This window comes from Rhinichthys klamathensis, unplaced genomic scaffold (assembly GCF_029890125.1).
Source record: "Rhinichthys klamathensis goyatoka isolate OS25496 unplaced genomic scaffold, OSU_Roscu_1.1 h1tg000221l_1, whole genome shotgun sequence".
Lineage (NCBI taxonomy): Eukaryota > Metazoa > Chordata > Actinopteri > Cypriniformes > Leuciscidae > Rhinichthys > Rhinichthys klamathensis.
Window position 1 is genome coordinate 990,120 of NW_026606745.1, and position 249,328 is coordinate 1,239,447.

Below are 249,328 nucleotides of genomic sequence, written 5' to 3' on the forward strand. Positions count from 1 at the left end.
GTGGGCTTTAACTGTGTTTGACACTCTACGCTTAAAAACTCAAGATGTTCCTGCTGGTTTTCATTGACCTCAAAATGAGTCTTTGCCGCAGTCAGTGCACTGGAACCATAGTGTTTCTGAATTATGTACTGTACTGTAATAGAACTGTCAGTTTACCAGATATCACTTGGATCAGAAAAGCCTTTGGTATTCAATAAAAATCCAATTAGGTTTGTTCTTGTACAGCCAAATTGAAGGTCAGTCTTGCTTAGCAAAATGACCACTATTCTCCGGGTCATCCAGAGATGTATTTGGTAAAGGAGTGTCCGCCTATTATTGAAGATTAATATCTCTTCTCAGAGATTGCGATTCTGGCTCCATCCAAAGTAGTTAGTCTGGGAAGGACTTTCTGACAATCCTTTCATACACCATTTTACCACAATCAATAGACAATCTGTCAGGCCTTGTATTTTAAACACACAAGGAAGCTGTTTGAATGATTTATAAAAGATGATGTCTGGAGATTAATTTGTAGAGTATGTCACAGCATCCATTATGGATAGGAGCTAAACTTACATTACTCCCTCGTTCAATCGTTCAACATTCAATACTTTATTACCATATCAACAATTGCAGACATCTCACTGCTGTGACCCGGAAAATGTGAAGTATTTCCATATAAAAGGTGACCTTAATGCTTGTCTCTTGCCATATTAATTGCATATCTAGTGTACAGTAAACTAAAACTAATTAGAATGTCAACAGCATGTTCAATATTGGTCCTGGTGATTAACCTTCTGGTAACCTCTATGAGCGGAGCCGGGCTGGCTGATGTTTGTGAACATGGAGGGGACTGCAGTTTTCTCGCGTTTGCTGAGGTGGGCGAATGGTGACAGCTCTGACAAATGGGGCAATGTGGCAAGACCCACTGAGACTAGTGTACAATACTGCAAACACCAAATAGGTTAGCCACAAACACAACAACGCCTAAGTTTCCAACAACTGCAAACTTAGGACAAGCACATAATGTCAGGTAAGCACAAACCATAACAACAATTGGAGAGTTGTACGTAGATCTGAAATAATTTACTCTCAAGTGCAGTGTCCTGCTGTGACAAACTCATAACAATTAGTACAAGTTAACCTAGAGTACTTTTATGTTTTTTGTCCTTTTTGCTGCATGACAACCTCAGTTGCTATTCGTTTTGTTCTATGGAAAAGGATCTGCGATTAAAAGACACAAATGTCGTTTTGCGAACTAACCTAACAGAACATTTTGTTCCTGCTGCTGTTTGAATGCTGTGCCGTACATTTCAGATATATGAGCTTGTTTATATTTTAATAATCTGTTGTCTCTTCCCAGAATGAATTTAGGATCTTGACAGATCCAAATTAAAATCATGTGGTTAGGTTTAGAGTTATGAAAAAAGCACTTCTGAAAGAGGTGCCAATTGTCATTGGTTTGAAATTGTTCTGTTCTATTTATTTAGTCCCAATTAGAACGTGTGTCATGTTTCCCATATGTTCACTTATCGGATTTGCCAGCTTGAGATACAGAAGCCCTCTGAAAGTTGTTCAATTCTGTCATCATTTACTCACCAAACCTGTATGACTTTCTTTTTCCTGCCGAGCTCAAAAGAAGATCTTATGAGGAATGTTGGGAACCAAACAACATTGGAGCATGTTTGAATTCGATTGTATGGACAAAAAAAAGTATGAAGACATTTCTCAAAATATCCTATTTCATGTTCTTTTATGAGAAAGAAAGAAAAAAGGTTTGGAACAACGTGATGGTCAATAAATGACAGAACGTTCATGTTTGGGTGAACTATCCCTGTAACATCAGTTTGGCCAAGCTGGGGGAATAGTTAGACCATTAGATCAGGTTGGTCCACCTGGTTTCAACAGGTCTTTTCAGCAGAGTAGTACTGGCAGCAACTTTTCATGCCCTTCCGAGGTCCTTCTCTTGAATATTTTAACAGACTGTGTCACCAAAGAGTCAACGAATCAATCATTAGATGACAAAGGAAACCGAATATGTCTTCAGTAGCCTTCATCATTTTGAAATAATTCACCAATCCATAGACTCCCTCCTTTTCGCCCATCTGCAGGTGTTCTCATACTGCTGCTCACAGCTGTCAGCTCTCATGGCCGAAGATGAATGAGGTTTTCACCCGTCCCGCTCTCTCTCTCTATCTAAGTCTCATTCCCTCTCCCTTACGAACACTCAGAGAGAGAGTATGCATGTGGGTGACTAGCATTGTGCTGCGGTGGGTATGATTCACAGAGCTCTCCCACGTCTCCTGATGTGGTAAAATGATCATAAAAGAGATTTAAAGAAGAGGCCAAAAGACAAACAGCTGCTCTGCTGAGGCACAACTCTATGTCTAAGAGAGGATACACAGCCTTTTGGGACATGGTTTATGTCATATATGATTTTGTTTGTTCCTAATGGTGATGTAACTGCCATATTTCAGCCTAACAGTCATATCCTCTGATCTACATCTTGAGGTCTCTGCATGTCACAACATTTACTGTGATGTTTTAACCACTTCCAAGGAAGCAGACACATACAGTTAAATAGTCAAATAGTTCAGGACATGTTCCGCTCTGAATTTAGCGTTAAATCTGCAGAACTGATTTAAACATGGTACAAAATGTGTTAAATGAAGCTGAAAGTACACACTTACTAGCAGCTGAAAGCATAAGCAAATAGGCCAAAAATATTAAATACATTTTAAAGAAGTCCAGCATGCCAGCTCATGATCTTCTTCTTTCCTCTTCTCACCATTGTCTACTATCTATTCCTATCCATAAAAATGGCAAAAACTTTGGCATGTCCTGCGATTTGCTATAATCTAAAACGTTTTTGAAGGAATAGTTCACTATTCTAACTATTCACTAATGCAATTCTTTCATTATTTACTCACCATCATGTTGATCCAAATCCTTCTATATGAAAAAAAAAAAAAGATATTTTGAGAAATGTCTCAGTGTTTTTTTGTCCATTTCAGTGAAAGTCAATGGTCACCAATGTTGTTTGTTTCCTAACGTTCCATAAAAATATCTTTTTTGTTCCACAGAAGAAAGAAATACAGGGTTGGAACGACATGGAAATGGACCCTTTTCACATTTCCGGGTTTCTCAGAAGTGGAAGTCGTCATAGTTGGGTAAACTTCTATAGTGGTGAATGAGAGACTACATTAAATATATATTTTTGTGTTCCCATTTGCTCAAATAGCAAAAGACAAACTGAAAGTGTTATCACAACTTTCAAAAAGAGTTAAAAAAAGAGAGGATTGATAATGGCAGTCAGAAGAGAGAAAGGTGCCAATTTGTCACTCCCATCCGCCGTATTAGAAACACCCTCAGTGTTAGCGTTAGCAACTTTATGCCAGTATTTCACTGGGAATCGCTTAGCGTGAAACTTTGCGCGTTACGTTCATATTCTGAGTCCACTTGCCTGTTCCTATATCTAGTATAGCCTACATCCCCAATAAGGTGCGAGTTTGGTCTTTTATATCACTGTTTTAGTCCATTAAGCGTTAACTGTCCTGACCGCAAGGGAATCCTGGAGAATGACATATTGAGGGAATCCCCAGTTGGGATTCCCCAGTTTTGCAGCACAGAGCCACCAAGATATAAAGTAAAGAAAACTAAACAACTGAGAGAAATATGTGTCTACTACCTAAGATTTAACGTTTTATCTGTACATCTGCATCGGGGAATAACTAAAGATGCTTACATGTGCAAAACTAACTGTGAAGACTTAAATGTAAACACAGCTTTTGTGTCTATCAGCTTTTCCATATATAAACTGGTCCTGATAATCATCACAAATAATTACCACTTGCTCCATTTCTGTAAACCCGTTTTTATGAAAGAATGACTCTCTCACCCGTTGCTCTAGTCTTCGTCAACAGCCGCTTGCACCCCCTGCTGGTGAGGTCGACTAAAAGCTATGGAGATTATCAATCGGTAATCTACTGATATCTCTGCCGTTCCCGGATGTCAAATGTTGAATTTTCTGTTGAATTTGAACCACTGAATTTGTGGAAGCGAATTTGTAAAGCGAGATAAAATGGACCGAAAATTGCCTGTCGAATGTTATAGGTTGTATTTTTAATCAGAATGAATTTTTTGGAAGTGAAATCTGAAAGGTGAATATGTGTGAAATGTTTGGAATTGAAATATTCACAGCTTAAATATACAACCATGTTGAATTTCAGCCCACAAAAATGCAAGCCCTAAAAATACATTGCATTAAAATGCAAGCAGGGTCAATGCAATGCATATTTTTTCAAGTAGTGCAATTCAACAAGCTTTTTTGTTTCAAAAACATATGTCATTATTTTACTTCCATAGTAAAATAAGTCTCTTGTGTCCACCAAGGCTGCATTTACTTGATCAAAAATACAGTAACATTGTGAAATATTGAGAAATTGTGAAAAATTGAAAAAGGTTTTCTAGTTTATATTTCATAATGTAATTTATTCCTGTGATGCATAAGTCTTCAGTGTCACATGATCCTTCAGAAATCATTCTAATATGTTGATTTGGTCCTCAATTATTGCAGCTAAATTATTAATAATGGTTCTTATTATTATGTTGATGCTTCTTATTTTTGTGGAAACCGTTATACATTGTTTTCCAGGATTCTTTGAAATAAAATAAAAAACTTTTGTAACATTATAAATGACACTGAAGACTGGAGTAATGATGCTGAAAATTCAGTTATTCTAAATTGTAATATTTCCCAATTGTACTGTTTTTATTGCACTTTTGTTCAAATAAATGCAGACTTGGTGAGCAGCATAAGAGACTTCTTTCAACAACATTCAAAATCTTACCTTCCCCAAACTTGAGAACGGTAGAGGATGGTGGCTCTCAACTCTGCTCTGAACATTTGGTGTCTTCTTTAACACACCTGATTCAGATCTTCAGCTTGCTAAGAAAGAGCTCCATGAACTCTGTGCCAGACAAGGAAAACATACAAAATGTGCACAGCAGTGGTTCCCCAGGATCGGATTTAAGAACCACTGCAATAGAGGGCTGGTACATATACACAAACACATTCACAAACACAAACATCATGAATAGGGACTATTTATAACATACGGATGGGCCGTAAGCAGTTTATCAGTGACAGAGCCCATCACTCCCATTCATCTCCCAAACAGAATGCAGCCGACATGACAGCCAGCAGAGGCTCCATTTGCTGACAGCTCTGACCTTCTTCGATTAGACATTTCTATTTTCCTCCCATCTCTCTCTCTCTTTTTCTCTGGGGGGAGGGGTGGTCCCTGGGTATAATACACAGTGTTGACAGTGAAGTATGACAGTTAAGAGTTCGACCTTGGGCTGCCGTTTGCAGCCGGAGTCACACAAACACACACTCAAAGTGGGCGATGTACTGATGACCTTGCTATCATATTTCAAAACTCCAGCGCTCTGCAGATGAGCATGTGAGAAGATTTCATTTCCACAAGGCAGACTCTATTTTTTAGTGTCAGTGGACACGCATCCCATATGACATGGCGTTAACGTGAGGGAACATTTACCGGAACAGACAGTGTGTGGAACTTCTGGAACCTTTTATCCAACATCAGAACTGTCACAACACGCCTAATGATTTGGGATTTCTTTAAGGCTACAGATACTTGAGCTTTGGTCCATGTGTGTGCTATCTATATCTCCACTGAGAGAACATGTACAAGCATACATAAGGGAAAATATAAAGCATTTTATGTTTTAGAATACTTTGCTAAAAAAAAACAAGTCCATTACTACAACATAGAAAACAATCGTCAAAACAAGACAAACACTGCAACAATATTACAATATTGATTTTTATAATATTCATCCGAAATCCAAGCAATTATTTTCAATGGAGTACTTAGTTAGCTAGCATCTTTAGCTACAATGTAACATGTCTTCCTCTATTTAAAAATTTCCTTGAACTTTAAAATATAATTAAACTGGAAAAATTAAAATTAAATAAAAATAAATTATATATTATATATATTTATAGTATTTAAAGTTATTAAAAATAAGTTTAAACATATAGGGAGCAAAACAATGTGCTGGATTTATAACTCTAGACAAGGTGGAAGCAATATTGTCATTGTTATAATAATTTAATCTTGATTAAAATCATTGGAAGCTAAAATTTTAATTGAAAGTCAAATTTGATTAATTGTCCAACCATAATGATGGCCAATAAACTGATGAATGACTAATATTAAAATACTATACTATTAAGTCTCTGCAAATGTGATCTAAATAAGCATGGACAATAAAATATACATATAGACTGATACTGAAAAAAAAAAAAAAAATTCTAATCAAGGGCTTTATTAGTTGCAGCAGGTGTGCTTGAGCTAGAACACATGCAATATCTGAACTGGCTAGGTTTGTTGAGAGTCACTTTTGACTGCATGTTAGAAATATGACTAAGTCAATAGAATGGTCCAAAAAGTTTAGTCAGTTCCAATTTGATCAAAATCATATAAATAAGCCACAGAGGTTTTGGGATTCTGTTCTGTAGAGCGATGAAACAAAACTGAAACTTTTGGGCCTAAAAGACTATACATCTCATTTGCAGCAGGTCATAATAGCAAAAGGGTGTTCTACGAAGTACTAAAGATGCTTGCCATTGAATAATTGAAGTGGTTGAATCATTTTGAGACGGTAAAAGTCATCAAAAGTTGCATGAATTTGGGGAAACTTCTTGAAAATGTTTTTGTGTTAAGGTATTTCAATTACTTTTGTCTGCAATTTGTTCATTGCAAACAGCTAGTCTGTAAATGTTGCCAATAAACCTGATTCCAATGGGGATTTAATAATTTCGATTACAACTGTATATATTTTGCATCTTCAGAATTAAGTACTCCAGAGAGCAGAATAAAAAATAAAAAAATCAGCAGGAGGTCAAACTCAATCTGTGAAAGTTATTTTTCGTTTTTCATATGTATGTTTTTTTGCTTTCACAGCTTATTTCTTTCCCAGAGAGGTGATTGCAGTGAAGGAGAGACGGCCTATAATTAGACAGTCTGCTCAGTCTTCGCTTGAACTGTGAGCGGCCTTCCCATCGGGGGCCATCAGCGCAAAAAGAGCGGAGGGGCCGCAGGAAGACCTTCTGAGTGACAGGCAGGTCAGCCAACCCCCGAAACACATTCTTCTTACAGACCTATTAATGAGGCTTTTCGATTCATCACGAGGAAGACAGATGCCTCTCCAGGGGCTGAGGAGGGATGAGACCCTTTATTCATGAGGCCAAGAGAACAGTATTGATTAAATGAAGCAACAGAGCTGCTCACATAATGGTGGAAGAACTATTAGATCATCCAGGGGTTACATAGGTCAGTCAGAGTATTTATATAGTCACAGGGAGAGTTATTCTAGTAAATCAAAACACAAATCATCTTAATGCAGCTTGGCCAAATATCAGCTCAATATTTCCAAGAAACCTTCTATTTTTTTTTTTTTTTACTTGAAATGTACACAAAGTAGTTCAAATGACCACAGAAGTCAGGGATACAGCTCAAATAGGTAGACGTCCCGCTGTGAGAAAGCATCACCACACATAATCAATTCCCGCATCCCTCCCTGCCTCTTTCCCCCTATCTCAGTCTCTCAGAGGCTGACTCACATACTCAATTAAGAAGATTAACATCAAGCAAGAGGGGAAGTGTGTGTTGAGTCTCTCTGACTGGCTGAGAAAAAACGGGAGGAAGGAGCCAAGCCAAGCACTCCAGAGGAAATCAATGCAGCAACACACCCCGAGCCACAGACAGTGCAGGGCGATACCTATCAGCCGATGTGACGGCCACACATTACAAGAACAATAACACTAATCTTTCCCAGCAAACTGTTGCAAGTGCAGGCTTTTTGTGAAAAAGACACCAACAACTGGAAAGGAAATAAGCGTGTTTTCCAGAACATTCGGATAAAATAAAATAAAGATGTCATCTAAGATGCATGGCCTTTCCCAGTGCATTTCCAGGAGGAATTCTCTGGTATCTTTAGAGCGTTGAGCTGCAAAGCTGCTTTTCTGTGACAGACGAATACTGCCTGGTAAATTTCAGTCAAGCATATGACACTCCCAATATATTTCAAATATTTTTGCCAAGATCACACTCTACAACAGTATTCTACTGTATAGTTAATGTTGACTTGGAAAAGACCACTTCCTTTGACAAACAAATAGTCCTGTCCCAAACTCTCACCATTGGGACAAAATACTAAAAAGAGAAGGGATGCTCCAATAGTAAATCTCTGGTCAGCACAGTAAGCCAATCATCATTTTCATGTTATGGCTGTTAACTGCTAAATGGCTGATATTAAAATTCTTTACTATTTTGTCTAAATAAAATAAAATAAAATAAATGTTTTTGGAATTTAGGCATCACAACATTATAATGAACAATATAAAAATGTCTTATTTTTTTGAATTGTTAATGTTTAAAGATTAAAGATCAACTTTAAGTGTTAGATGACATAGGTCATTTAAATTGAGGAAATTAACATGCACAAATTAAATTGGAAATTTAATTATTCATGCTCATTTCCATTATTTGTACATTTAGGTTACATTTGCCAACATCTAACGCTCACTTAAAGTTAATCTTTAAAACCCCTAATAATTTAATAACATGTTTAAATGTATCTTTGCAAAGCTCAATATGAACCATACTCTGCATTATAATTTTGTGATGCCTAAATTTCACTTAAAATTTAAAACGTTATTTTCTGTTATTAACGTTATTTGTTGTGTCTTTTATTTTATAGTTTTAGTTTATAGTTATTTTTTTATTTATTTAAGCAAAGTAATATAAAAAGTATACATTTTAAAACTGGCCATAGTGAGAAAATAATTTTCAGTATCGGCCAATGTTAACAAGTGCATTCCTACAAAATACCATAAAATCAACCTCTTGTACAAATGTGGTCCTCCATGGTGTAACTGCGTCTGTTTACACAACAACTGAAGAGATTACCGCTCCTGTCCACTCTGTCCTGTAAAAAAAACTGTAATTAAGAGTAAATGGATTGGTTCTGAGGCAGTGACCGACAGAGAAGCCTTTCAGGAAGGCGGAACAACAGTCAAGTAAACTGTGACTTGTTCTTTGCTCTTATAGAGAATATAGAGCGTACATCTCTTATCTCTTATGTTACTGTCAATTTAATAAAGCATCCATAAACAACACGGAGAAGAAGACATCTACACGTCCATGTCCTCCGTTTAACATGAGATCCGTTGTGGAGGGTGCTAGATCTTCATGCAGCAGAAATGGAAACTGACAGATTTTCTGTGATAAATGCCCATTTTAACATATTCTCAGCACATATTGTGTATAGAAAGAGGGAAATCATGTGGTGTGATGGATTGTGGGTTGCAACACTCTTCATTTCCCAATCATCCCTTTAGCTATCCATTAGTATCACATCTTATGTTTTCCATTTAAATGTATAAGTGTTACTGAGAGTCTATAGAAGAGTGTATGTGCGTGTGTGGCTGCCGTGGCCTCATGGCCCAGTCTGTCTTTGGGTGAAAAGAATCGCTCCATGATCCAAAGCTTAATTGCTCATGACGAGCAAGGGTGGAGATGATTATGGCTCTTTCACATGCCAGCTGCCACGTGGTGAGGCCGCAAAGCTTGTTTTTTCACTCTCTAATCGTAGGAAACAACTGCAGCCTATTGATTTGCAATTAGCCTCTGCTCTCAGCTCACACACGCTTCTCTGATACTCAAGGATGAGAGGGGCGAAGAGCACAGATGAAATCAAAACAACTTTATTTAGCATGTTCACTCCTGCTGTTAGGATTAGCCACTGTTTGCTGGATGCATTGTGACTGATTACAGCCCATACTCCACATAGACAGTGTCTATCTACCAATTTTTTACTCAGATATAGGCCAACGTCACAATAGGGAAGAAAATACTTCAATTTCATTCCACCTTTAAGAATTGGCCATTGAAAATGTGTTAAATGCTAATCAGATGGTTCATGATAATCAAATGGTAAATGTTGGGTACATCAGACATCCATCCTCCTTAGTGCAGCTGCATCTCTAATCACAGTAAGCTGACATCAGACACAATGAAATATCAGCATTGACACAATGACACACCATCTCAGGCATTTTACATATTTTATAACTGGCCGGTCCCTACTCGGCCTCCTTTTCAAAGATTCATCGCATGCTACACAATGAAAAGCTCATAAGTATTTGTATTTTGTATGCAATTTAAATGAAATTAAATAGTAAAACATCCCATTAATTTTGCCTGTGTGAGCTTACTGTGCTATAAAAACCAAATTAAATATTACATAAAAATGTTTATTTAGCTTTAACAGATTGCGCAGTTTGAATCCATTCTAAATTATAGCTTTTCTCTGGGAAAACGACTACCTTCCTCTGCAGAATCTATTTAATTATGAAAGTGAACCAGTACGTTACCAAGGGAATATAGTTACAGGCCAAACAATCAAATAAAGCAATAACATCAGCAAAGCCCTGCCAATGGGCTTTCAGCATGTCAGATATCTCATAATCTGATTGCTGTGGGAGCAATCTAAGATATTTGATGCTGCTGCAAGATCTGACTAGATTCACAACACTGGCACATCTCATGTTGTCGTGTGGATTGTGGGGTATATTGAAAAGCAATTATTTCAGCACAGCACTTTAATGTAAACTAAGCAGTAATTTGTTACACATATAGATTTACAGCTAAAGAGACAACAGCGAAGGTTGCAGGATGCATTTCACGTACTTTGAGAGGGGTCGTGCATCAGCAGTTGGTGATTAACAGCTTTATCTGAACGTTATACACCTCCTTGGGAAACAAACAAAAAACACTTACACCTTTAAAAAAATCTGTGTATGAACCAGTTATTTTAGTATTTATATGCTAGTATAGTATTTATTAATTTTGAAGTAGATTTTATTTTTTAAATAAGCTTATTTTGAGTATTCATTTTAATTTTAGTAATTTTCTTATCTGCTTTTGTAATTTTTATTAGTTTTTAAAAGTTCTATATAGATTTGATTTCTTTTTATTTAAGTATCTAATGTATTTAGATCTAATATATTTTATTTTATTTAAATTTCCAAAAATTAAATTTTTTTTTAACAATAACAACACTGTTATGAATCTTGTAAGATGTGAGAGCACTACGTACTAGTCTGTCAGAAAAGAGCACTTGACTTTTTGTTGTTGTGTTTATCTTCTTCTGTGAAAGAGAGATGTGTTTCCTGCCTGATTGCTTTGTCACAAACAGGCCATCTCCGCCTCACATCCTCGTGATCAATCAATGAATATTTCATATGCCATGTGAAGTAACACATTAATTATTGACAGGGTCTCTTGCATAATGTCTAACCCAAAATGCAGCATTTTTCACCCACTTCTTATGCTGAAAATTGTTCTTTTAACACCAGCATAGAGTCAGTGTCAACATGAAAGAATCCTATAATTTACAGCAGGCTGCACTGTTCTATACTATACTACTGTAGTGATTTCATATTATTGCATTTATATCAAATTGGCCTACTAATTTAACCTTACTTTTTGATACAGGCTGTGCACAAATGTGTTTTTGATGGACAATAAGATTCATTTTTCATTGCTAGTGCATCACACAAGTTTATCTTAGTGAGAGACTAGTTCATGGGTTTAATAATAGACTGAGTGTTCTCATTATAAGTATGTGTTAGACGTAAAATGGCACATGCTGATCCTCTGATACAGTCAGACCAGCCCCAGGGCCGTGTGATTTTTCAGCTCTGGTGCACTTGCGCCCCCAATGCCCATCCTGCCCCTGGGTATTTTGCTCCTCTATTACTGCAGCCATCAGTCAACCTATTCTGAACCATCTGAACTCACTTCTTCAACCAGCACCACTGACACATATAGTCAAAAAGATGCACACATAAACTTCCAAACATATGTGTGCTGAAGAACAAAATGTCAGGTTAGTATTATATAGTCTCACTGAAAACAAAAGTGCCCCTAGGTTCAAAGGTTCCTAACTTTGTTTCGGAGGTCTCATACAACAGGTTTACATGCATCAAAGGTCAAAACACCCTTTCATTTTCTCATAATATACATTGCACATCACCACATTTCTCAAAGACTCGAAAACGACTCATCCGAAGATTCAATCAAGCTACACCCCTCCTTTCCGTGAGTCTGCTCTCCTCTGATTGGTCAGATGACCCATTCTGTTGTGATTGGTCTACTGCTTACAGAGTGTGTCGGAAACAAAACGTCCATTACCATAACTGAATTTCAGCTCCGGGGACTTCCTAAATCCTCAGCGATTGTACACACTGTACGGAAAGACAGTACCAACGATACACATCAATATTTAATCATACTTGCAGGTTGTGATTGTGAAGCATTTTGCAAATCCTCCATTGACCTCGCTAAGATATGAGAGGCAGTCATAAGTAAAATGACGGGTACACAACAAAAGGTTATACTGCTGTTGTATCGCTGTGTTCATTTTAACCACTGACTTCACATCCTCATCCTTCGGAAGTGTTTACAAAGAGAATTTGCTTTTGCAAAACAGAAAACAGCGTCTTCTCGGCATGTACAGTACATAACACGAATCAGCTACAGTGTCTGAGGGCGGGTCAAAGTAGACGTTGTTCGCATGCAGCCAATGAAGACCATAGGCTGGCATTATGCAAATTCGTTACATTGTTACGCATGTAAGTTACGGAAGTAAGAGTGGAATTACTGACGACTTGTTTAGGCGGTTCAGAATCGATTCTTTCTTTTAGGAGACATTTATTTATTTAACTTCATTTCCCACATAGCAAATGTTTTCTGGCCCAGCTCCGGGCCACACAATCACTTTTCCCTCGGCCCAAGTACCGCAAAGAATGACGGTACTGAAGTGGCCCAGAACTGGATTAAAGACAAGGGTCACACATGGGCCATAACCGGCCCGAATCTCAGCCAGTTAATCACCCTTAACTGGCCCTGAAGTGGCCCAGAACTGGATTAAAGACATGGGTCACACATGGGCCATAACCGGCCCGAATCTCAGCCAGTTAATCACCCTTAACTGGCCCTGAAGTGGCCCAGAACTGGATTAAAGACAAGGGTCACACATGGGCCATAACTGGCCCGAATCTCAGCCAGTTAACCCTTAACTGGCCCCGAACTGGATTAAGGACAAGAGTCACACATGGGCCATAACTGGCCCTGGATAGGACCAAAACAGGTTTTATTATTGGTACCAAGTCTCAGCCATAAGTTAACCTTATCAACACCAGAAACCCCAAAACTGAGCCATAACCCAGCCTAATCTTACCAAACCATATGAACAAATAAGTCACAGGAAAATTCAATTCTGAAAATTGCTTTATTTAACAATAATGTACACGCCAAAAATACATTTTTAAATTACATCTAGAATTGTGTAACTGTGTGAAGGCTATTTTAGTACATTCAAAGCATAACATCTTATTAGCACCTCAAAAAAGTGCATTTAATTTCAAAATGTTCTTGTCTGTCTTTAACCGTTACTTATTGTAGTAATGCACAAGCCAAAACATTTAATAATAATGAAAATTCAAATCTAGAATTGTGTAACTGTGTGAAGGCTATTTTTTTTTTTTGTACATTCAAAGCGCAACATCCTATTACCTCAAAGTGCATTTAATTTCAAAATGTTCTGGTCTGTCTTAAAGGAACACTCCACCGTTTTTTCATATTAAACTATGTTATTCCCTTAACTAAGACGAGTTGATACCTCTCTCGTCTCAGTGCGTGCACTATATCGCTCTGGCGCGCGGCAACACTTTGATAGCACTTAGCTTAGCCCAGTTCATTCATTAGGATCCAAACAGAGATGAAGTTAGAAGCGACCAAACACCTCCACGTTTTCCCTATTTAAATACAGTTACACGACCAAGTATGGTGAAACAAAATAAAACATGGCACTTTTCTAAGCGGGTAAAATGGATAATAATGTATGGCGGAATAGCACTTGAACTCGGCGCAGTAATATAACTATATCATCGGGAGAGGATTATGAGTGATGATATTACTGCACCGAGTTGAAGTGCTATCAAGTGCTATTCTGCCATACATTATAGTTATCCATTATATGTTATAAGGCAATAACATAGTTTAATGGTCTGTTTAATAAAAAATAAAAAAAAGTTTAATATGAAAAAAACGGTGGAGTGTTCCTTTAAACAGTAGCTTACTTATTGTAGTAATATTGTAGTAATACAGCTAGAGTTGTGTGAACACTATTTTAGTTGCCTGAACAGCCAAGTATACAACATTTTCCAATTCTAACTAAATTAATCTATGAATGAATCTAGCACTGAAATGTAACCATATTATAATGTAATTTTACTCTCAACAAACATAGAGCAAATTAAAACAATTACTTAAAACAAATTTACACATCAGAATTTTTGTATGTGTGAGGGAGAAAAAAAATAGTTCTCAGGAAGTGAAGTACATCTCTGCAGCCCCTCTTTTCTCCTCAAGCGCTCTCTCCTTCCTCCATCTCTATCAGGAGCAAGCTGAAGCCATCTTGTATAGTTGCTTCTATCTCCTGATCGGGAGCATGTTGTGTCAGACGATTTTTTTCTCACAGCAGCTAAAAGACAAAATATTAAATTAATACAAAATTAATAAATACATATACAAACATTAATCCACCTGTAGGTAACAAAATAAAATAAGGTTGCTTTGGTTACATTTTATACAGGAAATGGTTGCTTATAATGTGGCACTATTGAATGACTGTCAAAATACTGTTGTCAAACTCACAACAGTATGACAACAGTATTTTGACAAACAAAACCTTTTTAGCAAACAAAAACCTTAAAAATGTTTAGATATGAAAACTGTGGTGTAAACACATGCTTATCTGTGAATTAACTTTTAATTTATTAACTGTTAAAATAAAACGGCAATTATCCACTAAAGGAATAGTTCAACCAAAAATTTTTATTCTGTCAACATTTCCTCACCTCCACTTGTACGATGCCTGTATGAGTTTCTTCCTTCTGTTGAACACAGCAGAAAAAAAATAAAAAAATGTTTAATCAGTAGAGAACCACTTTCCAATTTAATGTTACATTCCAGTTACCTGTCTGGTCACCAACATTCCTCAAAATGTGTTCTTTGTGTTCATCAAAAGAAACCATAAGAGAAAATGATGAGTAAATTTTCAGTTTTGTTTGAACTTCCTTTAAAAAACAAGAACAGACATAACGTTACACACACACACATAAAATAGCAGACATATCCTGATTATCAAAGTCACAGATTAGATTTAGAAATAATTAAATCTGATTATACAGCCATTGAATCACTTTGAGCTTTAAAAGTCAATTACTGTTGTTTGTTGCTGATTTCGCTGTGATTTTTCCTATCATTTTAACAGCATTAACTTACATTACATCCCGCAGGCCGGTCTATCGCACCGGTCGCGTCAGTCTGTACTCGCATTCTCAAGGGGCAGTGGATCCGCTACCATATAAGCAAAAGTTCACTTCAATAAAGAACAAAGTGACATCCGAGTTTGAATTCTGGTATTTAAAAAAAAGCACAAAGAAAGAGAGCGACGAACTTCACTTACCTGAACAGCAGTTGTCTGACAGTGACAGACTTCTTCTGTTCTTCACCCTTCAGCGGGAGAAATTTCAAACGACGCATACATCACGTGAACCTCATTAACCAACCAGAAAAGCTGCTGTTACCGTGGAGATCGCGCCAAAATAAGCATTTTTTAAATGATATTTTTTTTCAAACGTTTTTTAATAAACTGATATATATATATATATATATATATATATATATATATATATATATATATATATATATATATATATATATATATATATATATATATATATATATAGTACGTTTTTAACATGATTTTGTGGTGCTTAAACTAAAAAGTATGGAAAATGTTGACTATTTTGTATGTGAATTATTTTTTCTTTAAACTATAATTTATTTATTTTTAAAAAAAAAAATCAATTATCATGTTAGGAAAATGTATATTTTGTTCAGCTCAAATGGATTTGGGAATTGTTTAATGATTATTGAATTTTGTGAACATTGCTGAAAACTAATAGGCCTAGCAGCCCTAAATACTTATAACTGTCCAGTACACAAAGGCCCATAATCGCTACACTGATCTGGGCCATAATCGCTAAACTGATCTGGGCCACACACCTCCCATCCACAATCGGCCCAAATGTTGTCTGCCGTCATGCATGCAGTGCCATCATTGCCACGCATGGCCCAGAGTTGGCTGACATGATCTGGGCCACACACCTCCCATCCACAATCGGCCCAAATGTTGTTTGCCGTCATGCATGCAGTGCCATCATTGCCACGCATGGCCCAGAGTTGGCTGACATGATCTGGGCCACACACCTCCCATCCACAATCGGCCCAAATGTTGTTTGCCGTCATGCATGCAGTGCCATCATTGCCACGCATGGCCCAGAGTTGGCTGATATGATGCATGCCAGTGCCGGCAACACGCCAGCAGTGCCATTTTGAGGCCACATTTGGGCCAAGTCTGTTTGCTATGTGGGTTATTGTGCACTTTGATCTTTATAACTTTGCAGACATTTTACATAAACAGACAGCTATATTACACACAGCATGAGAGTTAATATCTGTAAAAGCGTAATAGGGGCACTTTAATACATGTTGTAGCGACATTCCTTTCAATGGAGAGCTGGCAGTTCCCCTTCGTCAGATCACTACAACGTGAGTCAGAAGTGATTCTGACGAATGGGATATATGAACTTACAGACAATACAATTTTTCTTAATTCGATCTTGTTTATGGATGTTTAGATGGTTTTTACTGGAAAACATCAAAAATATTAAGAAAGTGAATTCTGCAGTGCAGGCGGAGGCAAATCTGTAAAACAAAACATTTCTGAGAACTGCAGCGCAAAAATTCACAGGCTTTATATCAAGATCAAAATTTCCATTTAGTCCACTTGGAATTAGATTTTTTATTTGACTTTATTTATTAACTTGGCTTCACATCTTGTGAAATGAGACGCCACTTTTCATACCATCTACACACTGTCTGTCTCGCAGTGAAGATCCGTCTCACACTCTGTCATCTGTCCTATGCGGTATCCTGGCATACTCTTCTCACTTCATCCTCAGAGCCGGAGGGGGGAACAGCGGACATCTCAGCTCAGGCGTATCATGGTTAATGCCACATGTGGTGCTGCAGCAGCCCTTGCAGATTTTGACAAAGAAGAGGGAGAGAGAGAAAGAGACCAAGAGAGGATGAGTGCAGGTTTAGCGGAGTCTGGAGAGCTCTGGCAACCCCAGCATGGGCAAGTCTCCCTGTACTTGACAGCTTGCCCGCACCGCTTCAACATAACCTTAGCAGCTTTACTGAGATTTGCTCTCCACGGGTTTCAGTTCATTCGTACGCTCAAGAATCCAACACACCTCTTATTCTGCTGCGATGTCAAGGGGTTAGGACAGAGAATAGTCTCTTGTTGAGAGACTCAGACTTGTAATGGGGTTTCCCAACACATTTTTGTATTTTTTCTGTTCCGAGATTCCTCCACCATACAGACTTCAGAGTATTCCTTATCCAGTCTGCAAGTGCAACCCAGGCTCAATTGTGTGGACTTTCTAGATCATCAAGAAAGACTGACGGATGAAAAGATGACTGATAATCCCTTCTGACTGGTCAATCTTCTTTTAGTCTTACTAATCAGTTTATTTTATTCAGGCTTTTGGTAAGCTACAAACACTGTAGATAAACATGACTTTGATATATTGGCAAAGCAACAGCAGCCTAATGGTTACATTGTGTATGATGCGACATTTAAAAAACACAGCAAGTTAAAAGAATAACTTGCTAACTTAAAAAGACGGGTCTCGTGACCATGCGATTTTTCCCATTCCACTGCCCTGCATCTCACTATTTTTTGCATTTTTTGCTGTGTGAATGGCAGCACAGAGCACGTTATTGCATTCAATTGCGCTGCATTTCCATTGTTTTTCTATGTAAACAATAAACATGAGCTAATATGTTTTGACCGCTGCACTTGTTCATCATTTGAAGCATTTATGCATGACACAAAGTTTTAATATCGTGGCACTCAACTAAAAAAATATAAATTAAAATAAACTTTTAAAGCCCATGCCTCTAAACCTTGCATTCGTTTTACATTCCAGTGCCCTACGTCTTGAATTTTTAAATGAAAAAAAGTGTTCTTTGTGAATGGCCCACTATACTTTGCAGGACCCATGGCGATCAGTAAATACTCATTTTAAATTATTTGTAGGGGTTCTATATTTTTTCTGCCCAATTGTGTCTGATGGCAGACGAAGCTGTAAATTGTGATCGCAGTTTTGTCCATAGGAAGTTAAACGAGACAGATTTCCTTTCTCTAAACCCATGCACTTCATCTAAATCCCACGTCTGAAGGAAACAAACAAACGGCGCAAGCTGAATAAACAATGCGCTGCCACAAGTGAGGAAAGCTGCTGTTTAACACCACTAATGGAGAGTTAGCATGAAGTGAAGTGGTGATCTTGCCCACTCAGGAGGTTCACCTTTCCTGCAGGCTGAGCACAAGGAGGAAGCCAGGAGCCCGTGTGAGGAGGAGGCACTGGAGGGCACTGCTGGCATTAGAGAGGCGGGAGGATTCAAGTCTTCAGGGCTCAGTGCCCAAATGCTGCCCCATATTGCTGCCTGGCAGTGGAACAGCAGCAGAAGGCGGCATGTGAAACGTGAGCGTGTTTGTCGCCACTCTGCTCCACACAAAGCAGACAGATGTCTTCATTATTGTAAGGAATAATGATGAAGGATCTGGATTATGATCTGGCAAATAAATAGGAAAATACAGATGGATATACGAGCAGGAAACTGAAACACACATGCTCTCACACACTTATATTCAATAATGCCATGCTGTTATACCATTGTCCATCTGAAGGATCTTCACAATTTTGCACGTCCATGCCTCGCTGCCTGCAACGGTAATCAAACTAAAATGACACCCTTGAACAACAACAGAGTAAAAATAGAGCTTTCGCTGTTTGCTGTATCTGCAGCACTTAGGCAGTGAAACAGGAAAGCAGAGAATATTTGATATTCAACAGGTTCTCAACTTTGTTTAGGCCTACATGATGTCCCAACACTATCTCACGACCAATTCGTACGAATTCGTACGAGTGATTAAAAGGTGGCTAAATCGTACTAATTCATACGACCTCACTCGTACGAATTCGTACGATTTGTCTAAACCCACGTGATGGGTAGGTTTAGGGGCGGGGTCAGGGGTAGGTCATTCGTACGAATTCATACGAATTTGGTAACTTGTAAAATATGTACGAATTAGCAAAAATCTTACGAATTTGTAAGAGTGAGGTCGTATGAATTAGTACGAATTAGCCACCTCGTAAAATTCGTACGAATTGCCTTGAGATCGGGCTGGATGTCCATATAACCTAGCCTTGGGAGTAAGCAACAGACAGCACACAAACCAGAAAGAGAGAATCGGCAAGTACAGACTATGCTGATTCATCAAAACATTCAAAATCATTTTTTGTTTACTTCAGCCTCAACGCAGAAAAAAATCATCTGAAAGACTGCCTAGTTCCAGACTAAAATGCATGTTTGAGCTGTTTTACCTCGAAGCAACTTGCACATCTTAAAATATGTTATTTTTGAAAATTATACCAAAAAAATGTCATTTTAGGTGCCATTGTTTCGTCTCAAAGATGCACACAAGTAATGTTTTTTTTTCTAAGGCACTTTATTAAAACTACTTAAATGTCCTAATTGAACAAAGGCTCATGGCTTAATCTAAGGCCTGTCTGTGAAACCAGGCCATACTGCAAAAGCCTCAAACAGCAGAATGAGGACCACTTCCTGTGCCAGTAAACTGATGGTCTCCTTCTTTTTTTTTGTATTTTTGTAGGCCAACCCAGCAGTTACTTCACCCTGAACTAACTGAACTATCACCTTGGTTGCCTTGACAAAAACCTAATAGGGTTTTGGCTTCTTGCTGAAAATAAGCTCTGTGACCAACAAAAGTTCATGATTCTTACACACAATCTTCAAAACTGAACAACACCTATTATGAATTCTGAGGCCTAAATACAATCACCAGAAAACGTAAATCTTCCAAATGTAGGCTATAAATGAACTACACCAGTCACATGACCAAACAAATCATTCTACCGACAAATCATTCAGTCTTTATTTAAAAACATTTTCCCTGAAAATTTGAGTCAGAAGTTTGCAAGAGTGAGATTATAAACAGTGTGGCTGTAAAGGCGAACTAGGTGAGTTTTCTTTTTCAGCGTGATGACGTTTAATATCCCTGAAACCTTTCTAGTCCCATTTAGCTACTTATTAGCAACCGACATTTTCAAGACAAGTAAATAGCCTTAAAAATCACAAGGGGGTATTATTGTTACTGATGTATTTTATATTGTAGAATAAAGGGTGAAAATCTATTGAGCTTGTGTTCACCACAGAACCTTATTTCAGGTATTTAACCGAAAAGCCATTCGAACAATCCATTGATTTCGGGACAATGGAACCGCCAGTGGTAAAATCCTAACTCGCTTCCGGGTTTTGGCCTACAAAAATATGTCATCCCTGCTGCACTCTATCCTGAGTATGACAAATTCTCCTTTCCTTTTGCTTCTCCTGAGCAAAAACAAATTTGTTTTTCAATGAGTGGACCGTCTTCTCCCACCATTATTCTAACTGTAGAGAGCAGGGCTGCGTCCAAAATTGCATAGCCTACTCTCTTGAGTAGGTACTTATTTTGAATAAGTAATTACTTCATGACCGCTAAAAAGTATGTTCTATATGCTATGAATGTAATCTAGACGCACTACATTCACCATTTTGTCATTATCATGTGACCTACCAGTGTCAGTTGTGTCGCTTCACCATCATTCACAAATTAGTATGGGATAGTAAAGTGTTCATCAGATGCACACTTCAGAATCTCGCCGGAAGTAGGTCATCCGGGTACTTTTTGTCTATTATGAGTACCGTACCGGTACTGTGAATTTGGATATACTTCTTGTCACATGCTGTTTTTCACCTATTATAGTAGGGAAGTATGCGATTTTGGATGGAGCCGGATGCATCCCATGAATTTCCACAGTGTAATGTGGAAGTGTGTCAAGAGACCTACAGTCTGCAGTATGGAGAGAGGCCATCTGCACTGCTCTGCACCTATGCTCTGCACCCTGTCTCTATCCTCAGTTAAAGGGGTCATATGACGCCCGGTTCAAAAAAGAACATTATTTTGTGTATTTGGTTTAAAGCAATGTGTTTACGCGGTTTTAGGTTTTAAAAAAAGTCATTACTTTACATACTGTACAATTTTGTTGCTCCTATATGCCCCGCCTTTCTGAAACGCGACGATTTTTACAAAGCTCATATTTCTGAAAAGCTCATATTTCTGAAAAGACTTTGTGGTCGTTTCATCTGACCTGCGGCCGTATGTCTTGGACACTCGGGTGAAGAGAGGGGCGGAGCTGTCAACTGATCACCACCTGGTGGTGAGTTGGATCCGATGGCGGGGGAGGAAGCTGGACAGACACGGCAGACCCAAGCGTACTGTAAGGGTTTGCTGGGAACGTTTGGCCGAATCTCTTGTCAGAGAGATCTTCAACTCCCACCTCCGGCAGAGCCACGACCGGATCCCGAGGGAGGCAGGAGATATTGAGTCTGAGTGGACCATGTTCTCCACCTCCATTGTCGAAGCGGCTGCTCGGAGCTGTGGCCGTAAGGTCTCCGGTGCCTGTCGAGGCGGCAATCCCCGAACCTGGTGGTGGACACTGGAAGTAAAGGATGCCGTCAAGCTGAAGAAGGAGTCCTATCGGGCCTGGTTGGCTTGTGGGACTCCTACGGCAGCTGACAGGTACCGGCAGGCCAAGCGGACTGCAGCCCGGGTGGTTGTGGAGGCAAAAACTCGGCCCTGGGAGGAGTTCGGTGAGGCCAAGGAGAAAGACTATCGGCTGGCCTCGAAGAGATTCTGGCAAACTGTCCGGCGCCTCAGGAGAGGGAAACAGTGCCCTACCAACGCTGTTTACAGTAGAGGTGGGCGGCTGTTGACCTCAACTGGGGATGTCGTCGGACGGTGGAAGGAATACTTCGAGGATCTCCTCAATCCAGCCGTCACGTCTTCTATTGAGGAAGCAGAGGCTGAGGGCTCAGAGGTGGACTCGTCCATCACCCTAGCTGAGGTCACCGAGGTAGTCAAGAAACTCCTCTGTGGCAAGGCACCGGGGGTGGATGAGATCCGCCCTGAGTACCTCAAGTCTCTGGATGTTGTGGGGCTGTCTTGGCTGACACGCCTCTGCAGCATCGCGTGGCGGTCGGGGACAGTGCCTCTGGGATGGCAGACCGGGGTGGTGGTCCCTCTTTTTAAGAATGGGGACCCGAGGGTGTGTTCCAACTACAGGGGATCACACTTCTCAGCCTCCCTGGGAAAGTCCATGCCAGGGTACTGGAGAGGAGAATACGGCCGATAGTGGAACCTCGGATTCAGGAGGAACTGTGCGGTTTTCGTCCAGGCCGTGGAACACTGGACCTGCTTTATACCCTCTACAGGGTGCTGGAGGGTTCATGGGAGTTTGCCCAACAAGTCCACATGTGCTTTGTGGATTTGGAGAAGGCATTCAACTGTGGCGGCCTGTGGAGGGTGCTCCGGGAGTATGGGGTCCCGGTCCCCCAAGAAGGGGGACCGGAGGGTGTGTTCCAACTACATGGGGATCACTTCTCAGCCTCCCCGGGAAAGCCTATACCAGGATACTGGAGAAGAGAATTCGGCCGATAGTAGAACCTCGGATTCAGGAGGAACAGTGCGGTTTTTCGTCCCGGCTCTATACCCTCTCCAGGGTGCTTGGGAGTTTGCCCAACCAATCCACATGTGCTTTGTGGATTTGGAGAAGACATTCGACTGTGTCCCTTGCAGCATCCTGTAGAGGGTGCTCTGGGAGTATGGGGTCCGGGGCCATTTGCTAAGGGCTGTCCGGTCCCTGCAGGAGCTTGGTTCGCATTGCCGGTAGTAAGTCAGACTTCTTCCCGGTGCATGTTGGACTCCGGCAGGGCTGCCCTTTGTCGCCGGTTCTGTTCATAATTTTTATGGACAGATTTTCTAGGCCGGAGGGTGTCAGGTTTGGGGACCACGCGATTTCGTCTCTGCTTTTTGCGGATGATGTTGTCATGTTGGCCCCTTCACAACAGGACCTTCAGCATGCACTGGGACGGTTTGCAGCCGAGTGTGAAGCAGCTGGGATGAGAATCAGCACCTCCAAATCTGAGGCCATGGTCCTCAGTCGGAAAAGGGCGGTTTGCTCACTTCAGGTTGGTGGAGAGATCCTTCCTCAAGTGGAGGAGTTTAAGTATCTTGGGGTTTTGTTCACGAGTGAGGGAAGGATGGAACGGGAGATTGACAGACGGATCGGTGAAGCTTCTGCAGTAATGCGGTCGATGTACCGGTCTCTTGTGGTGAAGAAAGAGCTGAGCCGTAAGGCAAAGCTCTCGATTTACCGGTCAATCTACGTTCCTACTCTCACCTATGGTCATGAGCTTTGGGTCATGACCGAAAGGACAAGATCCCGGATACAGGCGGCCGAAATTAGCTTTCTCCGCAGGGTGGCTGGGCGATCCCTTAGAGATAGGGTGAGAAGCTTGGTCACTCGAGAGGAGCTCAGAGTAGAGCCGCTGCTCCTCCACATCGAGAGGGGTCAGCTGAGGTGGCTCGGGCATCTGTTTCGGATGCCTCCTGGACGCCTTCCCGGGGAGGTGTTCCGGGCACATCCCACTGGCCGGAAGACCTAGGACACGCTGGAGAGACTATGTCTCCCGGCTGGCCTGGGAACGCCTCGGTGTCCCCCCGGAAGAGCTGGAGGAAGTGTCTAGGGAGAGGGAAGTCTGGGCATCTCTGCTTAGACTGCTGCCCCCGCGACCCGGCCCCGGATAAGCGGAAGACGATGGATGGATGGATGGACTTACAGGCTGTGAGTCAGAAGTACGGTGGCCCAGTAGTGCACAACACAACGAAATTAATCAACAACACAACGGAAAATGTACTACACAACGTAAATGAGCCACAACACAACGGAAAATGTACAACACAACGGAAATAAGCCACAACATAACGAAATAAAGCCGTAACACAACGGAAATGCTCCCGACCACTAGAGGGCTCCCGTAGCGCGATACATTTAGTTTTCCTTGCCATTGTTCTATAGAGTCGGCAGTCTTAATAAATCAATACCACGATTAGTTGTAACAGTATGTAACCATTGTATATCGACAAAAAAGTCACCTACATGAATTATAGCTGCGTATACTCGAGAATGGTTTGACGCGCTACTACAGCGCATGATCCCAAAGGGAACGTCTCCACCAAGTGGTTAAAACGTATAATTTATTATAATATAATTTGATAAATAAAAATAAAAATGATTTGGTGAATTGCAGAATTACAGGAAGGTATTGGCACAATTTCACCTGTAATAAGTCAGTCTGGTCACTAGGAACCCACTAGGATGAAAAAAAAAAACTTTAGGTGAATTACAGTAACATTAGGCCTAATTTTTTTATAAAAAAACTAATTGTGTAGGCCTACTGTGCATACAGGGAGCTGGTACAATTTCACCTGTTGTAAGTCAGTCTGGTTTGAAATGTTAAAAGTCATTTTAATTAATACAAATTATACATTTAACAACTTGGAGGAATTGGCAGACGTTCCATATGCAGCTATAATGCACGTAGGTGATTTTGAATTAATAAATGTCGATGTACAATGGTTAGCTACATGCTGTTAAAACTAATCGTGGTGTTGATATATTTTTTAGACTGCCGACTCTATAGAACAATGGCATGGAAAACTAAATTTATTTCTTTATTTCTGTTGTGTTGCGGCTTTATTTCGTTGTGTTGTGGCTTTTTCTGTTGTGTTGTACATTTTCCGTTGTGTTGTGGCTCATTTCCGTTGTGTTGTACATTTTCCGTTGTGCTGTGGCTCATTTCCGTTGTGTTGTGGATTCATTTCGTTGTGTTGTGAACTTATGTTTGTTTTTTTTAAATTTCGTTGTGTTGCGCACTACTGGGCCACCGTACAGAAGAGCCAGAATGTACTTGCAAAGAAGGAATTGCCCTACTTTTCTCACAGGTTCAGGAAACAGTCCTCCGAAAAATGCTTAACACGCAGTCGAATATTTTAGTTGTACTTCTGGAACAGTGTTGTAAATAAAGCTTAATAAAATAAAGCTTTTCTAATTGTGTCCTCTTTTGGAAGGCCAAACAAACGAAAAACCATAGACAGTAAAAAAAATGTACACAGCGACCCCATAGACTTCAACGGAGAAAAGTGAAGCCCATTAGAAGCACTCACTTCCTGATGGCTGAGCGCACTGCGCAGGCACAAACTGAGCTTGACGACGTAGATGTGATATGAGCAACCTGTCTCACAGTTGTAAGTCTTCTAGTAGCGGTGCCAAGAAGAATCTGAATCATTCCCTTTTGAATCTTGCAGAGACGGAGAGCGTGAGTAGGAGCTGTCCATGAGCTAGCAGCAGGAGCAACTTTATGATTCTCTATGGGCTTCTCCCTTGACGTTATGCCTCCACGTCCCCCCGATTGCCCGCGAGCTTCTCCTCCTGTTTATATGGTAACTTCTCTACTGTGCGACAGAGAGTCCCGTGGTTATGACGCAATCATTAGCCTATTTTTACAAAAACGGCTTCTACGGGACCATAATGTAAGGTACAAAGTAATGGAGTCTTTTATACATTGTCGTGTTTCTTTAGAAATAAATAATGGACAAATGGAGTCTTTGGATGCCTCAGATGTAAAGTTATTCGCTGTCAAAGTGACGCCAAAATGAATGGGAGTCAATGGAATGCTAACAGCAGGTGATGGTCTGCAACAATGGCGGCCCCCAGAGGAAGCTTCAGCTTCCGGCTGATGGATTACCCCCTTGCGGAAAACAGCGTCTCCACGACATGGCACCGGCGGCAACAATAACCAATAACACAGCGAGAATAAAAGTTACGCCTTCTTTCTTTGCATATACATTTAGGCGGTGTTATGAAACTCTGCCCCCACACACTGACGTAGATTTGTGCGTGTTTGAATGAAGCGGTTTAGGAAGGCGTGGCTGAGCCTTAACTTTTACAAAGAATATCTCTTCGAGAAGATTTTGAGCTTTGTAACTCTGCAGATCTTAAATGGCGCTTTTCCACTGCTGGTACGGCTCGGTACGGCTCAGTACGGTTCGGCTCGGTGCGGCACGGTTCGGCTCGCTTCGCTTTTCCACTGCTGGTACGACTCGGCTCGGCACGGCACGGCGCGGCTCGCTTTAGCTCGCTTCGCTTTTCCACTGCTGGTACGACTCGGCTCGGCACGGCTCGGCTCGCTTTAGCTCGGTTTGCTTTTCCACTGCAGTTAGTACCGCTTCAAAGTGGGTGGGATTATAGTCGGACCGTTATAGTTTATCCGCTCCTCGGCAACCAACGAGATGAACGTCTGCACTTCGTCCACTGACCACGATTCAGCCATTTCTTTTTTATGGAAGTTTTCTTTCTTTCTTTTTTCTTCAAGCAAGTCAAGCAAGTAGTTTTAAAACAGGTGCTACAGCGGTGGCTGTTGTCTACTGGCTATTTAAATCTAGTGGGTTTAGTGTCTCGTGTCTCAAATACAATGACGCTGATAGTGACGATTCTGTCTGTCTGACCAATCAGTGATCTGTAGTGTTTTCACGCCACATTTTAGTGTCGGTACGGTACGCTTGGAACCTCAACAGACCAGGTACCATTTAAAGCGAGCCGAAGCGAGCCGTACCGTTCCATGCAGTGGAAAAGCGTCAATACATGCACAAACAGCATAACACACTAAAGAAAAAGTAAAACAAAGAAATCGCATCATATGACCCCTTTAAACTCTCCCTAATACAGGCACATTTACAGATAGCCAGTGAAATCTGAAATAACCCTGATCTTGCACTCATTGATTAACATGCACGCCGAAAAAAATACACGCTACTCACGCATCTCTCACGCGGTGTGAAACGGCTGTTAGTCGGGATGCCATTCAGCGCAATTAGCAATGTCAATTAGTCCGATTCCATGTGTTCCCCATGAGTCAACTCAGCTAATAATGAGCCATATCATTTGGCAGGAAAGTGACTGCTGAATACAAAAAAGACCTTTGTGACCCCGGATATTCATATTCAACACTAATTATGCATAATAATACAAGCTAAAGTGTACTGGAGCACCCGTGCCTCTCACAGACTTAAAGGGATAGATCAACCAAATATTTAATTTAATTTCCATAATTTATTCACTGTCATGTTGTTCCAAACCCGTATCTTTTTTTCTGCTTCTGGGGAACACAAAAGATTATATTTTTTACAATTCTTTAGTCCATACCATGAAAGTCAGTGGAGTCCAGAGTGTTTTTGGACCCCATTGACATTCATTGTAAAAACAAAAACAGTTGAAACATTATTATAAGCATCTTCTTTTGTGTTATCCAGAAGATAAAAAGTCACACAGGTTTGGAAACAACATGAGGGGGATGACTGATTTTTATTTTTTGGTTAACTATCCATTAAAGCGGTGTTTACACATAAAGTGATGTGCAGTATCCACAAAGCATTAACTTTCAGTGAGAATTGGTGACATTTTTTTAAAGTTATACATACCACATGTAATATTATATTAGCAAAGCTAGAACTAAGTAAAAAATCAACATTTCCTTTTCTTTATGTTTTTAGTTAGCCTTCAGCAGCATAGCCTGCTAGCTTAGCATAGCTAAGTGGTTAAAAAAGCCCTTTCAATTAGCTACAACAAGACATCCTGATCATGCACCACATTTCTGATTAGGCAATAGCCGCTTTCCGACCGGAGGGACTTTTGCAGTTCCTAGAACCTAACGTTCCTATAACCCTTTTTTTCGCGTGTTCCGACCGGACTAAGTTGGGGATTTTTTAGTTCCTCAGACCGTAGTTCCTATAACTCTTTCAGTACCTAGTCTAGAGCGAGGACTTTTTTAGTTCCCTTTCCCTAGGTCTACGTTGATTGGTTCAACTTATAAGTCACACCCACTGTCAACACATTTTCTTCACTGTCTGTTGCAATTCGCCTATGTAGGCTATGCTAACTCATAACTTAAGACAAACATAACGCATTCAACCAGCTAATTGCTAATGCTTGCTAAACTTACCCGTCGTTTTGTTTGCCTCCTGCGCTCTGCTCTTCTATCTTCTTCCATCATATTATTTAAGATCATATTACGCTGGAGCCTTCGTCTTCTGTGTTTCTCTGTACAGAACTCAAGATCTTTAAACGCCGCCGTTCGTACTCGTTATTAAGGTCCCGGCAAGGCAGAACAGGAACATTCCGATAGCCTCCTCCACGCTGGTTTGTTGTTGTTGTATGTGGCGCCGCCGCCGCCGTGCTTGCGTCACTCCCTTACCCGTGCTTGCGTCACTCCCTTACCCCTCCTACCAGTTCCTATGGCCACTTGGCCAGTGCGAACGCTAACAGCAAAACCGAGTTTGGGGGAGAGTAGTTCTTAGAACTGTTTAGAAGTGGACAGTTCCTATAACTAAGTTCCTGTAACTACTTGGTCGGAAAGCGGCTATTGAGTAAGGGGAGATATTATTTGCCATCTAGCGACAAACAGCACAGCGATCTGACCACCTCCATCAATAAAATCACTGTCAGTGTGAACAAGGCGTTAAGTGAGTGAGCTCTTCACTCCCAAAATTTCAATCCTTCTTTATCTGCATATGTTGTAAACTAAGATCACAGCAGATGGTGGCAGAGAACAAGGCTGACAGCTGGTACATCGCATCATACTCTTAAATAACAAAATATAATAATGTCTGTAGTGAGGAAAATAGAAACCTGAATAAAGAAAAGAAAACCCTCATCCATGAGTGAAAAATGCTTAACACTAATGCAAAGAATTTATGCACCCTGGAGAACAACACAACATGTCATTTCTGTCAGTGCTTTAACTTGAAATTGTCATTAAACCTGCAATCTTAATTTCCTAAACAACAGGTTTTGTGGTCCTTAATTACCCTGAGACTGGGGGATATGACTGGGGATCAAAATTCAAGCAGCCACATGCCAGGTGGAAAACACAAAAGGACCCTTCACATAATGAGCTGCCGTATATAAGGGACATAATCAGGGGTCAATTTGGGATTTGGGATGTTGGGAGATCTGGAGGATATCACATGAACTGGCAAGATTGGACATCACCCCTCCCCCACCATCAAAAAAGCAAACCCTTTTGTGATAATTCTATATACAATACATATACTTGTTAGGAAAAATAAAATGAATGGTCAGTCAAAAAATAAATGCACACATGGTTCTTGCTTTGGCAGTACTGGGTTTAAAACCCCTTTAAAAGTAATAAACAAGCAAAATTGCTACAACACATCATTAGATAGAAACGGGGTGCATTTAAACTTGAAAGGTTGTTTTGAGTGAAAATACTCACTGAACAAAGACATAATGTGTACATACATATGGTAAATATAAATAGAATATACATATTCATATTTATTATATAAAACAATGATAAAAAATAATTAACAATGATATTAATTGGCACACAAAGCTTTGTACAAATGCTTTGGGCATACTTTGTAACAGCTGTTCGCTCATTGTAAATGAAAGTTCTCAAAGGTGATCCTTGCATTTTACATTTTCAAGATAATTGGTTGGTGTCTCAATAATTAAAGAGCCATTAGGGGTGCAAGTAACCTCGCTCTCCTCACTAAATGACACCGTGAAGTGAGGATGTAGGTTTTGAAAACAAATCTGTATATGGTGCCTTGTGTGTCAAGAACTGTATACGTACTATTAGTTACATTTTGGCAACACTGAAACGTCTCCTATCATTTCTGAATTAGAATGTCAACCACTGAGGCACTTTTTCTGCTTCACTGCATGTATATTCATATTGTGTGATACATGCATTTATTCCTAAAAGGAACTGCTGTGTGCTGAATGATATGGTTAATAATAGCACATATGCATGAGTCAGATGGTTGTGTAAAAATGTTAATGTTACATGTAGGGTGGAAATTGTGGTGAGGATTGCACATGAACAGCCTGTCAACTAACATACAGAATGAGCACCGGATTATATGGCCTAGTTATGACTATCATAAACTGTCACTGTAATTATGTGTGACGTGCTTGGATAAGTAGGCCTGCCACCAGCACCAGCAACATGGCCATGTTTTCTTTTTTTCTCGGCCTAAATTAAAAAGACATTACTGTTTTTGTATGGGCAATTTGCTAATTTGGGGTAGCCTAATGATTATACAGTATATGCATAATATATAAAAAAATATTTTTAATGCATTGATTAACTGTAAAAAAAATATATACTTTTCGCAATTGCAAATAAAACAGATTTGGAGTACATTTTACAAGAAAATACTATTTCAATGTTTACTACACCAAATGTTTTTTTGTGCAATAATGAGTGAACTGTTATAAGCCTTTCACATGACTTAATACCATTGTCCATTGAATTTAGCTTGTTAGCATAGCAAATTTAGACCCTGCTAGTACTGAAAATGTTGTAACTATATTATGCGGAAAAAAAACCTCCATCTCCACTAAAGGCCATGTATTCTGACTGTATACATTGTTTGTAAGCATCAAATCATTCGAGTATATTTCATTATAGAGGATGTTTTGGAGGGCAGCTGAGCAACTGCCACTGAGATAATGGAAATGCTAAAGAATAGCCTTTTCATACAGACATCCTTATGCGCCTGGCGTTGCTCAAGCGTTGTAACGCGACACTCGAAGTTCAAACAATTTCAACTTTGACCCCATTTGCCACTGACCTTTCAAAGCGCCAATAATTACTAGACATTACACATGACGTATGAGACATCCTTGCAATGACTGCTCCCACTTTACCTCATGTATTTAAGAACATAAACCATCAAACTTCATGAAGAAATTTCTTAAGAAGATTCAACTTATTTTTTCTTTGTACATTTCTCAGTTCATTAACTCATTTAAATTCAAGAGAATCCTGCAGTAGTTTCATGAACACACGTTCACCGGATCCCTTTCTTCTTTCTACAATGTATCAAAAGCCATCAGTAGGACTTTTTCTGTTTCTGTTTTAAGCTCAAATTTTCACTGCTTACTGTGTAGCTACACTTTCTGCTTTCTTGCTATAATAACAAGCTGTCTGCTGTGTTTTCACGCGGAAGCCAATGAAATTAGCCTTGAAGCCCTGATGCAAGTCATGTAAAAGAACCTTAAAAGTGCACAAATGTAGTGTATGCTGAAAATAAACGTACACCGTAACACTTTGAGAAACCTCAGTGTTTAGGGCATTTTAATTTTCCCTCACTCAGTCAGAGCTGCCCTCTGTGACTCTGAAAGCAAATGGATTTGAAAAGTCATATTAGTTTTTCTTTTCTTTTCTTTTTTCTCATATTAGATCAATATGTGCAGTAGCTAATGTGTCCAAGGCAACATCAGAGAGCATTTATGTACACAGTCCACAGAATTTTCCTGTGGACTATCGTTTCCATCGTTAATTAGGGATAACGATGTACAAACATTTTATATATATATATATATATATATATATACACACACATAACTATATACACGCACAACCATACAAACGTTACTAACGTCATTTACGTCAACTAATGGGGCCATATTTTTCCTGCTGACCAAAGCTGCATTTATTTGATCAAAAATACAGTAACAACAATAATAATGTGAAACGTTATTACAATTTACAAAGCTGTTTTCTATTTTAATATATTTTAAAATGTAATTAATTCCTGTGATGGCAAAGCTGAATTTTCAGCATCATTCCTCTAGTCTTCAGTGTCACATGATCCTTCAAAAAATAAAAAAATCATTCTATGCATATTTGCCTTATCAAGAAACATATCCTATTATTATCAATGTGGCGTTCAAAAGAACAGCATTTATGTGAAACAGAACTCTTTTGTAACAATGTTAAAGTCTTTACTGTCACTTTTGATAAATGTAATAAATCCTTGCTAATATTAATTTATTAAGAATTAATTAAAAAAGAAGAACAAAATGTACTGACTCCAAACTTTTGAACTATAGTGCATAGTTTCTGTATTCTATATATTTTCATCATATATAATTATCAAATTATATATTGAAATAATGAAATATATTTATGAAATATATAAAAAATAACTAAATGAAAATGGAAAAATAAATTATATAGAAAAACCTGTTTCTTTGAGGAGTAATCAGGCCGCAGAACCCCGTATCTGTTGTCCAGCAAAACCCCTGTGGTGTGTGTCCATCTGTTGCATCCCACCCTCTCTGGCCTCTCTGGTCCATGCAATGCTTGCCTCTCCACCTGCACTTCATAAAAACACTCAATATGACCTCTATTGTTAAATGCATGTCAACACAGGGCTGAAGGTCAAAGTTCACCCGAGGTCAGTAACCCCTCGTCTCAGGAGACATCTGAGAGGCCCCATATGGAGTTGCCATGGAGCCAGACTGATCAGAAGTGATCAAAACAGACAGGGTGTGTTTATGAGGGTGTATGATTAGAGTTTGGGGTCTGGATCTGAGGGTTTACACCGACCAGGATTTGGTGTCCAAAAGGGGCACCGTTAAGTCAATCGCCTCAGGGGGCGTGTCTGCCCCAGGCCTCTTAATCTATTAATGAATTCAATTACAACAGCCACAGCGTGTGGCACAAGGGGGCTGAGGGGTGTCAAACTGGCCCAGAAGTTCACCAGAGAGACTGAAGCATAATCAGGATTCTCTTTCCCTAACAACCAGAGAATCACAGTGTTATTGATAACTAAAACTATTAAAAATTGATATTGGTCATTGAAATAAAACAAAACAAAATATTAATATTAGATGAAAATTTGAAATACGTTTTTATAATTTTTATCTTCACTTGAAAAATATCTGCCACCATGATCAATAGAAACTGTACAAGCATTCAATGTAACTTTAATCACCAAATAAACAAACAACAAAACGTTTGGCATGAATTCATTTAACTTTTGTTGTGAAAGGGCCTTTACATTTGCCAAAAACTTCTTTTTTGGTTGTTATTAAAAAACAAACAAGCAAACCCAACCCATCATCATCAAGGCCTTTTACAGCGCAAGCGCCGATCTGAACGGTATCTAGCATGCCGTCTTTCTGTGCAAAAGCTGGTGTAAGCATGACAGGACAAAGTTGTGCCTTCTGTCAGTGCAGACCGCCAAGCTGCCCGGTCTTCCGCAAGGTGATGCCATTGGTGAGGGTTGATGTTAAAGACATTCATGTCCCGCTTGACGACATCCTTAAAGCGGAGCTTGGGTCGTCCACGAGGGCGGTGTCCCACAGCTAACTCCCCATGGAAGATGGATTTTGGGAGACGTTCATCTGGCATACGACGTACATGGCCGATCCATCTGAGTCGCCTCCTCCGGAACATGGTATACATTTTTTTACATTTTTTTACATTTTTATTCATTTAGCTGACGCTTTTATCCAAAGCGACTTACAATTGCTATATATGTCAGAGGTCGCACGCCTCTGGAGCAACTAGGGGTTAAGTGTCTTGCTCAGGGACACATTGGTGTCTCACAGTGGATTCGAACCCAGGTCTCTCACACCAAAGGCATGTGTCTTATCCACTGCGCCATCACCACCCCTAGTATACCACTGCATCACCAACAGCAGTGGTATACATGTCACTGCTGTTAGTGAGCTTCAGCACGGTGGTGTTTGGGACCCGATCCTGCCATGACAGGCCAAGGATCTGTCGTTGGCAACGGAAGTGAAAAGCATTAAGCTTGTGCTTCTGCCGCTGGTATGTAGGCCACGTTTCGCTTCCATATGGCAGAACGGAGAGCACACAGGACTCATATACGCGCACCTTTGTTTTGAGAGAAAGGTGGCTGTTGTTCCAGACGCGAGACTGAAGCCGCCCAAAGGTTGTTGAGGCACGACCGATCCTGGTATTCAGTTCAGCATCAAGGGTGTTGTTTGCTGTCAAGGTTGAGCCGAGGTAGGTGAATTTCTCGACAGCCGACAGCACTGTGCCATTGATGGTGACGTGAGGGGAAGCAGGAACGTTCTGAGCCATCACCACTGTCTTCTTGAGGCTTATGGTAAGGCCGAACTCTGTGCAGGCAGCAGCAAAAGAATTGCACATCTCCTGAATTTCTTGTTCAGTGTGAGCCACGAATGCAGCGTCATCTGCGTAAAGCAACTCGCGCACAAGCACGCATTTCACCCTGGTTCTGGCCCTCAGACGAGCCAAGCTGAAGAAGTTGCCATCATACCTAGTGTGCAGCAGAACCCCAACCGGATCAGGAAACGCCCTTCGCAGCACAGCCGAGAAATAGATGCCAAACAAGGTGGGAGCGAGGACACACTCCTGCTTTACTCCACAGCAGACATCAAACTCATTTGAGCGGGCACCGTTGAACTGTACGGCTGCCCACATCCCATCATGGAAGCCTTGGAGTATTGCCAAAAGAGTTGCCGGGCAACCGAGTCGCTGCAGAACATGGTAGAGACCAGAGCGACTCACATAATCGAAAGCCTTAGTCAGATCGACAAACACCATGTACAATGGACGTTGCTGTTCCGCACACTTTTCCTGAAGCTGGCGTACCGAGAAAATCATGTCCAAGGTCGAGCGACCAGCACGGAAGCCGCACTGACTCTCCAGCAGCACCTGGTCAGCAATGCGCTGCAGCCTTGGAAGGATTACGCGGGCAAAGCATTTTCCCGGAAGGCTAAGGAGCGAAATGCCTCGGTAGTTGTTGCAGTCCTGCCTGTCGCCCTTATTTTTATAAAGAGTGACGATGTTGGCATTCTTGAGTTCACTAGGGATGCATTTGTTCTGCCAACAGCATCGAAACAGGCAGTGAAGCCGCCTGACCAGCACTGCCCCACCACACTTCAGCAGCTCCGCTGGAATTCCATCGCTGCCCCGGTGACTTGTTGTTCTTCAGAGCTGCAATCCCATGCTCTATTTCCATTGCTGAGATCTCCGTATCCAGCTCGTTGAGGACAGGTAGTTGTGGTACAGCAGCAGAAACAGCGTTCAAGTCTGCGTCCACAGGAGTGCCATACAGCAAGCTGTAATGCTCGACCCATCTACCAAGCTGCCCTGGGAGGTCGTTGACAACGGAGCCATCAGTGGCTCGCAAAGATGCTGTTTTTTTCGCTCTAGGACCCAGAGCCTCATTGATACCGCTGTACATGCCGCATATGTCCCCAGTACTTGCACACCGTTCTACCTACGCAAAAGTAATGTAACAGATTACTTTCCATAAAAAGTAAAGCAATTAGTTACTTTTTTAGGGAGTAACACAATATTGTAATGCATTACTTTTAAAAGTAACTTTCCCACTGGTAGTGACCACTTTACATATAAAGGGGATGATTGCACTGAAAACAATGATAAATCAAATAAAATGTGAAAAAAAAAATTTAAACCTAAACTTATTTTATTTTTCAGCTGGTTGCCAAGAAACATTTCTCATCTTCATTTAGTTTTACTTGATGTAATACAAATGAATGAAAACTATAGGGCATATGTGTCACTGGCCCACCGGTGGGCCCAAATCCATTAAATTTTTAAAACAGTAATATCCTATACTAAACCTAAACTAATCTTGACGAACTATATACTATCATTTGAAAGCTTACAATCTAGTTTCCATATTTGGTGATTGGTTTTCAAAATAAATTACAGAGGAGCCGTAATTTATCAATTTGCAACAAGAATATTTTCATACTCCTAAGGTGTGTTTAGACCTTTATTTTGAAATAGTGATGAGCATGAAAAATCATGAAAGAAGGGTAGAAACCTCAGTTTGTTTGTTTGCCAAGAGTTCAAAAGATAGCATCCATTCAATTATTTTAGAAAAAAAGGTCTGACATTTTTTTTAAATATATATATATTTTTTATAGATTCACCATTTGTGATGTGGCAGCGAGCTATAACGCACATACTTGTTTTTTTTATGTGTTTCTTTGAGGTTGAATTCATATCAAAATCTGCCAAACTTCTCATATTACTTCTGAATAGGATGTCTACTTCATAAATTGTATGAAAATTGTGGAAATAATGGTCCATATCACTCAAAACACATATGGAAATGGAGGCGCCCTTATATGGGCAGTAATGGAGTCTGGTTGTGACCTAGTGAAAAAGTTTGGTACTGCGCCCAAACACGCTCTCACTGAAAGCTCATTTTTTGAGATATCAACCTAAAATTTGAGGGGGATGACTATGATGATGCAAGTTTTTGCAAATAAAGTCACAATACTCCACAATAACTAGCGCAACTGTTAATGAATTATCACCTGAATAGTAACAAGCAAAGATCACCCATTTCATCCTTTTTTTAGCTTTAGAGAACATCTTGTTATCTTAAAAAACAGCTGACAGAAAACACATGAACCCCACAGGAAGGGCAATTTTTGCACAAAATCTGCCAACACAGACTTCATTCTCTTGGAAATTATCCTCAGACCTTAGGGTGGCGTTGAGAGAAAGGGTAATTTAAAGAGTGACAGTGCAAATGGATGAGAGCTGATCCAGGCAAAGATGGAGGCGCCCAGGAGAGGCGCTGATTTATGAGACCTGAGGGGGAAAACAATGCTAACCTCAGCCAAAACTCCCTACTGACACCACAACCACAGCCTTCTTGAGCCCTTACCCTGAGGCCGAAAAGTGAAAAGTGAAAAACGTCAACCCTGAGGGTTGGAGGAGCCAGCGCCGATACGGGAGAGATGTCTCTCTCACCTGGTTCTCCTCCCACATTATTCCATCTCTGTTTCCAAACACCCACACACACACGCTAGAAAGCAGTTCCAATATGCACATGTGCTATTACAAACATGCTTAATATGCAGTGAATATGAAACACAGTCTGATTAGGGTCTCCTTTGCACTATAGCATTAGTCCTCTAAGGAAAGACATATGAATCCTGGTTGTTGTTTCATTGGTCCTGCGTAGGATGGAAAACAGCAAATTCATTTTTGAAATGCACAACAACATTGCTATTTTCTCCCCGTTAATTGAGAGGTGGTGAGAAAGTGCATGTTTTTGAATATATTTTTGTGTTATGTGATCTTAAGTGCATCAATACATGACTAAAATCCAACATTCAATCCACATTTACCACAATTCAATTCTATCATACTGGCAACAAGAATATGTTGCAACAAAAAGCACTTGAATTGTACATAAGTCAATACATTTCTCAGCAAAATCTAGTGTTCTTGTTATTTAGTGGCATGATTAATGCAGGCAGCCTGTTAAGTTTTAACTGTGTCCTATTGTTATTCATTCATTTTATTAACACAAGTCGTGCGATATCACTAACTGCTTTGATATAAAACTAATTTCCGTGGAATAAGGGGAGGCTTTTATTCACACTCAATGATGCAGACTAATTTGGACAAGAACAACCCAAAAACAGCTATTTCATACCTCCGGCACGCATGTCCATTATTTGCACATATCTTCAACAAACTGTGAAAAAGGCTCCAGCAATTTCCTGGGAAGGAATGAACCATAACAAGCAGGTTATTTGTGATCATCATTTAGGAACAACGAAACAGAAAGCAAAGTTGTAAAAATGAAGCACTTTTACTGAACGTTAGAGATGACCCTGTAAACACGCTAAATGAAAAGACCATGGGTGATTGATTTGTTCCTGATTAGACTCTTTGGGGACAGAGGAGAGGGTAATAAATAACTATGAAAAATAGCATGTTCAACTTGCCTGGTTAAAACCAGACCATTCTCAGTTGTAACTGAGTTATGGTCTGGCAAAGCGTCATAGACAAATCATTTCCAGAGGGGCGTCACCAACGGACGTCGCGGATAGACCTAAACCCAATCAGAGCGATGAAGGAGATGACGTATGCAGAGCGGCGGAGACACATCTCCGAGTGTTGTTCTTTGCTCGGTTTTTAACTAAAAGGAAACGTTCAAATCGCTTAAAACAGACGCGATAGCTGATTCGAACGAGTGATGTTCGACGGCGGCATCCATCTTTGTAATGTAGGCTACAAAATCTGCTTCAAAATCCCAGCGCTGTCATCATCGTGTAAAGCCCGCCCCAACGTTTCTGATTGGTGCCGCGATTTCGACGGATTGGAAATGGGCTTGAATGAGCTCTTTGCCAGACTAACTTTCAGAGCAAATCTAAATTTGCCGGAAGTTGTCTGGGTTTTCCCAGGCTAATATTTAACCACATCTGCATACTAATAGTAATTTAAAGATGTAGTAGCATTGGATCTGCACGGCAAGGATAACTCTGGGAGTTGGAAGGGGTGTCGCGATTCTGCCTTTTCACACCGCGACATAGGTTCGTGGATCTGAGTATCGCGACTTCGGTTTAATATCGCGTATCGTTACAGCCCTATTAAAATAGCTTTTAAAATACGCAAACTGGCAATATTAAAGCGGCTTAAAACATCTCCACTTAAAACGCTATTGGTCTCGACTATTTAAATAAAATTAAAGGAAAATGACTTGGCCTGAAAAAATTTTTCAGTCAGAAGAATCTTTTTCACTTTAATCCCTGTAATTTGTTTCATACTAAAAAAATATTTTTCATCCATGTTGTTCGGTTAGCTCTGGTTGTACAAAAAAATGTTGTGACGGTTGGTCGGTGTGGTATTATCCGGTTGCTCTTCTCGTCGGCGATTGATGGAACGGGGGCCAATCAGGGGCCAATCAGATTTCAGCAGGGGCCACTAGAACCGCCCCTGTCTACAGATGAAAGGTGCACACTTATGGCTATCATTCACATTCATTTATCAGCACTTGAGCATTTTTTGCTAGTGTGTGGCAGTGTGGGAGTGTTTAATTGAGCATACTACTAGTTTGACTGCTTTTATGTGTAGGCCTACATGGACACAGCAAGTCTAATTACATTATACCATTAAAATGGGCATGGGTGTAATGTTAGTGTGCATTCACATATAGTCTACTCTCATAAAGTTTTGGTTTTCAAATCTTCTGTTTAAGACTGTCTGCACTGTCATTAAGTAATATAATTTGATCAGTTTGTTCAGACAGTGTAGTCAATATCCAGTGTACAGTAATGATGTAAACATCAACACAATTTCAGCAGACTTTCTCAGATATAACAAGCTGTCAGCAAGGACAAAATGTGTGTATATTATTTCGGCACACCTATAGACAACTTTGTATAACGTTACAAATACATTGTATCTCGAATGAAAATTTAAAACTGAGAATTTTATTTTATTTTAATTGAATTTCAAGATTTCAATCAAATAAATCAAATCAGATGTGGTTTGGATCAGGGTTTATAATGTTGAGATAGGCCAGCATCAGATTCCTGCAAGCCAGTAAACTGTGTGTATGTGTGTTTGCACCTTTATGACTGAATGGTGATGATGTGTCATAACACATCACACAGTGAAGTGACAAATCGCTCTGAAATCGAACTTGTTTCTGATTATCACACAGAGCCTTGTGCAGCTGAGCTCTTATTAATTATATTATTCTCTACAAAGCTGTCTAATTCTAAATGGAGTGGGTTCACCACACTTGGGCTGTATGACATGAGATCACATGACCAGGTGTGTCATGAAATTGGCCAATTCAGTACTAATAACAACAATAATATGTATGATATAGCACTTTGCAAAGCATGAACATCTAAATAGAACAAGCAAACTAAACAATATAACAATCCACAATAACTTTACGCCACTGTAAAAAGTGATCAGTTGACTTAACTTAAAAAAGTGAGGAAATCTGTTGCCTTAAAATTAAGTAAATAAACTTCATGCATAATTGAAAAAATAAGTTATGTGGAATTGTCAAGTTCACATAACACATTTTTTCTTCAATTGCGCATGAAGTGTATTTACTGAGTAATTTTAAGGCAATGGGTTTCCTCACTTCTTTTTTTTAAAGTTAAGTCAACTGATCACTTTTTACAGAGATTGATAATAAATGGTGGGACATGAAGTGGTAAGTATGAACACACTAATTAATGCATGTCTAATTCATGGATGTGTGTCATAAAACAATAGATCAACAAACAGGTACGGCATCCTATCCCTTCTTCATATCAAATAGTTTTACCGTTTACTACACTTTGTTTTTCTACTAGTTATTTACCTAGAGTGGCTAATGAATCTGGTAATGGTTCAGGTCATACTTATCTGACCACTACCATTTCGTCTACATAAATGGAGAAAAATCGATCAAACTATGGAGTGCCGCAGGGATCTGTGTTAGGCCCTTTATTATTCTCAATATATATGCTGCCACTTGGTAATATTCTAAGGAAACATGGAATTAGTTTCCATTGTTATGCCGATGACACTCAAATATATATTTCATCACGGCCAGATGAATACGCTGAATTATCCAAATTGACAGATTGTGTTAAAGATATAAAAGATTGGATGACGCGTAATTTTCTTTTATTAAATCCAGACAAGACAGAGGTAATACTTATCGGTTCTAAAAACCATCCACAAAACCTTTCACAGCACGACTTTAACATATTAGGATGCCCTGTTACTTTATCCACTACAGTAAAAGACCTGGGTGTTATTAGACTGCAACCTGTCTTTTGAAAAGCATATTTCATATGTTACAAAAACAGCCTTTTTCCACCTTAGAAACATTGCTAAGCTACGTAATATGCTATCAGTCCCTGATGCAGAAAAGTTAGTTCATGCATTCATGACCTCGAGACCAGAGCCATAGAGAGAAAGAGTTGCGACACGCTTTGATGTCGCCGCGCCGGCTGTCACGTGGTTCATGTAAGCCCCATTAGTTCCAAAACACACGCGGGCTGTCATGTTCTTCTATGGACAGACAGCAGCGATTGGATTATTAAACGGTAAATATAAAATAAAACACACACCCAAGTACTTTTTAAGCTGTTATTGCATTTTGTTAATGTCAGTTTTGCATTTGGAGAGGCAGGGTGACAACTTAGATAAGTTTTAGGCTATTTTTTTGGAGGGAAAAGCTTAGTGTTCATGTTCGCATGGGTAGTACGTTAGCACTGGCTTTAGCGGCTCTAACTTAACTTTTCCATGTCATTCATCTGATGATGGACGTCTCATGATATTTATTTTAGCACAACTGGGCTGTATTAGGCTATTGATTCCCGTGATCTTATAAATTCCGATTCAGCCATTAGCCTTCGTGATCACGCAAAGAGGTCTGCAGTCCGTTCAGAACTCCAACCAACACAAAATATAAATAATTACGCTGTGCATGTACAAATGAATGATTTAGGAGGGAAATAGACTGCTCCCATAACGTAGAAAGCAATGACTATATAGAGCAATGTTCGGTAAATATTCAACCGAAAAATATTCTTCATAAAATTAAACCGGAGAGATAGTTAATGAGTGAATTAACTATGTTCCTAAATACATATAAGCACATGCATAACCCTCCCTAACCCATTTAAATAAATGAATTGTGTGTGTGTGTGTGTGTGTGTGTGTGTGTGTGTATAATATTATATATAGGTTATATATATATATATATACTGTATATATACATTTAAAATATTATTAAAAATATTATATTATATACATCAGGTTACCAGTTAGCTAACGTTAATGAAGTGTTGGTCACGGAAGCTATCGCTGCAATTAACCTATTATCTTCCAATAAACATTTACTAAAACTGGCTACATTAAATATAACTACAGACTAGATTCACGAGAGGTCGGCTAATGTGTGTAAAAGTAAAAAAAAATACAGTAATTTCATTAATTTACCAGCGAACGTACTTCTGAAGCACTGAAAATGAATGGGGTTCAATGGAGAAACTATCAGTGTTTGGAACTATTGGCCGCTCCACGACACGCGTTACTTCCGCATTCCAAAGTTCTTATGGCGGTCTATGGGAGTGTCGCAACTCTTTCTCTCTATGGCTCTGCTCGAGACTAGATTACTGTAATGCTTTATTAGCTGGTTGTCCTGCATCTTCAATAAACAAGCTACAGTTAGTCCAAAATGCAGCCGCTAGAGTTCTTACTAAATCAAGAAAATATGATCATATAACACCGATTCTATCATCACTTCATTGGTTACCTATAAAGTTCCGTATTAATTACAAGGTCTTGCTTTTGACTTATAAAGCTCTGAATGGTTTAGCTCCAGTCTATTTAACGGATCTTCTATCGCCCTATAATCCATCGCGCTCTTTAAGATCCCTAAATTCAAGGCTTCTGGTCATTCCTAGGATATCCAGATCCACCAAAGGAGGGAGAGAATTTTTTCACATTTAGCTCCAAAACTCTGGAATAGCCTTCCTGATATTGTTCGTTGCTCAGACTCGTTCTCCCAGTTTAAAACTAGACTAAAGACGCATCTATTTAGCCAGGCATTCATATAAATGTTTTATCTTACAGTTGCTGTAAATTCGGCCTCTACTTCATAAATGCCAGAGGAGAACTGGCCCCGACTGAGCCTGGGTTCTCCCAAGGTTTTTTTTTTCTCCATTGGGTCATCTGATGGAGTTTTAGGACACCATCGGGTCACTTGATGGAGTTTTTCGGTTCCTTGCCACTGTTGCCTTTGGCTTGCTCAGTTGGGGATATTCAAATTAAATGACCCATCATACCACTGATCAGCTCTACCAAACTTGGATGTCTTTTCCAGTAATAAACAAACACTGTTAAGTTGTTTTGATTGATACTGTGAAGCAGCTTTGATACAATCTGTATTGTGAAAAGCGCTATGTAAATATATATTGACTTGACTTGACTTGAATCTGAGGTATCGCACATTTACAGAAAATATCTTACTTCAATGTTGAAAAATATTGAGTGTCTCTCATTTAACAGAGGAATACGCTTCACTGCTGTTCGTCTCGCAGAGGATAAGCACCAGTCTGTTAATATAGCATGTCTGTTGTCAGATGTATTTACTTTCATGTTCATTTATTTGAATGTAATGTTGTGAGTCAACAATGCACTTGAGTATCTCACTGAGCACCAAGCGTGACTGCATGCGAGTGGGTGAGACAATTAAGTCTGATTGGAAGTTCGTTGAGCATCTATGCCGTTTCAAAAGTAAGGTTAAATGAAGTGTGCAACAACTCTATAGATTGAAACGCATGACTTCCTACGCACTCTGAGCTAGAGAAATGTGTCTGGAACTGAGCAGTGCTGGCTGTGTAAGTTTACTTTGGGTATCAGACAATTCATTTTGTCTGACTACTCTGTGGTCCAAGACTAGTATGGTTAGGACACTCAAGCTCTCTGGTTGAAATCCAGTCGTTTCAAAAGGATTCCATGTGATAAGGTTTTTTTCCCCACGCAGATTTAGCAACGGTTTCAAATTGTTCACGTGAATTTACTAGGCTGACCAACAAAAAAAAAAAATGCTTGGTTTGAAATTTATGGTTTGGTTTGTTATAAAGCACTGCTCACACATAAGTCACTTTCAAATCAAACAGCTTTCTGTTGGTCAGCGCTGAATTCAAGTGACCAACTTGAAAATTAGCAAAATCTACATTGGGAAGTTTTTCGTCGTAACGCGCACCTCCCGATCGCACTGATTTCTATTGGAATTGATACATTTTGGCAGCAAAATTTCGCAGAGTATAGCGCTATAGGCTTTCTTTTATAAAAACAAATAACTTGATGCTTGTAAAACGTGTTCTCAGTGTAGCGTGTACTGTCTTGTCTCTTCATGGTTACCTTGTCTCGTTTATTACGTTCGAGGTTGTGATGAATACACCACTGTATCATTTACAGACAACAAGTGAAGTGTCTGATGGTGAAGAGATTGCTGTAGGCTTTCATGATCAAAAGCAAAATTATGTCATGATATAATAACAGAGGAATGGGACTTTCCGAAAATGTTTCGCACACAGATGGTGCTGCTAGACACACGACAAGGCAGGGCACTGAGAGGAAGCCGTAGCCAAACTGCATTGTTTTCATTATAACAAATATAACTATAACAAAAGGTTCATTCTGTGTGGGGTGTCAGGGACTCCAAGGTCATTTCGCTAGATCTAAAAATATACTTAAATTGTGAGGTAGTTCATGTAGTTGAAGAGTTACTTATAGTCAGCAGAATATCTCTTGGGGAGCATCTACCTAAAGGGTAACACTTTACTTGAAGGTGTGTGCATAAGACTGACATGATACCTTCATAATCATGACATGACACATGTCATGAATATGAAGGAGGTTTTATGCATGTTTATGACAACTGTCATTAAGTGTCATTCGCTCAATTATGACTTTTTTAATGCAAATATGACATTGTTTGAGATGTCTTTGTTATGACAACTTGACATAAACCAATACATCATAACCTGTCAGTGTCTTTGTCATGACAACTTGACATTACTAAGACAACACAACCTGTCATAAATATGGCATAAACATGGTATAGCAGATTAATTATCAAATTTAATAAACCACTTTGCTTTATGGGTGCTTCTCAATCCTGGTCCTGGGGACCCACAGCTCTGCACACTTTATATGTCTCCTTTATCTGACACACCCAGTTCAGTTCACAGAGTTCTTTCCTAACGAGCTGATGATCTGAATCAGGTGTGTTAAATGAGGGAGAGTACAAACTGTGCCGAGCTGTGGGTCCCCAGGACCAGGATTGAGAAGCACTGCGATTAAACTGTCAGTTGGTTTTGACATTGGCTGTCGTTAGGCCATTATAACATTTTAATGACAAATTTAATTTGTACCACTGTAGTTGAGGTCAAGAAAAATATTCATGACACAGTTATAATGGCCTTGTGACAGCCAATGTTAAAACAACCACATGACAGTTTAATGTAATGTTAACCCATAAAGTGGTTTCTTAAAGCTGCAGTGCGGCGTTTTTCCTCTTTGTCGCCATCTCTGTTCGAAATCTGCAATAGGGCTTGGGCGTCGTGACGTCATTACTTGGCGTGGCCGCCATGTTGACAGCTTCGCGAATGTAAACATACAGCAAGTCGAACTAGGAGAAGCAGCAGAGTTGGGAGAAAGAAAAGAAAAAAAGATGTTAAAATCCCTAAAAGGATGTGGAATTTACCGGGATACGTTAAATAGGGAAACCAGGGACCGGTATGTGGACAAAATCGGCACTTTTAACGGTTTGGATCCATATGAAATTTCCAACAAAGAGTCGGCAAACAGTGGGAACACAGTAATCCGGACAAAGGTAACTTTAAGATGCGCTCCACCTAGCTGCTAGTTTAGTAACAGTTAGTGCTAACAAACATTCACACATGTACTTTTAACTATGTGTTTCAAAACTGTAGTTAGTAACATTAGCTCTCAACACTCCCGTTTTTTACGGGTTAACGTTAGCCCTTCCATCGGACCTGTCAGTCTCTGTACTGTTGTCCTGTTGCTACCCCCTTGCCCTAAGCATCGTTTTGCTTACTAACTTAAGTTTAGCTTAAAACAGCTACTAACTACACTTTTGAAACACATAGTTAAAAGTACGTTACATGTGTGAATGTTTGTTAGCACTAACTGTTACTAAACTAGCAGCTAGGTGGAGCGCAATTTACCTTTGTCCGGATTAAGTTACCGTTACTGTGCTCCCACTGTTTGTTGGAAATTTCACATGGATCCAAACCGTTAAAAGTGCCGATTTTGTCCACATACCGGTCAGTCCCTGGTTTCCCTATTTAACGTATCCCGGTAAATTCCACATCCTTTTAGGGATTTTAACATCTTTTTTCTTTTCTTTCTCCCAACTCTGCTGCTTCTCCTCGTTCGACTTGCTGTATGTTTACATTCGCGAAGCTGTCAACATGGCCGCCACGTCCCAGAATGCAACGCGGCGCCCAAGCCCTATTGCAGTTATTCGCTGAATTATCAACTTTACGTGAGTAGTAATTCAACACCCTCGACACGGCACAGCGCGGATGAACACAGTGTTTGAGGAGACTGTGAGGCTGTCAGTCACCGCGCCGATGTGGATACTGGCATTCTGAATCACAGATTTATTCTTTTTGGAAGTATGACCAACATAAGAATTTTCACTGGAAAATGTCATCTGAACTAGTAAGAAACACCCACTTTTGTTCTGGTTCTGACATTGCAGTAAATCGCGCTGATTAAATCTAACAATCGCTTTTAAGTTATCATATCACGCAAAACCGTGCAAATTATACTTTGTTCTCAAAATGTTAATGTTAACAACGTCAGCAAGCATTGCGTGACTACATGTAATGTCCTTCCGATATTATCCTTGTTTTCGCATGGGCCGGTTGCAGTCTCTTTTTTTCTGTAGCCACTCCGAAGTCCGAACGAAGTCTTTTGTATTTTACAGCGGGTGAATCTGTTGTCACTGGTGATTGTCGTTTGAAGCTTTCTGTATCCGCCATCAAATTGATAAGTTTAATTATATCAAGTGCTGTGAGAAAAGGCTATAAATCTCCACCTCCAGCATCCTCACACGCAATATAGCTTATACTAGCCGAGACTCTTCTTTATGTGTACAGATGTGACGTAATGACGCAAAGACATGCTCGAATCTCCCGCGGTAATCCACCAGTACCACTGGAATTAAAAACATTATTACAAGCTTACCGCTTTGAATCGAGCTAAGGCAAGCAGATAGTTTTGAACAGCTGGCTGGTTATGTATTTTCTCAAATATGTATTTTGGATAATTTTTTAACCCCAAAAAAGCTACGGACTGCAGCTTTAAGTTTGATAATTCATGTTTATGACATATTTATGACAATTTATGTTGTCTTGGTAATGTCAAATTGTCATTACCAAGACACTGACAGGTTATGATGTATTGGTTTATGTCAAGTTGTCATAACAAACATCTCAAACAATGTCATATTTGCATTGAAAATGTCATAATTGAGCGAATGACACTTAATGACAGTTGTCATAAACATGCATAAACCCTCCTTCATATGTCATGATTATGAAAGTGTCATGTCAGTCTTATGCACACCCCTTCAAGTAAAGCGTTACCAGAATGTCTCAAAATAAATTGTTACCCATAATTCTAATTCCAATATTATCATTTGCATTTTATATATATTTGTGGAATGTCAATGAATGAAATGGACACCAACTGCAATTTAGAAAAAGTGTACATCATGTCTACATTGTGGTAAACCAAAATATAAATAGTAAAATATTGCAATATACAAATATTGCAAAGGCCTATTAATAATTATTTTAAATAAAATATTAATATTTTAATAACAAATAAAAGCAGTTGAAGACAAAATGTTGTTAATTTCAAAATTACTATTATTATTTAATATGTACATATTTGGGCCCTGTAGGACACCAAACATAAAAAGAGTCAATTCATTCTGAACAGAACATGAAGTTTAACCATCATTCGATAAAAGACAAGTCAACAATGCACATTATGAGAGAAACCAACCAAGATATAATTCAATAGGTGCAAAAATAAGCTTCGCTGACAAGTCTAGACAGTCAGCAGTAGCAATTATTTGCAGATTTTCACATTTTGCAGTCATTTTTTCTAATAAATACCTTTACAATGATGCAACCATGTATCACTGTGCAATGACATTGCAGCTATTGTCACGTGTTGTCCTCTGTCAGTAAACATTTGCTTAAAAATGAGAAAGTAATTAGGCACTCTGGTTAAATAAAGGTTATATTAAAAACAACTAGAAGAGAATAAATGTCTGGGCTTAAGAAGTGAGCCAGAAGAATGCACAAGTGGCGGAGCAGCAGATGGCTCAGATCGGGCTGGGCTCGGGCTCGTTGTGTTTAAATAGATCATTGAATGGGGCCCTGGCGAGTTTGTCTCTTCATGGCTACGGTGTGTTATACCTCTTAATGTGCATGTTATATTCTATTGTTCGCACCGTTGGGTTTTTGTGCATAATTAAGAGGCATGTGGGACATAGGGCTTTGAGTTTGAAGGAACAGAGGATGGGGGTCTTCTTCAGCTAAACTGTCTCCCAGAACAGCTGAGCAGTGAGGGGACTCACTTCAGTAGATATGGCGAGCTGCCCCATCACGGCAAGCACGGTAAATTTAGCAGGCAACAGCACTAGACAACTCTGCAGGGAATGAAAGTGCAGAGGATGTTCTCTACATAGTGTACTGTTACTAGCAGTGATCATTTGGAGACGTGACAGCATCTCTGAGAGCCTGCGTGGGACAACCTCTGAACGGTTACATAATTGGTGCACTGCAGGAAAAGATAGAGATAGGTCGCATATATCTGTGCTTCAGTCTGCAATAACTCAGAGAGATGCAGAGAGACATGAAGAGTAGGACAGAGGACAAATGGACAACAAATACTAGGAGGATATAATATCTTGCACAGTTTTGCTATTATAAATGGAAAAATTCACACAGAATGTGTTCTTGCATTTGAAAATGCAAGATACAGTGAAAACAGTAAAAAAAATTGAATAAAATGGAAACAGCAGCTACTATTTACACGTGCTTGTAAAAGTTGCCCCACCCCTTCTTCTGATTGGTCCACTGTTTTGAAACTGCCATGGATTAGAAAGTTGAACATTTGACTTTAAATGACAATATCAAACAAATTCAAGTTATATAAACAATAACTTACTGATCTAAAAAAAACATTTTCCCAGAAAGTTTGAGTTATAACGTGATTATAATAAATGATGATGAGCCAAATTATTTAAAAATAATGCTCAGACTCTTATTTTCCAATAATTCAACAGCCTGTAATCAATGATTCCTTAAATATTGTAATACCTATTGCAAGTTTAGAAGTTTTGACATTTATATAAAATGCTGCAATATTTACGCATATATAAAGGCATTTATAAAGTGAAAAAAAATGTTACGACCATTTTAATTTATGTGGAATTTACTATCAATAACTGTGTAAGATATATTTTTTTCCCTTTTCCTATCCCATGATCATGGCAACATTTCAATATATCGATTCCTTTCATCTATACAAAATTCATCTTCCTCTTAAAATAAAAGTGTAAAATAAACATTGGCACATATAGCATTCTTAAAAACAGCGCAAGATGCACAATGGTCAACAGCACGTTTAGTGCGCGTTTACATATAACAATTTAAAGGGGTCATGAACTGGCTTTTTACATTTTTTTATATTGTTGTCTGAGGTCAACTTATGACGTTCGCTTGGTTTTTACATTCAGAAACATCAAAATGAATAAGAAATAGGCTATTTTCTACCCTAGTTTTGAGCCTAGCTCAAATACGCTCGGTTTTTATGGGCGTCTCGCATTGAAGACTTGGAAGTAAACGCCCACTGCTGTGAGTGGATAACAGTTTTGCATATTATAATGAGTTTCGTATATTATAATGAGTTTCGTGTTATGCGCGAATCGGTGGGCGGGGCTAAACCGGCCGTGTTGAAGTAGGCGTTGATCTTCTTCTGCGGGGGTGGTGTTTTATCCTCTTTGTCGTCATAGTTCCCCACTTTGAAAAACGAGTCGTTTGCTGAGCCTGGTGTCAATAAAAGCTTTTATTGGACTAACAAGGACGTTTTCAGTTCTGAAACTTACAGGATATTCTTATAATATGATGACCTCTTAGATGTCAAAAGCTCAAGGAAAATTTGATTTCTCAGTTCATCACCCCTTTAAAAGCAGCGCGTTGTTGTTTTTTGTCCCCTTCTGAGGTGTATATGCTTGGTTCGGCCTGGTGAACAAGGTCATGTTTGCTCTCACCTGAGTCCAGTGAAGTGACCACAGTCAGAAGAGACAGATGAGCTATCTGCCAGCACACAGCATACAGGAGAACAGTCACATTGTATAAATCACACAGCCATCTACCCTGAACCTCCAGGACACAGCTGGCCTGTGGTACACAAGAAAATGATTATGCACAATCCACAGGCTTTGCCATAGCCCAAGGCCAAGAGCAACTCAAAACAGCCTGAGACTAGGAAGGGTGCAAACAGCATGCATTGTTGCATTTGCTCTGAAACCTAAAGGGACCGTATTAATCACTTATTCATCACAACCATCATTGTATCTTAATGAGTGTCATAAGACATTATCATCCATTATTTTCCACTTAATGTCTACGAACAGCATCTGTGGCATGACGTTGAGTCACTTCAATTCATCCCTTAACAAAGCACATATTTTTGTTAAAACATGTATATTAAAGAAAGTCAAATTTTTTAATTCTATCATATTTACTCACCCCATGCTATTCCAAACATGCACAACTCTTTTTCTTCTGTGAAAAAGATGATATTTTGAAGATGTTGGTAACCAAACCGTTTTGGTTCCCAATGATCTCAAAAATTACATTACGTCAAAATATCTTTTTTTCACAGAAGTAGTCATATTTTGGGTGGACTGTCCATTTAAAGTGGCATTCAGTAATTCATTCCTTATTAAAAAGTTTGAATAGTACTTTTTAAAAATTACACTCAAGTGAGATGAAGACGCCTAATAAAATCTGTTTTATTTTGCTCTATGGTAGTCAATGGAGCCCGAGATCTGTTTGGTTACCAACATTCTTCAAAATATCTTCCTGTGTGTTCAGCAGAACAAAGGTGTGTATACAGGTTTGTAACAACTAAAGAGTAAATGATGACAGAATTTTCACTTTTGAGGTAGGACTATATTTTTAGGCAGAGGAACTTAATTTTTATGAACTGAGAGACAAATCAAACTTAAGAAATGTAACCATGTAGTTAAATTAAACAAGAAATGTAACCTTTAGTAGTAGTTTTAGTCGCTTGACATGAAAAATAAACAACATAAATGAGTAAAATTCTGTCATCATTTACTCACCCTCATTTCGTTCCAATCCCGTATGACTTTCCTTCTTTCTTCAGTGGAACACAAAAGAAGCGGTGGACGTTCTTTTTCAGTCAATTACAATGAATGAGGACGGTTTATGTTGATTTTTACGAACTGAGAGACAAATCAAACTTGCATGTAATTTAACCATATTAGAGTGATTGCAAGGGTGGTTGTTTGCAGCTCAAGTTCCTCCTTTAATGCAAAAATATGGGATTTTTTTCGTTGCTTTATCATCCATCAAGCACACGTTGTCTAGAAAAGTAAGCAAAAAAAGGTGATGAGCATAACTCTCTTTAATAAGCTGCATGGTAACATAACTAACTTCAATTTGGGCTGGTAATCATGAAATCCAGTCCAGCGGTTGCTTGCGGTTATCTATAGGATGTTAAAATCACAGTGTTGACCTTGCTCTGAGAAGACTGTGTGATTAATATACCAGATCAACTGAAACCAGAGTAGGTCTACAGCCAGACAGAGTGGGAAGCAATTTGAACACAATGCTTTGAAAGAACTGAACCTGATACAGTTGAAGTCCATGGGCACCATGAGCCTGCATCTGTGGACAAATCAAATCAGATGTGAGTGACAGGCAGCAGTACTGCAGAAGCAGACTATTATAGTGTCTTGTTACCCTTCAGTCTGACCACCAGAGCGGGTTAAATGGGCTGCAGTTTCTTCATACTCTCAAAAGCGCACACATAATGTAGACTATGCTGGAATCTTAAACCTCCAGGTAGCCACATATACTGCTCTGCCGTGTATGAATTCGGCCATTCACGCAGACAGGCTCAGGTTATTTAGGGGTAAATGGTTCTCTTTGGAGGCTTTCGTTCTAATGAGCTATCTGTTGATGAGCTCTGTCAGGGTATATGAGCCACAGGCAAAGCCCAACGCATTCGTCTGACCTCAAGACTCGTAAAATCTATATCATTAGCCATTACAGTGCTCGCTCGCAAATGAAAATGGGATTTGTATGTTCCAGCTTTTCTTGTGGTTCTTGAATGCTCAGATCATAGTCGCACAAAGACTGCTCTATTCTTATAATGAAACTCAGGAAACACTGATGAATCGCAGTTCTAAACTTCCTTGACCATGACTCCTGAACAAATCTGATTTGAGACATTTGTGATTGTATCACAGACGTGTAGCTTTTGGGAAGGAGAGTTTAGGCTGTTATTCTGTGAGATTGGTTTGGTTGCCCAAACTAGAGTGTGTGTGTGTGTGTGTGTGTGTGTGTGTGTGTGTGTGTGTGTGTTGATAAAAAGCTAATAATCAATCATCAATAAAAAAAATATCTAAATAAAACACTTAATAAAAGAGATTCATTAATTTGTTTACCTGCATGTCATGTGACCAATAACCCACATTAGAGAACTGTAAACATGCAAATATGTCAATTATTGAAATATTAACTTAAACTCTTTAGGGGGGGTACTTCAAGTAAATATTTTATGTCAAAGGGGTTTGGCTGAGAAAAGCGCTTGGGAATCTCTGCTGTAAGAGGCTGTACAGTAGTTGCTTGACATGAAAAATAAACAAGAAATTAACCCTGAATTCACAATTTAAAGCATTAGTTTACACACAAGTCATCATTTACTCACCCACATGTTGTTCCAATCCCGTATGACTTTCCTTCTTTCTTCAATGGAACACAAAAGGAGCATTTTTGAGGAATGCGGTGGTCGTTCTTTTTCAGTCAATTACAATGAACGAGGACGAGGGCTTTAAAATCTTCAAAAATAATGCAAAAAGCATCATAAAACATCCTGAATAAACGTGAATTTATTCAAATACATTATATTGTTCAAGTCACTAGTTTCCAATCACAGATCTGTACTCTGAAATCTACATCTTACAATAGTATTCAATGAAAACAGATAAAAACAAGGGTCATAACCTTTCTGTACAATACACTGCAGTATATTACACATTCATATTTATCATAACCCAACACAGAAGAACATTTACTTTTCATGGAATTAGGAAATATAATGACAAAATACTATCACATATACATGATATATACAGACATATGTAGCATTAAATAGCTTAAAAATAAAAAGTTAAACACAGTGCCATATATTTACAGCTTCTTACTATATATGTAAAACAAATCGCTAGTACATTGTCCCACAATGCATCCAACATTATTAGCAAGCTGAGCAGACTTCAGTATCTTCACATGTTCAAATCCTACTGCACCTGTGAAACATCTTCTCTGAGATCCTCAGCAAACTACTTCAGTGCTTCCTGTTTCTTAGTGAAACATTGGCTAAAATGGTGCTAAATAAGTGCTAAAATGATTTTATGCACTGATTGTTCTTCAGTCTAAAGCTGCCAGCCACCTTCTTCCGTAGTAGCTCACTCATCACACAGATGCTGCAGTTTAACCAGTCATATGTACTGCACTGAGGGAGAGTGACCTTTCGTAAATGCGCAGCATATTATAGGCGTCTCAAATGTGCTTTAAATGCTCTTCTCTTCACTGTACAGGGTAATGGAAGGACAAGTTTGGTGGGCAGACAAGTTCAGTCTAAAAAACCTCCTCTTCTTCAGCTTCACATCCGTAATCTGTAAAGACAAAGGTTTGAATGAATTCTGTGGTTTCGGGATAAATGGTGAAAAAGTCAGAACGGTAAAGATTAGATTAGATGGTAGACTGCTACCAGGACACTTCTGTGATAAGCAAGTATTTGTAGATGTATGACTTGCAGAGGAGACGGGATCGGAGTAGTTTATCAAGATGATAAACACTTCAAATGCAGTCTGCCACGAATGCTAGAGAGTTACAGCCCACTTAGCATTACACAATTTGTCAAGATGAAGAGCCAGACCTTGGAACTAATCTGGGAAACCCTTGATCACTGAACCCTCGAGCCGTGACTTCATTATCCTTGTCAGTGACAAGGCTACAATCCGCTGTGACATACCAACACATTCTCATCCTTTGGCGTCATATAGGTGACGCCATATGACATTTCGTTGAAATACTACGCACATGGCACCCTTTAGCGTGAATATAACACGCACTGTTATGGGTAGGTTTAGGTCTGTGGTAGGGTCTGCGTCTCATATTGACGCTAAAGGATGCCAGTAACGTGTATGACGCCTTGGGTTCTGCGTGTTATATTCACGCTAAAGGGTGCCATGTGCGTAGTATTTCAACGAAATGTCATATGGCGTCACCTATATGACGCCAAAGGATGAGAACGGGCTCGACATACTGACCATTTCCACCTATCAGCTCCATGGCGCTAACGCAAGACTCTTCCGCCTCTTCCTCATTTTCCTCTTCTTCCTCTGCGGGTTCCTCATATGCTACAGGCCCAATTTCCAGCATGGGGGGAGGGGTGGGGGCCGGAGGGGGCTCTGGGGCTGCAGGAGGCAACATCGTGGTGATGTTGGCAGTGACCTGAAATAAACAAGCAGTGTTTTAGAACAACAAACATCAATTGCCAGATTCGCTATATTTGTTTATAAATTCACAATGCTCCCCAAACTCTGAAAATCTGAATTCTACTGCCAGATTGAAATCATAATATCAATACTTTTTGGTTAGTACCCCATGGTACAGTGGCTACTAAATATGCATCTAAAACGTTAAAATGTGGTGCTTATGTGGGTAATGCCAGTTTGAATTTGATCTGCAAAATTTCCTGATCCCATTCCTTCTCTCTTTTCTAATAATCTCCATTTTTTTTCAGTTCTGAAGTGCAGTGACATAATATCACATCTAACATACTAAATCGTGGTGCTAAATACATGCATCTGATATGTTCAATCTTGGTGCTCATGTAGGAAATGCAGGTTTAATTCTGGCCTGCAACAGGTCCTGATCCCAGTTCGCCTCTTTCTCATGAATAATTTCCATAAGAATATTTAATACTGATTCTAAGTCAGCACCATAGTGTGGTGGCTAGCATATTTGCATGTGACATTTTCAATCATGAAGGAAATACAGATTTCAATCTGGCCTGCAATGTTTGCTGATTCCATTCTCCCTTCTCTCCCCATAATCATTTACTATCATTCTCCACTATCTTTCCAATGAAGTAAAAAAAAAAAAAAAAAAAAAACTAAAAATAGTGATTCTTCACATCCCAGTTGAGGCAAAAACAGAGATTAAATCCCTCCCCCCCAAAAAAGATTCAGGGCTACATCTCCCAGCAGGCATATGTATAAGGAAGTACAGCTCAGGGGAAGCAGAGGCCTAAATCAATTATCATGTTGTGAAAAACGGAGGAAGAGCATGAAAGTCTCAGTGGTAATTATAGCACAGACTTGCCGCTGTACCGTGAGGCCGCTCTTCAGGCGGTGCCAGTAAAGGGGAAACGGCAGCAGCGGGGATCTTGTAATAGGGACTGCCAAGCTTGGCAAACGCCTAAAAGACGCCCCGCAGCTCACCTGTGGGTTACACCCTGAGTGAGTAACCAAGGCTGGGATCACAGAGACATGCAGAGGCCTGATGGCTGGAGAATCTGGGCTGGGGCATTAACGATCTCATTAGGAACAAGACAATTTAGAAAACTTGAGATAATATTCCAGTACTTTTCTGTGTAGTACTTCTATTTCCTTCTACGGTTCCTTGCCACATCTGAACTAAAACCCCTTGTGTATGAAACAGTGCTCTGCTTGTTCTTGTTTTGTGGGGGAAAGGGAAGAACAGCTAATGTTTCTGAATAATGTTCCATAATTCTGAATCTCACAGAGAAAGACACAATACATTATATAACACTGATCTTTTTTCAGAAGATCTCTGTAACAACCTGGATGGGACCTCGGAAAGCTTCAGTGCGTGAGCAAAGTTGACCCCTGCAGTCATTTTGTACTTGATTTTTTTGCCACAGCAAATTTGTCTATTTGTGCATGCACTTTCGTATGGTTGACTTCAGACCACATTGCTGCTTATTATTCAAGCTTGACCATTTTGAAGAGAGACAATAAGACCTAGAAAAGCCAAACCATCAAATTTTGTGACTTGAACATTACCACAGATATTGACTTTCAATTAAATGTATATGCCATATTTACCCCATATTGTGAAATATGCTGGTTCGCTATTTACTGCAGTGACATTTAGCTATGATGGATTTGATTATCGTGATGGATTTACCACTGAAGTCAAGTAGGGTTAGTCAAGCAAATTTGATTTGACCTCTATAAAGCTGGAAGCTGAAATATTGCTCATTGGGTCAACAAGAAAACAGACCGCAAACAGTTCTGCACTGAGATGCCATTCAGTAATCACATTAAAGCCTTGGGTTAGAAATGAGGCGCATGGTTCAAAAGGAGAAGAGAAATTTCTTGCCATATTTAGTTTTAATGTCCAATCAAATGGGTTGCAAAATAATAACTATGGTTTGTGCTGACATGTGTTTCATGTTAAAGGTGCTCTAAGCGATGTCACGCGTTTTTTAGGCCAAAACATTTTTTGTCACATACAGCAAACATCTCCTCACTATCCGCTGGCTGCCTGTCCCCTGAACACACTGTAAAGAAACGCGATCTCTGTAGACAGCCCTGGCTCCACACACAGCAACAAAAACAAACTGCAGCGACCCGCTCCCCAAAACATAACAAACTGTTCTAGCCAATCACCGACAAGAAGGGTTTGGGGGTGTGGTTTGGGGGGTTAGTGTGCGGATGAGGAGGAGGGAGGGTCTAGCTAGCCTCCGTTTTGTTTGACAATAGTTCGAACGTCAACAAGAAGTGACGTCACCCAGGATCGCTTAGAGAACCTTTAAAACTATACTAACACTTACATTTACTAAATGTAGTTTTGCATATTGCTAGGTCTATGAATATTTTTTTTACCATAATGCAGGACTACTACACTGTAAACAATTATTTCCATGAATTTCTTTTTCTTTTGTCAAAACAACTTAGATAATTAATGTGGTTCAGATAACATATTTTGAGTTTCTATTTATTAAACCATTCTCCTTGATTGTATTAATATATACATTTTTCATTTCAATGAACTCAAAATTTTAAGGCAATCAGGTAACTTACTTTTTTTAAGTTAAACCACCAATAATTTTTTACAGTGTACTCTGTCTAATGGAAAATAATCTTTGAATGGAAAATCAAACATATTATTAACATTAACAGTAAGCACCCTCATTTGACCTACCGGTGTGGCTGCTGTCCTCTTCTTCTTGGGAGCGGATGATATTAAAGGGCGGAGCCTAAAGAAACAAGATAGAAAGGTCAAATAATTATTTAATGATTTTTCGGTGGCCTCACCCTTCTTCACAGCAGAAGAGCTCAAGAGCCCGTAACAAGCCTAATTTTCCTTCTAAAAATATGAAAATATGAAGCATACTTCCTGCCCCCTCCTTCACTCCCATCCCACAGCAGATTACAGAGGCATATCTAAAGCAATAGATTCACACTGAGACCTGCACTACTGGGGCCAAAGAAGCCCTGTGGCGCTGATGAAATGCTCAGCTTACACTTCCTGGCGACTGGATTTAAACATCAAACACCATCACTATTTAGGGCTAATATTAAAGAGACCAGTATAAAACATTCATTAGTTTGATGGGGGAAGGGAGAGAGGAAGAGGGAACGTTCTGAAATGAGAATGACCTTGATCTGGCTTCATGTTAGTCCAGTGTGCACCGTGAAGACAGACTGCTATTTATGTCATAATTATGATAAGCTGGTTCAGAGCTAAAGTGGTACAACGGCAGTTACATGTTTTGCCTGTGCATTTCTATATACAAGACAGAAGAAGAATATATAGGCAAGCTATTTATGTACAAAATAAATAGGAGTACTGTATATGCTATACTCAAAAACTTGAAGACATGTCTTCACCTGCTTTTTTTAAAATGTGAATGCTTGGAGCTTGTCTCATTTTAAAGCTCCATCTGATCTCATAAGGTTTACGTTAAGAGTATGTAAAAAAAAAAGGTGTGTAAGGTGTCTTTGAATGCCCAAAGACTCCCCTGAATGTGTTAGAATGACTGAGCATAAAAACAGCATTATAAGTAGGCAAGAATTTGCACAATACTATTTAAAACAGCACTGATTGTGAATAGAAAGTTGCCTTCAAATGCAAGCCAAATAATCCCAACATTTTGGAAAGCTTTACCAAAACAGACATGAAGGGTGTACATTGTTCACTCTGTTACACTGATGTATTAATTCATAATATACTTGCAATAGTACTGAAAGTACTGCTTATGCAAATGCAGCTTCACGTAGAGTCTCAATATTGTCTAAATATACAGAACGACCCACACAAATACACTCACACAGGCATATAAACACACAGTGAAGTGCAGAAAAGCTGGGCAGCGACTGTGCCTCCCTGGTGAGATCTCCCCGAGGACTTTGTGAGAGCACTTTCTTGGCCGATAAGGGAAAGTGCTGCTAATTAATCTGCTTAAGGAAGAGAGGAGGAGGAGAAAAAGAGCGAGCGAGAGAGAAAGTACACGCTGAGAACGGGGCTTCCTTTGTCGTAACTCATTAGGAGTGGCGGCCTACATCAGCCATCTGCAGCATGCTGGCCGAGTCGAGTCTGTTCTGGACAGATCTGCTCTATGCACCAGTGTCCTGGCCCTGGCACACATCCTCAACATAACTCCAGTATTAGGATTATCCGACACATTACTGGAAAACACAATCACCCCCGAGCGGCCTCGCAGAGTGAATAGTCTTGGGAAGAGGCGCAGATCTACAACCCAAGTGTGACTAATACACTTACAAATCTTCAGCCATGGATTGAAATGGCCTCCGGCTGAATCTAGAGCACATATTGTGTATCAGATGCCTCTGCTTGCGGGGACTGGGAAACGTAGATAATCTTACAATACCGAATGCACGAGCTCGACTGAAGGGAGTGAGGATGAAAATGAACCAGAAAGAAGATCTTTCAAAAAGTTCAAGCGATTGTTTTGCCCCTCAAAGGGCACGTCAAGGGGGAACAAATGGCAGACCTTTTTAAAACAAGAAAGATTTATTTGAGAACCAAATTATGTAAAACACCCCAGAAAAATAGTCTTTTTTCCCATTTTTTTTAAACAAAAACTTTATAAAACTGTGTTAAATTTAAGCTCAAAACAGGAAAAAACTCAATTCAAATAAATTGGAAAATAAATTCAATTCAAAATATATTCATTTCTTATATATTTGCTGCAAGGAGACGACTGAGCTGCAACTGGGTCTTTGAAACACTACAGTAAAAAGCAACTGCTATAAAGTAAACCAATTACTGTTATTTGTCTTGTTTTAAAGGTGCTAAAAGGACATGTTAGTCGCTTCACTAACTTCCGTCCGACACTGAATTCTACAAAATCCCGTCCTCGAAATCGAATGTCAGCTAACCTGGCTGCTCAAAACGACTGACAGGTATATGCCTCAAAGTGCTCAGACAAAAATAGTGGTCAGAGTCATTTTTGAATTCAGTTTACAGTGTTTTTTCATAGAGACTGTTGCGAGTCCTCAGGACTCATATTTAAGTAATATCCGTCTGGTAGTTCCATGAATTTATGTTCCAAGTTACTCTATAAAGCAGATTACAGCAAGATTCACTTTTCTAAATGTATCCTACACTGTTACAATATACATAACCCAGTACACTGTAAAAAATGATTGTGATTTTAACGGTAAAAAATGCTACAGTGAAAAACTGTTAATTGGTTAACAGAAAGTTTCCTTACTATATACGGTAAATAACTGTGATATATGTAATGGTACATTTAATGTAATTTTACTGTAAAATACCGTTAAATTTACAGTTTTTGGAAGTGAAAAAGAACAAGTCATTGTATAATTTACAGTGAAAAAATGTAAATTGACATTCCCACAATTCCCTGCGTGACACTTCACATTTGATGTATTTTGTTTTTAAATAACTGTTTCTTCATAATTTTCTTAGTTTTTTTCTAATCAGTTATGTACATTAGGGTTTTATGTTACATTTAATGTTGTTAAATTAATGCTTATTGCATTTTTTAAATTTCAACATGTTACCATGATGGTGTTTAATGTTTGTGTGAATGACACTGTGCAGCTTCTGTACATTAGTACTAACTTTCTTGTGGAAGAGCTGCTTATGATGAGCTTTGGTTGACCATTTGACTCTCATCACTGCTGTGATTGTTGGCTGTCAGTGTATTACAATGGGAAAAAACAGATATTAATACTCCAAAATGTCAGTAAATTAACATTCAGATAATGAAATACGGTTTATTGCTGTAAAATTATATACGGTTAAAAGTCTAAAACGTTGCTAAAACCTAAAACGTTGCTACCGTATTTTTAACAGGAAAACTCTGGTAACCACAGCTGCCAGGGTTTTCCTGTAAATTTATCGTATTTTTTTTTACAGTGTACAATAAGGTTGTTCTAAACAGTAGGCACCAATATTTATTCTATTTCAGTGGTTTTCAACCCTTTTGACTAAAAATGTCCCGTTGGCCAACACAATAATCGAGAGTCATCCTGAGTGACACTCTTGGAAGTTTGTTGAGGCCCCTGGTTGAGACCTACTGCTCAACTTCCATAAGTTTCATCCTAAATTGAAGACAGCACTACAAATGTATTATTCCATACTGACAAAAAATAGAAGACTATTTCTTTAAATATTTGTGTATACTATGCATTTTGGGGTTTGGTGTTAGTATTGCATTTGTTTTTTTTAGCAACTCTGAGCGTCATAAAAAAAGGATGCCACCAAACATCATGTCCTAAATAGACATAATATGACAAACTTCCAGTGATAAACAAATTATCTTTCCACACAGTCAATTGAACAATATTTGTAATGTACAGTTATGTGACTAATGAGATTTCACAGTGGGAGGGGATACTTTATTACAATATTGTAAAAAAAAAAAAAAAATCATCAGGCTATGACCATTTAGAACAAAAATGTGTGTATCACATTTACCATTGTACGCGGAATTCTGTGAGCAAAACGCAGTCATCTCAATAGAAAGCTGTAGTTTTCAACAGTAACTTTTTAAAATTTTGGCAAATTGGTGGCTAATTCACATGAATTTAAACAATGTCATTTGCATGTTTTCGTACAATCTGCTTATGCCCAGTGACTGGTATGTTGAGGGGGGGGGATCTTCATGCTTACTTTTTTCTGATAATCATATGTTTTTGTATAATTCACCTTGTACGAATTCATACGCCATTATGTTTTCCTGTGAGATCAGGTTGATAATTTTGCATGAGGGACATGGGGAAAAAGTTCCACCCCGTGGACTTGGCATTGGATTCAATTTTGTTGAACTGAACCAATATAAAGCTGCTTGGTTTGAAAGCTGCTTGGTTTAGAAGCGGTACTTCCTGCAACTACAACCCCGTCTGCGAAATTTCACAGAAGTTTAGCTAATGTCACGCTAAATAGATTAGAACAGAGCGTTTGAGGGTAGCAGCCTATGAAGACAGCAGACAGCAAGGCAGCTCATCAGGGTTTGGATCAGAGCCATCAGCTCACAATCTGATGCACATGTCAGAGGTTTCTGCTCTAACACAGACGCACTTACACCGGCTCCTGAGTACAGTGAATACTGACCCTCCCACGGCCTTCTCTATAAATCACTGATGCAATTTATGGCAGACTGTCTGCTCATCTCTAAACACATTACGATCAGATGACTCGACACACGGGCGGCACTAAGGCCCTTTAACCAGGCAGAATTAACCACCCAAAACTCCAGTGTCAGATTGACAAAACCCTGTAAACACATCCAATTATACTTCAAGAGCTCTTTTATGCATTTAATAGCGGACATCTGCTGCCCAGAGATGTCAGATCAGTGAGCGTCCGAGAGAGAGATGGAGAGAAAAAAAGAGAGGTATAGAACAGGATTATTCAGATATGTGTATCTCGAGGACAATCTCTAAATGTGACCGTTGAACCCTGATCTTCTCCATCTCTGTTTCCACAGCACTGCTCCTTCATGCCCGGCAGGGGCTGACCACATCACAACACAATCCTCCACAACCCCCCCGGGGTAGCACATTCACATATTACACACACCACTGCGAGTGACACTGAGCTGAACGGCCCCTGGCATGTGACCTGGACCACTGGGAACCGTGAGGGTCCTGTATGTGTTTGGAGGTTAGATGTCAAGATGAGTCCTGTATAAACACACATTCAGTATTGTGTGTGCATGCTCTGAAATGTGAAGGGTAAGTGAACGATGATGTCAGTAGGTGTGTGTTTGGTCTGTGAGGTAAGTGTGAATTTCAGTGGAGTGTTACGCACTGGAGTGGGGTCACATTAAGGCCACAAATCAAACATGTATGATGTGAGAATATGAACAAGGTTGTTTAAATTTACACAAGTCTTCGTTTGCCCTAAATTCCTGTTTTTGTATGCTGTGCCTCACTAGTTCCCTATGAGTTAGTATACCATGCATTCAAATTTGGGTACAGGCAAGGGACTTGATTCTCTGAACATTGAGACACTAAAACATCACTGGTACCGCGGCATCACTGTACAAACGTTCAAAAGTTCGAGATGCATCTGGGATCATTTGTTATGTTTATCATGCAGCTTCACTCTCCATTTCTATTGGGTTGAGACTGGAGAAAACACGATGACAGTTTCAGCAAGTGAACATATGCATTTTAAGAATTTTTAATGAGCGAACATACCGACTGCTCTACATCAACTGTCTTTTGTGTCAGACTGTGAGATACTGTATACATCTTAGCTAAGACTTTGGTCACAAATGACACCACTGACTGGCATTTTAAGTCCCCAGAGTCTGTGTTCATTTTGACATCCTCATTTACATACAAAATGTGAAATACTGCAATGCTGTTAGAACTTCATCTGAGATTAAGATATTGTAAAGGCAACTGATCCAAAGACCAGTGACCGGGAACTTTGCCCTCCGACCATTTTCTTCCTTTTTTTTATGATCCTTGAAATGTCTCTTAGTTTAACACAATCTCACTGATCTTTCAGTGAAACCTAAAGGGTTGAATCAGAGTTAAATATGACCGAATACAAGGTTCGATTTAATATATTGAGTAATGAACTTCATTCAATTGAAAATAGTCTGTCAGCCTAGCAAAGCCATAGAGGCAAAACACAGTATCTTCTCATATCCTGTATACAGGAGGTCCGAGGCACATTCACACACTGCAACATCAGGGAGCATCTGTGCATTGCTTCCCCCTCACAGGATTTTCACAGGTGCCTGGTACCAGGTGAAAGTGTGAAGTCAAAATGGGTACATCTGCAGAACAGAACTGTGACATCTTTACTGAGAATAAATCACCAGAACCAGATGGCTGACCTGCATTATTGAACAGAGTGCTACATTTTGGGTGTCCCTCTTGTGAGCTCTCAGGAGGAGGTAAAAACGGGCCAATCCACAGGTCAGATGGGGTGCCCTCAAGGCTGAGTGGGTGAAGCTGGTGAGGACACCCAGCCCTTATGCCAGGCTTCACACACCCCCGGCAGTCTGCACCCGCCCTGGGCCAGATGGTGAATGAGCTGGCTAATGGAGCGAATTCATGCAAGACAAATTTGCCCACTTAACAATCAATCCCAACACTGCTCTGTCATCAATAATTTCCTAGGATCTCCCAGGACTCTTTCAAAGGCAGACTGAATCACTGCTGTAAACACCATCAGGTCTATGAGAGAGATAAAGCTTTGAATAAACTGCCAATCAAACAAAGGCAAATACAATCGCTCGATATGCAGTCTAAAGCATGTTTTTAGAAATACATAACATAACTAAACCAGGTTGGGTTTATTAGATTTATTTATTAGATTATTCCTGAAACATTATTTTTATTATATTATAATTATATAAAATGAATACATGTAATAATCTACAGTATAAACAGTTTATATTATAACTTACTAATTATTATTATCATAAATATACAATATACAAATGATAATCAATACAAATTCATATCAATACATGAATCGCTACAATCCATAATAAAACAGAATCTAAATTGTGATTGGGTTAGACATTTTAAAGTTAATATGCTTATTGGAAACCATAAATAAATAGCCTACAGTAACTATTTTATTCAATCAATATGATTATTATTAATAAAACAAATTGAACTATTTATTGAACATGTGTCTATAATCATGCCACAGAACATGCCTTACTGCAATGCACAGTATCTCATGGCTTATTTGATAAAAGCTTTGTTACTAAATTTAAACGGTCGTTTCCTCATCCTGCAGCTGCAGATTAAACATGCATGGAATTCTAGAAACAAAGTATGCATGAGTATTTGAGTACCAAAGATAACAATCTATTCACATTTGGGTTACATATAGCTAACACGTTGAAGGCTGTAGGGTGGAAATCAAACACTTCCACTATTACTGATGTGTTCTTATGGGCTTTGTAGCTAGGCAACACATTTAAACGGCTCTTAGTGTGATCTCATTTAACAAAAAAAAACTAAAAAAAAAAAAAAAAACTGGCCCAGCCATTTCAGAGGGAGCACTTTTGCTCCACTGGGCCCATATGCCAGTCTGTCAATAATGCATGTCGATGAAATCTGACAGGGGAGGGAAGTAATATTTCTGTTGAGCCAATATCATACAGCAGCTGGCTTTGTGTAAATAAATCTAAGGGGGGAGAGGGGTGTAATGGGTGGAGGCTCTCCACCAGCTTTGGGTGCCACTATGCAGCTGTAATCCCCACTCTCCAGCTGGGGGTATCAGCGGTTAAGTTGTAAGGGTAGTCGGAGAGCAGATTTTTGGGGCAGGTCTAAAAACACAAAATGCTATTCATAAATAATTCAAAATTAATTAGCTATTTATTAATGCTCCTGAAAATGGAATGGGACTAAAATACAAATGCAGCAACAAATAAAATATTCTGATTCACAAAAAAGGCTATAATGAACCAATTCTTTTAATGAGTTGATCTAAAGCTGCAGTCACATTAGCGAAATTTCAGAGTGATTAAAAGGTCCATTGTCTGTTGTCAATAGGACAGTGTATGAAGCACAGCTCACACAAAAGTCACTTTCAAACCAAGCAGCTTTCTGTTGGTCAGTGCGACAAATTTACATAACCAACTTAAAAAAAATGTTATCTGCATGGGGAACTTGTTCGCCCCTCACGCAAAACTCCCAAATCTGTGGTGAATGTGACAGGCTCAGGCCTGAATCAGACTCACTCAGGTAGAATGAAAGAAGCAAATCTCTATAAGGTGATTCTGTACTTTGTCAACTAACAGTCAGGATCTGGCTCCTAAATGTTTCATGAGAGCCAATTACCCCCTCGTCATTAAACAAAACACCACATTATGCATTATTCAAAACGAAATCTTAAGCTTAAAAAAAAGCTCCTAGCTGAAACACAAGAAACAAAACAAAAATAAAACATCAGGCAATGGTTTCAAACCAGTGCCTAAACTACTGTACAGCTCCAATGATCTATACTAGTCAAACCCACTATTACTTCAGTGACCCTCATTCATCATCAAAGTGGTTGCACAGCTAGAAAAATATTCAATAATAACCATCAAATATCACTGGACTCATAAAACAGTGGGGAGCTCACGCAGAGTCTGAGGGATGAACCGAGAAAAGGGGTTAAAAGCAGCAACACGTTCCAAAAAAGCTTCCCTAACAAATACTCACAGAGCATCCTTTTCCTGAAGGACAAAGCTATTACACATTCAGCTCCTTCTTTCAGATCTAGCATGATGGAGGAGATATAGAGGGAAGACATGCAATCTGACCCTGGAGGAGGCAACAATTAGGGCCCAGTGGTTTCCACACCTCGTGGTGACAAGGCATCTTATCACACTTCCTGCAGGCCACCGAGGAAGGCCCCCAGCCGTCCGACCCGGGGAAAAGGCTTCGAGAGAAAGAGAGATCCATAGAGGAGAAGAAAGGTGTGATTATCCTCTTTGTATCTCACCCTCCAGCGGTCCAGTACAACAGAGGGAAGGTGGGATTTGTCCCTGATTTCACTATTGTGACTTTGATCAGTATTATGTATGATTTCACCAATACAGCCACGCCATTATTTAATAATATTACAAATGTTATTGTATTTTTTCAATCAAATAAAAGTAGTCTTTGCGAGCATTTCCTATAAAACCTTTTGAATGGAAGTGTGTGCATACATATACGTGTGCTATATATATATTAGTGCTGTCAATTGATTAAAAAATTAGCTAATTGTATATTTTTCTGTAATTAATCGGGATTAATTTCACCTAACAAATAAAGTTTTTAATATATTTTTATATTGTAATACTTTCACATTGAATCTCCAAAATAATGTAAAACAACATAAAGACAGTATATTTTAACAATTTGTAATGGCATCTTTCTACGAAGCACTATGAATGACTGATACCAGTACCAGTACAAGGATTTTTTTAAAATCAATTTTACCCATTAATTATGGCCATTCAACATTATAGTATAACTGAAAGCTACCATTTTTAACATTTAATAGGCTAAAAAAATTGAACAACTTTTCATTTAAGTGAATTTAAAACAATTTTCACAGAAACCCATTGTAATAAATGTCACATTTAGAAGTGCCTGTCATGTTTTGAGTTTGTAACCGTTTTGTTTACATACTGTATGTATTAAAGCCTTCTGAGTCTGTTCCTTGTCTTGCGTTATTCTCCTGGTTATTATTTTGATTCTTGGATTAGAGATTTATCTCCTTTGTAGAACGCTTCATTACAGCCACCGACCGTAACATTGCCTTTAATATCAGGGCTCAACGATAAGGCTTTTTTCCATTTGCCCAGTCAGACTGTTTGATTTCTACCCACCTTGCTAAAATGCACAAAGTGAGTGATTTTCTCTCTTTTGTTCTTTGATTAACATTAATGACACAGACAGCAGCAGGTTTATTAGGGCGCTGTCACTTCAAGACCTGACGCACACGACGGTGGATCTGACACGCATCCTATTTTCTTACAACTCTTTACATTTATTTAACGCTTTTTAATTAATTTGAGACTCTGCTTACGAGGATACTCACCAATAACAGGCATTTTGGCATAATCTTGTGTGTCTTTGTCCGTTCAAGCGTGAAAGAGTACTCAATGCGGCGCTGGCTTGTCTGAAGCGGCATTCTGTGCGTGTGTTTTTTCACAAAGAGCTGCTTCAGAGACAGTGCGCCAGTACAGATTTTAGTTCTTTTTTGCATCTTATCACGCTTGAATGGTTTAATAGCACTTGAATGAATGGTAGATGCTGCGTTGATTGCATTAAATATTTTTAACCCGTTAAACTGAAAAAATGTATTGCATGCGTTAACACGTTAATTTTCGACAGTCCTAATATATACATCATACATACATGCACATATATATATATATATATATATATATATATATATTGAACATACACTCCAAAATGATACTATACAATACACTAAAGCTATCCTCTTTACTGTCTCAAACACTTATTCACAGTCACCAACCATGGCGTTCTTGATCATTCCCTACCACCAAACAAAACAGTGTGTGGGAGTGAGAACGCCTTGAACTGATCACACATGAAGAATTTGACATGCCGCAAAGCCTCCATGAGGCAAGTAGCAATTTTCTTTCATCATAGGGACTGCTGCTTAGGAACAGCTTTCGTCCAAAACCTGTAGCGCTTTGTGTACAACAAAGCGATCAAAACCTTGCAGTGGCAAAGAAAGTGCACAGGTGGATCTATCACCTGCAATCATAATAACATCTGTACATGCAAACCTGCTCCATGCCACCAGAAGAGAGAAAAAGTTTCCATTAACGGCTTAAAGTCAGTCAGGGAAGATGAGTGGGAGAAGACTCCTGCTGATACAGCTTGAGAAGTGTGCAGTGACTGAGTCAACCTCCCTCTGTGACTCTAGTGCAGATGGAAAAGAAGGGTAAGAGAGCACGCAAAGCTTTCAAGATGGCCTCTCAGCATCACCAACAGAACCCTGGCCTTGTAACATCTGCTGAGGTGAGACTCGGTGGGGAGGCCTATAGAGCACAACAGCCAAGTTTTGGAAGTAAAAATCTCATTAATTTTCTCCATATTTTAACAGTAACCCTTCGAAACATGAGATCCGAGATTGGTAAGTGATGATACGCTATCATTCAACAGTTTGGGGCAAGTACGAAGTAAGTAAGAAATTAATACTTTTATTTAACAAGGATGAATTAAACTGATCAAAAGTGACAGTAAAGATCGACATTTAGAATGTTACAAAACATTTTAATTTCAAAATAAATGGTGTTCGGTGTAACTTTCTATTCATCAAAGAATCCTGAAAAAAATGTCTCCACAACTGTTTTCAACTGTTTCTTGAACACGAAATCTGCATATTAGAATGATTTCAGAAGGATCATGTGACACTGAAGACTGGAGTAATGATGCTGAAAATTCAGCTTTGCCATCACAGGAATAAATTACATTTTTAAAATATATTATTTTTGTAATAATTGTAACATTTCACAATACTGTTTTAACTGTATTTTGATCAAATAAATGCAGCTTTTGGTGAGTCAAAAAATCAAAATTAAAAAAATCTTATCAACCCCAAACGTTTAAACAGTAGTGTACTCCTGTAGACGTCAAGAGTCTGTGAGAAATCAAAATATATATTTTAAATACTTTGAATAATATTTTAAATTCTCTGTGAAGAAATACACTATCCACAATCCTGAAATGGCAGCGCCTTGAATCCACCAATCAGAGAAGTCGGTGTTGTCAAAGAAATGAGAGCCACACCCATAGTTGCAAATGACAGCCAAATCAGTCCAACAAACAAAAATTAAATATTTATATATACCTGACTATTTATACTATTTATTTCTACTTCAAATATATTTAATTGTATATGTTTTATAAAAAATACCAAATCAATAGTATTGCATCATTCACAATGCTTCATGGGCGGTAGTTCTTTGACACATGAAAGATATTAATTAAACAGTCTTGTGCATTTAAGCTTTCTCTGATTTTCAAATATTTTTTGCTTCAGGGCTGGGCAGTTTTGTTGATAGCTTTTTTTGGTTGAAATCCCTATAAAGACAATGAATGTGAAAATACTTATAGACCCAAGAATGCTAAAAAAACGTGTGGTGTCATTGGTGTCTGTGGATTTCGTTCCATCATTATTGTGATTTCATTATAGCCACTCTAAAATCCAGAGTTATTTCTAATGACCTCACAAGATTAAATGAAACAATCCAGCTGCTTTGTCTCGACCAAACCTGATTCCCATCAGCAGGATGTGGCTCCCTTACTCCCACCACCAGACATCCTCTGGACTAACAGATCTCAATCCTAGAACCCATCATGCTGAGAGACCCAGCCTAAAACCTTTTCACTGAGCTTAGAGGTCGAGAACCAGGCACAAGATGATCCTAAGAGGTCCTTCCTACCGTCATATCTCACTTAGGCCTAAAGTACAACCACAAGAGATTTTCTGTGACAAAAGTCTTCCGAGAACTTTGCTATACCGCTAGACGGTTCCATGCTGTCCTGGGTCAACGTGACCACGCTAGAAACACACAAAATGACTCATTCTGCTGATCTAGTTGCTAGGAGGTTGTGAAAGGTTTTTGGCGACAAGGAGCTCCATTGAGACGGACCGAACGACACACTCCACAGTCGGTTGCCTTGGTTTCCTGCCCTGAAGAATGCAAAATGACGGGTTCAAACAATATGGACATTGAGAGCCCACTGTAATAATGAGCGAAAAGCCATACTGCTGGAAGTGGACTAATGTTAGGGTGGAAACAATGACATTTTAGTGTGGGAAACTGAGCCGGGTCAAACAGAAAGGGAGGATCTGCGAAACACATCAGGGCACACAGGCTCACTGGCTATTTCCGGATGCGCCAGGCAAAATAAATGAGAGGTGCTGTGAGCTTTACTCAGTGTAGGCCTGGTAGAAAGCATATCTCAGGAACAACTCTAACTCATTCCATCTGACCTTAACCTAACATTTACAAATCAATCTCCACTCACATTGTCATGGAGCTAAAAAACCAGACTGGATCTGGTACAGAGCAGAAATACATATACTTCTTCACCGCCAAGTCCCCAGGGTCGATGCTGCTCCTCAAATCTTCAGTCTGATTTGAAAGCGGTAGCTGTTACTGTAAAACGAGGATCAGAAACAGGATCAGGCAGCACGCTGGAGCTGGGAGGTGAAGCGTTCTGTCGTGCTGTCACTTTTTCTGAGGTACGCCGAGAAAGGAGGCATAGACAGGTCATCCCTGTGCATCGAGATCAGATTTACACTTCAAAAAGCAAATCCCGGCAGTTTTAAGAACGATAATCCTTTACTAAAAGACAAGGGTAGAAAAGGAAGGGGGTTTGAAGAGGTCAAAAAACGAGGAAAGACATTAAAGAAAAGGAACTGGATGCCAATTATCTTCTTATCTTTCAGGAGGAGAGCTTCTCCGTTGCTGTTAGTTTGGAGGTCGTGGGGAGGTTCAATCTGGCAGCTGGTGTTTGAGGCTGGAAAAGGGGGATGGAAGTCTGATTCTACCTGGTTAGCGGAGCGTCTAGAAGGAGTCTGGGAGCTGCTAAAGGCAGTGAAAAAGAGTAACAGCAGCATCTTTATGCAGGCAAATAGAACTGTGTCAGTCTATTCAGGCCCCAAAAATAACTTGTATACCAGTTCATATACCAAAATATATTTGAAGAAATGTGCTTTGATCAGCTGGAGTGAGAGTTCCTTGGCAGAGAGTAATGCATGCATTGTGAATGCTGAGCAATTTTAGACATTTATTTCTGCATACTTCAGTCAATCCAGAAAAGAAAAGGGGCTACTCGCTCTTTTGAACCATTTGTTTCTAAAAGTACTGCGTGAAATATCTTAGACAGTTGCTACTTGCAAGTTGTGGCAACAGAACTAAAAAAGTCTTTGTCCTCACAGAGCAGCTCATTACAAATGTTCCCATGATTCAACAAGAGTGGGAAAAAGCTTTCTCAACTGGAGCTGGAACTAAATTCAAGTTTATCATCCAATTTGTTCCACAGTGTCATCAGACTATGATGATTTAATATTTTTACACTAGCCTCTGCTGGTTCGTCCAGCTGATGGGGTGAACAAGACTTCAAGCAAGGTAAGTTAACTTACATTATGCCTTGCAACAATTGGGGGTTTTCATGAATAAATCTTTGTATTAAATTAACAAATAAAGCAAATAAAAAAAGCTTTATATGGCTTACAAATGTAAGTACCCTATGGTCTTAAACACAGAATTCCTTAATATTAAAAAAGGAAAAATTTTACTCAATAAAAAGTGATAAAAATAGAAAAGTACATTATTAAAAAAAATTGAGTTTAAAAAAATGCTGTTCTGTTGAACGTTCTAATCATCAAAGAATCCTGAAAAACCATCAACAGTTATTTAAAAAATATTAAGCACAACTGTTTTCAACATTACTAATAATAAGAAATGTTTCATGAGCACCAACTCAACATATTGGACATGTGACACTGAAGACTGGAGTAATGATGCTGAAAAATCAGCTTTGTCATCACAGGAATAAATTAATATAGAATAAAATTCTATTAAAATAGAAAAGTTTTTTTTTTATTGTAATAATATTTAACAATATTGTTGTTTTTACAGTATTCATCATCAAATAAATGTGGCCTTGGTAAGCATAAGAGACCGAACCTTTTAAAGGTAGTTTAACAAAAATAATAATAATGTTTAAAAATATACTACATTCCCACCATACAAAGCAAATGATAACACTAGCACTCTAGCCTGCTATGTTTTTATATCTTCAGGATATCCATTATATTTATATTTTAAAAATATCAACTGTAATAAAACTAATGTGAGAGTTGCATAGTTTGTTTCAAACACATTCATGAATATAAGATTCAAAAGAAAGGGGACAGTAAATTGCCTTTTCGAAGCTTCAGAATATGAGGTCTCCGACAGTGTTCGTATGTCTGATTCATCATCATCTCACCATTCAGTATGAAATTAGTAATTATCATTAACGAAATGGACTGGAGGAAAGGCATCACACAATGAGAAATTATCTTTCAATGCCAAAGTGTAGAAGTCATGATCTTGCGCTCCGTCTGTCGTATATTCATTACTTCTCTCACAGGGACGTTTGGAGCCCTGGAGGACTATTAATTGGAGAAGGGGCAGGCTCCCAGCATGCACTACAGGGTGCCAGGTGATGGCAGACAGACAGTCCTGGCACTAAATTGATGACAAGCTTTCTCCTGGTGGAAATGACTGTGAAGGTCAGCCAAAGGAGCAAAGCAAAGACAAAATGTTGGAGGCCGACAAGAAGAAAAATGTAGTCCTCCAAGGGCAAGGGAACTGCCTTTTTTATCATGTCCTTTGTCTGAGGAACAAAAGAGGCTCTTTACCACTTGGAGTGGGTCCCTGTTACTACATAAAGACAGACTTAGTGGTTTCTGGGAATGAAAAAGTAGAAAAGGTTGCAAAGCACAGTGTGAGCCAACAGTAACCAAGTTAAAAACAACAACAACAACAACAACAGATTCCCTATTCATTAAATTCTCACCTCTTGCCCATGAGGCTTGCGGGTTTAGCGAGCCCGAGATTGCTCTTGTTTGGCTGCTTCTTGCGGCGGGTCAACTTCTTGCGTCCAGAGCCACCGGCGGGCACGTCCTCGACTTGCTGGGTGGTGTTGCTCCCACTGCCCTTGCTGTTGAGGTCCCACAAAACATCATAATTGATCTTACTGGAGATCTTTTTCTGCTCCAGCATCTTCTCTATGGCCTCTCCCGCAGTGCTGGCCAGGATCGGTTCTCGCTTCTTGGACGGCTTCTTTGGCTACACAAATTGAGATAAAAGTTGTTTACAGTGAAAAACAAACATTGGGGTCAGTGCTTAGATGGCTCTGCTTCATAGCGAAGAGTCCTTTGACTCGCTAAAACAGTTTCTGAAGGCTAAAGCATGCTGTTAATTTATTAAGTGAGGATTTTTATTTGGAGGGGGGGGGGGGGCATCTGGGTATCATTTAAACAGTGCATTTTCTCTATTGGGGCTTGATATAATGATGTCAGACTAACAGCTGTCAACAAGAAGGTGACAGAACCCCATTAGTAGCCTGGAAAAGCAATCAAGCTCATCTGATCTGGTCACCGCTGACCATGTTCCTCGTCTACCAAAGTATAACAAGTCTCTTCACACTCAGCAAGTGGACGACTGTATCTGAAATTGCTATCAGGCTCAAGGCACCTCATTAGAGGTGCAGAGCAGGGCTGACTAATCCAAGCTCAACTGGGAGTCACAGTGCAGATGTCAGAGCAGACAGGTTAAGGAGAGGCGGCACTGAAAGCCTGGGGTGAAACCAGAGGAGCAATCGAAGTTCAAATGGAAAGTATGCGGTCTCCTAGGATCCCTAGCAGCTGAGTGTATAAAGACCTCGGAATGGGAGAGAAGCCCATGTCGACATAAGTAAGAGCCAGACACACACACACACACACTCATGACTTACTCACCTTCTCCTTATAGGTCCCTTGTTCCTTCTCTTTAGCTATTCTTTCTTCTTTTTCTGAAAAAATAAAACCAAATGTGAGCACAATGGCTTTATCAAATGGAGCGTTTTAGAGTAGACACAAAAAGCAATACAAAATAAAGGGCTTTAAAAACTCAACAATCTTTTGAGCAGATTAACTTCAGAAGGTCAATCTTTTAGTTATCACAGGTGTTTTTCATTGACGTATTTTTTTAATATCGAGCCATATCTCACAAGGTTCAGTCGTGGGATGAAATTGAAGTAGTTCACTGTGCCAATTGAGTATTTAAAAAACAAAATCCTTCCTTTCACAGATTATTTTTTTTTTATCTCTGTGGCTGAGCAGTTCCCTAGTTAGACACATGCCTCTGACGTCAAATCGGGTTGTGTTAATAAATGCACAGGCACTAAGCTCTTCTTCTCCTTTTTGCTTACCTTTCTGTTCCCTCAAATACTCCTCATTTTGCTTCATCCACAGCTCTGTCTTTGCCTCCACCTCTATCTCGTTCAGAATGTACTGGAGAAGAGATAACAGAAGTAACGTTAGGAGGTGATAATTTGTGAATCTGGGATGCAAGACATCAGACATTTTTGAACTTCTTCTGAAATTTAGCAGGGTCATGTGAAGTTTAAAGCTCCATCCTCAGAGAACAACACAGTAATGTATTATACTGGAAATACTTTTTTCTCTTAATTAGTATTTTTGTCTTGTTTTTCAGTAAGAAAATGATATATATATATATACACAATTATTTTATTGATTTTTGACATAAATCTAACAAAATTTAGTGAGATTATTATCGTACAGTTTTGCTTCCCAGGTAAATTTATCTTCTTGTAAAGAGGTTTTTAATGTTTTTTACCAGAAAACAAGACAAAAATACTGATTAGGAACTTGATTTTTGCAAGATAAAGCGAATACACAAGTTAAATCCATAAACCCATTAATAACATACCTTTTCAATTTCATCTTCATCAATCCCATCTAGATTAAGTTCCCCATTGCCTGATTTATCTTCCACTATAGAAATACAAAGATACATGCATTAATAAAATGAGAAAAACATGATGAAAAGGAGTCTGATGCACATGACAGTGTTTACCACCAGACAGCATGCACGATATTCAGGTGAGTTTCTATTTCAAAATAAAACTGAAGAAAATCATCCAGCTTGACTGCAGTCCACAGCTGTCAGAGATGGTATGCTATACAGGAAGTACTTTGGTGGTATCCACTGAATAATGCACGCACTGCCAGCTCTTTGTTGTGTAATTGCCATTAATAGGCTTAGCAGTGGATTTTGTATGTTCCTTAAATACTTTCCAAATTGTCTTGAAATCCACAGTGTCAAATTTATTAATCCCTAAATTGAAATCTCATACTGAGGCAAATATGAACAGAAATGTTACTGTATGCTAAAACAATGCCCTCACGTACACATAAATGTGTGTTATAAAACACCACCTGAATACAACTAGCATGTGTCAGTAGGAAAAAATAAATATGAATGAGATCAGGGGAAGAAGAGTGAGCCGTAAATATACATGATGAAAGAAAACAATCACAATATAAAGCAACATCTTTGCCTGTAAATGGGAATCAAATGGGTAGTAAAAACACGTTAACTTTGGGAATGCAATAATCAATAGCGTTTACTCATGATGAATCAAGTATTAACTATCTAAATAACACAAAAGAAGCACTCTGATTCTGATAACTAAAATGTGTCACAATCAAAGGAGTCTGTCTTGATTGTAAAATTAAAACTTCAAAGTCCATTTATGTGTTTAAGAAGTATGTTAAATTATCAATGTTGTAGAAATGTAATACTGCGGAGTAGCAGATCAACTTTATTGATGTAATTTTGTGTTTTGATGTCTTAGGAAAAGAGACGGTTGCATGAGACAGCTCAAATGAACTGGAACTGTAAATGATTTTGTGTTGATAGGGGGCAGACATTATAAGTTTTTACTTCTTTCTGCTCCTTTTCATTCATGTTAAATGCTGTCGTTGTATTTGTTTTAAATGAAAAAATAAATAAATTACCATTTGTATTCAGTTTTGTGTGATCTATCCATGTTAACCTTTACTTAGATTTAAACACCTAAGCAAGGATTAAACTAAAGCAAAGAGTGAAACATGCTAAACTTTCTCTGTGACTTATTTTTACATAACAAAAATGCATTTTCCAAGTGTGAAGAGCTGCAAAGGCCTGGGAAAAGTGTGATTGGATTGGTGGAGCCTCAGTGGATCAGGACCAGATGTTCATTAATTGAACATAGAGAGATCTGAACGCCGTCTTTACTGTGGCCATCCAACTCACATTCACACGCTCTGACGTTCTCACAGCAAGACTGGCCAGGGAGAACAGATTTAAATATCTGAACAGAGACAAACGAAAATGGGTCACAATCTGCCCTCATCTCAGATTCGTACACTTGCATGTGTGAGGTTTAAGATCACACATCACACAACTTCAAAGGCTGTAGTCTCCAGTATTGGAGATACAAAAAAAGCGATTCCAACTCCATTTTGACTCAAACACTAATATATAAAAAATATTTTTTATTCAATACATTATTATACATTTAACATTACTTTAACAGTAAAATGTTACTAAAATAAAATATTATTATAAAACGAAAACAAATACTAAATGTACATAGAATAAATATATTAAAATATACCAAATTTTCCAGATAATTTAAAAAAATATTCTTTAGTATAATGACATAAATGCATGTTGTCTTTATAATATTTATAATTATATTCTCAAATTGGTCTTTATACATAACAAATATGCAGCTGCCTTTATGTTTTAATTTAAAGACCCCAGGTTTAATTTAGTTAAATGGTTGACATGCTTCATGAATAACAAGACATCCAGTTTAATAGCACATTTGAGGGTAAATCCATCCTCCCCTTGAACATTGACGTTTGTTACCAACCGTAATGCAAAGATGCATGTCAAAGTATGTGCTTCAAATGTGTTGATCAAGAAAATGTGTGTGTATATAGTTGCGTGAGGTATGATTTTTTCCTAACTCACAATGCATGTCACATGGTGTCAGTCAAAAGCCGGTCTCTCATTTGGATTGTTTGTAGTTGTTCTTACTGCCTTCTCCACACCATCTATTACATCTTCTAACTATCTCCTACTGCCTGCTCCTCTAACACCTGCTTTTCAAGGGGGAGGTGAATTTTAAATCTTTAGCAGGACTGTAATTGAATCCAGGTACCTCGTCCATAAGACGGAGATAGGATACTTGCTCAGGCATGGGCCAACATGGGCACACTGGTCTATGAGGGAATTGAGCTTGTTTGCAGGCAGCTTGCTAGGGCTGTCACATATCAAACCCAGTGGAGCAAATCACAGCGTTTCACCAGAGCGATTGCACAGCCGGCTTGGATAGAAGGGAGAAAGAAAAACAACATGGCACGATCAGGTTTCTGCTCTTTAGAAGGTTGGCGTGTGGCTGATTGGGGTTGGTTAGATGATGGTAGCCTCTCACAAGGTGCTCTGGTTTCGTAAGGGGTTGAAAAACGTGAAAGAAGTCACCCAAAGGTCACATAGGCTAAGCTATGCAACCAGCAGGAAACGGTTTACAACCAAGTACTAACTTCTCTAGGCTTAAAGTGTGGCCAGTCGGCCACATTAGCGAAATTTCAGTAAAAAAAGGTCCATTGTCAATAGCGTAGAGATGTATGAAGTACTGTTCAGCGAATTCACATAACCATTTTGAACATGAATAAAACTAGGAAAATAGGAAAAATAGGAACTTTTTTGCTTGAAACTAGAAAGAAAAGCTGAAAACCGAAGCTGAAGAGTGTTAAAAGAATAGATCAAAACAGCAAAAACAAAATCTGTTATTATTTACTCACCCTTATGTCTATCCAAATTAGTTTTATTTTTTCTAATTAATTCAAAATGAGAAAATTGTAATAATTTAAACTCCCTGTTTTCTATTAAATAGATATGAACTGGCACAACACTGTGACTTGTGGATTAAAAAAAACGTTATTCACTCACTCTCAAAACAAATACCGGTATTACACGATGGTGTTTGTTCATAAGACACATGAGATACAATGATTTGAAATTATTGACATCCAACCTGTGGCACCATATTTGATTTGAAAGCTTCAGAAGACTTGGAACTTCTCGATTTTTGAGATTTGTCATTTTTTGAGCACACAAAAAAGATCTGTGAAGATTCTTTAAAATTCTCCCCTGATTTCCACAGGGAAAATAACTGGGTTAGCAACAACATGAAGGTAAGAAAATAATTGCCGACTATTATTTTTTGTGCGCAAATGCTTCTAGGTTGTACGTCACACGCATCACACACATGACCAGCGTCGGCCAATAGTGAGTCTACGTGTGACATACAACACAGAAGCGCTGCGCTGTTCCACTACGTGAAATCTCGAGGCCCACAGAGAAGGAAATGAATAGTTGATAAAAGTTGTTATTTTTGTTTGTTTTTTGCGCACAAAAAGTATTCTCGTCGCTTGATAAACTTAAAGGATTAGTTCACTTTTAAAAAAACTTTTGCTGATAATTTACTCACCCCCATGTCATCCAAGATGTCCATGTCTTTCTTTCTTCAGTCGAAAAGAAATTAAGGTTTTTGATGAAAACATTCCAGGATTTTTCTCCATATAATGCACTTTGGTGGGGCACCAAACTGTCCAAGGTCCAAAAGACAGTTTCAGTGCAACCTGCAAACTGTTCAAATGGCTTTAAACGACACCAGACGATGAATAAGGGTCTTATCAAGCGAAACGATCGCTCATTTAAAAAAGAAATGACAAAGTTTAAGTTTTATAAGCTCAAATGCTCGCCTTGCTTTGTTCTGTGTGACTCTCCTGTTCGAACTCGTTCATCAAAATGAACGAATCTTTTTTCGAGTCAATTTGTTCATTTCGTTCGTTAAATGAACCAAATGACTCGAAAAAAGATTTGTTCATTTTGATGAACGAGTTCGAACAGGAGAGTCACGAACGTGCATCACAGAACAGAGCAAGGCGAGCATTTGACATTATTAAACTTAAACTTTGTTATTTATTTTTTAAATGAGCGATCGTTTCGCTTGATAAGACCCTTATTCATCGTCTGGAATCGTTTAAAGCCCTTTGAACAGTTTACAGTTTGCACTGAAACTGTCTTTTGGACCTTGAACCGTTTGGTGCCCAGCAAAGTGCATTATATGGAGAAAAATCCTGGAATGTTTTCATCAAAAACCTTAATTTCTTTTCGACTGAAGAAAGAAAGACATGGACATCTTGGATGACATGGGGGTGAGTAAATTATCAGCAAAAGTTTTTTTTAAAGTGAACTAATCCTTTAAGATTGAGCCACTGTAGTCACTCGGACTATTTTAAAGATGTCTTTAACTTTTCTGGGCCGGCAAGTTTCGATCCCTTAAGAAGCCTATGGAGGAGTGAGCCAGCTCTCAGATTTAATCAAAAATATCTTAATTTGTGTTCCGAAGATGAACGAAAGTCTTACGGGGTTGGAACAACATGAGGGACAGTAATTACTGACAGAATTGTCATTTTTGGGTGAACTAACCCTTTAACTATTGGCTTCTTCAAAAACAAATGAAGAATTCAAAACAAGATGAAATGGACATAATACAATATGCTCCAACATATTTCAATGAGAAATTAGCCTCTAATCCGAACATGCACTTGACTTGACTGAACCTAATCCAGATTACATAATGAATCATTATGCAAATAAACAGATCTGCTTGATGCTCTGCTTTGAAATGCCACAGAGAAAAGCCCATTTTGAGCCTGAAAAAATGAATGTTTGTAGATATTTATTTCACAAGCCATTATATTTTAAACTACAACTTCATTTAATCAAATCAATTTCTCCATCAACTGGTGTTATACTTTGAAAATGATTTATTAGATTTCTCATAATGTCAACAAGAGAAGTCCCTGTTCTGAGGATCCACTGAGATTTACTCTAGCTTCTTTTGCTGAATGCTTGAAAGAGAATCGAAAGAGCTTGCAGTTTGAGAGTGTTTCACGCTCATACAAACAAAAAGGAGGACAAGGTAGAAAAAAAAAAACCTCTTGCAATATGGCACGATAACCTCTAAGGGCCTTTTCCAACCTCACCACCTGCTCCCACTGTCTGTGCTGTGGGCAAACAGGCCAAGGAGTGAAGAATTTATATGTGTGTGTGTATTCTTGTCTTCGGGTCAGCTACAGTAGGCAGCTACGCTATCTTTCAGATCAGACTAGCTCTCTGCCTTAACACATTGACATTCGGCACATGCAGTTAACTATAAATGTGGATAGACTACAAAAGAGCCTTTTGCTCTCCGCTATCCCTCAACATGTTTTGATCACGTCAAACACATCCGCTTGAAAGGTTAAACGCTGTATTTGCCTGCAGAAGCTGTGCTTTCCCATGCGTCATTCAGTGAACGTCCTCCTAGACACAGAGTCTCCCGTTTCTCTCTCGTTCCCCGAGCCACTGGCCAATCACTCTGAATCAAGCACAGCTGTCTGACTGCACGCAGGCCATTAGATCGATACTTTACACATGCGAGCAGCAACGGCATTAACAGCAGAGAGAGGGAGGGACAGCGCTCAGAGCGCACTGGACCAGGAGGCAGCATCACCATAGCCGAAGCTCAGTGCATAACAGTAAATGCAATGCAGCAATGCAGTATGGGAGGAGTTGCAAGCAGGTGTAATCAATCAGTGTCCCTGCTGCAGGAAACTCATGACATGCCCCCCTCAATACATACAGGAGGAAAATTTCACTTTTTTATCCCTGGAATAGGAGCTTAAACCTGAAAGATTTAGGGTCCGTTCACACAGGATGTGTTCTTGCATCCGTCTGTGGCGTTTTTAATTGTTTTTCAATGTAACGTACACTATATGGACATTTTTTAAATGTATTTTAGATTTTAGGATGCATGTCAGTTTTTTCAGCGACTCAGCATGAGTGCTGCATTTTTAAGATGCTGTGTTGAGTTAAATGAAGATCAAATTCATCACAACATTAAAGTATAATGCACAGTATGAAAAAAGTATATTCATTTTGAGATTTGTTAAATATTACATATAACAGTTATTCAATTATTAGGGCCCTATTTTAACGATCTAAATGCATGGTCTAAAGTGCACTTAGGAGTGTCCGAATCCACTTTTGCTAGTTTAACGATGGGAAAAATGGCTGGTGTGCCCAGCGCATGGTCTAAAAGGGTATTCCCTATTCTCTTAATGAGTAATGGGTGTGTTTTGGGCGTAACATGCAAAAAAACAATCAGAGTCTCATCTCTCATTCCCTTTAAAAGCCAGTTGCGCTCGCGCCATGGCGGATTGCTATTCACATGATGGAATTTGCAAGCGGAAAGACTGAACGCTTCTCCAGAGAGGAAACGGATCTGCTCGTGCGCGAGGTTAAAGCGCGCAAACAGACCATCGACCGGGACAAGCCGGATTCCACTATATCTTTATGTACACAATATTAACCTTTTATTTTTAATATTTGGCATGTTTGCGTGCTGCTGTGTGTCCCTGTGTGTGTAATAAGCAGAGTGTACGCACGTTGTGGACCCGCCTATAGGCACACATAACTAACGCGCTAAATAACTAAATAAATACTGCGCCTTTGTCTTTAGACCAGGTTTCAGTTGGTCAATGGAGCAGTCTATTTCAGTTGCCTCAAAATAGCAACGCGTCAACAATGCGCCTGAACACACCTCGTTTTCAGACCATGGACACACTCCAAATGGGCGCAAATGCATTTGCTATTTAAACAACGTGGTGCCGGACGTGAAAATGATAACTGCATTGGGCTGAAACTAGCAAAACACACTTGCGTCGCGCAGCGCTTGGTGCTGCATTGTGCCGGGTGTATGATAGGGCCCTAAGTGTTTCTAAAGATTAACTTTTGGAAAGTGTTAGATGGCAAAGCAGTGTTACTTCAGTATTATTTATATTAATATTTTGAATTAGCTGGTAATCAGGTTGTGTTTTAATTTTACTATTTTTTAGTAATTTTGTTATGCTTGGGTGATTTAAAAAAAAAAATTATTTAGCTTTAATCTATTTTTAATCGGTTATATAGTCATTTTAGCACTTCAACTTAAAATTATTTCAGTTAGTTGTCAAGGCAACATTTCCATTTTTTCTCATTTTCTACATTTTTCTACATTCTTTTCATCTGATATTTATATATGATCTAAGCTGTATTTAAAAATTTTTTTTTTTATAGATGTAGTTAACAATTACAACACCGTGACAAAGGTAAACTAAATGTTAAATAGTGGAAATGTGCATGAAAAAATAAACCAATATCGACAGGACGAAAAAAGAAAATACTGGCTGATAACCGCTACGGTACCGATATATTGTGCATCCAAGCAAATCCTGTGTGAACGGACCATTATAAGTCCACAAGGGGCTGAGTTTTTTTTTACTTACATAGAGAAGAAAAGAAATGGGGGATGGGATTAGAAAATGTCAAAAACTGGATACAAACTGTTTCACCCACATGCGAAACACAGGTCAATATGAGAGCATGTGTGCTACTGTAACTGCTCGGCTCCACGGCTCCAAAATAATAACAGTACTCACAGATGATTCAGAGTCATTTAGAAAAATGTATAAAAAACACATGCTGTCTATGCAGAGGAAATTGAGATTCTTTTGAAGCCTGAGCGTCCAACTTTCTCAGTAAAGCTGTGACTCTGGTACTGAGATTCTCAATGCTGTAAGCTGCTCATCACACTAGAGCAAAAAAAATATATATATATATATATATCTTGGTTTCAAAGAGATCCAAGAAAGGGAGCGTCCCAGGAAGCTTTGTAAGAACAGGCTGGTCTCTTTTTTGAGGAAAGTTCCTCTCTCCTCTCAGTTGTGGACATGTTGGCTAACACATGGCATTTAAAATGGCAAAGTTCAAACAAGGTTCATAAAAACCACAGCAAGCCCAAGGGAAAAACCTTCCCATATTTTCATCTTTTCATTCTCTCTCTCTCTCTCTCTCTCTCTCTCTCTCTCTCTCTCTCACTAACTCACTCACTCTCACACACACACACACACTCAATCTGAAATGCATTACCCAAGATCTGTATGGAGTTGGAATATATTGAATAGGGAAAAACAAAAATTGATAATGGACTCCCAAACCCCTTTATCATCATCAGATAAAATTCATATTTCACTGCACTATTTCACTTTCTACTCTGGAAAATATATATTGATTAAATAAGCAGGACTCCGGATGCTTTTTGAGGGAGATTTCTGGGCTAAAACTGGTGAGCCGGTGGGAAGTGAACCTGCGTGAAACAGATGCTATTGATGAAAAGAAGGCTGTGGAATTGGCCAATCACTTTCTTCACTGCAGTGAAAATGAGATAGTGAAAGAGAGAGAGAGAGAGAGAGAGAGAGAGAGAGAGAGAGAGAGAGAGAGAGAGAGAGAGAGAGAGAGAGAGAGAGAGAGAGAGAGAGAGAGAGAGAGAGAGAGAGAGAGAGAGAGAGAGAGAGAGAGAGAGAATCTCATGTGTCCCTAGAGAACTGAAGAGACAGTCAGTCTGAAAGAGTGAGACACTCCAGTACCGACAGCCTGTCAGAGTGAGAGAGGCATCTGCCAGACCTCACACATTCACAGACACACACACACACACACACACACACACACACACATTCTTGGTCACTCGCTTTCTACCTCTCTCTGTCTGCCTCATGCATTCCCTATTTAAAGAACAGAATTTATGTAGACCTGCACACTGCAGCAGTTTAAAAAAATGCAGCTTTTTGCACTTTTTTTGCCTGAATTTTGGTCCCTGCTACACTGGAATATGAAATAAAATATAAGAATAAAATAAAAATAATTTTAAGGACCAATTCTAATGTACATACAGTAGCTGTGTAAAATATACACTTTTATATGCATATTTTATTGTATGTTTCTGTTCTGATGAAGCCTAAATTCTGTAGTCATTTATTTATTGTGCTTTGTTAAGGGTCAGTTTTAGTTCAACATTCTGGTTTTTCATTGTAATGGAAAAACCCAAATAAATGCAATGCTTTAAAAAAAGCTCTCTCAATTTCTTGCTCATTGTACCCTTTTCTTTATCTTTCACCACAAACACACAAACAAATATACACAAGCCAACACTCAGAGTGACCAACAGTGCATCTTTGGCCTTCATAGTCTGCTGTGTGTATGGTTGTGAGCAGTGATTCCCCATAAAGCCGTCTTTATAAGCGACTCTAAGAGGCTTTCACTCTTGCAGCATCATCACCTTCTCCTGCAAAAGGACAATGATGACGAGGGAAATGTATCAGCAAGCGGCCATAGCAGAAATAGTCCACGGAAAGCTGCCCAGACAGCAGATCACAGTCTGGACTGCTTTAAAATAAAGCGACTCTGCTCCGATCTCCAACACTGGCCTGAGGAGACATATGCTGTGTTCAGATAAACCACTGCTGCTAGTCACTTAGACAGGCTACAGGGAACACCTAGGTCGAGGAGTCGGCAGGGGTCAGGGTCAAAGGTTAAAAGGGAATGGCCCGAGTTCAGCAAGCGAGCAGGTGCTGAGGTCAGAGATGTGTTGCTGGGACAGACTTGTGATATTCTGTTGAATCCTGTGACACTTTATTTTCAGTTCGCCTTTCAGTAATCTAAAGCTCTTGGTACATAATCTGTTGCAGACATACACATCAATCAATGAGTCCTGACTGACCAGATGATTTCACAATGGGTCTAACTCAATGTTATCAAATGGATCAATACTGCTTAACCGCATATGTGCTGGTTATTAGTAATATGATAATTATAACTACAAAGTTAAAGGGTTAGTTCACCCAAAAATGAAAATTCTGTCGGTAATGACTCACCCTCATGTTGTTCCAACCCCGTAAGACTTTCGTTCATCTTCGGAACACAAATTAAGATATTTTTTAATAAAATCTGAGAGCTGGATCTCTCCTCCATCTTAAGGGATCTAAACTGGCCGGCCCAAAAGTTATAAAAGACATCGTTAAAATAGTAATAATAGAGTGACTACAGTGGCTCAACCTTAAGTTTATCAAGCGACGAGAATACTTTTTGTGCGCAAAAAAACAAACAAAAATAACGACTTTATTCAACTAATCATTTCCTTCTCTGTACGGCCGTGATATTTCACGTAGTGATATTGCGCAAAGCTTCTAGGTTGCACGTCACACGTAGGCTCACTATTGGCCGACGCTGGTCATGTGTGTGATGCGTGACGTACAACCTAGAAGTTTTGCGTAGTTTCACTACGTGACATATCACGGCCCACAGAGAAGGAAATGATTAGTTGAATAAAGTCGTTATTTTTGTTTGTTTTTTGTGCACAATAAGTATTCTCGTCACTTGATAAACTTAAGATTGAGCCACTGTAGTCACTCGGACTATTTCAACGATGTCTTTCATAACGTTTGGGCTGGCCAGTTTCGATCCCTTAAGAAGCCTATGGAGATAGCTCTCAGATTTAATCAAAAATATCTTAATTTGTGTTCCGAAGATGAACGAAAGTCTTACGGGGTTGGAACAACATGAGGGTGAGTAATTACTGACAGAATTTTCATTTTTGGGTGAACTATCCCTTTAAGCATGAATACTTTTATTCAGCAAGGACACATTAAACTGAAGTGACAGTAAAGACTTTTAAAATGTTACAAAGATTTCTAGTTCAAATAAATGCTGTTCTTTTCTACTCATCAAAGAATCCTGAAAAAATGTATCAGGGTTTCAAAAATATTAAGCAGCAAAACTGTTTTAAGATTAATAATAAGAAATGTTTCTTGAGCACCAAATCAGCATATTAAAATGATCTCTGAAGGATCGAAGTGACACTGAAGACTGGAGTAATGACTGCTGAATATTTGCCAGCACAGGAATACATTTAATTAAAAAAAGTATTAAAATAGAAAACTATATATAATAATAATAATATTTCACAAAATTATGCCTTGATGAGCATGAGAGACTTACCGACCCCAAACTTTTAAACAGTAGTGTTTGTATAGTTTATGTTTAACTGTATCCACTCATTTTTATACTGCTGATCGACATTCGAACAACAAATACAGTTATCTGTGTAAACAAAACAAGACAGCATCTAATAACCTCGGAGTAAAGCCCCATACGTTTCCCATCTCTGAAATCATATGCTTTCAATAAACTGAAATAAGATCAGCATAAAAACACTATAATGAGAAAGTACATCTGTGGCTTTTCCTCTGCTGTACAGCATGACGCAGACAGATTGGAGCAGCTCTTATTAAATGTCTTAAAAGGATTTCAAAAAGCTCAAAGTGATTATGTCTGGCAGACCCTCCATCGGAGAGCTGACTTTCACAATAGCAAAGGGTTAAAGCTTTCCTAAAGATTAAACATTCACCACACTTCCTACGGGCATCCATCATTTAACAAAGAAAACCAGTGGCTTTGAAGAACAAAATTCTGCTTGATATACTCAGAAAAATATTTAGTTTTAATAAATAAATAAATGGACCATGAGAGTTTGGGCCCATATAAAAATGCGACAAAATATTGTTAATAATATAATATAATATTACTATATAATTGTATCTCAAACAATTCAATTCTTGCTTTTTTGTGACAATTTTTCTTCTTCCCTTTTGTGACATATACACTGTAAAAAATTGCATTTTTGCATTTTTCCATCTTAAAAATATATCTAAATTACGTCATATGCTCTCAATGACAAATGCGGAACAGTTAGTTCATGCGTTCATGACATCAAGGCTAGATTTATGTAATGCTCTACTGGGTGGTTGCCCTGCATGCTTAATAAACAAACTACAGCTGGTCTAAAACGCAGCAGCTCGAGTTCTTACTACAACCAGAAAGAATGACCATATTAGCTTGGTTCAATTTCAACAATTTCTGTTACTTTAATTTCCTATTATCACTGTAAAGCCGCTTTGAACAATCTACATTGTTAAAAGCGCTATATAAATGAAGATGACTTGACTTGACTATTATTAGCATTATTTCAGCATAAAGATTTACCAATATCTTATTTCTAACTAATAATTGTTTGTAGATGGATATCAGCAGCTGCTGAAATTTAACTTTAAAAGATGTGACATCATCTTGCAACACTATATTTTTTTCTTCCATCACCAAATGATGCACAGACATCAATACTCGACATACAAAACACAACAATGGTGACACTCAACAAATAATATTAATAAAAAAGATACAGAACATTACAAAATAAACAAAAAAACACAAACCGCTAAAAGTGAACCAAAAATAAGTTCAGCAGCACAGATAAAACCAACAAGAATCAAGAAACTCCACAGCATAATCTACAGTATTCATGCCACACTGCATGTTGGGTAGCTTCATAGTACATATGCACTGTAGAAATACAGTATGATATTGTATATTTCACAAGAAATTTCCAAGAGTGCAGTTAGACACAAGAGAAGTCCTACTGTGGAATTACTGTGAAAGAAATGCAATTATTAACCTAAAAGTTTTAACAGTGTACGAGTGATACAGCTTCTCAAATGAGACAAAAAAAAGTAACAAAAAACTAAATAAAATTCCATTGGGTATTAACTGGATCATAGATGGAATCTATGCAATCGTTTCATGTGAGTGATAGGTTGCTGGAAGGGAGCGACTGAATCTTGTCTGGCTATTGGACTACCTTATTGCCCAGTTTAATTTTCCAGTTGTTTGTGACAGGTATTCATTTGGACTATTTCCCAGATTTTTTCATTACCTTTTAAGATTTTAATAATTTCATAATTTTAAAAACTTTTCCAGGGCCTAGACATAAGTTTTATAGTACCTTAGGATTCCTTGTAGTACTTATACTGTATAAAAAGTACTACAAGGCTTCAACTGTTACTTTTATCTGCACATTGAACACACTCTATCACAAATAAAGGCAATATCTCCAGAAAAGCAGGAACTTTCTGCAGTACAAGGCCACATTTTATCATATAAAACACCAAGGACAAACACAGTATGCTGCAATGAGCACCCTGTTTGGCCAAATAACTTGTGCTGAGAAAGTGGGACACTCACTGTTTCTAGTCTCCTCTGCGATGCATTCCCGAATGGAGTCTGTTAGACCAAGGCTGGCTGCACTGGGCAAAGGGCCGAAGAGGGCTGTCAGGGGCATACGTGTGGACTGACTAGAGATCGGTACCGTATCCTTACTCGCCTCCTGATCCTCCATCCCTTCCTGGTCCCCCCGCTCTAGCACCTGACTGATGAAATCCTGGTTGAGATGTTGGGCTGCTGCCTCCATTTCCTCATCCTCTGGATCTTCGTCCCCAGTCACCCCAGAGGCCAAAGACACACAGTCATCATCTGAAAGGGTGTTAGAGAATAATATAAAATGAAAACTGGTGTATCTGCACGTGCATCAGCATAACACCACACAATAATCTCTATTAAGAACAAATCATCAGCAAATTGTACTCAGATGAGCCTAGGTGTACTAAATAAACATGCACAGCAGTTGATTTCATCTACCTTCTCTTGAGTAGGAGGCATAAATCCCTCTCAATTTGGTTCTGCTGCTCCCTGCCAGCTGTGTCTCAATCTCATCGCGGTATGAGTTGATCTCACCTGCAGACAACGTACACACATGTACACATGAGCCTGACGTCTCTGATTGACAGTTACATTTTTCTGTCTCACAGATATTAAGTATGCAACATAGATTCCTTGGTAGAGTGTATTCAATGTTCAGAATACATATGCTAATGCCACGTATTACACATAGTCCAAACATATTTAGACAGTTCATTAAAACAGCTGCTGTCGGTAAGGTGGGCGCTCCAAACCACAGGGGCATTTTCTATTCATAATCATAGAAAAAATCTTGAAATGCTTAGTGTAGCCGAGATAACCCACCACAGATAGCATTCAGATGCCTTGCTGAGTCAATAGAGAGAATCAATATCTTATTTCAGGAGGACAGACTAACCTTGATATTCCTCAAGTTTCTTGGACAACTCGTGCTCCAGCTGAAACAATGAGATTTCAATTAAGAGAACCATTTATCCAGAGTCTCATGGCTGAATATTATATTCATAGCTTCATATCAGGTCACAAACACACACACACACACATACATAGACTATTATTTAAAAGTTTGAGGTCAGTAAGATTTTTGTTTATATATATTTTTTAAAGATTTATAAAAGTTCTTTAAATTATGCTCACCAAGGCTGCATTTACTTTGTCAAAAATACAGTAAAATAGTAATATTATTAAACATTATTATGAATTAAAATAGCTGTTTTCGATTTAAATAAATGTAATTTATTTTTGTGATGGCAAAGTCAAATTTTCAGCACCATTGCTCCAGTCCCATGGTCACATGATCCTTTGGAATCATTCTAATAGGCTGATTTGGTGCTCAAGAAACATTTCTTCTTATTATCAATGTTGAAAACAGTTGTGCTGATTAATATTTGTAAGGAATTTTGTTTTTCTTTTAGGATTATATTAGAAAGTGCAAAAGAAGAGCATTTATTTGAAATAGAAATCTTTGTAACATTATAAAAGTCTTTACTGTCATTTCAATTTAACGTGTCTTTGATGAATAAAACTATACGTTTTTATAAAAATTCTAACTTAACCCAAACTTTTGAATGTTAGTGCAACTTTGTAGTTATCATATTATTGATCATTGATCAACTTAATGCATTTTTTTTCTAAATAAAAGTATTCATTTACTTTTCAACCTTTCAACAGTAGTGTATGTCCCATATGAGTACCTGCTGCATCTTGAGTTTTTTCTTTCCAGCAACAAAAGATGGAGGATCACATTCTTGTTCAAGGTCCACTCGCATGAACTCATCAATGGTCAGGGCACTGGTGGGGGTCTCCTCAAACTCTGTAAGCCTGGGCATCAGTGCAGAAGAAACGTTTGTGGAAATGTTACAGTACAGGCATCAGGGGTACACAACCTATCAAATGAGTTTTAACTTGGGATGCACCGGTATTAAAATTCTAGGCGATACCAATAAGTCGTTAACTACTGTATATTATATTATACCACAGGGCTGCTATCTGCTTGTGTTCTGATTGATTTTTCTGATTACTTTTCTTGTGACAAAGAATATGTGGGGTATTAAAATTAGATTATGTATCGAACAGTCGGGTTACTACTAGTTTTGTGTGACAACAACATACCATTTCCCTAAGAATCTGCTCAGATCAGCCATGACATTCACCTTTTTCTCAGCGTGGCCTCGCACACCTTGACGACAGATATCACCTCCTTCACTGTCCGACGGAATTCATGCATACGAGCTGCCACGAGCAGAGCTGGGGGAACAAGGGAGAGAAAATGAGAATAAATGTTTTGTCCCCCAAACAGTATTGTTCCCAATTTGTATGTCATTTCACCACCATGCAAATATACAATGTATGTGCCATACAAAAGTGTTGAGAGTGCATTTTCTCTAGTAATGGAGCATATGTAAAAAGAATCTCTGCAGATGCTGAGGTGTGCTGTGCGATACAGTGACCCGTTTAGTAGACATTATGTAAATAGAGCTGGGGAGAAGTGTTTAAGAGAACAACAATAAAACAAGCCTCTTCAATCCCTCTTCCATCCACTGTCAACATAAAAGCTTACTTCTCAAAGATGCATGCAATTTATAGAGACAATATTTCTATGATTGTACAATATGTTTATTTACTAACACTTGTGTATGAATTTATGTTGTTCTAAAAAGCACAAAAAAGTATTAATATTAAATTAAATATTACTAAAATATTATAATTATTTTTTAATACAATATTATATTCTATATATTTATATGTAATATTTTTCTTTATTGTTCTGGCATACCTTTATTGTAGAATCAGTTATTCAGTTTGTAATATTGTGAAATAGTATAACAATTTAAAATATTATTAAAATGTAATTTATTCCTGTGATGGCAAAGCTGAATTTTCAGCATCATTTCTCCAGTCGTCAGTGTCACATGATCCTTCAGAAATCATTCTAATATGCTGATTTAGTGCTCAAGAAACATTTCTTATTACTATCAGTGTTGAAAAAATGTGTAGTTTTGTGGAAACCACGATACTTTTTTTCATAGATGGATAGAAAGTTCAAAATAACAGCATTTTTTTTATTTTAAATAGATTTTTTTGTTGAAAGGAAAATTTATTTACTGTCAATTTATCAATGAACTGCATTGTTAAACTTTTTTAACGTGTCTTTGATGAATAAAACTATACATTTTAATAAAAATTCTAACTTAACCCAAACTTTTGAATGTTAGTGCAACTTTGTAGTTATCATATTATTGATCATTAATCAACTTAATGCATTTTCTAAATAAAAGTATAATTAAAAAAAATTAAATATGTCAACTCTAAATATATCCTAAATACTGCAAACTTATTGATGAATTATTATTTCTGTGTGAAAACGTTCACACAAACACACGCACATGCATAGTAGGTGACACCCATTATTTATCTTTTTTGATTTTCTCTTGATCCTTTTTTTTGCAGTGTTCACACTCTGAGCCAGAAGGTGAAGTGTAGTTGTGTGTTTACTCCCCTCGCTCTAAAACAATCAACCTCAATACAGAAAACTGACATTTACACTTACCATATTCCCCTGAACACTGTGAATGATTAATGATGAATTATTAATTATTCAGATATTGCAGCAGCGGATGTTAGATGGGTAAAGTGAGACAGTGAGAGAGGGCTAAACTAGAGATACAGGCAGGAAGTCTGCCTTCTATTCCTGTGCAGTCAGGGCAACTAGCTGACGATAAGGTACAGGGACCAACAGTTCTGCTTCAGATCGAGGGCACCAAGATCTGTGCGGTGGTAAAGCACTTGCTGATCTTGTTTTTATCCTTGTTATGAAACTCGCTGCTCCAGTTCCCATATCAAACTTTTAGCACATTAAGGGATTTGCTTTATGATCTGACAAATGAGCAGAAATGAAGATGGAAAAAACAAGTTTTAAGCTGACAAAGGAGGCATCTAGTGAATCTTTCAACAACTCGGAAGTTAATCCAAAACAAACAAAGGACTGAGGTTTAAAGGGATAGTTTGTAGATAAAAAAATTTTTTTTTTAATTCTGTCATCATTTACTCACTCATATTGTTCAAAACTTATACGATTTAGAAGAAAGAAGATATTTTGAAGAATGCTTCAGCTTTTTTGTCTATTCAATAATAACCAAAGGGATTCAAAGGTTTCACACTCCAAAATAGACATAAAGGAAGCATAAAAGTAATTCACTTAATAACTTTAAACTTGGTTTAAAGGGCCTTTCACACTGCACTTAACCCCGGGTTATCGTCGTTCTAAACACTGCTTTTAACCCCGGGTAACGGAGCGTTTCACACTTATAATTTAGATGCGGGATTAGCACCGGGGTCCACCAGTTATTACCCGGGGACGGGGTTATTAAACCCTGCTTTGGAGCAGGTTAGCAACGCTTTTGCCAAACTTGTACAGTGTGAAACGATGCGTTATTAGAATGTTGCAACTAGATGCTTAGCAACTGACAACCAATCGCGTGCCTTATATTCACACGCTATTGGAGCAAAGAAGAGACAGTCTCATTCTTACCTTTATAGTTCGAAAAGAAAAATATTACAATGATATTATAGTCTGCAGTGTGAAACATGAATGAAGATAACCCAGAATTCCGTTTACCCGGGAATTATAATGACCCAGGGTTAACTATCTCAAGTGTGAAAAGCCTGTTTAAGTGTTCTCAATTTGATTTGGACTACCGTAGTTTGAATACATGAGTTGAACAATGATTTTATTTGGACCTTATTGACTTTTATTCTATGGACAAAAACAGTTCATTAAATATCTTCTTTTGAGTTCCACAGACAAAAAAGAAAATCATACAGGTTTGCAACACGAGTGAGTAAATGATGACAGATTTCTCATTTTTGGGTTGACTATCCCTTTAAGAGACCTCCAAATACAACAAAGGATTTATCATTTGGACATTAGACAATCTACCTGCGCCACACAAGCCTGATGGTCGCCGCCCAGTGTGCATCCAGTCTCTTTTCATCCTCTGCAACAGTCTCAGAGCAGTCATCGAAACCTCATGAGTCTTTTCACCGAACTCCAACATGTGGGCGAATCGTGGAATGTACAGACACGGATCTATAGATAGAAATCAACAGATCTGTAATCAGCGTCTGCTGGACACAAACCTGAGAATATAACCTACATTTACGTTTATTGCAAATCAAGGCTCCACATCTCTGTGAACCTCATTTAGCTGATGCCTTTTCAAAGGATAAAAAAAAATCATAATTTTTGGTGGTGGTTCTCCTTGTTGAATCTAGAACACAGTCCCCCTATGGGAACCTTTAAAAGTGGTTTGGCTAAGAGTCACTCTGTTGGAGCAAATATCCCTCACTTCCACCTACTTCTAAGTCCTTGGGTAAACTCATTTTGCTGGCCCAATAAAGCCCAAACATCACTGCTGCTGTCCTATTAAGAAGGAAATGAGCTCAGCTAAGAAAGGCGGCCATCTACAATCCTATCTAAGGCTACACTATAGGGACTGCACCTGCACTTACGAAACATAGTATGTTCATTGAAATCTCCCTAGACTATGTCTGTCACTGGCCTTTTTATACATCTAGGTAATTTTATATTAAATTATCATATTAATGCAGTAGAGCAGAGCAGTTGACATAGCAAATATTCAGTGCCATTTGTGAAACAGGAAATAGTATAAGTCATTTAAGAAAAATGTTATTTTCTCATGTAACATTCTTTGGAATGATCCATACCGCACTGAAAATAAATTGATTTTCAGACTTCTATTTCAGTCATGGCTGTAAAATTATCTGATTTGTGAGACTGTGGCTGTCAGAGTTTGATTAAGGGAAAAATGATAAATGAAAAGAGAGAAATAATCAAATAGATCTGTAAGAATTGTTGGAGGGGATGTGAAACTTGGCATTGCCTTTGAAATAATTATTGGTGAGGGTTGTGGACAGCAGTACAGGATAGGATTTGAAACGTCCTTTATAATAAAATCAGATGCTGCATTTCCTATAAGACCCCCCTGGCCCTATAGAAGCAAAATTATGGATGATGCTCTTCATTTTGGTGCTAAAATGTATTCTTATCTTGGCTGAATAAAGACATCCCATAGAAGATGCACCCAGGGACCATCAGACATCTCAAAGTCAGTGTCTGGCCTTGTCTGATGTGTCTGTAATTGTTAAAATCATCATTTGCTTAGGGGAAAGCTTGATTTTGATGCAGTGAGAGCGCTAAATTAAAAAGTGCTAATCAAGGCCTTTGGCAATTACAGTAGTACATGGCAAAACTGTATTTTCAATATACAGTTCATTCTGCAACCTGACAAAGTGGCAATGTGGACTATGCATCCTGATAAAGTTCCCTTGGCCTTTGGAATTAAAATAGCCCCACATCATCACATACCCTTCACCATACCTAGAGATTGGCATGGTTTTATTTCAGTTAGCCTAATAGCTGGTTTGATTTGCATTGAGAGATGATCTTATGGAAAGTACCCCATGCCAATCTCTAGGTATGGTGAAGGGTATGTGATGATGTGGGGCTATTTTAATTCCAAAGGCCAAGGGAACTTTATCAGGATGCATAGTATCCTGGATCCATGAAATAACTGGCCTTTAAAAATAAAAATCTGCCTGCCTCTATGGGAATTTAACATGGGGGTGTCCTGACTTATGCCCCCTGTATTTTAAGGAAGAACATTTATTTATTTATGAAACATTATTCATTCACAAAGAAAATTGGTGTCCTTAAAGGTTGGATTTTTCCTTAATTTTTTAATTAAGGCATTAAGATCAATTTCCAAAAGATGATTTTTTATTCCTTTTTTTAGTCAACTTTAGCATGGGTGTGTTCACTCATGCTAAGCACTGTATGTCATTGCTAACATTGCATGAGTTCCCACAACTAGTTGAAGTAATGAGTTTAAATGGAACTGTGTTGCATTGTGGTATACGAAGCTGCCTGACGTGTACATACTGTATGAGTAGAGTCACTCCCTCAGTCAAATTGAGGGGTCAAGGGTCTGTTTATATAAACTTCCCTCGTCCACTTGACGAAGTGGAACGTACTTCAAAATGGCGGTAAAGATAGCCTGAAGAGAAGTTGTAAGGAAAGTTGGCAAGTGTTGGTCTGAAAGCAAAGTAGAATTGTATGTTTTTGTGTTAGCATTTAGTTGTTTTTATTCATTCCAATATTAGCAGTGCTTTTGAACTTCATACTGACCCCTATTGGTCGGGATGCACGGATTTTGTTTACTAACTGCTGCCATATCACACCAAAGCTGTTTGTTTGCATTGTGATGTAAGGAAACAGTTTCCGGGTTCAAACCTCTAATGTTTCAATCAACAGTATGCTTTTGGCATTGGAAAGAGCGTTTGGACCCGGAAATAGTGACGCGTTATATTGTGAAAGCACCTTGAACACTTAAAAGCACTATATAAAGTATTAGTAGTAGCAGTTGTCAGAACTGAACTGCATTATTGGCTGGTCATAAAATACCAGCATGGCACCATCTATGAGTGGGCGACTGCTTCATGTAAAATAAACAGCTTTGTCTAAAAGCCTGATGTGACTGGAGTCTGCATCTCATGCGTTTACATCATTTGAATTTCTCAAAAGGTGTTACTAAATTCATGTAGCTATAAAACTTTTTAATTAACAAAACACCAGTGCACCTTTAAGAAGTTAACCAGATTCTCTCACCCAAAGTGACTCACTATAAGTGCTTTACATTCAGAACATTTCACTCACTGTGTGCATGTTTCACAGACTCTGACTGGCAAAAAAACATCATTGTCTAAATTGTGTGAGATAGATAAGCCGCTTATCGTAGGCGAAGGATCCAGTTTCCAGCGCCGGAGCCCTCTGTTGGAGATCCGGGAAAGCTGTGCAAGCCCAACCCCCTCTCTCTCATTGCACACTGTAGATTTAACATGGCTCCTGTCTGCCAGCGAGCCTTCAAACATCAAACCTGAATGTATTTTCCTGGCAGCTATGCTTCGGTCGGAACAATAAGGTAAATAAAGACTAATGATCTACTGTTTTTAAGTTCCTCTGCGGTTATTGCTTTATTGAATCGCGAATACTGATTCATATTACTTCGACTACAGAGTCCGTTTTGGTGGACAAGTCTATGCGGACGGCTCTGTTCTCCTGCTACTTGATCTCTTTAAACCCGGTTCGTAAAGAACGCTCGCATCATTGATCGTGCATGTTAATGGTGAGCACGAGCGATATTTCTACCGAAGACATCAAAGATTTTCTTAGTAGGTTGAGCGCTTCGTTGCAGATGTGTATCCCCTTATGAGACATTTACGGCTGCATCAGCAAATTGTACGGATCCTATGAAGTTGAAACACCGCAACTGAAGCTCGGTGATGATTGTGGGAAAGCGTTGCAATGTCGAGTTCTGTTTTGCGTGTGGAAAAAGTTACTTGATGAAATAAAAAATGCCTTCAAAGATTTCATATATCGCAGATTAAATCTGTTTGGCCCCTGGTAATGATGACATGGATCAAACTAGTGTAAGATATGATACATCTTGAATTTGGTATGCCTGTGTTGGTGGAAGTGGTGACGTGAACATATTGTCAACAGTAGAGATGGGAACCGCGAATTAAACGATTCCCGTTAACGATTCGGGTTGAGGCCCGTATTCAGCATCCTACTTTTAATGAATCAATTGCATTTATTGTTATATGACATTATCCGTCAGATTCAACAGAACATATATAAATGCAATGCATTTATTCCAAAAGGTGTGCATGCACAGACATTTTAGTGATTTTTCAAAGGCTTTTTAGATGCAGCACAAATTAAATCCGACATAAATGCATTTCGAATAATAAAATAAAATGTTGTCACATATTTAGTTCAGAATGTGTCCAGCGTATTTTGTCCCAACTACAAGTTGTCATGCAACTAGTCAGTGCATACAAGTCTCACATGCACATTATCAGTTCGTGCTCATTACATGAAAGTAACTTAATAACTTGCGAGTCAAGCTAATTCAGCAATTCTACGACTGATTCATAAATGTTTTTGATGCACTAGAGGCTAGAGCCGACTCACAAGAATCATTCTTTGGTCACGTTGTATGTTTTTGATTAACTAGAAATAGGCAATTCATGTGAATCGTTCGTTCGGGAAACGACATAAAACTGTTCGCTGTTCCGCTTAACAGTAGTGCAGGACTAGGAAACACTGTCCGAGTGTTTGAGTAATGTGTTCCACGAAATATGTCGGTTCGTTTATTTTTTTTAACGGAACGGTTCTCGGTTCCCAACCGTAGTAAACAATGCGCAAGGGGTTAATTCGTGCTAAGGGGAGGCGCCTCTGGGATACTGACGTCCGATTCACTCGTAGTTTGATTTGTCAACAGAAAGCTGGGCGTCCTCTCCCGCTACACAAAACGGGCTTCAATACAGAGCAGAGACGCTGAGAGAAGGGATACACACACAGATATGTAGGCAGACAAGGATCTCGTTGCACTTTCAGTGGTCGACTCAGACCTCTGACTTATTTAACCGAACGACTTTGATTTACTTGCAACGTATTGCTTTCACTGTATTGGCGCGAGATCAAGAAATCGTGAGGATGCGATGAGAAAGAGGAAAAAGTCTTCGAGCTGGAATATTTCGGCTGGGCGGGCTTGTAAATGTGCCAGAGAGGGAAATATGTTATGGAAGCGTGTGAATTGAGTGACCGAGGCTTTTAGTTTCTAATTAAATCAAAGGGAACTGTTCCCCCCGATACACCTGTCTTATAGATACTCTGCAGACTGGTGGATAGACTTGCTGATGCCAACAACGCCAGATTGCCTATATGGCAGGATCATGAAGTTTTTGACGTTTTTTCTTTTGCTTCCAGAAACCTTAAAAAGGACAAGAAAGAGTGGGAAACAGCTCAGCAAGCTGCCAGTATGCTATGAAATCGTGACTTTGTCCTTGAGGAAGAAGATGGCTGCAGAACTCTATCCTGCCAGCATAAACACCAACCTTCCCAACAGTAACAGCACAGCAGTAACAGCTGCCGGCAAAAAGACCATCGTCCAAGTCACTCAAACGGTGACCACGCCGACTACAACTGCCACTCAGCAGAACATCAACAATAATAACGTCGAGACTGCCAGCTGGCAGTCCACCCATCCGACATTGCGAGAGAGGTAAGGGCTGTTCAGCTTGCTTTTCAAATAATTTAGGCTGTTATCGGTCTATCCAACTATTGTAACCAAAAATGATATTCTATTGCATTTTGTTCCCTTTAGGAATGCTTTGATGTTCAATAACGAACTCATGGCAGATGTTCATTTTGTTGTTGGTCCTCCTGGCGCATCCCAAAAAGTTCCAGCACACAAGGTGAGCGCATCCTCCCGTGTCAAAATGCATCTCCAGTGGCTCTTTCATCAACCGTATGCTTAACCGCTTCTGTGTGGCATTTGTTTTTTCAGTATGTGCTGGCAGTGGGGAGTTCTGTTTTTGGTGCCATGTTTTACGGAGATCTAGCGGAAGGAGAATCTGAGATTCATATTCCTGACGTGGAGCCTGCTGCTTTTTTAATCCTTTTGAAGTATGTCTTGCACTTAATTCTAATGCATATGGGTGAATGATGTGAAGCTTCTTTTCTTTTTCTTGATCTATTCATTTATTCATATATACAATGACTTAACACCCTTTTTTTCTGAATTCTGGAGAGAGAAAAAATCGTAGAAAAAAATCTTTACACAATTGGTTCACTCTTTAGTAATATTTGAAAACCTTTTTTTTCCCCCCAAAGTAATTTGGTGCAACCAACATGGAGAAGAAAATCATAAAATAGCCCCTCATGACCGTGTCGATGTCAATAATCTCTTAAATTTTCAGACAATTTGACTTTTTCTGAAAAAGTTAGTTCAGGATATGAAATGTCATTTGGTGCAACTCATACCCAAATGTCATATTTATGAATACATGATGTTTTTATGTACATTGAAAAATATATTTAAAAACATTTTGACAATAACAACAAATATATGTGTTGAAGGTAAATGTTATTACTTTTTACTTGGTTACTTTGAGTCATCACATTGGGAATTATCTAAAATGTGTTTCAAAACAATATGAATCCAACATGAATACAAAGAGTACACTTTCAAGATGCATTGTAACCTAGATTTTTACTTCTTTTTTTTTCTAAATCATCTATTATTTGTCATTGACCCATGCATATAACTCTAAACTCAATCACTGGTACAAAGCCTAATGCTTGCAAAGCTATTGGAAAGATATGATTTCTTAGCCCTTTTTTTTGTTCACTTTCAGGTACATGTACAGCGATGAGATTGAACTTGAAGCGGACACAGTGCTGGCCACTCTGTACGCTGCCAAAAAGTATATAGTGCCTGCACTGGCTAAAGCCTGTGTCACCTTTCTGGAGACGAGCCTAGAGGCCAAAAATGCCTGTGTGTTGTTGTCCCAGAGTCGACTGTTTGAGGAGCCTGAGCTGACCCAGCGGTGTTGGGAGGTCATTGATGCTCAGGCTGAGCTGGCGCTTCGCTCTGAGGGTTTCTGTGAGATTGATCTTCAAACGCTGGAGATCATACTAAAGCGAGAGACCCTCAACACCCGGGAGGCGGTGGTCTTCCAGGCGGCTCTTGAATGGTCTGTGGCTGAATGCAAAAGGCAGGGCCTGGGACCGACCGCTCGTAATAAAAGGGCAGTGCTGGGCAAGGCTCTCTACTTGGTTCGCATCCCAACCATGACCCTGGAGGAGTTTGCCAACGGAGCTGCGCAGTCAGACATTTTAACGCTGGAAGAGACTCATGATGTCTTTCTGTGGTACACAGCAGCTAATCAGCCCAAGTTGGAATTCCCACTGCAAAAAAGAAAGGGTCTGACACCACAGCGCTGCCATCGTTTCCAGTCCTCTGCCTACCGTAGTAACCAGTGGCGCTACCGCGGACGCTGCGATAGCATCCAGTTCGCGGTGGACAAGAGGATCTTCATCGCAGGTCTTGGCTTGTATGGTTCCAGTGGTGGAAAGGCAGAGTACAGCGTCAAGATCGAACTCAAGCGCCAAGGAGTGACCCTGGCCCAGAACCTAACGAAATTTGTTTCAGACGGGTCCAGCGGCACCTTCTCTGTATGGTTTGAACACCCGGTCCAAGTGGAGCAGGACACCTTCTACACAGTCAGTGCCGTATTAGATGGGAATGAACTTAGCTACTTTGGACAGGAGGGTATGACGGAAGTGCAATTTGGAAAGGTGACCTTCCAGTTCCAGTGTTCCTCAGACAGTACCAACGGAACTGGCGTGCAGGGGGGTCAGATCCCAGAACTGGTTTTCTATGCCTGAAATGTTGTCAGGACGTCCCATTGCAGTGCATTCCGCTCACTGGAATTAGGATGGATTGAATACAGGGTCTTGTGAGGCTCTTGCCTTCATTATGTAGCAGTGGTGAACTCAATGGTAATGACTCTTCAGTACCACAACGGGCTCAGATGAAAGGAATGTTCTTCAGCTTTATTTATTGCAAAAATATATATATTTGATTTAATTATTGAAGCTGCAGCAAGCAGATCTCTCTCTCTCTCTCTCTCTCTATATATATATATATATATATAGTTGTACTGCTCTGATAGTGGACAGAAGCCACTAGTGTGTCATGTTTTGTACATAACTTATTTGTTTTCAGCTTGATGCTGATTGACAAATAAAATGTCTTGTATTAGTGATCAGCTTCCTGAACTGCAGATTATAAATGTTTTTGTGACTCAAGTTCAAAGTTGTTTTGACTTCTTATACATGCACTCATGAAATGCATCAATGAATGATCTAATGATTCTATTCTGCACAGTCCTAGCTTCAGAAGCGAGGGAGGTTGAACTCAATCTATATTTTAACTGCCCTAAAAGTGTAAGTATATACACTTTAAAATAAAAAGTATTTTCTATCTAATGGTGTGCATTATATAATAACTGAAATCTGAAAAATGAAGCCACACTCCACAAATGCATTGGGCTTGTGTTAATGAGACAGTGATTAAGTGTGGATGAAATATTAATCTTGAAAGACCACATAAAGAACCTATTATCCCCAGCAGGCTGCACGAGGAACTGAATAGGAGTCTGTTTGAATTGAGCCCATAGAATCTGCTGCTACACCGTTTGCATTCTAATTAAGGCTTTAGTAAATATGGAGCAGATGCAGCTTGGTAAAACAGCAGATTTTTGACCAAAAAAAAAAAAACCTTACAAAAACAGATGAATATGGAATTATGACACATGGATAGCTGTTAATCAGACTGCATTCTGGGATTATGCCCAGTACTTTAACATTGGGATGTTCTCTGGTGTATACTTGAATCATTTTGTCTCTGCTTCCTATAATCTGAAGAGTCCGTTTTAAAAACTGCAGACATGTTCTGTTCTCATAGTGTGCACAGAAGGTGGAAAAAGGTTTGCAATGAATATGATACCATAATGGATTTTTTGATGACGCAGTGCCCCCTAGTTACATCTGGTTGGACTGCAACTCACTATGAATATAATTTCCAGACAGGTAAAACATTTTCAACCTGGGTCTGAATTACAGAATATTGCAGAAAATGTAGCTCAACATGTCGACTCTGGATGAAAGTACAACAACAGCAAATCTTCTCCCTTTTGATGCAACTGAATCCATAGGCCAGATAAGATGAACAGATTGAGAGTACTTGTATTTATTGATCCAGCCATGGTGTATTATTGAGAACCAATTTAGCAAATGAATTGTTTTGAGAGATGCTGCCTGCTTTATTAATGAGGTTCATTCAAAAGCACTGTTCCGGTCAGCTGAATTACATTAGATCACATAGAGGTCATTAAAGGGACACTTACCGACGGCTGGAGCGTTGATACAGAGTTCTCTAGCCAACAGGAGGAAGGTCTTTCCCAGAATGTAAACATTAACCTACAACAATAAGAAATATAACTGAAAACTGGGAAGTATTCAATGAGTTCAACTTTACATGTTACCAACCACTGATTCTTGACACATGAGGGAATTAAATATGTTACATAATTACTTCTCATTAGTCTTTATAAATAGCAACATTTCCACTTTAAAATTTATCAGAGAAGAACATTCTTTATTCTTTCAAATCCATTATATGACCACCATAAAACCAGATTGCAACCCAGCACTTTGTAGATATTTTAGTGGAAATGATGAAAACGAATTTTCAGGATTCTTCGATGAATAGAAAGTTCGAAAGAACAGCATTTATTTGAAATAGGAATCATTAGTAATATAAAAATCGATGTACTTTAGATCAATTTCAGCATCCTTGCTGAATAAAAGTATTTCTTTTAAAAAAAAATCTTACTGAGCTCAAACTTTTGATCGGTAGAGCAGAGGTCTTCAACCTTGCCCCTGGGGAACCACTGTCCTGCAAAGTTTATCCCAACCTGCTTCAGCACAACTGAATTTCACACCAATACGATTTTCAAGCAAAGCCATGTGAAGACAAGCCTGCAACCTTAGCCAAAAAAAGCGCGTAATGCCTGCTTACGCTGCAGTATACAGAGAAGGAGGCAAGACCTTTTTTTGAATGGATGTCAATGGAGAGGCTTCACTACGCTGAATAAACCACTTTTGTGAGGAAATAGCTTATCTTTAAATGAATCGACAGCCCATTGGCTAACCTTCAACATGTTTGCTCATTTTGGATTGAATTGTGCGACAGGTATGCTTTAGTTTACGGCACTTCTATGGAGTTAATATTGTGCCATAATTAAACAAACAAATCCATTTTTTTTTAAACAAACTTTATCTGCTTTGCAAAGGAAAACTCGACTCACAAACAAACAGAAAGCAATGTGCAATGTGCAAGTACAAAGGTCAATTTGAGCGGAAATGCAGTGGAGTAACGGATATGCATTGTGTTTTGCAAATATAAATAAATGAGCCTAGATAATATTTCACAAATAAATACAAAACATTCTACAAATTTCATGTAACCTTTGAACAAATACCAAATCTAGTGCATACAAATGCATATCTGTCTGTTATGATTGTGAGACATTTGGCTTTTTATGAGATCTCTCGGATCGATTTTCTCACAAATGTGTCCAGGCAGATTTTCTCACAAATGCAGTTGAGCAACTTCCTCTTCTAAAACAGTAGATGGTGCTAAGATAGGGGATTAATTTAGTGCTAGTCTCCCGGGAGAAGCACTGATTTGAAACGTGATTGCCTTTGCCTACAGCTGTGGAAAATGACCGGTGAACAGGTGTGTTTCTGTCTTACTTTATTTATAATTAACCTTTTTGAGGTTTTCTTTTGCAAAATGTTTATTACATATCTAGACAGAAATCTACATTAGCACTTCACTCTCTCTAGGATAGGGGAATCTATAAGCTGAAAGCTCTGCCATCATAAATTGCTTTTTTAATTTTTTTTTTTTTTTTTTTACATAGAAGAGGAAGTTGCTCAACTGCATTTGTGAGAAAATCTGCTTGGACACATTTGTGAGAAAATCGATCCGAGAGATCTCATAAAAAGCCAAGTGTCACACAATCATAACAGACAGATATGCATTTGTATGCACTAGATTTGATATTTGTTTAAAGGGGTCATATAATGCCATTTTTGTACAAGCTAATATGATTCTTTAGAGTCTAAATTAAAACTTTGTAATATACTTTAATTAAAAATTCTCATTAGTATTGTAAGAAAACACTTATTTTACTTGGTCAAAAACAGCTCTGTTTTCAGCACGCCGTTTCAGTGCATATGACTTTAAATGATAATGAGCTTTGCTCACCCCGCCCCTCTGTTCTGTGTACACCGTTTGTAACACAATAACACAATAACCATAACGCATTGTTCAGTATAAACGTGGGATTATGAATTATATTGAGAACATCATACATAGAAAACATGCCGTAATGTACCCTAAGTGTAAACCTTAGATGCATTCATTGTGAAGCGTGCAGCTAGCGATTTACAAAGATTAATATAAATATTAATATAAAGTTTAATAAAACGTTACACTCACTTCAGTTGTTCTAGAGGTTCAGCAGGAACACGAATAGCTGGTACTGATCCTTTTTTCATGAGCAGCTTCTTAGCAAAACCAGCTTTATACTGACCCTCGTTTATAAAGCAGTCTGGTGAGAAATGATTCGCGCAAACATGAGAGCATTGACGTTGCTCGTGGGGAATATTCCCTTCGAAAACAAACTCAGCCACTGCGTCTTCAGCGGTTCGGATTTAGGAACATTAAAATGACTGCTGTGTTCGTTATTACACCCAAGAACAGAACACCACAATCGCTTAGACGCCATTCTGCTCATAGACAGTGCTCCAGCATATCAACAATGACCGCGCCGGTCCGCGCAGACTATGATTGACAGGACGAGCGAGGGCGGGTCTGTGTTGAAACCCGGCTGTCAATCAACAATCGTGGGAGGGGCGTGCGACCTTGTGACGTCACACACTCGAACGGCTCGATTTGAGACAGGGGAAAACATATAAGGAGATTAAAACAAAAACACTGGATGGATTTTTATCATTATATGATGGTTGTTTACAGGCACTGCCAACACACATTTAAAAGTGCATGTACCATTATATGACCCCTTTAAAGGTTACATGCAATTTGTAGGTTGGTTTGTATTTATTTGTGAAATATTATCTAGGCTCATTTATTTATATTTGCAAAACACAATGCATATGTGTTACTCCACTGCATTTTCACTCAAATTGACCTTTGTACTTGCAGATTGCTTTCTGTTTGTTTGCGAGTCGAGTTGTCCTTTGCAAAGCAGATCGAGTTTGTTTGCAAAATGCTGGATTTGTTTGTTTAATTATGGCACAATATTAACTCCATAGACTTCTCGTTCATTTCTATGGTATCCGCAAACAGTGATTGACTGTCGCACAACTATGAACAAAATGAAATGAAGTCAATAATTCAGTAACCTTTAAATGCATCATTATGCAAACACATGAGGAGAGTCTCCGCATGAAAGACCCATGACCTGCAGTGCAGATCAACATGCTGCTACATTTCTCTCCGAAGCGGTAGGAAATTAAATTAAATTGAATGTGGAGGATATAAACTGTGACAAGATGATTGGCAGGGCAGTTTACACAGTGATGCACGCAACTAAGCGACATAGCGGTCCGTTAAAGACGCAATTATGACGAAGTAGTATGTCCCAAAGCTGTATAGTCAAAAGTATGTACTTTTTCTTCACAAAAACTGAACATGGCATAGTATAAGTAGGCGATTTGGGACGCAGCACATCTGTTTCAAGTGATCCTTGAGAGCTTGATTAGCTGGTTCAGGTGTGTTTGATTAGGGTTGGAGCTAAACTCTCCAGGACAGGAGCAGGGTTGAAGACCTCTATGGTAGAGTATATTGTAACATGTTTATATGTGCACTTTTAACAGCACTTCAGAGACCCCACTGTAATGATGAGGGGGTTATGACCCCAGCACCAGGTCCCTAGTTTGCCTGGCATCCAGGCAGGATATATTGGGGGTCTTGTTAGATTTGGGCGTGGCTGCACTTGCTAAAGATTCATGACATATTTGAGCCTCCGCCCCAACCATCTAGTGTCTGTTCAATAGCAGATACAGTTCAGTGGACAGCTGAAGGTGTAAAAATAACATCACACCAGTGCTTAAGCACCAAAATGTCTGACCCTAAAATAACTGCTAATGAAACCTAAACGGTATATATTGTCATAAAGACAGTACTGTCTATGATGTTGTTTAATAAAGCAACAAGGCACTTAAAAAAGCAGTATTATGCTATTGTTGTAAAATCACTGGACCATGGCCTTGATTGTCTTTATCAATAAGATCAAAGATGCAATTCTTGTGCCAAGTAATAGTTGGGTATGTGGGTACCAAAAACAATAATATAGAATTCTTCTTATGTGCAGTCACAGGTGTGAGTATAACAGCTTCTTTCCTGAAATATCCAATCAGATTTCAGAAATACAACATTTTGGCATCTGCATTTATATCTATTGAAATGTCAAACTTGTTGAAAAAGTGGGGGGGAAACCTGGCCTTTCAAATGAACAGAAACTTTGCAAGTATATGAGGTGGATGGAAGCTGGATATCATCATTTCTGACATGGTGTCTGCTTGCCATATGCAAGATAACATACAGCATTTCTTTCATATGTATATGGAGGGTATACAATTTTATTTAATGGTTGAACATCATGCAACTTAGCAAAGCTGCTTATATTGCATTGTTATTCAGAGTATTGTGGAACATATATGAAAGAAATTTAAATGAAAGGGAGCAAACCTGTAAAAGATCACTCAGGTCCAGGAGCATGTCTGCACATCAGTTAAGGAAGGAAGGGAAGGATAATACAAAACAAATGGATTATATCATAAAAATGTTTAAAAGGTGTGATTAAGATCTAAACATCTTTGTCCAACTACATAGCTAAAAATAAGAAGTAAATTATGCTCCTAAATTAATCCTGGTCACAGTGATTAATTAGGCATCGGACGGCTCTGTAATTGTCACTGGAGGAGTTTCGACTTTCACTGATCACCTCTTTACATCAATGGGCTTCAGACAGGATCTCCTTATCTCTGCAAGAGATTCACCCTGACCATCTGTTACTGCTCACCTGATTGGCACACACACCTGAGGCACGTGTCTCCATGGTGACTAATGCCCCCTTTAGCACAGAGATTAGCATCACTACAAGACAAGCTAATCCCACTTTATCAGGAGTCTGACGGCCTTGATCAAGAGAGTATTTATACAATTATGACTGAAATCAGTGATATTGATAACTGTCTTTATCTCTTGAATACTACAAGACTCATGTCTCTATATGGTTTTTAAATCAAAATGTAATGCTTATGTCTAGGACAGTGGTTTCTTAATCTCTTTCTTAGTTTCATAATCATATTTACACAGTCTGAATCATTCCCTATCCCCTGTATAGTGCACGACGTGTCATTCACCATATAGAAAATAGTAAATGTGTGAACAAGTGACCAATTTCAGCCACAGCTTCATCGTCTATTTATAGGGCGGGACGCTTTGGATTCAAGAGAGCATTTGATTGGACAGAAAATCTGATGAGAAGCTGAAGTGCAGAGTAATGTCCTCAAAATCATTGATCCGTATTAGTGGAAGTGAGAGACTGTGAGTTTTGAATGCTTATATCTTTTGTCATTGTTTTGGAGCACACTAGCTTATAGATAACAGTAAAGCTAACATATTCATACTAGTAAAAGATCACACTATTTCATGTGATTTCTGATTTCAGATACTGATCTGATACTATTTGATTGTGATTTGACTCCATTGTTCTTGTTTAATGCTGTGACTCCTCCCAGAATTATCAAAAACTATTAATCATTTTTTAGAGAAATATGATGCATTTATTGAAATAAAGTTAAGACTTTACCATATACTACAAGACTTGTAGTGTCCACTATATTTGTAAGATGCATGCATTTGAAGGGCTCCTTGTCTTTAGAACTGGCACTTATGTATAAAATGTACCAGTAAGCAACAAACCAAGAATCTCAGCATGATATGCCTCTGAAATCATGACCTGTCAGCCCAACAATCGACAGATCAGGTCAGTGAAGCTCATTGAATCAATGTTTCCAGAACAAAAGTCAATCTTCACCTTAGAGAACCTGGTCTAAAAAGATGTACTGTTCCTAAAATGCACTCCAAAAATGTTAAATCACTGCAAATTGGCTAAAATGAACAAGGAAATGCTGAGATATTTGAAAGAAGCTGAAGTTTAATAATCTCACACTTAAAAGTGAAAGTCAAGATAATTCTCACATAAAGTAATTAGTATACACTTGTCCAAAATAATTATGTGTATCATATCACAAAGATGCATGAGATAATTGTAAGGATGTTTGATGAGGCAAAGCAGAACACATTTAAAGGAATGGGTTTGGCGGTCTGTAAAGAAGTGAACGACTTCTTTGTGTTTCTGCTGTTTAGCGTGAAGTACCGAATCTTTGCATGCAACTGAAAGAGCCCCACCCAGGGACAGGTAACAATTCTCCTTTGGCAACTCTAAACGGTACACCAGGTACCCAGACAGGCCTGACGCTACACAAAAGCAGAGCGGAAAACTGGGTGTGACCCAAGGAGACAGATAGGAGGGTGCTTGTAAGTCTGTCTGCTTGTGAGACAGAGAGAGAAAGCAGTGGTGTAACACTATCCAGGCATGCTGCGTTGTAACACAGGTGTGGCGAGTCTCAAACCCACATCATTTTGCACAATTATTTTGACAGGTTGGGGAAAAACAACCTTAAAATTTGTAACAGGGAAATTATATTTTCCTTAAAAACCACTAGCTCCATATTTTCACTACAGTAAAGGGGACATGAATTTTTAGGTTAAAAGAGTGTCACTTCAATAGCTTTTGTACAGAACCAGGACGGAAACTGAAAATCTTCTTCTTCTTTTTTTTTTAAATGAGGGAGTAGTGGCTCAAAGAGCGACTTGCAGGGCTTCTTTTCATGATTTACTCCAGGGAACATCCTCTGAGATTCCAGAAGGTGCAGTAAACTCTCTTCCTCTTCCTCTCTTTTGCCTCTGACAGTATATTTTAGCACTATTGTTTTCACATCCTGACACATCCCTTCAGACCCTGAACAGGGTTTTCCCTAGGGAAAGCATGGACTGGTAAAAGAGACTATTTTAGACCAGAATGAATTTCTACGCTGGTCCAGGTTGGTTTATGCTGGTTTGGTTCTGTTCCAACTTCTGATGAAGCATAGAAAGGAAACACTTTATTTTGATTGTCCACTTTAGACATTCTAAGTAACTTTGCAACTACATGTCATCTAACTCTCATTAAAGTATTAGTAGACTGTCTGCTTAAAATCTCCTAACTCTTTATTTTGATGCGCCCCAACAGACATTCTGCTGACTATAAGTAACTTTGCAACTACATCAACTTATTCTACTTACCAGAATCCTAAAACCTAAGCCCAACCTAACAGTCTAGTACTAATATTCTAATGAGAGTTAAATTAGTTAAAACACAGAGAATAGACTGGTCACGTGACTGTGACCTGCTTGATGTTCAAAAGAGTAAAGCGCAATAAGCTGCGGAAAACAACTCTTTGTCTGACACACACACACACACACATGTAAACACAGTCAGTTGTTGTCTTAAGTGAACTTAAACAGTTGGGTAAGAAATCGGATGTGAGTCAATAGGATCCGTGACAGCAGCCTAATACAGTACACCTGCTGCTGTCGGTCAAACAACAAAAGAGAAAGAGAAAATCACTTACTGCTCTTGACTGAATAACTTTTGTAGCTTTAATATGAATCAATGTATATTTGATTCATGTGAAGACTGCAGTTTTTAATTTTTTATATTTGATTATCAAGTTTCTGTATTGTTTTTTACTTGATTGCTACTGTTAAATAGACCTAATGTAGGCCTACCTGAAAAACTTAAAGCACTGTTTATTTAATTTGTTTCGTTGTTTTATTGTATTTGTCCTATTGTTTGGATTGATTTGTGACATTACTTTTTATGTAATGCGAAAAACACTGCTCTTCACTTTCTGAAGTTGTAGTGATGCTTTCTTTTCCCAGAAAGAATGTAAAACATTTTATATACAGTATATATACATATACACTCACCGGCCACTTTATTAGGTACCCCATGCTAGTAACGGGTTGGACCCCCTTTTGCCTTCAGAACTGCCTCAATTCTTCGTGGCATAGATTCAACAAGGTGCTGGAAGCATTCCTCAGGGAGTTTGGTCCATATTGACATGATGGCATCACACAGTTGCCGCAGATTTGTCGGCTGCACATCCATGATGCGAATCTCCCGTTCCACCACATCCCAAAGATGCTCTATTGGGTTGAGATCTGGTGACTGTGGAGGCCATTTTAGTACAGTGAACTCATTGTCATGTTCAAGAAACCAATTTGAAATGATTAGAGCTTTGTGACATGGTGGAAGTAGCCATCAGAGGATGGGTACATGGTGGCCATAAAGGGATGGACATGGTCAGAAACAATGCTCAGGTAGGCCGTGGCATTTAAACGATGCCCAATTGGCACTAAGGGGCCTAAAGTGTGCCAGGAAAACATCCCCCACACCATTACACCACCACCACCAGCCTGCACAGTGGTAACAAGGCATGATGGTTCCATGTTCTCATTCTGTTTACGCCAAATTCTGACTCTAACATCTGAATGTCTCAACAGAAATCGAGACTCATCAGACCAGGCAACATTTTTCCAGTCTTCAACTGTTCAATTTTGGTGAGCTCTTGCAAATTGTAGCCTCTTTTTCCTATTTGTAGTGGAGATGAGTGGTACCCGGTGGAGTCTTCTGCTGTTGTAGCCCATCCGCCTCAAGGTTGTGCGTGTTGTGGCTTCACAAATGCTTTGCTGCATACCTCGGTTGTAACGAGTGGTTATTTCAGTCACTGTTGCCCTTCTATCAGCTCGAACCAGTCTGGCCATTCTCCTCTGACCTCTGGCATCAACAAGGCATTTCCGCCCACAGAACTGCCGCTCACTGGATGTTTTTTCTTTTTCGGACCATTCTCTGTAAACCCTAGAGATGGTTGTGCGTGAAAATCCCAGTAGATTAGCAGTTTCTGAAATACTCAGACCAGCCCTTCTGGCACCAACAATCATGCCACGTTCAAAGTCACTCAAATCCCCTTTCTTCCCCATACTGATGCTCGGTTTGAACTGCAGGAGATTGTCTTGACCATGTCTACATGCCTAAATGCACTGAGTTGCCGCCATGTGATTGGCTGCTTAGAAATTAAGTGTTAACGAGCAGTTGGACAGGTGTACCTAATAAAGTGGCCGGTGAGTGTATATTGGTTATATAATTTTCAGTTTTTAAATATATTTAAATATAATTTACATTTATTTCACACACTTCAAGCATTATCGTATTGCGTATTGAATTTTTTAACAAGTTATCACACATTGCATTTTTCTTCAATATTGTTGATCCCTAGTTTGAGCTACAGGAATATTGCCTATTAAAGACCTAAAAGGTCAAAACATTTACTCTTTCTTTCTAAGTTGGCTAAATCCTACCTAATTTGGATTGAATGTGCACACTTTTCTCGATGGATTACTATTCACAAAGAGTTTCACTTGGGTTTTACACCCTAGGGATCATTGTGGGAAGGATACGTGGCGTTCCCTCTGTCCTGCAGACCAGGTAGAGGCAGGCGGCTATGACGTGTGTCATCTTTCGCCCTCGTGTCAAGTGCTTGCTCACAACCATCTTGAAGAAATTAAAGGCCGTATCCAGGCAGTGCTGGTTCAGCTGCAGCTGGCTGCCGAGGTTGTGTATCTGCCGTTTCCCTAGAGACAGGACACACATATGCATCAGATTGAGCAAACATACACACATGCATACGCACACGCTTGCACACCGAGGCATGACTTCACACGCAGGTGTTTGGTTTTCCAGTAGCACTGATGTCATGAGAACGGTGCACAGCCAGACAGGCTTTTAGTGGAGCCTGGAAGTGAAAACGGGCAGAAAGACAGCTGTTTTACGTCCTGTGTGAGGCTTCGTCCCTCTTCCCCCTTCTTTCACAGTCGTACATTTACTCCTTCACAGATGATCTCAAAACAGGCCATGTTGTAATTCATTGGACACATAAATCAGTCTGCCCTGAAATCCCATGGCGGCCCTCGATGTGTTTAGCATATTAAAATCCACATTAAAAAAACACAGTCCAATAGTCTATCTGGCAGAGTTCTGTTTACTTAATACATCATTTAGCAAAAGACCTTGTTCACCCAGACAGTGAAAGTCTCCTACATTGTAAACAATGAGAAAGATTTAGGTTGCTTCAGATGGAGTTGATGAGTTTCACAAGTCCAGGTTATTAATTATGCTTGAAATTGCACACATAGACATGTTTATAAGAAACAAATGCTTTCATCGATCTGTCCTCTAAATGTACAAAATGTGTTAATGAATTCAGCAGATGCTTAGAGTAGACGCATCAACCTTTTCTTTGGCCTAGGGATTCACAAACCGGAGTCTATGGACCCCTAGGGGGCTGCAAGTGGGTCCAAGGAAATTTTCAGGGAAAACTTAAAAAAATATATATATTTCTGCCTTATTCTATTTTATAAATACTGGTTGTAAATAATGTTTAATCATGATTACTGTATTCTATTGACAGTTTGTCCAATGTGCATATAGTTTTATATACGTAGTTTACCTTTTAACTGTACTTTTCTATTGGATTTTGTAATCCCACTATATCTATCTATCTATCTATCTATCTATCTATCTATCTATCTATCTATCTATCTATCTATCTATCTATCTATCTATCTATCTATCTATCTATCTATCTATCTATCTATCTATCTATCTATCTACTGTATCTATCTATCTATCTATCTATCTATCTCTCTATATATATATATATATAGCTGTCTTTATACTTCAGGGAGGCGGTCCTTCCCATCATATTTGGGGGTCCTTGGTATCAAAAAGTATGAAAACCCTTGTTTTAGCCTACGGTATAATTAACATAATCACTGAGCCACAGATGTTAAAGTCGATGTTGGACTTTTTGTGTGGATCCCAAAAGCTGCAGTGTCAAGTGTCGTGTTGGCATGCCAAGGGCAAATATAACTCTGAAAGCTTTTAAGAGCGTAATCCCTCTATTCTGGAACCACTGTGTGCCAACCCTTCGTTACACACTCCCGACCTGTCTAATCCCAGAGTATTTTTCACGCTGCACATGCCATTGGATTAGCAGCCAGGTCTGCAGTGACCTCCCTAAATGACAGCAGAATTGCATAACTGCTGCAACACTGCAGGGGCATGAGACACCTTTATATTTAATGAATGAGATCTTGTGTTTGTGACCACAGGGACACTTTTGCCAGTCGGAAATGAGTTTACCAGAATCTTTTATATTAACTACAACTAGCAGCCAGACATATTCATATCCACTTTTATGTCAATCATTTAAAAAAGTCTTTAAAATATGAGCAGATGTTTCTGTGATTAATAGTTGAAGAGTCATGAAGAATCATGAGTTTATACAGTTGGTGACCTTGATTCTCAAAGTATTTTGAGACTGTGTTATCGCTTCCAGCTCTGAAAACGCACCAGTACAGCCAGCTGTAATGGAACAATATGTGAATTTAATGCCACAAAACACATCGTTCTCACAGTTCCTCTGATTAACACACAAGTACATATTTACACAATGCCGTGCCTTATATTTGTTCAATCAACACACACCTGGAATCCAAAGACATTCATCGGGGAGCTCTATGAAATGGATCAACAGTAATTATGTCTTGTGTGATTTTAAGCGCAGATGCAAATGATGTCAATTTATTTAGCGTTCGGGATGTAACTGGGTTAGAAATTAATGTAAATGAGATAAGTAAGGGATAATGTACATCCAGCTAGCCTGACAAGCCAGACCCACATCAATATGTTGGGTCTGGGAACACACCATTGGCAGGGCTCAATCCGAGGGGCGGGATAAACGGTTGTCTTTCAAATTCCCTCTGCACGCAATAGGTTTTCACGTTTGTTTTCAAGTAGCAGGGAATTCACGCGGAACCGTCGCAACTGCTGTCATTATGTTAAGCCCACCCACCGACTCTATACATGATGTGATTGGCCTGACTAGAGTTTGGTTTTTCCAGCTCGCAAGCCAACGGAGAGTTGCTAGACGACCCTGGTTGCAAATGGGCTCTATGCACGCATAGCTTCCGCGTTTGATGCAAGGATGCTCTTGCGTTTCCGGTTGGGGAGATTTAAAGCGGAGGAAAACCGAGGAAAACGGGATTATGGCAGAGTCTTCAAAATTTACTGTCCTCTTGTCTTTGAAACGAAACTTTAATACGTTTAGATGTAATTTTATATATAGTTATGTTTATTTAATCTAATAAACAAAGAAGCATAAACAAAACGAGGGGTGTCTGTTTTGTCTGTTTTTGTGACTAACGTTTCTTTAGTATAGCAATAGAGTATAAAAACCAATATAAATCCTCGGTATAGCATTGGACTCTACGATCGGCGGAAGTAATCCAGCATCCTTAGACCTTCACCGGCAATACCGCCGTGCATAGAGCCCATTACGTCTAGATTTCTAGGCTAACATCCAGCCGGTGGTTCTCTCAAAATAACCCCCGACAGGATGATGAGGACCCCGACGCGAAGTGGATGTTCATTATCCCGCTTATTACATGGCTACTTGCCACATAAGTAAATAATTAGACACAAAATACCATTCATTTCAATGGTGAGCGGGCGACTTCCGGCGGCACGCGCGACAGCGACCATTGGCGACTAGATGGGGCGTGTCTGGCGACGCGACAAAGTTGAGAAATTTTTTAACTTTATGCAAATGAAGAGCAATTTTCGCGAGCGACAACCAATAGGAGTGGAGCGCACGTGATCCTTCTCCTCAGCCCCTGAAGTACTGCTGGAACCGGACTTCATCCAGCCGCAGTTGCTGCACCAGCCGGTGGTACTCGCCGTGCTGTCTCCGAGCCCGAATGGTCTCGTGAACCCAGATAGACCGGCGTTTGCGCTTATGCCGTAGATAAATGGCCGCAACGAGAAAAATCGACTTCTGTGTCTCGTTCATCTTCATGCTTCACTACAGACGTTTTTATGTACGGAGTATATTTATATTTAGTATTTTCCCTCCAGAAATTGTGTTTTTTAGCGGCAAGAAAGCTGATTCGCTGTCTTTTGGATGTCATACTAGTCAACCAGTAGTGGGAACGCCCACTAGCGACCTCATCGCCAGCGACTGGCGACTTGCAGCGACAAAGTCGCGTGTAGTGTGAACGGGGCTTAAACGGACATTTAAGAGTACGGTATACGGTACGGTATACAGTCATTCATACCACTTATTACACAGCATTTCGCCACATAAATAATTATGGGGATAAGATATATTGATTTCAGATTAAACTGTTTTAAAATCGTACCTGTTTGTATATCATAATCCAACAGTGTACAAAACAATAGTCACAAAATGGCAGCAGCTGCGTTTGTATGAAACAAGAGAGAGCGAGTCAACGATACTGGATGGCATAATTAAATAACTGTACACAAAATAATGATTCGACTGAGTTTTAATATTTTATTAGCTCACCAAACACAAAAAACTTCCACGAAGAAAAAACGTTCCTAGCATGCGTATAGCACTGCTGACTTCAGTGACCCGGATCTGTTTTGAGGTAGTACCCCAGAGTGCAGTCTGGACGATGGGGCGGGGCGACACTTTTAGGCGGGGCGACACGTGTCGCTCCGCCCACCCCCAATTTAATTGGTTTATAATACCGCAATCTTATTGGTGTAAACGATTCAGGTCTGAGCATGCGCATTCCTTTATGTACAATTTTGTGAATGATTTGGCCGTATCAAAGAAAAATTAAATGCTAACTTTAATCGTATCTTATTATCAGTTTACCATTTAATTTTTGTTAATATCTATTGGCTAATACTTTATTATACTTAAGACACAGTATAGATTAAGTTATTGTTTAAAAACGAACGCTTGGTGACGTTACTTGTACTTCAGGGAGATGTTTTACATTAGATTAGTTCGTCATTCACTTGGCATCTTCATATTTCTATCAGGATCGGTGGATCAGCACAAACTCGGGATTTTACGCAAATGATGATAATTGACTGTAAGAATGTAAGCAGCTGATTTTAAATTCTAAAGCATGACCGTTTTTTGTTGTCATTTTTTTAACGAGATTGTCCAATGCTTGCATTATTTGGTACAAAGTGTAAATAAAATGTTTAATGGCAAACACGTTTCCTGGTTGATTACCTGTTCATACAATATGAGGGCCTATTGGTTCTGTAAAGCCTTATGTTATATTTTTTAAAGATTCATGTTTTCTAATAAGTGTCAACCGGTTATGTACGACTGTCTATCTGTGACATCAGGTAGGCTATATTAAAAATCCAATTGTTTATTATTCCACCATCGCATTGCATGTTCATGTTCATGTAGGCTACTGGATAAAAATGGTTACAAATATTAACACTCACATGTAGGCTAGCTGCATAACCATAAAAAAAACATGCTGCTATAAATCTGTGCAATTATAATAGGCTGTAATAAAATAAATATAAAAATAAAATAAAACACACTTTCGGATTTATCCTTTGTTTTACTGAAATACAGGGAATTATCATAATTTGTGTAAAATCCCGAGTTTGTGTTTATTCACTGATCCTAATGGAAAAACGAAGAAGCAAACGAATGATGTAAAATTAAGGAGCTCTGCATGACATGCGGAAAAATATTGTCTAAATCAGCCCACATAGAAATGATCTCTCCTTTGATCTGCCAGTAATTTCATGCAGTCATGCTCATTGCCCACCAAAAGTGGCACTGACTTATCTGCAGGGTAAATTAATATAGTATAGCTAGGCTAAATCTCAAACAGTGTATTATTTATCAGCAACATATTTTGTGATATCGCCAAGCCATAAAACTGCTCAATATTAAGCTTACAATATGACTTTTTGTAAAGCTGCTTTGAAACGATGTGAATTGTAAATACATTTTGACAGTCACTTCATCTAACTTGATTCGTAAGTTCATCAAAACATTATCCAATTGATCGTTACTGAAATCGCAATGGTTATCACTTAATATAGTACGGCCAAACAGCGTCATAGATAATTCATAAACTCGTACATAAAGGAATGTGCATGCTCGTGCCTCAAGGGTCTATGCCAATAAGATTGCTGTATTATAAACCAATAAAATTGGGTGTGGGCGGAGCGACACGTGTCGCCCCACCTAAAAGTGTCGCCCCGCCCCATCGTCCAGACTGCACTCTGGGGCTACTCGTTTTGAGCGGTTGTTATCTGGGAATAACTTACCGCTGGATGGCGCTATTGACCAATCAGAATCAAGTATTCCACAGAGCCGTGTAATAATGAAACATAATATTGAAGGAATATTTATCTAAATACGAGAAGACTGTGTGATGCATCTAATGCCATATTTAATTATATTAGTTTTAATTACAGTCAATCATTTGGCTTTGTTCCAAAATATGTGGAATATAATGCAAGATACCTATGGGGCTACTTTTATTTCACTCCTTTCCCATTCACTTTCATTATGTGGAAAAGAGTGTCCAGGGCATTCTTAAAAAATTCACCTTTTGTGCTGTACAGAAGAAAGTCAGTCATACGGGTTTAGAACGTGTAAATAATGACAGATCTTTTAATTTAGGGGGAAATATCACTTTAAGTTTTAAAAACATGATTATTTACTGACTGCACCTACACACTGCTACTGACTAATATAAAGGTGCCCCTACCGTTCTGGAGCGTCTGAGCTCGCGATTCTTTTCCCAGACTTGTGTGGAACCCACTGCCCAGGACCGGAGCTTTGGAAGTACCTAAAAACAAAAACAAAAAAACAATGTATTATTGTAAATAAGAATAGGTTTGACTTACAGTATATAAACAGGTGTATAAATACAAGCCTATTATTACAGGTGACAATTTAAGCTTTTAAATACAGCTCTATAGCACACTCCAGTGGCTGTTTGTGTGAATAACCTACCAGTTGCCAATGTCTACTGCACTTCACTCTACACAAGTGTTCCTATTAGCAACCAAAAGGGATTGATTGACACCCCTGAGACTGATAACCAAGTATACTGATAAACAAGGAAACAGTGACAGGAAATTAAACACAACAGTATTTCGCTTTGCCTTTATGTAAAATATTGCCCAATTATATATTTCTCTAGCTAGTGCAGCTTTGGTCAAATCATGGCACTGAATGTTAGCTTCTGCTTTGGGTATGTTACTGTTACATATCAAATCCCCAAACTGACATGCAGAACTAATGATATTCCACAAGCCTCTCTTCGTTTGCTTTCAACTGTGCGAGGTGTATGGAAGTTATATTACCACTGATCCACAAGGTCTGTTTATATAATGATGAACACCTAAAGTTCAACATATATAATAATACATTTAGTTAAATCCAAAGTTGTAATGAATTTTAATTTCTCCAGGTGCCATTGTAGGTACGCTGTCATGGCTCTATACCACAAATGATCACACAATGGCTTGGTTTCACAAACAGGAATTAGATTAAGCCAGTATTAGGCCTTAGTTCAATTAGGATATTTAAATAGCTTTTATAAACATGCCTTGGGAAAAAACATGGTGTGCATCTTGAGACAAAACGATGGCACGGACATATTTTAAGATATGCCAGTGCAAGTTGCTTTCAGTTAAAACAGCGCCTCAAACATGCATTTTAGTGTGGGACTAGGCTTAAAACTGGTCTGTGAAACCAGGGGAATATGGAATATGTTTTAATCCTGATATCAGTGCATATTTTTAAGTTGAAAATGTAGTGTCTATCATTAGTGAGGATCATATACATCCATGTGTGGCTACAAGTTGAACAACTGCTGTGCGTCTCTGAGGGCTTCCTGTTTCTCCTGCCACACCCGAAACCAGGCAAGACTTCCATTAAAAAAAGGAAATTATTCATTGGTTAGTTCTAGAACTATCATATCTAGAAGTCTTGCATATGCTATATTTCTTAGAATATTGTTTTCTGTTGAACGATGTCTTGTAGAATGACATCAACTTCCTTTTTAAGCTGAATGTTGTTTTGACTGACCATACGGGAAAAGAGAATAAATTCTCTCTCTCAGAGACCTGCACGCTGCTGGTTGACTGGTCTGCGAAAGAGATCCCCAGTGAAGAAAACTACATAGAGGTAGGATTTTGAGAGGCAGGCAATATAAATCCTGTCTGGTTATGCAGCAGTGTTATTGTTAACTAAAATTATTAAAAATTGGTTACGCTTCCTTTTACAGTATAGTACTTACGTGTACTTACAGTGTACTTACCTAGAAAGTACTGGCTAATATAATGGGTTAGGGGTAGGTTCAGGGTTAGTACCTAGTTATTACCCAGTAATTATAATTACTATAATAAGTACACAGTAAGTACATGGGTAACAGGACTGTAAAAGGAAGCATTACCAAAAATTGTTCCCGCTAATTTAAATTAAATATAAATGTTGGCAACTACACTGTTGCCAACATTTATATTTAAAAAGTTGCTGTCTTAAATTAAGTACAATCAACTTGGATATTTAAGTAATTTTAATTTAATTACATTAAACTAACTTTAAAAAAAATGTGTTGAGTCTTGTATATCAAAAAAGTAGAAAATTGCTTAACTTTTTTTATTGAGTTACAGCAATGTAAAAACATATGTTGTCATAACTTATTGATCATATTTTTTTTACAGTGGAAATTAAATAAAATGTCTTAAAACTGAAAAATTAAAGCTAAATATAAAAACAAAATAAAAATGACAAAAAGCTACTAAATTACTCAAATTTAAGCTAAAATCTAAATAATTTTTAAATATCAGCGCTAAATCAAAATATTAATAAATGCCATAAATAATACTAAAATAACACTGGTAAGCAGCTGTATTCAACATTATCTGATGTTCTCTGAACTAGGTGACGGTAGTGAGAGATACACCCCGCACTACTGAAGAAGCCTGGCTGGCTCCTCTTGCTTTAGTAATAAATCCTGATGCTGTGATGATGGCATGTGTGAACTTCTACGGTTTGAATTTCTCATTGTTAGCTCTGTATCCGCACTTGTAGGCCCAGCGATCTGCCATCTCTGAGTGGCAGATAATGTTCCCGAATCAGGCACGCTTGGATGCGATGTCTATCTCTGACGCCAGGCGAATGGGATACACGGTTGATTCCACTCCAAAAAGGGTGGTCTTTCGCTCTGCCTACAATCAGCCATATTCAACAGTCACAGCAGGTGAGATTAAAATGAAAGGGATTGTTCACCCCAATATGAAAATTCGGTCATTATTTACACATCCTCTTGTTGTTCCAAACCTGTATGATTCACTTTCTTTAGTGGAACACAAAATAAATATATTTTGAAAAATGTCTCAGTATGCTGCTTCAATGTATATGTAATAATGAGTGATTAATAATCAAGGATAAGCATTTCTACATAAATCATTTCTATATTCAATGAGTGATTCAAATATACTTTTAATCATATGCTTGCTGTGAGTGTTAACCAGCTGCTTTTAGGTACATTCTGATGTGACCCTCAACATGTGTTGTCTATATATCTGTTTCTAGCTGACGAGTTAAGGTTTCAGGAGTCCAACTATACGTGACTTCATCTGATTTACAGAACTGTACCTCTTTCATGTGTATTTCTCTAGAAACTAAAGGGAATAGTATCTGTACTTCTTCCTGAGGAGGGAATGTATTATCGGTATGTTTTGGTAGTTTGTCCTGATGATAGTTAGCTCAGGCCCTCTTCAACCTTGGAGAAACTGTGATTCCCTAGTGCTTTTGTGTGTACGTTGGATGTTCTGTGCAGGTCTTGTATGAGCTATGGGACACTTCGGCATGCAACAACAGACCCGAAGACGCCTTTCTCCGTCCTCCGAGATCACCGCAGACCTAAATCTAGGAATCGTGCGACAACTATCTTGACTAATGGGGACATACTCTCCTATCTATCCATGTGTGGAAATTTGCTTAGACTATGGTGTTCTTAGCCAATCAGAATGGCCTACAAACTCCTACGAGTCTTGAAGCCGACTTCTGCTGATGAAACGGCAAACTATCTTCAGTAAATCTTTTCTTTAATTTATTATAATTCTGACTCCGGGTCTTCATTCATCATATCTGGTTCTGGGTCTTTAACTGTTTACCCCTAACAATTCTTTCAGTTATTTACTTAGCGAGTCTCACACATTCACTGAAAAAAGCTTACTTGAGCATTGCGAAAGAAGGTGGATAAATGTATGTATAGATTTTCTTTGTGTGTGTGTGTGTGTGTGTGTTTTCGTGAACTATCCCTTTTAATGTTAATTGTGCAGGTTCTACCATGATAATAGAGTTATGCAGGTATGGCATCACTTTGTAGGCCAAAACGCGAAAGCGAGTTAGCATTTTAGTACTTCCGGTTCCATCGTCCCGAAGTTAATGGGTTTTTTTAATGGGGTTGTGGTTAAATTGCTGAAATCAGGTCTGGGGTAAACACAAGCTCAAGACACTTTCATGTTTTATTATACGATTTAAAATACATCAGTATTACCCCACTTGTGATTTCTCTAAGCTCTTTAAAAAGGCTACAGCGGCTGTCGAGGAGATTTAAACGTCATCACGCCGAACAGGTAAACTCAGTTCGCTTTTACAGCCTCGTTATGCTTATATTTGTGCTCTTATAAACTATTCTGGTTTTTTTAGATAAAAACTGAAAGAGTTGTTGGAAGCTTGGTAATGACGTTGAAGTCAAGCAACCGTGGTGTAGTTTGTTTGTAGCCTTTAGCTTTTTACTTCTGGCGACCGCATTTAGGCTTCAAAATTCATAAAAGTTGTGTTAGTTAATCTGTGATAATTATCAAAAACGTGCAAGTATCATAAAAATTTGTTGATCACAGAGCTTGTTTTTAGCGATAATCCAAAAGCCTATGGGAAAATCCTATTGGGTTTTGTCGAGGGAACCAGTGTGATGCTAACTGCCGGTTGGCCTACAGAGTGACGTCATACCTGCACCACTCTATGTCTCAGGATTTTTAACCTTGTTTCCTCAGATTGACAGCATTGCTGTAGAGGTGATTCATGCTACAGGCGTAAATGGGCGGTAGTGATGCTTGACACATCTGTGGCATGTATTATAGGTAACTCATTGGCCATGTTTCATTTCTGATGCATTATAGAACTAATTGTTGATGAACTATGAAATGTAAATAGTATCTTTAATGTAAATAACAGCCGTATAGACGTTCAAGCTGCATAGGCCGTACTTTTCTCTCAGTCTTGTATCTCTATCAGCCCCTAGCTCATTTAATGGAGTGATTTTGCACTGGAGAATTTCTAAAGTCACGACCCTGCTGGTGCAGGAACCCTTTGGGTTTGTAAGCAAGAGCATTAAGCTGGGTGTGGATGCTCAGCTCTTGGACGAGGCCACCAGGAAAGATATGGGTTACATCATATGACAAATTGAGAGGGACTCTGTTCTTCCCTGGTATTGATAAAAAAAATGATAATTTTATGTAAAAAAATAAATAAATTGGATCCTGTTGATTACCAATTTCCACGTTCACAGATCCAAATACTGAAATTCTAGACCTCTATTTCTTGTTTGTATGAAAGGAATCAAGCAATACCAAATCATTTTAAATTGTCTAAAAAACTAAATATTTGCCTTTAAGAATGTTACCTGTTTACAATTCTTTTCCTATTTTTAGTGACGTATAATTCTCCAAAATTGTCATTTTTTCCCATTATTTTATTGCTTTTAAATCACCCTTTTTTCTTGTCCATTGTTACACTGTATATTGCTTTCAGCGTTAATAAAAATGAATACATTAATAAAAATGAAAAAGACAGGCTTGGCACTGGTGCCCCTCCAAACAGGTGGATGATGAACCTGTGTTCAGGCTCAATTGAAGTTGAACCACTCTTACCATCTGCAGATACAAACTGGCCAACTGCTGAAGACACCCCTCCGCTGTTTTCCACAAACTGAACCTCAGAAACGATGATATTATCCTCCAGAACCGAACCACAGGCTGTGCAGACCGCACTCCCCCGGGATGGGTCTGTGTCGATGTCTGCTCCACCACAGTTCTTACACTGACGGCTCATACTGGCAGGAAGATTCAGACCTGAGGAAGACAACATGTACAACATTACTGAACAAACGTTTGGCAAAGACACACATCATCTGCATCGTCAGTTTATTATCATTCGGACAGCATAATAATAAGATTCTTCATAAAATTGTTTCATAACATGTAATATGTTATGGCCGATATAGTAACCAAACTGCGTCCAGACCGGGATTAGAACTCGGGTCGCCGGCTTGCTAGCGTAGCTGATATTCCGCTCTGCTACTCAACAGACTACGCGCGAAACACACACAATGCTCAGTTTAGCCATTTTGACTATCGTTTATCACATAGTATTTCTTATATATTAGGATTCATTTCAAATTAGTATTATCTCTAATGTATATTTATAGTATATATAAACCTTGCTAAGCTAATGTTTTGATATGATTTATATGTAAACATATGCTACAAAATGAAAGCTAACGTTAGCTTGCACAAGACCTGTATGATACGATCGTAAACATAATACACACAGCTCAATGTATTGCTTTATTTTTTATTTCATAATATACAGACGCGCATAAATATACAAGTAATTTTATGTTATTAACGTTAGCCTTCAATAGCAAACCACTCACCAGTCAAAGGAAGTAAAGACTTGACTTAAGATCAAACAGTTTAAACCGGTATCCTCTTATAGTTAGCTTTTCACATAAACTATTTAATTGGCAAGCATTGCATTTCATTGAGCAACATGTCTAGAAGATATGTTAAAATATTTAATTTTATCTAATAACACCATTACAGTTCAACCAAGGCTATTTCTACCCAACTAGATACGACATTATGGGCTGTTATAAAAACTGAATATAGAGGGGTGGCCACTATACAACAGTTCCTTGTTTAGATATTTTGATGAGTTAATTTCACTAATATGAGCCATTTATGACATAATAAATCTCTAATAGAAATATTAATCATAAATGTATATTTATTACAATCTCAGGTAATCAACTCAGTTAAACGTTTACACTCAAACCCCCCCATTTTGATGTGCACTGGGCCAGTGGCGGACCCCGGTCTTAAAGCGCGATAATATGAAGGGTGTGAGTTGTTTAGCCGATACTTTATTGCACTCTTTCTCTTATTGACTTACTAAAATACAGTATTATTCGTTATATTTGTAGTCGTTCGTCTGCCCTTACTTTAAACACCGACGGATTAAAATAATAAAATCGTTCATCGATTGGATTTAAGACTTTGATTTTGACAGAATTTATAACATGTTGACCAGGAAGTAAATGGTGCGCTGTTCAAAATGTGAGCTGAGAGGTTGAGTGGGTTAAAATAATAATCAAACGTTATTTTGTTAACGTTGCACCGTTTAAATGGAGATTCGCGGGATGTGATGGAGTGGGAACAATTTGAGCTAAATCCAAGGATTATTGCTGCTGTTAAAAAAGGTTGGCAAGAAATCCCGCTCGAGTACATTCAGTCTAAAGTTGAATTCGCTACTCGTTTAATGTTGTTTTATTGTTTGTAAGCCCATTTCAGATCAGCGAAGGAGATCCTCTGTGTGTCTGGTCCAGATCTGCAGAGACTGGCACGCTTGTCAAAGACTGATGTCCTGCGCCTTCACTGTGCAGTAGCAGCCGCTGTGCGCAAGACCAGCCCGGTCACAGGTGGCCTTCAACTATTACTGCAACAGAGAATCCGCTATTTTTGAGGCAAAACTCTTATTTGAATGTATTCTCAGCTCTGCAGCTGATCCGGGGAGAATGTCCTGTTTTGGAGCCCGGACACAGGCTGTCTTTTGCCTGCCCCGTTCTGGACGGTCTGATGCGCGGTGGTCTCCCGTTACGAGGAATAACAGAGCTGGCAGGAGAGAGTGCTGCTGGGAAAACTCAGTTTTGTTTGCAGCTTTGCTTGTCTGTCCAGTATCCAGAGGAAAACGGAGGGCTGAACTCAGGTAAAGACGTGAAGCCTCTTTTTTTACTCCATTTCTACCCAATAAAATAAATATTGAATTGCATTTTAAGATAAAAAATAAATAAATTCCAATGTCCATCCAATACTATAATTAAAATGCCCTCATATATCCAGGTTTTCCCAAGACTGGAAATTCCAATTATTCCATGATAGAAAAAAAAAAAACATTGTTAAGGGGGTTCAATAAAATAAAGAATATCTTGATTTGTCTCCTTGTGAGGCCCAGCCCCCTGATTGAGAACAACTTCTAAAGACCATTTTCATTACAACAACTATCATAAATGCAGCAAATAGACATTTCAGTATCTTGTCAAACCTGAGCACTGTTTGAGATATATCGTCTGAAACTCTTGTGGCAACATGTGAGATTACTAGGGTAGAAGGAGAGTTGAGAAGAAAGTAATTGTTTTGACAAATCTCTGGTGAAATACTGTTTTAAATCACATTTGATATGGTCATTTAACAGGAGCCGTTTATATTTGCACTGAGGACTCTTTCCCCATCAAACGACTGCGGCAACTCATTACCCAGCAGTCCCGGCTCAGACCAGATCTGCCTCCAGCTCTGATCCACAGCCGGCGTTTAACTGACAGCATCTACATCGAGCATGCAGCTGACCTGGTGAGACTGGCAAAAATTCCTCTTAAAGGGATAGTTCACCCAAAAATGAAAATTATGTCAGTAATTACTCAACCTCATGTTGTTCCAACCCCGTAAGACTTTCGTTCATCTTCGGAACACAAATGAAGATATTTTTGATGAAATCCGAGAGCTGGATCACTCCTTCATAGGCTGCTAGGTAATTGCATCTGCCGGCCCAGAAAGTTAGTAAAAACATTGTTAAAATAGTCCAAGTGACTCAAAGTCATGTCAGAGTCCCACACGAAAGAAAATGAATGGTTGAATAAAGTCGTTATTTTTGTTTGTTTTTTGCGCACAAAAAGTATTCTCGTCACTTGATAAACTTAAGGTTGAGCCACTGTAGTCACAGTGTTTCCGCTACATTCATTCTGCAGTGGCGGGCCGCCACACCTAAAATCATCCCGCCACGGCTGCAGCTTCTCGGTCCGATATTGTGTGTGTTATTGTTAAGCCCCACTAAAGGCATTCAAAACATTGTAAAGCACCATAACGTTTTCGCACTATATTCCAAGACTTCTAAAGTCATTCAATAGCATAATGTGAGGTAAAAATGTATATTTAAGTCGTTAAGTTAAAGTTAATGGAAACTTATCTCTCCTCAGTCATTCTCCATTCAGCATTCAAACAGCGCGTCGCGTTCGGTTACGACAGTAACACGACGACACTCTCTTCAAGATCAATGTTCCCATTATTTTACTTTATTTGTAGATAAAGGTCTATAGTTTGCATACAATTGCTTTATCTTGCTGGAGTTTATAGCGCTTTCTAAATCATATTCCTTTGGTGTCTGTTACAACAGCACTAGAGTAGAGCGCACTATGAATTGTTCTTCATGTGTACTGTAAGTTAACTGAAATTTAAAACTGTTAAAAGAAAAGGCTCAATAAACTGTTGCATAGATATAATGCATTAAACATAGATAGATATAATCTCTTCTCTTTGTGCTTTGAACTTTTCAATGCGAAGCGCTGCACGCTGTGACTTTGCGTTGCTTCAAGTGCATCACTCTGCGCACGGGATGTGCATAATCGCTTTGCCGCTCTTATTGACGCCTTTCATGTTATAATGCTTAGGGGAGGTTTAAACACCTGGGATAAGGGGGCGTGGCCAATGGGAATATCACGAAATGGGCCACGCCCCCTCCCCCTGGCGAAATGGGCCTGCCACCACGGCTGGAAAAAATCCTAGAGGAAACACTGAGTCACATGGACTATTTTAACGATGTCTTTAATACCTTTTCTGGACCGGCAAATGAAATTACCTAGCAGCCTATTAAGGAGTGAGCCAGCTCTCAGATTTCATCAAAAATATCTTAAATTGTGTTCCGACGATGAACGAAAGTCTTACGGGGTTGGAACGACATTAGGGTGAGTAATCACTGACAGAATTGTCATTTTTGGGTGAACTAAGCCTTTAACAAGTTAATAACCATTAGAAAGGTATTAATGCTGGTGCATATGTGAGCAGGAGGCTCTGCAGGCGTGCGTGTCTCAGCGTGTGCCTGTGCTGCTGAAGCGAGGTCTGGTCAGACTGGTGGTGGTGGACTCCGTGGCTGCTCTGTTTCGCAGTGAGTTCCAGGCTGATGAGGCTGTGCAGAGGTCACGTCACCTGCTGGCTTTTTCCAGTACACTCCACCGCCTGAGTCATGCATATGGCGCACCTGTAGTCTGCGTCAACCAGGTCAGACCGCCATCTGACTTCTAACACGTAATCAGAGATATTATACAATATGTGCTGTAAACGCTATAGACCTTATCATTTGAATTTAAATAACACAGAAATAGTTCTCACTGTATGATATTTATCTGTTCCAGGTTACAGATGTTATGGACGGCCCAAATCCCGGAAGGTGCGACTATGGGTGAGTGTGTTTGTGTCCGTTTTGGCAGCAGCAAAAGGGCCAATATATAACAGCTTAGCTCATTTCAGGAGACTTAATGTAATTACTAGAGATGTGCGCCACGACTAATTTCATTAACGTTTAAACAGAAATTTTGTTTAACAAACTCAAAAAAATGTGTATATGAATATTTATTTGAATTAGTCAACTTAATCTATGAATCAAAAAGTCATATCCCATACTAAATGCAGCTAAAAAAATATATGCAATGTGCTTGCCTTTGCATTAAGATCATTGTTCATTAAACATAAGCCTTCACTTAATCAACATTAACCAATATAGACATATTTATTCAAATCACCTGAATCATTAGACAGTGTAGCCTATTAAAATCAGAATCCCTCAAATAAAATTTAGCCAACACAATTCAGCATACATCAAGCAAGGTATTGTTGTTCATTACCGCCGCTTTTGTATCTGGGTTTGAATGTGCTTCTCTTGTATGAAAAGTACATGTACAGACTAGGGCTGGGAAAAAAATTGATTTGATTTAAAAATCGAGTTGGTTGGTCAAATCGATTCATATTTTCAAAAAATCGATTTTTTTCTCCCCCTCTTCAGTATACACGAATCCGACGAGCGTTCTGTGTAGGCTGCCATCTTGTGGCGACGCCATTACTGAGCTGTTACCGGTATGTAAACAAACCTCCGTGATAACGCACCCTCGATGACAGCTACAGCCAGGCTGAATGACTTGTTGGGTTGATGATGTTAGACAGTGGCTTCCAGTCACAGATGAAGGTACAAACGATCTTACAGATTATTTATGAAAATAGCTTGGTAAGCCAGCTAGGCTAACGTTAGCTAACGAGGAAACTATAAAAAGATCTGTCCATTTGGCAACAATAAATAAACGAATGACATCAAATAAACGAATTCATGTTTTTCATTTGTGTCCATTATTTATCTCATTTTCACATTGCAAAAGGCAAGGGTAAGGTGCAGCTAGAAAGTATACATAATATCGACAAATTAGTGTTTTTAAACCATGGAAAGAGGTCAATATAACAGCAGGAGAACAATTATGTCACATAACGTTACATTTAGCTCAGGAAAGCCATTTAATTACCATAGCATGTTAATTGAATAGAAAAATTAGCTAGAGAGGAGATTTTGCTGAGCACTATATTACATATTTATTATATATTTTTTACTTATGTCATTAAATAATTGTTATTATAACAAAAACTGCATTATATTTAATTTAATTTGTTATTTAAAAAAAATTCTGTCACAGTCAAGCAAATCAAACATTAACAACAGACATAACAGTAATGTTACTAACGTTACTGCCCCAATGCGCCCTTTACTGCCGCCATTGAAACAATTTAAAACGGAACATGTTTTCCCACTCGACATTATAAAAGTTGTAACGTTAGTGACAGTCGTAAATCGCGGGCTGTTTATTCCAGTGGATGCAAGTTGCAACTAAAACAATAGGAGGCAATGGCGCAACGCTACCCAGCAACAGCTCAGTAATGGCGCCCGCTTACTTCCGGTAGTTTCACCGGATTCGTCTATAGAGGGGTTTCACCAACGTCACGTTCTGGGCGGTAACCCGGATGCGCGGCCATTATGGAGGCACTCGGATGTAAACAACAGCATGAATTGCACTGTTCATGTACTACTGAACACATTGTTACACTAATAAACCACGGAAAAAACACGTGGTAGGTGCGAAATCATATAGAGAAGGACTTGGGAAGCAGGAGAGAGCGCAACATTTTGACAAACTAAAGTTAATATGTTTTATGTGGTCACATTATGTGGTAGCTGCTAAAGATCGAAACGAGTTAGCTTCTCTAGCACGTAACATTACTGCATTTCTTCCATCTATTTAGTATCCCGAAATAAGATACGTTCAGATTGTCAGTCCAAAAAAGCACATGAAATTCGTTTCAAGTTACATCCATATGTGGTTTGAAATCCTATTCAAATCACATATCAGGACATCAGCCTCAGTCTGAACGATCGGATTTCGCGTGGTATGTCTTAAAATGCAAACGTCATTTATAGGAAACATGCTGAAAGTCACTGCCGAAACAATGCTGTGTTGTTGCAAAGTGCCAGACGAGCAGAAAAGTACTATTTCTGAAACCGGCGCAGACGAGCGTGGGAAAAAAGCAGTAACGTTACATACCAGCCTCCTACAGTTCTGCCGTAGTAGTCCAGCGCGGCGGCTATACACATTTCCATGTTGTAACATTTAAAAAAGACAACATCTAACATTATATTGCAAATGCAACCCCTCCATCAACGCAAAGTCATTGCCATATTACCAAATAACATGCATGGACACACACGTCGGATCTGAACAGTTGCGATACACAGTGTGGACATCATTTTAGATCAGATTCCAATTTGATACAAAGATAATCGGATTTGGACTGACAGTGTGAATGTAGCCATAGTTAACTACGTCGACATTTTAGCCATAGTCAACGCTTCATTTACACCTGTCTGATGATGTACTACCTCTCTCAACCACAAACGCCTTCTTTCGTCAGTTTTTTGCACTCTTCTCTTTAACTTTTGACAGTCTATAGCACTCGACATGTTTTTTCCCGATGTGACCGATTGGTACAGACAAAAACTCGACCATTTTTCAGCAGCAATAATCAGCCAAATTTGCGAGTCCATTAAGTTCAGTGGCATTATTTACGTTCTGTGCCTCCAAAATGGCCGACTTCCGGATTGATGACGCGTCGTGAAACCCCTCTATAGCGTACATTTTGCATTGGCCAAATCTTCCTTCGGTGTTTCCGTAGCACGCTCCCTGCGGCGCAGTTCGGGTACGACAGTCAACACGATGAAACTCTCTTCAAAGATGATTCAATGTTACTATTATTATACTTGATCGGTAGATAAAGGTCTATGGTTTCGCATAAAACAACTTTATATTACTGGACTTTATTGCTGTAATCATATTACTTTCTACCGGGTGTCTGTTAGATCACAACACTAGAGTAGAGTCAGAGCACTATGCTAATTGTTCTTCACGCGCACAGTAACTGAAATTTAAAACTGTTAAAAGAAAAGGCTCAATAAACGATTGCATAGATAGATACTGTATAATACACGACGCATCAATATGTATTTCCTTTGTGCTTTGAACTTTTCAATGCGCGCTGTGACTCCATGTTGCTTCAAGCGCATCATTCTGCGCTGGGGATGCGCATAAGCGCTGTGTGCCGCACTGTATTGGAGCCTTTCATAATACTTTTGCGCAATGAAAGATTATTAATAGCCTTTCTTGTTCTGTCCTATCTATCATATGTTGCTGCCTCATTAAACAGCTGTGCTATACATTTAAAACATGTCTCAATTTTATAGTAGACTAGGCTATATAATTGATCTTTTTGTTTTTTGTTATCTTGTTTTTCATGAATGTATTTTACAACAATACAAAGAGCAATGTGTAACATTTTACCAGATTTAGTGCTCTTATTTGTTCCCCACTAAATGTTTTTTTCACTAAATGTTCAGATTTTATACAATTATTGTGCACTTGCGATTTTTCTAGACTAAATTTTACTGCTGAATTATCCACTAATCTAGTATATAATAGCATTTTTGTCATAGATTATGATCATATATTTTTTGGATTTGTTGTTTTTCTTTATAATGAAGTTGTCTGTATTAAGTAGATTGTGTTTAACACACAAAAGAGATTATCAGTTCAACACACAGAGTTATAGAAATTCTACTTGATGTAAAAAAAAAAAAAAAAAAATCTCAGATTTTTTTTAGGGGGAAAAATCGCCCAGCTCTAGTACAGACATGCCAGGTGGCAAAATCACAAGAAAAGCCTAAAGTGTACCAACAACTGCATTATTTAAGGGTATTCTATGCATTAGGATATTGATATAGGATCTGTTGTTGTAAAGTTATTTTCATTCATAATGGTTCCCCTTTAAACAGGCATAAAATTTCATATCAGTAGGCTATTTTCCCCTAATAACTGGTCCCGTAGTATAACAAGCCTAATTGTTACTGTATATGGCAATTTGACATAGCCTATACAAAACTTTTCCGTTTTCTTCCAAGTCAAAATCCATGTGTGGACATTTATCTAAGCCTGTTGCGGTCGTGAGATCAAGAAAGGTCAAATTAAATGATTTTGTTTTCCGCTCCAGATATACAATAAAATAATGTACAATTTAAAATGTAACATTTAACATGACAGTAATTTGAACATTGCCTTTGTAAAAATATAAAGCAAAACATAGGCTAAATGTGCAAAAAAAAATATTAACTAGTATTTCCAATGTCGACTAGCAGTAGTATCTTTTATTTGAATAGTCCCTCATTTCCCTAGTAATTAAAAAACTGGACATATCATACTTTGAGCTTCTGAAGCTCTCTAATAATTCTTCTATATCTTAACGTACACAGGCTGGTGGGCAGTAAGGTGCTTCCTGCACTGGGCATTGCTTGGGCCAACCAAGTGATGGTGAGACTCATGCTCACAAGATTGACAGGACAAGTCAAATCAGACAACCGAAGTTGTGCTCCGCGTAAATTAGAAGTGATCTTCGCCCCACACCTCCCTCGAGCGAGCTGCCTGTGTGGGGTTTGGGAGGAAGGAGTGAGAGGGATCCCCGATGACGCTCTTCATGATGAATGATCTGCAGATGGAGGAGACTACATTCACATCAGTTTGGCAGTCAACAGCTGCTAATGGACACAAATGTTTTTAAAGCACATTTTGTTAGGAATGGCTAATTTTTTACCATTTGAAATTAATACACATTATTATTAGGCTAATATAAAATTCTCACAGGTATTATGTGCAAATAATTTTGTAAAATAACCCTATTTTATAATACTTTTACATTTTTTATTATTATGCCCTTGAGACACTGAATATGTTTTCCTTATGTATACCTGTATGTTGTTACAGTTTTCATACAAAAAGAGTTCCAATGCAGCAATAAGCAAGTTGAATAAAGGCTAATCACTGCCTCAAAGCCACCCTTGAAGAGAACAAGCCGTTTTTTTTCTTCTTCTACTATTTCAGTAAACAAAGCAAACTCAATTTGCTATAGAACTGTCTTGATCGATCTTCTGATCTACAACACTCAAAACAGCATTAACCATGTTTATATTACCAGTCTTGAGACTATACCATTTCAAACAGAAAGGCAAATGCAACATTAAATATACAATAAAATGTATATTGAGAAAGTAAAAGTACAGATTTGTCCAAAAAAAAAAAGTTAAAAACAGTGGTACCCATTTTCCGATCCCGTTTTGTTTTATCATTCTACCAGCATTTCTTCTATGTATGGGATCTGTTATAATTCACCTGTGACTGAGTTCTTCTGACCAGCAGAGGGGGCTTGGTTCTCACGAGTATAGACAAACCTGTACACATTTTAAAAATCCGATTGCTGTACTTGTTTTAATGTCTGAGATTGACATCTTTGTTTAGCTGGTTAGCAGAGCCAGCATAACCAGCTAAACCATTTAACACTGATGTCCATTCAAAAGTTGCATATATGTAGTAGTATATTCTGACTAAATAAATATTTTTTATAAGCAAAATATATGCTGTTCGAAAAGTAAGATTTTTAATGTTTTTGAAAGAAGTCTCTTCTGCTCACCAAGGCTCCATTTATTTGATCAAAAAATACAGTTAGAATTTAAAATAACTTTTTTTTTTAATTATTTTAATATATTTTTTAAATATAATTTATTCCTGTGATGGCAAAGCTGAATTTTCAGCATCATTACTCCAGTCTTCAGTGTCACGTGATCCTTCAGAAATCATTCTAACATGCTGATTTGATGCTTAAGAAATTTCTTATCAATTATTATTATTATCATCAATGTTGAAAACTTAATATTTTTTGTGGATTATAAATATTTGGAATAGAAAGCTCAAAATAACAGCAGTTAGCCTATTTAAAGTAGAAATATTGTGTAACATTATAAATGTATTTACCGTCCCTTTCAATCAATTGAATGCATCTTTGCTGAATAAACATTAGCCTAATTTAACATCTTTCCGACACCAATCTTTTGAACGGATTTTTTTTTACCAGTGACCAATTTGTTTAAACTGCTCTTATTTTTCGCTCTGCTGCCTTTCACATCACATCATAAATGAATGAATGATGTTTGATGCATGCTGGTCCTTCAGGAAGGACTGACCCAACACTGACCATACTGCGGATCTGTGGAAACCCCTGAGTCATGCAACTCCATTTCATATTATTTTTCATAGTACATTTATTTATTTATTTTGGAGCATACGTCGTCTTGAGTTGCACATTTCAATATGTCTCTGCAAACAAAAGTGCAAAAATGCCTGGCAGTGATTAAAGTCCAACTAGAAAGGAGTTTTTGGATAGGCCTATAATCCTTCCAATACTTAACACACACACACACACACACACACAATGAGCGAGTCCCTTTATCAACATCGGAAACCCGAATGTTAGTGCACACACAAACAAACGCACTCATTTGCAACCAAATGCTGTGAGCAACCACACTTGCCTTTGAGCCCGTCCTGTCACCATAGCGACAATCACATGGGCTGTCTGTCCCAGATTGTTTGACCACCCCCACCCTCACCCTCAGGAAGACAAGAACCTCTCCATCTATCGCACTGCAACGTCAAATCAACCCCCTCCCATGTCCCATCCCCTGCTGCTACAAAACACACACACACATTTTCCTCCTTCCACTCAGCTGTTTACTGCTGCGCTGATGAAAACCTCGTTATGTAACTCCGCCAGTCCTAACTGGCAACACACACACACACACACACACACACATGACGAACACACGCCCACATCTGCCACCGTCGGCAAAATGACCGAGAGCTGCTCACACTTCAGCGTGCGCACTTCAAGCATGCGGATTCTGGTGTGTCATCAGGCAGGTTGTTAGTATGCATCCCACGTCTACTCAGCCAGGGCAAAAGAGAGACGGATGCAAATGCAATGACTGCAGGTTGCAAGGCTCTCATATAAACATGCATATACGGCCATCTTGGGAAAGAGAAGTGGAGGCAGAGAAAAATGGATTCTTGTGTTGAGACCTGAGAAAGAATGTGGAGCATGTGTAATGATGTGGAAATATTTGCTGAATATTATATTAGACTAAGGAAGATAGAAACACAGCTGCAAAAACACAATGCATAGAGGTTACACTCTATGGCATATTTACACACAGACACGTTTCACTATATTAGTGAGGACATTGCATAGACTTTATTGAATTTTATACCAGGTTGATGATGTTTTCTATGGCCTAACCCAACCCCTATATAGACCATACCCAAACATAGAAAAATTAGCAAAACACTAGGCCTATAGATTAAAAAAAAAAAAAAACTTGACCAATGTTTTGGTCAAATTATAAGCCTTTTTAAATGCCCTCACAGTCAGGTATTATAATATTTCACTATTTAAGTGAGGACATTTGATTCTCACAAGTAGACAAACCTGTAGGCCTACACACACACACTCTCACTCTCTCTTTTTTTTTTTTTCTCGTGAAAAAACACTTTATATTAGATTCACATTCAACAACACTTACTTCAGAGACAGTAAATATATATACAACAGCTCATTGCAGTGTCTGCAGCTCAGTCCAAAACTAGATATGCCTATAGAATAACAAATTCTAGACAACAGGTAAAACAACTTGAGGAATTCATAACATTCATTACAATTAATGTTTGCCCTCATTTGTTAAATCAGATATTTAACAATATCTACTACTCAGACACAGAAACAGCTTTTCTGCCAGGTTTGGGATCATTTGACTAAGGCCTTTTCCTATTGCAGAATCTAATCACGTCCCAACTCCCATCAAATGAGTCACAGCTGCACTCCAAAACCACATATGTGCAAGAATGAGGGCACAACGTATATATGTGGTGAATTTGAAAAGACATCGATTAGTACAAAAGTCAAAAAGAAAAATGAGTCTGATGGCTTTTGTGGCAGGAAACAGGCAGCAGCTGGTCGGTTGCTAAGACGACCAGGATTAGTCCTGCGCCATTGGCCCTCAGCTGCACCGCAGACTCTTTCTCCAAGAGTCCTAACCCCGAAAACATCCCACCATCCTTTACATCACATCATTGTTGTCAAAATACACAAATGTTTTATGTAGACTAATGATTGTGCGTAGTCAGCGACGACGCGTACTACATAAAGTCAACTTGTCAACGAAATTGATGTATTAACAGAAACAAAGAACTGATAATAACTGGCATTAGAGGGAAACAAAGATCTATATATCAGTATGTATATACATTGTAATAGGAAGCAAATGTAAACAAACACAGAGAGTATGACGTCATCTGTAGTGATGCAGGGGGTGCAGTAGCACATCCCCACCACAGGGGGAGCAGTGAGTTTCAAATGAGACCAACTATCAATAGGCCTACAAACTGTTTTACAAGCTTTTTTTATTTTGTTACTCGTTAAATTAAATGCTTTAAAGAGCTGTAAAGAGCAAACACAAGTAAACTGAGCCATTTACTACTGTCTACATAGGCTATCTGTGACTGAAACACAGCTAGCATGACTTGACAAACAAGCCATTCTAGCCTACTGTCCAGACAAGATTCAAGTTGACTAAAAGAAGTCTGCATTAATATCGAACTGTTCTGTTGCTTTCTTTATTCATATTGCATTGGAAAGAAAATAAGTAAATAAACCCTGCAGATCAGCACACATGGCAATGCCACAGGGAGCAGGCATGTGAAGTCCTGACTGAGGGTATTGTGCAGTGGCAGATGAAACAGTTTGAGACGCACAGTAGTTTTATTCAGAAAAGCAGGCAGGGTTGACCCGTTATGCAGATTTTGTAGACCCCCTTCACTGAACTAGGTCACACTTTGTCATGGAAGCAAAGAATTTCATTAAAAAGAAAAGAGAAACGAATAAACAATCATGTTTAGTATACTGTCAACAACTTGTGCACGTTGGAGAAATAACTGAATTTGCTAATACTGAGTTCAGCATTTCTCAATAGTGCAATAGTTGAATGCTCTCTCCTTAGCTTTTCCCTGCTCTCTGTCTTATTCCCTATCATTGTCAGGCAAGACCAGACATCACTTCCAGAACGTTTTGGGAAGAATCCGTAATGAGACAGAGGCATTGTGGCAAGGAGGCATCTCCATGGTGACAGGAAACCAAGCTGGAAAACACACACAATAGTCAGCAGCAGTGGGAGGTAAATGTGAGAAACGTAGAGAGGGGTTTGACGTGTGTGAACAACAAGTAAAACTGATGGTGAGCTTCAGAATTTCTTACACTGTGAAAATAGAATTACTGTAAATAACTTCCAGATTATCAAGAGACATTGCTTCTGAGTCAATGACTTTTTTTTTTGGTCCGGATTTATTCATTTATTCACTCTAAAAATGCTGGGTTGTTTTAACCCAAACTTTGGGTCAAATATGGACAAACCCAAATGTTGGGTTAAAAATGTAACCCAACGGCTGGGTTTGTCCATATTTGACCCAAAGTTGGGTTAAAAGAGCCCAGCATTTTTTTAGAGTGAAAAAGACTTTACTTCAGTTTACCACCTCAATGATCAGCATGTTTTTAATCTCTGAATTCAACATGAATGATATGCGCATTTGCGTTCTGTCACGGTTGGATGAAGAGAAGCCCACAACTAAATGAGTAGAAAAAAAAATAGTCTTTATATTAAATCCACAATGGAAAACTCAGGAGATTGTAGGAGAAAATGTAAACACAATCACTTTTAACATACTAGACAATACCGGACAAGGTAACCGAGGGCTTAAATGCTGAAAAGGAGTAATCAAAGTGAACAGAAACAGGTGTGTGGAACTATTTAACAACCAAGGAAACTGACTACTGGCAGGCAAAACAGGAACAAAACAGAATAAAGATGTTACAGTTCTGTATTAAAGTTTTTTTTTTTTAATTATACTTGATCATTGCTACCTCTCTATCTCTTGTGAGAGCAATACACACTACTCGTTTGTGGAACCAGGTCTATTGTATAAGATAATTAAAGCATAAGGTGAAAGAACATTTCAGATCAGTTTCTGTTTTTAGCAACCCCAGCATTGTCCTAGACTGACCGACTCCCTCCTGCCTGTTCCCAATAGTGTTATGTAAGCCTCTGAAATGTACCGATTTTGCATTTTTATTAGTCACATATCAAAATGGCATTAGGAGTGAAGGTTGTCAGAAACCCTGACATTACAATTGGGTTGCCATCTAGAGAAATACACCTCTGAACACATCTCACGACATGCACTTGCCTACTTTGACATATTAAAAGAGGATAAATGTCGAAAATAAACAGTATGGTTGCGGTATTTAATTATCATAGATAACTACAGTGTCTCTGGTGCACAGAGGCCATTTCAGGGTCGCAAAGGTCATATCATTAATGAAAGACAATCACTGGGGTGCCATAAACTACAACATGGTGACTGATGTACTGCATGAGCTAAAAAGACTCCAGGGCTCCAAATTAAATGGCCAGCATCCTTTATGTTGTAACTGTATTGGGCTGTCCCTGTTTGTGTAGACTGATTGATTGTTCCCTGTTGAGCCTGCCATCATGCTTTATATTAATTTGACCCGTGGTAACCTTGGAGTATCCACTACAGTGTTATGTAATTTCTCCTCTGTTTTCTATTCTTACCCATTTTGTCCTTCTTCTGTTCTTTCTACTTTGAATAATACCTTCTGTTCTAAATGACCCGGGGACAAAGCACAAAAATCTGCAAACACATCAGAGACCATCTGTGATGTCTGAGTCTTATGTATATTATTATGTGTGGTGAAGGTTACACCTGGAGGATAAGCTCCTATTATAGTAAAAATTCAAATTCTGATATTACTCGCTCACATGTCATTTGAAAACCTTTCTTTCTTATGTGGAACACAAAAGGGGCTATTTAGCAGAATGTCCAAGCTGCTCTTTTCCATTCAGTGAAGACATTCTGCTTAACCTTCTTTTTGCTTTCAATAAAAAAAAACTGTGTTTGATTACATAATTTTATGGTGAATCAAGCCACCTCACAAGCGAGGAAGAACTATACAGCAATAAAACAGATCTTCCTAACCTTCCTAGACTCCACAATCAGACAGAATGATAGAAAGCTCATCCCATCTGCGTAAGAGCTCGTCTTAACTCCCCGAATAGAATGACACGCAGCCAAACTAACTGCAATGACTCTAAGTAGGTCTGACCATCAACCGGATGTTTACAAGCATTGGCCATGGCTGTATAAATCCTCCCCATAATTACACTCCCATTGAGAGTGAGTCTTTCTCTCATAGTAAGTCTCTCATAATCCTAATTACACACAATTACAAACAGGCACATCACTGCAGTCTGTTACAGTATGTGAGAGAGAATGACACAATGATGACCGTTAGTCAGGAATAAACCACCAGGCAACAATGCCCACTGTAAAAAATTATTTTGTGGTGAAGTAAATACTACTGAAAAAAACAATGTAATTTACATGAAAAAGTTAGTTCAGGCAAGAATTAAAAAAACTAAGTAAATTCCATATCAGTACTTAATTCAATCGAGTATAAATGAAAGCGTAAATATCAACTTAATAAAATTAAGTAAAAATTACTCAACTTTTCTGATTCTGGGGTTCCCATCATGCACTGAACCTTGAATAATTAATGAGGTTGATTTTTCACTGGTTTCCAGCTGTATTTACACTGTTTTATCATTGCTTTTGTTGTTAGGATTATAGTAACTTGCCATTTTGTGACATTTCGAGTAAATTTTCTGCTCAAAATGACACATTCAAACACAAAAACGATCCATCAAATGTTACCGTCATTGTGTATTTTCTACCAAGTATTGAGGTCTTTTTTCATTCACATGTTGTTTAATATCTGACATGATGTAGTATAAATTACTTAGAAGTTCTAAGTAAAGCACATACTGGTATAATTCAATATTATTGTTTGAGTGAAATGTAATGCAAAGGAAATTTCAACTAAACTGATATTGCTCAACCTTTTACTAGCCAAGTTAAAATTTCTTATTTTCTTTGTTACTTTCACTTGACTAGGTTAAGTAAAGTTTACTTAATTCCATAATCCAAGTAAATTTAACTTAAATATTTCTAATTAAAGCTACTGATAAAAATGTTTAGGTTTTTACTTGGCAAATCGTTGTAAATTTACTTGCATTTTCTGAGTGAAAAAAGTTAGCAAGCTTTTTTCAAGTAAATCATACTCCAATTTCTTTTCAGTGTAGCAGCATTTTCTAGTAAGGGCTAAATTAATGTCAGGCTCAGGCTCCAAAGTAACCATTTTTTGGTAACACTATACAGTAAGGTTTCATTAGCTAACATTAGTTAACTACTTTAGTAAACACACAATAAGAATGAGCAATCCTTCTACAGCATTTATTAATGTTAATTTAAAATGTTTACTATTAAAATCAAATGTTGTATTTGTTAACATTATATGCACTGTGAACTAACATGAGCAAACAATGAACGACTGTATTTTTTATTAACTAACATTAAAGATGAATAAATATTGTAACAAATGTATTTCTCATTGTTAGTTAATAATTTAAATGAGAGCAAATAAGAGATAATTACAAATGAGACCTTATTGTAAAGTGTTACCCACTTTCCAAACACCAAATGGGAGTAAACATATAGTTTTGATGAATAAGTTACTTGCAGCATAATTTATGGTTTAAGCTGAATTATTAGAATAACAAAGGCAAAATATTTCTTTACTGTAATAATTAAACAAATAAATAAAACGAAATACAGTTTCATAGACTTAAGCATTGTTATAAAAAAAATCTATTTCAAATAAATGCTGTTCTTTTGAACTTTCTATTCATTAAAAAATCCTGAAAAACATATGCATCACGGTTTACACAATAATAGTAAGCAGCACAACTGTTTTTACCATTGATAATAATTATAAACATTCCTTGAGCAGCAAATCATCATAGACTGATTTCTGAAGGATCATGTTGGAGTAATGATGCTGAAAATTCAGCTTTGCATCAAAAATTACATTTAAATATATATTCAAATACAAAGAGACTTATTTAAAAAAAATAAACTTTTTTTTTTTTAAACTTTTGACCCCAAACTTTTGAACGGTAGATTCAGTGCTAAAAGCCCACTAAATATGTATTTTTCCATTTTATTGTGTTAATTAGGCCAGACAGATGAACCAGACAAAGTAACCAGTCACTAGTCAGTCATCCTGGGTCTAATCAATACCTATCCGGGTAGTGATGATAGTGTACCAGTCATTGTCACGGCCCATTTAGCAGGGGCCGAATGAGGGTGTTTGAAGAGTGTGTAGGTTTTAGCAGTAGTTGCAATGAAGATAAATTTGATTGCTGAATTTAAAAAACATATATTTATTGATCAATATTCACTAGGAGTATTTTAAGCAATTAAAATAAACGCTTGGGCTAAAAAGACAAAGTCATTTACAGTTTTACAGCAGGGGTATCAAAAAGCTGTTAGAAAAAGTGAGAGAAATCCTTTGTGTCTGGAGTGAGAGCCACAGGAGGGAGTGAAGCAGACAGTCTGGACATCAAATCAGGAACATATTCTCATGGATAGAATGGTCTGCACCTTTCTGTGCAGTTTTATACCGCATGTACTGGTTTTGCAGACTGACTCTAGTCATCTACAATAGCTTAAAAAAGAGAAAGGCATTTATTCCACTTCCCTGATCTAAAATCATTAGACTGACCCACAAGAACACACAATTTATTGAGAAAGTTAATAGTTTTAAGGCAAAGATAGTGTCATACACTAGTTTCCCTGAATTGCATTAAAGCGTTAATACAATAAGTAGTTTATTTTTTACCACACTGCACTGGGATTAAGAAATGTCAGAGACATTTAGGCAAGATAGACGAGGAGAGTAAAAAGGGAAGGGAACGGCAGGAACAAAGCAGATGTTGAGGCATGAGTATTTTTATCATGAGTGAGTTTGTGTGGACATGTTTGAGTGAAGCTTTGATAGGGGTATGTGAGTTTGACTGAACCTCTGACCTCTGATATTATGCAACCGGGTCTGACTCACTGTCTTGCCTCAAGGGTTTGCGTGTTTGACACTTCAGGAAAGCACTGCAATAAGATACTTAGCATAATACAAATGTATATTCTCAGATACAGTATACTGTATAACCATTGAAAAACATCATAAATTAATTTCTAAAATTGGGTTTTGCACTTCTTTTTGCTTCGTTTCTATACAGTATTATTAGAATAATAATTATTATTATTACACTGCTATACTTTGCTGATTATAAATTTAACATTAATAATTCATAGTGACAACACCAGGGGGACGACTGACGGAGACGAGGCCAATGGAAGTGGAGCCCGGGGCGCAGTCGACGAGCAGATGAGACCAAACGACACAGACGGCTTATAGGAGACCAAGGCGGAGCCGCAGTGACGAGCATCCGAGGTGGAGCCAGGGTGCCAGAGGACTGAGCCGGAGCCGGTGGGACTGAGGACCAAGTGGAGCTATAGAGATGGTGGAGCCGGAGGGAGCCGAAGGGGTGAAGGGGCGAAGCGTAGCTGAAGGCCCATAGGTCTGTAGTGCTGGAAGGGCGACATCTGACCAAGGCGAATCTGGAGGGACAGGGACTAAGGAGCCCGGTGGAGCCGTAAGGACGATGGTCGCAGGTGGAGCTGAGGGAGGGAGGAGCCAAGGCGGAGCCGATCGGTCGACTGGTCCAGCGGCACTTTTACTACGTGGAGCTGAAGACCGGAAGACCAGAGGCAATTCTCTCGAAATCCTCTCTGGGACCATTCACTGGAAGGCATGCCTTGGACCTGGAGTTCACTGGAGGACCATACAAGGGAGTTTTCAGATCTGGCATGCCTAACTCACTATCTGGACTGGACCGCTCGCTCGTTATTAATACATAGCGTATAGAAAAAAAAGTTCGGTACAGAACACAGTATATTTCTGATATCTAAATGGACCATGGGCTCTGCTGCCTCAGATGTTTGAGTCTCACCTCAGTCTGCGAGTGTGGAAAGGTGTTTGGAGGAGAACTATGACTGTGTATTGACCCCTAAGACTGATAAACACAGTCCAGATGGGGACAGAGGGGGCCGACAGAGGGAGCCCAGCAGGACTGGCCCGCACACCCTCAGTCAGATACCTCTCCAGTGTCCTCAATAACCCCTCTCTCCTATCGTCCTCCGAAGCGAGAGAAAAACAAAACATAAAATTTTTATATATACTGTATATTCATTTCTCAAAAGAACCTCACTATTGAAGATCTTAGAGGAGCATGGAGAATGAAAGCAGCAACTATTGTCATGATAAAGACTATACACAGCAATAGACGAGAAGTGATAAGAGCTCTTTAGAAGGGTGATAAAATGCTCTCTTTGTGTGATAAGTATATGTGATGAGTGCTAAATGTGTACACAGCCATCAGAGCATACAAAGCTAGTGCGCAGTCAAACATTTCATTTACATTTATTTTCTTATCAATGCTACTTCCAAGAAATGCTATTTTATTCACAATTCATGTGAGTTTGGATAAAATTTCACAAAATTAAATATTACAACAAACCATAAAAAAATATGGTAAATAAAATTCTGTTCATACATTTTTTAAATGTTGCTGACTAGCTGAAGCTAAAAGAATAATGGCTCTTTGAGGAACACGGTAATGCCTGCATTAGTGCATCCTGGTGTGATGATTTATGAAAAATGTCATGCCAAATAGATAACACCCCCCACTGCCAGTCCATCTGCACACGCAATCATAGACACACATCCACATAGTGTTGAAGCAGTATTAATGCGATCTTTAGACATACACCGACCATCTGTCCATCATAAAGGCTACAGCCCATTTTCAATCTGTTTCCCCAACTCTAAGACATGTGATGAACTAAACATATCCATTTCATGTGTGGAAGAGAGCTATAGTGTTACATAAGCCCTTGAAGACTTGTGTAGAAGCTTGTGTAATATCCATCTGTACCATTAAAGAAGAGTCTCTCCCTGTGGATGAATGTGCTGTTTCAGCTGGCTGGAAACTAAGGCGAGCTTCGCAGTGCTGCATCCAGGGAGTTATTTCTGGCTTGCCTTGCTAACGCGCATCGCTGATGACTCTTTAATATGTCCTGTCACTAAGCCCTTTCCAGGAAGCTTTCTGAATCTTAGTCTTTAAAGGGAGAAAGAACATGTGTCACTTCGTTTCTATCAAATAACCTATGAACTAAAGACCTTTATAGCTTGATATTAATATAGCTTGAACATTTACACTAAATAAAACAGTATTTTCTTTACTTATAAATGACAGATAGCCTGCTATTTGCACATCTGTGCTGTTGTACATTAAATAGTATGCAATAATAATATAGAGTGTAAATGATTATATTTATTAAAATGATTAAATGGATGCCGCCTTACTGGGACAATAAAGCCCTCCCTACCCCTACTCCTAAGGGGAGGGGCAAAATGAATAAAACCAATAGATGATATTTCCAGTCATTACATTCAGATCATATATTAACCCGTGCAGAGTGCAGAGTCACCTTTCATCGCGTGCCCGATGGCAAGCCACATTTGTGCCAACAATCTAGTCCTGTACCTCCCCCTCCCCCCTCAGAAGCAGCTTATGGATTACAGCGAAAGCACTTGCAAACCCTGTGTGACAAAATGTGTTAAACAAAAACACATTGTAGCTCAAGAATATAACGACAGCGGTCATTTAATCACTCAGCATGCATCTCAAATATATGCAATTTTTCATATACAGTATGTTGTGCTGTTTTATTGTGTGTGTGTGTCCACTGATGGAACAAGGCTTTATGTAAGAAGATAAGGCAAGGTGAGCGGCTGACAGACCGGTGTTTTGTCTCCTGGCTGCACTGCAGACATCCCAATCTACTTTACTCTCACCTGAACACTAACGTCTCACATGTCAAAGTGACTAAGATCAGGCGTGCCGAACTTGCCACACGCCATCCGTGGATAAGCCACGCTGTGGGACTGAGAGGTTGTTTATGTCGTTATGTCTCCAGTCGTTTAGTCCACGTAAATCTCATCCCTGCAAGCTCGCATTCATCTGCATTAGCTATTGAGCGCAATGCCCACATCTCAAAATCCAATTAATAACCAATGCAGAGAACCAGTGCTAACATTTTTTTTTTTTTGATAACCCTTTACACTGATATGTGTCATAACACAGAAGAAAAGATCTGTTGCTACCTCATCACAATTTTAAACAGAATACAAATCAGTACAATCAGCACAATTTGTTTCCCTAAATGGTTAAAAATAATGTGATGAATCCAGGCATTAGCTTAATAAAAAGGGTTTAATTTTTAATGGATCACGTCTCCTCGTGGGGGCAGCGTTATCGTTAACTAAAATTCAAAAACAAATAAATAAAATTCAAAAATTACATAGCAAAATGACTAATTCTAAACTAAACAAAAAAAAAAGAAAACTAAAAAATAGATATAAAAAACTATTTCAAATTATTAGTAAATACTATAATAGTAGGCCTATATAAATAATACTAAAATAACACTACATTTTGAAATCACATAATCAGTCAAATACTACTCAATTTATCCCAATAAATGTATCATTGTATCATGTATCAGCGCATTTCCGCAATGGCATTTTGCATGATGCTGAATCCACACCTCTGAAAAACTAAATACAGCTTTAAGATGCTGATCTATTATTGTCATGGTCATTTAGACAGGAACTGCCTCTCAAGCAGAAAGGGAAGTGAAAAACGGTAGGGTGGTGAGTGCAAGTCTGACTACAAGTCTGTACTTTAGAACTCAACAGATGTAACACATTCATTCCCAAACCCTTAATCCCATTACTGCAACATGAGATCAGTTTTCTGTTCCACTGGTAGGGAGGATGACTCTGCTCATGAACACATATGATGCCTGGAAACCCTAATAAATACATATGAGAGATATGAGCAATATTATATTATATTATGATTATAGTTTCAGTCAACTATATATACAGGTCCTTCTAAATAAATTAGCATATTGTGATAAAGTTCATTATTTTCCATAATGTAATGATAAAAATTAAACTTTCATATATTTTAGATTCATTGCACACCAACTGAAATATTTCAGGTCTTTTATTGTTTTAATACTGATGATTTTGGCATACAGCTCATGAAAACCCAAAATTCCTGTCTCAAAAAATTAGCATATTTCATCCGACCAACAAAAGAAGTGTTTTTTTAATAAAAAAAAAAAAGTCAACCTTCAAATAATTATGTTCAGTTATGCACTCAATACTTGGCCGGGAATCCTTTTGCAGAAATGACTGCTTCAATGCGGCGTGGCATGGAGGCAATCAGCCTGTGGCACTGCTGAGGCGTTATGGAGGCCCAGGATGCTTCGATAGCGGCCTTAAGCTCATCCAGAGTGTTGGGTCTTGCGTCTCTCAACTTTCTCTTCACAATATCCCACAGATTCTCTATGGGGTTCAGGTCAGGAGAGTTGGCAGGCCAATTGAGCACAGTAATACCATGGTCAGTAAACCATTTACCAGTGGTTTTGGCACTGTGAGCAGGTGCCAGGTCGTGCTGAAAAATGAAATCTTCATCTCCATAAAGCTTTTCAGCAGATGGAAGCATGAAGTGCTCCAGAATCTCCTGATAGCTAGCTGCATTGACCCTGCCCTTGATAAAACACAGTGCACCAACACCAGCAGCTGACATGGCACCCCAGACCATCACTGACTGTGGGTACTTGACACTGGACTTCAGGCATTTTGGCATTTCCTTCTCCCCAGTCTTCCTCCAGACTCTGGCACCTTGATTTCCGAATGACATGCAAAACTGATCAACAGTCCAGTGCTGCTTCTCTGTAGCCCAGGCCAGGCGCTTCTGCCGCTGTTTCTGGTTCAAAAGTGGCTTGACCTGGGAAATGCGGCACCTGTAGCCCATTCCCTGCACACGCCTGTGCACGGTGGCTCTGGATGTTTCTACTCCAGACTCAGTCCACTGCTTCCGCAGGTCCCCCAAGGTCTGGAATCGGTCCTTCTCCACAATCTTCCTCAGGGTCCGGTCACCTCTTCTCGTTGTGCAGCGTTTTTTGCCACACTTTTTCCTTCCCACCGACTTCCCACTGAGGTGCCTTGATACAGCACTCTGGGAACAGCCTATTTGTTCAGAAATTTCTTTCTGTCTTACCCTCTTGCTTGAGGGTGTCAATGATGGCCTTCTGGACAGCAGTCAGGTCGGCAGTCTTACCCATGATTGCGGTTTTGAGTAATGAAACAGGCTGGGAGTTTTTAAAAGCCTCAGGAATCTTTTGCAGGTGTTTAGAGTTAATTAGTTGATTCAGATGATTAGGTTAATAGCTCGTTTAGAGACCCTTTTCATGATATGCTAATTTTTTGAGACAGGAATTTTGGGTTTTCATGAGCTGTATGCCAAAATCATCAGTATTAAAACAATAAAAGACCTGAAATATTTTAGTTGGTGTGCAATGAATCTAAAATATATGAAAGTTAAATTTTTATCATTACATTATGGAAAATAATGAACTTTATCACAATATGCTAATTTTTTGAGAAGGACCTGTAATCATATCAATTGACTTTATGCACAGCTGCACTACTTCCTGAACTTAAGCCAGCTCCTTTATTTCCTGTCTTACATTATTGGACACACTGATTAATTCAGGTGTGCCTGACCTCAGTAGTCATAGCAACAATAATCAGACACACCTGGATTAATCAGTGTGTCAAATAATGTAAGACAGGAAATAAAGGAGCTGGCTTAAGTTCAGGAAGTAGTGCAGCTGTCCATAAAGTCAATTGTCTGTCCTTTTCTATGAGAAATGTTGTTGCATGATGACTGTTAGAACTTGGACAAAGACACAATGCCACTGATTATCTTTGTCTTAATGGACTGAATGTACGTTAAGTTGAAAACACACACACACACACACACACACACACACACACAACAGTCAATAAATCAGAAAGTCTTTCACAAAGCACTTTGAAAGACTAGAAAGGAAATGAGTAGGTTGGAAATAAAACTGCAGGAGCCTTAATGAGAGGATGTGAACATACCGGTGTTTACAGTAATGACATAAGAGCAGAATTACTTATTCCTTTTCTGTAAGGCTATTTTTTTTTACAGCAGATTATATGCCTAACCTGTTACAAGCAGATTTCCTTCCATTAGATCATTAATATGGAATATTTCAGAATAGTGCCTTGTGCCTTTTAATTATGTTTTATGTCTGCGGGATGAAATTGTTCATGGTGAGATGGGTTTATACAAGGAGGGCAGGTGGAGGGCAGCCAGAGGACTGTGACACTGTCAAGCTGTACAGCACAGACAGGGAGTGTTCATTTAATCTGTCCCTTGGCCTTGTCATATTGTATTTTCTGAATTTTCCTGCACTTTTTTGTTAAAATACCTTCTCCTATCCAGATTAAAATGCAAAGTTAATTGTAATTCACATGCTTCATTGAAATATGAACAATATCTTGATGTAACCGTAGAATAAACTTGGAATAATAATTGGAATAATGATTGACTTGGTCCATTGAATTATTAGAAAATAATAATAACTCAGTTTCGCATTGTGGCCGCATTGCCACCGTGGGTGAGCGAAATTTTCGAATAATTCAATGAAAAAAATCGAAAACACTGTGTTGTTTTTAAAACATTGCTCTGTTTGAGAATTCGAACCACTCCAACATATAGCGGGTCAACCAACTGCATGAGTTTAAGGCGTTTATCTATCGGTTTATCTGACCAATGGCAGGCTGGGGGAGTGTTTGGGAAACTTGTTTGAAAATAATCACTTTTTTTGCTATTGGTCACACTTTAGTGTTACAGAGGTTATACTCTTTTACGTCAAAGAAAAAGATGGAAACGAGGTATCTTAATCCAGTGTCATACTTATGTGATGATAACAGGATTGATGAATTATGTAAATTTACAAATTATTATTACAGTTTAGCTTGAGAAATATTGCATATTTCATACACTCTAAAAAAATGCTGGGTTGTTTTAACCCAAATTTGGGTAAAATATGGACAAACCCAAATGTTGGGTTAAAATGTAATTAAAAAATGTACAGTTGAAAGTGAAAGTTGAAGTTGGGTTAAAATTTTAAATGACATTTTTGACCCAACGTTTGGGTTTGTCCATATTTGACCCATATTTGGGTTAAAACAACCCAGCATTGTTTAGAGTGTACCTAAGTCACTGCAAAGTATATGCAGATATCTTTGCTTTAAAAACAGGAAGCCTAATTGCAGAAAAGACAAAATGGACAAAACAGACTTACAGCAGAGGAAACGAAACGCCTTTAACTGCAGTACGACCCACACAAACATTGGCCTGTGAGTCCTCTCAACACAACACAACCTGTCTGGTGTTAAATGCTGGAAGATGAGAGATGATGCTGTTGTGGGACCTGCTTCCGCAGTTTTCAGAGACTGTGAAATCCTGAATTGCAATGACTGAGACACTGAGGCTATTGCCGAGGTAACAGGGTTAGCTTTTGAACAGGGGACTGACAGCTTACTCAATGCAGGCATGGCCACCGGCTGCACATTGCTTTGCAACGGACCCGGAAGTAGCAAGAGACCTGGCAAGAACCTGCATTCTCTTCTCACACACTGGCATTTCAGCCAGGAGAGAACAAAGCAAAAGCATTTAACATACAAATATATATATATATGCATTCTAATGCTGTACTACCAGAACATCAAAATATCCTCATTGTTTTTACAAGGCCAGGTACCTGTGGCTTCCTGTGGTTCAGTTTTTTATATAAAATAATAATTCCGAGCTGCGGGTGACCCCAGAGGCATAAGCTCTCTCCACCCCTCCCCGCCCCGTCCATCCACATGCCTCCATTTTGCTGCTGAGCCTGTTCCTCATGAATTAATGAGCCTTGCAGTGCAGCAGTGAGGCCACAATGTGCTGCAATGACTCTCGAGTGTCCTGCCGCAGCCTGACAGCAAATCAGTTATCCTATAAATTCGGTCATACATTTCAATTAACTAACTTGACTCCCCTCCAACATCACCTTAAGAAGAACTGGCTGAATTGTTATAGAATTGCATCTAACCTTTATCGTTGAACAGAGTTGTTAATTAAAATGCCACATCTGCTGTTCTGGGTTATTTTACAGACTGCACTTAAAGTGATAGTTCACCTAAAAAAATAAAGATTCTTTAATCATTTACTCACCCTCATGTTGTTCCAAACCTGAATGACTTTCTTTCTTCTGTGGAACATAAAGGAAAATATTTTGAAGACTATTGGTATGAACCACAGAAGAAAGGAAGCCATTCAGCCAGGTTTAGACTGACATGAGGGTGAGTAAATGATGAGAGAAACTTTCATTTTTGAGTGCACTATGTCTTTAAAGGGATAGCTAGATCACCCAAAAATGCAAATAGGGAGAGAATGTAAAAAGACGTAGAGCAGATGTGTGGTGATGGAGAGCATTGCATCACGTGAGCAGAAGGGCATACAGGGGGAGGGGCGATATGTAGAGTGTAACGGGATAGTGGCTGCAGTACTTCTCTTGCTCGTCACATTGCTGTTAAACTTTAATGTAATCAGAGTGGCATGGCTGGCAGTGAAAGGCCTTAGAGCCAGACAGACACGCATCAGAGATGAGATGGATAAAATGGTGTAATACAGGAAAAGGAAGAGCAGGTGAAAAATAACCCCATGTCTCCTCTTTCACTCTCTCTGTTCCTCTTTATTGCTGACTTGCGTCCAGTGCCTCATTTGAATGTTACACGGTTGTTTTGACCTTGAGCTATTCAGACTAGAAATGGCGTTCCACTTTCTATATCTTTCCTCTCTATATTGAGAATTGTGGTGCACAGAGAAGTGTGTAATTTTATGCACAACTAATGTCACCAAATGGAAGGGAGGGAAGACAATTTTATGAAAGATGGATGATAATTTGACTCCAACAACATATGTTTTCTAATATTTTTTCCAAAGCATGTCAAATTAACCAGCTCTATGGCAAGGTTGTATCAGGACACCTTACAGCAACCAGCATCTTACTTCATCTGCAGTGAAACAATGTGTGGAGTGACAGGACAAGTGTTCAAAGAAAGGAGAAGAGGATAGAGGACAGGTGAATAAAAGTCATAATAGGAGTGTGAGAAGCCCAGGTGCATCATGGGAGATTGCAGCACTGCAGTGGTAACTGCAGTAGCTCCTCCTCCTATAGTGTCTTACGCACACACACACACACACACACACAGATTCGCACAAATGCATTCATCATTAGCCTCTCACATTCACAAGGACGGGGGAACATCACAGAAGGAGGAGTTTTAAAGGCACGTGGAACAGGCATGAGTGGACAGCGACACACTCTTAATGTACAAATCCCACATGCAGACTAGTGGATGAGATGCTAAATCATTCATAACTCAAGGCAGGCTGCGCTTAATTGCTGTTTCTATCTTTGCTCGGAAGAAAAAAGCCTGTCCTGCAGTGTCTCACGCCATTCAGCAAATAGAGCTATCACACATAAAACAGAATGGAAAAAGAGAGCCTTTAGCTCCGTTCCAAATCCTAGTGAGCATTTTAAGACAGGACTGTGACAAGCTCAGTGAAAATAAACTATCCAAAACGGTGGACAGAGACATAAGAAATGTACTTCATTCAGTACTGAAAAGTATTAATAAAAGAGTTCAATCTAATTAAAATTTGTTGTTACAGCATCTTAGTAACATGCCAATGTTAAACTCTAGTTCCCATATGATGCACTATACACTACAGACTTACACTATACTTATGCACTCAACTGTGTAGTTTGTGAATTTGATCAACATCAGAGTCTGATAACTCCTTCCCCTCTGCTACGTAATTAAAGCTACAACAGTTGAGTGCATGAGGTGTCCGACATTTCACACTCTTTTTTTGGAATTTTTAGTGTGAACTCACACAAATTAATAGGTATAGAATAATGCATAAGCGAGTTGGGACGCACAATCTTTTGGAATCTGAGTGATTCACGTTATTAGTTTGAATTGTGTGTGTGTGTGTGTGTGTGTGTGTGTGTTCTCTACTCACTGCTCCTAATGTGTGTGCACTGGGTTAAATGCAAGGGACAAATTCCAAGTTCCCATGTGTAATAGGCATTAAGGCCGCTCACCAAGCTGTAATGCCGTGCACATAGAGCATATGTAATGCAGAAAAGCTCACAGTTTAAGATGTGAGAGTGCTTTAGGTGGGAAAGATTGAAACATTCATTCAAGACACCTCCCCTCCTCTGTCCCAGTTGCTTCCCTGCCTCCTCGTGGCCTTTAATCTAGAGCTGAGAGCAGGTAGGACCAAACTCTTATAAAAGATCATAATTACAGTCAGCATACAATTGATCTCGATGTCCCTGAGTGCACAGAAACACTTTAGCAAGCCTTTTTCAATGCATCTTGTCAATGGCGCTTTGAAATCCTCTGCATTTCCCATGGCTATGTGGCAGACACAGGTGTCAGATGAGAGAGCTTTGATGAGCATCTTGCTTCGAGAAGGACACAGGACGGCATTGTTACACGGCCTGTTGATATGGGCATGAAAGCCACGGTACCGTGTTTCCGTGTGTTAAAGTGATGCCAACAGGGGCAGCTCAAGGTCTCAGAGAACCAAATGCAAGCCAGACCAATACACTTGATCAACATTGTTTAAACAGATGGAAATGACTTTATTAATTTACTTTACCGTAAATCATGATCATAACCCCATTAAGATGCTGCATTACAATGAATTAAGCCATGGCTGGGATGAAGTGTGGATGTTAAACAATAATTTAAGTGTCTGGAAAAAGGCCCACTTTAGCCAGTCGAAAACAGATTAATATTAATTAAGAAACTATTTTAAAGGGTATGTCAGCAGGCATAATGCCAATGAGATGAGGTCAGTATAACTTGTCTGTGTCACCATTTCACTCGGATATACATCACAATAAGGAAAAAGAGACTTCATTTAAAATATACACACACACATATATATATATTAAAAGTTATTCTCAATAGTAAAAATATTTTGCAGTTTTTACTGTATATATATATATATATTTTAAAATAAACGCAGCCTGGTTGAGCATACAAGACTTCTTTAAAAAACATTCAATAATCTTACCAACCCCAAACTTTTGAACCGTAGTGTAAGTCAAGTGAAGGTTTTAATTTGATTTTTTGAATCGAGACAGGATATGTCATTCACACAGGCTGTGGAAATAAATGAAGGTGCATAGGACAGCCAATCAAGTCTTGTATTTTAATAGGAGGATTTTTAAGATGAAGGTGCTTATGACAGTGATGGATGGATTCTGGGTAATAAATGCCCGATAATCTGATACATATACATAGGAAACATAGATTGAAGACATGAAGGGAATTAAATTAAAGGGAGGTGGATGTGATGATGAGTCCTGCCTTCCAAAATATACAAATAGGGAAACACCTTATGGCATAATAAATGATTATATAAATGACAATTTCAACAGTGTATCATAAAATACAGATTAAAATAAACATTTTGGGGCTTTTTGCATGTTATGCTGAAACAGATTATTTGCTGTTAGCATTTTAGCATTCCCTGGGTTGATTGTTTGGCAAAGAGCTCTGAGCTCTTTCAGTAGATAGATGAAGGACACTGGCATTAAAAATGATTATATAAAACGCTTATGTGAAATTCACTGCATGATGGGATGAGAGAGGGAAATGGGGACAAAGACAGAGAAAGAGATAACGGCAAGCTTTACACTGCATGTCCACTGATGTGGAAGAAACCCGCTCGATACCGCCCAAAACCCCAGAGATGTGCCACCAGTGAGGTTGTCTTCAGGATGGTCTGATGTCTTGCATTATTCTGCCTTTAGAAATGCACCAATATCAAAATTCTAGCTATAATTATATTCATTTTATGGTCAGTAACGGATAATTGGCCGATATTAAAATTCCATAAACTATTGTCTAAATAAAAAAATAAATAAAGCTACTTTTACATTAACCCAATTTTTACTTCTAAAACGTTTTACCTCTTAAGAAAGTGCATATTATATTTCTTTTCTATCTACACTTACCTAAAGGATTATTAGGAACACCTGTTCAATTTCTCATTAATGCAATTATCTAATCAACCAATCACATGGCAGTTGCTTCAATGCATTTAGGGGTGTGGTCCTGGTCAATACAATCTCCTGAACTCCAAACTGAATGTCAGAATGGGAAATAAAGGTGATTTAAGCCATTTTGAGCGTGGCATGGTTGTTGGTGCCAGACGGGCCGGTCTGAGTATTTCACAATCTGCTCAGTTACTGGGATTTTCACGCACAACCATTTCTAGGGTTTACAAAGAATGGTGTGAAAAGGGAAAACATCCAGTATGCGGCAGTCCTGTGGGCGAAAAGGCCTTGTTGATGCCAGAGGTCAGAGGAGAATGGGCCGACTGATTCAAGCTGATAGAAGAGCAACTTTGACTGAAATAACCACTCGTTACAACCGAGGTATGCAGCAAAGCATTTGTGAAGCCACAACACGCACAACCTTGAGGCGGATGGGCTACAACAGCAGAAGACCCCACCGGGTACCACTCATCTCCACTACAAATAGGAATAAGAGGCTACAATTTGCAAGAGCTCACCAAAATTGGACAGTTGAAGACTGGAAAAATGTTGCCTGGTCTGATGAGTCTCGATTTCTTTTGAGACATTCAGATGGTAGAGTCAGAATTTGGCGTAAACAGAATGAGAACATCTATCATGCCGTGTTACCACTGTGCAGGCTGGTGGTGGTGGTGTAATGGTGTGGGGGATGTTTTCTTGGCACACTTTAGGCCCCTTAGTGCCAATTGGGCATCGTTTAAATGCCACGGCCTACCTGAGCATTGTTTCTGACGATGTCCATCCCTTTAATGGCCACCATGTACCCATCCTCTGATGGCTACTTCCAGCAGGATAATGCACCATGTCACAAAGCTCGAATCATTTCAAATTGGTTTCTTGAACATGACAATGAGTTCACTGTACTAAAATGGCCCCCACAGTCACCAGATCTCAACCCAATAGAGCATCTTTGGGATGTGGTGGAACGGGAGCTTCGTGCCCTGGATGTGCATCCCACAAATCTCCATCAATTGCAAGATGCTATCCTATCAATATGGGCCAACATTTCTAAAGAATGCTTTCAGCACCTTGTTGAATCAATGCCACGTAGAATTAAGGCAGTTCTGAAGGCGAAAGGGGGTCAAACACAGTATTAGTATGGTGTTCCTAATAATCCTTTAGGTGAGTGTATATATCTATGAAAAATAGCTTTCCTTTTAGGTATGTCATCAATCATCATGGCAAAAAGGGCAATACTACTCCAGTAACATTATAGCAGTGGCTTTCTCCAGTTCTGAACGCTGTGACACTGCGAATGCGCTTAAGTTTTGTTCGGAATCCATAAATGCACATGGAAACAAAACTGTGAATCAGATTGCAAAGTTCCTATAAACAGAAATATCAGAATCTGATCAAATTAGTGCATGTAAACATGCCTACTGAATACTAAAAATTTCCTTTCCACTGCGCTACATTTGCATTGCTTTTCAAATGCGCTAGACGGACGTGTTTGACAGTTGCGCTCACGTCTCGCATCTTTTACAGAGAAAGATGCAGAAAACGGCGTTTCTAAAAACACAGCGCTCAAGATAAAAGAAGTTTAACTTTTAAAAAACGTGCCTTGACACCTTGTGTTTTCCACTGTACGCGTTTTTTAGATGCAAAGATGCACAAAGACGCGTGTTGAATAGCCCTGAATGGGAGATGGTCCTCACTGCAGAACACGAAATACAGGGGGAGGAGTTGGATCCAGATCCAACTCCTCCCACCTTACCTAAACCAGGGGTAGGCATGTTCGGTCCTAGAGAGCCGCTGTCCTGCAGAATTTAGTTGCAACCCTAATCAAACACACCTGAACAAGCTAATCAATGTCTTCAGGATTACTAAGGCTATAGGCAGGAGAGGTTTTTTTCAGTGTTGGAGCCAAACTCTGCAGGACAGCGGCTCTCTAGGACCGAACATGCCTACCCCTGACCTAAACCTACCCATCTCCGCCCCCTGATCCCTAACCCCACCCGTAATACTACCCATCTCCACCCCTTAGATCTGGATCCAACTCCGTCCCCTGGATCTCGTGTACTGCAATGAGGTGCTACTGCTGAATGGGAGGAAAAAAACTCAATGTCCGTCTAGCGTGTTTCATAGAAAATACTGGAAAAGCAGAGCAGTGGATCCAGCAATCCTGTTTCTCCTGCTTAGTTGCTGCTGGAGTGTCCGAGTCATGAGCTTTAAAGGCACAGCCCTCTTCTGGAATGGGGGGCAGGGAGCAGGAGCTAATTTGCATTTAAAAAGACACAAAAACAATCATTTTGAGATTTCCTAAAGATTATATTTAACAGTGTTAAAATAAGGGAAATGACCATGAACAAATAAATATCTGACCCAATAACCAATATATAATAAGAAATCTCTAATATCAGCCAATCACCGATATGGTACTAATATTGTGCATCCCTCCTTGCCTCTCATTTGCATTAAGTTGCAACCTCCAACAACATTTCAGTCTTTTACAACTGTAAGGAAACTCATCCAAAACAGAAGTGAATCCATCTGACTAGGGCAAATTAACACAACCAAGCCAAAAAGATTCTATACGGCATGCATGAATGAATCGGTTAAATGTGCCATTTTCCACCATTATGCTGTACGGTTGGCTGGGAGACTGCGTGGGCATCCAGTCAGTGCAGAGGCTGGGAACCATGCCTTCACTCATAATTACCCACTCCACACAGCCTGCTGCGTCCTCTCAGCTAATCTGAGAGGTGAAAAGAGCGCCATGACATCATCGCCACTTTTGTTCTCATGGCAACAATGGAGGCAATGTTTCATTAATACAGTAGCCATGGCGTTCATATGCAAATGAGCGTCTGTGTATGAACGTCCAGCAGGTGGAAATGGGAGGGAGAGCTATTCCGCACTCGTCTAATGATAGCTCGTCTGCAGGAGACAGTGAGAACCACAAGGACATGTAGGACACAAGGTCCAATTTAGTCTCTTAGCACAGAAATCAATTTCAGCGCAGAGCACGGAGGGAAAAATAACTCTGCAGTCTTGACGAGGCCACACAGCCGCAGGACAAACCGAACGAGGCACAGACAGATGAAGGTGACTGGGTTTTCCCCTCTCCATCGTTCTCTCTAATAGGTGGTTTTGAGGAACAGGAGTTGAATGCATAAACAGAAACACTACTGTTTAAAGATGCATTAAAGGAGAAATGAGCCTTTCCCTTTCACCCACTCCAGATCAGACAAAGCCTCGGGAGCTGGAGGAGGGGGAAAGAGAGAGACGAGAGAGAAATATAGAGGAGGGGTAAATGGCAGACATGTTTCCTCCTCCACAAACCCCATGCTGGGAACTGAAAAATGCCAGAATGCAAACATTACAGCCATTAAAGAATATAACGAAACAGAACAGAATGGAATTAGCCAGCAATACAGATCCATAATTATTTTCATGTTCTGGCTAATAACTAAATGTTAGATATTACAATTTGCACGGATGAATTAAAAAATGTATTGAAATAAAAAAAACCTAAAATCAATCATTTAAAAAAAATGATTTAGGCTTCACAACATTAAAATGTACAGCATGAAATATATTCATTTTGAGATTTGCTTAATAACAGCGTTATTAAATTATTTACCGGTATGTCTTTATTTTAAGATTTATTAGTTACACTTTACAATAAGGTTCCATTTGTTAACATGAACTCACAATGAAGCATTTATTAATCTTAGTTAATGTCAATTAACTAATGTTAGCGCGCGCCTTCCATGCTGGAGACGCCGGTTCCATTAGCTTAGCCAAAAACTCTATTGAAATTACTTGAGTCTCCTGCACATTTTTCGTGATAAACAGTAACTACTTGTTCCAAAACGTCCACTTATTATGGCTTGAGATGAGTCCTGCTGTATGTAATGCCAGAACAAAATGCTACACAATCGAGCAGCAAGTCAGCTGAGCTGTCATGCAGCATCACATGAATGCCTCCACACGTGACCAGCAGAAGAGAGAGGGAGGGAGGGAGAGTGAGACGGCAGACCACAGACCACACCCACTCCACTCCATCGAAAATTTAAGATAATATTTCACATCTCGCAGCAAAACACGATCAGTGTGATTGATATGGATTTTGGGGGAGAGCGGTTGTTCCCTTTCATCAGTGCATCAGTACTCGCGCACTCCCGCTGCATAGCACCAGCACATCACTGTGACGTTGCATGCTGTGTGTGTGTTATGTCAGTGAATTAGACAATATGCGAGTGTTATGCAATGCAGAGCGTTTGTTGCTTGCTCCAGCATCTGCAGCTGAGTGAGTCTGCTAAGTGCTTCTCACTACATCAAGCAAAACAAGACTTTCTTTAGCACTAAACAGCGTCCATGGTATGGACTCGGGAATGGGATCCATTACTGCAGAGCTCTTCACAAGCACTAAGCTTAATCCCTCTCAAGCATGATACAAAATGTCTGAAAGTCCTAGATTCGCTTGAGATCCATTATAAGAGGCTCTGCCGAGTGCTTAATGGTTTCATATGCGAGAGACCAACACCCAGTAAAGCATGTTGCGGCACGGTGCTTTAATCAGTCCCATCTGCTTTTATCATTAATAAGTTTTATCTCTAAGGAAATTAATAGTTTTTTTGTTAAATATGCACCAGGAATGCACCAACATTAAAGTGCTGGCGATACGATAAGCCAATAAGTACTTTCATGCTAGGGCCGATAACAAACAAATGACCAAGACTAAAATTCTATACTATTTTGTCTATGTCACAGTCTTCGTCTGCACCTGTCTGTCTTAGTCATCTTCACTACACTTCCCAGAATCCTTCTTGTCTCCACACCTGAACTCACTCCCTCACTTACCAGCCTGTCCCTCGTTATCATCATCAGTGTCACCTGTTTTCACCTTGTTATGTTTGATTCATGCTTGTATTTAGTTTGCTTCTGTTCAGTCTGTCCTGGTCGGTTGTTAAAGTTATATGGATGTGTTTTGTGTGTGTTTCTGCCCGTCATTCTGCCTGCCTGTCTGTACCTGTGAGTTTGATCAGTAAAACTGTTTGATTTGGAGCTTTTGACTCAGCCATCTTCTTCTACCCGCACAACACCGTGACAGTCTAAATAAATAATGGGAAAAAAACCCCATTAAAACATTAAATCTAAAATCAATCGTTTAAAGCGATAAAGGGATCGCAACATTATAATGTACAGTACGAAAATGTTATATTCTTTTTGAGATTTGCAAAAGGTTAGGGTAAGGGTTATTAGAGTTTTTAAAGATTAACTTTAAGTGAGTGTTAGATGGCGGCAAAGGCAATTTAAATTTTAACAATTTAATGTTAAAATATAGGGAATGACAGTGCACAATTTAAATATCCAATATCGATTATATCAATAAATTAAAAGATCGCTAATATTGGGTGATAAACGGTATGGAACCGATATATATATTGTGCATCCCTAATATGAGATGAAGACACCATCGGCTATTTAAAGCTGTTTTATTTTACAAGGAACAGGTTTTTACATGGGGGCTTTTTTTGTGACACATCTACTGTCGATTACCAAATAAGTTTGTACCTCAATTTGTAAAAACTGTGGAAGCCCACTGGAAGCCCATGTTTTGGTAAATCATAAAAAGTCAGAATTATGACATACTTGAGATAAAAAAGTAAAAATGATGAGATAATTATGACATGTCTAAATTATGACAACAAACTAAACTATGAGATAAAATATCAACATTTTATCAATAAGTCAGAATTGTGAGACAAGAGTCATGACAAAACATTTCAACTTTGTCATAATTATGATTTGCCAAAGCATTGTTTTTCTTTCTTATGTGGCGGAAATTAGCTTCCCTAAAAACAGACAAAAACTTCAATTGTATAGACTCCTATTCCTATCTTTTAAATACTGTCAGTATAACTTATTTTGTATTTAATATAATCATGTTTTTAGTATAAATATTCCTCCAAGATCACACCAAATAGGTGTTAACCATCGTGCAAAGCCTTTAAATAGCCATACCCTATACCTCCAGTTTTGAAACAAAGCCCATGATGCAGTTCACAGTAACCCCATTAACAGTTAAGTGCTGAACTCTACAGCTTCAGTCTCTCAACTGAATACACTGTTGTTTGGCATAGAGACTGAAGGGCAGGCTCTCCACTCATGGATGGGCTCTGTCACTGCAGGAGGGACAGCAGTCTAGATTTATTATTCAAGATAATTGAGCTTGTATGAAAGCCGATGCCGACCTAAATTCATTTGACTGGTTAAAATTTAAATGGCCTCTACCATTGCCAGCCCCTGTGACCACAATAGGCCGAGAGCAAAGGCAAAGCAGCCAATCTTTACCGGCCATTGAATGGACGAGCTGGAAAATTGGTTGCGTCAAGCTGTTTGCGTACAATAGCGCCTGCCATCTTGCTCGAAAGATTTGGGCATTCTGCCAGTTGTACAGTTGTTTTCCATTATTGTATTGCATCATGCACTAGTTCTGTGTATCTTTATTTTTTTTTTCCATTTCCATTTGGAAATCCAAGTGTCTGTTTATTGTTCAAAGTATTTCAGCTTGACAGAAGTCTCTAAAAGTGCTTTACTCTAATGCGACAAATGTGATATGAATGAGCTTTCTAGTGCAACTCTTCCAAATGTATGGCTCTAAGTCAACCACTTTACAAGACACAATGCTCATTGGTTCAAAAACTATCTGAGTAGTGCTGTTGGATTGGACGGTAGAGAACAGATGGCTGCTGATTGGTCAATGTAAGTGTCAGTCAGGGGTGTTTAAAGGCAGATGAGCTGCAATAGATATATTTAATCTACCTGGCTTGGATGTGTCAGGCGCAAGCAAGGAAAACAGCCAAGCTGAGGAATCCTGTTGACCTTCAGCTCAATGTCACTGCACTCGTGGGCTTTCTGGAGAAACAGGCAAAACAGAAATTAAGCCTGAACATTGAAGGTGATATGCAATGGATGATGTGCTATGTTGACTTATCATGCATGGGGAGTTCTGTGAATTTACTGGTAGCCTGCATGCAAAACATTATGCAAAACAGTCTTTGATAAAACCTCACCTTCAACATTCCAGAAATGCTTATTAAGTTACTCATAAAATTCAATTAAGATGATCAAATATTTTCATTTTTATACAACATAAAAAACCTCCACATTGCATGAAAAAGTCCAATCATACCTACACTAGCCTATACTGTTCAAAAGATTTGTGAATGTTTATGAAAGAAGTATCTTATGTTCACCATCTTAAGGCTGCATTTGTTTGATGAAAAATACAGTAAAAACAGTAATAAAAATAACTGACTAAGTCTAAAACAGCTGTTTTCTATTTAAATATATTTAAATATGTAATTTATTCCTTTGTTGGCAAAGCTGAATTTTCCGCATCATTACTCCAGTCTTCAGGGTCACAGGATCGTTCAGAAATAATTTCAGAAATATGATGATTTGCGGCTCAAGAAACATTTCTTATTTTTATCAATGTTGAAAACAGTTGTGCTGCTTAATATTTTAGATGAAAATGTGATACTTTTTTGCAGGATTCTTTGATGAATAGAAAGTCCATAACAGCATTTATTTGAGTGTAAATGTCTTTAATTTGTCCTTGTTGATTAAAATTATAAATTTATTTTTTTTAAAATCTTACCAACCCCACACTTTTGAATGCTAGTACATTTAAGCTAAGCAGAAATGTGCGGTTATATTAAAAATCACCTCCCACTAAGTTTTGAATATAAAATAGATTTGAATACATTTGAATAATTTTTAGCTTCATGTCTGCGATCACTAAATAGTGCTGATCTGGCCTCTCCACAGTGCTTCAAAGAGGTGACCGAGGAGAAGGGGAGAAAGAAAGGATTAAATGCTTTCAAGAGCTATGCAAATTAGACATCTGATTAGAGGGAAGGGGTGATTTTGACAGCTCCCTGTCAGGAGGGCTTGACAGACAACATGGCTGTGAAGGGGGAGACTCTGTAGGCTGTTAGCCTTCAGGATAACATAATATGAGAAAGGACTTCATTATTCTACTTGTGCTTTGTGAGCTTCTTTCAGCGACAATATGTATGACGTGCTGCTATAGCTGCTCCTTTGTCCTGCTTTAGTATACACAAAGTGTTGTTTTCATCCAACAGTACTCTGCCCAAGGCATTGTACCTTATAAACAAGGAAGCTAACGGCAACATATTCTGACGTAGACTCTCTATGACATCAACACTCTCAGCATTTGTCTCACCCTGTCAAAGTGTGATTGCTGCACACTACTTTGCAGTCCCTGAACCGGGGAGGAAAAACAACAGTCTACAGGGTTGAGGGGGAAAACACTGCCACCATGAATACTCATCAGATGCTGCCTTGGGCTTCATTCTGAGACCATTTTTCTTTCTCAAATCAAACATTTTTATTTTGTAAAAGAGTTTAAATATAGAAAAGAATATTTCAAAGAGAAAACTGCCTTCTCTTGCCAGCATACCAGTTGCTATGCTAATGCTAAAGCTAGTTCGAATCATGTGTAAACGTTTAGGCCTACCTTCAGTGAGGCAGTCAATCACAAAAAAGGGGTGCGGTCACTGGTCAGCGTGACAGAAATGGCAGTATGTGATTTCTGACAAAGCAAGAGGTAGAGACAGCACAAACAGCACTGAACTACAGTAGAAGTCATGAACTGAGGAGATGGCATTATCTTCTCAGCATGAATGTCTCTGCATGAGCCCACAGTTAAGCTCCTAGGTGAGCTTACTGTACACAGGAGACTATAGTTAACTCTAGCAAAACATAACTCACAAAGGGAACAAGCTCACAGAGACAGGACCAGTCCAGTATATCATTTCCTTTATACCAGGTGGCCCCTTAAAATCCGGGAAACCCTGAAAGCTCTCATTAGTAATATATAGAGTAGAGAAGTAAGGTCTGTCTAAAACAAGCAGCAAATGTCCAAATATTGGTAGTGTATTAATGTAAAATCTTTCCACAATATGACAGCTATAGGGTAGATAACATACCGTTCAAAAGTTTGGGGTGGGTACGATTTTTTAACGTTTTCAAAAAAGGTCTCTGCTCATCAAGGCTAAATTATTCGATCAAAAATACAGTAAAAACATGAATATTGTAAAATATTATTATAATTTAAAATAACAATTGTAACATATTTTAAAATGTAATTTATTCCTGTAATGGCAAAGCTGAAATTTCAGGATCATTACTTCAGTCGTCAGTGTCACATGATCCTTCAGAAATCATGCTGATTTGGTGCATAAAAAAAACGTTTCTTATCATTATCATGTCAATGCTAAAAAATGCACTAAATACATACGTTACCAAAAGTAAACAGGCTTGTTTGCAGCACAAATGGCCTTTCGTAATACTAATGAATGCACTCACTTGACAAGTGATGGCAGAGATACGACTGCCATATTTTTGGACACCAGAATGTACATAAATTAAGTCTCAACATTTAAGGTCTCATTACTATTACATGCCTGGGAACAAAAGGCCATAGTGGATTTAAAAAAGCACAGGGGAATGAACATTGTATTGTGTTACTGAAAGATTTGATTGAGGGTTTAGTTACACTCAAATCTGAAGCACAGCAAATTGATGACTTTGTTTAGAGACTAAAGCATTTTATTATTTCATATTTATTTTTATAAAGATAATGCCATAAATGTGTCATGCAAAACCTAAATTAAAAGCAAGGGTTTAATTGAGAGAGAGAAAAAATAAGCACATGCATTAATGTGTCACAGTGCAATATACAGGATGAGAACATTATTAAAACCAGTAATACATGCTTATCAAAATGAATTCCCTGGGAAAACAAAACCACATCCACACTACATCAAGATGATGCTGCATTAGCGCGATATTTAGAGAGCTAACTAAGCAAACATGAACAGACAAACTTTATAACAGTGGGGAATAAATTATCCGTCCAGAACAAAACAAAACATATGAGAGACTTGATGAATAATGCATGTGAATGAATTCCACATTGTTCAATTTTGTTGTCAATCATGACAAGGAGAACCGTCAAGGAAAAACATCATGTGATCAATGTAAGCAAATAGTGGATGTTGTGGAGGTGATGCGACGCCCTGTCCAATAGAATGAATGGACTCAAATAGCGTCCAATCAGAGGAGAGCTTGAGCTCGATATAAAAACCTCACAAAGCCGATTATTTCTGGACACCATTATCAGTCTTTGTGTGGGTTCTGGTGGACTTTAGGAAGGATTAATTCCGCTTTCCCAAAGAAAATCAGTATAAGGTATGGTTTTTGTTTAAAATCGTTAAAACAAGCCTTTATTGTTCTAATAATTAGAAGTTGTGATGTGATAACGCTGCCAAGTCAATTTACAAAAACATATATTTGTGGGCTATAATATTAATTTAAGTATGATCAGGAATGCATCAATATCAAGACCTAAAACGTGCATTCAAGCTCTGTTGGCAATTTGCAATGCGCTGTTGATATTTACCTAAATGACTTTAAATGTGTAGAAAGCCCAGTAATCTCAATACAAAGGCATTTAAAAGCTTTAAATATGTTGGTCAAGAGAACACGGATATGTGCATGACATGGTGCTTTTGTCCCAAACATCAGCAACGACCTTGCAGTCAGCCTCCTTTTTCTGCAAGGTCTTTGGAGACGTTGCGCATTACGCATCGTATGCTTCAAATAATAATAAACGTTTCCCATACAAGACTTTCGTAATGCACAGTAGGCATTACATAACATTCAAAAATGGCATGCATTTGAACGCATTTTATAATGAGGCGTCAATTATTGGACGCGCACTCGACATTCCATCATATTTAGGCTACTGCCCGCGTGACATGACACATCACCGAACACAACTATCGTCATACCATACCACGATCGTTTATTGCTGTAACTGTTTAAGCGAATATAAACAAATTATTCTGTTTTAGAAAATGCGCTTTAATGCCGTTACGTCATAAATAATGCAGCTGAGGGACTGGCTTTGTTCTCGTTTTTTAATCGCCTTTAACATCCTTGTTTGTTTCCAAATATTTGCACCAGGTAGACGCAACCATGCCTTTCGGTAACACTCACAATCAGCTGAAGATGAACTACTCCGCCGAGCAGGAGTACCCCGACCTCAGCAAGCACAATAACCACATGGCGAAGGTGCTGACGCCCGACATGTACGCAAACCTTCGGGACAAACAAACCCCCAGCGGATTTACCCTGGATGACGTCATTCAAACCGGAGTTGACAACCCAGGTAAATGGCCTATCTTAAAAAAAGAAAATGGAAAAGTGCCCGTATTTCTACCGGCACTCCGGTGTATGGTGGTGCTCATGTTAAAGTATTTAATATGACTCGATGTCAATTTCCCTCAAAATGCACTTCAAGTTTATCTGTCACTGATACTGGAAGAAGTGACCAAAGATTTTGATGACTCATCCTGCACTACTATTTTTAACCAATCAAATGTTCTCTATGGGCATGCCATCCCCAATACTGCCTGAAACCAATTAGCAAGTTTTTGTTTTAATTTCCATATAATAGTAAAAATCTCTAAGTGTATGAACTCAATAGTACATAACGAGTGAAAAGTACTGATTATTAAAAGATATATTTTGACAAACTTCAACAAAATAAATTGAAATGGCTGCAGTACAGGCTTACCATCTTAAGCGCCTTTCTTTTTTTCTTTTTTTCTTTTTTTTAAGGATGAAATGGTTTGGGTATTGAGCAAGATAAAGCAGATTGACTTATAATATTAATAATTTGGTGGATCCCTAAACACTTTGCTATATATATATATATCCTCATCTAGCTTATTAATAAGACCTCACCAATGATCGTAGACCATTAAGATCACAAAACATTTTACACAAATGACAATAGTAACTTAATTTTTATTGTTGTAGTCTGATTATTTGTCAAATTGGTACAAAAACGACCTTGAATATTTCTGAATATCTGTACTTTTGAGTAACCAGGACTCTGGGGAAGCCTCCTCGGGCTGCCTCATATTTAAGAGCTTTTACAAAGCATACATTGGCCTTTCGTTGTGGTGGTGGCGCACTGACCCTGATAGACCCATTCAAAGCATTCTTGGGCCTGATATGTCCAAAATGAACGGTGAACCTGTAACGTACAAACATAATTTGCATCCTTTGCATAGTGCTGCTTGCTGTTGTAATGCTGGTGGCTAGTGCATGTTATACACCTCAGTATAAGCGTTTTCATGCATTTGACTCCTAATTGACAACATAAGGTTATGTGAAGTCCAACAAAGGAAGGGTTGTGTTTAATCTCCCGATTGCTGCAAGGCCAACTGTGCGATTTTAAAAAAAAAAAAAAAAAAAAAAAAAAAAAAACATGAGGTGTGGCTATAGTAAGCTGTCACCCAATCTGTTTGCAGTCAATGTTAAAGAAATGTCCAAAACATTCTTTTTGTCACCACAACAAATGAATAAAGTCCAGGATTTGTCTGACTGCTGATCTGTTGTGTTCCAGGGCATCCTTTCATCATGACTGTGGGCTGCGTCGCTGGAGACGAGGAGACGTATGAGGTGTTCAAAGATCTTCTGGATCCCATCATTGAGGACCGTCATGGTGGATATAAACCCACAGACAAACACAAGACTGACCTGAACCCAGACAACCTCCAGGTACTCTCCGTCTGGTGTATCTAATTAGGTTTAACGTTTCAAAATGGTCTGCTGCTAATTTCAGTCGTGTTTTCAATAGGGTGGAGACGACCTTGACCCCAACTACGTTCTGAGCTCCAGAGTGCGAACCGGCAGGAGCATCCGTGGTTTCTGCCTCCCTCCTCACTGCAGCCGCGGGGAGAGACGCGGCATCGAGAGCATGTCCGTCGAGGGTGAGCTCGCCTATCCGTCTGTTTCAATTGGTCGCTCAAGAGGAGTGGGCGGAAACATAAGTGATTCAAGCATCCGTGGGTCTGTTGTGATGTATTTTTATTTTTTTTCACAGCTTTGGGAGTCCTTGATGGCGATCTTAACGGAAAGTATTATGCCCTCAAGGACATGACGGACGAGGAGCAGCAGCAGCTGATTGATGACCACTTCCTGTTTGATAAGCCTGTGTCCCCACTGCTGCTGGCCTCTGGGATGGCCCGTGACTGGCCCGATGGCAGAGGGATCTGGTGAGTGAACAGGCTTTTGGGTTCATTGCTCCTCTCAATTTTTGGTTCAATTTGGACTTTGTCCTAACTTACTAAACGGATCCATGTAGGTGCGATCATAATAACAATAATAATCAAAAAAAATTTTTTTTTATAAAATTTGATTCCAACTGGCTATGAAAAATGGCCATGTTGGTGCTGATATTTTATAGTTTATTATATATATGTTACATTACAAAATGGATTCATTTAGGTGCCAGCTTAACTAATGATATTTCAATTTTATTATTGTTTTCTTACCCCGTATAAAGATGATTTGGTTTGTGTATCATACATTTTTATTTTATTATATATATATATATAATTAAATGAATAATAATTACTTTTAATAAGAAAACCTTTTTTTTTCTCAAAATTAACCATGTTGGAGCTGATATATTGTATTTTATATTAAATGGGGGTAATATGTGATGTGTAATTTTTATTATATAAAATTAAATTTTTCTTAATGCTTGTAGGCACAATGACAATAAGACATTCCTTGTCTGGGTGAATGAGGAAGACCATCTTCGTGTCATCTCCATGCAGAAAGGAGGCAACATGAAGGAAGTCTTCAATCGCTTCTGCACTGGCCTCACAAAGGTGTGTTTTTGTTTTTACTGGTCACTTTAGTAACACTTTCTGCAGCTCCAACGTTAGCAGATTTTTAATTCTTAATCCGCTTGTCTTGCAGATTGAGGAATTGTTCAAAGAGAAGGGCCATGAGTTCATGTGGAACGAGCACTTGGGCTACGTCCTAACCTGCCCCTCCAACCTGGGCACAGGGTTGCGTGGTGGCGTTCATGTCAAACTTCCCAACGTCAGTAAGCATGAGAAATTCGGTGAGATCCTCAAGCGACTGAGGCTCCAAAAGCGTGGAACAGGTATATATATATGTTCACCTGAGCCATCCAATCCTGTATTACCTGTACAGAATGTCATCTCCAATACTAACCTTGCTCTCTTCAACAGGTGGCGTGGACACAGCTGCAGTAGGTGGTGTCTTTGACATCTCCAACGCTGACCGTTTGGGCTTCTCTGAGGTTGAGCTGGTTCAAATGGTTGTGGATGGAGTTAAGCTGCTTGTAGATATGGAGAAACGCCTGGAGGCAGGCCAGTCGATCGATGACCTCATGCCTGAGCAGAAGTGAACACTTCATGACTCCTAACTTAACTCCTTCCCTGTCTCCACCAGTCCTCCCTTCCTTCAGTACCAATAATCTTAACCACATCAAGGAACATACACTCCACCCAAACGGTAGTGGCACTAAAGTTAGACGAGTCTTCCATCAGTGTGAAGGATTTTGTATCTCAAACGTCCTGCAATGTTGAAGATGGAGTTTAACACCAGAAATAAAAGTCTCTTTGGCCCATGGAGTTTCTTGTGTGCATGTTATTGCTTGCTTAAACTATTTGTTTGCTGTAATTTCATGGAACCATCATTTCATTTTCCTCTTCTGCGTTTGTCCAGTTGCCAGAATCAAATGCCTCATTGAACATGGTTTACTAGCTGTTAAATTATGCTTATTTATTTTGTATTTACAGTTTTTAAACCGTAAAGGTGTCATGGTGTGCGGTCTATATATAGGATACAATGGTTAATCCCTGTGCTTGAAGGCCATTTTCTAAGGGGACCAAAAATGTCACAAGATCATTACTGATTTGCCCTAGTACAGGGACCACAATCTCAAGAGCATTTGTGGTTTAAAGAGAATACTAGTTCTTATTGCATTTTATAATTCCAAAGTATTGTAGGCATTTAATTCCAATTTAAGAGGTTGCTTATGAATGCTTCTGCCAAACCGGTCGTATACTGACACCTAGTGCCCATAATAGGATCCACCCAAAAGAACTTCAATATTTTGTTGCGCTGTTTTGATCTCTTTAAGTTCAACATTTTTTCGGAAACCATGAATGTAACTTACCTTCCAAAAATTTCGTTAACCATATTTCCCCCATATACTACAGGTGTTTAGCCAACAGTGTCATCTAAGAAATCATTCATTGTAAAGAGTTATCATTATTCTAATTACGAATCATGATAGTTAACACTTACAGCATGGAAAGCCCACCCAACAATCGCTGTAAAATATAGAAATCTTTGTCAACCCCATAAACGCAGAGAAAAGTAACCTTTTAACCAACTAACCTGTGACAAAGCCCATCTTTAACCCCACGTCAATAACAATCCGATTTTTTTTCCGCTATTCGATTTAAAATACAGTTAAGAATTTTAATCGTATAATATTTTGTCCAATTGTACCTGACTAATTAAAGACAACATCCGGACCCGCAGAATTAATAATTATATATATATATATTGCTCAGACATAGTTGCTCAAATTCTACAAGATTATGTGGATGAATAGTGACTGGTTTCAAATCTGGACTATCCCCCCCCCCCCCCCCCAAAAAAAAACCTTCTACCCTTGGGTCCTTTGTCATAAAAGTAAATTAATCTTTGCTCTAAAATATCTGATACGGTTTAAAATACTTTCTCTAGGATTTTCAATATTTGACTCATGAACCTTTATGAAAAGTACCTACCGTGTGTTAATACTCCCTACAGTGCTGGGCTTTATTTGATGTGCCCCAAAGAGAGTGCTTTGCTTTTAGCTAATCTGACTGCAATATATTCATTCCACCAGGTGTCACATTGCTTCTAGCAACCAGGTATGACAAAGTTGGCCTTTTTAGGTCACTAAAAGAATGTAAACCCAGATGTTAAAATAAATCGATCAAGCAAAAACACAGAGACTGAGCATAACACAAGGTGACATGATTTCTTGCTACGACTCATTTATTTTTATTTGTGCACATGTATAGAACACAAGGTGCGAGTCACTGTATTTCACAGAAGCCCACACGGGCAGTTTAGTCTAACAGCATTGAGTCAAGCATGTCTCTTCTCCCATCCTCACAGTATTTACAAGGTTAAACTCCACAATAAAGCTCTTCACTGCCTCAGCGGCAGAATATAAAAATCACATGACTAAAAACAGGAGTGGAATGGAATAGGCTGGTATAATATAAAGCAACATTTAAAAAAAAAAAAAAAAATGTAAATGCGCAGAACATTTTCAGCTTAATTCAAGCAAGCTGTCGCACTCCAGCAAATCCTGACAAGAACATATAGTGTCAGTACCTGTAGGCTAAATACTGATTGATAATGATGGTTCATCTCAATCTCACTCTTCAAAACACTCCAAATGCTGTGAAAAACTCTTCTCTGAACTTCACACTTCTGTAGGATGCTCACTGCAGTGAAAAAAGAAAAATCTCACTTACAGCATACATAAATCCCACACACCCTCACTCATATGCACCTTTATGAATCAAATACATGCCTATCAGTATATGGGGTTTTTCAGTCATAGATCAGAATAGTCCTTCTATGCAAACTAAGTATATTTTGTTCTCTGCTCTCTTCCAGTCTATACACTCGTTTTGTAGATGAGCTATAAAATTCACGCGCAAGTCCTTTGTTTTAAACATATAACATATCAGCTCTCATTCATCCAGTTCAATTAAAAGTACTCAAAAATCTCACTTTGACAAAGAGCACTGCCTGCCCAAGTCCTTTCAGCAAAGCAACATGGGTAAGCAACTACACATAAAGGAAAGCTCTTGTCAAAGAGATTAGTGCTTGATCCCCAAGGTGTGATGTACAGCTATTTTACATGGATACAAGAAACCGTGAGAGGAGTGGAGGGGGAGATACGGAGGCCTGGAAGCAGAGCTGACGGGGGCAGACCGAGAAACCTGAGGCTGCTTGTTTGGCCTGGTGTTGGCTGGAAAGTGTGTTTGTGGGTAGTGGGGTTGATTGTGCCTCCCGGTTCAGGGCTTAGCAGCTTCACCCCTTCAGTCGTCCAAGTGGCACATAGAGGTGAAAGATGGAGGCTCAACAACACCTCGAGACATCAGTCCAGTCAGTCACCCAGAAGCTTACGCCAGAGACCTCTGACGTGGCTTTATTCTGGGGTACAGCTACAGAGAAACAAAGAAACACATAACCAGTCATTTCATAATATACACTACTGTTAAAAAGGGGGGTTTGGAAAGAAATCAATACATTTATTCAGCAATTGATCAAATTCATCTCTCAGTTGCTTTAAAATGTGGTGTGCCACAATCAATACACACTAAAGCAAAGCACAATTATAGTCTATGTGTGCACCTACCCCCAATAGGTTACGTGGCACATAGCCCTCTTTGTCGTTGAGTTTACTCCACCACCAGTCTGTCTCAGTATCGTCCTTCCTGCGTAGGACAGTAATGGCGTCCCCCTCCTGAAAGGAAAGCTCATCTGCGCTCTGAGCCTCATACTCCCACAGAGCGTACACAACTCCTTTATTCATCACGCCCAACTTCTCCTGCACGCCTGTAAACACAGAGAGAAAGCTGTTAATACGGTATGTAAGCGTATCATGCAGTACAATATTACAGCATTAACTTCAGCACAACAGAAAAAAATAGGTTACTCCTAATTATATTGGTGAGGATTGAGTAATATTATTATTTAAAAAGTTTGTCAGTAAGATGTTTTAATGTTTTTCAAAAAAAAAGTCTCATGAAATATTACTGCAATTTAAAATGACTGTTTTCTATTTTAATATATTTTAAAAATGCAATTTATTCCTGTGATGTCAAAGCTGAATTTTCAGCATCATTACTCCAGTCTTTAGTGTCACATGATCCATCAGAAATCATTCTAATGATTTGGTGCTCAAGAAACATTTCTTATCATTATCGATGTTGAAAACAGTTGTGCTGCTTAATATTTTTGAGAAAAATTTTGTGAAAGTGTGATAATTTTTTTTCAGGATTCTTTAATGGAATTAATCAAAGTATTAATTAATTAATTAAAAAAAAAATTCTTACTGACCCCAAACTTTTGAATGATAGCATACTTAATATGTTTATGTTTTGTGGAACAGAACTTTTGGAGCAGTTCCACACAATAAGTGAGTTCACATGAACAATCATGACTAACAACCCGACAACGGGCAACTTCAACATAGTGAATAATTTTGTACAGCAATTGGCTTTATGCCACAGCTTCACTACTTCCTGAACTTCAGCCAGCCCTTTGTTTCCTGTCTGTCATTATTGGACAAACTGATTAATCCAGGTGTGCCTGGCCTCTGTAACAATAATCAGGCACACCTGGATTAATCAGTTTGTCCAATAATGACAGACAGGAAACAAAGGGCTGGCTGAAGTTCAGGAAGTAGTGAAGCTGTGGCATAAAGCCTATTGGTTCATTCAAAGCGCTCTAAACTCTGTACGCTGAGGACATCTGCTGGTTAAAAGCTGGTGAATGCAATGAGAATACAGCAAAAATATGTTCAATGACACCTTCTACAAAACAAATCTATAATATCAGTAAATACTAAAGAGAAATGATCTCCTTTTATGGATTTGTAGCACTTAAAGTGTGTTTGTTTATTTATTTAAATTAAAAGTCACTTGGTTTAATATTTTGTCATCTAATGCAGTGACTTTCATACATTGAGACTCGAGTGTCCAAACGTTTTGTTGATGAATTTGTACAATCTGAGATGCACAAATGGGTTGTTTGGTTATTTAAAAAAATATGTTGTTTTCTTAACTGCCTTTACTTTCCCAGAAAATGTTATCCAATCTGATGGTGTGAGAGAAGGCCAAATACAGTAATTCTCTGGAGAGGAAAAGAAAGATGCTCTTACCATAGAGAAACTGTGAGCACTGTATGAAACCCTCCTCCATCTCCTCGCATTTGTCTGCTGCCGTCTCGACATCACTGATGGTGGTGGCAAAGATGGCGGCACCAGACTCTACCAGCAGCTTACACAGGTGCACGCTGTTACAGGAGGCGGCACAATGCAAGGGCGTCCTACACACACACACACACAAGCACGTCGGTGAGTCCGTCAATTCCACACCTGTTAGCTTTTACTGACTGATCAATCTCTTTCACACTGACAGACCCAACAATGTGTCCCAAAAAATACGGGGATAATTATGTTTACAAAACCTCGTCCAGAGCAGTGTTTGGGTGGTTGACAGAATTACGGAAATAAACACACTCGATCTATCTATACTGAACGTTGCCTCTGGCTGTTAATACCGGTGCTGATATCTAGCCTGAAGGCTATATGAAAATGTTGGTGGGTTTGTAGTCTATCACTCACTATAGTACTTGGTGTGCTTTAATGGTCAGATCCATCTGTTAAAGGGGTGGTTGATTATGATTTCACTTTTCTAACTTTAGTTAGTGTGTAATGTTGCTGTTTGCCCTCCCTCCCATCCCTTACCACTCTACAGAAAAAGGGATAGTTCTGGTTTGCGTGGCTACGCCGAAGCGATACAAATTCTGTATTATAAATTTGAAGGCCAGACAAGTAGTTTGTTGAGGTTTTTTTTTTTAGGGAAGGACTACATCCCTGCGCACATATATTCAAACGCGCATACCTGTGGAGTGGGCTCTTAATACGCATGTGCGCGCTATCAGCGTTCTCACGGGTTCGCGTTTTTGAAGTTAAAGAGTTTTCTGTTAAAACGGTGTCGTGTTAGCCCCCCCTAAGTTAATATCCGATGATCGTTGCGACGGAGGTGAATCGATCAAAGCTGACTTTAGCTGGAGATTAACTTTATTCTGGAGCTGCTGTAGAACCAGAACAATCTCTATTGCTTTAATTTCCTATTATCACTGTAGAGCCGCTTTGGAACAATCCTTTGTTAAAAGCGCTATATAAATGAAGATGACTTGACTCACCAGCCATCACTGTCTGCTGCATTCACATTAACACCAAAGTCCAGCAGGAACTTGACGATGTGGTGGTGCCCAGCGCACACAGAGTTATGAAGGGGTGTGATGCCCTCATCATTAGGGGTGCTGGGATTGACAACCTAAGAAATTAGAAGAATTAAATAGGAATTGGTTAATAAAAATCAATTTGTGTCTGCAAGATCCGTTCACTACGCCACATGGCATGCATCAATATACTACATACCTCATAGATTATCCTTTGTACGAGGTCAAACTCGCCCTCCAGTGAGGCATCCAGCAGCAGGGCGAGTGGGTTGAACTTCACTCTAAGGCCGTGACCCGTCCGCTCTGAGTCGGGCTTTTTTAGGTTAGTGCGTTTGCCCTGTTGAGGACATGGACCGTTAGGCTTTGTTCGTACAGCACTCAACCTCATTTGTTTTTTAAATCTGATCTTTAGGACTGACTGTCTGTACTGTTGCAAGCGATTTAATCTGATGGGTTTGTACAAATCAGCCAAGTCAATATCTGGTGGAGCTATATCAGCTGCAATAGTAGTGATGTAAACATTTACAAGGTCAACACGACGAGACTTTACTATACACAGCGATTGAGAGTAGCTGGATGGAAACAGGAAATTTGCATCTGCTCGTGTATGTCATGACATCTTACCTCACAAGGCACATGAGAACATAAGTAAGATTTCATATATTCATATGGCTGTAGAATTGAGTGTATTCGGACATAACGTTGCACATAGCGTTGTTGCACATAGACTTTTCTATCATTCTAATATGCTGATTTGTTGAATGTTGAAAACCGTTTTGCGACTTTATATTTTTTTTGGAAACTGTAATACTTTTTTTCAGGTTTCTTTGATGAATAGAACGTTTAAAAGAACAGCATTTATTTAAAATAGAAATCTTTTGTTATATTATAAACTTTTGATTCATTTAATGCATCCTTGCTGAATAAAGGAATTATTTTCTTTAAAAAAAGTGCTTTTTTTCAGGTTTCTTTGATGAATAGAAAGTTTAAAAGAACAGCATTTATTTAAAATAGAAATCTTTTGTTATATTATAAACTTTTGATTCATTTAATGCATCCTTGCTGAATAAAGGAATTATTTTCTTTAAAAAAAGTGTTACTGACCCCAAACTGTTGAATGGCGTATGCCAAAATGCCCAAATGAAAAAATGCGTTTTAAAATATGCTAATTTAATCAGATACTTTATTCTGATTTTTAACTTGAAATGGAATAGTAAATGCCGGATTTCATGTAGTCCTACCTGCAGACTTGAGATATAAAACATGTGACCATTGTTTAAAATGGCACATTTTATGTTGTAATAAATAATAGTAATAATTTAATTATAGCAAATGTATTATTTAGATGGCATATTACAATACAATAAAAAACATTATTGTATAATAGGTAATATTAAGTTTTTAGACTGTATTGTAATATAAATATTTATAATTATTGTATATGCAATAATTGATTATGACTATTGTTATTATTAGTAATATATAAAATATGTATCAGTAAACCAACCGTGGGTTGGGATGAGGGTGAGGTGTCTGCTTCTTCAGGGGTGCTGGCCTCAGCTACAGGACTCGGCAAAACCACTACAGGTTCCGCAGGATTGTTGTTACTGTCTTCTGATGGTTCTGGTGCCGGAGGGGTCAGCGGCTCAACCGCTTGCTCTAGGGGCTCATTATCATTGGCGTCACCTTGCAGGACAACGTCCTCAACAACAGCACCCTCAGAGGGCGTGGCAGGCGTTTCTGAGGGTGGATTCCCATTGTCTGCATCAAAGAGCATTTCACCTGTGGCAACGGAGGGCTGGTAGAATGGAGTCACTCCTCCACCTCCACTCACACCTCCCATTCCTCCCTCCATCCCTCCAGCTAGGGTGTTGAACCGCTGATAGAGAAGTTTCTGGATGTTGGGCCCATTGGGACCCTCTGGCTCTGTAATAGAGCTGCGCTTCTTAAGCGGCCGTGGAGCATTGGCCAGTTTCTTGCGCAACACCTCCAGTTCAGCATCGCTCTGGTAGCGCATCGGGGAGTGCACCATGGGTGTGAGTTTAGTGGGGCTGAGAGGTCGTGGGATGTGGTCCACGCTGGGTGGGGGCGGCTCAGGAACACCTAGGATTTGACCATCGAAGTCCAGCTCAAGATCCAACATGTCTCCTCCGGGACCCTGCAGGGCAGGAAAGGCCCCAGAGCCTCCGAAAAGTAAGGGGGAGGGGGGTGTAGAGCTGGGAGGCAGGACTGGCTTACCATATACTGCAGGCAAAAAGAACAAAATACTCAATTATACTGTACTCAGGAATAAAACACAAACACATAATCAAGAAATAAACCACATAATTCACAGAGGACACTTCATTCTTGAATCAGTCTGCACGTTTTTTTTTTTTTTTTTAGTATGTGAAGTGCTAAAATTACATCTTTGACACCTGTGATGTGTTTAGCTGGGGGTTTTTTTCAGTGGGGAATTTTTGAAGACACTTGTGTAAAGTTAAAAAGACACCTGCATTCTGTTGCACCGCATCTATCTGTTTTTAAAAACACTAAGACGCATCCTGTGTGAACATGGACTGTGTAAAAATACAGATTTGTTTTATTTTCATATTAATTATACTGATTCATAGAATCCCAAGAGCAATCTTTTATTCTAAGCATATTGATTTATAGATAAACATTTTATTATAGTGGTATTCAGATATTTCTACTATACTTTTTCATGGGTGTTTATTATTATGAAGAGCTCATGAAATTTCATAATTTTAAATATTGATATAATAGGTTTACACACAAATTGCAATTTAAAGTTGACCCCAGTTAATATCTGCAGAGCGGTTTTTGGTTGTACTATTTTATCAGTTGAACTGCACAGTTATTAACAATATTTTGTTAATACAGAATTATATATTTTTTTATTCATTTATAATCAATTTATATTTTTATATATATATATATATATATATATTATAAAACATTTAAATATTTCATTTTTAAATATGTTCTATTAATTCTAATATTTTTAATGTATCAAGTTAGAAGTCTCCTTGCATAATTGTACAGTATTAGCTAAACCTGATGTAAAAAGCCCGTAATGTTAAAAGACTGCCTTAAAGGTGAGAACAAATTGCCAGTATAAGTATTAAACTGTTGAACTTGAATATCAAATCAGCTGCTGATGTATACCTGCTTTAACTGCAGGCTTGATGTTCAGAGGGTAGTTCTTTGGGGCTGCTTGTTGTAGGTACATGTGGTAGATGGAGCTTGAGTTCATGGTGGCTGGGCCCTTTCTGGGTGACTGCGGTCTGGAGCCCTTATCTGGGATGAACGGCCTTACTGCAACAGCTAGAGGAGGGTCTGGTCTCTCCCCGGGGGGGAAAAAGGGTGGACTGGGCTGGAAGGTGGGACTGGGGGGTACAGAAATGCGCTGCTGGATCTGCTGAGATGACGAGCCGGAGGGTGTAGGGGGGACACGGGGCCAGGCCGGCAGCGGTGGGGGGTTGTTGGGTAGGCTGGGCACTGGCCGGAGTGGAACGTCCTTGCGGCGATCCAAGGAGCTGGTGGAACCAGAGTTGGCAGATGAGAGGGGGTGGTTGCTGGCATGGGCTCCATATGGGGGAGGCTGGGGCTTGTTGAGAGGAGGACCTGGGCCCATTTTACTGGAATCCTGAATCTAAAGGGGGGAAAAAAAAACAGGAAAACACTTTATGATGGTCAAATAATAAGAGGGCAATTGTGTATGCTTGTGTTAGTTAGACGTACCTTATCTGCAGGAGTGCCTGCAGGTGATGCCGTTTTACTGCTCGTGTCTGTTCCAGACTCCTTCCAGTCAGGTGGCTTGACTGATGTGTTGCTCTTGTTGAGGGTGGGCCAACCGGCATCATTAGCTAGAAAGGGAAAGAATGGGAGAATTAGAACAAGACCAGAAATGACAAAACCCCTCACAAGCACATTTGTGATTACAGCAGTATGACGAACTGCACTGCTAATTAGACATGACTTCTAAAGTTGTCTAGGTATGTTCTGGAGTTAGGAGATATGAAATGTAACAATCTTGCACGTGGAAATTAAGTTCACTTCCTTACATCTACAAGAACAGTTCAGATGACTCTAAATCGTAAGATAATGCTATTCTGCAAAGCCTGCATGACTATTACTGACTGCAAGATATCTAGACGATTTCGGACATGAAAGAGCTTGATGTGTGGCGTGTACATTTTGTGTGAAGTCAACAAGTTAGCTGAATGTTAGAGAATGATGAAATGGAACCAGTAATTTAGTGAGTTTAAATGTACTGAGGAAGAAGTAGAAAGCCCAGTGAACCTAATCAGGGTAGAGCTTCTCATGCCAACACATACATTCACCCTCACTCTCACCCATGAGACCTCACACAATCTAATTACATTCTTGCACACACAATCATATACACACATACTCCCAAAAGACAGGATCAGCAGCTTTTGACTCATATTAAACCGCAGTAAAGAGTAGAGTGAATTTAATTAACCAGCAAGCAGGATCTAGTGTATCATTAAGGTACAATTGCTCATGAAAAACCTATAATTTTGACTTTTCTCTTAAGCCACATTCTGTTTGGAAAATTGTCTCTCTGCGATTTTTTTAAGTGGATGCAAACTTAACCCACTTCTACTTAGAAAATAGTTCAATAATTTCTGTAAGAGACTCAGCAATTTGCTTAGATAGTGGAGTCCAAAAGTCTGAGATCACTAGAAAAATGCTATTATTTTGACATTTTTTATTTAATATTTTTTTTACATTACAAATTACACTACCATTTAAAACTTTGAGATCAGTAAGATTTGTTTGTTTGTTGTTGTTGTTGTTGAAAGAAATAGATTAATTTAGCAAGAGCATATTTGATCAAAAGTGACTAAGTGAAGAGATTTTTAATGACTTCTATTTTAAAAAATGCTGTTCTATTGAACTTTCTATTCATTAAAGAATCCTGAAGGACTTTCCATAAATATATATAAAAAAAAATACAATCTTTTTCAACATTGATAATAAGAAATGTATCTTGAGCAGCAAATCAGCATATTAGAATTATTTCTGAAGGATCATGTGACACTGAAGACTGGAGTAATGATGCTGAAAATTCAGCTTTGCCATCACAGGAATAAATCACATTTTAAAATATATTCAAATAGAAAAGTCATTTTACATTGTAATAATATTTCCCAGTATATAGTGTAACTGTTTTTACTGCATTTTTGATCAAATATATCAGCCTTGGTGAGCATAAAAAAAAAAAAAATCTTACCAGCCCAAACTAATGTATATTATCAGCAATAGAGTAAATGACTTAGTATTTCATTCAGTCTCTTTTGCTTTAATGACAGCAGCACTTGAGCTGTGTCAAACTTGATGATCATGTTCTCCAGAATGATTTGAGATGATCCAAGGACCATCTTAAGCTTCAGTGGATGCAAGAAAATCATACTGTATGCACAAAGGGGTCACATGATCAATGACACTAATTTACTTATACAATCTGTATTTGATTCTGCATTGAGACTCATGAGCCATATAGGGTAATGTAACAAGTCACGGAGACTTAGTCAACTGCTTTGATCCTGCTCACTACACTGAATAAGGTTCATAGGCCGTTCCTCCTGCCTTCCCATCAGACACCTTCCCACTCACGAGAAGCGCTGTTCGACCCTGCCGCAGAGCAGGTGACTGGGGGTGGAGCCCCCGGGCCTGGGCGGGGCTCTGGAGGGGGCGGAGCAATCGGGTCCACTATGATGTCTAAATCAGAGACCTTCCAGGGGCCGGGAGGCTTTCTCACTCCATCTAACCCCCCCGCACAAATCCCACAACATCAAAGTACAGGGACAGCAAAGAGAAAAAAAAAAAAGAGACACACATACACGTATGCACAGCACAGAGCAGAAAGGACACAAGAGGTTAGAAGTGAAGAAAATTAGAAATCAACTTCATAATAAAACAGTAATTGAAAAGAGCGAACCCACAGCAGGAAGCAATGGGATACATGCCGTGATCTTTAAGAGAAGAACCAAACCACTTTATTAACATTTACGTATTTGCAGATTGCAAATTACACTGCATTCAAGGTATACAATTATTTAGCTCATGCAGTCTCTGGGAATCAGACCCATGAGCTTGGGATTGTTAACACCGTGCTCAACTGTGTGAGCTACAGGAATACTGCAGCACTTGACCGAACACCAATCTTATTAAGCATAGTATATTTTGGTACGTACGCTAGTGTGTGCGGCTGTGCGCATGACATAAATTTCATCATTAGCATAGTATGTGCATATTGATTTTTCTAACCACACATTTTGCACTAATTAGATGGTCCACAAGGTGGCAACACTGGCCCAGGCCAGCATTTCACAGTAGAAAAAAAGAAAGAGACAGGACAACAACGTGTGTCGAGCGTCTGTGTTCGTTTAAGCGGTGAAATGGAGTATACTTTGAAAGGGTATGCATTTGGCTGTACGCTTGTGGAAGACGTTCACGGCAAAACTGAAGTATACTTTAGGCTTTAGACACAAACGACTCTTTCAAACCGACTGGCTGGCTGTTACGTGGTCTGTCACAAAACAAGTCATATTGACAAGGTATCAAGTGGATAAAATTTAGGAAGAACTAGTTGGTGGATTTGCCAAAGTTTGAAAAAGGGTCATCAAATCTTTCAAAAAGTGTTTTGCTTGAGGCACTTAGTAGGAAGTGAAGTTAGTAGACCTTATTGAGGAGAACTAGTTTTCTGAACTGTGTCTGTTAAAATAATTGTGTCTGACAAATATGCGAAAAGAGTTTTTTCTGTACAACATTCACAGAGATTGCTGCATCATTATTTGTATAAACTTCATTGCTTGCTGGTCTATTTACCAAAACTTAAACGTGATGTGAGCACTTCTCTTAGCGGGAATAAGCTGACTAGACTTTATGCTGCTAATCAGAAGTCTGGATCTGCAAGACTAAATGTAGACCTAAATGCAGACTACCATCGATCAAAAGCAGTTTTATATTTAACCCTATGAGACTAAAGAGTTTATGTATTACAAAATTATAAAGCGGATTCACAATGTAGGATAAAGATAAACAGACATAAAGGGTACCATTTATTTGGCACCATTTAATTCCAAATAAATGTTTGCCGTCATCATGCAGAAGTCAGTGTTTAAGGACTGACCTGATTTGGAGCGGGCATGGTTGGCTGGGGTGTTGACGCCCAGTGACTGAGGTTTGAGGGGTTCAGGAGGCACTACATAACCCTCCTGCCTGCCTGGCACTGGGACCTGGATGTAGGGTCCCACGGCAGCCACACGGCCGGTGTTTCCATGAGCAGGCTGTGGAGAGGGAGGACCATTTACTCTATTCAGCTGCAGGAAGGGGAAAAAGGAAAAAAGGGGCAAAAAAGGTAATGAGCCTAGTTGAAATTCAAAACCATTTCTCTAGTACCAGATATACTGTCTAGATGTCTGAATGGTTTCTGAACAAGCCTGCTAAACAAATGAAACTAAGAAGCATGAGTGAGTGATGCACTCTCATGGCCTTACAGGAAGATTTTCTTTTTGACGTGCCTCTGCTTTTCTCTTGTACAGTCGATCTCTGAGCTCATTGATACGCTTGTCCATCAGAGTCACCTCCATGTTTCTCTTATTCAACAGCTCTTTCTGCTGCTGAAGTTTACTGTTCTGTTCCTGATTCAGCTTATTGCGGATCTGATGGGGGGTGGATTAAAAAACAAAAGATCAATATCATCATTGACAGAAATGATAAAGCACACATACTAGTAACACAGACATACACAGACTAATCATCAAGCTAAGGCTATGGCTGATTTAATGTTTCTATAACAGAAAAATGGCAAATTCAACAATTTTGGATTGATAATTCAAAACATTGTACTATTTTTTGTTTTTAATTTGATATATTTTGTGTATGTAATTTGAATGATTATTGATATAAATTAACACTCACATAATTGTAAACTGCATTTAGACATTATTTCCATTATATGACATTATTACTCTTTTAACAGCGTTGCAAACCTCATACACAATCAATAGAAAATTGACAAACAACCAATGAACCTGATCAACTTAAGCACTTTCACTGACCATGCAGGAAATTAAGAATTCTCTGGATTTAAACATTGGTGGAAACATGTGGGATAATGCAAGCACACAAGTCAACAAAATATATAACACTGTTCTAGTGGTTTTTGGATATTTTAATGCCTTTATAATGATTTGTACCTTTATAATCCAAAATGGAAAATCAGCACAGCAAAATCTCTTAATTATAATAATGGCTAAACTGTGCCCATACCTGCAGCTCCTGGTAGAGTTTGCGGAGCTCCAGGGCAGCGTTGCCGGTGACCTGACCGCCGAGGGTCTGCAGGCCGTTCAGTTTGCCTCTCCTCAGGTCCTCCAGCTGCTGGCTGAGCTGATCCACCCTCGAGACGGCCGACTGCAGCTCTGCCTGCTTCTCCTGGAACAGCCCGCTGATGTGCTCGATCTCTGCGGCTAAAAGAACACAGCAGAGTTATACACATGACAACTTGTGTGCAAACACACAGACATGCATGAGCCGACATACTTTTTCCATTACTATAGGATTATTATTTAATGTTCAATGAAAATATCATGTATGGCTGCACATGTTGTACAGTAGCTCATGCAAAATGCAAAACTAGCAGGCTGAACAGATATATTATATAAAGCAAAATTGACTTTTGTTTTCACAACCTTATAGCAGCCTAAATGCTAGCTCAACATGAACAAAACACTCAAATGAGGGTTAAAACTACAGAAAAAAGTTTCATAAATAGAAAATCTTCACCATGAACCTGCCATGATATAATGATAACAATCCACAAAAATCGAATTTTATCTCCAGCAGAGTGGACAATCCCATCTGGAGTTGCGTGTGAGAGAGAGTTGGCATTATGCGAGTTCATTACAATTCACAGGCTATCGCAGTCCTAATCCTGACCTCACAGCATTTGTATTTATGTGCTCGCAGTTGCAGTTGGAAGCGCAGTGCTCTCTCACACAACTTCTTGCATGAAGCAAGCTGGCTTAACGCAGACACGCAAAAGGTTAAAACCACATCATAATCAGCAGTGACCAGTAACCTATCCACTCGGATGAATGCTTAAGTCAGTGATCCAGCAAGTACATACACAGGTTGCCATTGATGACTTTACTGTAGTCCACTTGGCCCCTCATGGCACGGATCTTCTTGAGTTTGGCTTCCTGACTCTCCACTCTTTCCTTCAGCCTCTGTAGTTTTTCGGTCTCAGACACAGCCTGCTGCTGCCGTCGCTCCTGCTGCTTCAGATAGCGCAACCGCTGCTCCTGCAGACACAATACATACATGAGCATGCAAAAAAAAGGTGGGGAAAACATACATGACACAGTAACAGTAAATTGTCAAGAGCAATCAAAGTATGTACTGAACCACTCTACAACCATTACAGATGGGCTTTAATTGACCTTATGACAGTAAAGCTTATTAGCGCAATGATCCGATTGCGCTAATAAGCTTCACTGTTATTCGCCATTTGTCCGTCAAACTTTCAGAACTGTTGTGACATACAAACCGAAACAACCAGTAATCTGTTGTTCCATTCCCGAAACCAGCCAGTAATCTCGATAAATGCAAGAGTCGAATCGGACTCTATTGTAGTAGACTACATGAACAACTACACACACTGCAAATTTTGAATGATCACCCTAAAGGAAAATATCTCTATTTTTTCAAAAAGAAAAGGAAAAGTAATGTTTAAGCCCAGGGCATCTGCAGTGCCCTAACAGAGTAAAGTGCATTCAGGACAACACCATACGATCTTGTCATTACATCACAATACCGCACTTAAACAAGACAGACAACCTAGTGATTTACTGTCGGCGTCAAGCATGGAGACGTTTGCTATTAAGAGCAATAGTAGTACCTATGGGAAAAGATGCTGATTACAAACCTGACTTCTTGAGTAACTAACAGAAAATAAAAGCAACTGGGCTCTTTTTTTTGTTGTTTTCTTTGTCTATCTGCAGGGAACACAAACAGATGCAGTGAAATGGAAACAGTGTCTCTGAGTGAGTGAGAAAACAAAAAATAGCACATGGTGGACTCTCAATGACTGGAGGCTCATAGTCAACACAGCACATCGACTCACAGCAATAATAATCCAAACAGCTCTGAGATCAGTGTTCTCGTTGGGTCTGATCCTGGAACAGTCTGTAAGTGTGACCAATCCTAGATTCCACAAATCACTCTTTGTTGAATGTAGAAACTAAGCTATTTAGCGCTCGTGTGGATGAGAAATGCCTGCCACCGCATACAGAGCATGTCAGAGTTGTTTGCTACATAATTGGCATTTTCGGTCTCGTCCAGTTTCCCGCCTCAGCCTGTGGTTGCCATGACTAACACCCCTATAATGGTCAGAAAAGCCTGTTGTAATGACCTATAAATGGCACTGAGGAAAACAAAGATGAGCTCAGTAACTTAAAATATCTAATAACAACACTGTTTATGAAGCAGCTTAAGCTCTTTATTATCATTGTGAAAAGTTAGAGGTTTACCCAACAAACACCAGTTTTGAATAATTACAGGGATACTCAACACATTAATTGCATTTTCCCCCCAGAAATGTCTTAATTACAGTTATTTGCATAGCATAACATAAACATACATGGCAGTTCGCTTAAAACTTTCAAGATTTTTTTTTTTTCACATAAAGATTGTTTATGGAACCCTACGTGTTTTTGCCCAGTGCAAATATGAGTAAACACCCAGAAACGGCAGGGTGAATTAAATCACCACTAAATGACACAATCAACAGCTCTTCATATTTCCTAAGGTTATCTACTTGTTTTTAGACTAACTAGAGTTTCCACTATTCATTCTGAAAAATAAAAAGACTATAGATAAACTTCAGTGAATTAAATTAATAATAATAAAAAAGGCTTAAATGGCTGTTGACTTAAAGGGACAGTTCACCCAAAAATGAAAGTTCTGTCATCATTTACTCACCCTCAAGTTGTTCCAAACCTGTATGAATTTCTTTCTTCTGCTGAACTCAAAAGAAGATATTTTAAAGAATGTCTGTAAAAAGTTGACGGACCCCACTGACTTCAATAGTATTTTTCTCCTACTATTCCTACTAATTCATACAGGGTTGGAACAACTTGAGGGTGAGTAAATGATGACAACGTTCATTTTTGAGTGTAAAAGATTTTTGGCAAAAAATAACTCTTGGTAATTCTACATTTTATCTGACAAATCAAGACAAAGCATTGGATTACACACAGTACTCAAGCACCTTTCCCAAATATGTTGCTACTATTCAGCTGCTAGCCATTCAGACATCGCACAACTGCAAGTTTGGTTCTAGGACAAATGTAGATCGATAAATAAAGAAAAGGCTAAAATGATTTGCCAATTTCTGGTAAATTCCACTAAACAGTCAAAATATATGGTTAATCTGATTAAGGGCTAGATAAATTGATGCTTTACGTCCACAATATCAATAAAATCTAAATAAACATTGGAATTAATTAAGTCACTGTTTCTGTTTCAATAGCAAATGCTAAATGGAGACAATATTTGCATCTACAATTGGAGTCAAATAAGTTAATCAATTTCCTAATATGTAAGTTACATAATGCCAAAAATACAATTCACAATACAGTGGGGTCCAAAAGTCGAAACCACTAGAGAAAATTGCTTCTATTTTGCAACCCTTTTTAATAATAAGATTAATAATAGTTACAAATTTGCTGACATTTGATGAACAACCTAGACATTAAAAAAAAACTAGGAAATTCTAAATTCTACCTGAAAAATAAAGCCAAAGCATATGATAATACACCATACAGTGCCATCATAAAGTCAACATAAATGGTCAGGTCTAAAGAAAATCATGTTTACAATATCAATAAAATCAAAATAGAAACCAATTTTAATGTCATATAATGCCATTTTAATGTCAGTGAATTAATTTATGCCAATGTTTGATTTACTTGCAAAAGCTAACTGGAGGAAATATTTGTGTGTTGTCCACACACAGATGAAAACAAAGATCTATAAAAAGATGCAGATCAAAAGACACATCTGAGCGTATTACCTTAGCGACAAGCATCTGTTGCTGGGCCTCAATTTGCTGCTGCTGACGAGTGGCCATCTCCTGCAGCTCTGAGAGAGTGAGCTCCACACGAGGGTTTCCCACCTACACACAGAGAGAGAGAGAGAGAGAGGGGGGGTGGAGAGAAAAAGAGAGAGCGTGATGGAGGTAGAGGACAATCAAAAAAAGGGGACAATCAGGCCAAAAAAAATATATGCACAGAGACAAGGATACAAAGATGAATGGTTTAATTCTACAGGCATAAATGACAGAGAAGACTGTGAGAAACGGACACTACCAGGGATCACTGTAGTGAAACTCGGGTGTGAAATGACCTGTGGCCAAGTAAACACTATGAGCTTAATTATAGCATGAGCGCTATGTTGGCATAGGCCTGCTAAGCTCATCGTGAAGAGGGATGGCGACGCTTTTAGCCGAAAGGGTCTAAAACAGGCCTGTGTCAGAGATGCATCCCAGAATCCCACTCTCTGTCACTGCATTCTGGAAGATAAGAGCAATTGTCCGTCACCGTGGCTGTCGCCAGGGTGTCGCCATGGCAGCAGAGCAGAACCGCTGTGTAGCAAAGATTAAAGGCACCAAAATACACAGATGGCAATTGCCATGTTAGACTGCCATTTGGAGCAATCAAGCAAATAATGCGAACATGGTGTAGTGTAGGATGACTTGCATAAACCTGGAGCAGAACACCATTAACAGTCTGGTTCAGGCTGTGCAACAATATTCCCCTCAAGATTTAAATCTTCTATTGTCTGTGTCAATATAGCAATGCTTCCATTTCCTAAAATGTCAACAGTCTGTTTTGTCTCTGGGCTGTTCTAAGCAAAAGCTATACAAGTGCACTCAGTGTTTTAGGTTGAAGCTGGGCCGGTCATTAAGGTTATGTAAGGACTAGGACGCAATCACTAGGTGCAATATCAGTTGGAGTCAAATTAGTTCATCAACTTTGCCAATATGTTAATTACATCATGCCAAAAATACGATCCACAATATGGTGGGGTCCAAAAGTCTGAGACCACTAAAGAAAATGTTTCTCTTTGGCAACCTTTTATAATTTAATAATAATAATAGTAACAGTATTAGTAGTAGTAGTACGCTGACATTTGATTTGCAACCTAGAAACTTAAATATTTTAAGTTTAAGTATTTTACACTACATTTTACACTTTCCCCCCCAAAAAATAAATAAATAATAATAATTATTTCACAAAAGTTTTTGTTTTTTAAAGATTTTTTAAATGTTTTTAATATATTATTCTTATGTTCACCCAGTCTGCATTTATCTAATTACAAATACAGTAAAATAGTAAAATTGTGAAATATTATTAGAATTTAAAATAACTTTATCTAAATGCATTATTCCTGTGTTGTCAAAGCTGAATTTCAGCATCATTTCTCCAGTCTTCAGTCACATGATCCTTCAGAAATCATTCTATATGCTGATTTGGTGCTCAAGAAACATTTATTATTAATATCAATGTTTACAGTTGTGGAGCTAAATACTTTGGTGAAAACGTGATAATGTTTTCCCCAGACTCTTCGATAAATAGAAAGTTTAAAAGAAAGTTAATTTATTTGAAACAGAAATCTTCTATAAAATTATAAATGTCTTTACTGTCACTTTTATTAAATTAAATGCGTCTTTGCTGAAATAAAATATATATTTTAAATATATAAATATATATATATATATTAAAAATATATAAACTTTTGAATGGTAGTGTATGTTGATGCATACATGTTTTGTCTTTCAAAACATTTATTACATGAGAAATGCCTTCTAACACTTTAAGGGTGGCAATCCATGCGCTAGACATTGGCCACCAGTGCCGAGTCCCTCAGCAACACACTGAAACAAAATGTCTCAGTTTGCAACAGGGAGACTTGTGCTTTCAATAGTAACCTCTTACTGACAACTTTCTACCCAACATAAGTTTAAAAACTCTGGAATTTAATGCTGTTCAATGATGCATCAATGTGGCAATCTATCAGCATTAATACTAACATTAACCTGCCTGAGCGCACAAATATGCACAGCATGAGAAAGATACTATGGTGATGTTTGTGGCTTGGTTTTGCCAGGTCACCTATAGCCCATGGCTACTTCTATTCTTAGCCAAGTTAATACCATGATCTATATCTATAATTCATGGGTAGTATTTTTTCCACTATGATGAGATGGTTAAATACTCATGTCTCACAATTTCTTGTTTTTGTTTATTTCTTCACTTTAAATCACTACGTGTGAAAACCGCAGGTTACATCACCAGTATTGTTACAGCAACATATAATTATAAAATGGATTAAGATAACAGTGGTTTTAGCAATAAGAGGTTAGAAAAAAATCCAGGAAAAAGACTGTTTAAACACAGTATCAACTGACAACATACAAAAGGGTTAGAACCAAAAGAACAACGTTACGACAAAATAGACATAACACCACATACAAACAAATATTTCACAACATGGAAAAGTACACTACTGTTCAAAAGTTTGGGGGCAGTAAGATTTTTTTTTTAAAGATGATAAATGTTTTTTCGAACTTGCTATTTAAAGAACTATTTTCAAAATTAATAATTAGAAGAAATGTTTCTTGAGCAGCAAATTAACATTTTAAACTGATTTCTGAAGGATCATATGACACTGAAGACTGGAGTAATGATGCTGAAAATATAAAATTACTAGAGGTGGGCATAGATTAATTTTTTTTATCTAGATTAATCTAGATTAATATTGAAATGAATCTAGATTAATCTAGATTAAAATGGCTCATTTGAATTCTCCCGAAGGCATTCAGAATATGTGTGCTACCCAAATAATGACTAAAAGTAAGTCTTTGAGAATAGTTTGCCTCGCGTAGGGATGTGCATTTCTGCCAAAAATGCCATTCAACAAACGAGGAGCAAAAGTCGAATATCGTGTAAAAAAAAAAAAAAAAAAAAAAACGCAATGACAGAAAGGGAGGCCAATTTCATCTTTAGCGATTTGTCATCAAACAAACTGTTTATTAATTGAACAAGTAACATGTTTTCGTCCTTCTTTTTAACATAGTAGGCTAATTGGAAGAAAAAAAACAATACGCACGACAGTCCGTTTTTGCATCGCCAATGCTCGTTAGATCAAAAAATAATGTCATCATATGTCATAATGATTTTATGTGAACCTGCCTTGTTACTGCAATAGCCTCATTTTTAAACAAATTAGTTTCAATCAATGTAAACTATTCGTGTGATTATGCCACTGCGCAATACACACACAATGTATTACCTGAATGAAATTAAATCAAATGTATCGTCCTGTGGAATCATTCATTCACAGACAGCTTACGAAGATGTTCAACTAATAAAGATCTTCATCGCTGGCAAAAATATGATGCATTTGCAGATTTGCATTCACTAGACTAGACTGTAGATCGGCCACTTCATCCAACGCTCTTGATGCTCTTAAATCTTCCTGTTTCGACTCCGAGTGTGAATTGAAAGCGCTTCAGACGATTCAGTGCGTGAGGAACTGAACAGATCAACTGATTTGCGAACCGATTTAGACAGATCATCTGACAACTTGTTTGATGAAGTCTTTGAACAGAATCGACTCAAAAGAGTGATTCATTTGTAAATGAGCATCGCTCATGCCCATACAAAGGACACAGCGCGCTTGGAATAAACTAATTTAACAACGTATTGCATTAAAATAAAGTAACGAGAGGAACGTCGCCCAACGTAACAAAGTCAAAGTACACCTTGTGTCCCTGACAGGAAAATACCCTACTGCGCGATCTGTGACAGTAGGCGCGGCGTCATACTACACATTAGAATTGTGCGAATATATAACGATATTCGAAAAAGCTATTTATGATCCCAATCCAACTTTGATTAACGGCGATATTTTTTTTTATCGCCCGATAAGAGTCTCACGTTAACGCAGCACGTTAACGCCAATAACGGTACAGCACTAAAAATTACATTTTTAAATATTTTAATATTAAAATAGTAGACAGTTATATAACTGTAAAACTGCTTCACAATATTATACATTTCATTTACAAAGTAAGAAGCAAACAAATGTCGAACAAATATCAAATAGCTTGAACGGGTTACTGTGTCACTGGAAGCGTCCTTTGATTGCAAATTTAGAAAGATTGTGCTCATGCTCTGTGTCTATAGGCCTATGTCACGAAAAAACTGAAGACCGGAAGTACGTCTTTTAGTAGGGATACGGCTCATCCGGTTAGCTCTTTACAATGGCGGAGTCCATAGATACCGCTGGACCAAAACAAGGTTGATTTCATACGAACTCACAGCTTCTACAGGAGCAAAAACCTTCGTTTCACAACCTCATAGCTCGTGGTCAGTCTACCTCGGATGGTTTAGACATTATGGCTGATAATCTAAATACTTATCGAGAAATACTGTTGACCGGAAGTTCTGAATCCCTACTCCGCATTACGGATATGAGGAAGTGTGACATAGGCCTATACAAAACTGTCCTTTCCATTCAACTAATGATTTGTGAAGAAAAAGAAAAGAAAAAAAAAGTGGCTTTTGTCTGGAGCCGAGGGCCCAATCAGGTCTGGATCAAATCAACTGTCATTTTAAATCAAAGTGAGAGATTGAACTTTTTCCCCCACTGCTACCACTTTGCTGCTAACAGGCTATATGTCAGATACACCAAGCAGCATTACAAACACCGGTTATGCCTATAGTTCAAATGTGTCTGAAGACACCAGCACAGAAACAACATTTCAATACTTCAAATGATCAACTTTCAAAGCAACTTTGCTTCACAACATCTTAGCTCAACACTTACCTATTTTTTTAAGTTCAGCTTCCCTCAGCACAAAATACTCACGACTTGACCAATAAATGACGCAGCTTTTCATGCAGTTCCCATAAACACGAGCTGCATGGCATATCTCCCAATTTCATTAAAGCTGAAATGATTTAATTCAGTTTGCAAGAGAGTGATACATGGCTTAAAGGCCAATTGTGTCATGCTCTGTTTACCCACACTGGTGACTCTGTATGACCACATCACATTGGTTGTAAAGAGCCTATTTCAATGTGGCGCAAGGAGCAATGTACAACAGACTGATTTGATTATCCGTTTCTGAAGTGGTTTTGGAGAGAAAAAAACTCCCCAGTCTCTTCTGCGGAGGGAGCTCTCGACCGCCCTCCAGTCAGACTGCATGGCATGATCCTTTTTACCAGATGCAGTTGTACAAATATGGCCGTGGATCTCTAGGGAAGTCTAAGAGATCATTCACCTGTGGGGTGAAACTCAATGCTTGTTAAAACAATAATCAGCCCTAAGGTAAATTAAAAAACGATAGCTATTTTAAGAGCAGACTACATCATTCCTGTGGCCAAGCTGAAGATTTCACTGCTAAGATCTTGCTCACTGCTTTCTTGCCTCGTACGTTTGAAGTAACAACAATTTCTGTTATGCAGTTTATTCAATACAAGACAAAGGAAGGAGGTCAGTGGGTAATAACTTGGACTCCAGGGCCTCGAGCTATAGATCATGTGCTACAGAACAACTACAGCATGCTTCTCCAAAGACTTCACATTCTGGAACAATGGATACATGGGACAGTCCAATTTCGTAAAAAGCCATTTCAGACATTTTGCTAACTTCAACCACAATGTGGTGGTTTGAGCCGCTTTCAATATACAGGTTATTGAAATCGCTTTTCACTTTCGCATTCGCAATCATGCATACTCTGTGCATAGGGAGCAGGACCGCACATTTTACAAGATAAGATGTTTGTCAATGACGCTCAGGATCTGTTGCGCACCAAATCCTCAGCCATCATTTTATCAGTCATCTCTCCTTACTCTCGTCACGTGTAATCGGACTCCTGCTGCACTGTGCTACGACTCTGCTGCTCGTGCTGTATGGAGCCGTTATACCTGTAGTATCTGTTGTCCAACTGAACTAAATGGTTTTTGTTTCTATAAAAATACAAAATGACAGAGGGGTTGGTGTCATGGTGGGCAGTTAATGTAAATGGTGTACAGACAAACACTGTGTAAAACCAGTAACACAGCAAGCCTACACATCGGCCCAAAATCCACCTTCTTAAAAACATGTCAGCAAACCAGAAAGTGCTAATTAATTGGCAAGCGTTGCTGCCGAGATATATATAAAAATATATATTGTCCCTATGCCCCAAACCTAAATTGCAGGACAAACTCTGGCATTAAATACTCCATCTCTGCAGGGCAGCATTTCTCAATCAAAGCAGCTTTGGATGTAACTTTAGATGTTGCCAAAGCTGGCTGGTGAAATAAAAGCTAAGCTCGCCTTCCAACAGAAATATAATTTTGATGATGTGCTGCACATCCAAGGAGTTTTATAACAAGTTGAGCAATATAAGTATACATCCTTCATCACTTCACAGAATGCACCCACATGGACAGCATGTTCAGCTGTGACTCTTGGCATGGAGGAGGCACACATATAATCCGCTTTCCACACTAAGATTTAGACCGACGCTCATTTATTGGCACTGGCCTGAAAGCTGTGCGGATCTTACAGAGGATGTAAAAGATGTTCAAGCAATGTTATGATAAGCTGTACATTAGAACACCAGGTCATTGACCCAATTAATCAGTTCGATTTTATTCTAATTTATTAGGGTATATTTCAGTTATAATGTAATTTTGGGAACCCTCTAAACATTGTACATTATGAAAATATTAGTAAAAAAGCTGCAGTATCCAAACTTTGTATTAAAACTGCTATTTAATATAAAATAATCAACATGACCACTTTGGATACAACATCTGCTACGTAAATAAAAGCTAACTTAATTCTGACACAAACTAACAAACGTTGGAGAACTTATGAAAATAAGCAGACAACTAACAAGCTTTTCATAATAAACCTGAAATCATGAAGTCGCATGCAAGTTCACATAACTGTTTCAGTGGAGGAAGAATAAGGTAGAAACTAAGAATAAAAGATCAAGAGACATTTTCAAAATAATTATATTCATGACGAAAAGCGAAGTGCTGGGGGAAATGAGTGAAGAAACAGCAAAACCTGGAACACGTGAAGCCCTGGAGAGAGTATCTGCCCACACACGCAAGAACAGCTTCAACTTTATAAAACATGATCTGCCCACACAGTTCAGCGTTCTGGAGCTCATAACTCTGCATGTGTGATGGACAGGCATGGTGTTCCTGTAAGCAGTGCCTCTAGTGCTATTAGATAGCATAGAGCAGTCTATTACCCATTTAATCTATCACAAAGAACACAATAAAAAGACAGACAGCTCTTATTACTTTCCAAGTACAATGGACCACACACAGACTGACAACAGCTGATTTAACCATTGAAAGGCATTAAGTCTATGCCTTTCAAGTCTATGAATGTTCAGAAATGTATTATTGAAAAGAGACTGCGTAGGATGGTCTTTTCTGCATGGAGAGCAGAGGCAGCCTTACCTTTTAGACTCTCCCTTGGGACACAAAGTCAGTCACGAGCTGTGTAGATGAACGAAGTGTGCAGGAATGGGGTGATGGGATGAACAAGAAGAGAGGAATGACAAAAAGGACTGAAAGTCCCAGCATGCACTGACACCCTCCACTGCAGACAGGGCCACGGTGACCCTCTGAAACGCCACACGGTAGAAAGGAAACTCTCAGAAAGAGCAAAAGACAACAGATGGAGTGACAGTGATAGGAAATGAGAGAGAGAGTGGGCCACCCACTATTTCATAAGGGGGGAAATGTGGCCACACATTCAGGGATTTACCATGCTGTGAACACTGGGCGTGGTGTTCTGTGTGTGAGGGGGAGAGGGAGAGAGGGAGAGAGGGAGAGAGGGAGAGAGGGAGAGAGGGAGAGAGGGAGAGAGGGAGAGAGGGAGGGAGGGAGGGAGAGAGGGAGGGAGAGGGAGAGGGAGAGGGAGAGGGAGAGGGAGAGGGAGAGGGAGAGGGAGAGAGAGAGAGAGAGAGAGAGAGAGAGAGAGAGAGAGAGAGAGAGAGAGAGAGAGAGAGAGAGAGAGAGAGAGAGACATCTTCAGAGAAACAGAAGTCGAATCAGAGAAAACAGCCCTGCTGTAAAAACCAGGGGGATGATCCTCTTAAAAGCGGTTATGTCATGAAATGGGGGTAAATCCACAAAATAATAAAGACGTAACGGGAGAATAACAATACAGCTGAACGTGTTATGAGGTTTCAAAGAATTTCACTCTCACTCTCCTCCATTTTCATATCGCCCTATCGTCAGCCTGTGAGATCGGCGATACACGATATTAACGTGAGGGGGGCTGGGCTTACTTATTTGATTATTAACTTGCTTATTTACTCATTAATTTGTTTTATTACTTCGTTTTATATATGAGAATATTTTTCTCTTTTGCTAGAAAAGGTGGAGTGTTTATAGGCTACATTATAGGCTAAATCAGGTTATTTCCCGGTATAGTGAGGTAAAAAAAAGATCCTAATCATTTTTGTATCTGACTCTGAGTATTTCAACATGTCACTGTCAGCGGGAAATTTACGGTCACACATTATCCTCTCATGCCGTTACAGATGCAGCATTTTGACTGTACTTCTGCACGAGATGAGAACACGTTTTAATAATTTCTTGGGTCAAGTACCTTGCGATATATGTCCTCCTACCAGTGCTCTCTGGCTGAATTTACACAGCAGGTCTTGATGCCCAAATCCGATTTTCTGACTATATCTGAGAAAATCGGAATGCATACGTTTTTTTTCCTGCTTACACCGGTCATATACGATCTGTGCCACAAGAGAGGAAAAAATCGGATTTGGGTCACTTGAACCATGCAGTGAAATGGGGCCTCTCTGTCTGGATGCACTTCACATATGCGCACTTCAATAAACCCAAAGAACACGGGCTAATGTGTTTTAAATGCTGGGAGAAATCAGAGTAAGGGGCAAAAGTCGATCGGTTTATACTTAAACTTATGCCTTGACTCCAAACAAGGAAAACAGGTTAATGCGTTTACATGATCACATGCATTGTTAGTGTATTCAACATAATCGGGTTAAAAACGTGAACATTTCCTGAAAAATTCCTCATTCCCTGAAAGTGAAAGCAGAAAAGGACTGAGCTTTCGGCATTTGTCGCTGCATTAACGCCGCATTCTCTCAGACGCAGAGACGACGATTGATATAACGGTATAGCAACTATCTTAATTTACTGGCTTAACATTTCTCTTGTGGACCTACATTAATGACAGTGAAAAAAATTAGAAGAATATTTCTTGTTAAACAAGTGTTTGAAGCTGCTGATTTTCACAGATGGCAGAGTTGTGCTGTGTTCGTGAACTAAAGACTGTTATTATGCCTATATCATTTTAGTGATATTATTATCACTATTTCAATATTTCGATATTATTTTGTTAATGTGCTATGGAAACAAAATACTGATGACCAACAATGCCGTTTTCATCTTGGATCTGTATAAGAATGATGCGTCTGTTAAAACAAGCACTCTTGACAATTTGTGAATGGATCACCTTGCAATTCAATTTTGATGTGGGATGTAGTTTTTTATTCTGTTTTAAAAACATTTTCTTAGAGGAGTCCTCATACGTGATGGTAGAGATCCACTTTTGCGACACGACAGTCGCGTGTTGTCGCAACGCCTCCCCACATTTGTACTTTGATGGGCGTTCCTCAAGTTTACCGCTATGGGCGTGGTTTTGAGCCAGCGGCCAGTCTAAAACAGAGCACCTGCGAGAGACTTCCCCCCTTCTCCATTTGCTCTACTTCTATTGGATAGACGCGGTGCGTTCAACGGAATTAATTTGCATAAAGATGGGCATCGGCCAGCTTTTGATGCGCATTATTTTTCCAAATGAAGCGCCGCCTTCCCGGGATGCTTTGCGGGCACGTTAAAGTCGCGTGACGTCACCCATAGGAATAAAGCGGAGGGCGGCGCGACAGAAGTATCGCACGGACAAGTGGATCCGCACCCTTACGGTGCTGATCCACTTGTCCGTGCGACATTTCTGTCGCGCCGCGCTCCGCTTTATTCCTATGGGTGACGTCACGCGACTGGCCGATGCCCATCTTTATGCAAATGAAGTCCGTTGAACGCGACACGTCTATCCAATAGAAATAGAGCATATGGAGACGGAGGGAAGTCTCTCGCAGGTGCTCTGTTCTAATAGGCAACATTTCCCGCTCGGCCAAAACCACGCCCATAGCGGCAAACAGAGGAACGCCCATCAACGTACAAATGTAGGGAGGCGTCGCGACACCACGCGACAGTCGTGTCGGACAAGTGGATCAGCAGCGTCAAGCCGCCTTTCCACTGCACACGACAAACGACAGCCGTTGGACCGGAAGTCATTAATTTCCAATGCGTCGTACGGGAGCTGCGGGGAGTTCCGATCATATGCGTATGCGGAAAATTCGTATCCGATTTGAGCTTTGGATCTGTTGAAATATCTGAACTTCTGCGGCTAGACCGTATGCGACCGGCCGACAGTATGTGATGTATTCTAAACAAAACTATAGAGCTGGTAAGTCCCGCCCCTTCCGCTTACCCCGCTGGACCTCTAGGTTGAAAAATCGTCAATGCAAGTGAATGAGAGAAAATAATTATTTTCTAATCCCGTTTGAATTTTGCAATGAATGTGAACATATGTTGTCTGTGATTTTTTTATATAAATTTTCGTGTAAAGAATGCTACATTTTAGCGGGTAGAATTTTCATACGGTTAGACTTTGTGTGAGAGCACTTTGTGGACTACAACTCTTCGCTGCTTTCGACGCGTTTGATATACGTCACCACCACTAGCACACGGATCCCGCTAAACATGCCTTTGTTTGAATGGTGACATTTGGGTACAAAACACATAGGCATCTCGATCTAATTCCTTAGATTATCGCACCGTGATTTGTGGAGGGAAAATGTGTTATGCGGTGACGTCACATATGCGACGTGTAGTCTTTCTCGTTATGTCTATTCCACAACTGCTAGCCAAAGAATCATACAATATACTGTCAAACTCGTTACATGAGAAATTATATAAAAAATTCACAGACGACATATGTTCACATTCATGGCACAATTCAAACGGGATCAGAAAATAATTTTTTTCTCTCATTCACTTGCATTGACGCTTTTTCAACCTAGAGGTCCACTTGGAGTTTTACGGATGGGCGAGACTTACCAGCTCTATGAGCGTGAGGCTAGAATTACCAATATTTCAACTCTTTAATGTTATTCTGTAAATGCTATTTCTGTAAAATGTCGGTTATTAATAATTATGGCAGAAAAAAAATATTTTATAATTATTAAATCAATATTTATATTGATTAGCTCTGTAAAACCTATTGTTTTTATTGTAGATGTATTGAGGGTCATTTGTTTTGTGTGGATATATTCATGCATGCATTACATTCATCATTCATTTTACCATTGTGAATAGCCGAGGGTAACGGTTGCTTCACGACCAATTTCAAAGTTCCGTGCGACTGACACTAGGGGGCGAAATGCGACAATCGTATGCGAATGTCGTGTGCAGTGGAAAGGCGGCTTTAGGCTATGTGGTGATGTCGTTGTAGTTTCATTGTAGTTCCTAATATTAATTTAACAATACTAGCTTTATAATAATAATAATAATAATTTAATACATTAATGGTAAAAATTATCGTATTGATATTGTCAAAGGCATCTGCCATCAGCGATATCTCTGACTATCGTTGATAGATGATACTATCGTCTATCGCACAACCCTAATACACACGTGCTGATTCAGCAACATGACACATTTGTGTATATACACACACAAATGTCGTGCTGCTGAATCAGCACAGTGTCTGTGTACCAGAGATGACTTGCCTTGAATCCTGGACAGGGAGAGATATTACTTTAAGTACAGGGATGGGCTGCTTTAGGATTGTTCATGTTTAGAAGTAAGATGAGGCCGGGGGGAGAAATCAGATTAAACGACCTCAAAAAAAGCAGCTGTTCTGAAATATGCCAGGAGTTTTGTCTTAGCTGTTCTGAGGGTGGACAACAGGATAAATAAGAATTATTTGAGGTTAGCTGTGCATCATAGGTACTATAAAAAAAAAAAATGGCCAAGTTTTGAATTTCTGCTCTCAAAGAAGTCACTACCAAATCAATAGGCTTCACCAAACTTGAACTTCCTTTAAATATCCCTATGCGAATTTGGTGTGAAGTAAATACTGGGAGTCCATCAGGTGAAATTCTTCACTGTGCCGATTGCCTTTGTAATAGTGTTAATTTTGTTGTAAAAACGATGACGAAAAATGTTCGCCAATGAGCTTTTTTTTCCCCATGACTAAGATGAGACTATGCTTCAGGAGCTCCAGACAAACAATGACACTCAAACGCAGTGTTACTCACGTGTGGACCCGAATCAAAGCAACCTCCGCATCGGTTTTCAGGCCTTCCCGCTTCGCTCTCTCCAGCGCTGGACACCGTTTCTAATATTATTAACACGGGTCCTAAAGCTCTTGCCCAGACATAACCCTTTATTTTCCAATGATTTCTTCTGAGCTTTTCTCTTTTGTATTGTGTCTCATATCTATTTCTGCAGTCTTTCTTCAGTTTAAATCTCCCTCTTGCTCGTTCTCTCTAATGCTGATTGGCTACACGTTTGTTGTTGTGTCGGTCCGACTAACTTCCAAACAGCATATTTCAAAAACGACTTACCCCACTTTTAAAAGGATACATTTTCTATCCGGTGTGTTACATTTGCGATGATCTACATTTGAGCTATTCTTGCTGCGATCAAACCTTCTCTGTAATAAATCCAAACAAGGATCACAACTATATTGTTTGGACTGTCGTTGCGGAATAAATGCACTTGCAACCTCTGTGTGACTGTACAAAATCTTTTTTTGCTGATGTTTTAATAGAAACACATTAAATGTAATTTGGAATTACTTTTAGGAATTTCATGTTTTTTTTTTTTTACAGTTTTCATAATGTAGACGGAGAGTGTTAAATAATGATAAATATACTATAGTAAATAAGTACACTAGATGAGGTAAAAATAAACCATGCGTATGAGTGCTCTTATAGGTGAAAGTGCAATAATTCTGATGAAATGTAAAAATAATTTCTCAAATAACAACAATCGTTGTGATAATAATTTTGAGCAAAATAATCGTTATTATCAGTTTAACCATTATGCAGCATGATGAAATTGTGACTAAGTTTTCAGTGACTAAAACTCCCAGATATTTAGTCGACTAAAACTTGACTAAACAAAAAGAGGACAAGGTTGACTAAACATGATAACAAAAAAAAAGTACTAAAAAGTACAAACATACTAAGACCAAGACAAAATAAAAAAATTGCTGACAAAATTAACACGATTTTGAAATGACAGAAATTTCGCCAAGATATGGATATTTAATCATTTACTAACACTCATGCCATCCCAGATGTATATGATTTTTTCTTCAAATGAACACAAATGAAAATGTTTCGAAAAATAATCCTGTTCTGTGAGTCCTTGTAATGTAAATGCAGGGTGCCAATAAATGTGACGCTTCAAAAACCACACAAAGAAAACACGACAGTAATTCACAAGACCAAAGTTGATGAATCAATGTCTTCAGAAGTGAAATTATTAAGAAAAACACTCATTTAAATACTAATGAACTTTTACTATAAACCATTGCTTCTGACCAACTGTTTCATGAGATCACGCTTGACAAAAACTTGTGCGAGATATCTCTTCCAGGTCAACTATAATGGCAGAGCAATTCTCATTCTGTCCTCACCCTCTGTTTCCTCTGAACAGATGGCAAATTAATCATCAGTTGTCAAACTAAACCATTTAATCAAATTATACAGAGAACTTGCAGGATCATGGGCCAAGATAGCCAAATTCCATATAAATTAACCCTCTTGAATCCACTCAAACACAAACAGAGAGTGAAAGTGGGAGTCATATGGGTACCTGACAAGACAGGCAGACAGAGGTGTTGTGTAACAGTCCCTACAGGAAGGCAGCACCTGTCAGAAAAAAGTGTGTGCTAAGCACCGTAGTGGTGAGACTTCATGCCTGGTTGGCAACAGCATCACTAATCAGCTCCCTCGCCAACCAACTACCTGTGCCATCGTTCCATCTCTGAAGATCGAGGCGACTATGGAAAAAAGCATGCCCCCATAAATGCTTGCTTTTTCTCATTCCATACACTGGTGGTCTACAGTTATCTTTCTCCCTGAAGGTGGAATTAGTTCCACTTCCTGGAGCCTGGCTTTTCCCCTGTTGGAATCTGGGCCAGATGGTTGGAGGAGACGAGCGCAGTGGACTACTCTTTGCAGGAAGCACACAAAAAGAATGAGTGATGTGACAAATGCTAATATGAAAAAAAATGTTGAGTGAATCTGGTACGTGACAGGTCTGGCTGCGTTTGGCTCGGGTTAAGAGAGAAAGACTGAATAACGTGACGTGATTGAAACGCTTCAGTACTGAAGAGTGTCAACTTCAGCCAGAACTTTGCAGCTGCTACTTTGCATTACAGTAAGCAGAAAAGCATAAGATGGAATTCAACCCCCCAGGATGCATTTGGAATAACCACAATGCTAAGATTAGAAAAAAAAAGGCACACATTTTGATGAGGATGTGATATGAACTAACCCCATTCTCGTTGTGCATGTCTGAGCTGCTTCCTCCTCTCCTGCTGGGCTGCTCCTGAGACTGCTGGCTCCCTAAGAGTGGAGAAATATAATACAGCAAGTCCATCAAAAAAAGAAAAAAAAGAAAAGCACATTCAATTGTGAAACACAATCATGAATGAACACAAAAAAGCATCTAAATATACATTGTGGAATTTTAACAAGCAAAACATGGTTGGCTGAACAAGACTGTGACTGTGGAGGAAAAGTTTAAAGGCCTGTTTGTTATTGCCATGTGACACAGGGAACAGAGCTTGTGCTTTCAGTGGATTACTGCCTCTCTTTCCCTCCCACACACAGGGGTTTCAGGTTTATGCCGTAATCCATGTGGACGCTCACTACAAGCTAATCCTGCCTATGGTGATAGGAAAAAAACTCACTGGGATGTGAACAAAAAGACTAAAAACAAACAGATGATAGGATAAAGAAAGAGACAAAGAAAGACTTTAGCACTGTTAACACTGATCACGTACATGTGGGAGCATTACACTATGTTCAGGGATAATGCAAGCAACCGGTCTGTCCATGGTGAGATCTCATTGATCATCCTGATATACAAAACTGTACAATAAAGTGACGACAAGTCAGTTTTATCTGTCTAGTATACTGTGTGAAAATAGCTTTTCATAAAATCACTTCAGAGGTTTTTCCCACTTAGAGTCTGTAACATCTGAATATACACTACTGTTCAAAAGTGTGAGAAAATAATGCAGAAATTAAGGATTAAACTGATTAAAAGTGACAGTAAATACATATAAAATGTTACAAAAGATTTATATTTCAAATAAATTATGTTCTTTTGAACTATTTCCATCAAAGAATCCTGAAAAAGTCTATAAAAATAGGTTTCCACAAAAGTATTAAAGCAGAACAATTGTTTTCAACATTGATAAAAAAAAAAAAGAAGTTTCTTGAGCACCAAATCAGCATATTAGAATAATTTCTAAAGGATCATGTCACACTGAAGACTGGAGAAATGCATGGCTGCTGAAAATTCAGCTTTGCCATCACAGGAATATATTACACTTTAAAATATATTAAAATAGAAAATTATTTTAGTTTAATGGATTTATTTTATTTGTAATAATATTTCACAATATTACTCTTACTGTATTACTGATCAAATAAATGCAACCTTGGCGAGCATAAGAGACTTCTTTCAAAAACAAAAACTCTTACCAAACCTTTTGAACGGTAGTGCATCTATGCAATATATATATTAGCACGTTTGAAATTCACACAAGAATTTCCATTGTTAAAAATGCTTGCCATAATAGCAAGCAATTTTCATAAGAATTGTAACTCCAATGAAATTATAACATGTAACAAAATGTCCCTTACATTTACAAGAAAAGAAATTATTCAGGTTACTATGTTAAATGTGTGTGTTCGTGCAGCACTTTCTAACTCTCTTCTTTTTTAAATTTACTATAATTTAGTGATTTAATGTGTCTTTCTGCTTTAAAATTGTGGACATTTTCTTTTAATAAAATATTACTATATTTTGAAAGTATAAATGTATTTATAATTTAATGTACAACAGCATTAGCCTGGCTCCGCCCTCCTACGTACCTCCGCTCAATTTTCATTTTCCTTCAGTACTAGGTCTGGGATTGTGGTGTATTCTTTGGTTTTCTCCGGTCAATTTTTTACTGGGCCAATCAGCGAACAGAGGGAGTGGCTGAGAACAATGACGTTCGATCCATTCGTACATCTATTTTGGTAAAATGTTCACTATTTCACAACTAAGTCACCGATAGCAAGCTGTGCTTGAACACAGTGAATGTGTGTTTGCACCTGTCTAGTAAAGGCAAGGTGCTTGATTATATAACCAGTAATATATAACTTAACCATGCAGTTATGCTGCCTGTTTGTTCATTTCATCAATATTTCTTCATCTTAAATATGGTATTTGATATTATTTTATTGTGATAGACTTCCCAAGTCATTTTGCCTTGCTCAGTGTTGTTTGAAGGCACTGACACTTGCAAAGCTACTTTGATTCATTTTGTGAATAGCACAACAGAGTCGAATCATGAACAGAACCCGGCCTTGTTTGGCCAGGATGTGCTTGTCTCTTTCTTTCACATGTTAGAGGCCACTGAAAAGGGAATGAAAAACATTCTGCCACTGTCAGCCAATGAGAAGAAAGCGGTGGTGGGCAGGACGTGGCCTATAACCAGTCAAGAGGGAGTGTTCTCACCCTGATCGCTGCTTTCTGTGGGCGAGTCTTCGTGGCGCAGGTAGAACTTCACCTCCTGCTTTCTGGGGCCCCACTTCTGCAAGTGCTCATACATCATGTGGTCAAAGGGGATGGGTCGCTCTGGAGAGGGAAAAACATAAGAGACAGCGCATTAAAACAACAAACCATGCACTCTGATATTAGAAAGGTCATAAATATCATGTTTTGTTCCTCGGGGAAAAAAGCTGGTAAAAAGACGGAGGGGTAGTGTGTTCACATGAGAGCAGGAGCGAGACACTCATGCTGAGGAGAGTGTTATTCCAATGTTACTCACTTCAAGCCACACCTTAGAGGAGAACAGAGGAACAGACACAGTGGGATCAAGAGAACTAGGAAATTGAATCAAACGTGGCATCCAGCCAGAGGAATGTGGCGGGGCTGGGTGGGCAACAGAGACATAAATGGGGAAAAACAACATTTTGGACATTGCTAACAGGTGGAGGGACATCTGGAAGCCTGGCAGCCACCCAGAGGGGGATGGGATAAAACTACACACAATAATAGAAGAAAGTATGAAAGTGGAGAATATAAGAAAAGCACACAGGGACGTTTACAAAAAAAGTGAGAGCAGGCCAATTTAACCTTCTAAGAAACCTAGAGTCAAAAGCTTTAGTTAAATACCCCAAACAACACAAGGACATTAAACTCCTCATATGAGCAAAGTATTATACCTATTCAGTTTGACTACCAGCTTTTTAGGACAGGAAAGGTTTATAACTAGATTTTCCGAAGAAAAAGGTGCTGACCAATGTAAAAGTCACAGCCATGATTGCTAGGATGCTGCGGGTGGCCGTCATGGTTTTTCCAAAACAGTTGCTAATTCTTACCCAGTGTTCTGGTTTGTTGCTAGGTTGTTGCTAGGCGGCTGCTTGATAGTCTAGGTCAAAAGAGACCACTCCCATATAAGTCTACATCATATTTTTGCCCCTGGATTTGTGTTTGGGTTCTTTATGCATAATAATATTTATAATTCAAGAATATTTAGTTTATTGTTATACTTTAAAAATTATTTTGTTAAAGGGTTAGATCAGCAAGAAAAAAGAAAGAAAACTCAGTCATGTTAGCTTACTCTGAAGTTGTTCCAAGCCTGTATGAATTTCGTTCAACTTCTAAACACACATCAACATATTTGGTAACACTTTATAATAACTGCATGCTATTAATCATTAGTTAAGCATTAGTAAACAGTTAATTAATCATTTATAAAGCATTGGTAGACATTAACAAGCAGTTTATAAATACAGCTATAAATGCTTTATTCTTGATTTAAAAGCATATCTATAATGTGTTTAATAATTGTATATTCATACTTTATTAATGATCAATTTATCATTTCTAAATGAAGTGTTGCATTATTTATAAACCAGTTATTTAAGAGTTGTCAGTGGTTCATAAGATTACTTAGAAAGTGTAAGTAAATTATTAATAAACTATTTAAATGTACATTCATACGTTTTATTATTCAGACATACACTCACCTAAAGGATTATTAGGAACACCATTTCAATTTCTCATTAATGCAATTATCTAATCAACCAAACACATGGTAGTTGATTCAATGCATTTAGGGGTGTGGTCCTGGTCAAGACAATCTCCTGAACTCCAAACTGAATGTCAGAATGGGAAAGAAAGGTGATTTAAGCAATTTTGAGCGTGGCATGGTTGTTGGTGCCAGACGGGCCGGTCTGAGTATTTCACAATCTGCTCAGTTACTGGGATTTTCACGCACAACCATTTCTAGGGTTTACAAAGAATGGTGTGAAAAGGGAAAAACATCCAGTATGCGGCAGTCCAGTGGGCGAAAATGCCTTGTTGATGCTAGAGGTCAGAGGAGAATGGGCCGACTGATTCAAGCTGATAGAAGAGCAACTTTGACTGAAATAACCACTCGTTACAACCGAGGTATGCAGCAAAGCATTTGTGAAGCCACAACACGCACAACCTTGAGGCGGATGGGCTACAACAGCAGAAGACCCCACCGGGTACCACTCATCTCCTCTACAAATAGGAAAAAGAGGCTACAATTTGCAAGAGCTCACCAAAATTGGACAGTTGAAGACTGGAAAAATGTTGCCTGGTCTGATGAGTCTCGATTTCTGTTGAGACATTCAGATGGTAGAGTCAGAATTTGGCGTAAACAGAATGAGAACATGGATCCATCATGCCTTGTTACCACTGTGCAGGCTGGTGGTGGTGGTGTAATTGTGTGGGGGAAGGTTTTCTTGGCACACTTTAGGCCCCTTAGTGCCATTTGGGCATCGTTTAAGTCAAGTCAAGTCATCTTCATTTATATAGCGCTTTTAACAATGGGGATTGTTTCAAAGCAGCTTTACAGAGATAAACATACAATTTACGGTAACAGAGATTGTTTTGGCTTTATAGCGATTTTGAATAATGTTATTTCCAGCTAAAGTTGGTTTTGATTGATTCACTTCCAGCAAAATTATCATTTGTTATTACATTAGGGGCCACTATGACGACGGCGTTCTCTCTAAACAGACTTTAAATGCCACGGCCTACCTGAGCATTGTTTCTGACCATGTCCATCCCTTTATGGCCACCATGTACCCATCCTCTGATGGCTACTTCCAGCAGGATAATGCACCATGTCACAAAGCTCGAATCATTTCAAATTAATTTCTTGAACATGACAATGAGTTCACTGTACTAAAATGGCCCCCACAGTCACCAGATCTCAACCCAATAGAGCATTTTAGGGATGTGGTGGAACGGGAGCTTCGTGACCTGGATGTGCATCCCACAAATCTCCATCAACTGCAAGATGCTATCCTATCAATATGGGCCAACATTTCTAAAGAATATTTTCAGCACCTTGTTGAATCAATGCCATGTAGAATTAAGGCAGTTCTGAAGGCGAAAGGGGGTCAAACACAGTATTAGTATGGTGTTCCTAATAATCCTTTAGGTGAGTGTATAGTAATAGTTACTTAGTGTGTTAATAAATGCTTTGTTAACATGTATTTATACTGTAATTCAGGGTTAATTCAGGTAGTTATAAAGCATTTAGTAGTGTCAGTTAACTATTTTTGTGAGCTTATCTAAAGTGAGGACTATTTATGCCTTGTAAAGCATTTACAAAGGAGATTTAAAGGCTGTTAAATATTTCTATGTTCTGTATCACTGTGTTGTGTTTGTTTAATTTTTCTGTTTAGAAGAGAACTGAATCTTTAAATCTCCTTTATAAATGCTTTACAAGGCATGAATAGGCCTCACTTTAGATGAGCTCACAAAAATAGTTAACTGACCACTACTAAATGCTTTAGAACTACCTGAATTTCCTGAATTTCCTTACACTTTCTAAGTGATCTTATGAACCACTGAGGACTCTTGAATAACTGTAAATAATGCAATACTTCATTTAGAAATGATTAATTAATCATAAACAAAGTATAAAAATACAACTATTAAACACATTATAGATATGCTTATAAATCAAGAAAAAAAGCATTTATAGCTGTATTTATAAACTGCTTGTTAATGTCTATTAATGCTTTAGAAATTATGAATTAATTGTTTACTCATGCTTAACTAATGATTAATAGCGTGCAGTTATTATAAAGTGTTACCACATATGGTTAAATGAAACCTGAGAGATCATTCTGTCCTTCCATCAAAAAGTCCACGTAACCAAAACTGATGCAAAATATTTCATAAAGACATTGTAAACAATCCATTTGAATCAAGTGGTTTCATTTAAGTCTTCTGAAGAGACACTTTATGTATGTGACTAAAAGGTTAAATAAAAACTGCTCTTCATATAGGAGCACATCAAATATGGAAGCTCAACCATGCAAACACGTGATAAACAATGTGGTTGAGCATTGGTTTGTTATATTTGATGTATTCTCTATGTATGCGCATAAATCAATGGTTATTTGTGAATAAAATCCTAAAGACAAATTAAATCACTCAATTCATATGGATTACTTTTACAATGTCTCTTTATTAACTTTCGGAAGCATCAAAGTTTTGGTTGTGTGGACTTGCAGATAAACAAAAGTCTTACTATGACTTGCCTAAATAAACTCCTAAATTCCTAATTAGTGTTTATTAATAATTATTAAGTGTTAGTTAGGTATTGCGCAGGATTAAGGGATGTAGAATATGGTAATGTAGAATAAGGCATTATCATGTGCTTTATAAGTACTAATAAACAGCCAATATCCTAGTAATATGCATGCTAATAAGCAACTAGTTAAAGGGATAGTTCACCCAATAATGAAAATTCTGTCAGTAATTACTCACCTTCATCTTTGGAACACAAATTAAGATATTTTTGATTAAATCTGAGAGCTGTCTCACTCCTCCATAGGCTTCTAAGGGATTGAAACTTGCCGGACCAGAAAAGTTATTAAAGACATCTTTAAAATAGTCCGAGTGACTACAGTGGCTCAATCTTAAGTTTATCAAGCGACTTAGAATACTTTTTGTGCGCAAAAACAAAAGAAAAATAACGACTTTATTCAACTATTCAATTCCTTCTCTGTGGGGAGAGTATTTTTAATCAACAATATCTTAATTTGTGTTCCGAAGATGAACGCAAGTCTTACAGGGTTGGAACGACATGAGGGTGAGTAATTACTGACAGAATTTTTAATTTTTGGGGTGAACTATCCCTTTAATAGTGAGAATTGGACCCTAAACTAAAGTGTTACCCAGAATTTTTATTTTAATGTGAAAAACTTATTTAATTGTATTAATTATCAATTCATTATGCCAAATAAATACAACCTATCAATAACTACTGATATTCCAAAATACTTATTTTGAGATATAAAAATTTTATAGAAAATCCTGGACAGCTGATAACCACCGAAAAAATTTGGTGAGGCAAAATATCCACTTAGTATCCAGACAGTAATGATGCATCATATGCGATCCATCACCAGCTGTAAAATAACTGGGCTCATCACGATTTCAATGACAGATGCACTGTCAAGATGAAAGGACACAGTGCTGATGGAAGGGCTTTTGAAAGGAGGCTCCCTGAGCAAATATAACATTTCTGCCACACAGCTGTTTATACAAATCACTATCATCAAGAGAAAATGGAAAAATGAAGGGAAAAAACATGCACACAGCTGTCAGAACAGAAGTAGCAGTTATGTCTGAAAGGACTAAGTGAGTGTTTTTCCTTTGCTGCCAGATTCCTCAAAATACTGAGCATGTGCGTCTTTGTGAGAGTAAAAGCACTAAATGTTTTTTACTGAAAGAAATGGTTAGGGTGGGAAGGTGAGAAAACAAGAGGCTATTGGAGTCTGTAGAAATGATTTCAAGTAAAGCTGAGTGCTTCCCATTGTCAATATTTTTCACCATTTAATTTAAGAAATGTCAATGAAAGACAAACTTATATCCTCCAACAGTCATTGCTGGGAAATACCCTGCATTTACTTGCTACAAATGGCTAAGGACAAGAGGGAGGGACTCAAAGAAACTCACCATTTCCACGCCATACTTCAGCCAGGTGGCAGCCGCTTTCTCCCGGTTCCTTACAGAACTCCACCACATCACGACAAGTTGTCTCCGGAGTGATGGGCACCTCCGTCAGGGCCTGCTCCCCATCACTCAAATACACCGTTAAAATCATCTAGAAGAAAAAAAGAGAAAGAGAATCTTTTGAATATTTCATACCCAAGAGAGAAAGGCAGGGATTCCCACTGAGCCATAGGACCACTAGGGGGCAGTGCCATTGCTCAAACAACTTAAATAACATTAGTCATTAAGAACCTTATACCTCTTGAGAAGTTGCATATGGGAAGATATACCACAAAAATACAGCACATTGAGTCCAGAGTCTGTTAATGGAGATTTCTAGCACCTCCCCTCAGCTATAACTCCCTCTGATAGAGGGAAACGCCTGGGCCTGTTAGCTTGACAGTGACTGACAGGTGTGGTGGGCTGATTAGTGCTGCTGTAAGTGAAGTGTGACAGGTGGATGGTTTGGTGCAAAATAAGAGAGACTCTAGAGAGACCCGTTAGAATAGATTCATTTATTTTATTTATTTATTTATTATGCTACATATGACATTATCTGTATATGTTTTTATTCAAATGTATATATATATATATATTATGTTAATGATTTGCATCATTGTCTTACACAGTCATGCTAATAAAGCTTATTTGAAATTGAAAAATTGAGAGAGAGCAAGCAAGAAAAGCAGAAAGGCAGATCAAGAAAGTGGATGATATTGACATTACCTCCCAATTGTGGAGATGAGGTCATGATCATCTACTACTCTACTGTCTGCAATATAGTACTGCACTGCCATTTTGGCAGAGAGCAGATGACAGATTCATATCATCATCCATCAAGAAAACATCCCGACTGGTCACAACAGAGGTCTGCGATATGGCCAGTATCTCACACACATGACATTTCTCAAGATAGACAAAAGGGCATGAGGTTTACGTGGCTGGGGAAACATTTATATATCGGTTATATAAGACTAAAGTATCGCAATACCTGACATAACTCCAAATGAGAAGTAAGTCTGACCTTTGTGTGGTGCAGAGTCATAAGAGAGGATTGAGTATGTCCAAGACAACTTGATAAATGGGTGTTTCTTCAACTATGGGCACTTTTGGCCCTGAGGACTTAAAGCAGTGAGAGTGTAAATAGTGTTTTAGGAGTTTACTTTATTGCATTTGCCACCGTCCAAGGTCCAAAAGTGTATGTACAAGCACATATGTCAGAGCATAATTCTGTCAAGTCGGTTTTCATTTCCATCATTTCTCAAATGATGTATTGTGCTTAATAACATTCTGAAATAAAAACGAGATTATACTTACTTTGAGGACTGAACTGTTGTCCGTCTTATGGCTAATTTGCTATTTTAAGCATCATCTACACGATTAACTAGGCCTATTATTTTTATATTTAGCATAATTTGACAATTACAGTTTGATTGGAAATGACAAATATTAGTTCACAAACAATAAATTGTATTACTTTTTTCACAAGTCACATCTGTGTGAAAGTACATTTAAGTAAATTATTTTCACACAATAAATTGTCGAAGGGATTGTTTTCAGATCATTTGAAATCAGATCTTTTTTTTTTGGAGATGGCTTTAAATATGTTTTAATTCATAATTTTGGAATAGATTTTTAATGGATATTTTAAAAACACTTAGTCAAAGGTTTAAGAAATTGAAACTTTTTCAGCAAGAATGCATAAAAATTGGTTAAAAAAAAAAAGACAGTAAAACAGTGGGTGGTTAAGAATACTCCTCTACCAGTATTAGTGTACTAATGAATACTTTTAGCTTCACACCATAAGTGTGTCTGTGACGTGCAATTCTTACAAAACCCATGTAAATCCACCCTTCCTAAAGCATCCAGGCAGGCAAGCCCTACATTACTTTCTCTTGAATGGAGGGCAGTTCAAAACACAGGTATGTGGGAGAGGAAAGAGCTCTTGCACTGAAGAAAACCTGTCAGATGCAGAAACACAACTCACACACTCTTGTGTGCATGAAGTTGAAAGGAACAATTGGATTTGGTCAGTTTCAATGGACACTGGTAAATTACTAGGAAAGAAATATTTGGGCCACACACAAGTTTTTTTTTAAATATCAAAATGACTCTTTTGTGCATTTACTCAACAATGGATTCTGTGTGGCGCAACACTAGAATGGAAATATGTAGGCCGTGCACAAAGAATGTGTGTGTGAAGGACATAAAAGGTGCAAACTAAAACTGCAGGGAAAATAAAACAAGTAACTTGCTGAAAAGCTGGATAATTGAGGAAAGAAGGACTGTGTGTATTGCCAAGATAATCACGATAAAGGGGTTACAATAATATATTGCGATATTGTAAGAAAGGCGATTTATTGCGATATTTCTTGTTTTTTAGGGAAGAGAATCTAATTTTATAACAACTGTCATGAACACACCACCCTATGCATAAATATATGCATAACTGCTTTTGCATTTATATCACTAATCACTATTTTGTGCAACCTAAGTAAAGGGAATATTCTACTGTGTATATTTACATAAGTTTGTTTATATTTTTGGATCCCGTTTTAAAGGTTAACATTATAGCAGTTTATTTCTCATATATTTAACAACTGAAAGTGCATAGTCCAATCCATGAGTGCATGAGACAGTTTTTTCTTTGTATTTAATACTGTAAAGCTGCTTGCTTTAAAGCATCTACATCTTTTGTGCTATATAAATAAATGTGCCTTCAATGGAGTGCTGAATTGCAGAGCTTGTGCAAACATATCCACATCACTATGATTAGATACTTTCTTGCTGCAGTTCTCACCACTGTCATTTTTGTTGTGCGTTTATTTTGTTATTGAGGAAAGCGTGCAGTACATATTTACATATTCTATCGAAACGGCACTCTCAGCAGCGCGGATAGCGTCTGGATGTTAAGCGAGGTTGCAGATTCAATGCGTTTCCCGAATATTGGATTTAAGCACGGCTAATTTTGCAAGCAACAACATTTTTCTCTATTCCTTAGTGGTTTCTTTATAGAAGAAGCCAAAATGAGTCCACACTTTAGCTCTGTACACCATGGCAGGAGCTGGTATAATTATATAATCTTGTGAGCTGGATTTACTAAAGTTAACGCAAGCGATTCACCCTTGCACTTCTCCGCTTCACAGTTTACATTCTGAGATAACACCGCCATCTAGCGTTTGGGTTTAAACCAAACACAAAGCTACTGCGATGAATCTTGAATGTAAACAAACAAGAAATTAATAAATAAAATAATATACATATATATATATATATATATAGTGTTTGAGAATGTATACAGTATCGCCGAACATATTGCGATATCACAATATTTTCCTACACCCCTAGAGGAAAGTCCCTAAAAGAAGATGTAAAAAACTGCAAAAACAAACAGTGAACAATGATATTGGGTTTATAAGAAACAAAGTCAAACAGGACTGCCACTGAGTTTAAACACAAAAAAATAAAATAAAACAAACAATGATTCCTAAGTTGCACCATTACTCAGTATATATGCTGCTGTGTCGCTGCAGAATCTACAGCATAAAAGAACATTTATTTCAAAGTGGAGTTTGCAACTTTAGACTCAATGTAAATTAAACGGCATTTAAAAAAAAAAAAAAAAAAATGAATGAACGAACAAACGAATGAATGTATGAAAAAATGAATGGAGTATTTAGTTAGGACCAAAAGAAGAGAGGTGCTGGAAAAAACAATTCTGTAAAAAACACCAATCAGCAATGAGATGGCATTACAAAAGATTTTTTAAACAGTGTGTGAGAGAAACACACTTTTGTTCAGCTCATTTAAAAATTCACCATGCCTGACAGATAACGCAAGGTTTGTCATTATGTCGAGGCCTCAAGCAGTGCAGAGAAGCACTAGAGACAAACAACGCATGACCGCACTTTTGCATTCACAGTGCACACTGTCACTGCATCAAACAGAATTACATGTTTATCTGAGCACCGACCGCAGCCAACTTCTGCTGAAGTTACGCACACAAGGCGCTAGATAGTCTCAATGAGGAATGAAAGGGATTTTAGTAAACAATATGAGCATGCAGAATTTAAAATGATTTCCAATGTTCTACATTTCTAATGTTCTGCTTATTTATTTATTTATATATATATTTGGTAAAATACAGATAATAGTGCAGTACTCATGCACAGCTCAGAGAAACACATTTAACCATATTTTAACCCATTCCACAATATTTCCATCTAGGGACAAGCGGAACTCGTTAACCGATCATTAACCGTTAACCTATAATATTATGTTACATTAGAATAAAATAAAATTAGAATGAATAAGTGTCTGTGACCATTTAAAAATACCAAAATTAGTTTTCCATGCGCAAATAGCAGCAACAACAGGGCATGAGGACATGGCATGCACCTACAGCACTTCTGTGAACAGAGAAAAACAGAATAAAGGCATAGGATCGTAGTTGATCGTTCCGGTTCGGAACACAGTACTGATTCGCGGATTGATTACAAAGTTTAACCATCACGGAATGAAAGTTTATCATTTGTATGCGTTTTAAGTACTGTCAATTTAAACATTAAGCGCAACAAGACTGGAACTCGCTCGCTGTTTTCTGTGCACGCACCAGAGCCGAATTCAGTTCTTTTTAGAGCAATTTCTCTTCTTTTGAGCTTCAACGGACGAAATGATGTCTAAATGCCTGTCTCGGCGATTATTCTTGTAAACACAGTCGGTTATGCATTAAAAAAACGGATGCGTATCATTATATTGGATCCGTGCATTTGTCTTAAAATGACAGCAGCCTAATATACCCACAGCTGTTTGTCAACAATGTTAAAGAGCATGTTGCAGGTAAAAAAAAAAAAAAACTAAATTAATATATAACCTTGTATGAAAATACCATATGAAAAGTTAATGCAGGATTTTAAATGTTTTAAAACGACATAAGGGCACTAATTTAGTAGATAAAGTGAGCGTTTCTTGGACTGCTCGTAAAAACGGCTTTTTTTTCAAACTCGCGTCATTTTACGTCACGCTAGGGAGCCTCAGCCTCGGCTCAGTGCAGAGTAGGCTGGTATTCAGTGAGTGCGGCCGTGAGTCAGTGTGTTTTGGGTAGTTTTTGTATTTTAATTTATCATCGTCATGGTAAATTATTGTTTGTGGAGGTTGCAAAAACTGTAAGGACATCGAGTCCACAGGTTTCCATAACAAGAAAAGGGACGGTGCTGTATATCTTTCGTGCCTGGTGCGGTTTGTGCAGGTGAAGAGACTGGATTTCTCTTCCGCATCGGCTCCGAGAAACACGGTCGTGTGTAGCGTACACTTCAGATCGGAGGATTATCATCCCGGCGATATGATGGAGTTCAACATGGGATGGCGAAGCAAGAATATTGATCGTCTAATACTGTACCAATGGCATGAAATAGTGTGATATAGGTAGTCATGCCCTAAATAGAGCCAACTTGTAATTGAAAAACAAAATTACTCAGGTTGTTTAAATATTCAAATCTTTAATTTTCTGTTTATGTTATAACCCAGGTGAAAAATATGTATTAAAAATGTACTTGGGTATGTTTTTAGTACAATTGAAATATACTCAAGTATAGCTTTTATATTTAATAGTATAAATCTACCCTAAAAATACTAATGTCTGCTGGCCTGATATACGATGGTAATAATCTGTACAATATTGTGAGCACAGTGTATATCGTTAGCGAACGTGTATATCTCACCAAGACACCTGTCCTGTTCTCCACTGGTTCTCACACCAAAACTCAATGTGTCTCTGACCGTTCTGTCTGACATTAGTCCTGGCCTGTCCCTACTCTCTTGGCAGCATAGCAGGCTCATAATTGTATGGCTGTGGTCCGTCATACGAGTATGTATTTCCTCTCAGCGTCTGAAATGTCATTGCAATCCATTGTTTTCCTGTTGTTTGAATCGACCGCTCGCCCGCCCGTTACGTCACGCCCATTTTCAGACGCGGAAGTAAAATTTTCTCACAAAAACGACTCCAGAAGCTTCTGTAGCGTATTAATAAGTATATTTTAAAGAAAACATTATTTTTCTATACATTGACTCGTTGGGTCCTCTAACCTGCAATATGCCCTTTAAACAAACAAAAGAAAATGAGAAAATCACTTTTGTAGCTTTAACAAAGATAAATTGCATTAATTAATTATATTTATTATATTTAATTTATACAGTGAAGACTATGCAGTGTTATTTTACATTTGATTATTCAATGTCCACCTGAAAAACAAATACGATATGAAAATTTCTTGAAGGACTGAAATGATTAGAAAAATGGAGTCATACAGTAAAAATGGAGTCTTTTACAGTAAAAAACAACAATCATGTGAGTTGAGTCAGAGTTCAATCTTTCAAGCTAAGTGATAGGATCTGTTATCCAAGTAAGATCAATAGACGTGCAGAAATCCCCGTCTCAGTCAGTGTGAAGAACATCAGTTCTTGGCTGTTTATGACACAAAAGAGACACAAAAGAGAGTTCTAGTATTTTGTCCTCAGATCAGCTCAGGTTGCAGCTTTTCATCTTAGGTAAAAAAGAAGCCTACTTCTCGACCTCATAATTGTTTTACAGGATTACTGTGGCAAGCAGGACGAGGTCGAGGGACGTGAGAGAACGGCGCGAGGCCGGTGGCGTGATTACTGATGAACCACACCTGTGAGACCCACCGGTCTCGTATCTCTCACGGAGGAGCGGAAGCATAAAGGAGGAGCGATGACTGTGAAGATCGAGAGAGGAACAGGCCTGATTTTATTTTGTGATTTGTTTCTGTTTTGTGTGGCCAGCAGTCGTCTGTGAGGGGCTGCTGGCTTAAACTTTCATTTTTGTATTGGTTTATTTATTTATTAAACTTGTTGAATGTTCGCCAGTTCCCGCCTCCTTCCCATAACATCTGAACTGCAAAACAATTGCATTCCCTCTAAATTATGCACCCATCCGCCTTCCATAACCACCATCCCTAAAACCTCTGCTTTGTCTGTCTGCCATGAGAAAAGCCTCCTCACCTGCAGAAGCCAAAAGACAACATCTAAAGAAGACTCTCCACTTTTGTTGTGTAAATCAAATAGTTAAAATGAACTTTATTCGTGTGGTAATGTCAATCTGGACAATGATAACCACTAAATATCAACATGTTCTTTTAAAGTTATGCATAGTACATCAACTTTTAAGCTCTAGTCCTGCAACATTATCATCAGAAGATCAGCATGTGTGTAAAGGAGAGATCTGCTCAAGTAAGCCTCCAGCCTATACTGGTTTCAAATCCCATTTAAAATGTCTTCAAACGTTGAATGCCAAAGCTGATTTCACTTGAGATACTCAAGCAGGTCAAAAATATCATAACATTGCAGCAATCCAGCAAACCTGCACGTCACAGTTCATAATCCCGTTCTCTTGAAAAGTTAATAAATGTTACCTTGAAAAACTGAATTCTTCCTTTCAGCAGAGTGGAAGAAGGCATATATAATTCAATGTCCAGACAGTCAACTCTTACTTGATTAATCTGAACAATGAAAATGAATGATGACTGCTTCTGCCAGCAAACCTGATCCCAAAATCTTTTCAGGCCCCACAACTATGCCCTATCTTAATATAGCCAATCAGATCCATTTAGCAATATGACAAAGCCTAGCAGACAGAGATGGAGAACCGAAACCAATGACTATCTTGGCACAGTGTATGAAACCATGCAAGAGATTGTTACTTTTTGGCAGTAGAACTACACTACATTTCTATGATTAGAGTTATAGTACTATATGTACTTCTATACAATGCTGTCAGCAACATTTTTGGTTTGATATAGAAAGTAGCCCATGTGTTGCTACTTCTTAGCAGAATTACCATAAAATTGTCACAACATTAACATATAGACGCGATGTCAAATGTTGCTTGCACTGACATTACTTATTACTACCTGAACTCCTTGCGACAAAGATTTCATGAAAACACCAAAATGACTTTGCCGTCCAACCGTACTTGAGAAGCACAGGTTGGTATTAACAAGCTCCCCCTCTCATCTCCGAGCAGGACATCTATTTGCATCACCTTTCCCAACTTAGATGCAGTCCGTCTTCTCCTGGCCTCTCTCTTGAGCTGCCGGGCATGCTCCTTGCTCCAGGTTTTATCTCCAGGTTTGATAGACAAGCTGACCAGGCCTCGTAGAACAATAGTCACAAACTTCTTCATGACGCATGAATCGCTTGTAGCTCTACAGCGAACACATCCTTTGAATGTGTCTTGTTCAAACCCACTCAGCAAAAGTAGCAGGCAAGGGTTCCCTGCAGCGGAAAGCCTTCAGTAGTCACGCTAGCTGTGTGACTGCTGAGAGCAAGCGAGCGTGTGAGTGAGAGAAAAGGAAAACCAGAGAAAGACGACGGTGGGAGGGTGCTTCTCTCATCAGAATTGTGAAGGGTGCGTCACCAGGTCCCCTCCAGAATAAGGCTCCCTCGAGAAAACAGAAGACTGCACCCCAGATCGGAGGAGGCTGATGGGTACATGCAGCAAAAGCTGGGACAAAGATCAGATGAGGATGCTAATTGCATTACTGAGTGTTGGGGGGTATTAATGTGACCTGTAAGAACTGTGAGTGTGTGACGTTACAAACCAACAAAACAGCTCAGAGAACACAGATTATCCCAAGACTAAACAGGTTTACTAACATAAACATATCAGGGAATATTTATGAGATTACAGAATTGCCCACTTTGAGTTGAATTTGACTAAAGTTTTGGCAGGACTAAATTACACAGTACAAGTATACTTGTATAAATACTAATTTACAAATAATAACTACTAATTTACAAATAATAACAACTCACTTCAAGTTTAAACTTCAACACACTTCAAGACTTTGTAAAATTGGACCATTAGTCTGTGCTACACTGACACCAATACATCTTTTTTTTTTTCAGATTTGAGAGTAGAAGGTTTTGTATTATTGATGCCTCCATGTTAAAAGGCCATGAAAAGTTGAAACATTAAGTCAAAAATAATGGAAATCAAATGAGAGTCGAGTTTTAATAATACACGCTAAAGTAGATTTTAGAACCTGGAATTATCCTCCTTTGAGCCATATGAAGCCTTCGAGAGACAGACACTGGTACAAGCCTTAAAGCTTGGCTAAATGATTGGCCTTTTTTATTTTTATTTAGTACTGGCAGATAACTTGGTGAAAAGCATACATCAAAATAAATTAAACTTTATTCTGTTTTAAAGGGATAGGGTTTTTTTTGGTTTTCATAGTGACCTGCGTCACTCGTCCATGCCTGTATTGGTTGCTACTTTGATGTGTGTATGATGTGGGAGTGGCATAGGTTAGTTGTTATAATGGGCAAGAAAGAAAGAAAAGAAAAATAAAGCAGTCCAGAGGAGCTTCTGTAATAAAAAGAGAATCCAGATTGGCTTGGCTTTTCGGAGATGGCGAGAACTGAGGGCTTTGAAATGTTGTAAAAGCGATGCAGAGATGCAGTTTTTATTACTCAACAGATGAGTAGGTATTTTATTGAACAGATAAATTGCCATAGCTCTCTAAAAGAGTTCATTGTAAATCATTTCATTATGGTTGTTGTAGAGCTGTGCTAGAATTTATTTTCAAAGAAGTACATTTTATATTAATGGGTTTAGCAACATTATCATCTTCAGCTAGTCAGTTTAAGAACCTTTCCATCTAAACTGGTTATTCTCTTAAGCCTAGTAGTGAAATGGTTTATGAGCAGTAGGTTAACCATATTCATTTATGACCAGTAGGATAACCATATTCATTTATGACCAGTAGGATAACCATATTCATCCACAGCGTCACACAGAGCCGAAACACAAATCAAAACAATTCTTTCCGCAAAAAGCATGCAGTTTTGTTTTAACCGAAAAAGGGCTGAAAGTTACATAGTGTACCTTTAAGGGTTATTCAAAAATTAATTTGTCTGCATGTGTATGTATAATATGACCTTTACAATGTTCAGTAATCTGAATGCCCCCTCAAAAGAAAAAAGTGGACTTGCATAATGTATGATGACATATCATACATTCATTATCGCTGGCGGCATGAACAGGGTATACGGTTGTACAATTATTATGCCGTAAAATCATAAATGTTGATTATTTTCCTATTACTTCACTATATTGCAGTTGTTATCATAAATTTAAATGAGTAGAACTTACATTAAAATACTTATTTTGTGTGGGGATCCCCCGCTATAACAATCAAAGCTACAATGTTTGCTGCAAAAGTACAACAACAAAAAATTGTTCAACGCTAATTGTTCAACTAAATGGAGTGCTATAATACACTTTATGGAGAGGGTTGTGCTGTGAAGTGCATGTCTTGAATAAAATCTAGATGACTAATAGTTTATGACATTAATGATATAACACTATTGGGTAAAAATGCCTGACTTTAAATACCATCCTGATTAAAAAAAAACATTTTGATTCCAGAGGCAGTAAATATATACCAGACACTGTTCACTGCAACTATGAGGTTCCTGCAAGACATAACATGGTGCTTCAAACCACTGTCACAATGGTGAAAGACCAAGTGCTTCCACAACTCCAAATCTTACCATAACTTCTAGATCATGCCTGTAGGTCTAGTGTTACTTAATTAAAGTTTATTTTAAAATATGTAATATATGAAAGTGTATTGTCTGGTGCATATCTTAACATAGAGAGAGAAAAAAAGAAAAAAGGAAATGGCTTTCATGGGTGCTATAAAAAAAAAATAGTCTGCCTCTCTGGAGAAAGTGCTTGATAAATCATAGGCAGCAGCAGCACCCCCAAAAAATGACTTTTTAAAAGCACAGAACTGGCGGAGGTTTTTATTCCAAGCGTTTTAAGAGGACTGTCTCTCTCATACACTACCTAGACTCCTCAGTCCTCCCAGATTCAAACCTCTTGTGACAGTCACCATTCATATTTGAGGAGCTTCATCAAATTCTAAGTATGACAGTTAAGTAGGAAAACATTAAGGAAAGGGAATGAATTTGTAATGAGCTCAAATGAGGGAGTAGGGAAAGAGAGAGAAAAAAAATACATGGAAGACATGAAACCGCAACAATAGAGGGTATGCGCGTAACGTCACCGTCGGCCGGAGTGACGTCCAGCTTTGCAATTGACTGTATAAATAGATTTGACAAGAAAAGGTATATTTTTACAGACTGCCGAAAGATACAGAAAAGAGAAGCTCATGGATCGCTGCAAGAAACAACTGGACTCCAGGCAGCGAAAGGTGGATTTGCAGTTATCATTTTGTGTCAAACTGCTGAATTTTGGGGTAAAATCATACTCTATATATTGTATTGTTATATATTGTTTTGACAACTCATCAATTGAATATTTACTATCATACTGTATATTCTGCATAATTGGATGTTTTTAAATATAACAATGACAAAAAAAACTATTCAAGTTTTATGATAATATACTGTATATAACATTGATATAGGTGATCATCCAGATTTAGAGCTACCTATATTGTGTTTACCGGTACATAAAGCGTTCACAGGCAAATTTGCTTTATGTATTTCCCAGGCATTGAAATCAAGCACATATAAATGTCAGGAAACACGATTCCTGGCTGCATGTCAATATCCATGGATCTTTGGTAAGCTGTAAGGAACACTATGTCGAGTCCAACATTTAGTTTAAACTGATAATCACTCGTTTTACTCGCGTTTTTGCAGTTTCCAATCATGCAGCAGGCTCTTTTGCCACTCAGTCTGACTTTAATTTCTAAATATAATACCAGTGTTGTTATTGTTAACTAAACATTTAAAAATAGTTTTTGTTAAAAGAAATACAACTATTCGATTAAATACTGAAACAAAATTAGGGATGCACCGCAAGTTCACTTTACTCCTATAGCGTTCGCGCTCACCGGAAAAGCAAAGTTCACTTAAATAATGTGCCGACATGAAACTTCTCTGTTGCTTCTGTTTGCAATAGCCTTACTGCTGTAACATGGTGTGTATAGCTGTGCTGGGCAACGCTGGTAAAATGACGCTACCCTCTTGTTCATTTATCCGCTCCCTGCCATTTGCTCACATGCTCTGATAATAATAGCTTTGTAGGACTATACATTATTTGGATAATCGGTCAAAAAATAAATCTTAAATCAGATCCTGTTACATATAACTGAATAAAGAAAAATATATTGATACTAATATATTTTCTGTCCAATTGAGTTACTTTTCAATAAATCTGTGGTTATTTTATTGGCTTGTATTTTTATTGAAAATTACTGAATTGAATTAAAAAGTCTAATGCTAATTTAAAAAAAAATTCCTCCAAAAAAAAGCCCAATTAAAAAAAAATATATATATATTACAAAAAAATAAAAATAAAATTCTGCCAAGTGTATCCAGAATTTTCGGTTTGGGCCCAGAATGTTCATTTCGGTGTGTAAAATACTAAAACGTACAAAAGAAATACTAGAATTAAAACTGAAATAAAAATAAAAGCTAATTTAAAATGAATAAATACTATAATATTAAACAATACTTAAAGCTCCAGTCCGTAACTTTTTTAAGTTAAAAATAATCCAAAATAATTATATTATAAAAAACTTATTCTGCCAGTGGTCAAAACTATCTGCTTGCCATAGCTAGATTCAAAACGGTTAGCTTGTAATAATGATTTTAATTCCAGTGGTACTGGTGGGTTTCCGCGGGAAATTCGAGCATGTCTTTGTGTAATTACGTCACACCCGTACACATAAAGAAGGAGTTTCGGCTCCTTCGGCTATACTGCGCGTGACGAGATGTTTAGATGTATAGGCTTTTCTCGCAGCACTTTACATTATTATTAAACTTATGGCATCCAGGAAGATCCAAACAACAATCATCAGTGTCAATTGGAGATTCAGCAGTTATAAAACCCAAAAGACTTCGTACTTCGGATTTAAGGTGCATGGCTAGAGAAAGAGAAAGAAATCGTCTCATGCGAACACAAGGATTTAAACATCGGCGGGGCTTTTGAAAAGTGCGTGAACTCCGTGTTTTGAAGGGGTTCAAAACGGAAGAAGAGACGGCTTTTTTCTGCTGAACAAGTAAGACATTTCAATAGTTCAATCGTGTAACAGTGCGTTTTCTTAATTCACACAGTTATGGAGTTTCCTTTGTTGTGCCTTTCTAGTTTTGCTATTATGGAGAATATGAATTCTGAACTACACAGGTAACCATAAAACACATTAAATTTAACATTAGTCACGCAATGCTGATGTTGTTAACATGAATTTGAGAACAAAGTAGGCTATAATTTGCACGGTTGCTGTAAATCGCGTTGATTAAATCTAACGAAGCTTATCATGTCGAATGCTTTTCCCCCCTTAGTTGGTCAGAACAAAAATGGATGTTACTTGTTCAGAAGACATTTTCTTATGAACATTCTTATGTTGGTCAAACTTTCAAAAAGTGAATCTGTAATTCTGTATGACAGTATCCACACAGCGCGGTGACTGACAGCAGCACTCGCCTCAAAGCACTGTGTTCATCCGCGCTGTTTCATGCCGATTTACAACCCACGTAAAGATGATAATTCCGCGAATCACTGCAGTTACAGATTTCGAACAGAGAGATGGCGACAAAGAGGAAAAGTTACGGACTGGAGCTTTAAAAGAACAGAAAAATTATTACTAAATAAGAACATATACATAATAGCAGGTGAAGGATCAGTCCACCAATGAGAGGAAACAACAGACATTTCTGGAGCAGGAATCCAGAGACAGACAACCAGAAACACTAGGCTGAGTTGGATTAAATAAGAAAAGAACAAAAAAAGGAACAAAATTAGTACAAGGACTTTGGGTGTAGGCCAAGAACAATGTCTTGAATTTAATTCAAGAAATTAATTAAAAATTAAATGGATATTATTCTTACAAAGAATGAAATTGAAAAGCATTTTTGTCTGCTGTTTTTCTTTAAAGAAATGATTTTACTGCATAACATGATTAAAAACTGTATAGACTAAATCAGCATTACGGTAAATGCTTTTACAGTCAACTTAAAAGGAGAAGGGCTCATTTGAAAGTGACATTTCATAACTCATAACATTAGTGCACAGTTTCTAGCATTTATATCTGTGTTTCAACAACATACAGCACATGGTTCTGTGGGTCAATTATGTTCCTGCCCAAACTTGGCATTGAAAAACTACAGCCATGAGAGGGAGAGGGAGAGGAAGAGGAAGATGAGGTTGTGTCTGCTTCAAGTGCCCCAACAACAGTGCACTAGCATCTCACTGCACTGGCCTTCATTGGCTGCCTGAATCACACGCACAGAAAGGATGAGACTTGACGAGAAGGGCACTCTCTCTCGCTGACTGAGACTGTGACACTGATGCCATTACAGAGCTGCGGGGCAACCCGCCATGCAGGGTAACCTCACAATTCTGACAGCACTTTCATGTGCCATAACAAAAAAGCTTATTGGTTGAGAACGGTTCCTCAGTAAGATCAGCACTGGTTAGCCCAGCTCAAGGAAGAGTCCAGAAATATAAACATGAATGTGTCTTCATGTCCCATCACAATGAGTCGAAACAAAAATACCTTCTAATAACATCCACAAGACCAGATTTTAAAAGACAATATATACCAAATAGCATCTGAATTATTGTTCAAGGAAACTGCCAGATACCAGGGGCCGGTTGAACCAGATGTGCTTAAGTTAGTCTAGCTTTCAAAACGGTTTCGGATGGCAGCGTTCACACTTGATGAACCACAAGTAACATTTTTTTTTTACTCTGACAGGTGAATGACCAATTTACTTGCCCGAATGGCTTAATATCAAGACCCGAACATGTCCAAATTGCACAATGTTCGTAATCATTATTATTTACCCAGAATTCACTTTACAGCTTCTCTCAATACAAAGTCAAAAGAAAATGAACAGATGCATCTGAAAGCAGTAGATGAGAATGCAGAGGGGCAGGACAGCCATCATGATCAATACACCCTAATTAAAGCAGACATCTACTATGCGAAACACTCCCGATTAGATGTCAAACTCCCAGTAAACACGAATCCAGGACGTGCACACGCATGTGCAGAGAGTCACAAGGCAGAATGGCAGATTCAGGCACTGTGGATCGGTCCAATGCTGTGAACTCATAATGCGCAGAGTACTGAGATGACACATTATAAATCTCTCTCCAAACAGACATGCTATCTAGCAGAACAGACACAGCGGGTTCAGCTGAGGTTTGTCTGTGGACAACAAGGCTGTCAATTCAAATAAAAATTAAAATTAACTCTAGCATGATGAAAGCTTGTTTCATGAGCTTACCGTTTTCAGTCAGCAATAGTTTTAACTTAAAAACATGTCTTGAGATGCCTGTGTTCTGTTGCATAACATTAACAGATATCTTTACATAACACATTATTATATAATAAAACATCATTAGCTAAAATACATATGTGAGTTAGGCATAAAAGTACTTTAACGTTCATGAATTGTTGATAATGTTTGGCAATACAAATTAAGTGTTAACAAGAACTAGTTTTTGTCATGTTAACTCAAAATACTGAAAAAAGTGAAACTGCAGCTTTTAACACTTCATAATCCATATAGAACAAAGAATCCTTTACCTAACCAGGTCAAAGAAACAGTTATGCTTTCATTGTGAGTCAAGAAAGTAGGCAAGAAAACAAATCCCAGAGCAAAACTGACAAAAAGAACACGACAGAAAAAGGAAGGAGAGAAAAACCTCATTTAAAAAAATAAAAGCTGAGCAATAAGGAGCCGACATCCACACTGCTCAGTCTGCTGTATGTTAGTTAATTCCTCATGCTGGTGGGAAGCTCAGCACTAGAAATGACCAAAATAAAGCAAGCCTTGACAAACTTTATCCTGCTGCAATAACAGACTGATTTATTTCCTATCAGACACACCCATTACATAATTTAACTCTGCCTTAGTACAACCATACCCAAACATGCTACTGACAATAGGGGTGTTATGATATTGACAAACAAATTTATGATATTTTGCTGAGTGTGGCTGATTTAGGCCTGTCGTGGACAGATGACACACCTTTTTATATTCTTCATATTCTGTGCAGATTATAATACCCTGGATTCTAACTGGAAAAAGTAGATCATACGGGTATTGGAATTCTCATTTCAACATACTACAATTTGGGGAAAAATAATTCTCATTTCGAATACTATTTAGGATGGACAGCATGCGAATTGGGACGCAGCACAAGTGCCGGTCTTTATGAATGGGTCATTGAATAATTCACTCAAGCGGTTTAAAAACACAGATTAATTTAGTAACGAAACACTGTTGTGTGTTGCTCTGAGATGCACAAATGGTTCTGCTCTGCTTTGTTTGAAACTATTTTCATAGGCAATGAGTGACATTCAATGGCAGCTTGTACATTCTAGAGTTTATGTACACCGATCAGGCAAAACATTATGACCACTGACAGGTGAAGTGAATAACACTGATTATCTCTTCATCACGGCACCTTTTAGTGGGTGGGATATATATTAGGCAGCAAGTGAACATTCTGTCCTTAGTTGACGTGTTAGCAGGAGGAAAAATTGGCAAGTGTTAGGATTTGAGCGAGTTTGACAAGGGCCAAATTGTGATGGCTAGACGACTGGGTCAGAGCATCTTCAAAAATGCAGCTCCTGTGGGGTGTTCCCGGTCTGCAGTGGTCAGTATCTATCAAAAGTGGTCCAAGAAAGCAACAGTGGTGAACCGGCGACAGGTTCATGGGCGGCCAAGGCTCATTGATGCACGTGGGGAGCGAAGGCTGACCCGTGTGGTCCGATCCAACAAACAAGCTACTGTAGCTCAAATTGCTCAAGAAGTTAATGCTGGTTCTGATAGAAAGGTGTCAGAATACACACACAGTGCATCGCAGTTTGTTGCGTATGGGGCTGCATAGCCGCAGACCAGTCAGGGTGCCCATGCTGACCCGTCCACCGCCGAAAGCGCCAACATGAGCATCAGAACTGGACCACGGAGCAATGGAAGAAGGTGGCCTGGTCTGATGAATTATGTTTTCTTTTACATCACGTGGATGGTCGGTTGCGTGTGCGTCGCTTACCTGGGGAACACGTCACCAGGATGCACTATGGGAAGAAGGCAAGCCGGCGGAGGCAGTGTGATGTTTTGGGCAATGTTCTGCTGGGAAACCTTGGGTCCTGCCATCCATGTGGATGTTATTTTAACACGTACCACCTACCTAAGCATTGTTGCAGACCATGTACACCCTTTCATGGAAACGGTATTCCCTGGTGGCTGTGGCCTCTTTCAGCAGGATAATCCACCCTGCCACAAAGCAAAAATGGTTCAGGAATGGTTTGAGGAGCACAACATCGAGTTTGAGGTGTTGACTTGGCCTCCAAATTCCCCAGATCTCAATCCAATTGAGCATCTGTGGGATGTCCTGAACAATTAAGTCTGATCCATGGAGGCCCCACCTCGCAACTTACAGGATCTAAAGGATCTGCTACTAACATCATGGTGCCAGATTACTACAGCACACCGAGTCCATGCCACGACGGGTCAGGGCTGTTTTGGCAGCAAAAGGGGGACCAACACAATATTAGGAAGGTGGTCATAATGTTATGCCTGATTATATATATATATATATATATATATATATATATATATATATAGATTAGACAAGATAAAAAAAAAAAAGAGCACTAACACCGATTTGTACGCTCTCTCTTTAAAACTCGCTATCAAAATAAAACATCAGAGCTGCTGTGTGTGTTTGCTATTTTGCTTTATTGATATCTAGCATTGCACCGATGTATCAGAGCTGCTAAATTTACCCACAGGAGTTATTAAATGGTGTAGCAGGCAAAGGAAGTAAAGAAACTCATCACTTTTTCACAACCAGCACTCTGCCTGCTCACTAAGGCAATCCATAGAGACCCTGGCGCAGGTTCTGAAATGCATCAGTGACCCTGTTTCCAGCACACTGCTAGCATAGGGCACTCTTCAGTAAACAGTAGACAATTAAAGTGCTTTATTGTATACACCACAGGAGCATTTGGGAACGTGTCTCTTGAGTCTGTGCATCTTTGACCTCTACTGAGGTTTGATGAAGTATGTTCTTTGAGCTCATCTACTCTGATTTTTGGTTTAGACATTGCTCTAGTTCTCTTGATACAAATAGCCACTAGGCAGTACATATGTAGGCATTTCCCATCATGCATCTGCATTCCCAGCATGATAGAGCAATCTAGGTCATGGAGGATATCTCTTGCGATCCAAATGGCATGTAGGCTCTTCTTCACAGTCTTAAATTGAGACTCCTGTACGGTTTCTAAGAGGCTGACTATGGGAAAACAGCTTTCTCACAGTTCATTTAAGTAGACTGGAGATGTCTATTATTCTAGAGAAAACAAAAGAATAAGTGCTCTTCTTCCACTGCCTCCAGGCACACTGTCTGGGCGTGCCAAATATTTAGTCTTCTCATATTAGATATCTGATATGTAAATATATCCATGAGGCACTGCTTCAAATTATTGCCACTTTAGAACAATAAAGAAAAATGCATGAATGAGAAAACGGGACATGCTTGATGTTAAAAAGAGTTAACATCAACAAGCCGCCGAAAAAAACCTCAAAGCGATGGTAGCGCTGTCTAACACACCTGATGCGTGCAAAGTGCACTTGAAGCATCAGAAAGCCACAATAGCATGCTGTCCAGAATTCAGTTCTCAGGTCAAATACACACCGAATAATGTCAAAATTCCCATATTGGCAAGTATTCCATGTCTTAAAGGTACAATATGTAAGAATTTTGTAATAAAATATCCAAAAATCGCTTGCACAGTGTGATATATTTCCTGTAGTTGTGTACTTACAATATTCCAAAAGTTCCCAAATATTTTTAATTTCAGAGAAATTCCAATTTTATCCTGTTGTTGTTTCGTTCAAACATTATGGACCATGGCAAGCAGACTTTGGGAAAAAAGGAGAACTAAAACGAGGATCAATATCTGCGTGGCGTTTTCGAGATGAGAGCTCCACGTCCGCGAATAACTTCGACTTGACAGAGCTCTTACATGTACTTTATTAGACAGGTGAGCAAATGTACATAAAACTAATCAATGTTATATAGTTCACCATGATGGAATGTTAGAATATGATCTGTATGTTATTCTAATGTTGATCTAGTTTACTGCTATATAGCCAACAAAACTAACACTGAATAAAAGTATAACTTAAACACACTCAATTCAAATGCTGTTTAGTGTGATAGTGCAGACCAAGTGAAACAGCGCTGCGTTACCTCAGATGCTTAAACTGACCTGTTTGAGTAATTCAGCACTTGTGGGTAGATCGGTAGTATTAAATATTCTTATTCCTTTATATCCGCGGGACGCGTGGGATTCGCGTGTGGCGATGATATCTTATTAGCAATCGCGCCCTGCTTCATACCACAGTCACACTGCAAACCCGAATAAGTTGGCACAACTCAAAAAATTTAAGGCAATCAGTTGCCTCAAATTTTTAAGGTGAAGAAATTCAAAGTTTAAGTAAGCAGAACTGACAGATTTTTATTTTGTATTTGTACATTTGAATTGTTCTTAACTTGAAATGTTTGAGTACACTAATTCATACATTTAACTTAAAATTTCATGTAATCTCAATATGAACACTTTTATTAGTATAAACGTAGCTAGCTTTAACAAGCTAGTTTGCTAACATACTATTTTGTTAACATCTTGTATGCTATACAGTAACACTTGCAGCAATATAAATATTTTATTTGCTCTCAAATCAAGCTCATGCACCACTTGTCACCATGATGGTAACTATCCTAAAACCAACATTAACAGAAATTCTTCTAAATTAGCATAACGAAACATTAATCATTACTAAATCACCTGCTTAACATTAATCTTGCACACAAAAACATTGTATTACACTTAATATTAGCATTTACTCTCCCTTTCGAGTGCCATCGGTAAAGCATGCTGGGAAATATACATCCCAGCCGTTTCAGTTAAACTTAAGTTCGTCTAAATTAAAAGAAATAATTTAATTAAACTCAAAACAATGAAACAGTTCAGTTTACTTAAAATATATCCATTCTGTGAACTTGAAAGAAAAAGAAAGTGCTAAATACTCATAAAAGTTAATTTGACTGAACTAATTAGTTTAATTTAAGTTTTTCCTACTCAAACCAATTAAGTATTTTGAGCGTTAGGGTTTACAGTGCATGATAAAAAACAATGTATTTACTCATCCATAAACATTATTAGATCCATCGGCTTGATGACAAGTTCCATAATTCCGCAGAAACTTTTGCGTCATCAACCTACGCCTTTGTTATTGTAAGAGGTTTGCGACCCCTAGCGGCGAAAGAAATTACATATTGTATCTTTAAGTGAACGTAAACAAAATCAATGACAGAATGAATGTGATTGATAACATAATTATCCTTCATGATACTCATGTCCTCAAATAGATGTCCAACGAGTGTGATTTGTGTCAAGCAAACTTTTTTCACCATCAGAGTTTGAGGCAGTTGAGGGCATTAATAACTTTAATTTGGCTTGATCCTTGTATCAATGTTGCAAATACCTCTCTCATTTTGTTTAAATTAATAAATAAAACAAAGAATTTTAAGTTCCATGTTCTGTCATCTATTTTTCAATTACTTTCCCTGTTGTTTTAGGTTTGTGCCGTGGTATCATTTCAGTATATCATCAAGATATTTTAGTCAGGTATCAATCGTATCGAAGGCATAATTTTGGTATCTTGACAACACTATTCTTCATCACTCACTCTGTGTAACAGGTATTTGCACACCTGTTTAGCCCCTGGTTTTACATACAAAGAGTCAAGCAGGCATAAAAATATAGGACCATAATCTAATATACAGCTCTAAACTTAAGCTGAACTCAACCACACCCTGCTGTGAGTTTGCCGTTTACTCCTCATTTGGCTGTTTCCATGGCTGTCAGCCAATTGCAGCACAGGCAGCTTAGCGGCTGTAGCTAACAGTAACAATGCCAACATCAGCATAGGGAGAAGGTGTAGGGGCTTCAACATGCAGGAAACCGAACCTAACATCCTTTGTTTGAAACCAGCTGCGGATCTAATCATGCTTTCAAAAGTAAACAATTGAGGCTAGAGTTTAAATCAATAAGTAGAAAATGAATGGTGTGGTACCTAAAAGCCGATTTTGCAATTAAGCTAAAAGCAAACCAATCAAATATTCTAACAAATAGCCTGTAAAAAGTAAAATTAGGTAAAGTAGACAATCCACATTACTTTAACAAAACATAACAAGAATTTACATTCAAAATTCAGCCATTTCAATAGGAGTCCTTTTACATAGGGTTCAAGTTAGTCATGTGAATTTGCTGCATTGACCCACAAAAAGCTATAATTTGATTTGGAAATAACTTGTGTGTGATATGTATATATACACACATATACCATATACAGTATATATATATATATATATATATACACACACACAAACGATATGATATATCGGTAACACTTTACAATAAGGTTCATTAGTTTAGTTAACAGTTAATGTATTAACTAACAATGAGCAATACATTTGTTACAGTATTTATTAAATACAGCTGTTCATTGTTTGTTCATGTTAGTTCACAGTACATTAACTAATGATAACAAATACAACTTTTGATTTTAATAACATCAGTAAATGTTGAAATTAATATTAACTAAGATTAATAAATGCTGAAGAAGTTGCCTATTGTTCATTAGTCCATGCTAACTAAGGTAACAAATGTTAACAAATGAACATTATTGTAAAGTGTTACCGATATAGCTTACCTTTTAAACAATATGGAAGCAAAATGACTAAACATAAAAAATAAAACTTTTACAGGCATGTTATCTTTGCAAGAGTGTTATTTAGTTTAATTAGTCTTTTTTATTATATAATTAGCATCAAACAAACAATATAGTTCTTATTCACAGTGATTAAAGAATATTAAACAAAAAGCTTTAAAAATGACTGCACAACCACCAAATAGGTGGCGATATGCACCAAGCATAGACTGTAAAAAAAGATGGATGACGCCCCTTCGCTCTTTTCCATTGGAGAGAACTGAAGCCGCCAGTGTCCCGATATGGCGCTGACATATTGGAATTTGAGTTTGCGCAGTTGGGTTTTCGCATAGACAGTATAAGAAGTGGACAGAGCCATCTCATTGGAACTCAGTTGAGACAGTTGAAGCCCATTTTTAGCGATTTTTGAGCACTTCCGTTCCTGACGCGCAGACTCAAACCGACTCAAACTAAGCTTGATGACGTGAGCAACCTGTCTGACAGACGTGAATCTTCTAGTAGCTGTGCGTGAAAATTGCCAACGTTAATCTTGCAGAGACGGGGAACTTGAGCAAAGAGTTCTTTGGCGTGAGTGAGCAGGAGTAAGTATTCCGTTGCTTTTATGGACTCATTATCTATGGGCTTCTCCCTTGACGGGACGTCCCCCCGATTGCCTGCGAGCTTCTCCTCCTGTCTGTACGGTAATTTCTGTACAGAGCGACAGAGAGTCGAGTGGTTATGACGCAATCGTTAGCCTATTTTTACTAAATCTGTTTCTACGGGGCCATAATGTAACAGAAGGTAATGGAGCCCTTTATACATTGTCGTGTTTCTTTAGAAATAAATAATGGACAAATGGAGTCTTTAAACGCCTCAGATGTAAAGTTATTCGCTGTCAAAGTGACGCCAAAATGAATGGGAGTCAATGGAAATGCTAACGCAAGTGAAGATCTGCTACAACATGGCGGCACCCGGCCGGCTTCAACTTCCGGTCGATGGATTACCCCCTTGGGTTTTCGGGACCAGTCATGCGCAGTAGTGAGCAGGAAGTAAAGCTGCGAAATCAAGGCCCCGCCCCCACTCTCGCTGAATCAATCGCAAGCACACCCCCTGCACTTTTCTTAAGTGGCCTTGTCTGCTCCGTTCCTCTCCAATGATGTCTGCTGATTGCAGTACCTCGTTAAAATAAGGTAAATACAACTACTAACCACATAGTCAACATTATGAAAAAAAAGTCCGTTGGTGCTTCAGTGACTACTTCGCACAGAGAACCTGTCAATCACAGCTGTCAATCATGATGTCACAGCACCGTTTTTATAGCATCAAATAACTAACTAAAAACAACCTTATTTTAAAAACAAACACTTGAAATTACATCAACGTGATAGAAACTACAGTAAATGACAGTAACTATCTTTAGAAAAAAGATATGTGAAGTGTAATTTAATTGTTTAGTTGGTCTCGCGTCCCATTGAATAACACGGGGAGGCGGGGCTTATGACCTATACTAGGACCGGCCTCTGGGGGGCGATCGAGACGTTTTGGCTTCACTTTTGAGGGCTTGTGCGGCACGCTTGGCACCAAGTATGTACCGTAAATAGCCATTAAACAAAAGTAAGTAGAATGGCGCACTTTTTCTTAGCGTCCGTTTCCATGGTGGCTCGTCGATTCGTCGCTCTTAGAATGTCTTGTGTGTTAACCATAAACACTCTGGGTTGGCTAAACTTACTTCAGGACGTATTTTTAGAACCAGTAAACATACGTTGAGTAAGCAAGATTTGGGTTAATCAAACGAGAGGTCAGGGTTTGACGGGAAGACAACCTTGCTTTCTAATACCCTCTGGGACAATGAGTGAATTTCATGGCCATCATAACAGTTGATGAAACTTCATGTTGAAAACAACGTTACAATCATATACCACTCACAAAAGCACAGTTGAGCCCAAAGAGTATACTTCTCTTGTTCGTGTTCTGCTCCAGCTCGCAGACAGTCTACAGAATTTATCATTAGTCTAGAGTTGCATAATTAATCGTTAAAAGATCACGATCTCGATTCAAACACCAACGCAGTCACAACCTTTGACATTGAAGATCACAGCGGAACATTCAAATCTGCCACAGACCCAGAGAGAGAGCAGTTGTCATGTATAGGTATGAAACAGCTTCACAAACAGTCTTTTCAACCACAGTATCATTATTTCTGTTGTCAATAATTCAAATTATCACAGAAGTACTGGGATAAAAGTTTATAGTTCAGATATAAACACTGATGTCTACAGAATTGATCATAATAGAGCAAATTACCTTTTGAAAGTAACTTGACACCTCAAATAAAGATTGTATCACTTACACCGTTATAGGGGGTGAGAAATGACACCCTATTGGCAGAAATAAATAGATTGAGAAATAAATAAAAATGTATTTGTCACTGAATCTTTCATTTAAGAGAGTTATTCAATAATGCTGATTCATCCAGTCATGAAACAAGTGACGTCTTTATGAGCGAGTCATTGAATCATTCAAACCATTTTTTTTAAATAATTCCTTCAAATCATTTAAACTATTTTAAACAGACTGCAACAATTAACATTTTGTCAGAACCTCTAACAAATTAAATGTTATTTTGTTTAGTTGTCTATTCAAAATCATGGGAAAAACGTGATCTCTATTTTAAACAAAAAACGTGATTGACAATTTATCCCGAATCGTGCATGTGGACATGCAGCTTGATTTTTGTGTCAACAACGCACATGCAAGTGATGCTCTTGAAAAGAAAGGTGAGGTTAATTAGATTGTCTATCTGTCTGCATGGCCAATGGAGTAGCCTACACTTTGAAAGGCTTGTGCGCTCAACTGTGTGATAACATGAAAAAAATTATACCTGAGCCTTGAGAGAGTCCTCCTATCTACTGCCTCCTGTTGAAAAGACCTGGGGCCTCATGTACAAAGACTTGCGTTGAATTCATACTAAAACATTGCGTACGGACAAAGCTGTAAATGTGCGTACGCACAAAAAAAAGCAGATGTATGAATCTCTGCTTACGAAGGATCCCACGCATATTCTCTTTGTACATCCCAATTAACGTAAAATTGAGCGCACATGCACGAGCACAACGCCCCACTCAGTCTCCTCCCCCAATTAAATTAATTTAAATATGGTAATTAGTCCAATTTGGCAAAAGAAACCTGCAAGAACATGGCTAAAGCAAGCAAGAAACGAAATTTCAGTGAAAATGTTTAACTCTGGGGGAGTTGTAAAATGAGCCTATTTCCAAAAAAAAGTGGAGTATCCCTTTAATTGCATAATATAATATTTGAATAAAAACTCGTGTGACAATATGTCAAATAATTTATCAATTACAAATTATAAGCAATATCTGACAGCTGGTGGTGCGATAGAACAATTCGTAGTGTAATGTTTGCCACTTCACTTTATTGCCTCTATGAGTCGCCAACGGACAAAAATCACGACAAATATACGTACGCCAGACATGAAGTTTACTTGGAGGAACGCACATTCTTACGTTAATTTCATTGTTAGTACATCTGGCCGTGAACGTGAAAGCTGACGTACGCCGTGTTTTTGTGCGTACGCAGTGTTGATACATGAGGCCCCAGGGGTCTCATTTATAAAACTGTGCGTAGAATCCTTACTAAAAGTGTACGTGCGTCCGAAAGCCAAAAATGGCGTACGCAAACAAATATTCTGACTTATAAAACCGTGCGCACGCCAGAACCTGCGCAGAATTCACTTTATAAATCCCAGTCAGCGGAAGATTGTGCGCACATGCGTCTCCTCCCCGAAACAACCATATATGGAGCTTACAACACCTAGTTTTACTATGCATATCCTCATCTGCATATCATTTGCATATGATTATTCATCCACGTGATAACATGTTTAACGGTACAAGACATTTGGAAAATATGAAATACGGATGTGCCGTTACATTAATAAAAAATAATTTAGTAGCCTATATCCTTGCCTTGTTTTTGAATAAAATCAAATAGTGTAAAATACATTTCAGAGAAAGTTTTTCTCAATCTTTTCCACTGGCCAAAGAGTATTTTTAATTGATTTATATTTTTAATGGAAACAAACAGATAGACCTTGTAGTGCATTATTTGCACGAAACTATTTTCTCAGACAATCTCCTATTATCATGATAAGCAATTATCTCTGTAGTTAAAACATTAAAACACAGCATGCCAGAGGAAAAGTGTTTGAAAGCATTGCATCCACAACAAATATTTCTATTTATTGAATATAAAAAAAGTTGTAACTTCTCAGTAATGATTTCATGTAATTTAAGTGTCTAACTCCATTAATCAGAATGCCATATTTAATCTAAATGTTTATATCAGAAGTAAAACATAGTTTTATTTATTTAAACTGTTATTGTGAACATATTTCACAGAACACTGTATTTATGATTATAATGAAGATTTACGGTTTTAGATAGGCTGCGTCAGTTTCACTAAAGAACAAAGGGATGGATATTTAGACTTAGAAAACTTTAATGTCCCCGAAAGGCAATTTGTTGTACAATACAGGCATATTGACACATAATCCACAACACAAACATTATCCACATGCACAATGTCATAAATAAATAAAAAAGGGAAAAATGTAACAAAGGGATGGATGGATGTTTGCTTCATGTGATAGGCTTGGTGAGTGAAATTATATTTGTATTATCTTTCTGTATACTGTATGTATAATTTTCTTTAGATTTTCGGTCTAAAAGTGACCAAAAAGACATTTAGCTCCAGCTCACCATCGGTGTCGCCAAACTGCTCCGTCTCCAAAACGTGCGTACGCACGGCTCAAAGTTTGCTTAAAGGTGCGCACATTCTCCCGTCAAGTTTGTTTTTTATAGATCACAACCTTTGCGTGGAAACTGGCGTACGTACGTTTCCAGCCCCGTTTTGTGCGTACGCATGCTTTATAAATGAGACCCCAGGTCCTCCAAAACAAATGTGTGCTTTTTTCACTTTATAGGCAGGCACTAGGATACTGAGATCAGGCTCCCTCCCACCCACCATCAATACCAACTTATATCTACGAGGAAGGCCGGAACACACCTTTTTTGCTCTACAATCCAAATCAGTACAATCACATTTTACTGTTGTTTTGTTTAGTTGCAACTTGCAACCAATCAAATTCCTTCTATGCTACAGCAAAACATGATCTTATCCAGATGTCAAAAGGACAGCAATCATAACAATCTGTGCTTTCTACTAAAACATTCTGCTTGAGAACTGGCCACATCAGGGAGAAAGACGTAAACGTGCATAATCTGCATTTGACATGGTGCTTGTGTTACTACGAGAACTAGGTACATGTAATTATTGCATTTTGATTTGTCAGTGGAATAAGAAACAAACAAACAGGTGGGACCTGTGGTAGGTAGTGATTACTTGCGCTGTGATAAACTAATAATTACTCAGATGATCAACATCTGTAGATTAGGCAGGAAAAGGCTAAATCAAGGTCACAAAATACTCTTTTGTTGATAAACGTAAAACATTGTGGGTTAAATGTGCTCAACAAAGTTAATGTTTTTAATGATGCAATGCTTCCTTTAGAGTTAATATATGATCTCACCAGTAATTCACCTGCCAGGTCTTAGAGGTTGTGACAACCCAATGATTTTCTGTGAAGCAGTTTTGAAACAAATGAGATGATGTAAAGCGAGAAACAAATAAAAATGACCCGATATACTAAGTCTTTGTAAACAATCATTCAGAAATGTTGCCTAAAAACAAATTCTCACATTTTAAAGTAGATAATAAAAGATAATATGGAGTTCATCCTTCATTGGAATTGTGTTCAAAGTGGAAATAAAAAGGAGCAATAAAATCATGAATAAATAAACATCAATTGCAGTATATCTATACTATATCTATCTACTCTGATTTTGAGACCCTTTGAGAATTGAGGAAGGGAAACAAAAATGTCAATAATGACTTCGCATTACTGGAAAATACTGATGCATTAGGCTGAAAAAAAACAACAACAATGTTCTCTTAACAAGCAGTTCTGCGCATTAACATCATAAAAATAATAGCCGCAATTAGTACATGGAAAGTATAGAGAAAAGGGAGTTCCTCAGCAAAGGATGAACAAAAGCCTTGTCACAAAATTAAATTTCAAACCGATCTGTTTTGACTCATTGGTTTCAATCTCAAACAGAGGTTTTGTATCGAAAAAGCTAAATGATCAGTGGAGTTAAAACATCACAGCATGAGCCACATGTTGGTTCTTGCACATAGGATATTCCCATCAGCATTCACAGCTTTTTCAAAAGTAGCCAATTATGAATCCCCTGGCATGACACTAGGAAGCCCACACCCTTCTCAACAAATCAAACTTCACACTACTGCCAGTGGACACTACTACAAGATACTGTACGTACTTTCTACTATACTATACTATGCCATAAGCAAAAAAAAGTAGCGATGTGGGTGGGATAACATTTTTAACTACACAGCTATAAGAATCACACTTATGCCTCGCCACGTGAAACATATTGTAAAATGTAAACAAACTGCGTTGTTTTAACTCATTGCTGACCAAATAAGAGAAGGGATACTCACAGGCATCATCTTTGCTAGTGTCAGAGGAACATCTGGTCTTCAGCTTCACTTTGCCTTTCTCAACATCCACAAGGTCCAACCCTAGATAACAGCCCCTTTGTACAGAAGGAAAACAACTTCAGTTGCACTATCACTGACACATGAATGTCCACAACACCAACAAATACAGGCCAAACAGGCCACGGCTCTGCTGCACATCGTGTTATCTTGCTTTGATTAAACGTTGACGTGATACGAAACTTGTAATCACATTAATCTCCGTTAGCGGAGTAAGAAAAATTAAAGAGAAGCTTTAAAAGAATCTCGCTAAACTGGAATATCAGCTGGTTGTGTGTAGAAATGGCAGATGTTGGGTGTTTCTAATACACCCACTGAATGCCTGTAACTCATTCTCTCCTCACTCTGAATAACTTATACATCGGTGTGTTAAAACTCAAAACAAATGGTTTAAACCAACTCTATCAATGTTTGTCACATTTAAAGACGTTCATTTTAAGGAGTTTTCCTCTATCCGCCCTGTTCATTCTACCAGTTCTCACATCTGTTAGCCAGTTAGCACTGACACAAAACATCTCGCTGTACAGTAAATGTTGACAAACATTGAGAAAACACATCGGCGGTGGTTAAAACTACATTATACTCACGTGTCACGAGTACACAATGGCTATGCCATAATCTTTTAGCAACGACACATGAGGTGTTCCTCGTTTTCTTGAGCAGCTGGGTATCGATTAACTCGCGAAATAGCTAAAATAGTTAGCCTGCTAGCCGAAGCCAGGTAAAACACTCCAATTCGTGAAGCGAATGAAAACGAAATAAGAACACTCTTATTCATCTAAATTAAGTCAGATATCGCCATAATACCTTTTAAAGAACGAAAACAAAAGGAATACAATACTGCCCGGACTGGCTGAGGCGAATATAAGCTGCTCGCGCTGTTGTGTTAAATCAATGATGGCACGCGCAGAGCTGGAATGACAGGAATGTGTGGAGCATAGCGACTTATGAATGTGTAGTCATTAAAATCTCTAAGTGATGGAACTAAAAAGGGTATACTACGCCCGTATTTTCTCATTGAGTCACATTAATTGGTAAGAAGTTGGTTATTTTAAAAGTGGCATTACTTGCAGGTGTGCAATGCTAAATTCAAAGCAACATGGCATCATTGGAAACGTTCAATATTTTCACCTATTCACTCAGTAGTTTCCAGTTATAAATATTGCAATGTATAATTTTAAATGGTATGTTTAGAGTTTTATATATAATTGAGAAAGGGTTAAGAAATTCACATTTGTAATTTAGATGCAGATTTTTATAGAAGTCCTCTAACACCCACTACTGATCAATAACATGAACTACATATTAACTACAAAACATGACATCAAATGTGATTCTAAACGGCTAACAAAAACAATAAAACTTCACATGTATGCAAAATATTGTCAATAGGCATTTTCAGGTGGAATTTAACATCAGCTCAAAGAATAGACTTGATTTGTCTCTGCCCAACAAAACAAATGTTTTTCAAGGACTGAAGCCATTTAAAAAAAAAAAAAACTTTTGGGAGGACTTTTTTGTTAATAGTTTAATTTAATAAGTTAACAATCAAACAGTTTCATGTTTGGCAATATGAATTTCCTGCTAGACAGAGTGAAAGACAACAAGGCAGTGAGTTATCCATATTGACATCCAAATCAATAATTTTATTGTTTCCAAAAAAACAAAATACAGATATCCAGGTGAAGTTCTTCAGGAGACGATTTACAGAGAAGACATGGGGAATGACACTCCGGTGGTCCAATCAGTGGCCGGGCTCTGTGAGAAAAGGAAAGTCATGCTAGATCCCCAAAGTTTCTACATATGCCCCATAAATAAGGCCCTTTGGGCCCTTTCTATTTGTGGTTGTTTTTTTAAAGTTAAAACTATTAAAATATTAGGAAAGTTGAAACTTCATGTTTTACCAAAGTTTGAGTAACAATCATGGTACTGAAAATGTAAATTAAGTAAGTTAATACTTACTTGACTGCACTGCTTTCTTCTTTCCTGCAAAACAGCAATGCTATTATTAATACTTTAAACAATAACTTTTGCAAGCTCTTAAAAAAAATGTTTTGCCTTGTACACACACATCACAAGAAATTTAGTTTCTAAATATATATCGTGTAACAAACTGTTTATCAACGTGGGCCCAGTTCATCATATAATCATTGCCAATTATGCATATGATGGTTACATGATACATAATATAATTATACATTGTGGCATAAATAATGTTTACATAGTACATAATTATATTGTGTACCAAAATAAATACAGGTTTCACGCCATGTTGACAGTAGAGTCTTAAATAAAGGTGTTTCCAGAGTGATGCCATAGAAGAACCATTTTTGTAACCCTTATGGTGTGTCCTTTAAAATAACTGAAAAAGTAATGTGAATAACATTTTAAAAAATCAAAATAACTTTATTTTGTTGAATGGAAAGGTTCTATGGATGTAAAAGTTCTTCATGGAACCATAGATGTGTGCATACACTACTGAAGAGCTCTTCAATAAACTTGACCTCTCACCTCCATATGAAAGTTTGTAGTACATGAAAGTCATGATTCCTACACCAACCCACATCTCCTGGTAGGCCTTGGTGTAGTAGGGGGCCACCTTAGACCACCAGCCAGCGAATGCACCACCTGCCATCTAGTGATAAAAACATACAGATGCATGAACATTTGTCTAGAAGGCTTCAAAAATATGCACGATTACCAAACATATGTTTGAATGTGCACATGTTATTTGTGCCATTCAAATTACGTGTTATAATAAAATAGCCAACAGACTAACAGGACACGAACAGTACTTTCAAGGACATAAATTCAAGGACCAATTAAAATCAAAATAAAAAATACGGAGAATTTTAGGTACAAAAAGAACAAAAAACATTCTCAGTTTATCACTGTATGAATAAGGCGCGTTCATGGCGAGCTCAATTCAGTATGAAGTTAACTTGAATCGCGCAAAGAACAGGACTTGTCACAGTCCAATACTGGGACAAATTTGAGACTATAAAACATTTGCCTCGATTCATGTGTGCCATTCAGATGTCAAGCTTGCGGAGAGCCTTGATTGCCGATGTTGGTTCATTAAAGGCGCTTAGAAAGGCCTGGTCATATACGGTCCAATAAACGAAAAAAGTAATGGTTTAAACGATAGTCAATCTTCTTGAAATGGTGAGTGATTATTTAAACTACGCACACTGAAATCTTATAGCATTTATTATCAGCAAATGTACTCACCTCTAATATTTAAGTGCACTTGACCACACGGAGAAGGTCACTGTTCAGCAGCGATAGCTCAATAGAGATGTAGTAGCGGAAGATCTCTGTAGGTTTCCGCTTTATAATTAAAAGCCCCGGAATCAAAATAAAAGTCTGTATGTGACGAATGTATTTTTGTAACACTTTAATTTATTTCTCGTTCTCCTTATAGTCTCTTATAGATAGACTCTTTTAGATAAAAAAAAAACATTGGATTTTTAATTAGTCTCAAAGATCTCAAAAATGGTAAGGATTAATCTAAATTGTTTAAGACTTATTAGAAATTTTATCTCAATTGAGGCAGTACATCTGTTTATGCATGCAATGATCTTGTCCCGTATTTCATACTGTATTACAGTTTGGAGTCAGACAAGTGATTCCTTAATTAAAAAAATTGAAATGGTGTATAATCAAGCTCTGAAAATAATGGATAAAAAGCCAAATCGATGGCATCACTGCAACGTTTTAAAAAAAATTAATATGCTAAGTTTTGAAAATTTTAACAACCTGTCATATATAAAATTGATCTTTAAATGTTTGCACAATAAGGCACCATCTGTTTTATGTAAATTGATAAAGAGACAGGATGATACAAGCAGATTCACTAGGAGTTCAGCAGGTGGGAATTGTAGGATTAACTTTCGTAAGACCACACAAGGGCAAAGACCCTTTTCTGTTGAGGGCTCCAAACTCTGGAACCTGCTGCCAAATGAGTATAAGGCAATACCTGAAATAAAGTCCTTCACATTAAAGGTAAAGTGGTGGTTTAAAATAAACCAGAACTGCTCACATATTTAAATGTGACCATTTTAGTATGTAAAATTGTAATATGTATAAGTAAAAGTTTTTAAATGTTATTAAAATGCACTGTAAGAGTGTAATGTAATGTAAAAGTGCATGTGAAGTTTTATGCTTCAGTTGTAAGCTCATTTCTGGTATAAATTTTGGTTGGTATTTGAGTGACATCTACGTCTATAAGTGACATATTGTGGTAGTTTTATTCTATGAGTAGTAATTTGTTGGTGTATTTATTTTTTATTAGAAAAGCCTTTCTAGGGACCTGAGATGCAAATTAGCTCTTGCTATACTCTCTTTGTACAATACATATTTTCCAGCTTTGACTGGGATCATGTTTTTTTTTTTGTACTGTCCCTATATAAATAAACTGAAATGAAAATGAAATGAAATTAGATGTAATAAAATGGTAGATGTTAGAAAATATTACTAGACCACCTGATCTCTTACTTTGTTTTGAAAGTCCACAAATAAATCAGAAAATGAAATAGTGTAGCCTATCTAAATTATTGAAGTATTTCTTTGATAAAAAAGAACAGCATAAAAGCCTTTGTATATCAAGCGTAGCATCAGTTCTGGCAGGTCACTTTAGTCAAGCTTGCATCAGCTGACTCTCAGCTGATCCACGTCTTGCGACGCCGATCACTGTATACATAATATAAGCTCATTCAGTATTATCAACAGCTATCGCGTTTCTCAGGAGCCAATTACCCTCCTCCATCCCCAGCTCCTCCTCTCGAAAGTCAGGATTTGGCATTCGGATGCCCCCTGAATCAGACTAAAATTCCCTAATTATGTTGTGCATTACAGTTTTTCTCAGTTGCTTTGGTGCATTTCTCACATCACTATTTACATTTGCACAACAGTTAGTTCAACCTCCACAACATTTAGTAATTTGTGCACATCATAGTAGCAGTTTCTCATTCCTTCCACCAAATTGCAAATGCTTTTGGACATGCATCAATTGCTTTCATACAACTCTCTGCTGTTTTATAACATTATCATTTGCTTATGTCATGTCAGTCAAAATTAACTTGTGAATGCTGAATAGTCATTCTATATAAAACTAATAGTCCTTATTTCATTGCTTGAGTCATCACATACAAAAATGTTGAACTAGTTGTCAAAATCTGTCAAGCAAATTTAACAATTTTTAAAATATTTTATTTATGCTAAACTGAACAATTTCTCTCAGGTGAACTTCAGCTTTCACTGATGAGAAGGAATGTGCATGAATGATTTACACTACTATGTGTGTTGAATGTTCAGTTCCAATATACTGCAATATTGTTTACAGTTTATGTTTATGTTTGTTGTAAATAAGGGTGTATTTTTTCTTTTGCACAATCCTGTGAACAAATTAGAATTGCAAAGAGCATACCGGTATGCAGTAAAAATGTGAAACATACATATTCAGTGTCTTGTACTCAGTAACCTCACTAAATACAGTAATGCGTAACTTTACTGTAGTTTTCAAATGGCTGCAAATAGTATATAGTGCTGTCTTGAGCAATTTCAGGCAGTGTCACCAAGATCTGACTTTTTTGCATTGGAAAACATTTACTAGAGTAAACTGTCATAATAAAAACATGACAAAGCCATTTGACTATCTTGTTCATAAACAATGGTGTCAGGACTTTTCATCTTGATGACACTGACACTTTCATTGACATGAATACTTGCTTTTGAGGAATGAGCTATCCATTTTGAGCAAGTGACACGCTTTTGCAGGTTTCCAACTATTTTGCAGTTTGTACTAATTGTTTTGAGAACTGCATTAACTGTGCAAATGTAAATAGTGATGTGAGAAATGTACCAAAGCGACTGAGAAAAACTGTAATTAATGATATCTGCAATACATTCATGTTGGTTCTGTTCTGTTTACCCTAAGGGGGGTTATTGCTCTCCGTGCTCTTATCCATGCTAGACTGCATGGATGTGCAGGGAGCCAATCCTAACTGCATAATTGTCCATCGTATTTGACGATAGTGGTCCTGACAAAATTGTAGTATCAGAAATGATTGCTTGATTGATTGATTGATTGAGTAAAATTTAATTGTAGACATTTTAACAGCAATGGACAGACTGAAGAGAACAATAAAGCTTGCTGGGTTCAGAAGCAATTAAATAAAACAGCACAAGCATATTGTATTTTGGAGAAAATTCACACAAAATCACAACAACAACAACAAAATCATTAACAGAGAAAAAATGTGATTAAAGACAATATAGGGATTGCATCTGCAGGCTATTGTGTTGATGATCACAGACTCCATTAAGAGAACTTCACTTTGTCTGGCCCAACAATTATTCAGCAGTCAAGAGTAAATAACACAGCTAAGATGGAAGCTTTATGATCAGCCCTCTCACAGACAACTACCAAACCTGTACTTTGCCACATTCAGTCCATGCTACATGAAAAACACAGTTCTGTCACTACATGATAAATCAACAAGCAGAGAATATTAGAGTGTATCTGTGATGTAAAATGCATGGGAGAGGTGAGAGTGCTCGGTAGTTCATGGGTACATGCAGGAAGCAGGACCACTGATGCGCAAAAGCAGTGGTGCAGTCCTCTCCCCTCAGGCTAATCTCTGCTCTGTAATCCAGAAATATAACTCTGAAAAAACTACCGATTAGACTGGATATCTGGGTTGACTTCTCTGGGTGTATAGTGTGTGCTACTTTCAGTTTGATCAGTCATTAGCTATGGAACCTGGAAAGCTGAAGCACAAAGAAAAAATGTAATTTGAATTAGAAAAACAAATGGACACAAATGCAAAAGCAATTCTAAAGTGAGACAATAGCATTAAAGGAATAGTTCTAATAATATTAAAGGATCAGGAAGAAAATTCTGTCATTATTGTGACAGAATGCTGTGAAAGTCTGTACTGTATGCTATGCTTTTATTTTGTCCATTAAACAAGAAAGTAAAGATTTTTGAACAATTATTATGCAGTTCATATAGTTCATATAGTGACCAGGGGCTGTTAAAAAGTTCCCCCAAAAAATACCACAAAAGTATATAAAAAGTAGTTCATACAAACACATACAAATACATTATTTATAATTATTTATTTTGATGAATTATTATTATGATTATTGTTGTTGGTGATTTTTTTTAAGTTTTTAAAAAGTTTTAAATTGAAAAGTAGCTACTTTTTTCCATCTTATTCTTCAATTACAAAAAGTGTATGGTTCATCTTCCAAGTTGTTAATCACTTTTAATCAGTCTAATTTACTTAAACTGCTGCGCAGGATTCGATGTTTCGATGTTGAAAGTGTAGATCTGTGTCTGAGAACTAGGGAACTTGCAAAGAGGAAAGACATGGAAAATGATCATATAGATTTTTAAATCGATCTCATGAGAAAACTAAGAACAAGAGTTGGCGATTTCGCATGAATTTGTACAATGTGATTCGTATGATATTTAGGAAAAAAAGTAAGCTTGAAGGTCCACCCCTAATCCTAACAGTCAATGGGGTGTGAACAGATCGTACAATAAATGGATGAATGAGAATGTACAAATTCTTACGAATTAGCCACCAATTTGCCAAAACTTAAAATAGTTATGAACAGAGTGGGATGCAGGGATGATGTCAAAGCCCGAGATTTTCCAATGGGGTTTTATAATGGGGGTTTTCAATTTATGAGTACAATAAAGACGGTATTATCACAACTTGATGATACTTTGACGTTTTGTTCTACAACATAAACTGCACGCACTCACTCCCCAATCTGTCTTATCTCACTAGAAACATACATTTTCAAAAATAAACATAACTGCTCCAAAATTCGCTTTTTCATGAGTGTGTGTAATTTACGTTGTAGAACAAAACATCAAAGTATTGTCAAGTTACGTTTACCACAGGCTTTATTTTACTCATAAATTAAAAAACAACAACATTATAAAACACTATAGGAAAATCTTGACCAGTGGCGAATTAGTCTTTTGGGTTTTGACGTCATCCCTGCACCACTCTATTGCCATGAGATCGTGTTGGATAGATCTACCATTAGGTGTCTCACAATGTGGTGCTGTAGGCCTCATAAGCGAACGGGTGGCAAAAGGGCAAACTCCAATCTCTGCGGATAGAGTAGGGGCAAGCAGCACGCAAATGTTTATCCACATAACTAGAAATGGTGGGAATTTCCTCCCTGTGATTCCCTGACTCCTCTGACAAAGAATTAGATGCCTTTCCAGCCATGTGATTTCTATCATTACTCTCTATAGGTGGATTGGGAGCAGAGAGAATATTTGGTGGAGCTGAAGGGACTGGACGTCTCTGCATGGCGTCTTCCTGTCTCCTCAGGAAGTCCCTGAGAACTTGCTTGAAGACACCCACCAGTTCCCAGGGAGGGATGTTATTGTTGGCCAAAAGATCATGGAGCCTTGATGGACCACAATAAAACGTTTAGTAAAATATTATAGGTGCAATTTTTATATAATATCACACAAGCACTGTAATCACATCAGTGTTGATATTTAGACAAACAGCATGAATCCCTATGCACATCTGTCTGGAATGCACAAACACAAACTTGCGAAGTGACAAATGCAACTAGCTGCATTAGAATATTATTCTGCAGTTTCTTGCCTTCTAAACCTTTTATGTCATTTTAGAAAAAGTTACCTGGAAAGTACAATGGCAGTGTGTGAGGCTGGGATGCGACCACAGAGGCGCTCTAGCTGGCGGTGTTCAGAAGCAGGGATGAGGGCAAGCAGGCTTGGGTATGCTGGGGCGTGACGGTATCCCATGATGCCACGGGAGATGCAGTACTGGAACTCCTGTTCTTGAACCTGAAGTGCTCTTTGCTCCAGCTGCCAAAGCATCTCACGCAGCAACATCCGACCTGGGCCTTCATGTGTCACACATCCATTTGTGTGGGGCCAACCTAAAGGCATGGCTGGGCTGTATGGTAGGAGCAATAAGAAAGAATGTTGCTGATAAAATGCTGTATACCAAAGTGACTTTCTCCTATGATCATCCTCTGCAAATGAGATGTGACTGTTCATAAAGAGCTTGGTCTTCAGTGGACAGTCTTTCACACCGTATCACATCAAGCTCTGTAGTCCACATCCTCAACTGGCAGTTTAATTCAGCAACATTCAGTGCTCTCCATCAAGCTAATGCTAACAACATCTGCAGAACAGTCATGTTTGTTTATCTTATTATTTTTGTCGACCAACATATATAACACATTGCTTATTCACATAATTACACATCATTATCAGTGATAAACAACTGAGTCATGTTGAGAAAGGAATGGCAGTTTATAAAAACAAGCTAGCCTATTTGATGGTCAGGTATAAAATGCACTTCACAAATGCATATCAATTTAGCGTAGTACTACAATGCTCTTGATGTTTCCAGGTAAATTTCAAACTATATGCCCATTTGAAACAAAAAACTAAGCAGTCATACGTTGCTTGTTGTGTTTTGGAAGATGGCTTGTTTATAGCTGGTCCAAGCTGTTAATTAAAAGTAAGGTGAAAAAGGAAAGGTTAGCAGGCTGATCAGTCACCTTGTTCCAAAAACAAGGAAAACCAACTGTAGCTGGTTTGTTGGTGGTCCAAAGTCTACCAGCTTGAACCAGCTAATGACCAGCTTGAACCAGTTAATCAGCTTGGACCAGTTAACAAACAGCTTAAACTAACTAAAATGTTCCAAAACAGCAGGGTGCGTGACCTAAAAAAAAGATGTGAAAAGACAAACTTGGAATAAACATAGATAGATAGATAGATAGATAGATAGATAGATAGATAGATAGATAGATAGATAGATAGATAGATAGATAGATAGATAGATAGATAGATAGATAGATAGATAGATAGATAGATAGATAGATAGATAGATAGATAGATAGATAGATAGATAGATAGATAGATACAAGCTCTGAGAAAGACAATTGAACTGTTGAGAAGATAGATATGAATCGAATGGACAGGTACAAAGGGACAAAATCAGGGCAAAATTGTAAAGTTGACAACTGAAACAGGAGGAGACCGACAGAGAGGTGATGGATGAAATAGAATTTACAGGAAAGGATCATAACCACCAAAGGATTCACCACAGAGGATATGGGTAAAGGCGAAGAAAAGAATGGAAATTACAATAAATTACATTTAAACTGATATTTTTACCTTGTGGGTCTTAGAGGTTGAGGTCCATGATGCCTTGACTCCATCTGATACCATCAAATAGCACCAGGTTATGTAAATAAAATATGAACAGTAAATTAAACCAGACTTCCAGATATAAAATTAGAGGATACTGACAAAAGTGGGGAAAGATGGACAGATAATAAGGAAAAGAGCAACCTGAAGAAATAACTATTCTGGCAGAAGAGTGTAAGAGAAACTAAAATAAGGCGCTTGAACAAGAAGAATGTTAGACAAGCAAAATCAGGAGAAAAGCAAAGACAGAAAGAAGAGAGAGAGAGAGAGAGAGAGAGAGAGAGAGAGAGAGAGAGAGAGAGAGAGAGAGAGAGAGAGAGAGAGAGAGAGAGAGAGAGAGAGAGAGAGAGAGAGAGAGTGCCACTGACATGCAGCAGTGTGTGGACGACTGCGCCGGGCAAAGTTGAGATGAAGAGAGTGACTCTCTCTCCTGCCCACCGCAAACTGCCTTCTGTCTCTCTGCTCTGATAACCCAGCCCACTCTGACACACACACACACACACACACACACACACACACACACACACACACACACACACACACACACACACACACACACACACACACACACACACACACACACACACACACACACACACACACACACACACACACCATTTCAGCTCATATAATAGCAAATAGTTTGAAGTGTGCATCCTGCTTCCCATCATTCAATAACATCTTGAATTTCAGCCTGAATTTCATGCCTCAAAACTTGCCTAGGGTAAATCAGTCCAGGCGGCTTCTTGTTTTCAACGGTAAGACAGTTAATTCAATGTGGCAGTCTGAGTAAAATTATCTGGAAAAAATGTGCCCTGTGTCAGCATGTAATGTGACCCAGTGCCAATGGGAATTATGTCAGTATACAAGGGAACAAAACAAGAGTTCCTGGTCTGGTCAACAATGCGACATACAGATGAATAAACCTGTATTTTTGGGTGGAAGATAACAATTCTGTCATATTTAATAATGAGTTTATTAAATATATACAAACATGGATTTATTTGGAGACGGTAACTGTAAAAGGACCAACAAGTTTCTTAGAGATCCTTTATATCACGTCACATTTGACTGGAACAAAACGTGTTTTCTTTGACACAATCATTTATCCAGCACCACGTGAATCTTAATGAGACAAATAAATCAAGCATAGTAACCTACACTGCATTCACTACATTTCGTATGACCATGGCATGTCCATATTTATGTGGATGAAAAGCATTTGTGAACATAAGCGTTCCTCACAGATTGCAGTTGGTGTCCATATGGAGGCCTCTGGGAAGGCTGCAGGCTGGATGGTCTTCTGAGACTCATAATCACAGCCCAGCACCTGGTTCTGGTTCTGGGTCAGGTCAGGGTAAAGCACCACTGCTGGCTACGCCACCTGCCCTGTGCATATGCCATGATCGCATTTAGATTACATGTGTAATACCAAAGTATTGACAACAATAATTGCAGAAACATAAGCACCATGACCGACAGGGTGACCGTGATTTTACCAAGTACATGTTCCTGGATCAACATTCCAATCAACCAATCAGATTTGAGGGACATGTTTACAGTTTATGTGAAGTTTAGGCTTGCAACCAACCAGGGTTAGGTGCTTCTATCAGTATTATTCACCTATCATTTTACTCTGATAACATTTTTTATGGATAATTTATGGGTAGGATTAGGTTTAGTATTAGGACAAAATTTTCTGACAGTTGTTCCAGGATCAACAAAATATGTTGATCCAGGAACAGCAAAATCACTGTGACCTTGCTGGCAGCAAGAGTCATTCAAACTCATTTTGTATATATAAATGGGATATTAAAAGTGCTTTTGAAAATCAATATAAGCAGTTATCCCAGTGTTGTACAAAATAACTAAAAATTATCATGAATAATAATAATATGGTCACTAAAATGAAGTAATTTAATAAATGTATTTAAAAATAAATAAATAAATTTATTTCATTTTTTGCAGGGGAATATAGAAGAGAAATGATCATAATCATATTCATATTCATCAATAATAATAATAATATGTATGTCAGCTATAATTATAAATAAATAAAACAATATATATTTTTTTCTATTTATATATTATTTATTTTATTTTGCATGGGAATATGGAAGAGAAAACTGGCCCTAAAACAAATTCTTGAGGTCATCCTACATCGCTGCATATTGTGTTGTCAGTGTTATTTTTCCATTCCCACTCCCAAAATGTAAAAGATGTGTACATGTGTGAGCTGCAGTGCAATTTGTAGCTCTCCCTCACAGCTTAAGTATGAAAAGGTAGACCATGGCGGCAAAACACTTCATATCAGATCATTGTCGAGTTTTTCCTCTATTGCAGACTCAGACCTTCAGACATGACATCATCTGATGTCCAATTATTTCTGTCAACCGTGTCATGCTGTATTATTTTCAGGGGGTTTAAGGACTCGCATTCTTGCAATAGTTCACTTTTTTCATCTGTCTACTGAACACTTGGGACTATATTTCAGCTATTTAAGTTTTGGAATAGTTGTTTGATACATGCTGCAGATGAGCTTTAAAACACAAAACTAATTCCAGACATTTATTCAGCACCGTTTGACCAATTCCCATCTTTAATTGTGAGCTGTGTACCTTTTGTACGAAGAGAGAAAGAAATCCACTGGAAATGGCACAGGACCTTTCACTGCCCTCACTAAAAACCCAGAGGAGATTCAGGCCGTCATTGCGGTCAGTCTCAGAAGTCGTCAGGCGGGGTGAATGTAGCAGTCCTGTCACACCCACACAGAAAGAGGCTAATTGTGAGTGTCAGTCTGTGTTCTGAGGTGGGTGATGTCATTGCCACTGGCAGGGAGCCTGTGATAGTGATGATTTGGGACATGGCTGGTGTGCACACATACATACACACACCAGAGGGCAGTGTGCATGCTAACATATGGGCTTTATTGCTTTATATTTTACACTATATCTAAAAACATCCATCCTAAAAAATGTACCTGAATAATAATTGAATAAATGAAAATTAAATGTAAATATATACATTTAAAAGTACTTCAAAGGTAAGGGGTCAGAATTTATTTTGTTGTTGTTGAAAGTAATACTTTTATTCAGTAATGATGTATTTAAATTGACAAAAGTGACAGTAAAGACTTTTACAGTTACAAAAAAATCATGGCTTCCACAAAATTATTAAGCAGCACAACTGTTTTCAACATTGATAATAATAGAAAATGTTTCTTGAGCAGCAAATCAACACATTTCATAAGGATCATGTGACACTGAAGACTGGAGTAATGATGCTGAAACTTCAGCTTTGCCATCACAGGAATAAATTACATTTGAAAATATATTCAAATAGAAAACAGCTATTTTAAATGTGAATAATATTATTAATTTAACTGATTTAAACAAATAAATGCAGCCTTGGTGAGCATAATAGGTTTCTTTGCTCTTTTATAGGCTAAAAAAAACGTCTCTTCTTTCATCTCAATCTAATCTGTGT

General features: G+C 38.5%; 6 protein-coding genes across 13 annotated transcripts; 3 read left to right on the forward strand and 3 right to left on the reverse strand.

Moving 5' to 3' along the window:
* Window positions 1–52,850: 52,850 nt before the first annotated feature.
* brf1b (BRF1 RNA polymerase III transcription initiation factor subunit b) lies at window positions 52,851–122,780 on the reverse strand. Of its 2 annotated transcripts, none has more exons than XM_056264432.1 (19): window positions 122,672–122,780; window positions 121,887–122,087; window positions 116,702–116,782; window positions 110,534–110,707; window positions 105,653–105,684; window positions 101,217–101,289; window positions 92,317–92,466; window positions 89,531–89,624; window positions 89,072–89,198; window positions 88,276–88,315; window positions 87,819–87,914; window positions 87,366–87,653; window positions 74,238–74,302; window positions 73,717–73,798; window positions 73,265–73,317; window positions 72,322–72,593; window positions 56,960–57,014; window positions 54,055–54,238; window positions 52,851–53,397 (listed from the first exon to the last, which is right to left on the reverse strand). In XM_056264432.1, the coding sequence occupies exons 2-19, from the start codon at window positions 122,065–122,067 to the stop codon at window positions 53,360–53,362; spliced, it is 2,085 nt and encodes a 694-aa protein (XP_056120407.1). In that variant the 5' UTR covers window positions 122,068–122,087; window positions 122,672–122,780; the 3' UTR covers window positions 52,851–53,359. The 2 variants fall into 2 exon arrangements, with proteins under 2 accessions (XP_056120407.1, XP_056120408.1); XM_056264433.1 differs by having other exon boundaries at window positions 122,624–122,718.
* btbd6b (BTB (POZ) domain containing 6b) lies at window positions 95,248–99,914 on the forward strand. Of its 2 annotated transcripts, XM_056264435.1 has the most exons (5): window positions 95,248–95,377; window positions 97,231–97,525; window positions 97,628–97,718; window positions 97,811–97,929; window positions 98,661–99,914. In XM_056264435.1, the coding sequence occupies exons 2-5, from the start codon at window positions 97,320–97,322 to the stop codon at window positions 99,691–99,693; spliced, it is 1,449 nt and encodes a 482-aa protein (XP_056120410.1). In that variant the 5' UTR covers window positions 95,248–95,377; window positions 97,231–97,319; the 3' UTR covers window positions 99,694–99,914. The 2 variants fall into 2 exon arrangements, with proteins under 2 accessions (XP_056120410.1, XP_056120409.1); XM_056264434.1 differs by lacking the exon at window positions 95,248–95,377 and having other exon boundaries at window positions 96,809–97,525; window positions 98,661–99,713.
* A 422-nt stretch (window positions 122,781–123,202) lies between the features above and the next one.
* Window positions 123,203–131,554, forward strand: xrcc3 (X-ray repair complementing defective repair in Chinese hamster cells 3). Its single transcript, XM_056264436.1, has 7 exons — window positions 123,203–123,496; window positions 123,578–123,715; window positions 123,790–124,002; window positions 124,489–124,643; window positions 126,132–126,344; window positions 126,479–126,525; window positions 130,960–131,554. The coding sequence occupies exons 1-7, from the start codon at window positions 123,442–123,444 to the stop codon at window positions 131,189–131,191; spliced, it is 1,053 nt and encodes a 350-aa protein (XP_056120411.1). The 5' UTR covers window positions 123,203–123,441; the 3' UTR covers window positions 131,192–131,554.
* Window positions 131,555–162,833: 31,279 nt separating this feature from the next.
* On the forward strand, window positions 162,834–167,238 carry ckbb (creatine kinase, brain b). Of its 2 annotated transcripts, none has more exons than XM_056264437.1 (8): window positions 162,834–162,964; window positions 163,742–163,946; window positions 165,192–165,346; window positions 165,426–165,558; window positions 165,672–165,843; window positions 166,341–166,464; window positions 166,556–166,745; window positions 166,834–167,238. In XM_056264437.1, exons 2-8 carry the CDS (start codon window positions 163,754–163,756, stop codon window positions 167,010–167,012), a joined length of 1,146 nt encoding a protein of 381 aa, XP_056120412.1. In that variant the 5' UTR covers window positions 162,834–162,964; window positions 163,742–163,753; the 3' UTR covers window positions 167,013–167,238. The 2 variants fall into 2 exon arrangements, with proteins under 2 accessions (XP_056120412.1, XP_056120413.1); XM_056264438.1 differs by having other exon boundaries at window positions 162,873–162,964; window positions 163,746–163,946.
* A 1,402-nt stretch (window positions 167,239–168,640) lies between these two features.
* On the reverse strand, window positions 168,641–236,523 carry ppp1r13bb (protein phosphatase 1, regulatory subunit 13Bb). 5 transcript variants are annotated; one of them, XM_056264441.1, is made up of 19 exons: window positions 236,205–236,523; window positions 235,561–235,655; window positions 207,130–207,277; window positions 201,631–201,750; window positions 199,390–199,460; window positions 184,767–184,868; window positions 181,821–181,995; window positions 180,965–181,161; window positions 180,190–180,354; window positions 179,823–180,012; window positions 178,304–178,453; window positions 176,402–176,526; window positions 175,826–176,312; window positions 174,165–174,901; window positions 172,857–172,994; window positions 172,619–172,752; window positions 171,570–171,736; window positions 170,043–170,242; window positions 168,641–169,848 (listed from the first exon to the last, which is right to left on the reverse strand). In XM_056264441.1, exons 2-19 carry the CDS (start codon window positions 235,567–235,569, stop codon window positions 169,807–169,809), a joined length of 3,357 nt encoding a protein of 1,118 aa, XP_056120416.1. In that variant the 5' UTR covers window positions 235,570–235,655; window positions 236,205–236,523; the 3' UTR covers window positions 168,641–169,806. The 5 variants fall into 5 exon arrangements, with proteins under 5 accessions (XP_056120416.1, XP_056120415.1, XP_056120414.1 ...); XM_056264440.1 differs by lacking the exons at window positions 235,561–235,655; window positions 236,205–236,523 and adding an exon at window positions 215,225–215,380 and having other exon boundaries at window positions 180,214–180,354; XM_056264439.1 differs by lacking the exons at window positions 235,561–235,655; window positions 236,205–236,523 and adding an exon at window positions 215,225–215,380.
* Window positions 236,524–243,372: 6,849 nt separating this feature from the next.
* Window positions 243,373–246,295, reverse strand: rd3l (RD3 like). The gene is made up of 3 exons (XM_056264397.1): window positions 245,810–246,295; window positions 244,299–244,577; window positions 243,373–244,056 (listed from the first exon to the last, which is right to left on the reverse strand). Exons 1-3 carry the CDS (start codon window positions 245,851–245,853, stop codon window positions 243,690–243,692), a joined length of 690 nt encoding a protein of 229 aa, XP_056120372.1. The 5' UTR covers window positions 245,854–246,295; the 3' UTR covers window positions 243,373–243,689.
* Window positions 246,296–249,328: the final 3,033 nt, after the last annotated feature.

What these genes read in the sequence shown, in the direction of transcription:
- xrcc3 (XM_056264436.1), top strand. Translation starts at nt 123,442, where the DNA reads ATGGAGTGGGAACAATTTGAGCTAAATCCAAGGATTATTGCTGCTGTT. An exon ending in TATTGCTGCTGTTAAAAAAG is followed by an intron (nt 123,497 to 123,577) that starts GTTGGCAAGAAA and finishes ATTGTTTGTAAG; the next exon opens with CCCATTTCAGATCAGCGAAG. An exon ending in CTGTAGTCTGCGTCAACCAG is followed by an intron (nt 126,345 to 126,478) that starts GTCAGACCGCCA and finishes TATCTGTTCCAG; the next exon opens with GTTACAGATGTTATGGACGG.
- rd3l (XM_056264397.1), bottom strand. Translation starts at nt 245,853, where the DNA reads ATGGAGTCAAGGCATCATGGACCTCAACCTCTAAGACCCACAAG. An exon ending in CAACCTCTAAGACCCACAAG is followed by an intron (nt 244,578 to 245,809) that starts GTAAAAATATCA and finishes CCTACCATACAG; the next exon opens with CCCAGCCATGCCTTTAGGTT. An exon ending in ACTGCCATTGTACTTTCCAG is followed by an intron (nt 244,057 to 244,298) that starts GTAACTTTTTCT and finishes TGGTCCATCAAG; the next exon opens with GCTCCATGATCTTTTGGCCA.
- ppp1r13bb (XM_056264439.1), bottom strand. Translation starts at nt 215,365, where the DNA reads ATGAAGAAGTTTGTGACTATTGTTCTACGAGGCCTGGTCAGCTTGTCT. An exon ending in ACATGCACAACGAGAATGGG is followed by an intron (nt 184,869 to 199,389) that starts GTTAGTTCATAT and finishes CTCTGTGTGTAG; the next exon opens with GTGGGAAACCCTCGTGTGGA. An exon ending in CCATGCCCGCTCCAAATCAG is followed by an intron (nt 178,454 to 179,822) that starts GTCAGTCCTTAA and finishes CGGGGGGGTTAG; the next exon opens with ATGGAGTGAGAAAGCCTCCC.
- brf1b (XM_056264432.1), bottom strand. Translation starts at nt 122,067, where the DNA reads ATGAGCCGTCAGTGTAAGAACTGTGGTGGAGCAGACATCGACACAGAC. An exon ending in AGCTCAGACGCTCCAGAACG is followed by an intron (nt 110,708 to 116,701) that starts GTAGGGGCACCT and finishes TCCTGTCTCTAG; the next exon opens with GGAAACGGCAGATACACAAC. An exon ending in GCAAGCCTCATGGGCAAGAG is followed by an intron (nt 57,015 to 72,321) that starts GTGAGAATTTAA and finishes TTGTTTCTTTAG; the next exon opens with GCTCCGCCCTTTAATATCAT.
- ckbb (XM_056264437.1), top strand. Translation starts at nt 163,754, where the DNA reads ATGCCTTTCGGTAACACTCACAATCAGCTGAAGATGAACTACTCCGCC. An exon ending in TCTGCACTGGCCTCACAAAG is followed by an intron (nt 166,465 to 166,555) that starts GTGTGTTTTTGT and finishes CTTGTCTTGCAG; the next exon opens with ATTGAGGAATTGTTCAAAGA. An exon ending in GCTCCAAAAGCGTGGAACAG is followed by an intron (nt 166,746 to 166,833) that starts GTATATATATAT and finishes TCTCTTCAACAG; the next exon opens with GTGGCGTGGACACAGCTGCA.
- btbd6b (XM_056264434.1), top strand. Translation starts at nt 97,161, where the DNA reads ATGCCAACAACGCCAGATTGCCTATATGGCAGGATCATGAAGTTTTTG. An exon ending in CATCCGACATTGCGAGAGAG is followed by an intron (nt 97,526 to 97,627) that starts GTAAGGGCTGTT and finishes TGTTCCCTTTAG; the next exon opens with GAATGCTTTGATGTTCAATA. An exon ending in AAAAAGTTCCAGCACACAAG is followed by an intron (nt 97,719 to 97,810) that starts GTGAGCGCATCC and finishes TTGTTTTTTCAG; the next exon opens with TATGTGCTGGCAGTGGGGAG.